This window comes from Onychostruthus taczanowskii, unplaced genomic scaffold (assembly GCF_017590055.1).
Source record: "Onychostruthus taczanowskii isolate IOZ18803 unplaced genomic scaffold, ASM1759005v1 scaffold65, whole genome shotgun sequence".
Taxonomy (NCBI): domain Eukaryota; kingdom Metazoa; phylum Chordata; class Aves; order Passeriformes; family Passeridae; genus Onychostruthus; species Onychostruthus taczanowskii.
This window is the reverse complement of record NW_024504233.1, coordinates 1,006,385-1,294,742: the sequence shown is the minus strand read 5'-3', so window position 1 is coordinate 1,294,742 and position 288,358 is coordinate 1,006,385. Positions and strand designations below refer to the sequence as shown.

Sequence of the window (288,358 nt, the reverse complement as noted above, 5' to 3'; positions counted from 1 at the left end):
CAGGAAGCACATACATCACAGTATTTGCATCATTTTCCAGCTGTAACAGTACTGCAATTTATTGTCTCAAGAATTTTTAGGATGTAACAGTAATCTCTTATTAGAGCCATTACTTTGAATTCTATTTTTCAATGTATAGCATCATGATGTGATACAACATGTCTTTCAGTAAGGTTACAATTGCTAAGCAATGATACAGTGCCCTCCTTCACTGACCACAAGGTACACATTTGCAACATATTCCATGGTGGCACTACTTTGTCTTTTCATCTGGGGAAATTAGGCATTACGCAGAGGAGTATCACAGAAAATGAAGAGGTAAAGTACTGCATAGCTGTACACAGTAAAGAAACATTATAAAATAAGGGATTTTTTTAGTTTGAAAGATCTTGCAACACTTTGAAATACTAACCTTTCTGGTGGGAGTTATTAAATATATTGCCTTCATGTGTGGGACAGGCTCACGGGTTGTACATACATTCTCCACCACTATAAAGTAAGAAATATTACATGTTTATAATTAGGAGCATTATGCATCTTTAAGGAAAACACTGCACATATTTTAATATAGAGTTGATAAAAATAAAGTAACAGCAATCAAGTTCACAATATTAGAGGTAAGGACATACCTTCTGCCAAGACTCTTGATTTATTTCTTTGTTATTTTATATACAGGAGGTTACCACAAGGCTTTCCCAACTCTCAGTGTAGTGACAGCTGAAGTTGTAGGACTAAATCCTTCCTAGGGATTCTACACTTCTACAACAGGATGGCAATGCAAACATACTCCAGTTATGGGGCCTGGTAGAAACTCTCTTGGCAAGATAGTTCATTTTCCAGCACAGTGAAGAAGAGGGACAGAGAAACTATGCAGGGCATCATTTTGGACTACAGCCTCTTCTGTCCTTTGTTTGCCCATGTCCTGGGCAATTACTCTGTTTCAATATAATTGCAGGCACAAACTAAGACATTTTTCAGCAAATCAGCTTCACTCATGTCTTGTTTTTCTCCTTTTAATAAGGTCATTACTGTATAGTTTTACAATACACTAGCTTGAGAATGCAGAGATATTCTTGTGGCTCAAAAATTTTGTGGGGGAGGAACAAGGAAGATAAGTAACGTCAGACATCTGGATGTGGAAAGACAGGTTCCTTTCAGCAGCATGCTCACTACAAATAAAAGGTTTCTTCTTGATGAAAAGGATACATGCTCACCAAAAGTTTCTCACAAAGGATAAGTAGCACTTATGATTTCAAATATACACCAAAAAGAAAAATGGATACAGCTGTATACTATTATATTTCCAGAATAATCACGTTATGCTGAGTAACTGGAATAAGAATAGTATTGTGGAATAAATAACCAAGCCTAAACAATGCCCTCTCACACAAGCATTTCTCAAAATCTAGACCTAAAGCTAATTAAAGTTATTTCATTTACACTTTGGGAATTTAGTTCAATTTCAAAAATAGGTATCAGCAAACAAACACCCATTCCCACCTCACAAAAAAAGCCCACCAAAAAAAAAAAAAAAAGACGTAAAAGCACAAAAAATACAAACAAAAAAACCCTTAGAACAATCTTTAGAAAAAGAAAAATTTAAAGGGGCATCTGAGCTTTCAGGCAGAGAAATATTTGGGTTTTTTTTTTTCATTTAAGAGAACCCCATCATAACTGACTAACTACTGTAGAAGCCTGAAAGTCTACTATTTTAATATCCCATAATTACTTGTCTTCATCAACCAAATAAAGACCATTTCTTCCAAGGGTACTATCAATTTCATCATTTTCAGTCTTTCCCTTTTTCTTACCAGGATATTGCATTGGTGTATTAATAAGAGTCATGCTTACCTGTGACACCCTCTGCCAGTAGATCAGTCATTTTGCAGCACAGTGACAGTAATTTAGTAGTGTAATCATCTAAAAGCATTACCTAAACATATTTTTTAAAAAACACAAGTATTTTGACAAATTAATCAGCTGTATTAAACCCATGTCATTTCCTCAACAATTCACCATAAAAGTTTGAAGCTAAAACTAATTTATTTCTCTGTTTTTTTCATTACCTGCACACACCAACATTGCAGGGGGAAATTAATTTCAGAAGGCAGCTCCTAACGCACAGGACTTCCAAAGACAAGCTCAATCTTAAATATTAGCTTTTTTCCCCCTACTCATAGTAGAAAGTACTTTGAAAGTTTCACTTGGACATAAATCTTTTGAATTCCTGCTAATTTACCCTATGGCCTGCTCAAATATACGTGTATTTATTTTAAAATTGTTTTCTAGCTTAAGCAGTTCTAACAGGTATCATACTGCTGAATCCTGCTCCGCATGTACTGAAGTACAATGTAATTTTTGAAATTAAAAAAGTACAAGTATTTCAAAAGGAAAGTGAAGTTAAACACAAACAGCTTCGAATTTTTCTTCACATCTAATAAAAAAAAAGAGACTACTAACCATTTGTTCTTCCTGTACTAGACTCTAGATTTTTCAATATGTATTATACAGAGATCCCAGTTACCAAAAGTAAAGTCTGTTACTTGGACAGAAAACAATCTTGAGTGAAAATGCCTGACATTAATTTTATCTATCTGTTCTCTACTCAGTGATACGGATTTCTTGTTCAAGTGATGACAGAATTCTTATAAAAATTTTTAAAAATTTGTACCTTCCATTCTTCCTCTTTGGTGAAGTCATCAAATATGGCTGATTTCAGCTCTGTAAGAAGAAACAGTTTACCAGTTAGAGGAACTAAATTATTACTAAGGAAAAGAAAATAATTCATCCATTTAGACTCATATGTTCAGAGCCCTAAAAAGAAAGAAAAAAAGCCCCATACTTATAAATAACTGCACAGAATTCTTCACCACAAACTGCCTCTGCCTGTTTGTAGGACTGCACACAGGTGTAATAACAAATGTTTAACCACATGAAAATTTTATTAATATTCATATTTTTGATAACACTCTTGCCCGTTACTCTGCAGAATTACATAGAAATCCTTTTAATAAACTGAGTGCCCAACAACCTTGTCCAAAATCTCAACTATTATATTTTTTCTAGAATATTTGCCCATAAAAGACACCAGAACATACAAATGCATAATTCAGTTGTCTTGAACTTCATTTCTGCAGTTAAAAAATAGAAGACAGTTTTCTCCCATAATAAAATGAAAGTTTATTCCAAGCTTTCAGTGTACCAGACACTGTGTACTTGCCTCTGCACTATTCCAATTGTTAATTATTTTGCCCTCAACCTTCAGCTGCTTCACCCAAATAATTGGCCTACAATGGTTCACAGGCTCTCAAAATAATTTTTCTCCTGCAAGCATTCTGGACACACCAAAACCAAACCCAGGTGAGTGCTCCATTTTTGTCCAGGCTTTCGTTTTCTTCTCACAGATTTTATACCAACCATACACCTTAACTACCTTTTCAGATTTTGTCTTCTCCAAATACATTTAATTCGTTTACAAAGGCTTTTTTTCATCTACCTTTACTTGACAATCTAGGAGAGAACTATACACAACACTGACAGAACAGCAGGCTGCCAAATTCCTGTGTGGAAAAAAAAGAAGCAAACCACACCTTGGCAAAATTAATGACGCGTTTATAACACTTCCTGAAGAAAGGACTGTTAAGCAAGTGCTACAAAAACCAGAATTGCTAAAATGCTGAATCATTTACAAAATTTATTGTAACTATCTGTGGCTAGGCTAGAACTTATTATACAAATCTACAAAACAATTTAAAGTTGTGAAAAAAATTAAAAGACAGAATTCCTGGTGGAAGGACTTCATTTAGAGATTAACTATATACAACAGCTCTCTGTATTTCATTATTTTATCCACAGGAACTATTGTATCCTAAATAAAGGTAGCTTTCTCTGCCCTCATTACTGTGAGCTTAACTGACAACAAACTTGTGTGAATTAACTTTCCACACACCTCTGCTTCAATTCCACACACCACAGGTGTAACATCTATGCCTATTTACAGAGCAGGAACAAGATACACATTGACACAAGCTGCTACATAAAGCATCGGCATCACTATTTTCAGACACAATGTGAATCAGCCTTAACAAAAACCCCCGAATGTTTTGCTGAAACATTAGGAAGCAGCAGTTTATGGCCCTCAATTACCCATTTAAAAAGTGCCAGACTATGCTTAAAACTTAGTTCATCAATTGTCATTGTTGTTGTAGTCTTGGAAAGACAAGAGAAACTAGATGACTAACAGAGCATTCATTTCAGAAGTTCTCTTAAGTAAGCTTGTAATATAAATGTTTTATTATTCACACTGCTTCACTGTCAATCTAATTTTTGTTCCTCACACTGGCAACACAATTTTCAAACATCTTTATGGCCTTTAATGACACACTTAGGCTTTGATCAAATTTCTACTTTATTGGTCCCTTTTAAGGAACAAGTATTCTATAAAATATCTCAAGACAAAACATTGGCCTTACAGTCACAGGCCCAAAGAGCAAGACAGCAGGATAAGCAAAGCAGCAGAAGTGGGGATTTCTAAGGGCTACGTTTTAAACAAAAGTATCTAATTCATACAAGCAGCGTACAGGTGCCAGCAATTAGGACTGAACTCCAGAGGGACAGTCTGCTTTTCACTTCCAGAGACACAAACGAACAGCTTTCAGGTGGAAGCAGAGGAGGAAAACGAAAACAAGCCGGCAGCAGCACCTCCCCATTTCAGCGACAGTCGCCGGGCTGGCTGAGCAGCTCATGGAGTCACAACCTCAGGACAATTAAGCTCGGGATGAGGTGGCTGCCCATGCCTTTTCCCCTATGGTCTCACACTACCTGAAATACTATCAGCCTTTCTACTCCAGCGAGGAAAGGAGCAGTTACAACTTCATTTTCTGTAACAAACACCAGCAGAACCTGCTCCAAAACACAGAGATAAAAATCTGCAGTTCACTCGTAAGCCCACCTGGGAACACCTTCAACTTTTTATAGCAAAAACTGTGAAGCCAAATACAAAGTGGGAAGTGCCGCTCCGGGAGAGAGAGCAGAGCCCCTTCTGGGGCCGGAGCACTCTCTAAAAGTAGTGGCTCGGAGGTGATAAAGAAGCGCTTGAAGAGCTGACTTAGGTTTAGGCTCTCCAAGAACCCGTCAGGCGGGCTGCAGCCTACAGAGCTCACCCTTATCTCGGAAAAAGGCACAAGCGTCTCTTTGCAGTGCTGCCACTGCGGACACCCGCGGCAACGCCGCAAGCCGGGGCAGCCACCTCCCCCCAGCGCGCCGAGTCCCCACCTGTAACAGCCGGCAGAAGCCGCCACCCACAGCCTCCGCCGGACACCGGCTGCCCACAGAGCCACGCGGGCCCGACCCCAACCCCGACCCGCTCGGCCTCCCCAGCTCCGACACGCACCGCGGCTGCGCCCGCGTCGGGAGCGGCCCCAGACCTCACCTCGGCGGGCACCCCCGACCCCACACACAGAGCTACGCGGAGCCGGCGCCTCAGCGGCGGAGGCTCCCGGCCGGCCCGCACCCACCGAACGGCCCCAAGGCGCTCCCCCCGCGGGGCCGGGGAAGGAGCCCCACAGTCACTCACTCTGCCACACGAAGCTCTTCAGCCCCCGCACCGCCGGCGCCATCTTGCTGCCAGCCCCGCCTGGCAGCGCTGCCTTCCCCTCCCTCTTCAGGGGCGGCGGCGGAGGGCGCAGCCCGATCCCGGGCGGGGCGGCTCCTGCCGGCCGGGGTCAGCCCCTCAGGAGCCCGGACCAGCCTGCCGGGACCGGGTCCTCTTCGTCTGCCACCGTGGGGTCTGAAATTCCCACCGGGGAAGTGCCCGGTGACGAGGGCTCGGCCCCTGAGGCAGGAGCTTCCTGCTCAGGTGAGGCCGGGACGGCAGGAGTCGCTCCCGACCGCCGAGGCGGCCCCTGGCGAGGTGTGGGGAGCCAGAGGGGAGCTGGAGACCGGAGTGGCTCCGGAAACCTGCCCTGTCCCGGGGGAAAACCGCGGCTCCCTCATGAAAACGGCCCCCAGGTTCCCGCTGACATGCGTGTAAACCACCGAGCAAAGCACTGTCGGGTCGTAGAACGACAGCGGCTGTTGACGCCTGTAATCGTCTGTCAGAGGTTATAGTTTGAAGGCATAAAGTTGTGTTCTCAAAGGGGAACCAGCAGCAGGAACAAATACGAAGGAATGCGAGGAAAATTTCTCTCTCCACAGCGCCAGGTATGAGGAAGAATAGTTAGTTCCCGGTCTGTATGGCGGTGTGCCATTCAAAGGGCAGTACGATGAGGCCATCATACCCGACAGAAAAGAAGACACTTATGAGTGGGCAAAAATGCAATAGACAATGAGCCGAAGAGCAAACTTCATTTAGCTTAATTATTTTGTGAGTCTTGTATAAACCATATAACAGAAGGGAAGAGACGCCCACCAGCCATGCGGCCACAAGCCGAGCGCTGTGGTGGCCCGGTGTCCCCGGGGTCTGGTGGCCGCTGTCCAGCTGTGATCCAGCAGGGAGGAGCGGCCGGCCCAGCGCCGCCTGCTCTGCCCCGGGGCTGCGCCTGCAGTGCCAGCGCGGCTGCGAACAGCGCTGCGCATCGGCCCCAGCTCGCCCCCGTGTGAGGCTGGAGCGGCGCTCCGACAAGATGTGCGGTGCAAAAAGTAAATCATTAGCCTTTACTGGAGTGCTTCTCGGCTGCCTAGAAATGGTGAGTGCCACTTACTTGCTGTAAAGCTATTTTTGCTTGCTAAGGACTTACTTGCTGTAAAACTGTTTTAACGTCGGTACTGTATTCTTCGGAAAAGTAAACTAAAAGTTAGGGTGGAGCACTATCAAACATCCGCTTCCACACTGGTATTCCGTTACTATCACAGTGTTGCACTGTTTACATATGAATGAAAAATACTTTCAAAGTGTGTCAACAATTGCAAACGGGATTAATAGGCATGTTCAGAGGGGGAAATGCAGAAAAGCAGTACAGTCTGCATACCCGTACCAAATCTCATTGGTTGTGTACACTTTCCCTGCTTAAAGAATCTGAGCAAATAGATCATATCAGTAAAATGTGTTAATAAACATAGTATTTTAGGTTGTATATATATAAAAAACAGTATGTAAATGTTAGCACTTAGCTGAGCAACTGTATATAACACTTGCTCAGGTCCCCCAAATCCCCCATGAGCTACCTTGCTATGAATGATTTTGCCACAAGGTACCTCCTTCATCCCAAATACTTCTACATTCCTTTTCTTAATTTTATGTGGGATGTACATTTATTTTATCTTTTTTCTCTTCTAGTGAGTGTTTTGCAGCCTTGCAACGTGTAATTTCATTATAAATTCTGATTTTAGTGTGAAAATCCTGATTTCTAAACATAAATTACTCGTGGTTAAGAAATACACTGGTGTAGCTAGTTTTGTGTCTGCAGTACAAAAGAGCTCTTTTTGGATGGCAGAGCATAATACCAAAGCATTGTTAAAATATTTGATTTGTCATGTTATTGAATACCTAAGTATATCTGCTCTGGGCAAGGGGTTAGGTGAGTTCTGTGACCCCTTCCAGACTAGATTATTGTATGTTGCTTTGATGTAGAAATGCCTATGGTTCAGCATCCTATTTCAGACTCCTTTGTATAAACATGCACTTCTTCTTTGTATATTACTTTAGTTAGTAATATAGTTAATTTGCTCTGAAGGAGAACCTCTCAGTGAAACCTAGGTTAAATAATGGTCTTACAGCAGTGATTTCAGAGTATTAGAGTATTTTTATGGAAAGATTGAATTTGGTCTAGGATATCGCAAGACTCTGTATTTTGTTAATGTTTACTGAAAGTCCATTTAACTTAAATTTTAATAATTCATAGGAAGTGTAGACTATTTGTCCTACATTTTGTCTTTGTGAAATGTTCAGAGCATGCAGTGTTCCACAGGAGCGTGTTTTCCCACTGCAGTACATCTATCATTATTTCCATTTTAGCTCCAGATATACCTGTTATTGACCAAGCTTATTCAAAACTTAGCAACAGCATCACAGTGGAATGGAGAGCGGTACCTGGGGCTACTAATTACATGCTGACTGCACAAGATGGAGATTCCTTTGTTGAAACTCTAGTAAAAAATTCTCCAGGCACAGTGACGGGACTGAAGCCTGCCACTTCGTACCGAATCACTGTGAGATCTATAAATTCAGGAGGAAAAAGCCAGCCTTCACCTTTCAGAAAAGTAAAAACAGGTGGGCTTTCAAAATCTTATTTCAAATTCTGTAGTGTTATTATAACATAAGGCATTCATGCATGTGCCAGTCCTGAATTATTATAATCTTTATTTTAAATTGTACTCATCACATTCTTCTTTCAGTTTTCGAAAACTAGAATTTAGCCATCTGACATAATGACCAGGACAAAAGTCTGAATGAATGATTTACTTTATGATGATACAGTAAGTTAAAAGTTCATCTGGGAGTTTCACTCGAATTTCTATGAATATATGTATTTTGCTTTAATAAAAGACATAACTTGAAGGAATAGAAGAAATAAAGAAATAACCAAAAGTATAAGATAGGAAGACAATGTGAAACTTAGAGGACAGGAAATGCAGTATCTTCTTGGTGATTTTCATTCTTCAACATATGCAGCCCTTCTCACTTTCTGTACAACTTTTGTTCTTTGTACAACTTTTATTCATTTCACAAAATGTGCAATACAATAATTGTTGTGCCAAATCACTTTCCAGATTTGTTCTGTTGATCTTGCATTAATTTCTTTTTTCTGGTTTTGTTGTTACTGAATTTGTCTCTCAGGGTTAGTGATTGTTTTTTCTGATATTCATTTCAAATTTGGCCTTTTCAAGCTGTCCTACTGCTAAGCCAAATGCATAATTTTGTTCTTTCTCAACAGTCCTGGCTGCTCCGATTCTGTCTGTTCGTTCTCCGAGTTGTGGCTCCATTGCAGTGAGCTGGAAAGCTGTGCATATGGCAGCTGGATTCTCTGTGTCACTTGTGAGATCAGATGGTTTGGGCAGAATGCTGAAGCAGAACACCACCAATACCTCCTTGATATTTACAAATCTAGATCCAGGAACTCTCTATACTATCAAGGCTTATGCCTGGAATGCCAATGGGATGCCTGGAGATGATTTCACGTATAACCAAAGAACAAGTAAGAAATTTTCCTTTCTGAAACTAAGTCAGCATTCTAAAAACAACATAGCAACAATATACCAGAATATTTATGTGTATTTGTGATTGTATTATGTTTTTCAAAGATACATTGAGTAGATTTTCAGATCGTATTTTTGCCCCATCTCAAAGTTTATGAATGCTCAGATGACATGGCTATGTTTAGTGAACATTACTGAGGCAAAGATAGCAATTACTGTCACTAAAGTTGTACTTAGGACAGGTCTGGATAAGAGTTACATAAGCTCAGATTGATTTGGAGGACTTTTCTAATTGTGAGAAGCAAATATTCAAATAAGCTGGGAGTTTCAGCCATGGTCAACTAGAATTATTTCTTTTTTAAAATGTAATGTTAACATAAATGAGGGTACTGTTTGCACTCAAAAAATGCATTTAGTTTGCAAGTTGTGAAAGAGATCATGTCTGTAGGCCATAATCTAAGTTATATTTATGTGTTCCAAATCGATATACCATAGGTCCTAATGCACCAGTGGATGTTAAAGTAGCTTTCAATAGTGGTGCTTTAAGAGCTGCTGTCTCTTGGACGCCAACAGAAGGAGCTCTAAGTTACAGTGTCACAGTCTCCAGTGGACTCCTGAAATTGAGGTGTAACACATCTTCTGCTTCCTGCATGGTGCCATCCCTCCAGTGCAGCTCTGAATATTATGTGTCTGTCACAGCATACAATGATGCTGGATCCAGTGAACCTACTGATGCAGTAAGCTTAAAAACGAGTATGTGTCACTGATTCTGATGTAGCTTATGACATTTTAACATCTGCTTCTTTAATTTCAAATGTAAATGAGTCCATTTACACCAATTCACAGATGATTTCCTAATAGTTCTTCTTTTGAACTTTGTTCATGAATTATGTCATATACTTTTCTATTGGAGGGGTAAGAGCCTAAACATTCTTCATATTTCTGTGACAAAAACTTGCAGTGGTGGAACAAATTTGTGAGGAAATGGCATTAAGGACTGTCTCTGAGCATAGAACTGTTCTGGGCCACGTCAAGTTGTTAGTTAGAAAGGGGATCAACAAAAGCACATTTATGCAAAGTAACATCACTAGACTAAATCAAGAAACCATCAACCATATTCAGGACAGTAGCTTGCTCAGCTCAGCTATAGCACCACTGCAATGCCAGAGATTGTTGTTTCCTGACCTGTTAGATGAACTGCTCATGTAATCAAAATCTCAACAATTTATTTTTTGTTATATGCTACTTGAAATACACAACATTATTTACTTAGTTATTTGATGTTACCTGCCTCATTTTGACTTTTGATAGGAGATCAATCATCAACTCTGTGTTGCATCTAACACGATGAGAGAGCCTTATGCAAGAGACAGCTATTAAGCTGTGGGCTGTAATCTCAGCCAACACTGCTTCAGCTAGATCACATATATTCATTGTAATAGCAGCAAGCTGCACTTTACTGAACTAGAAAGAAAGTAAATGTTATTTAAACAGAAGCAGTTTGCAGTTTAATGTGGCATTTTGGAATGCCAGTAGAAAGGAAACCTAAGCAAAGGACAGTTCTACTCAGACACAGACAGTAAATGTTACGAAAAAATATAAAGGGTTTTCACATATAGAGGCTTTTGGATGCCAACTGCTATTCATGCTAGTATTCCAGTTATTATCCAAACCTACTATTTGTGAGCACACACTGTGCCAGTTTCTTTTGAAATATTGCCTGGTGTCACTTTTTGTTCAGAGGGCTCCTTAAGCAGATATCTCTGTAAACCATGATGGCAGCATCTATTTTGTTCTGTAAAAATCATACCCACTTGTCATCAAAATATAAGCAACAACCTCTGTAAAGGCAGCTAAGTTGCTGCTTTCTTGATCAAGACATAGCAGCTGTTCAAGCTGAGTAGAATAATTCTATATTCTATATAATTCAATATATCCCTGATTTTCCTTTATTCCCCAAGAGTATAATTTCAAGAAATAAAAAAAGAATTGTATTGAGAATGTTTTCTTTTTTTAAAATGTTTTTTCAGTTCCTTGTGCACCAGTAAACATATCAGTTGAAGAGGATGAACCTGGTCACTTGCTGGTATCATGGTCTAGCGTCAGTTTGGGTCATTATTATGTGGTTTTTGTGAAGAGTGATGATGGCTTGGAAGTGCACTGCAACACATCACATACTCAATGCCATTTCCAGTCAGACTGTGGTTTCACTTATTTCATTAGTGTCTTTGCATACAACAAGGCAGGACAGAGCCCTTTAGGTGACATTCTCAATTATACTACTGGTAAGTAGCCATGTATTCCTGCAAATTCATTTGGATCCTTTAACTGTATTTATGGTAGAGCTGTTTGGACATTTTTATGGAAGATAATGACTTAAACTTCTATTTTTATTCAGGTTTTGGGCATAACACACAAAGGTTGGCAGAGAAAAAGAAACACTTCACATTGCAATTAAACTTAACTTGCATGGTCAAGTGCAACAACATGCATACAAACTTGAAAACGGTTTAACAATTCACAATCATCAGGCAAGGACATATGAATAACACACAGACCTGGCATAACATTTGAACTCTAGTCCTGTCTGGGTTTTTGAGTTTTTTTTTGTTTTACCTCAGGAAGAGTGTACCAAAGTCTTCAACTTCCTCACAGGGAGTTTTCATACTTGGAAAATGAAAAAAATAGTAAGTTCAATGGGGAAATTGAGAAGATTGTTATTTAACCTCTAGACCTTTAAAATTTTAAACCAAGGATATGCATAATTCCTTGTCTGACCTAAACCCTAGCATGTCCTCTATCGATTTGGAAGGAGTGGTACTGAATTAATTTAAGAAGTAAATTTGGGATTCATTAGACAGTTTGCACAGTACTGGTCAGCTTTGGAGAAGACAAGAAGCACACAGATAAATGAAACAAGGCTTTTATTTGCACCAGTTTTCCACTCCCATTCCCTGTCTGCCTTTTTGTTCGCAGCTCCTTGTTGCCCAAGTGACTTGAGAGCCGTGTTCATATCAAGCGACACGGTGCGGGTCACCTGGGCTCCTGTGCGAGGCGCCGACCTGTACGAGACGCGAGCAGCTGGCGGCAGCGGCGCGGTGCTCTGCAGGGACGCGGCCGCGGCCTGCACCCTGGCGGCTCTGCGGTGCGGCTCCCCCTACAACATCACCGTGCGCTCCTTCAGCGAGGCCCGGGGCAGCAGCGCCTCGTGTGCGCCTCAGTACCTGGCGACAGGTAGCGATCGCTCATTTTCCTTTAGCTGAAGGAATCATTGTTATACACCACAGTGATTCGTGGAGGAAAAACATTGCTGGAGTACTAAGTTGCTATTTAACTCTTTTACTTAATTTACTGATAAAAATGTCTTAAAAACCTAAAAACCAGCAACTCCAAAACTGAAAGAGAAGACACTATAAGAAGGTGAACTTAAATCAAATTTGCATTGAAAGCTTCTGATAGCTCCAGTATTTTGAAAATCAGAATTACAAATTATACACAAAATCCTTATGTTGTCTGTTCTGTCACAATTTCTAAATTCTCGCCAGGAGTAAAACAAAGATCATATGCTTTTCTGAAGCAATTTGCCAGTTCTAAGTGGAATTTAATTTTCACACATAACTTATATAGTATGCATAAATAATCTGTTTAAATACTATTAATATGAAATATTTCAGCTCCCTGCAGTCCTGAAATTAAAAATATCTCAAAGGAGGGTCCATCTGTAGTCAGTGTGCACTGGCAACCTAACAATGAAGACGCTATGTACATTGTCACTGCCAGAGGAGAGGCTGGACTTTGGCATTGCACAAGCACCAGGAATTCCTGTACCCTAATGGATCTTCCCTGTGGATCTGCTTTCTCTGTAAGTGCTATAGCAAGATCACCAGCAGGACAGAGCTTACCAAGCTACAGTATCCCTTTAGAGACAGGTATGGGACATTGTATATATATAGTTCAACATACTTAGCAGCATAATATTAAGACAGTTCTACAACTCTATGGTTTTGGCTATTTTTTATTTACAGTATATGCACATTGTACTATGTATTGCTGGATGTCCTTTTCGTAAACCTGTCTGTATCTTCGTGTGTGACAAGGAAGGATCATTTGGCAGTTGTCTCATACTGAGAGGCCTTAGTGCAACCAATTATGTTCTGGCACAGCTAACTAAAATGTAATAACATAAGACACTAATGCAATGCATAATGTCCTTGTCAGCATTTTGATATTTAGTACTACCAGGAGAGGCAATGAGGTAATGTCCATGTCAACAAATAAGCAGTTGTAAAGAACAGATTAAAGAACATCCTACCCACTATTCCTGCTATTAATTTGCTAACAGGTTTTGTCCTCTACCACCTCTCCAGGCAGAGATTAATATACACCAGGATCTATTTTTAACATGCAATTTGGCTGCAGTCATTTTACATTGTAGAGACTTTAAACAGAGACAGAACTGGACTGAGATATATGATTGAGGGGTAGAGACAGACCCTGCTTAATTAAACTACAGATGTACTCTGATATTCTGATGAAAAATCTTAGTAATTTTTAGAATCTTGGTGAACAATCATTTTATAATAATTCCAGGGTTCTAACACATAGAGACAAATTGACCTTACATTAACATTCTGCTTGCTAGAGGCTTGTCAGCAGAGTCAACTATTTTTCAGCATGCCGGAAAAATATGCACTTCCTCATTCCTTTAATCTTGATCATGTGCTATTCTACCTGCAACCCTGCAAATACCTTCCATTTTCCAGGTACAAAACACAAGTCACTTCTCTGTTTTTTGCTCTCTTTCAGCTCCTTGTTGCCCTAATGACCTGATACTAACTCAAGTGACACAGTCGGTAACCAATATCAGCTGGTCTGTTGGGAGGGGTGCACAGACGTATGTAACAACACTGGAGTCTCCAAAAGGACAGGCAAAGTGTCACACACTTCAGACCTACTGTCTCCTGGGATGTATCACATGTGGCACCAACTATACAGTGTCTCTGAGAGCAATCAGTGAGACGGGTTTGACATCCAGCTGCACCTTTCAGGGATATTCTTCCAGTACGTAAAGTGTAGATGCAACTGAGAAGAAAAACACTCAATATACAACATACTTTGTGAGGTGTCCCTCTCATAAAAACAGCACAGCTGAAATTCAACACACAGCTAATAACATCTGCAGTTCCCTCTTTAAAAAAATGCACTTCAGATTATTTTCATATAATCAGGACTTGTTCTTATGACAGCCATCAGTTGGCCATATAAAGAATTTCTAATAATTTTGCTTCAGAAAGTTTTTTAATTTAAATTATGCTATGGCATAATTAAATTTTAGAGAACTCAAAAGGATTCTGGGCATTCTAAGGTAGGTCTTAAGCCAGGTGAGAGCAATAACATTCCAAGATATAAAACAAAGACTGAACTCCAGCTCCATAAAATGACTAATAAAACTTTTCTAGTTCAGTTCAAGAATTATTTTGGCTTTGTGAAAGAATAATTTTCTCTTTAAAATGCTGGTAATCATAGTAATCTGGTTTAAACTGAAATATAGAAATTTACAATATACTGTGAGTTTACAAAATTAGCTCATTAATGTTTCTTACTTTCTTAGGTGCTTGCTGCCCTTCTGGGGTGAAGCTCTATAGACTCAGCAACACTGGCATCAGGGTGTTCTGGAGAGCTTCTGATGAAACAATAAACTACAACGCTGATTTACGTGGCTCAAAGGGAAATTTCAGCTGTACCCCCAGCTCGGGTCTGAGTCACTGCGATATCACCAAGATACCTTGTGGGGATGTCTACACTGTGCTGGTAGCTCCAGTGACCAACAAGGGGCCAAAGCTCACATTTTGTCCTAAGAAAATATATTCAGGTAGACCTTAAATTTATTTGATTTTTTGTTTTGTTTTGTTTTTTGCATGCTAGATGGCTACAATGTAATCCAAAGTTATGCAGGTAAAGGTGGCATGGAATAGAACTTTTCTGCTCTACTGTTGACTGCAGAGTAAATTTTATGAGTGCAGTCTTGCAATATCTGTGATGGGAATTTCACAGCAGTATTTTGGGTCTGGGCACACTTATCTGCACAGATGCCTCCTAACTGGATCACCCATATCCTGGTGAATATAGAAAACTTAATGTGCAGTTGGGAGGTTAGGAATGGTTAGAATACAGAAGCAAATAAATGAGCATTTTGTTTTACGTATTTTTTAAATAAAGAAACAAATCAATAACTGCAATGAATCACTCCTAATAACATTTTTTAAGTAAAAATTTTTTAAAGGGGGAAGAAATTACTTTGCCTTTCCCAAGGCATGGATTTAATCCATTATAAAACTACTGCCATCTGATGGGATTGCATAGTAGTATAGATGGACTACATACTGCAGACTAATAATATTTTGCAGCTTACAAAATAACACTTCTAACACTTGCACCACTGTTTCATGTAATTTCAGTCACCTGTTCTGGAAGCTCTGTTGGAATGGGTAAGAGCAGTACATTCATGAAAAATTCATGAAGTTTACAAAATATTTTTACATAATCTTCAAATAAGATGTATATAACATATAGATTTGATAGTCAAAGCTTCTGGTAGTGTTATACAGGTTTATCTCATCCCCTCCCCCATTTTATAATGTATAATTTTAAAAAGCCAACAAAACCTTACCTATATTGTGGCCTGCATGCTATCATACATGGTCACAACACTTACTACTAATCTTATAGCAAATAATAAAAGGTAGGATTATCTTTTATAGCCTTCCTACATCCCATTACAAATGAAACTAGGTGGCACTTCTGCTTTTTATTTTCGAAAAGGTTAAAAAAAATCCCCAAACGTGTGGCTTATCTCAATCTATTCTACCTTATTTCTTCTGGGTTTCAGCAGGATAGTGTTTTATTTGCCTATGTAAACTGCTCAAAACAACTTCAAAAGCAGCCACTGAAAAAGAATTTCTCAAGACAGTTGCTTTTCCATAACTGGAATTGTCCTAATTTCCAAATTCTTTTCTAGTTATTTATAGAGGAAAGAGCAATGCAAAACACATCTAGATGAAATTCTGGTTCAGCTAAGGAGGTAAGTTATAAGAATCGCAATTCATATTAGAATGTATGATTAAATCTTTGGGATTGGAGGGAAATGTTTCACCAGTCCTGTATATCATAAGTGGTTTGTTAAAATCCATCATATTTACCTGTGAAATCTCTTGTCATTTATTTCTACTAGCATTACTGATTTGTCCTCTCCTCCATTTGTAACAACCTTCTTTCACTTCATTAAACCTTCACTTCACTATGCTGTATTTTCCCCAGAAAAGCCCTCAGAATCCAAACAGATAAAAATATTCTTCACCACTCGTTTACTTTCTCCTGGTGTTCTGGACTATTTTCTGCTCCTGTCTCAGAGGAATGACAAGAAATTGCTGCTGACTTTTTCCCTAAGGTTGATCTCCTTTTTGCTGCTGTTCACCTACTGCTATCCTGGATGTTAAGATTGGTCATAACACCATTCTCTCTAAATGTTATTTTCAGTCTTTTTTCCCCTGAAGCTGGAAAGACACATCTGTGCTCAAGTGCGACATTCACAGCCGCTTGAGGACTGGGAGCAGGAAAGCTGAACACCTAGCCATGTCTGAGACCTAATCCAGGCAGGACCTTCTCTCACACTCCACCGTGGTTACTTTTTCAGCCAACTTTGAAAGCAAGGTTTAAGGTCAATGGTTCTACAAACACTTTAACAGAGTCTTTGGAAGCTCATGTGTACAAAGGTATCCAAAGACAACAGGGTTTCTAGCACTATTTTCAGCTTACAAAAACAGACACTATCCATTCTGGAAATTGCTTTTGTTCAGGGAACACATGAGGTGTTAAGTGTCTCAGCCAATGCTTTTGATCACTTCTGTAAAACCTCAAGGGAATCTCATGCTTCAATAAGTTGCTTGTACATGGCCCAAGAATTGTAGGCTGTTTCTTAAAACATGATCTGCATTTAGTCACAATCAAACAAATCTTTCTTTAGGAAACATTATTTAAAACTGCTCTGCATTAGTTAATAGAAAGTGGTCTTATTTGTTACTTAATAAAAAAAATTTAAACTCTTCTTTTTTGAAGGTTCTATGTCAATATTTCTTCTTTGTAGACATCATTACCAAACACTGTCACCACAGTGTAAGTGTTTAACTGGGTTTGTCGAGATCTAAAGCAATTGGTTTCTCTTGGAACTAAATTCAAGCCCTGAACCACTTCTCACCTAAGCAATTCTGATAATTCCATGCTCTAATAGTAACTCTAATGTACTTTAAGCCATTCTAAACTGTTGGTTTTCTTAATTCTCTCTGGTGTACAGCCCTTAACATTTCAATTACACACTACAAACAACAATGTTGTAGTACTATTTTCATCAGCTCCTCTCTCTTTTGTCACTGAAGTATAATTTTATCAGAATGTATTATTTGTATGTCTATTGGTGGAAAAAAAAAAGGCAAAGAGCTGAAGAGAAGTAATGATTTCAAGAAAAAACTACATTGATTCAGTTCTAAAAAAGTGGGTAGCAGATGTATACAGTTAGCAAAACAGGGAGGAAAAGCAACACAATGAAATTGAGCCAGATTTCACAACGCCTACTCTGGCAGTGTGTAAACTCAAGGTGTTGTTATTCAGGCATTAGAATTGTCTCTAACACTTAACATGGCTGATATGTGAAACAGAATTCACATATTGAACAGAACTGGAATTCACTGAGCTGATTGAAAAATTTGGTCAGGATTGGTCGCAGGTTTTCTCCAGACTGAGGTAAACACACTTTTATGGATCACGCTGGCTTCAGACCACAGGAAAGGACAATTAAATGTCACATTTTTGTAGATGCTGTTTCTGTACTATTTATTCATATGAAGCTCTGGACTTCATGAACCAAAAAACTCCAAGCAATAAAATTCTCAACCGAACAAACAACAAAAATCCTACCAAAAAAAACCCCAATCAATCCAACCCCACTGTCTCTTGAAAGAAGACTTGAGAACCAAGAAAATTCCTGGTGAAGGCTTGGAGGTAGGCAGCATATGGATATGCTAAAATGGATGCTTTGAGAGCAGCATCTGTGAAATCATGTGGACTAACAAATGAGGTGATTAAAACCCCCTAGGTTATTTCACAGTAATTACTTCATTAATGCTTACTTAATAAAAAATTTAAATTCAATTCATAATAGTAAAGATGTATTAGTTGGAATTACACAAATATGAACACTTGCAAAAAAATTTGTATATATTATTTAAAATACAGTTTGAAACTTCATCTGACACAGAACAATAGTTCAAAACTTGGATTTCAATCCACTGAAGGAACTCGCAAAAATCTACCCTTCAGCTCATTTCAGACGTGACCCAAATTTACTGAGATTTAGTGTTCTACCACATCTAACTACTGCTGGTGAAGAGTAAAAGAGATACAATGAGAACCGCATTGCAAAACATCGAAAGTGGCACTTAAATGCTGTTTTACCCTCATTAATAGCTGGTGGTCATGCAGGCTTAAAGCTATGTGTGCTTCACAGTGGGGCAAAGGGTTCAAACACCTAAAGCCACTAGAATTCATCAAATTCCTTCAGGTTCCCCTAGAGGGGAACTTGTATGCTGTAGGCTACTAATATTACTATTCCAGTACTTAGCATTGGAGCCACAGGAAATTTCCAAGAGAGATGAGGCTTTACCAGGATAACTAACTACCCTAGCTGTTATGGACACGTGGCATACCTATGGAAACTTTGGGTTCATAGTGCTTCGGTCATGGTCATTTACCCTGAGAACTGCAGTGAGTGCACAGACTGTGAGAGAACAGCTCTGCAACCACAGCTCCTCCAGCCAAAACTGGCAAATTTTGTTCTAATGCCCCTGAGATGACTGTCCAGTGCTGCACTGCAACAACTGCACTGGAATGGGCAGCACTGGCGCCTCCACTAGCTCACCCCTGCTCATCAGAGCTGCTTTCACAGGCCTGCAGCTCCTGCTTTTTAAAGAAGGGCACATGAAATAATAAAATGGCATCAGAAAGACAAAAAGGAATTAAAAGAGATCCTGGATACAAACTGAAGAGCTGTATGACAGTAAATCCCAAGGATAATTTTAGACAGGTGTCTTGATTCAAGTAATTTCCACAGGTCTTAGTTGGCAGTGAATATTGCACTGTCCATTACCTGCTAACTCAATCGATTGCATTAAATTCAGAGGTCAAAAAGGACTACTTGTAAAATAGGAAAATAAAAGCACAGTTCTGAAATTAAGACTTGTAAAGAGATACTGGGAGGAGCCACTCTCTACACAAGCTGTATCAAAATATTCACCATCTTTGTTGTAGTGAGACAGTGCTTGTCAGGTCAAAGATTGTCTCTCAAATACCTGCATTTTTCCCTGCAAATGAACTCTTCTTTCACTGTACTGCCCAACAGTCTCAGAAGAGGAAGAGCCCTGAAGGAAAAACTGGAAATCAGTAATCCATTTTCCCTGACAAAACACTGGTACTGCAGCCACTCTGCCCAAGAACATATTTGTTTCAGAGACTGAAGGTTAAAAACAAGGCCAAAAGAAGCCCTCTAGACACAAACAAGATAAATTAAAGTTGCCCTCACTGGACAGAATCCATGCAATCTCTTGGCAGACTGCACAGACAGTTCTAGTAATCTACTAGACAGGGCATTTTTTTTTTCTTCTCCAGTATTTTGGTTTTACACTGCAAGGGAATGAATTTGTTGAAGCTTAAGTTTTGTTTCAAGTTCAGACTTAAAACCAGGTAACACAAATATAAGCAGACAACCGTAACAATGTCAATACTAAAAAATGTTGATTACTAAGGATCATGGTGATAAAGACCATTACAGTTCAGAAACCAGGAAGAAAAAAATTAGCTTCTTGGAATACTACGGAATGAAGTACACTGTTGAAAGTCTAAACACTCTTTTCACTGGATGTTTAAAACGAAACATGCCTAGAGGACCTGTATCACACAGAAGCAAAAACAGGCAAAATACTGTATTTCTACCCTCAGGTTACTTCATGATTGATTCCCACTTCATATTCTTCCTATCTTGGGGCTGTGGCATTTATTTTGTTTGCTACATCTTCGTTGTAAGTTACTTATTACATAAAATCCCTTATTCACACAAAGTGTCACTTCATCTAAAATGTGGAGGAACTGAAGCACTCTTTAACTGGCAATGAACGTGCAGGGAAAAGCTGACACTCAATACAAAGGAATTAATTGAGAGTTTATTCCAGATGGTTGTCCTCACTTAGTATACAAGTCATCAGAATAATCTATGAAATAGACTTGGACTTTAATGATATGATCTTTTTCTATAATGCATTTTGGTTTTTCCTTCTAACAACCTGTTTAAAAAAAAAGTCTGCCAGATGAAATGTTCAGCACAAACTGTGATCTTTACTATTTGTAGAAAATATGAATTAAAAAAGGACACTATCAGTTAATTCTTATTTTAAATGTTTACACTTATAAAATGCTTTGGAAGCTTGAAACTTAAATCCTTTGTGATATTTTTCTTCTTCCTACCTCCCTCTTCCCATCTTAAATGCCTTTATTAGCCCAGGATTATCATAAATGACAGAGTGCAGCTGCTTAAAAACATTAAAGGACCACAAATGGATAAACTGTTTTTTTTAAAAACAAGGAAGCTTACATGGATTTTCTTCAAACAAAATGCATAGATGGCTACGGTACTCATCCGTCAACCTTTACAGTGTCCGCTTGAGGTAGCCCTTCTACAGAGTAACTAAACAAGCCCCAACATAATCTAAATCCTTGCATCAAAACCACTGTCTCTGAAAGTCCACTCAATTTAACACCACTGGTGATCAACATAATACATTTTAAAAGCTTTGGACAAAACAGCAGATACAGTGGGCATAAATGTTAGTTCTAAATCTGCAGCCCTCAATGTACATTGTACGCACATAAATATCTCAGCTATAATACACATTCCAGATCCATCCCTAAAAGCCATACTATTATGGAAAGCACAGCCATGCTAACTTCAGGATACAAACCATAATTCCACGTCTACAAAAGGAAAGTATAATTAGTGGCAGTTTATTGCCTCATACAAATTTAACCAACATGGCAACCATGCCAAAGGAATTAAAACATTTTCAGGACATATGTACAGACTGTACATTTCAGAAACATCTGAACAATAAAAATGCAAGAACAATCTCGGCATTACAAATTAAACTAAACAAATGGTTTGAAACCGTCAATGCATTGAATGGGTTTACAAAGGCACTTCCCTACCGAAAATAGGAAATGACAATCTGCAGCCTAGAGGGAGGTTGGAGAAGAGTGCTCATCAACTACTGCACAATCTCAACTTTAAGAAAAAATAAGCAGGATTTAATCAAACATTTATAGGATTCAATGTGATCCACTTTTGAAAGAATTCACACAGTCTCATCTTTGTTTTTCTGTTGCTTTTCTTGGCTCTCTCGTTCTGTACTTTGGCTCCTTCGACGATCGTGTTTGTCAGAATGGTCCTTGCTATCACTGTGATCATGTTTGTGGGAACGTTCTTTGCTTCTGCTACGCTTCCTAGATTTTTCTTTGCTTGGACTCTGATCTCGTTTTCTGGACTTCTCAACACTATCTGTTCTTCCTCTGCTTCTGCTTCTACTTCGTTTATTTGACTTCTCCTTATTTTCATTTTTATGTTTACTTGATTTTTCTTTGCTCCTGCTTCTGCTGCGCTTACCTGTGTTCCTGCTTCGGCTCCTACTCCTATGCTTTCTTTCCCGGCTTCGACTTCTACTATGCTTTCTCTCTTTTTTGGAATCCCTCTTATCGTCGCGGTGTTTCTTCTCATCTTTGTCATCCTTGTGTCTCCTCTCCTCTGTGTCACCCTTACTTTTCCTTTCTTTTGACCTTTCTCTAGATCGATCTTTTTCCCTCTCACTACCTCTTTCCTTATCATAATCTCTCTCTTTTTTCCGACTCCGCTCATTTTCTTTCTCTCGCTCCCTATCCCTGTCTCTTCTATCTCCTTTCCTGTCACGACTTCGACTCCGGCTTCTGTATCTGTCCCTGCTCCTGCTTCGCCTCCGTTCCAGTGAGCGATCGGTACTTCGAGATCTCCGCCTTTCTTTTTCTCTCTCCTTTGCTTCACGCTCTAATCTCTGCCGTTCTCGTTCTCTTTCTAGTTCTCTATCAAAACTAGATGATCCATGTCCTTCCCGATGGTGACTTCTGCTTCTGGATCTTCTGGGAGACCTCCTGGGACTGATGGATCTTGGTCTTGGAGACCTTTTAAAATAAAAGACATTCTATATGAAACACCTCCTTCAATAGTTAAGAAATCCTCTTTCCAATTTATACTTTACAGACAGAGCTTGTCTTTAATCTTAAATACAAAATATCATCTGATTATTTTAATCCACTAGCATCCATAAACTGTTGCCTTAAAACCTTTTTCAGTGAAAAGACAACATGTTGCAGGTAATAAGTAGTTCAATATTAAACTTTTAACATTCATTTTAAAAATAATGTTTATGTGACCTTGAACGTCTACGTTCTGCATGCCGGTCTATTTCTTCCATCCCCTCCTTGCCATCTTTCTTGATTTTTCTAGGTCTGCTTTTAATCTGCTGGTCAATGGCTTTCTGGACTGGCACAGGAATTCTTGGAAACAACGTGGAAAACCATTCAAGCTTAGTGAGGAAGGAACGAAGCATCTCCCCAATGGTCATAACGCAACCCCCACCTGCCTTCACGTCCAGGTCCTGCAAAATACAAGCAAAGAATATCCTGATGGTCAAAAATATTCTTTACTGATTAAAAAAAATGCTGCTACATTACTGTCCTACTGAAGTCTCATGATTATGAAAGTTTACTTGTCTCATATTCTAATACATTTCCTTAGAGAAATTCAAACTCTGCACCCTTTGGATTTGGCAGAATGTTACAGATAGGGAATGGGACTTAATATATATGCATGCAGGCACATACTAATCCTGCAGCCATCTGGATGGTAAGGGACTGTCGATGAAGAGATTAACACAAAATCCCCTTACACAGTCTGGTTATATGGTATGATCTTGCATTGTACTAAAATGCCACAAAGTTGAGAAGTCCTCTGAAACTACATTTAATACTCCATTTTGTGGATATACAACTGTGTACCATCATACCCAACCCTGTGGCCTAAATCATTTATGAACTACATCATTGCCTATCTAAAAATGATCATAGAAAAACCTCTAGTACAAAATGGCATCCTAACAAAATTGGAAGCAATAGCAAACCAACTGCCATGAAGCAGTGAGGTTTCTAATTTAGAAATATGTAAAAAAAGAAATAAATGAACAAATAATTGGAAACGCATAATCCATGATGACCATTGTCTCTGAAAAGGGTCATTACCGCATGAAGGCCTTCTTGCTATGCCCTCTCACAGCTCAGGACATGTTAGTCAGCTATTGTCAGTCCCAAACCTATAGTGCAAGCACACAAGGAAAGTGAGATTTGTTATCTAAACAGGAAGAGAAAATCTGAACGTAAAACTGCTTGCACTCACACACATTTAAGTGTTCAGATATACAGTTTTTCCAAATATAATCGCTGCAGAGATCTAAAGAAGAAAAAGAGGAGTTAAACGTAGCACCTGGAGAGTACGTACAGTTAAACAAAATAAACATAAGAAGCATTCTGAAAAGTAACTCTGTGTCCTGGGAAGGTTTTCACAGCAGCATGACAAAAGATGAACTGCTTCCAGATTTTTAAGAACTGGAGGGGAAAAAAAATCCTGTAGGTTTAAATAATTCCATATATAAAAATTTGCTTAATCCTACTGAATTTGACCAGGACTGGTAAGAAACTTAAGCAGCCTCAAGCAGTTTTTCTACATAACACAAAGCTACTGATAGCAGCTGGGAAAGAAAGACTAATTCCAAAATTATAGTGGGAGATTTTAAGCAACAAGAAATAAACACATCTTGACACCCAGTATCAGCAAGAACTGAAATGTATAAACTAAAAAATATGCTTTGAATAATGAACCAGTTAAGACCTGCACAATGCATTGTACTTGCAACTGCTTTACTGTCCTTGGAATTGACTTCGTGGGACCCTGAGAATGAAGCCACCCCAACACTTCTCAAAAATTACAGTCCAGTGTTGTGGAAAAGAATTCATATCAGCCAGCCCCAGCTGGGGGAGAAGGACATTGCACTGATTCAAGTCCAATTCGGCTTCATTTTTGCTTAAAATCTACTACAGCATGGGTTTACCTGAAATCACCAGCTGTTTCCCTTGCTCATTGTTTTTGATACTTAGCATGAAAGAAGCCGTTTAAAATAAATACACTGCATTGCAGTTAGATACAGGTATAATTAACAATATTTTTAATACCAGTATTTGGACATCATTTGCAACTACAACATTTGAAATTTCTTCAAGTAGATGCCTACTGTCACACAGAAGTGATCCTTCCTGCTCTAGTCTTAAATTTAGGATGGAATTTCAAACCTGCTCAATAAATCTTAATTGCAGCAGTACGTAGCAAACTGTGTATTCAACTTCATAGCCCAAGAAACCTCATCCACCAGCTCCCTACTGTTTCTCCAAACAGTAAATGAGGACTAGGATAGCAAAGGTATTCTCCTATCTGACTGCATAATAATGCATCCTTTTTACTGAATTTCTTCAGTTAGCAACTCATCTCTTTATCTACCCCATTAACAAAGACATTAAGATTCCAGAAATAATGCCACCTTATGCAGTAATCAGGCTTTTTGCTTCTCCTCTGAAGAAATCCTGGGTTTAGTTGTTCCAGGACATGAATAATAACCACACAGATTTCTGGCAGAATTTTCTAAGGTGAATGTTGGTTTCTACCACATAGCTCCCACTCTCTCTTATGTGAGCACCAATTCCCCTATCCCAGTAATAAACAGATAATACAAATTTAGCACTCGCATGACTTACTACACCTTACCTAAAAGTAACTATGATTAAAAAAAACACAGAGAAGACTCATTCACACAGCCTGCAGTCTGCACTCCGATGCAGTACACCTGTTCCACATGATTTTGCAAATCTGACACAGTAACATCTTAACCAATGAAAAAATCTGTTAGATATTCAAAATCTAAGAGAAATCACCCAGGTCCCAGCTCGAACCTGTTTCCTGCACTAATTAACATACATAATGTAAACAAGAACATCACATTGCAACATTCAAACTACAGAAATCTCTATCAAGCAATGCTTAAACCTAAAGAAGTAACATGAAAAGAAACAAAAGAAAATAAATTATTACCCTCGCCGACATACCTCTTCATCATCAAGAAAGGATTCAAACCAGTCCCATAGATCTGTAGGTGGCTGTGTGTACCTTTAAGCACAGAAACAATATAAAATTTTAATACAGCTTTCTGCATATTAGATCAGTCATTGGTTGATGACATTGATACTTACCTAATATACATAAATCCAAGAGCCCTAATGTATGGGGAGTCTGTATGAGTGATAAGACCCATCACTTGTTTACGGGTGAGCTTCAGTGTAAATAATTTGTAGAGCAGACAAAAAGCAGTAGACACAATTCCTCCAGTTCCAACACCACGCACCTTTCAAAAGCAGAAAGTTAGGTGAGGATGCAGGAAGTCAAAGACATTATCCCAAACCTACAAAAGAATATCAGAACTAACACAGGATAAAATCTAAATCTACAAAGCTATGTGGAAAAAGGAACACTACTTACATCCACAGCTTTGGAAGCAAGAAGTATCTACTCTTTGTAATAAATATTGTATACCTAGAGACTGAGCCAACATACAAGCACATTTTATCTATGCTTTGAAAAGTTATTTACCAGACAGAAAAATTTAAGAAGGCACGTACTTCTACTTACCCCTCCACACATCCCTGTCTGGCCTGCTGTTTTTCTGCTGCCCTTTTCCCATGGTTCAACATGTGTAACCTGAAAGGGTGAGGTGGGGGACAGGAGGAAAGAAAGAAAATGACAATTACAACCTCCATAATGTTTAGGTGACCACACAAGCCTGATTTAACAATGGATATCCTAAACCAATCTTAAAAAACTGTCTTCTAGCAAATTCAAGATCAAGTCTGCTTTGTCATTACAGTAAAGCAAAGCACTTGGCTATTTTAATTACCACATTAAGAAATTACAGCCAAAATCTTGAATGAAATTTAAAACAAACAAATTCCATAACCCCAAAGGAAACATCCATGCTTATTCTATACTCCATGAACGTTCAAATACTTTATGACTAAACCCCACCATTACTATTTCCTTGGGTGATTGAACAACTGCCTTTATTTAAACCACCTCCTTACAAGTTTAGTGATAACTGCTGATGACAGCTACAAAAGTCAAAATATACAGTCTCATATTCCTAAGTCTCATTTTTGAAGTAAACTAACTAGAGAGTTCTTTTCTTTATCACTTATTATTAAGGCAAAAGAAATGTGTTTATCAAGAGTGGTATTTTAACATAAAGTCAATGTTTCTTCTCTTAAGACTGCAGAGATGTAAAATTGCCCAAGACAAATCTTGTGAGATACGTTTAGGGATGAGTGCACAAACAAAATTAATCAACACCATTCATAAAACTCAACAATTAGAGTCATAAAAAGCTCAGAACCACATAACTGCCATTTGAAATTCTGAAATTCAGAGAAGCAATATCTGGGTCAATAAACAAGTGTATTTCCTAAACACATCAATTTAAAATATATGTAAAAGACAAAAAAGGATACAATGGTGCTACAGTGGATTGGAAATAAGAGTTCATGCTGTACGGTACTTCACAAATTAAGATTCTTTAACAGCACATGAAATAAACCAATTATGTACACAATCACATGAAATCAGAGACACACTAACAGCAGAAGTTGTTGAACTGTTTCTTTGGGTTCTTTACAGTTGCTGTCTTTGCCAAACAGGAAATATGAGAGATGCCAATACTGTAGAATTCAAAATCCACTATGACTTCCTGTACTGTTAGCATGAGAAGTTCATAAATACTACATAAATAATACTGCATATCCTTCTGGTTATATAGTATTGCCTCTCACGGGAAATGAAAAGTATTTTTTTGTCAAAGGTTTGAGTATAACATTATCACAAATGCTAGTCTTCAACTTTAATTACAGTCAATGTAAACATGCTGGTTTTGACAGGTATCAATTAGAACAAACAACAAAACCCTGAAAACAATATTCATTTCAAAAAGGAGTAATTAATGTTTTGATCCCACAAAGACTGCTTTGTATGCTTGTTGGAAATACACAGATGAAACGAAGCTGAGGACATGCACATGGTGTTAAGGTCAGGGATAAAGAAAGAGGAAGTCCTGCACTTCGCAGATACAGAACTGAAACAGGAGCCCAGAATTACAAATTAATTAAGTCAAATATCTGCACACAATCCCTATCTCCAAAGATGGTCCTTATCACTAGCTGCCTGTTTGACTTAGAATCACCTTTGCTCATAATCCAGTGCCCAGCATTCTAATATTTTCTAGAAGAGCCACTTGTTTCTTAGACAGACAAATACATTTGAAGATACAGCTGTTATGACAGGTCATTAAAAAAAACCCCAACAACTCATTAAAAATACCAAAACAAAACTACAACTACCAAAAAAAAAAAAACAAAAAAAAAAAAAAAAAAAAAAAACCAAAAAAAAAAAAATAAAAAAAAAAAACCACCCCACAGCAATTACTCAGGAATCTTAAAACATGAAGAGAATTCAGATCTTCCTAGTATCAATGAAGCAGCTTTAACCGTCAGATTAACTTCTCCCTCACAGCCGTTACTCATGAGTGAGTACAGGGCTGAGTTTTCTCTTTATTAACTGTCAAGATCAGTAAATAAATCAGATCAATATGCAGGTTTTTAATGGCTTGTCAAAATTCTTCCCAAATTTAAGATAAAAGCACTTTTGGAATGAAACAGTAGGTCAAGCAAATGAACTATGTGACCTACTGCTACTGAGCTCTACCAGTACAAAGATGACGAATTGTACCAAATACTTTCAGTGAATCTGAAGGGATTCACTTTAAAAATAGAGTAAGCTCTCAGTTTTTCTGAAAATATGTTTCTTTCATAACTTTTTGAGCTCTAAAAATCAACTGCATAAGTAAACTCCGCTACTTTCCATTCAGAGTCATGAGTCTCTCACACATGCAGCATGTAGTAAATTAACTGGAGAGATGCTGCCGACAATATATGTTACACTAAGTATTAGGAGAAATAAATAATCAGCTCCAAATGACAGAGCACAGGCAGAGAAATGCTATCTTTACATGAAAAAAAGAGTAGCATAAGTAAGTACAAACTGCCAAAAATCTCGAAATACTGTGGTGGAATTCTTTTTCACAATTATGGTGCCTTAAGTAACTTGATTTGGCTTGTATAAATGAAACAAAAAGGCTACCTTTACTTTCTATTTTATTTATTTCAAATATACTGGAACCCACCAGCTGACACATTAACATTATCAAGCAAAATGAATTCACCTGAAAAAAATACGCCAATAACGACCAAAACACAGGTGACTAAATGAATTATCTAACTTCGAATTATCTAAATTTTGGTCTCGTTATCAGAACAAAGAAAGTGGCTGCGTTGATTAGCATTAATTATGCATACCTCTACCTGGGAGAGTGGCTTGATGGAAGCCTCGGTGCAAAACTGATTCAATCCTGCTAACAAAACAAGAACCGAAACATGGGTGCCCTGATACAGACCATTCACCTCCCCAGCACATCTTACCTAACGCCAAGAGAAGCACTAAAACGAACTCGTTAAGTCGTAAGCTGAGTTACGGAGGAGGGAACGCTAACGTGGAAGTGAGAATGAACGCCACACGCAGACACCCAGGGTCACCGGCATCCCTGCCGGGTGTTACGGGGCGTGCCGGCGGCTCCGCGCCGCGGGGAGGGCCGGTCTCTGGCGGCGGCACAGATCTGCGCCCTGGCCGCGCTCTCCGGCTGAAGGCGCAGCCCTCAGACGGCCATTTCGCCCCCACCGCCCCGGCTCACGCTGCCCTCTTCGAAACCCATTTACAGCTCGGCAATTCCAAATCCGATGCGGAACGCGCCTTTTTGGTGAGGCAGAGAAGGCAATGCCTTGGATTCCCCCAGCTCAGCAACACAAGCGACACTCACTCCCAACCCTCACCGCAAGATAAGGGGCGAAAAGGCGCGGGCCGCAGCCAAACCGGGCCCGGCGCCAGCGCGGCCCGCGGGCTCACCTTGAAATAGATCTCGTCCACCACTTCGTGGTAGGTCTTGAGCTCGTAGAGCTGCACCTTGAAGTAGGGCGACGATAGGATGTTGGTGAGGATCATAGGGTTCAGATTCATGGTCTTTTCGTTGCCCCACAGCGGTAGCACGTTGCCCTGCTTGCCCGAGGCCGCCGGCTTGGGGCCCCCGCTCTGCAGCGGCTGCTGCACGGGCGGGACGGCGCCGGGCGGGTGCTGGGCCACCTGCTGCCCCTGGCAGTTCGCCACTGCGGGGCTGTTGTTGGCCATGGCGGGTCGGCGCTCGGGGCAGGCGGGCCGCGCACACGGAGCGGGGCCGGCGGGCGCTGCCTCAGCCCCGACAAGATGGCGGCCGGGGAAGTGACGGCGGCACCTTCCGGGGCCGCGTCACCGACCCGCGGGGAGCGGCGGGGAAAGGGCGGGGGAGCTCCGAGCCTTGGCGCCGCCCGCCCGCTGCCCGCCCGGCCGTTTGCCGCGGCTCTGCCCGCCCTCGCCTCGCCTCGCCTCGCGGCAGCTGTGGGGCCCGGCGGGCGGGACATCACCGCCACGGAGAGCGAAGGACTCTGTGACCCGAAGGGGGACAGCTGCTGACACCGTCATACGGAGTTCAATAGATTCATCCACGGATTTAACATAGTTGAAAACTGGTCCCCTCGGTCCATAGTCGTTGGTAACGAGGCCACGGCATAGCTGGTTCTGGTCGCTTCTGCCTCCACGGCAGTGGAGAAGCAAAGAAGTCACAGAATGCCTTGGGTGGGAAGGGGACCTTGAAGACCATCTCTTTGGTTCCAACCCGCTGCCATGGGCAGGGACGCCTTCCATTGGACCAGGCTGCTTTAAGCCCCATCCAGCCTGGGCTTGAAGGGATGGGGCATCCACAGTATCCCTACTGGGGAGGGGGAAAGGAAGAAATGTTGGGCGCGTTCAGCGTGCTGTGTCCGCGGAGGGCAGTGATGGCTAGGGCATGGCCCAGTCTGTTCGCTTGATGCCGTGCTGTGTGTGAGGCCCGCTGCTCTGGCCCGGACCTGGCTGAGCAGCTTCTGAGAACCCTGTCACACACCCAGGAAACAGTAACTGTTCCCTGCTGATCAATTCCAGCTCAACAGCTCTTTCTGAAACTTGCAGTCCTACACACAGACTTGGAACAAGCAGAATTAGGTTAAACAGCTAAGAGAGCATCACTGTCTACATATAATTACTAACAGCAAAGAGAAAATCCCTGGTTTTGCCTGCAAAAGCAAAAACCCCAAAGCCAACATAACTGGCTACATACTTTGGTGTCAGTCTTTAAACCTGAAGTACAAAAGCGTGATTTAGAAGAATTGCCAAAATATTCTAAACATCAAATGACTGTGCAAAAAATTAACTGAAAGTTCAGTGAAATGACTGCAAGCTGTGCCAAAGAATGCTCAGTTGTACACAGAAGGGCTCTCCATTGCTCAGTGCATCAGGAAACAGGTACAGGGAGAAGTTGGTATAAAATCATCCATGGGAATAGCATCTCTACATGCTTAAACTAACCCAGATTTTTAATGTACAAAACAGGAGATAAGTACTGTTGGAAGTAACATAAAAATACCTTCACTCTTCATTACACATTGAAACATTGAGAAACAGTTCATTTTCATTACCCTGGCCCTTCAAGTACCTTAGAGCTTGTGCTATAGCAGAAAAGTGTTATCAGGGCCCTGGCAGCTAACAGTTTCTCTAAGCTGCCTGTTTTGCTATCGAGGCTTTCCACTCCTCTTTTCTAGAAATAAGCACCAGTCATTTTTTGGCCTCCTCCTTCCATCTTGGCTGATTTCCAAAGACATTCACAAAATTTTCATTACTTGCATGGCTCTACCATATTGATGCAGTAAATACCCATTTAACAATCTCATATCAAATCAGAGAACTAATCAGAAAAACGAATTCCAAGAAAGTGATCTTGTTCTGGCAGTAGTAAGCTAGAGCAGTAACTTTTCTTTGATCATGAGTGGTTCTGTTATTGTCGTTTGGAGTACTTAATTTTTGTTGTGCAACCACTTCAAGACAGACAATACTTCTGTTATAATTTCTATTGTCCTGATTGTGTTTCCATGCATTTACCTTTTCCTGTTGGAATATTTAGGCAAATGCATTCCAAACCTCAGTATTTTTTATGCTCTATAAGATCACGTTTTTATACTTCTTTCACTCTCTGGTGGTGATGCTGAAATCTCTCATATAGTGGCAACCTATAAATCCATTTGCTCCAAATTAGATTTTCTTCCCTCAGGAATCCCAACTGGGTTTTACAGAGTACAGCCAACAAGAAAAACCACTGGGCAGAATTTACAGAATCATCTAGTTGAGATGTAAGTACTAAGTGATATTTCAGGGTTAATCAATTACTCAACAGCCAAAAAGAGTAACGTGCACACTGAATAGGCCACGAAACTTAAAATGTTAGCCAAAAGTTGGCATATACATTTCTAGAATATTCTGAAATCTTAATGGGCATTGAATTGCCTAACTTACCTGACTTTATCCTCACTGCCACCAGAGTCCTGCCTCCTTCTAGGTCCCAGGCCTACACTATATCTTCATTAATAACAGCCCTACCCTGTGATTAGCAAACGCTTTACATGCTGTTAACAGAAGAAATGGGACATTTAGAGCCAAGCTTTCCTTTCTACTTTCACCATGCAGCTACACAGCTGCCTGCTCACCGAGAGACGAATTTGCCCTGGCGTGGTAAATACTTAATGAAACGCTGCCAAAGACATCGATTTTGGATGTTTGTGCTCTCTACCGCACTCACCCAGGCAGGGCTAGTGCACTGTATGTGACAACCAGCTCCACAGCGCGCTTTCCCTCTGCGGTGGGGCACACACGGCTTTAGACACAGCAGCACCCCAAGGGACTTGCATGAGGAGGGGCGAGATTTTCGGGGTTTAGTTTAAAAAAAGTAGGGACACCGCTCGCCGCCGCCAATCACCTTTTAATGACACTGAGGGAGGCTGGCACGGATCAGTAGAACAGTGGGCCCGGGGACAGTCATTGGTGCCGACGTACCCTCGCACAGAAGTGCCTTAGGGAACATCCCCCGCACTGGCGCTGTCCATTGCAGCTCCCGGCGCTCCCCGGAGGGGCCTCACCCCCGTAGGGGCGGCCGCTTAGTGCCCGGCGGGAGCTCGCCGTGGGGGAGAAGGTGGAGCGGGAAGCGCGGGGGAGCCCCGGTAAGGGCAGTGGCTGTCGGGGTTGGAGGCAGTGGCTGTCGGGGGTCGGGAGCCGGCGGGGGTCGGGAGCCAGGGTGGCTCAGGAGCCGGCGGGGGTCGGGCGGGCGGTGCCGCGGGCGGCCCCTCACGCGGGCGCTGCTGAGGGGAGCCCAGCAGGCCCGCTTAGCTCCCGGGGCGGCGGAGGACTGACCTGAACACTGAGCCGGCTTTTGTGCGTATATATACACAAAAACATATTTTTATTTGTGTCTAAAAGACCTCGTAGAGCAATCGAGTTGTGTGCAGGCTTGCCCCAGATGCGTTTGGTTATAGCGTTTGGTTATGGTCTCTGTCCAGGTGTGCTGGATGGAGAGTGACAGATTATGAAATTTGCTTTTTTTTAGATTTGTATATGATTTATAGTCTTTTACATAAGGTTATTTACATAATTTCACGTGGAGATAACAGGCTAGTCTTTTTTTTTTTGGTCATGTTTTTGTAATTCTTTGAATAGAACTCAGATCAGGTCTGCCTCTGCTTAATTGGGACTCAAACACCACTGAAAACAGCAAACTTTGTAATTAGATATGTTATGAAGTGCTTCAGAAAATAAGAGTTAACTTTTTATTTTAGGGTTGCCGGAATACTATGGATAAGAACTATAAAGAAGAGTTTACACAAATTATTAAATTTGAACCTCCTTTGTACAAACAACGCTACCAGTTTGTTAAAGATTTGGTGGAGAAATACAAACCTAAGAAGGTTGGTATGTTTTGTGTCTTTAGGTTATAAACTTGAAAGTAAATTGACACTTGGCATCTCAGGAACACAAAATGGGTAGATAACCTGTTGACCTAATTACCAAACAATAGTCATGAAGGAACTGTTAAAACTGAATGGCCTTAGCAGATACCTTGCAATATGTTGTTTTTCAGGGGTGCATGAAATTAATGTTACTTGGCAGGAAGAGGTGAATATTTAAACAAGAGAAATGCCTTAGACTGTTTTTGAAAGTAGTGGTCATTCTGTTTTTAATGTAACGCTGTGGAATTTGTTCAAGTTGCTTTCCTCATAGTTGGGTTTTACTTTCCAGAGCTGTTAGTTCCATGTAGCGTATTAGGTTTATTTAATCATTTGCATGAATAGTCTCAGATAAGAAGTGACACTGAAAGTGTGGAATTATGTGAGGCTAACTCATCTCCACTTTCTTATGGTCTTGTGACCCTCCACCTGTGTTGTCACGTGTGTCCCCCAATATGCCAGAACTTTTGTTTTACAACTCGCTGCGAAAAGTTAAACATTTAAGTAACAACATTTAGTGTTTGCTCTCTTCTAATGTGTCTTCCTCACTTCCTTCCCAAAAATTTCTTCTCAAGTCTGCAGTCTTTAACCCTTAAACTGATGTTAATATGTATGGGGGCATGCAAGAAACTGATGCACCTGCATTACTTATGTAATCACACTTACTTCTAGTGGCTAATAAAAATCTAATCCAGTCTATGATGCCATGGCAGTGTAATATGCTTTAAAATAGAATGTACTCACCAGTGTTGCATCTGTCTTTAAAGATTTGAATTTTCTGATTTAGGATGTGGAATGGGTGGGAGGGTGAACTTTTTTTTACACAGACAGTAGATAAACTGGATACAAACAACTCAGGATTTTCATGTGGGGAACAGCAGTGTGCTTCAACCTTGACTGAGCCTGAGAAAGAGCAGTGGGGGTTGGTTTACATACTCAGCTATCTCTTTAGCTTACAGGAAAGAATATCTATTATTTGGCTTCATGGTCTGAACATCCCCAGAGTTCCCACTGAAACATTAGACTGAGCCTGTAAATTGTTTTATGCAGATTCTTTGCTGCTAACTTGGCTGCTGGTGAGCCTGTTCTCAGTGTTTTGGAGGGAGAACAGCCCAGTGAAAAGCAGTGGTGAATGTGAAAATTACTGCAGCTTTTGTACCTCAAATCATACTTTACTGTTACTCATGTGGAAGACATTCTCCAGAGTCAGTGGGATGTCCTATGTATACTTGTTTATAGCTGTAGTAACAAAAGGTGAATTATTTTTTAAAAAATCTTGCAGGATCTTTATATGCATCTTTTAAAAAGAATTTTCAAATATGCATCTATCCTGCTTGCTCACAGCTGTGAATTTTAGTTATGATTCTGAAATGCTGTATCATTAAAAAGTTATTTTGATAAGTATGGAATTTTAGTTTTATGCAAGTCTCTGAAATTACTTATAACTATATAGCATTTATATGTTTTTTAATATCTAATTTACAGGTGGCAGATTTAGGCTGTGCTGATTGCAGCCTTCTCTGGATGCTGAAATTCTGCAGCTGCATTGAAGTGTTAGCTGGGCTAGATATCTGTGCAAATGTAATGAAAGAGAAAATGTAAGCTCTTTAATTGTTTTGAGGTTTGTGTTTGTCTTGACCTAGTGGTGTGGTGAGTTGACCCTGGCTGGAGCCAGGAGCTCACCAAAAGCTGCCCTATCATTCCCCCTCCTTGGCTGGACAGAGAGAGAAAATAAAACAAAGTGTTGATGAGTTAAAGGGCAGGGAGAGATCACTCATCAGTTACCATCATGGGCAAACCAGACTTGACTTGGGAAAATGAATTGAATTTATTATCAAAATCAGAGTAGGATAATCAGAAGTAAAGCAAATTTTAAAAATACCTTCTCCCTACTTCTTAATCCTTCATGGGTTTAACTTTATTGCCTATTCTCTACCTCCTCTCCTGCAGTGTTGCAGAGAGATGAAGAATGGGGATTACAGTCAGTTCATTGTGTGTTTGCATGTTATTCCTGCTGCTGCTTCCCCCTCAGGGATAGAAGTCGTTCCTGTGCTCCAGCACCTGGTCTGTCCCATGGGGGAGACAGACTTGCATGAAGTGCCCCAGCACGGGTCCTTCCCACGGGCTGCAGTTCCTCATGAGCTGCTCCAGCCCGGGTCCATTTCCACAGGGTGCAGCCTGCTGCAGCGTGGGCGCCCCACTGGGTCACAAGTCCTGCCAGCCAAGCTGCTCCAGTGTGGGCTCCTTTCTCCAGAGGTTGCTGCCAGGAGCCTGCTCCAGCATGGAGAAGCTTCTTCTACAGCCCACTGGCCAACTTGCCATGCAAACCAAATACAAGTGGCGTGGTGCAGCATTTCTTGTAGAGGCTTTCAAAATTAGGGTAACTGCAGAAATAGCAGCTTGGCAAATGGAGAGTCCTGTCATTGTTAGTTACACTGGATCTGTGCCTGGGGACTCCTGGCCTGCAGGTGCCCGTAACATCAGCTAGTGTAGCCAGAGGTCTGGGTCATGCAGAGGCCTCAGGGTGTGCACATCTGAGAAATACACTGTTTGTAAAGGCACTAATGCGTGGTATTAGGAATATCTATATGTACTTATATGTGACATTATTGTCTTGAGAAAGATCAGTTTTGATCTTTTTGAAATGTACGTGGAACTTTAGTCACCAAGGTGGGGACTTGTTTATCATTTTGAAATAGGAAGGTTAGCTCAGTGTGTGGTATCTGGTTTAGAACCTCTCTAAAATGAGAGGTTTATGTGATGTTTGAAGCGTTGGTCCAGTGCATGAATGTAGATTTACTGAAAGCAGATCAACACAATTTCAGTGAATATGCAGGATCTGGATGTTATCTCTCGCTCTTTCTCAAGAATGAAGAGAAGTAACCTTTTATATGTAATATTTATTGTGTGTTTTGTCTAATGCTGTACTTCAGAATGAAATTTGCACATGTACTTTGGTTTCTCAGTGTATTTTACTTGGAAAAAATAGGTAATATGCTTGCCTAAAACTACCCCTAAAACCCTGCAAAGCTTGTCTAAGGCAGAGTTACTGTTTGTCTGGAATTGAACTATTATCAGAATTTACAAGTGGCTTTCCAAGTGACTTGAGAGTATAATGGAAATTTTTGTAAACACGAAGGACAGTTTCTGGATTAACTTCTGTTCTTTCTGTCCTGTCGTAGGTAGTTAGAAGTGTTTGTATTGCATGTGCTCCTTTACATCCATGTAAAATAGTTCACCTTTTTGAAATTCATGAGGTATCTGTGCCGGGTGTTTGCCAGTTCATTTTCACGCACTATGAATCTTGTCTTAAGGTCCTTCCTGTAACGTCATATTTTTAATACTTTTGTAGGCATACGTTGTCTCCTCTTCCTGTTGATTATTTGCAGCCATCTGAAAGATCCCTAACTGTTACCTTGCATCATGGTTCAGTTGCCCACAAAGATCCTTGCATGCTTGGTTTTGACTTGGTGACCTGCATTGAACTGTGAGTATTACGACAATGCAAAATGATTTTTAAGTCCATTGGAGTTCAGTTTGGAATTTTTCCATATTCCAAACAGGCTTGATCAAACCTTTCAAGCAGAAGAATAGAATTAGAAAAGTAGAAAGCAGAAGAGTGGCTCCTAACTTGTGTTTAAGTTAACCACACTAAGTAATTCAGGTAGTGCTTATGGCAGGAAGAGGATACTGATGAAAAAGTACAAAATGCAAGAGGAGATTTGCTCAGACAAAATGCCATGTGCTGCCACTTGGCCACAGTGCCTGTGCTCATATTGCAGAGATAGGTGTAATTACAAGTTACAGATATGGGTTTGAGGTTCTTTTGACTGGTGGTTAAGATTATAGCAGTGTGTTTTTAAATACAGACATCAATTTATTCTTTTCAGAATAGAACACCTGGAAGAATCAGAGCTGAGGAAGTTTCCTGAAGTGGTGTTTGGTTTCATGGCTCCAAGCATAGTTGTGATCAGCACTCCAAATTCTGAATTTAACTCTTTGCTTTCAAGAGTGATGTTATACAGGCATCCAGACCACAAATTCGAGTGGAGCCAAGCACAGTTTCAAAGCTGGTAAGATACTGATCATCATATGCTGGGTGCATATGGTGCTGCTCTGAGTGCCCAGTAGCGTGAGAAATGAATGGCTGTGCATTTTCAGAATGGTTCACTTCTGTGGTTTTCTGTCAGTGAAGTGTCACCTCCTGATTTGGTGGTTTCTTTGCTGTTGAGAGCAGTTAAGGATATTCTGTGGATTTTGTATTTTATGATGGTTGTTAAATTGGCTTTTACTATAACTGCTCTACAAAAAAGATTTAAACCTTTTACTTACTCTTTATGTATCTTTATTACAATTAACACAATTGAAATGTAAGGTATCAATCTTTTTGTATAATACCCTGCTACAGTAATTCTTCATAAAATCCAAGGAGTGGACTTGCTTTATATGGTGTGTAATCAAAGCACTCAGTGAGAGTATGCAAGCAGATTTATCAGATAACCACAGCAGTGGGGCATGTTGAACACAGGATAGTTTAATGGATCATGGCACAATGAAGGATTTAAAGCAAATCATATGCATGTGACAGAGGGTTACGTGAGATCTATCTTACCCTTAATATCAGGAATGTAATAAAAATAAAACAGAGGGAAAATGGGATGCTCTGATAACATTCAACTGTCAAGCAGTTGCGGAAGAAAATACATGGTACAGTAAAGAATGCCATACCTCAGGTAGCCAACTCTTGGTGTATCTCTCCTGGAAATTTTGCCCCTTAAACTATGTTGTTTCTGCCATACACTTTAAAGTATCCAGTGATTTTTGAGTAAACAGTTTTGCAAAGCTGGAAGCATGTATTTTTCCCTACAAACTGATACTAAAACCTGCCTGTAATTAGCTACCTTAGGACATCTTAGAGAAAATTTCTTTGACTTCAAGTATGTTTAGATTTTGCTTTTAGATAGAATTTAAAATATCTATATCACTGAAGAAATCTGGGGTTTTTTTGCGCTGTAAACATGAGACAGCCTTTGTGTTATGAAATAGAAATATTACATTATTCTCTAAAATACATGAGATATTAATTTAGTTTTCTTCTTTTCCATGGAGAATGATGCAGGTAGGTAGCGCAGTTTTGGTTCCCTGCCCCATTTGTTCACTGGCTGATGTACTACAAGATACTTTTAATTTAGGTGTTATATACACTGTTGTAACCTTGATTAGGTAGATTTTAGTTTTTCTATATTAACAGCAAATCACACTTTCTCTGTTAAGTGATCTCTTGTGGTTTAAAGGTGTGTATGTTTTTTACGGGTTTTTCTCAAATAATCTTGTTCTTGAAAATCAGTTTTTAGCTGACTTCCAGGTTGGTGACTAAGCAACTGTGAGCATTAACATTCTAGGCACATATTGTAGAAGAAACAGTAATGTTTGGATGGCTAAACTACTGATACTAAATGATTCAGACTATGGTAGGCATCTTACAGCTCTGGTACAACAAGATGTGACTGCTTATCTTTAGGCATGGGAGTATTGTTAGAGAAATGATGCTCAAGCCTTTGCAGCCTTAGAGTCTTGATTCTCCTTAAGAATGGATCTTTATCACATGGAAAGATGAATATTTCACATAATTGGAATAATTGGTCTTTCTTAGGGCTCTAGAGACTGCTAGATGCTATGATTACTCAGTGGAATTTACTGGTGTCGGGCACCCACCAACAGGAATGGAGAAGGTTGGGTTTTGTACCCAAATAGGTGTGTTTTTTAGAAAATATCCTCAAACTGCTGAATCTGTTCAGTCTGAGAAACCCATGGAAGCAGTTTACAAAACAGTAAGTATTATTTTCTTCCTTTAGAGGTATAAATAATGAGTAAAGTTGTCTGTGACTGCCTGTGAGGTTGTTACCATGAAATATTGCTGACAATCACAGCAAGACAGTCTCATTCTTTGTATTTCCAGTTGTACAAAGACCTTAAACTTTTAGGGTATTTGCTAAATAACAATATGGATAATCATTCATATCTTAAGATACTCCTATTCTTGGAATTATTTTTTTCTTTTCTGCTAGCTATTTTTCCTCTAGTCATTAAATTTATTTATTATATGGCTGTTGGTAATGACACAGATTTTTCAGATACGTAAAATTTTTTAAAGAACATTGTTTACTAAATGTGACCTGAACTGAAACGTAAAGTTGTGTTATGGCTTTATCTTTTATGGTTTCCAAGCTATAAAAACATTTGTAATTTCTGTATTGGAAATTTCTATGCATGTGAAATGTTACCTGTCATCTATTGCCCTTAATAGATTAATGAAGTGCTCTTTAATGCTCACCAGAGTTGGAAATAGATCTAGGTGATGGTGATTTCTTTCATTAGCCCCCGTTATAGGGTCATTTTGGAGAGAGTTTTGACATGGGTATCTTTTGAGATGAAACAAAAATGTTAATTTTGTGTGTTTCTTAACAAATTAATTTTTATAAGGTAACTAATTTATAGGAATAATTCAACATTTCAAGATGTAATTGGAAAGTGAGAAATAATTATAGACAATGGAACTTCATTGGTAGTGTGTTGGTATAAAACACATTGGTAGTGTGTTGGTATAAAGTAACCTGGTGGGATTGAGATTGCCTGCTTAGTTTCCTTAATTGCCTTGGGGTATAGCTCAGTGTAGAACACACTGTATTTCCACAGATTTTGAAGTCACAATTCATTTTTAGCATTCCCTACACCCGTGAGAGCATATTTAATGTTTGACTTTGAAAACAATAAATGACATAATGTAGTCTTGGTTTCCAGATGACAATTCAGGAGTAGTTTAGAATCTCCATCACTATAGAACTGTCCCCAGAACTCTGTAATGCGAGAAGAGAATTATTAAGAAGAGGTAAAGAATTACAGGGCTTTACCTTGCCTGATCTGCAAGTGTTGCTTGCAGGTATAGCCTGTTGGGTTTTGGGGTGTATATTTAAGTTCAGTTAACTGCCAGTGTAGCTGTAATAAAGCAAAACAGCTCATATTGCCTGGTTTTTGTTACCTAAAACTGTTTAATAAGTTAAACAGGATTAAATAAAAAATTATATTCACATTTTAGCAGTTTTGGACAGCAAATGTTAAAATCTCAGCTTGTGATAGTGATAAACATTTTATGTATTCTTGTATATCGTAAAGGTCTTCAAAGCAGTGTACCCAAGTCTTAAAGATGAGAAGTACTTGCAGAATGCAGTGATCAGTGAAGTTATTTTCACAGCCCAAATCATTAAGCACCGTTTAATGTCAAAACGTGAGGAGTATGGTGATGATCCTGAGAGAAAATCCAAATTCCGACCTTCAATGGACTGCTTTTCTGACTATCTTGGAAAACTGGTTGTTGAAAAAAACATGGAACCATTTGTCAGTGGAAATGAGGTTTACATACCTCTCAAAACAATCTTTTCTTTTCCCAAAGTGAATCGACTTTGTGGTACCTTTGAGAAGTTATGCAAGCTTATTGCGGGCAAGGTCACACTGAGCAGTGATGGTTCTGCTGTGATGTTCAATACTGAACAGGAAAATGAAGAGAATTAGATCAGATTTCTCACACAAAGTTCAGTTGAAGTAATGAAAGTGCTTTTTTTAGAAGCTGTCAAATGGTATGTTCTGCTAACTAGACCACCAAATCTTTTCTAACCTTCCATCAGTGGTATTTATCTGTCAGCACCTTTGATTGAGTGAAGGTGAGTGCTTCTGACAAAGGTAACAGTAACTCATAGGGGTTTCAAGTAGAGTATCAGGGGCTAAAAGCAAATAATTCATTCCCAAGAAGAAAGTCAAGTATTTCTGTTTGCTTTCTATTGCTTTATTGTAGCTGTTGTTACTAGATTATTTCTGCTAGTCTCTTGTTAGCTTCAAAGATAGTTTGTTGTACCATCTACTGTGTTGTGCTGAATAATGTGAGTCAGACATAAGTTTAGGGCACGTTTTTTTCTTAATTTTTATAAAATTTATAGATGCCTTTTTCAAGATGAAAACTCCGCCTCGATGAAAACGAAATGTTGTTCCAGCTGAATTGAAATATGAAACTGGCACATTTGTTCTGTTTTTGAAACAAAAATTAAAGAACTGCAGTAATTGTGAATGCTAACCTATCTCTGGTGTAGCTGAAAAATTTTCTGTTTTCATGTGCAGCTTTTGTTCAAAACTGTGAAATGCAAATAGATTAGATGGAAAAAAATTTAACAAAAACAAAACCCCACAACACAACCAAAAACACCCTTCCAACACCAACATCAAGAAAAGAGTGCAGTATCCCGAATGTAAGGGAAATAATGTGGGTATCTGTTGAGTGCTTATGGTCAGGATAGTTGAACAGAACACTTCTCATCAGTGTTCTAAATTTAAAATTTTCATTCTAGATTAGAAAAAGAATGGGATCTAAATGACACATTTTCCTGATAATACAGATGTCACTTTGTGTTAACACAGAAACAGAACAAAGCAAAGCATTTTAAAAAGAAGTCATTAACTGGAAGAGAAACTCAAATAGACTCAAACTTCCAGTTAAGTTTGTAACTTTTTGCATTAAAAAAAAGAGACAATTGTTTAGGAATGGATTCCAAGCTGAAAACATGAGTTTATTCCATGTCTGAGAGATTTGTATTCAAATACAGTTAAAAAAACACATAATCCACCAGTACGTCCCAAACAGTTAACAACATGGAAGTCTCCAGTATTCATATAACATATTTTACAAAAAAGAAAATACAGCACCTAAATGTGAAGGTTATGTTCCACTTACATGATGCACAATTAGATTATCACTTCATGAAGAGTTGTACGTCAAGTGAGAAGAATACATGACTAAGATACAGTTTTATGAAAAGCTGGATTTCTATGTCAATTTCCCTATTATTTAAAATATCTGCTCAGGCAAGAAGATACTGTTTCTAGTAAACAAATTATCTAATCTATGACCATCAACTGTGTCAACTTATCAACTTATATGGAAATTCCCTTGAGAATTACATAAGCAGCTGTACAGTGTTTTTTAAAAGTCTGTTTTCCTCAAACGACATGTAGTTTTCCTAGTAAATGTAAGTAAACTACCATTTAACTCCTGTTAGTTTTAATGGATTTGTCAACAAGTATAGCAGTGTCAAAGACCACTGAAAGCAAAGAATGTATTCAAATTTCTGGCATCTTTTGCTTGCAAGGGGATTTTTTGGTATGAATTAGTTATATAATAGAAAAGGAGACTATAATATTCTGAGAGAGAGTTGTATACCAGCTGTTGAGTAGTTTCTGTTTAAAATTCCAGTGGAAAACAGAAACTGATAATACCACTCTTCTATTAAGAGCAGCTAAAATAGAATCTTTGTATTAATTCTTTTACCTAATTAGATACTCTAAAGAGATTATAATTAACAGTAGAAATACAAGTATGCAAGTACCAAAACTGAGAAATAGCTCATATTCATCATTTTCAATAACAGCATTCTGGCTTTGAAGGCTGAAATTTCATTAAAAATACAAATAAAAATGTAATAATTCTGTATGTATTTATGGAAAACAAAGTCTGCTTTTGCTAATTTAACCTATTAAATATGGCCTACTTTTACATCAATTAAAAGGTGTCAAACATTGCTCTGAGGAAAATTTGAAGCATTCTGTGCTTTCAAAAGTGACAACACTATTTTTACGTATTCCATACCTTAACTGATAAACACTACCACTAAATTAAAAAAAATTAAGTCATTTGCAGCTTACAATTAATTACACCTATTTGTTACCTGACACATCCCTCTAAAAATGGATTTTTTCATATTCTCAATGAAAATTTAAAAAGCTCTTTCTTGCCTGTCAGGCAAATCACTACTTGTGCAAATTTAAATACAGTACATTGACCTAATGTAACAGTGGACAGATAGCAAAAGAAGTGTTCAACAAAGCTGTTGCACACTAAGACTTTTTCAGTGTGCAGAGTATGTCTACAATAAAGTGCTTCTCTTTACAAGTTACATTAATAATAGTACATATAGATGTTTACCTAGTTTTAAAGCTTAAATTCCTTAGTAAATGGTTTAGTCTCCCTGTACACCCCCAGTCCTGCAAGGCACATTCAAAACACAAGCAAAGCACTGACTGTGAAGGATTAAACTACAATTTAAAAAATTAAGTGGTAGTAAACTACTGACTAGGTTTGTAAACAGTACCATCCCATTGAATCTCAATGCTCATGCATTATGGAAGTGAGTTTCTGTGGGAGCAGCTGCTGAACTCCAGATTTAACAATCAAGGCAGCTTTCTTAATGAAAAGCTATTGTGCCTTAGTGTTTTGGTGTGGAATCCCACCTTTTTCATCACTTGAATGAAAAGAAGTCGCATTTGACGCATTTAAACCTGAAGCCTTAATTTACAGTTAACACAACTATTAGTGGCTGGTTAGATCTATTTAGTTTTGGGGGTTTGTTTTAAACCTCTTCTGTTGAAGTTGTGCTCAGTACTCTTAAGAGAAGATTTTGGTTATGTTAAAACATAGTTGGCCTGTTTTTTGGAGGCCATAACTTTGACCTGATAAAAACTGACTTGATAGGAGTAATTAGCTTCTGTAAAACTAAAATGGCATGTAGGATCAAATTCAGTAATTATTCTTTTCAGGTTCTTTTAAGACCAACTTTCAGAAGTTTCTTTAAAAACAACGTTACGAACAAAGTCCATCACTGCAAGTCATCTCTTATATAAAATATTGAAATGGGACATGCTTCCACAGATGTTTCACAGAAATTAAGTAATTCCACCAACATCAGACAGATCTTACAAAAACAGTCCAAATGCTCTCACAAGGTACACATATAGCTAAACATTGCCTTCATACCACAGAAGATGATGCTCTATGAGCAAGAGGCATTCCACTCCTTCTCAGAAAAAGATCACATTGAGTTAATTTTGTCATTCTCAGCTCTTGCAGCAGAGCAAACAATACCAGAAGTATCAACACCAGAGCTCCAAGTTTTCCTCATTTGACATTCCAGTTTAGCGTTTTATCACCACCTGCTCGTATGCTCCAGATCCTACTCTGAAAGTTTGAAAAAAGTTAGTTCAATGTTCATTTAAATGGAAGCTAAATAGCAAGTATCACATATTAGCAAGTGTATTGTTTAAACAACCCAACCAACAGCCTTCCCAAAAAAGCCCCAACAAAACCAACCAAACAGTGAATACCAAACCAGCTAAATGTGAAGGGTAGAAAACATTTGTCATTATTACCATGGAGTCACCTACTCTTTAATGCACTAAAGAGATTTTGTTGTACTACATTCAAAATGAACAAAGAGTGATGCTACTGAACAAGAAGTTACTGTTGGACTTCACTAGAATTTCTTAAACATCACATTTAGGGTACCCATCCCCACATTTGTATCATATGCAGCTAATACTCTTGATATGCATTTATACATAAACAGGTCAGTGTGTCTGAAAAACCCAGAAACTGATTGTCATCTTACATTAGGATACAGGAAAAACATCTTCAGTCTTTTGTTCACTCTGAATTGTAAACAAAACTCTCTCACCTCCCACATGACAGCCCACAGTGGGTGGTTTTCCACAGAAAATTGCAGTACTATGTAAAAAATTAATAAGGCAAGCTCTGCCTTAGTACAGTGCCTGGACTGTTCTGGCAGCTGCATTAGGACAGATCTCTGTGTGCTGCAGGAGTGTGTTCTGTACCCCTTGATGTGATCCTAGACAGGTATTGATGTGCCCAGTTTGCAGATGAGACAATTAATTTAACCATTAGTATTACATGCAAGTATAAAATCCAGTTATTTTATGACTTTCAATATATTATCAACTGCCTTTATACCTAAGTCCATAGTAACTGCTGAAATACTGAGGCTATTCTGATTTCTTCAGCTATAAACGTTGAGTTACACTGGACTGCAGAAACACAGTATTAGAACGTATTCTTGCCTGGTTTTCATGGTTTTTCATCTGAAGATTAAAACATTCAGGTCAAGTCATATATCAGGTTTGAAGAAGGTTTAGAGAAGAAAAAAAGGTCTCTGGTTCTAAATGATAAGATAACCTGAAGTAGATTATCAAAAGAGTTTAGGGCTGCAAGTAGTTGAAAGATGAACAAGATTGAAACAAGTAATATAACAGGAAACGGGATTTGTGAGCAAAACTAAACTGAAAAAAATGAGGCTTGTTGTGAGGAAGACATAACAGTTTGATACTGTAAAGGCAGATGTGTAAAACACTTACAATTTTCTTCCTGCTCCAGAGTAACGTAATAAGGCTGTAGAGCTCCCATTTGAAACTGTTTCCTGTGTCCATACTGACACGTTGCTCAGATCTGAAAGCCTCAGAACTGAGACTCCTCAGAAACTCTGAAAGTTATAATTCTTATGGCTGACACGTCAGTTCTGTTTTGGAACTATGTGTCCTATTTTAAAAACTGACAATCTGGCTCTTTGGTGCTTTTAAATGATACAGAATAGAAAGATACAAAGGTCAAGAATATAGATGCAGAATAATTGCTGTAGAAGATGCAGAAGATGAATACTTTCATTTAGTATTGCCTATGGATTCGTTGTTCAGGCTACATACCTGTTAGGTAGATGGTGGCTTCCAAAAGAAGTGCTTCCACCAGGGCCCACAAATAATCTTAAACCTTCTTCTAAAAGGCAAATGATTAAAATATGTTAGCTTTCTTTAATGTTGTCCTAGCTAAATCTATGTAATTTTACATCTACCCATTTTGCAGCTGACACTTTCAGATGCAAATACTTTAGGTAATGAAGAACCAACTCCTACATGGTGTAGCTTGAAGGAAGTACCTTTGTCATAGATTTGCAACTGCTCTTTTAGGCTTAAAGTAATCATCTGGGAAAGCTTCCTGAGTCATGTAAAAGTGTTTTCAGTTTCTGGTGGGTAAGATAAAGTAGAAAATGCAGCACAGTCCTTATGAATACAAACAGCAGGGACTGTGAAGAGAGTGAGTTTTCCCTAAGGCCTGTAATGTACATAAATTTTCCCTAAGCTTCCTTATTTGTCACCATACCTTCTGCACTTGAGTCTAAACTGAAGTCTTGACTCTGGAGTATTTTTTCAACTATATCATCAGCATCAACTCTGGTAGCATCAACCCTCTTCAACTGTGACTCCACAGAGTCTTGCTTTACAGGATGTCTGCAAAAATAAATATATTTAGGCTCTTAGACATGATAAAGTAATTTCCTTGTGCTAGATAAGGCTTTCAGATTAAGTGTACCTGCATTGTTTTTCTGGTGGTGCATCTTCAGTAGATGTATCAATATCAGCTTCAGTTACTTTTGGCTCAGTCTCTTCACATGGCTCTAGAATACTTCCAGTTCCTGTTGAGGTACTTCCCACTGAGGTACTCCCCACTGAGGTGCTCCCCACTGAGGTGTTTCTCTTGTGGCAGAGTTCAGACAGACTGGATGATCTAGAGTGACATGTGCTATATCCTGTTGGGAAAATGCAGGAGAGATGGGTTAGGTATGTTCTTGAAAGGCCAGATCCATCCTGAAAGCAGAATTTGTGTTTTGTCTTCGTATAAAAGGACTTTCAAAAGCCCTGTGAATGTATGTGCATACATCAACCAGAAACTGACTTCAGATTTTGTATTCTAGCACTTGGCATTTTCTTTTTGTTCTAAGTAATTCCTGTTTATATCTGAACAGTTAGAATGACAAGTATCATCCCCCTTCAGCTTTTAGAGCTAAGTCTCCATTTTTTTACTCATGGAAGAGGTAAAAATCTCATTCATGGTAATTGGAGGGAACAAAGGCAAAAAGCTGTCTTGTATCTGAAGAGATAATCCAGCGAATGCAGTAAATTTTAAGAGGGAAAAAATGTTACCATTGCCACACCTGAAACTTCTAGGAAAAAGCTTTCAATGCAAACCCTTTTTAAAACATAAACTTATTTTCCACTGTCTAAGCCTGTGAAAGAAAACACAACAACTCATAACAAAATTGTGAACAGCTACCTGACAGTTTTGATTGCTGACTTGCATAGCTTGATGTTCTGGAATGTCCACATGCACCAAGTTCATCTGGGACTGAGGCACTCTTTGATGACACATCTGCAACATGGGCAAGTCACACAGTGTTCCTAAAGCCAACTTTATTGCTACTTTGCCAGTAATTTTGATTAGATTCAAAAGTCACATTTCCCAGAGGGATTAGAGATTTGACACTGATTTTCTACAAACCTTTTGGAGACTCAAGTGCTGCAAAAATACCATGCATGTTAATGAATATACATTCTTTAAAAAATAAAAGTCTTAATATGTATCTGAGCAAAACAGTGAGTACCATTGGGTTAGATAGATTTGTATGAAATGTAGTTGTAGATTTGTCTAGTGTCAATATTAAGGAGATGACCATTCTTTCTCCAGTATCATAGTAGAACGTTGGGACGGATGTTTTCTGTCTGAAAAGCTAATCTGCTTAAAAACTTCAGCTGTATTTGAAGCAGAAACTCACAAACCATGTAAGAAGGTTCCTTTGCAGACCAACTGTCAGCATCCCTTTCAGATTTGAAGTATTTTGAACATCTTGAAACTATGAGACCAGTTATAAAAGCATTGAAAAATGAAGAGCATTATTCTGTACCTGCTATACCCAGATGTGCTACTTTTAAGTTTTCTCCACCTTTCCTATCTTCATGCAAAGACTCTGATTCTCCAGCAACTGCTATAGATGTTGCTGTGGAAGGAGGCCTGTAAGAAAAAAGGTGGTTAAGATTTGCTGTACTTCTGTAATCCCTCTAAAATGATCAGCACATAGTTTTCCTTTCAAATGTGTTGGCATCATTCATACTGTGCATCAAGTTAACAGACCTACAGTTTTTTTCTGGAAACATGCTGCCTAGTTCCCCATTAAGGAAAATTAAAAAAAAAAAAAAAAAAAAGGAATTTTTTGCTGTTGAGCTTAAGGACATTTTACAGAATCAATCTGGTCAGTCCTCAGGCTTCTGGGGATCCTGGCAAAGGCTTTTCCTTTTCTGATGAGTGGTGATTTGTCTTTAATTTGAAGTTGTTTCTTATTTTTTTTAAGTGTATGCATCACAGGACAGTTTACATGCTAAAACTATATGTAATTCAGTACTTGAAGTAATACATGAGAAGGTGGTAAGTATAAAAAAACCCCAATGTGTACAACAGTTGGCCAAGTTGGCTTCTGTGCTGGGACACAATCCTGGCTTTGTTTCATCCCTGTCATAGAGCAGGAAATTATACATATATATATATATATATATCTGGGCTGATAACCCTCCCAACTCCTAAAAAAAGGACCTATGGCACCATCTCCATGTATTGCACTCTAAATTTTACCTTCTACAGAATCAAAAAGCATCATGTATGACATGGTTTAAATTTTACTTCAATATTAAAAGCTTCTAATAAAGCTCAAATGCTTGTTTGAGTTAATACCAAGACCCAAAGAGAGGTCTCATTTAAATCAATAAACCTCTCAGTTTGTGTTTTGCTAGTGCAGAAGAAACTAATTAGAAAGTGACAAAGTACAAGCAATCTCTTGCAAGCAAATACAACCAAAATACATTTCAAGATGTTACCTAAGGATTTTTTAATGCTTTGGTATTTTCTACATTGGGAACAGACTGTTGGTCTGCATACAAATGGGTATTTGTTGACATTTTTAGATTTGACATAGTCAATAAATTAGTCATTGTCTTCACGCAGAGTAACACAGCCCCTCTTAGGTTATGTTTGAAAGTAAAGAGAGAAAGAAAAAAGCACTTACAGAAATACAATGCCTGTGTGACTTAACTGTGTAACATACTTTTGAAAGCAAGAACTGAATGGTTTCAGGGATGTCATCCCAGATCAAACACCAAGCCTTCCAGGCTTCTTCATAAAATATGTAGTCAATGCCAGATTGTGAAACTCTTTTAAGGTTTATTTTTCATTCTACAAAGAACATCTGGATTATATAAATTGTTTGTTCTGTTTGTGTTGAAAGTTTGTGTTCCAGGAAATGGTTATATCACCAGTTTGGAAGAAAATGCTAAGTCTGAACAATTTGAGTAAGAGATTTTTTTCCTACGAAGCCAGATAGTTATTTCATGCTCATTTCAACTCCTTCAGTACTAGGCAGTAAAAAACAAATACACTGCTTTGTTAGTACCCAAGACTAATGATTAGTTGCCTTTGAGGAATTGTTTATCAGTTCCAGTGATGTATTTGTTAGTAGGTCTGACTCTAAAGGAAATCTACTAAAGTTGTTCTGAAGTAAAGGGGTGCTAAGTAACTTGGGATACAGAAAAGTTTTGCCCAATCAGAAAATTCAGATAATACCCTCTTGCTATTTATTCAGTAAGCACAAGATGAGATTCTGCAGTTGTTCAGTGTTCTATTCTTCTCATTAAAGGTTAGTAGAAGAGAAAAGAAAGGATATTTAGTGGTGCAAGGGGACATTGAAGAGTGCTGTGGAAAATCACATAAGCCAGACTGGTACAAAACCACAGCACAACTGTTACACTTCCTTAACTACAGATTAAGGAACAATGAGGCCAAAGGATCCTCAATGTATAGCATGAATTTTCCTAGCTACCTGCCCCTCAGATGTTACCTACTGCATCTTTTACCAAGCTGCATAATGTCTTTGCTAAGTAAATATCTGAAAGTGCTTTCTCTTGTAAAAAGTCAATTCACGCTTCTGTTGTTTATTGGGTTTTTTTTGCAAACAAATATTTCAAAGTCATCAGAGACTTGTGAATAAAAGGTATAGCAGTACATTCCCTCTGTACCAAGTACATTTATATAAGGTTGCTGCAGGAATAGTTTCCCTGAAGTGTTTTTTTTTACAGTACAGATGTCCATGTGAATGTTCTGTCTTGATACCAAGTACCTAACAGCAAGAACTATAACTCTTCTACTGGCAATTTCACCATGTTAGTCATTATTCAGCTACCATTCAATTTTTTGTGGTTTTTTTTTTTTTTTTTTTAAATACTGTTGCCAGATGGGAGAGATGTAAAAGCACAAATTAGAAGCGTAATTCTCAACATGGGATGTACAATCAAAGCACCACCCCACAGAGTGGGGTGTTTTACAAACTTACGTTTTAAAGCACGGGTCTCCAGACATCAGCTGCATGTTGATCAAAACCTACACATTAAGAAAACAAAAGCCATCATAAGAAAAAAAAATTGTTTGTGACACATACGTGGTCATGTAAATAAGTTGTATTTGCCACAAATGTTATATTTAATGAAAATAAAATGTCATAATCACACATGCAAATAAACACACAGGCAAAAAATGACATCATTTTTCTTAGGCATAGAAACAACACGAAATACAATTTAAAGTAACATTTACACATACAAGATTCTGAAAAAGACACATATCTCAAGGAGAATCTTAGAATTATTAATAATTAAGATGGCTTCAAGGGAAGAACAGATCCAAGAAACCTAAAACCTGAATGATCAAACAGAACATTGTTTAGACCAGTGGGTGCTGAAGTATGTTCTTTGCTGAGGGTGTTCAGCAAACTGCTGGCTCTCAGTACAGGTTGTGCTAACATGAGAGACAGCAAAAGCACACAGGTTAAATAAGCCATAGGACACAGTGCATTGAAGGCTTGTTAGGCAGGCCAAAGCCATCCATTACAAGTGTTCTGGACAGTCTGGGACTGTCAGATCAGAAAGTCCATGCACAGACCATATAATGAATAATGTGGAAAATTTATCCTGGTGTCCCAGTAGGAAAAAAAAATTAAAATTACTTTGAACAATCTCAACGTAATTATTTTTAGGTTTATGGGGCTTCTTCAGGTTTTTTTAGCTCCCTGGACTAAGGGAAGAGGATGTCACAGTGGGTGTCTTGCAAGAATTCTCCCCAGCTGTTACAGTGATTACTGTCAAATAGAAAACAGGAAAATCCCACGAGCCATCCCAAGTACTGAAGGTGACTTCTACATATATAAGCCAATTAATAGATTCACTCTCAGAAAGATGCACAGAAGGTTGCCCAGTCTTGAAGATACCATACATTAACTTGTTCATTTTTCAGCTCTTAGACTAGGAATACGTTTTAAAAGCTTTTCTTTTACAACTATCCAGCTCCATTTCAAGATAGGGCAAATTATATTTTTGACTGTGTGGATTTTAATTACTGGCTCTAAACAACACTTTAGGCTTTACTTCAAATAGCTTTCCTTCCAAAAAGAGGTTCAGCAAGTAAGTTTTAAATTTCATTAAGTGCTTAATAATAGCTTTATTAAGCTTTAAGTATGATAAAGGAAAGAAATTACTTTGAGAATGGAGTTGTCTTGTCTTGTATTTTTGGTATCATAACCTTCCAGTAAACAGCGACGAGTGGTATTTCCCGATCCAGCAAATTCTGCTAGATTTAGGTCTGCAAATCCCAGCTGTTAAGAGAAAATGAAAGTTAGTAGTAAGCATTTGGCTAAATGAAGGTACTTGCTAATTACACATTGAGTACTCAATAGCAGTTTCTTTCAAATACATGTGAGAGAATGCCTGTTTAAGGGAATGGACTGAGGCAAAAAGCAGAAAACAACCCAGAGTGTAGAAGTCAGCATAGTTCTATTTTCAGTTAAAAATTTTAAAATGCTAAGAGAGAAAAAGAATGAAGAGAGTTTTCTTTATCATTTAATGTAAATGTTTACTTTTACTAACCCTTTCCGCATACCAACCTGAAAGAAAAAAAAAAGTTTTGGTGGTATAACATTTTTACATACTTACTAAACACACTGATTGAAAGTTCCAGCAGCACTGTGTTACTATAATGTACATTATGAAGTCATGGGTATTAAGTACTATTCTGGAATTATGTAAAAGGGCATAAAATGGCAAGAAAGAAAAGCTTATCTGTAGGCAAAATTAGCTACATCTCAATTTACCTTTGCATATGCCTTTCCTCCTTTTAATTCCTAGAAAAAAAAAAAAAAGGAAAAAAGATACACCATTAAGCCATTAAATATACTGACACAGGATTTTTCTTTGTTTTTTTTTTTAGAAAAGCAGATATTAATCTTTATTTTAAAATATCTCCCCACACATTTGTTAGACTATGCTGTTGTCATTTAGACCTTAATACTCATAATGCCTTTGGAGCAGGCCAGCAAGACACTGTTGTCCTGGAGAGAGGAACGGCAAATGCCTGATGCCAGCTGGCACTGGGCTCACAAGGTCTGGCCCCAAAGGTAGGATGTACTGCATGCAAAATTCTGGTACTTAGCACAGTTCAAGGCTTCTAGCTTACTGCTGCTTGCTGGAAGTACCAATCAAGAGCTAATTTTATAAACACTGAAGAGAAATTCCTTTGCTGCCCTGCTGGAAAAAGGGTTTTCTTCAATAAAAACATAAACCCCCCATAAATTAGTCAAAGTAAAGTAAGTAATAAGATTACTGCAAAAATTCTGAGTAAAGGAACAGCTGATGTGATTTCAGCTAAAATTTGCTTTATGAAGTTTATCAGACATTCAAAAATTAAAACAAAACGAAGAATGAGCAAGGAAAGAAGAGAGGGGGGAAGAAAGCTGCTTACCTTCCGTACAGACACCCTGCAAGTGCAAGTATCCAGAATCCCTGTTGTGGCACTGGCACTGATCTTGCACATAAAGAAGAACTTTTTCTTCCAGCGGACACAGTTTGCCTGTACTACTTCCCTGCAAGTAGAGAGCATATGCTCAGTGTTAGTTGCACATACACTCAATAAGACAGCTCAAGAACAAACAGTGGTTACACTCTTTGCAGAGTGGCCACTTCATGCAAATTCTGGTGCAAGTTGTGAATAATAACAATAATCCCCCGTTCTGCTCTTAACAGTGTGCAGGACTAATAACTGTTTCAAGCCTTGAACACAGTATTAGACCTCCAGAAGAGTTCAAAGCCATGTGTTTTTTCAAATGAATGAGTCTAATTTCTGCAGTTTGCCTCAGGAGAGTGAAGTCTTCCTGAACATCAGCTCCCAGGCACTGTCTCCCAAGCTGCTGAGCTTTGCAATGTGCTGAAGGCAGTATCTTTGACAAGTAGTGTTTCAGTTCAGAGAAAAGGAGCATCATACAAGCAAAACTACATAAATTTGAGGCCTGGAAAAGTAGAAAGGAAATGATGTGCAATAACCAGACACAAAGTAATGCACTTGGGGCAAATGAGAATTGCACCTACATACTGTGAGCTTGCCATTTGAGAGCAAAATAAGCTGACACATCTGAAGGGATCTGTTTCTCACAGGAGAATAACAATCTGACAGTATGATGCAGTGAGAAAAAGGCAGGATGAAGGATGCTTTCAGTTATGGATGTCATTTTATAAGGCTCAGAGAGAATACATTCTGTTTGGGTAATTCTGACCAAGAAACAGACTCCAAAATGAAAAGACTCAGAGAGGACAACTAGAAAACCCCTGTATCTTAAAAGAAAAAAAACCCTGATGATTTCTTCTATCAGTCTAACCACTGAACTACCGTCTTCACATATGGACATAGTTCTCATTTTTCCTCTTCCATTTTCCTAATGCATAAATTCCTATGTTTTATACCAACTTCTAACAGCAGCTTATTATTGAAGAAGCAGTTTGAAGTCTTTAGCAGATAGAATCCTATGATTCTGCAGACGCTGGAGCCAGAGTTTATCATGTGTATAGTAAAATGAAAAATTGCAGGGCGCTCACAAATGCTCCCTTTGCTGTGCTGGTGAGACTGCCAGCTCCAGGGCTCACAGGCACTGTGACTTCCTAAGGTGGGAATAAATCAGCCAGCCTAAAATGAGTCAGTGTAATGACCACAACAGACTAATAGATTCTGATGACACAACAGTGAGTCACATTCAAGCATGTGACCTGGAAGGAACATGCTCTGTAAACACCATGATCTACTCTTTATCTGGGATGTTTTACATTGCAAACTTTCCTGTATTGTGGGGAAAAAAAGAATCCTATCCTGCTGTCGTGTGAGTTATTTGAATGCACAAAAGAACCAGAATTCAAAAAAGGCAAATTACAGATAGTTGCATCTCTATTGAAACTGGCTCAGACAAGAAGACATCATGTAAAATTCACCCTTAAAAGGGATAATAACTGCTAACATTTCTGACACATATAAACAGTGCCACTAAATTCACTTGTGATCCATAAAGGTCAGAAAATCCTTTCTCATTACATCTGTTTGTTGCAGAAGTAGGACAGAGTCATCATCATCCTTCCCACCCTTTCCTTGTCACCCAGGACACCACTGGCTCTAGCAATAACAGCATCACTTCTGCTGCTATTCATCATTTCACTAAGTTCTTTGGAGTGCTTTTGCTTCTGTAACTTTTCCAGTTAGTAATAATGATACTTTTTTCCACTGAAAAAGTGTTTTTGTAAACTGATAAAAGTTGAAGCGATGTGTCAAAGTCTTTGTACTACTCAGTATAATGGTTCAAGTTGTTTTTGCTTCTCAGAACAGCCTTCTGTCTCTACAGCAAAGTCAAAGCAGCTGCACATTCTACAGTTACAGTGTTCCAGACGTCACTCACATTGTAGCAAAAGATAATGCAGTGAACATTAAACGCACTTTTGCTTGTAAATGCAAGAGAAATGTAAGTAACATCTGCTTGGGAAATGTAAGTATCCTTAAAACCTTCAAGGATTTTGAATTTATTTCAACATACCAATACTGCTATATGGCTGTAATGGTTCAAGTAAGGAAGAGAGCACAAAACCACTCTGCTTTTGATAGACTCAGTCCACTCATATCACAGGCCAGGATTTGCAAACAAGAAGTAGAAGTGGCAGTAAAAAGGCTCCAGTTGTGGATACTGATGGTCTAATTTTTCTAAAAATAAAATCAAAACCAAGAATCCTGCTTCTTTCTCATAAGGATGTCAGAAAAAAAGTATCATTAGTTTCTTTCACTGGCATATAAATCACAAGATATTTGAAAAATTTGCACACACACAAAAAAAAACCCAACCAAAAAACCTAAACAAACAAAAAAAACCCAAAACCCAACCTACTGCCCCTATTCCCACTAAACAGTTCATCTAATTCCACTATGTAAAAGAAAAAATTGATGTATTTTAATTCAGGAAATTTTTTTGTAAAGAGGAGAACCATCTAGCTATTCTCATTGTACTGAAAAAAGGTCAAATAATCAGAACATTTAACTGTTAACAGTAACATCTAAGTTTATAAGATTGTTAGTTAAGTGCCAGGCCTTTAGAAAATAAACAGCTGTATTGATTGGCTGCTATGGAAATGAACCCAGATAACTTCTGGCAGCTATTGCTGTGCTGCAGCACGCTGGGGAGAGCTTTCCGTTCTGAGTCAGTTTCCTACGAGCTCCCCGTCACTTTACCACATGCACAGCAAAACCAGTTGTTTTCTTAATCAAAATGTATCTTAGTTACTAAGATGCACTGGAATACATACTAGGCTGTAGTGCTTTGGTGTAATTGAATAAATGCTGTCAGTAGTATGTAACCAAGAATAAATTCAATAAACAGATACTGTAGGATAAAATTACTCCAAACTATAGTGTGCTACCATCACTATTTTTCTTTAGAGGGACAATTGCACATTGACTCAATTTCAAATGCAAGATTTAAGCTGTAATCAAGTCCTTAATTTGCAGATATTTTGTATACTGTACACAATTGCCCCTTAAAATGTTGAATGAAAGTATTGGATTTTTCTTCTGACACAACAGAGAAAAAAATAAACTCAAATAATAGACAATAAATCCTAATCCAGTCACCACCTCATCCTAAAGCATTAAGAAGTGATGGACTTTTTTTAAGGTGTTTATGTTCATCAGATTGTTTGTTTATTTCCATGTGGATAAAATCTATGAATAATGGCTTATTCCAGCAAATAGCTACAAATTCAAAAATAAATCACTTTTAAGGACCTTCAGTGTCATGGGGAAAATCCCTTCTTCTAAATGGAAAAGCATTAGCATGAGAGGCTCTGAAATAAAGAAGCCAAAATTCCTTGTGGACATCTACCAAAAGCTGTGTTCCATTAATCAGAAAATGTACTCAAGTTCTTATCTAAGTTATTCTAAACAGCCTATTAGTATCTTTAGCCATATGGGGATGATTATGTTAAACGGCTTGTGTTTGTAGTGCAATTATTTTAGATTTATTGGTCACCAAAGAAACAATAAATTGGGATAATTTAAGATGCCATTCAGTCTTTATATCAGACTACATTCACATGAAAATACTTCCAGAACTACTTTTGGATTCAGCTGGGTCAGTACACTTCTTTATGTCAAACAAAGTGGTGTTTGCTAATGCATCTTGCAAACATGAGTTATCTACTCGCTGTAAATACTGTGAAAAAACAGCTTTGTCACTACATGAGGTAAATGAGAATATTATTATTATCTTTCAAAGCCGGTAATTTGATGAGAGAGTCACCTAAGTTTTGCTTGTTTGTTTTAGAAGATCTCTCATGTTGATAAGATGGCCTGGGGGAAGTGAGGCTGCTGCAGCTGCACTGTCAGACCCAGCAGCAGCGAGGCTGCGGAGGTGTTCCCGGGAATCCCCGCTCCCAGCACACAGCCAGCCCGTGGGGCTCTCACAGGCAGCCCGTGCCGACAGCCTTCGCCACCGCCCGGGCTGAGCAGGACAAAGGTCTGCTAGACATCCATAGATAGAGACCTGTGCATGGCTCCCAGCTATCCACCTGCTCACCGTCCAGCCCCATCCCCGAGTGCGTTTGCTCCAGGTGCAGGCACCACAGGCACGGGGATCTCAGCCCCAGTGGCTGGCATTTGCTGTGACCCATCCGGGCTCTGCAGGTGCTGGCAGCCAAGTGCTCTGGCCCACAATCCCTGGCACAATGGACACAGAGGGCCCGTGACCCACAGTCCCACTCCCATGGCATAAGCGTGCTCACTCTGGCCTCTCCTGCTGCTGGCAGCCCTGTGACACTCGACTGCAGTTGCTGGCACTCGGACATCCCCCGCCCCACAATGCACACTGAACAGAGAGCCCTTCCCCAGGAAAGAGTCACAATGTTCTTCAACAGGAAGATACAGCAGACATTACTAATTAGAAACAGATTAGACAAACGTACCAAACAGCAAACTATTTACATCCAAGTGGCCCTTTATCCCCTTAACTCCCTATTTTTCCCCACACTTGTTCCTCCTCAAACTCATGCCTTCCTCCACCTTTAGTTCTCCAAACTGTCCCATGATAAGCCTCTTCCCTTGTATCCCATGATGCTTCTCGTAGGGAGCAACTCCCTCAGTCCAAAACATGCTTTAGTTTTAGTTCAACATGATGGGTTTCCTGCCTGGACAATGGGGCTAAGGGTCTCCTGGGACAGGCCTGGGAGGGGCCCAGAGAGGGTGTCCCCTTGTCCAAACCCATAAATTTCAGTTCCCCACCTGCCTGTGTGTCCCTGGGCTTGTGTAGATGGGCTTTGATGGGTTGATGGTTCCTCTGACAGGACTGGGATTAGCTGGAGCTGAGTATTATTTTAGGCACTCCACCCTCCCCTGCCTTTGCTGACTGCAGTCATTTGTGGGTGTGCAAATGGACTTCTATCACCTAGAGCTTCCTTTGATCGATCTCCCTCTGAATAAAGTTAATACAGGTAGCTCTGTCCTTCTGATAAAAATATAGTATTTAGCAGCCTGGAATTACTTTTAGTGTAGAAAATAGTCTTCTAAAATTGCAATATCCCACTCATATAGATATTACTCTATACATATTTTTTTTAATATATCTAACATCTTCTGCAGAAATCTGGAACACTTAACAAAGGCCAGCGTCACCTTACAGACAGGAATTAAGGCATTAACCTGCAATCTAACAGTGTAGCCACACTATCAGTGGGTTCAGGCACTGGAAGATTCAACCTTTTCTAGGCTATTTTTAGTATTAGGAAGGTATTGTTGGATATAGAGTTCTCATTTATACTATACGTTAACACAGAAGGCTTTGGAATACAGGAGTTGAATAACTTCTTGCACTCCTCCTACCCAAAATCTACTTCTATGTAAAATTCATGCAGTGTCATAGTTGAAGGAAATTTACAGGTAATCATGCAACAAGGTCCTGAAGCAGTACTAAGCTACATTTTAGATTGTTATCCAATAACCAGAATGCTAAGTTTAGGCTTCATATAGAAAAGTGCATCACTTGAAGTGCTCAGAGCACGAGCTCCAAAATATATGCTGTAGCAATAAGCTTATGCAAAGCTTTAATGTATTTCTCCATTCAGGAACAAATTCAGTTTACTTTTCCTTTAATATTCTGTTTTCCCCATGCCTGAGGCATATAAGATGATGCATTTTCTCCAACAAAAACATTTTTTCCTAAGCATTGCTACAAAACCGAACAAAACAAGTCATTTACAAACAGAGCTTCAATGGTTCACAAATTTCACGACTAAGCAAACAGCTGGCTCTGCAGGAAGAGCTCCACTTGTTTACAGTGCACAGCTCCCCAGTTAATTTGCTGTTAGTACGTGCAAAATTTGAACAGAGTAATCATTTTCTATTCCACATGTTTTTATTCATAATAAAACAGGTTGCATTTTTAACTAGCAGCATTTCATGTCAATAACTTCTTATAAAATATGTATAAATTGACTGTGGATGAAAAACTGCTGGTTACAGGCAAATGCAGAGACCTAGAAGGGAACTAGCACTGTGAAGGGTAAACTGCATTAGAAGACTGTAGTCAGCAAGTCAGAAGGAACTGAACATTTAAGAGTATCTGCAGCAGTGTGCTTGGTTTTGGGGCCTTCTTGGCAGAAGACTGATGAACTGAGGGAAGTCCAAGGGTGTGAGATGAGGGTCTGGAGTCAGGGATGAATTCTCTGATGCATGAGAATTTGGAAACATGGGATTTTTACAATCTGATGATGAGGTGAAGGAAAATCTAATTGCCATCTACAGCCCTCTCTACTAAGTTAGAAGATGGAGCCAGACATTTCTTAGTGGGGAACAGGGAAAGGAAATGAGGCAAAACCAAGGTAAGTGCCAGTAAAGTAAGGGAAAAAATGTTCACAGTAAAAGTGAACAGCAGGGCAGGTTGTCTACAAGGACTGGCATCACCATTATTGCAGATTTTCTGAAGCTGACAGGACAAAGCTCTGAGCTTCCTGATCCAACTGAAATTAGTCTTGCTTTCAGCAGGCGGCTGGAATGTGTGATCTCTGGTATTATCCTTCACCCGAAATTATTCCGTGAACAGAAATAGTCCTTAAAATATGAAGGCAATCAGGTGTTATGGTACTTGCAAATGGCAAGTTTGTGGCAGAAAAATACTGTACTTCATGTACTGTGCTGAGGTCAGGGGGAGAAAAGCCAACAAAGCAACACCAGCTCTTTTAAATCCAAGTGCCAGTTCTGCACAAGGCAGGCACCTCAAGTATGAAAGCTTTTCCCACTGTCTCTCTCTCTCTTTAACAGATGTCTATCATGTATCTCAAATAATTTTTGTGACAAGTTAGCTGTTGATACATTTCTTATCAATTTTTACAATTACATTAGTCTCCCAAGACTGAGCCCTTTTTATATCTGCAATAACCAGTTACACCCCATGCAAAGAGCAGACTATAAAAATATTTTCTTTTCCTCTACTGTATCCCAAAGATAAACCCCTTCAAAACTAGTATCTTCTTTATTCCTCTGATTAATTCTTTATTTTTTCACAACCATATTTTTTGAATCAGTTCACTAAACACATTTTACTGTAACTATTAATGAAAGGAGAAGTACAAAGAAAATACATGTTGAAAAGTTGTACTTTGTGTAGAGAACGTCTCCTTCTCACCTTTTGCTCCCTACAGAGGACAGTGTCTGAAAGCTGCTTAAGCAACTATCTCTTCACAACTGAGGAAACATTAAGTGGGCATTTGAGATTCTGAAAAAAGCAACTACAAAACTGCAAGGTAGGACTTCAATCCCACTGCCAATATTCCTCACAGTACTTGGAAACTTACTTTGTTTCAAGTTCCCCAGCTGCAAATCCAGTTACAGCCGAAAAAGCTATTAGAAGTAGCATTATCCAGCTCTGAAGACTGTCAGTAGGATTCATACATCATGCAGGAAGATTAGAGTGATAGGGACAGTGATTCCATGTGACAGGTATGTTTTTCTAACAAGTACTGTGATTTAAAAACAGAATTAGTTAAGCTGTGTTACTATCAGGAGAGTTTCTCTCTTTCAAATGCAATAGCAGCAATCAGGAAAAGAATGGCAAAAAGGCAACTTGAAGAATCCAATGAGGCAGGTGGTGTCACAAAAAAATAGATGTAGTTTTAGACAGTTGAGAAGGAGGTAGCCATACATCACTAGAAGCAAGAAGTATTTATCTGGCAGATAAGAAGCCAATTTCTACAGAAAACAGTTACATGCTCTAGGCTGTACTTATTAGGAATAGGAATATATTAATGTATGATCTCCCAAGACTTCCTCTCAGGACTCAAAAGAGTACATAAAAAAACCCCACATTGCTGAAATCCATTGGAAAATAAAATTATTTGATGAAAAGCTTATAGCTCTTGGCCACCTTGATCTCTGTCTCTCACATATAGCAATCATAATCAGCTTCTTAGTTTAAAATGTTGTGTAAAAGAAAGAAGATAGAAACATCAGCAGTCTAAACTGTCAGAAATCAGATCAGAAAGGAAGGGGAATATGACCAAGCTGAAGGCTGCAGTCAGAAGAACACACCAACCAGGTCCTTTTCTTGAGTGGCGTGCAACTGAAATCCAAGCTAAAAATGGAACTAGCAGGCTTACAGCTCCTGTGGCCTCAGTCGATAAAGTAGAGCATTGAAAGTACACCCTCAAGAAATCAGATCCTGATTCCCAAAATTTCTTGGATTTCCTCATGTTCCATCTGTTCATTTACTGCTGACTGAGCAACAGCTCAGCCTATGAGCCTCAGTTATCTGCTCTAGGGACCTATTAATTTTTGATTCAGCCTTTTAAAATGAGTGCAGTTGCACAAAACCTATACTTGCTATATGTTTATATCTACATTAGAATGGCCACAAATAAACATGGTTAGAATTTAGTCAAGTCTGTACCTTAAAATAGTATTTTTTTCTGTTCAAAATATTAGTAAGTGCCATTTCTGCCCTGAAATAATTTTGTGCCCTTTCATGGTTCATTGCCATTATGTGCACACTATTTCATGACCAGGCAGTATATAGATACACAATATCCTGGAATCTGCACAAGTGTCATGTATTAACTTATGCAATTTCAAAGAGAGATCTAATGTCTTTGGCCCGGGGAAAGGTAGAAAGATGTCTTGCCACACAGGAAACCAGGCTTAAGCTAGGGAAGTTTCCTAAATGAAAGTGAGGTTTGTTAGCATAACTTTGCATACATCCACAGTCTACTGGCTGAAAATCCAGCTTTTATTCTAAAACACAATGGTAAAGATCCAGAAATCGTGCTAGAAAGCAATTTCAAGAAGGGGAGGGCAGGAATTACACTGTATGGCTGATTGTGAGTTTTCTGAAACAACCAAACTTACCCTTTTCCAAAACACCCTTCAAGGTTTTCCCTGGTTTAGAGTCAAAACTTATAACACATTAATTCTTGCCAGAATTCCAAGGTCCTGCTCTTGCAGAAACTCTCAAACACTTTTACCAGTTTAAACACTGCTGCCACTTGGCTTGGTCAATGTCCTTGGATAAAAATATTATTTGGCACTACCAGATTACTTTAAAAGTCAATATTCTTGTCCAGTAATTTAGTGTTATAATCCAGAATTTTCCCACAGTAAGGATTCACAGATGTGCATAGGGATGTTTCAAATAGAAGTTTTCTAATAGGAGTTCTAAAAAAGTATATGCAAACACAGAAATAAAAAGTGGTGTGGTTTCTATTTACACACCAGCCAGATCACTGTGTACTGCACTATACACGCTGCACTCACCTGGTCACAGAATTTCTGTATGCTTCAGGCACACATCTGTGGGAGCCAGAAAAGTAACTGGACTGTGACAAGTCTCCAGTAACAAAAATAAAGCTATTGAGAAAACAGAGTCAGTTTCCCCCTGCATTATAAAATTTTTGGAATGAGTTTGTCTATAACTTTCTGAAACAAAAGAACTCTTTGAATATCTTTTATAAAGCTAAAAAGACCACTACTCTAGAAATTTAACTGCCAGCTCACAGCAAAACTAACAAATGCATGCAACTAGGAGATTCTGGCCATCAGAAAGTTTGCAACTGATAAGTTTTGAAATACTACCACTCCGGTGTAAAATTTCCTCCTTATTTATTTAGCCCTTTGCTGAATCACCACTCTGAAAATTCATCTGTTAATTCTTAAGCCAAGAGCAAAGGCACTCCCTAAACTGGCACTGAAGGATCACTGCAGAAGAATTCTTTACCTCCCTACCAGCATACTCAAACACTTCTCAGTCCAGCAGGAATGAGTTACACTCACAGGGACCTTGACATACCAGCATATGTTCCATTGCTGTTAGTTTTTAAGCCATAGCCCCAGAAAAAGAAAATGGAAGAATTTCTAAGCTTCAGCTCCAACACCATTTTTTACATCAGTTGCTCTACGCACACTGCATCCTGCCACACACATTTTACTCTAATGAACCATTCAGAAAGATATGAATGTAGGCTTTCAAGCATTTTAGCGTCATAAATAGACAAGGCAAAAAAGACTAAGATCACCACAACGTGTCAAAACCATCTGCTCAGCTGAAAGCAAGTCCTTGAAAATAGACATCCTGTCCAGAAGATGTATGTCAGCCTGTGGAAATGACTTCAAGGCAATAAGGGCTGGAGTAGGACAGTAATGGCACATTAGTGCCTGAATCACGATTGTTATCATCATCATCTATTACTTATGAAGTCGCTCGCAAGAAAAACGTTGAGGAAAGACACGAAATGAGATCAGAGCACAGACGAGTTGAACAACTTCCAACCATACAGAAGAAAAATTTGTCTTCAATTATACATGCTAGTATTATGGAATGGTTAAATAAGGAGGTTGTAGGCGAAAGTTCAATTTCTAGTCTTTCTCCTTGATTAATTTAATTTACGGAATCAAAAGCAGATAATTTAGAAAGCTCTGTAACAACAGTATTTTAATGAGAAAATAACTGAATATTCATGGATTTATTACTATCTTCTCCCATAATTCTATGATACATTTTCCAGTAAATCCTTTTTGCAATAATATTAAAATAATAACCGATACAACAAGAACACGTGTAATGGGAGGGGAATCTCCTCCTTCCCAGACCTGAAGCCACAGCACACACCCTTCCTATTGACAAGGTTCTGCCTCTGCCAGGTACTTGAAAAAAAAAAATATACTGTCCCTCTATTTACCCATTGCTACCCGTGGATCGGGGAGCCACTGCCACAACAGATGGCTGCTCCATTGCTGAGGCACAAGTGAAGGAAAAGAAAGAGGAAAAAAGGACATCTGCCTTGCACTTGCACTGCAGAACTGAGCATGAACAAAGTCAGTAATACATGACCTGAGCACTTAGAGGAAACACTGAGGACTATTCCATGGAACTTAGCTCTCCATGTAAATAGCCACAGAACGAAACACAACAAGCCAGTGTTCAATAATTAAACAATAAGGTCGCACGACTCACAGGGGACAGCTCAGACTACAGGCTTGGGGACAAGAAATTCTCCCCTCCTGCTACCCGTCCGCTCAGCAGCTCCAGCTTTATGGCACAAGAGACCCGTTTCTCTGGGACAGCCCTCATCACTCAGGGATTCCTCCTGAGTGATGGAGGAACTCCGCGTTTAGGAGCCTCAGTATTTGTTTTACAACGTTACGACTCCAGGCAGCGAGCAGCCACGCAGACGAGGAGTTCCAAGTGCTACCGTTGATGCTGGCAAAGCAGGCGGGACGAGAAGCCTGCCCGGTGCCACGCCGTGCCACAGGAGCTTCCCCTTCGGCGAGGGGAACGGCGAGCAGCACGGCCGCAACGGCCAGGAGCCCCAGGGCAGCCACCCCTCATTCCCCCGGGCCCCCGCCCGCCTGCCCGCCAGCGCCAACCGGCTGAGCCCCGGGCTCGCCGCGGGAGCCAGGAGCGGGCGGAGGGGCTGCGGAGGCGGCCGTGCTTCCCCTGCCCGCGGGGGGACGCGGGATCGAGCGGAGCCCGTCGGACGGGGGCGGCCGCGGCCCGCCTGGGGCTCCCTGCGAGGGGCGGGCAGCCCCCGGCTGGCGAGTACCGGAGGCACCTACCGGGAGGACTCCCCGCTGAAGCTGCCCCCGTCCAGCAGCCGCACCTTGCAGAAGAGGATGCCGTTGACGAAGGGCACGGAGGAAAGCTCGTCCAGTTCCAGCTCCACGCGGAACTTGAACTTCTTCTTCTTCATCATGATGAAGGCCATGGGCTAGGGGCTTCCCGGGGGCCGCCCCCACGGCAGCTCCGCTCCGGCCACCCTGCTCCGCTCCGCTCCCATGCCCGGGGCGAGGGCGGCACGGCGGGACGGGACGGGCCGGAGCGGCAGCCGCTGCCAGCTCAACCCCCGCCGGCCGCGGCGCTCCCGGCCAATGCTTACATGGCAGCCGGCGCCTCCCTTTCAAACCCGCCCGCCTCCGCTCCGCCCGCTGCCGGCAGCGCCGGCCGGAGCCATTGGCGAGCGCTGCCGCCAGGGGCTCGATCGTCGGCGTGCGCTCTCCCGAAGAAGTTGGCCCGGGCAGGGAGGCTATTGAACGAGGCTGTTCAATACCGGGAGCTCGGCGTGCCGCTCCCCACGCCCCGCACGGTGCCCCGAGCAGCGACGCGGCCGCGCTCCGATCGAGCGGGGCTTGTGCGGCCCGACCCGGCCCGGCAGCTCCCCCGCCTCGCAAGGACCCCGCTGGCGCGGGGACGCGTCCTCGCAGCGGAAAGCTCCTCACAGCTCCTCATTCAGACAGCAGTAACACAACAAAGCATCGTTTAGGCGTCGACATTTCAACCCTGAATTTAGTTGCCTTCTGCTGTAATTTAAACCCTATGGGGGTCGCGTGCAGCCGTTCAACCTGTAATTTATAACAGCGCCCCTTCCGCTAAAAGCAACAGATGCTCACGGTAACAGATGTAGAGAAGGAGAGTGTACACATCTGTGTTTACATTTAAGAACAGCTCTGTGGCGTAGATGATTATGGCAACACACACGCGACTCTCTCGTTTAATGCATAGTTCAACACCAGCATATGCTCTCTAGGGAACAGCTTTGTCTTGAAAAACCATTGCAGGAGATTTGAACATAAAGCAAGCTCCGAGCAGCTTCCATCAGCAGATCAGTTTCCTCTTTACAGCGTTGCGTAAGGAACACGCAGCTTCAAGCGCTTCATCACATGGTAAGAAAGAGAACTTGTAGGACTACGTATGCAGTGTTATCTGCCCCATAATCTTGTGGCTCGTGGAAGTAGTGCTGCCCCTCCTTCAGTATAAATACGTAGAAATACATTTTTCATAGAATACATACCTGATGAATTCAGGTAGCACAAATAATATGCAGCTAAGTATGTCAGAATGTTCCCAACTGTCCTGTAGCATAATCCTAGGGGGAAGAAAAAAAGTAGTAGTAAGGAGTAAAAACAAAAAACACAAACAAACATAAAAATGGAGTGTTCTGGAAAAGAAATGCTCCTGTTTTTTTCCTGTCCTAAAACATACAGAAAATGAATTTTTTATATACAGTTTCCCAGTAAAAAATAAACTACAAGGGTAGTTCTGACACCATTGTCAGTTTTGCATTCCTAACAAAGAATTCCCTACAAAACTCCTAAATGTCAAGGAATAACTGGCTCTGAAAGAAGTCTTTCTACTGGAGTAAAATTAATAAAGAGATATCTTAGAGAGGAGATCTAGGCATTTGGCCTTGACCTATGGCTTTCAGAACATTTCTTTGGTATGCCCTAAAGTAATCCTGAAAGTCTTTTCTGTTTAAGACAAGTGCCTACAATATAGCATACAAAGCAATTGTCTGGGTACTGCACTCATCAGCTCTCTCTGTTCAAAGTGGAAGGTGAAAAGCTTTCAGCACCTAAAGGGACTAAATTAGTACTTAGTTGGTACCAAGTTGTATGAAGAGCCTCCTTTCTTTTTGTGTAAAAGACCCAGTGCTAGAGGATTGGGGTTTTTTTAATGGTTGATATACATTACCCTAGAAGGTCCATTGCATTAAGATGTAGAAAGAAAAATAGGGTTACACACCAGATAATTTGTCTGTTAAAGTTCAATAAATAGAATTGATCCAGCTATTAATATTTTCAAGAAAAATTGGATTACTTCACTCCTCAAAGAAGTAGATGGGTAACCCTCATAAATCATAAAAGCCTATGTGTACTTTGGGTACTACCCCATGCAAGCAGCTTCCCCGTATAACCAATCTCCCTAGGCAGCTGTGAGCTTGCCCACCAGCAGCCCTGAGCAGCCTCACCTGGGCCCTCACCCGCGCCTGCTCGGGGACTCGTTTCAGCTCAGCCATGAGCCAGCAGTCCCTGTCTGAACCTTGGTTTAGCTCCCTTTGTCTGCCGGATCTTTGTTGTGTTGCCCGTGCCTTGCTGAGGGCCCTGACCCACAGGCTGCTTTCTTGGCTTGATTTCAGAGCTTTCTTCCTGTTGGAGGTGTGCCTGGCTGTGGCTGCTGCTGCTGGAGCCTGCGGTGCTTTCCTCCTCTCCCTGCTCAGGTCCAGCCGGGTGGGCTCTGCCTGGGGATCCTGCCCTGCTCCCTGGGCTCTTGCACTCCTCCTGCTGCTCCTGGGGAGAGAGCTGGCCCTTGCTGTGCCCTGCCTGAAATAAAAAAAAACAAGGCTGACTGCTGAAAAAAAGTACAAGGGGGGGGGTGCCAGATGGTTTTAGGAGGTTTGAGTCAAAGGCAACCTTTATCTGAAAAAGCCCAATCTATTCTAGGGCTATATTTATGTTCTGAAAAGGTGACTAGAAAATACTCTCTGTATTCAGTATAACCTTCTTGACCAAAAGAATCAAAGTCAATAGTGTCAGAAGTATAGATTTTAAAATATATTTAGAACCTTTAATCAAAAGATTCTCAGAATAGCAGAAGAGTTTTTAAAAAACAGATGAACACAGGTGATGTAACAATCCTGTGTTATCATTGATAAAAACTTCTGTAAGATTAAAGCACTGGAGGTTTTTTAGGTGAAATTCCTAAATCTTTAAAGAAGTTGAATGTTACAGGTACAAAACTTCAAGTATTCAAGAAAAACTTGTTTTACAAAATGCCCCAGATTCAGTAGAATAAAACAAATAATTCAAGAGGTGTTTGCTCTCCTGAAGAATGTAAAATTTCAGTTACAAAATTGCAGGAGTTAATAGGCAATGTTCTTTATGGACAGGTGATTCAGTGACAGCTGAAGCACAGCTCTCTGGGAGGTTTAAATCCTGCAGAGCATCATCCTTGTTAGAGGTTGTGCTAATGTGATCTGTATTCATCCACTTGGCCTGTATGTTTTCTGTGGCACCGGTTTCCTGCTGGGCACTTGATTTCTGACCTGTAGCTCTTTTTCCTGAGAATAGTAGCATCAGAAAAGCTTTGAAATGCTTCTAGGTTTGGCATTAGGTGGATCTGATGTAAGGCCTGGGCTACAGCCTATACCCAGATCAGTGCTTCCAGCAGCAGCACATTGTAAGCACTTTGTCTTGGTCATGGAGAGATTCATTTGGATGCCTGAAATGAAATGAAACCAAAAAGTGAAGCTGGTGGGAGCTAAATGCAATGTGTGTAGGTGAACTCTTTAATAATGACATTTCTGATGCTGCTGAAGTCTCAGTCCTCCAAATGTGTTTGCACCTGTCTAGCACAGACCCACAGGGCTGTCCCTCTGCGGGATCCCTGCCTTCGTGTGGCTTGGCTGTTAAAGCTGTGCTGTAAACAAAGCTCAGGTAACAGCCCCTGGCCTGGGCTGTTCAGTGCCCTCCAAAATGGGGATGTGTCACAGGAGAAGTCAGAACCCAGCTGAACCTCCACTGATGGTTTTAAATCATGATTTCTTGCTTGTAAATTATATTTACCTGAATTACAGCACCAGTCTGTCTGAATTAGGACATAGTACCTTTTCATGCTAAACCAGTCCAATGCCAAAGAAAAATATGTGGAAAAAAATCTAAATTTGCTATAGTTTATTATACGATAATAAGATTCCATATGGCTTTTTAAAGAATTATTTTATAATGTTAGTTTAAAGCTGAGCTAATTACATCTATATAATGAAGTAAGTATTCATTTTACCTTAAATAAATTAAAACCACTGAACTTTGTTGCCTCTTAAATATTTATTGAATTTATGTTCTTTAATTATATCCTCTCATGTGTGAAGACTGCTCCATCAGGTGACATAAAACTTCTGGATGTACTTAACAGACTATTTTAAATGTGTAACAGAACTGGATTTGATCTCATAATTTAAATATCACTCAACTTCCCTGCAGTCCTTGGAGTTACACCAGAAATTATTTCTGGCTCGTGCAGTAGACAATTTTCAAAATGTTAGGATTATTATGAAGAGCTTCCTTCCTCAAGGAAAAAGAGCTACAGTATCTAAAGTAGACACCTAATAATGAAATTCAGCTGAGTTATCTTTTAGTCTATTAATAATATATATTAAGTCTGCTTCCAGTCTCTGAGGTTTTGTGATATTTATAGCACTTCATCTAAGTGGATTGTATTGATGTAATTTAAATATTTATTGTATATGTATTGATATAACACTAATTAAAAGTTTTTTCTGGTAAGTTAAATGCTTTTTTTTGGCTATGTTTTTGCTCTTCTGATACTAATCAGTTTTGATATCAAAAAGCCATATAATACTAAAATGAATATAAATGTAATAGAATTTTTAAAAAAACCCAACAAGCCAACAAAAACAGAACCCCCCATTCTAACATTTAAAATAAGATGTCTTGTGCAAAAGTATTTCTTGACTCGGATTTTGTCCTTTGCAGGTCCTTTGCTGTTCCTTCAAGCAAGGTAAAAATCAGTGTGCAAAGTCATGGACTATTCAAGACTCACTTTTAACAAACAGGGACTTTATAAATGAAACAGCTTCAAAACAAGCCATACAAGGTCATTTGTATAAGAAATTATAGTTGTGTTAGAGCTAGTTTCCAAATAATAGGGAAGATTCATTTTCTTATTGATATAAATGAGGCAGATTTCTGGATTTGTGTTGTGGTCGCTGTCTCAGATGTCCCTGCAGGAGGTTAGCTACACCTAAGGAGTGTTTGTATCTCCCAAAGAGCAATGGCTTTCTCAGGAGTGTGCCTCATGGTTCATCTATCAGCATGAGTGAAATACCTGAGGCTCTCACCTCCCCTTTATTGTCAGCCAGTCATACTGGAGTCAAAGCATTTATGCCTTCTGCACAGCGCTGTGCTACTTACTCCATTTTCAGGGAGACCAGAGCAAACCTGAACAATGAATTTCACTGCTGTATCCCATTGTGGATAAACAGTTGGATCAATGATACACAGCTGGTACCTCCAGCTTCTGCTCTGTGCACAAGTGAAAGCAGATTCCATTTGCACATGTTCGTTATCAAACCAGCAAGCGATTATCTGCCTTTTCTCTGTGGCCTCTTCTTTCTTCCTGCACAACTCTGAACAGTTTGGCACACCATATAAATTATACCTATGCAGGATGCATTTATGAAAGCCAAGCCTGCCACAAGTAGGTTTTTTTTTTTTTCTTCAGGAAGAACAAATGCATCTCTTCCTCAATTACCTTGACTTTTGGACTATTGGCACTAACTTTTCACATGTTTTCATGACACAGTGTTGATGTCACTTTTTGAGTGGTTCTAATTTATGTATGTTATTAATATACACATATAGCACTTAGAATGATACATAAGAAAATAGGTGGAACACTGAGACCTCAGACAGTGACAATGCTGGTTATTATTAGGAACCTACTGGTAGGCAGTGAGAGCTTAGGGTAGCACTGTTTTTCATTCCCATGTATGTCATCTGTCTAGATATTGTATTCAGTAATGAGTTTAGATACTACTTGCATATTCTGGTTAGGGACAAAAGAGAATGTTACTTCATTTGATGAAGATGTAAGGATGATGGTATGAGGAGAAAAATGGAATCACAGGCTGTACTACTTAGCAGTATTACATTGCTGGGATGCAGTGACCTTCAGCAGTATTCACTTTCCTTATTCCAGATAGGGATAAAGTATGTTCGGGCTCTGCCTATTCCAGTGTTTTCCAGTATTTGCCAGAAACTGTGGAGGACACTCTGGTGTGCTTGCCATTCAGAGAAGCTGGAGGAATGGGGAGACAGGGACTTTATGAAATTCAGTGAGGACAAACGTGAAGTATTGCATATAGGAAGGAATAATCCCTGGCAACCACAGGGAGCAGCTGTGCTGAGAGGACATGGGGGTCGTGGCAGAGAGCAATCTGAGTGTGGGCCAGGAGCATCCTGGGCTGTATCAACAGGAGCATGGCCAGGAGATGGGGATTATCCCCCTCTACTCTGCACAAGCCAGACTGTATTTATACACTAGTCCAGTTCTGGGCTTCCCAATACCTAAAGATCATGGACAAACCAGAGAGTTCAGCAGATGGCCACCATGATGTCTGGGGGTTGGAGCACTTGCTCTGTGAAGAGGGGCTGAGGAAACTGAACTTGCCAACCAGGAGAAAATAAGGCTTTGAGGCAACTTAGAAGGAGGCCTCTACCTTGCTGGTACCTACAGAGAGTTTACAAAGGAAATAGGATCAGGATCCTTGTCATGGAGTATGGTGGGATGACAAAAGACAGCAGACACAAAGTGAAATGAGAACGGCTCAGTTTTTAGAAGAGATCTTCCTCCCTGTGAGGACTGCCAGGCTCTAGGCCAGTTGCCTGGAGAGATTGTAGTTTCCATCCGTGGAGGTCTTTAAGGCTGAAATAACCTAGTCGGAGTTCATGGATGAGCCCACTCTGAGCAGGAGGTCCCTTCCCACACCACTTACTCTGCGACACAATGAACCTATAACATAATCCAGCAGTCTTTATATATGCAAGTCCTAGTAGTAGCCCTTTTTCAAGCAGTAGTCCATAGTCAGACACTGTAGCACTGTAGCTTTATTAATTACTCTGTGAGCAAGGTTACAGAGTTTCTGCTGTAGTGTGGAAATACATTTTCCATGGCTGTGTGTTGGCTGAGTATGCACCAGGAAACCAGGGCTCAACTCAGTGGCAGCTGAAATTCCTTTTCACTGCAACTCTCTTGTGGAAAGAGAGACTGTGTCGTGACATTTTCTATCCATTTACTTGTACACAACCTGTACACTTTTCCATTAACTCCACTAATTTATTTATGAAGCCATTATGAAGAAAAAACCCCTAGACGTTTCCTCTTCTAATGTTTATTCTGTTAGGCCAAGTAGCCAAGCTCTTTCAGACTGCACTTAGGTTGGGATGCTCTTCATACACTTTCAACAGAGCCCTCCGCAGCTAGCCCCCCCCGCGAAAACACACAAGGGGGGGGGGGGGGAGACTAGAATGAGCCTAAGCATCCAAACTCAGTCTTTTGCAGCGTTTGTGGTATTTCTCTGCCTGAGCTGGAAGCGTTCAGCTGCTACAGGCGCGTTAGCGCGGGCGGGAGCGCAGTGACGAGCCCGAGGGGCTGCGGGCCGCTCCCTTCCCTCAGCGCGCGTTTCCCGCCCAGCCGCGGGGGTGGAGGGAGCCCCGCCGCTCCCCGCCCTCTCTCCGCCCCTCGCCGCCGGGCGGGCTCGGGCCGGCCCTTCCCTGCTCTCCCCTCCCCTGGCAGCTGCGAGCGCTGGCAGCATCGCGGGCGGTGTCTCGTCCGCGCCCAGCCGGCGGGAGTCGAGGGACGCTGTCCGTCTGTACGCGCTGCACGGCCTCGACATGTTCCAGCTCCTGCGGGGTTTCCTTCTGCCGGCGGCCGCCTGCGACGGGAACAGGGATGGCGAGTCCCGGTACGCCAACCTCTTCCGAAAGCTGGACCTCAACGAAGACGGGAGGGTGGACATTGCCGAGCTCCAGACGGGCCTCCGGGCCATGGGCATCCCTCTGGGGAAGGAGGCGGAGGAGGTAAGCGCGGGCCCGCAGCCGCTGCCGGGCGGGCGCTGCCGGCCCCCGCGCCGTGCGGAGCACAGGGCGAGGCGGGCCCGGCCGCTGTGCCCGAGGGACGGGGCGCGGCCCGGCCGCGGCTGCAGCGCCCGGGAGCCGTGTCCGGCGGCGTGGGGCCGCTCCTTGGGGGAGGCGGCCTCGGGCCTGGCGTTTTCCCTCCCCGGGCCGCAGTTCCAGCGCCAGGGGCCGTGTTGTACAGGCGCGCCCCGGGTTGTAGGCGAAGGGTCCCGAGCGCGTACAGCTGTCGGCCGTTCCTCTGCCAAGTGGGTTTACTCATCGTGTGTGGACTTTTGACATCCTTTGACTTCTTGTTGAGTGATTTGCCGTACATTCCTCTTCCAATACGATAAAGGATGGTAATTTACAGCTTTTGTCCGCCGCTCCACCCATGCATAATCTAGATCAGAGTAAATTAGGGTTTACTTTGGGCAGCAGGTAGTGCAAACCTGCATAGCCGTAGGTTGTAATTTCAGAACTAGTTATTTAAGCTAAACACATAGACATGGAAATTATTATTCTTGACATGGACTGTTGTCAGATATCGAGGCCCTTTATTAGAAAATGCACACTTGTAACAGTGGCCATCAAACCGTGAAACCGACAGTGCTGAAACTCTTGGTGATGTGGCTTCTGCAGTGATCAGTTGGACTATTACATTCCTTTGTCCCTTGTGTCAATGCTGTGACCTCAGAAGTCAGTAAAACTTAAGTCATCAAGCATTCCAATGTGATGCTGATTTACACTAGCAGGTCTGACCTGTTACCTGGAAGAGAAACTTCTCTTTCCTAATTATTTTCAGTAATCCCCAGGGATCACCATAGAAAATAATTTAATACACAATTCTGTGGGCACAAGTGTTTGTGTGGTAAGGCAGGTGTGCTGACAAGACACACGTAGGTTTATTTATGCTGAGCAGGTACACGTGAGAAGTGTGGGGGAAGCTACTATTGTAACAATTCTGCTTGTTTCAGTTTAAAGAATGATTCCCTGGCATTGCGCTGCTGTGCCTGTACTAGCTGTTGCATACTTTCTGAAGGAGGTGCAGGAAAAGGAACTTAAATTTCAATTCCATTGTTAAAAGGTGTCTTGGGTCAATAATTCAGTGACCTTATGCTGATTGTGTGACAGTTTTTCCCTGTGGTCTGGTTGTTTTGTCTCTGTTTTGCTCCTTTTGTTATATTTAATTCTCTGTCTCCTATACTTAAGAGAAAAGTATCCAACAGGCCTCTTGAGTTGAATGGTGTTTATTCAAGAGTATAAATCAAAGCACACTTTCACTTCAGTGTTGCTGCTGGTCAAAATCATCTTTACAATAGGCACCTTTTGTGTTCTTAGGTTTTTGTAATTAAAAGAGGGAGAGGTTGGCCTTTTTGGTTATCCATGAGAGTTGTCAGTGTTTGGAGCATGCTAGCTGTAAACTCCAGTCACACATTTATACACACATTGTTGTAAACCTGTTGTACCAGTTTGATTGTAACAATTTGGGGGTTTTACTTATATTGAACAATGGGGAAACAGGTGACCAGCTAATTTTCTGGTGTTTAACAAAGGTGGTCTTCCCATATAATTCACTGAAAGCCCTGGTGTGCTGCTGAATATTTGAGCAACTTAGAATTGAAGTTCCAAGTTCTTTCTCAAAATCAGTGATCTTCATTAATAGTGCAATAGGTGTCAGATGATTCTCAGTTGCTTCAGGATAAACTGAAAGAGATAGCCATGAAACAGACATAATCTAGACATACCTGGATGTAACAGAGAGCAGGAACTGCTGCCTTAGTTGTAAAAGACACACGGAGTAAACAATATTAGCCATGAGTCACCTTCTCATTTGGGAGGAGTGGGAGAATTATTGGAGTGCAGGGAAACTTCTGTGTGCTCACAGAAGCTGAGCTAACTGTGGTGGGCAGAGTTGGAACCAGACACTAGAGTAGTGCCTTTCCTGCCTTTTTGTGGCTAATCTGCTTCCTGTACTTTCTTGCAGCTCCATACTGCTTTCTCCCACTTCAGGCTCTAAAGTGATGTTCAGTTCATTTTTCTTACTGCTTGGTAAAAAGATATTGTAATAATGAAGTCAGATATTGAATCATCATATTTGGAGAGGCAGAAGTAGTCTGATAATTACTAGTAACCAATGAGTAAGGAATTGGGACGTAAAAATGTTATACAATGGGGCAAAGTGTTTTCTTCTGAACTGCTCAGCCCTGCCAGCACAGTGGCACCATGGCGTGGGCAGAGCTTGGGATGTCCTAGAGCAGGGTCAGTTTTGGTGCCTCATGGGTGCATCAGAGACTCAAGCCTCATTATGTTGATGCTGATCTGTGTTAGGTTTTCAAAAATCTCTTGCAAGGCTGACTTCCAACACATAGAATGAAATCCATATACCTGGGAGTGTTGGCCATTGTCCTGAGCTCCACAGCTGCTTTCTGGCTAACCTGTGGAAAAGAGACTCTTTGAGTGTTCCTGGGTTTCACTGCAAAGCCAGTTGGTTGATCCAAAGTTGTACCACCTTCACAGTATAGTGTTTGTGCTGCTGGTACTGTTTTACTCTTTTGTCTTTAAGTGCAGTTCCTCTCTAGAAGGAATATTCATGTTTTTAGAAGAGTAATAGACTACAGGTATGCACCTTCTATCAGCTGTGAACCTGTGTGGTAAGCTTTGGAGGTGGCTTGCATGTCCCTCTAAGGAAGAACCATTTTTCCCCCATAGCTCAGCCTGACAGTACCTCCTGACTATGTTCTACTTGACCTGCCTTTTGGCAGTATCTGACAGATAAAAGTAAATGACTGGAAAATCTGAAACACGTGCTGCTTATATTGTAGGATATACAATACCTGCCAGGAGTGGGTTACTTTGCAAAGCTTTGCAGAAGATTCCTGACATAATGTATCCTTATCTATGAAGGAGGAATTTAGGGTGGTAACTATCAAATGTTGCTTTCCAGGCAATATTAACAGCTATTGTACAGTGACTTTGATAAGCAGGGACACAAAATAGATGCTGGGATCAAATCACACATGATCTCATGCTGTGTCTTCAGAATGCCGTGAGTCTTGTAGGCGGGAGCACCATAAATGGTGTGAGTGGTTGGATGAAGTACTATTTTTGTTCATCCTTTCCTTCTGCTGCAATCAGTCCTTACAGTAAATCCGTAGGAGGTGAACCCCATATTTCAAGCTTCAGTTTAGGATAGGAACAGCCAAGTATTCAAATTCAGGTGCTATTTATACATTGAGTTCTGGACTAAGAGTAGGAAGATGTTACTGAAATGAATAACTATATTCTGGAACCAGCCTAATGATCTTATTTGGACTAACTCTCTTAACATTTTGATATAAGCCTTTGGCTACATTAAAGCTCTTTTGGATAAAGAAACAGCGTGAAGAGGCCCCTCTGTGTGGTGGACACAGGGCCTAGCGAGACTAAATTCACAACAATCACACTATCGTCTGTTTAGAGTAATTGACTGTTTCTGAAAATTTGAGTCCAATCACATCTAAAAATACTCAGAACACTTAAAGTATGTTTCTGCATTTAAGCCACAGGAAATTCAGAATTCTGCCAAGTGAGGCAGGCCCCTGTGCTGGGTTCCACTGCTGTGTCTCAGCATGGGCATGGCTGACAATGGCCCAGGTGTGTATTGTTTCCTTCTGTGCTTTTCTCTGGCCTCTAAAACCTGCAGCTAGATAGTGCTTCAGAGCCTGAGCTTTCCCTAGCAGTTCTTAGTCCAGAAAGCACACACTTGTTTAGTGACTGAGCTAAATATGTCCTTAAATATTTCTCAACTGCTTTATTAAGATTTTTGCACTTATTTTAATTTTGGTAACTTCCCCTATATGCAAAATTAGAAGGGTAGTAGACCAAGGTAACTGAAGCCTCCTTAATCATGTTGTAGCTAGGCTAGAAACAGAAGAAACAGTGATTACTTTGGTAACTTGGAGGAAGATACATGGGTATCTTGTATCACACTGTATCTACTCTTAGAATTATTCATACCTGATATGCAGATCCACAGGTTTTTTTCTTGAATAGTGACAAGGTACAGTGAATGATTAATTCTTCCTCCTGTTGCTGCAAAGTGCAAGAATGCCAAGAATTCCCAAATTCTCACCTCTGAGACCTCCCTTAATTCCCTTAACGGCTGTGTTGAAATGCTTTGCTAAATCCCTGTCTTGAGACAGCAGTGTGTCCCAGGTGAACAAACAAGGGAAACTGTTAAATCTTAGAAATTACTATGGCTGGGATGCCTCAGTAGCAGAGTTGTCCTATTTAATGGGAAAACTCAGTCTACCAAGTATGCTCAAAGTCAAAAATACTAGTGTAACTTGCAAAGAATGCTGAATGAAAGTTCAAGGGATAGTTTGCATCTTCCATGTATGCTGTTTCAGATTCTTGAAATTTAATTCATAGCTATGAGTTGAGAGAGTTTATCCAGGTCCTGAAGGAGCAGCCTCTGCGAGGCATTTTGGGAGAGCATACTCACACTTGCATCTTGTCCTTTTTTGTCTCGTTTTCTAGAGATTCTGTTAGCTGAAATGGGCCAGGGAGAAGATCTCTGCCAGTGCTGTCCTGTAGCAGGGAAGAGCGGTGCTTAGGACAGGGAACAGGAAGGGGAAGCTCTGCAGCTGATAGCAACATCTGCTGCTGTCAAGGGTGCGAGTCTGCTCTACTGGGGTGGGGGCTCCTAATGTCTGTAGCAGGTTTAAAGAGCCTGCTTGGACACTGTTTACATGTCAGTAGTATCCTTTGGGAGGCAAGAGAGCAAAAATGAATGCTGAATTTGGGCAAGTTGGGAGGCCTTTAGAGGCAGTGCGAATTCCGGTTTTACCCAGTGTTGTGCTGGATTTCTGGATGTGAAGTGTCAGTCGAGCTCGTGTGTTATGGGGCTCACTGGGCTGTAATGCTGTGTGAACACATCCTCAGGCCCTGTCCCTTTATGCTGGATTTATCTCCCAAGTGATGTAGTTTGACAAGGCTGACTTAAGAATCTTGGCTAGAGATTTTTGGGTTATTGTAGTCTAGAGCCATGATGATGTTCTTACTGAGGTGCTGGAGTTCTTTGTATGCAGCATTTGTATCTGTGCCCTTTGGAACTCTGGCTGCAGATTGCAGAACACACAATTGCTGCTTGCACCAGTGATGTATCTTGAAGTGCTGTTTTATGCTTGTGTCTTGTAGATAGCATGATAGGAAGCAAATAACTTCTTGATGAATCACTTCCTATTAAATATTCTTTACATTATATTAATTAGCTGAAATTACAAATTAATTAATTAATTGGTAATCCTTTGTACTCAGCAGCCCCACCTTCTATGCACAGTTCAGTTTTGTAAACAGAATGTGAAGACTTATGCACAATACACAAATAATGATACTAAATAATGTAAAAATTAGACTGTGAATTTGGAAGAAAAGTCTACATAAAAACATCAAGATTTCTAGTGTATTGCATTCATTGTCTTTATGTTGTAACCATGAATGTGTTAAAGTTCATAACTTTGGCATAGAGCAATCTAATAATTCATCAGGACACTTACAGAGAAGGGTAGGGAGTTTTTGATGTGTATATAAAGCCTGTCTGTAATTCTTTTTTTTTTTTCAACAGACCTGCTGACTAACTTACATTTCCACACCAAATACAGAGGTCTTCTGATGGAGTAGGAATTCAACACTGCAACATGATTTATATAATGGAGAAGTTTTTTTTGAAATACCTTCAGTGTTTCAGTCTGCTTGTGGCCTCTTGGGTTGGTTGTGCAGGACTTGGAAAGCAGCTGTATTAACAAAATATGCAACAGAAAAAGAACAAAAATAGTAGAATTATGAAGAAAAGAGGAAGAAAGAGGTGACAGTGTCATGACCAAATAGGTCAGCACAGGAGCATTTTAGTCTGTTTGTGTGAAGGCTTGTAGCATTAAAAAGAAAGATCACAGAATCATAGCATTGTTTGGATTGGTAATGATTTTTAAAAGGTCTTGTAGTCCAATTCCCCTGCAATATAACAAGGTTGCTATATCAGGTTGCTCAGAACCCCACCCAGCCTCACCTCAAATGTTCCCAGGGGTGGAGCATCTGCCAGGCTCTGGGCAACCTGTGCCAGTGTTTTACCACACTCATTGTAAAAAACTTCTTCCTTATATGTAATCTAAATCAACACTCATTACATTTAAAACCATTCTCCCTGTCCTATTGCTACAGGTCCTGCTAAAATATTTGTCTCTTTTATAAGCCCCTTTAAGTACCAACAGGCTGCAGTGAGGTCTCCCTGGAGCCTTCTCATCCTCAGTCTGAAAAACTCCAGCCTTTCCTCACAGGCATCTCGCAGGAGAGGTGCTCCTGCTCTCTGATCATCTTTGGGGCCTCCTCAGGCCCCACTGCACCAGGTCTGTGTCTTTCCTGTGCTGAGGAGCCCAGAGCTGGATACACTACTCCAGGTGGGGTCTCATGAGGGCAGAGTAGAGGAATGGAAGCTGCCTTGAGCTGCTGGTCATACTTCTCTTTTCTGCAGCCCAGGATGTGATTTGCTTTCTGGGCTGCAAGCACACATTGCTATAGCTCATGTCATCGTCCAAACTGTGTTCCTACATCTGTCAGCAATTAACAATTATTTATGTGGTCACCATTTCATTTTACCCAGTGAATTATCCTTACTGCTTGTGATTACAGTTTTTAGACAATGAGAAAAAAATGGTGTGCCTTGAAAAATAAACATTTGGATCTGAGCCTTTGTGAAGGTGAGGTGATCCCACAGTAAGGCAGTAACAAGAAATGGCAGGTTTGATGTGGCAGGCATGCCAAACATTGTTTCCCAGGGCTTGTAAGCGAGTGTTGGCACCTTGGTTCCTGCTCTATTGTAAGCATGCCTATTTTAAAATGCATCCAGTGCTCCTCCATCTGAGAAGCTGGTGACCCAGGCACTGGGAGAGTGACAAGTGGCTGTAATTATACAAAATCTGGTGGTATATTAAATTTAGAAGAGCAGAGTTGGATTCAGTGTTGAACTGTAGTGGGGAGTGATTGAGTGATGGAGTAGTTTGTGTGTGGAGCCTGTGGAATCTCCTTCCTTGATGATGTCCAAGACTCAGTTGGATGTGGTCCCACACAACCTGATCTAATTAGATCTAATTAGACATGCTTTCAGCTGGGGTTGAGTTCAATGGACTCCAGAGGTTCCTTCCAACTTGAATTACTATTTGATGCGGTGAAGGGGCAGTTTGTACCAAGGACTTAGTGTGCCAGGCTCCCCACAGAATCCAGAGGTGTCTTCCTGCTGGCTATGCCCATGGAGTATGGACCCCCCCAGGAGGAAGTTTCTGCCTGCCAAGTAGAAGACAAGCTTCTTTCGATGTTCCTGTTCCACAAACTTGCAAATTACTGATTTTAATCTGAAACCTTAACACCCACATGATTAGTTCACCTCACAGACAGCAAGAGGCTTTTGTTTGCATGAGCTTTTAGATTTGTACTGAGAGAAAAACACATGTGCCATATGTTTTTGTTCCCTGTCATTTCTGTCCTGCTTCACTGAGAGTGGCTGAGACTGACTTGAAGTCTGGAAAATAACTGTCAAAACAAAAGGAGGAAATGGAGAGTATGTTTGTGCTTACCATTTTCTCATTGTTGCAATATGGATTCCATTTCTTTTGCAGATGAACTGAAAGGTGCCCCCCTTCACATACAGAAATTACCAGCTCTCTACACTAACATGGAGTTTCTGTTTTCTTTGGCTCACATCATCCTCAGCAGTGGAGGTTCTACTATAATTATAATTCAGTTCAAGTTTTGTCCTCACAGATATGTGACACAGAAAACCACTTTCGTTGTTCTGCATTTTGGTTTGTGTAGTTCAGCTAGCAATAGGGAACAGTAACAATTGGTGTGAAGTAGAACTCACACAAAGCGATTACAAGTGTCACATAAGTCACTCTTCTCAGGAAGGCGTGGGAGCCCAGCAGGACACTCAGACCCTGCAGCATGAGGTGCCATGAGTGGGGTAATTGACTTGATTTTTACTGTGCACAACTTGCTGTATTATGGAAGGTAAATAAGTTGCTCATTTCACTGGTGTACCACGTCAGTTTGCTCCATTTCATTGAGAAATCCTTGATAATCGTATAGATTTTGGTTTTTTGAGATGAAACTTTGAAGTACATTACTTTTTGTAAAGGGATAGGGAAGATGAAGGAGGCAACATAAATTGTTTAGATACCCTCAGTCTTTTTCAGACTTCTGCAACAAATACACCAATATTCTGCTTCCTCTGTGTTTAGTTTCTGTAGCCTAGAACTTGTTGGACTTTGGTCTTTTGAGTCCTCTTAATTAAAGAGGAGTAAACAAAATTAAAACCAGATTTTGCAGATTAGTACAGCCATTCAAATCTTGCGGAGTGTTTCTTTATTCAGAAATTACAGTTGTGCAAGGCAGTCTGCTGAATAGAAGATACGTCAAAGAATTTTTGCTGTTTGAAATTCGGAAGAATTTCAGCTGCAGAAAAGAAGGGCACCGGTGAATTTTCCAAGGAGCAGGAGCATACACAGCTGACTGTGCTTGTGAATGAGCAGCTGCTGGATTTTTGCAGTTCCCTTCACTGTGCACAAAAGCCCGGTGCTCTGCTGCTTCATTCTTGGCCTTCTGTGATCTGCACAGGACTGAAGCTGAGCGAGGCTGTTCTCATGTGCTGCTTTTCAGCATCTCTGCTACATGTAGGCTGCAGTGCTGGGAAGCTGCAGTTGGTGAGGAGATCGTGCTGTCAGCTTGGTCTCCTGTCTGCTACTGAGTGCTCCCCCCTAGGATTTTGCACATTGAGGGAACCCACAGGGACCATTGTCCAAAGGAGGGGATAAGACACAATTTTCCCTTAAATCTTGTGTTCTGGAGCAGGGTTCCGGGCTGGTTTCCCTGCAGCAGCACGAGGAGCAATGGCAGCGGCCGTGGCCCTGCTGTGGCCTTGGCTCTCCGTGCCCAGAGCTGCCCTTGCTGGGGTGTAAAACCCAAGCTCCTAAACCCTGCAGAGCTTCCCTGGGCTTTGTCTGGAGCACAAGGCTCAGCAGTTACAGGCTGCTGCTTGCAGGGCTGCTCTAATTGCCCTTCTCTAACAAGTAAGTTTTCGCACATGGAGATGGTGAAGTTTCCTGGCCCTTTGTGGGTGGAGAAGTGTCTGCCTGGGCTGTGTTTGAGACTTGTTTCCTGCAGTCCTGGCAATTGCATACCATGCATTCAATGCATAGTTAATTGTACATGAAGTGTTTCTATCTGCAGGACAGTTCCTAGGAAGCACACACAAGGAAGGAAGATAAGTGTGTTTGTGTTTGTTTAAAAATGTAGTCAGGGCTTCAGTTTGGAGCAGAAAGCTGTGTTCTCTCAAACGCTGAGGGCTGCAAGTACCAGTGGAGCAAGATCTTTGTCATTTTTGGTCAGCATTTAAACAGTTAATTGCTGTTTGTATTTTTTGTCTTCATCATTTGTAATTAATAGACCACTTTATTAAGATGATAGCCAAGGTTCTGCTTATTTTATTGACAGATTTCATATACAGGAAACTCACAGGCTTAAGCTTGTTCTCTCTCAGGTTGTTCTCTCTCAGGTTTTTCTCTTGTCCCCCATCTCTTCCTCCACAAATTATTTGATGCCTGTAGGTATAACTTGCCAGTGCTGGCAAGAAACCTTAAAATTTCTGCACAGAAAAGTTATGTAAATAACAAATAATTCTTTCTTAAATATATATTTACTGCCAAGTGTTTTCTCTCCCTATGCAAATACTGAGTGTGTTAAATTTTGAAAACAAAATGATGCTTTGTGACCTGCTGTAATTTGGACAAACAAAATATTCATTTTTCTCTCAATAGAAAATTTTTAAAGCTGGGGATACTAACCAGGATGGACAGCTGGATTTTGAAGAATTTATGCAGTATCTTAAAGAACATGAGAAAAAGATGAAACTGGCATTTAAGAGCCTGGACAAAAACAATGATGGTATACCTTGATTTATTTTATTTGTTCAAACATCGTCTGAAGAAACTGCATTAAAAGTAGTGTAACCTATATTTGTCTGACTGGAAAAAAAAATTGTGAATATGGAGTCCTTCTTTTCCTTAACGTGACCATAATTAAAGTTTGCTACAGATAAAAAAAAGAAGTCTTTATTCTTTCTATTTTTTCCAAATACATTGAACTGGTGCTTCTTGTTCCCCAAATGGAGAAACTGTGAGAAAATTTTTGACTATTTCTAGCTATTAAAGACAAACCAGTTTTTAACTAACTGTATATTTGCATCTTATTTGCTTCATCCTTGTAGTAGACAATCAAAACACATTGTCTGTGCTAAGCTGATTTTTAGATCATCTTTGCTATTATTCAGCTGTTGCAATGAGCTCCAAGATGCTAAGTTTATTAAGATGCACATTTTAAATACGTATCATCTTTGTTTTAATGTTTCAAGGAAAAATTGAAGCCTCAGAAGTTGTCCAGTCCCTCAAGATATTGGGTATAGACATTTCAGAAAAACAGGCAGAAAAGATCCTGCAAAGGTCAGGAATTATTATTTTTTGAGGCAGCTTAATCTTCCTTGTATTGTTAATTTCTATATTTTTCTATTTCAGAAAGGGGGTAAACGGGATTATGACTTTGAAAGGTGTTGGTAGTTACTATTGGAGCATCTGGTTCTGGGAGGAGATGTTACTTTATTTCTCTGTAAATATTGTTGATAGAAAGAAGCACTGTATTAAGTTTTTAAATGGAATAGGACAGATGCACTTGGATAAGAGAAGCATAGTATTGAAAGGCCATGGCAGATTCAGCCTTGAAGTCACTATATGGAATTTACAGTCAGTTTGGGATTTACAGTTATTTGAAGAAGCGTGCAGCACAACACAGTTATTGATGTGATAACATAAATTAAAAAAAAAAGGTGGGGGGAGGGGGAAGAAAAGGCAGAAAACCAGAACAAAACTCCACCATTACTATTTCCTTATATAGTTTTGTTCAAATTCTTTTCAGTATTGATGCTGATGGGACAATGACAGTAGACTGGAATGAGTGGAGAGATCATTTTATGTTTAATCCAGCTACAGACATTGAAGAAATAATTCGATACTGGAAACATTCCACTGTAAGTTCAAACTTCCCTTTTAACCTAGTGCAGCTCTTAAGTTCATCTCTGATGTGTTAATTTGTGATATTGAGTATAACAGCTTCACACTTCTTATATTTCAAGCATATCTGTATTGTTTGGTTTTCCTTTTCACTTCATACTCTCCCATTTACAAGCAGGATTGTGTTAGATGAGTTCCTTCTGAACGAACAACGTCATCTAAACTTTGCAAATAATTATCAGTAATTCTAAGGACAGAATCTTTTTCCTATTTTGGAGATATTTCACAGAAAAATAATAACCACAATATTAAACACTTTTCTTCGCACATTACAGTACGATTTGATTTGTTGAAACAACTTATATAGACATTTTAACTGTTTCTTATGTTGAAATTTGTATTTACAGTTATATAGTATCATTATCATACAATCTCTGGTTTCTTGACAGGTGATTTTCTGTGCACATTGTGCTCTTTTGTGCCATATAATTTAATTTAAGCATACAGAATATACAGCAATAGTTTATCCATTGTGCAGACAAATTTAAAAAATTTTTACTGCGTGGAGCTGTTAACACCTTAGTTACTGATTTTTAAGAACAATGATAAAGTAAGTAAAACAACAGTAATCCTGTTTGCTAAATATCCTTCCTGTAGATTATTGGAGGAAATAAAATAAGGTTGGATGCCTTTGAATACAGTGAGTCCATTTATATCTCCAGGGATTAGTCAGCATTTCCATAATAAAAAATATTTTATGAGATCTGAGAGCTTTGGGTGTTTGACACTGTACAAGCTCAGCTCAGGAATGCTTGCCAAAAGGCAGTTAGCTCCCTGTTTGCTGAAGAGAGCACTTGAAGCACTGCTATGAGATCAAATAGTCCTGGTCCAGCTTACTTAGTGGAAAAAACTTTGCTTTAATAAAATGCTCCTTAATATTATTAAACAAAAGATCTGTATTTTTTGTTTTTTATTATGGAATGTCACTAGTTGCCCCCAAGGAACAACTGAGGGAGTCTCCTGTGATCTTAGTGTTGCAGTCAGCTGATGACCCAGTTATCACAGCAGGCAAAATCCAGCAACACAGCTGGTCTTTGAGATAAGAGCGGATGTGAAACCTCCCAGCCTGGCTGGCATTTACAGACAGCTCTTACAATTCTGTTTTTATAATATAATTGCTACCAGACCCTTCCAAGCAGATAGCTACATTGGCATAGAATTATTATGATAGCTGTGGCCTTTCTGTTATAAATGCCCTCAAATTTATCACGTTTATAAATTTATTTATTTATTTCCTTAGTTGTGTTTAGGTCTTGGTATACACAAGGTTTAAACCCTGACAGATACACATATTATCTCTTAGAACACTGAATTTATGTTTTGAGAGTTTTGATTGATTGTTTGATGTTTCCATAGTTGAGCAACTGATGACACCTCACTTTGAAACCTCACATGCAAGACAGATGAAAGGATTTTCCAATTAATGTCTTCTGTGTTCAATATCCAGAATAGGTGGTGCTTATCCTTTTTGTTCAGTGGCTATATTTACACTCTGCATTCTGCAATTTTTGTCCCAAATGACCAGGACAGTATTCTGTCTACTGACAGAGAGAGAATGCAGCATAAATTAGGGATAAAATGTCTACAGTTAAAATCAATGGTAGTTCAAAAGTTTATCAGTTAACACACTTTCTAGTCAGTACTTATCAGTTATTAATATATTTTTGCTCTTTTGATAAATTTAATTTATGTGTAATAGCAGATTTGCGTTATCTACAGTATACTTTTTCTCATGTAGGATGATTATAGGTTACACTTAAGAGCAAAAGTGATGTGAGATTTCATAGTGTTCTGTCTTGGTTTTATAATTAAAATCTATATTAATGTTGTTCTTTGCTTAAATCCAACGGCAGTACAAAAGTGCCCCCCTTAGTGAAATGTCAAGCTCTTACAGCTGAAAAAAGTAATTAAATGTGTCTTTGAGTGTAACTGATGATAAGAAAATCTATAAGGCATCTGTCAAACTGTTCATTTGGTAGGATAATACACAGCAGTCACTGGAAATAGAATTTTCTGTTATATCAGCTGTTAAAACCCTGCTTTGAAATGTTGGGGAGTGTGGGAGAAGGAGACATCCCACATGTGTGAATAAATTACCGTGAGAGAAATCTCTTGTTAGCAACCTTAGGAGATTACCAAAGTAATCCCACAAGACTGTCTGGTGAAAGGTTAGCTGCAACATATAAGCATTTGAAGGACTGCTGATCATGACAGAATGTCTTTGCTTGGACCATACTCAAGGAGGAAATTTGTAGTAATTTTTAATGATGATGGTTCAGTCTTTGAAATGGTGGGTCTGTGGTGTTATTGCTCAATATCTATGCAGAAGTCACTTAAAGTTGCTTTTCAGTGAATAGCAATGTATAGCAAGTTAATTATGGAATGCAAATTAGAGATATTTTTTATTTGTAACTAGCACTTTATTTGCACATTCTTAGGTAGTATATTAATTTGGAATTAGAACTGTGGATAAAACTGAGGTGATGGAATGAGATAGTTACTTGCACATCTTTGCTTTGGATTCATAAAGGTATTGGATATAGGAGATAGTTTGACTGTTCCAGATGAGTTCACAGAGGAAGAGAAGAAGACTGGGCAGTGGTGGAAGCAGCTGCTGGCAGGAGGAGTGGCTGGGGCTGTCTCTCGAACAGGTACAGCACCCTTAGATCGCCTTAAAGTCATGATGCAGGTAGGTGCAATGTTCAAGAATTTCTTGGTTTCCAGTGCATCACTTCAGTTTCTAGAGATCTGCTAGGAAAAAATGGGGGGCCAAGGTCGGTGTTTAAATTGCAGAGGTCTGGCTATGTTTTGACAATTGCATTTTTTGTGTTTATAAAAATGCTCTTTTATAGATGTGTGAAGAAATGTAAGAAAATGTTACAGTACTTGTGCTGCTAAAATTAGATTTTTTTTCAATAGTGCACATAGTTTTGCCAGTTAATATATTTAATCAATTTAATACTGATGAGTTTTATAATCTAATCAGAGCCATGTTCTGTACTGTGACTTTGGTTTTGGTTTTTTTTAGGTTCATGGTTCAAAGTCAAACAAAATGAATATAGCCAGCGGTTTTAAGCAAATGTTGAAAGAAGGTGGTGTCCGATCCCTTTGGAGGGGAAATGGTGTAAATGTTGTGAAAATAGCTCCTGAAACAGCTATTAAGTTCTGGGCTTATGAACAGGTAGGATGATAGATCAATAATGATAATAATGCTAACTAAAGTCCTAAATCACTCTCACTGTTCCTTATTGGCACTGTTGTATTATATAGGATTGCTGTCGTCTCGTCCCCTTGTCCCAAATTGTCCCCGTGTTGGGGATTTTGTCATAGTAATTTGAGTGACTTTCAGATTTAAAATAGTCTACAGAATACTTACTATTAGGAAGATTTAACTGTTGCATTATAAACAGTGCAAATGAATTATATCTGTTAGATGTTTTAAACTGTAAAACATGTATATTTTACATGCATGGCTTTGTGTGGAGTACTGCATTCATATCTAGGTTGTTGCTGCAAAGTGACAGCAGGCAACAACTTGGCACACTATGCTAGCTGAACTTACAGGGGATTCATTTGAAGTCAAATATCACAGTGCTATGTATGATGCCCTCATCCTGGATTTCAGAGTTATATTTACCTCTGAATCAGCTTTAAGCATCATGTTAAGGCCTAATCCTCCTTTGGAAAATGAACTCCCATTCTGGTGTATTTAAATGAGCTTTATTTTTGCTCTGTGAGGCATACTAGTGCCTCAAGTAAGACCAAATGAGCACACTGCACATCTCTGTAGAAGGAGGAGATAAAAACAACAAAATACCAAATAAATTTGGGGATGTTGAAAGACTGAACAGCAGATTTTGGTGCCACAGAACAACTTTGGGCACGTTATTCTTTTGCTCATGGAATGGCACAGTGTGTACAGTACTTAAATGCTTCTGTGTCATTGAATCTGTGCTTCTGTAAAATCTTCCACTCTTTGATTAGACAACTGGATCTGCAAGGGAATTTGGTCCCTCTTTGTTTTCTGGAATTCTTAATATAGGTACTCTTGAGTTGGCTGTTTGCAGAACACTGATGATATTATGGGTGACTGAGGTATTTAATCTAAGAATCCTTGCAGGCTGGAATGTTTTTTATTGTGTTCTGGAGAATCTTTTTGGATTAGCAAATGTGACTGTAAATGCGTGAAAAACTAAGAACAGGCATGTTCTTTTGCTCTTATGTTCTTATGCTTGAAAAGACATTTTGTACTGTACTCTTACCTTTTATAATAACTGTTACCACTCCTAAAAAACCCGTGTGTTTGTGTTTTAACTATACAGTATAAGAAGATACTCACTAGGGATGATGGAAAGTTAGGCACTGTTGAAAGATTTGTATCTGGTTCTTTGGCTGGAGCAACAGCACAAACTTCTATTTATCCCATGGAGGTAAGAGAATCTGCTTCTGTTGGAGCCTGCAAAATGTTTGGTTTGTTTCCTAAATAAACCCCATTTTGCTCTTGAAAAGATTGTAAAAATTCCTCTCTTATCTGGTACCCTGATTTTTTTACTTGGGACTTCCTTTAAGACTTTCAGTGCTAGGCATTTTAGAATATACTAGGTTCTAACTGATTCTTGTAATGTTTTGCTTTATAATATTTTTAAAAACAGTATTTAAATAAAACCTAGTGCAGGAAGAAAGATCATCCAAGAACAATTAAAATTCAATATGTATTCAAGCATTTTGTAAATTGGTCATAAATCCTTTTCCTGCTATATGTAAGCAAGGAATAGTGTTATCTGGACAGAACTGAAGTTCTGTTGTGTTAGGATGGGAAGCTGGGTCTGATAAGGAGAACAGTGTGGGGGAAGGATGTAACAGCTGCAGCTCAGGCTGGGTGGACTGGCTGCTCTTTCCCCTGTAGCACATACCTGTAGGTGGTACTACACACTGCACTTTAACCACTGTTAATGTAATAACTGCTCCAGTGTAACTGTAACACACCATTTCACAGAAACAGCTTGTATTTTCTTTACTGCTGGTTCCCCAGAAGGTTTATCACTTGTGCAGAACCTTGCTGGAATAGATGTTGGGGCTGGGACTAAACTAATACAAACATCAGGTTTGGTAGAAATGGCAAATGTAACCTAAATAGCTTTTTCATGGGTGGGGATTTCAGTAGGAATGGAACAGTTTTCATTACTGAAGTAATAATGATCTCTTTAAAGAGCATCCTTGCTGTTCCAGAGGGTGAATCCCAGCTGAGCTGAGTAAAGAGATGGGTTAAGTTAGGGAAGAACTGAAACATGATGCAGATTGTCTGGATTACACTGATCAGTGGAGACAAGGGAACTGTTCTACAATATCTTCTGGTCTTCCTCACAAAGATATGGTACTGTCCTGGAAGTGTTTTTAGGATGATTCTAAGTAAGAGAGAAAAGTCAAGTGCCAGGAAATTCCTCAGAAAGATGCAGTCTTCTTGAGGCTTTAAAGTAGACCAAATTGTTGCTCAGGAAACTTCCTCTGTGGTTTCTTTTGGATGCTGTTACTAATTTCTTTGTTCTAAGATGCAGTACAGACTTGCTTGCATTATTAATCAGGTGCTGGGTTTCAGTAGTGAGACACAATTATTCCTTGTGTTCCTCAATTACCTCTCTAAGTGTCACACTTTTTGAAATATTATTTTCTTAATAGGCTTTAGTGTTCCCAGATCAGCAGTATCATCTGCTAGCATGTTAGTACTCTCACTGGAGCCTTAGCTAATACTTCTGTTGAATATTGCCTACACTGTTGCCTTCAAGTTCATCAAATAACTGCCTGTTTTGATCAAGAAAATAAAGCTAAAATGCAATTTTAAAAGGCTAAGAAATTGTAAGCTAGTGTATAGTAATGTGTGGTGCTCTGAACTAAGGACAGAACATTAAGAAGCCTGCTGGTAACAATGCCTTGCCAGTAATCAAAGGAAATTTGCAGCACCAAAGTACAAAACAGTTTTAGAGAATTCAATAAATAGAAATGTACTGTGTATCTAAACTAGATTAATAAATAGGTATGTAATTAAGACTGGTATTTTTTTTTCCTTTTAGGTTTTAAAGACCAGATTGGCTGTGGGTAAAACAGGGCAATATTCTGGGATGTTTGACTGTGCTAAGAAGATTTTAAAAAGAGAAGGTCCAAAAGCCTTCTACAAAGGCTATATTCCTAATATTCTGGGTATAATTCCTTATGCTGGCATTGACCTTGCTGTTTATGAGGTGAGTTTAAATCAGTGAATGCATGTAGCTCTCATTAATTAATTTACAAAAAGCACTGATATTTTTAGAATGTTTGTGCTATTGTACTATTACAGCTGGTTCAATTTTAAAAAGACAAGTGAGACTTTCCACTAACGTTACAAGACCTCAGTGTTTCTGTTTGCCCCTCTTGAGGAGCACCTGGGCAGATGGGCCCTTCCATGCAAGAGTGCCAAGCAGGAAATGTGCAATGAGAGGATTATACAGACCTTGGCAGTACCACAAGCTTTCATAGTAACCTAACCCTGTTAGACTGGAACATACCCATTTTATAGGAAATATATGCCTTTAAAAGGATACTCACATTATGATAGTTTATACATTTTTTGCCAGTTGTTAGGTTTACGAGTGGATTATATTAACCTAAATTCCTTCTGTGTCTGTGCATGTTACCAGAATTCTTTCTGGCTGACACAGCTTTTCTGAGGAGCTTGAAACATTGCTGTCTTTCCTTTCCAGAGAAACTGGCACCTATTTCACCCACCAGCAATGCTGAAAGTCTTTTATCTACCTTAGATAATATGTGTTGCTTCAAAGTGTCTTAAATAACTCAGACACACGGACTAATTTTTTTCTAGTCTAGACAAATCTTTTTTTGACACTGCATTAGCCATCACCAGAACTGTTTGTTCAAACATTTTCAAAGCTGTATGGAATTTCTTTTCTACAGTTTGCATCCTTGTTTCTGCATTGGATGATGTGCACAGATGTGTGAGCTTTCCTTGCACTCTGTGGGGTGCTGGGTTGTTTCCCACCTCCTCTCCCCAAAGTATTACAGGTGCATGGGCCACTTCCTGCTGCTGGATCTTTTAAGGATTTCTCTTCTAGGTACTAACTGTTGTAGTCTGGTGGAAGTCCTTCCCTGTGTGCTAAGGTGTTTACCTGTGCACTTCAAGCATGTAGTGAAATTGGTCCAGTGAAATTGGTGCTTTTCAGGATTGAGCCCTTAGGATTTGTTATGAATATAGAAGCACTTGTTTAACTTTTTGAATGCAGATCTCTTGTCTTACTGTTTCATTTTGTACCTTGGCAGCTCTTAAAGAGTACGTGGCTAGAGCACTACGCATCGAAGTCTGCGAACCCAGGTGTTTTTGTGCTCTTGGGCTGTGGCACCGTTTCCAGCACGTGTGGGCAGCTAGCCAGTTACCCTCTGGCTCTCATCAGAACACGCATGCAGGCTCAAGGTGACTTTTCTTTCCTGAAAATGCTTCTGGGTGGTCACATGAAAATTGCATCATGTGGGCTAGCTCAAGCAGAGACATAGGAATAAAAAAAAAAAAAAAAAAACCCAAATCAGAAAAACTAAGGATGTATCTGGAAAATTCTTCTTAATGTTGGTCTCTTCTCCCTCTTACCCCCAACACTGTTGTTCTTCATACTCAATTTAAAAAGTAACATTTCAAGGACTGGTGCTTTATGTATTCTGAGAGCCACATGCCATACAAGACTACCAGACACAGCCCCTGTCATAGTGTGGAAGCACTCCTCTAAACTTTACAATGTTTTCTAAATTTTAGAGATTAAATGACAGGGCTTGAATTGTCCTGTGAGGGTAGACAGCAATGTTTGCTCTGTAGGGCATTTCATTAGGATAGTTTCATAGCTGAGATTTTTGTTTCATAGATTTCTGCATAGACTTAAGGATGGGAGCCTAGATTTCCAAGGAACATAGGTGGATCATGCTTTCCACTGGGATTAAGACACATGGGTATCTCAAATGTCTGGGATTAAAAGATCTCTTTTCAGTGGACCTGAGATAGTAGGCTCATGATCCAAGTGTTTGAGACTTGCTCAAGATTTTGAATCTTACCAGAACTGTTTTATAACACATTATCTTTTTGTTCTAGCCTCAGTGGAAGGAGCTCCACAGCTAAGCATGGTTGGTCTCTTTCAAAGGATTGTTGCTACAGAGGGACTCCGAGGACTTTATAGGGGGATAGCCCCTAATTTTATGAAAGTGCTTCCAGCTGTCAGCATCAGCTATGTTGTCTATGAAAAAATGAAACAGAATTTGGGCATAGCATGAAATGAAGGAAAAAGGTGAGATGCTTCTAATGCTGTTGGAAATACGAGAACAATGTTTTCTCAAGTAATCTGCTCTCACAATTAGAGACAGATCTTTATAGAGAGATGCTGCGACTTCCACATTTGCCCTTAAGTGGGAAGAAACTTTCTTAAATTTCAGTTCACCATTTTTAAACAGATACCTATATTGCACTTTAAAATGTCACTGAGTTGAAAAAAAAATCAAGAAACTGTCTTTAAATCAGCAGTATGTTTTTATTTTTAGGAAATCATGCATATTTTACTCATTGGGGTTTTTGTAATTTGTTCTTTCTAAATGTGTATTTGTCTTGGATGAAACCAAAGGTAGGAGAAGTTTATGCTGCCTTGATACTGAATATATGAAAGTGACTTTGTGTTTTGTCATGCTGCCTACACTCAAGCAATTCACAGGCGACATTCTGCATGCCTAGAAGTGAGCACTTCTGTTATTTTGGAAGACTTAACGTTAAGTTCATAAGAAATTGCATCTTGGGTACACACAATAATGGAATAACACATTAAAATATAGCCCATCACCTCTGTCTTCAGGCAAACCTTTTTTGTTTTTCATTATTTAAAGAGCCTGAGAAACTGCTGTTCTGCAGTATCGGAATACCTCAATGCATTTACACGGTATTTTTGTATTACAATCAGCAATTTTGATAACTTGCTTCACTGGACCTGCTTTTCATTGCACTTGTAAATGTCAGCACCATTAACCATGGCAAAATTTGGGTTACAGCTGCTGCATGTTTTATAGGATCATAATACAAAGGAACAGAAAAGGTTTGGATGTTAGATCCATTCCATACAAGTGCAAGTTGCTATTTAAAAACAGGATGGAGGATCCAGTATGAAGCTGGTGGTAATTGTAGTACAGCCAATGGCAGAGCTGTCCATAGCTCTGGGAACAGGAATGCTTGTCATTTTGGACTCTCCATTCTTTCCCTTATTCAGAGGGCTACATCTACTTTTAGCCAGTAGAGGATTGCATTATTGTGTAAAGGATTTTTACAGTTTTGTCATGCGAGATCAGTCTTCCATGCACATCTGCTGTGGGTGTGAAATTGGGATAATAAAATCCTCAAGTGTTTTGTCCAGGTGACCAAGTGGCAGTGCTGACCTCAGGTGCCCATCAGATTGGTGTTAATGTAGCATGCAAAGCATGCATGCCGACTTGCTAGTGCTTGAGAAACAGCTCCTCCTCAAAAAACAAAGCAGCCCTTCCTCCATGCACAACATTAGGTGTTTCCATGTACAAGTCCTTCCAAAGTGACTTCCTTTTTTATTTTTTTTTGTGTGTGTGGAGGGGCACACAGTTGCCTTCAGGCCTGAACACTGAAATAGATTAACAATTGTTAGCCGATTCATTTATTTAGGCTTTTTCTGCTTTCTGTAATGTGTATTGTCTTAATCTTGGTAAATTCGAGATTATACTTACCTTGACCTTCTAAAAGCAACTGCTCTTAGACCACTTGCTGAAATTGGATTATTGAAGGAAGAATTTTATTCTGTTACGGTCATTAAGGGTCTTCTTTTTAATTATTTCCTTTTTTTGGGTGGGCATGAGGGCTGCGTGGGTTTTTTGTCTTTATTTTTTTAAGCAGAAAAATAAGCAAGCAAGCAAAAATAACTGCCTGAATCTCCCATATGCTTTGGGCCATATTTTTCAGACGGCAATCACATGTAAATTTGTGTTCAGTGCTTCCATGGCTGGTGTTTATTCTCCATAAACTGATACATAGCAATTCTGTAAAATCTGTATTATAAAATTTTTTATCACATTTCAGAAAATGGCAGCTCTAGCTGTATTTTGGCCTTCCCTTTAGGGAAACGTTGGACTTTGCACTTTAAAAAAAAAAAAAAAAGTCATTCTATCCAAATCATTTATATGTATAATGCCTTTCTGATCTGAGTTTTCCTTGGTTTTGCCAATATCTTTGTACCTTTGTGGGATTTGTGAGATCAGTTGCTGGTAATTTTGTTTGACTGTGACCAATAAGCAAATGTATTGTGTGTGTGATGTAAAGATGACTTCAGCATTTCTATCTTCCAGACTTGTTCCATTTTGTTTATAGCGTGCAAGTGCCGTTATGAGTATTGAAATCATGGTGACATTTTCAAATGTTGAGAAGATGAGCTGTTTCAGATTTGATTTTTTCATTATGTGCCTTGATGATGACTGTGCTCAATTGTGTATTCTTTGTCTCTTAAATGTATGTTTACCTTTCTAGCTCTATAAAACTACCAGTTTCTAATAAATCTTGGTTTCCTTATCTGACTGGAGTGTGCTGATATGTTTTTTTCAAGGTCTGACAGACAACACTTCTTTATTGCACCATATGCATAATAACGTAAAAAATGAAGGCAATTGATCTAAAAGTAGGTTTCAGACTAGACTATTCTTTGCTATTACACTGGTACTTGAAAACAGTTGCAGATAAGTCAATTGTCATCCTGTTTACAGCTGTCTCATTGCTTAATGGAAGACCACATGTTGAATATTTTTGCTTTACATTGAACAGTATTAGCCAATAATTTGCTTCTGTGTACGTTGCGTGACAGAACTCTTCAGAATCAGGGACAAACATACTTGCTTGTATTACTGCTGATCTTGCTTTGTTGATAATCTTCGTTGTTAGTCAAAGGATCAATATAAAATCTTTTCAAGGTAATTGACTTAATTTACTCTGCATGTGTGGTATGACTATGATGCTAAAAGCTTGTTAGCAGCCAGCTTTGACAACTCCTTTTGAGGTTTTCACACCAATCCTTCAAATGTTAAAGATAATTGTAAACAAAGTAGGGGAAGCTTTTCTTGTCTCTGCTGCAAATACAGTTCTCGTAACATAAGATTTAGATGTTTTATTTTAAGTAATGGAAGAGGTAGACGCACAGTGTATGATTCCTAACTAAGTGAACAATTTGATCTTCAATTTGACTTGAAGCAAGAATGCTTTTAATCGCAAATGCTCTGCAAGAAGAGCCCAGAAGGGAAAGATTATTTTTTTTCCCTTCAAGATGTATGTGGAGTGTGACAGCTATTCAGTACCATTAAAACTAGAAAACACTGCCGAAATGGCATGAAATCTAAAATAGTGCTGCCAGCATGTGTCTTTCCCTCTTTCTTGTGGTGGCTTCCTGGCAGGGTATGCCTGCTGCAGCAGGGGCATTCCTTACAGTGGCACCAGCCAGGACCAAGCTGCCTGGCACACCTGCCCATGGAAAGGTGAACTCTGTGTGCTGAAAGCCCCTTGGCAGCTTTCCCTTCTGCTGAAGAATGCCTGGTGCCCAGCAGTCCCAGGTGTGGGCCTGCCTGGTGCCCGGATTAGCCTTCAGAGGCCCGGGCTGAGGTGACTTCTGTCCTTTCCTGCCTCGCTTCACAGCTCTGAGCCGGTACAGGCACAATGCACTGGCAGCTTTCTCTTTGTGACTTTCTGATTTTAAACGGTTGGATAAGGTGTACAGCAAGAAGTGTGTTGCAGTAAGTGGTATTGCCATGTATATTTATATAAAATATGAAGGATGTCTCAACCTGCAGGCTATTTGCTGTGCAAGGAAATGTGGTTTTTAAATGCTTCCCCTTCTGATGTCAGAGTTGTCTTGGGAATGGCTTTTAGGACTCGAATTAAAACAAGATACTGATCCAGAACTGTACATTGTGGAGAACATAATTGATAAGAACTGTATATTTAACACAGAGTAATTTGGGAATATTGAGCAGTCTTGCTGTGTAACTTAGGAGCAGCTACTAAGCCCTCTTGATATCTGAAAATGTGTAGAAGTATTATCTTTTTTGTTATTTGTCCAGGGTAAAAATTGTCTGTGTTTTGGCAACTAAATAAATGTTTGAGTATTGTGCACCTAAACTCTTACACATTGCATCTGCTTTGCTAAAGGGCTAACAAAGAAGTCTGCTATGTACTGTGCAAGTTTTAGAAAACACCCATAGTGTGTATACACATATGCATTTACATCTATTTAAGTACATACATGTATAAAACCTTTTCTTCTTTGCACCAAGTTTGTGCATCTCCTTTGTGCAGCAGCTGGAACAGCTTCCAGAATGGCCTTTTACTTGAACACTTTTGGAGCCCCGAAACTGCTGTCGCTGCAGAGCTTTCCCCTGCGAGCTCAAAGCAGGAGATTGAGAAGTAAGCTCTCCTAAATAATGTGGCAGTGGTACTCTTGCTAAAATCCAGAATGGTTTGTCCCCCCATGGCTCATGTGAACTGGAATATCTGGTGCCCATCCCCTTGAAGGAGGTGTTGGCAAAAGCCTTGGCTTGCAAGGTGGGAGTACAGTAGGTGACCTTTGGATGGCTTCTCGTGCCATTTTAAACTAAGCCTTTTGTTAACATACTTGCCCTGTAGTTTAGCTCTTGCTGAGGCTCTGATACAGAAGGACTCGCGTTTTCCCTAAAGCAAATGCCATGGGTTTTAAGTGTTACAAGCTTGTGAATGAACCACTCTCTCGTCCAGCCTAACAGCCCCTCTCTGGGCTGTTTGCAGGATCCTGCAGGCTCGGACTGCATTCCAGCAGTGCCATCTACTGTCGTGTTGGAGCACCCCTTTCTGAGGGATGGCTGTCAGGCTCAACGCTGGAGTGCATTCCCTGCAGTTACTATCTTCACAGCGGGGGAAAAGCACTTGATAAGAGTGCAGGGTAAGCCCAGCTAAGCCATGTTTTTATCACAGAACCGTGGAATCTGTTGGCTTGCAAGGGAACTATTGGTTTGCTGTTGGCCCTGGTGTGGGTCTCTGTGATGGCACGTCCCTCCAGCCTTCCCCAGGCCTCCCTACCCTGTGTGTTGCAGTTTAGTAATGGGGCCATTTTGCTTTCCCTAATTAAACAAATTCCTTAACTTTAACTGGCTTGCTGTGGAGTTGCAACAGCCTCTGCCTCTTCCAGCAGTTCCATTCATTGCATTGATACCACTTTTACAGGGGATTTGTGTATATTTGCTCCATCTAACCCTACTAGGTTAAACATAACATAGCTTCATGGATTTTTAAGCCCACACTCTTACCTCCTTTTATGGCCTCCTCTGATAACTGCAGGCCAATTAGCTTCATTAAATTACTTCAATGTGTGTCTGTATCTGTCACATTCATTCCTTACAGTGGAAAAAACCTTTCAAAGAGCTGAGGCTGCAAAATAACTGTCTAAAGGAGGAGGGGTTCAGAGGCTGGGGTGTTTTAATAGGACTTGGTTTGCAAATAGGATTTCTGAGTAATCTTGGTGGTACAGATTACTGTCTCAATCCTGGCAGTAGCTCTGATGCCATCCTTCTGAAAGTAGACGCATATAAAAAATGTCACCTTTGCACAATAAATTCTAAAGCTAGCAATTCAGATTCTGTATATATCTCAAATGTAAAGATTTTTAATGTCAGCTCAAAGATTGCTTGCAGTATACAGGAAAGAGCTACATTTTGGAATTCCTTTCCCAAGATTGTTCCTTCTTTTTTCTCACTAGCTGGACGGATTTTGCAAAGGTTTCAGTAGGTAAGAAGGACTGAGATATAATTGCAAGTTTTGATGGTGATGAGGAAGGTTATAAAATTCTGACTCATGCATCACCACAGTCATCTTGTTTGTAAATTTCAGAATTTCATAAGTTCTGAAATTACTCTCTATGACTTAAGGAAAGGTTGTGCTGTGTGCATGGAAAACTCCTGGACTCCCCAAAACTCCATGACTTGCTCAAACAAAGCCTTCTTGGCTGGGGTGGCAGCAGTATGTAACATATCCTCATTAAGTGTCTGTACTAATGAATGACTGACAGTGCACACATCTGATCCATCTGCCACATAAATGTTTAATTTTTCTTTTGCCAATCAGCCAGAGTCTGGCAGATGCTGCGCAGCAGAAAAAAAGCTGCAAGTGTGGTGTTGCATTACTCCACAGGGAATTGGTGCTGAAGTAGGAGCATTTCTGAATCAGTCATGACACTGCCATACTCTTGAAGTTAATTTGGCTTAGACATTAAATATTACTCACTGGTCCCTTAAGGAATATTTGATTTCAGTTTGCTTCTCCAGTTGCTTTCTCTATCCTAGAGAAAAAACAATAAAGGAAGAGTTTTTTTCTCACTTGTGTGTGCAGAAGAGTATTCTCACTTGTTCCTGCAGACTTGTACTCAGTGTCCATACCTTGCTGTGAGGCATTTGCTGAGCTGTTATCTAATGGCACTCATTTCCACAGTATGGCATTTTGATGGAAAACAGTGTGATCCTGTAGATAAGAGTGTCTTGCAGATGGAGATTTTCATTTCAGTTCTGCTACTGATCTTATATATGTCCTTCCCCAGCATCTCTGGTCCTTGTATTTTCTTGTCTTGTAGGTGTTAAGCTCCCTGGGACTACCATCATACTGTAATGGTTCAGTGTGTAGCCTCAGGTTGTGCTATGATACAAATAATATTCTGATTAAAAATTGAGCCCTTGGCCTACACCAATGCTTATTAAAGTATCATGCACTTTATTGGTAGAGATTTTTCTTTTGGTTTGATGATTAAGATAATACCACAGTGTGAGAAGAAACCTAATGGAAGCAGGAAATCAATCATATTCTAAAAAAAGTTGATTGCCAAAGCTGCCTGCTGAGATAAATTAATATTAATCTTACAGATAGTTTTTCATCTCTAAAAAGAAATTTGGCTTCCTGCTTGATTATTGTTTTTAGCCTTTTCTCCTAGTTTATTTTTAATTGGCAGTAGTGTCTTGCACCCTAATAAAGCAATCTGTAACACTGCCAAGAAAGGAGTGCATCTCTCTCGGAGAACCCTGGGAACCCACTGAACCGCAGTGGTCAATTCTGCTTTTAAAGAAGAAGGAAAGTGCCAAACTCCAGGGCCCAGTGTTTTAATTGCCTTCTCTCACTGGAAGTACCCTCGGCCCTTGGAGAATACACGTGGATGGAGGGGGTCTTGTGCTCTCTGAATTGCAAATAATAATAATAATAATAATAATAAAGTGTAAGGGTTTTGCGCAGGCCTTTCCATGCCCGAGCCAGTCAGAGCTGCGGCGCGGAGGGCAGTGCCGGCAGCGGCCGCTTCCCGACTCCTTTCCCTCGGTTTTCCCCTTGGTTTTCCCTGGCTTTTTCCCTTGGTTTTCCCTGGATTTTCCCTTGGTTTTCCCTGGCTTTCCCCTCGGTTTTCGCTCCTCTCTCGCCCCCTCGGCGGGGCTGGAGGTCCCGCGCGGTCCGGCAGGGGGCGCACCCGCGGCCGCCGCCCGGCCCGAGCCCTCACGGCGGGCGCTGGGGATGGCGGCCGGGGATGGCGGCCGGGGATGGCGGCCGGGAGCGATCCGCGGGGAGAAATGGAGCCGCCGCATGTCCCACCCTGCGCTTGTCCGCTTCCTCAGGCTCTGGGCGAGCGGAGGGCTTCCCACCGCCGAGGTGGGATCGAAGTGAGCGATGAAACCCGAGGCTGAAGGTCAACATTTTTTTTCCTGACAGGGCAGAAATCTCCCCCCGGGATTCCTATTGCTTGAGACACTAATTAAAAATGGAATAATTCCAATCTATGGCAACATGTATCACAGTCAGCCCTTTACTGCTGTAGGTCACTTAGGGCTGCCATCCCCACAAAGACAAAAGGTTTTTGATCGCCTTCCATCAGTCAGCAGGACTGCCTGTTTCATCCCCAGAATCTCGATTCTATTAGCATTTTCTGCTGGAGTTTGAGGACCTGGGATGCCTCAGCTAAAGAGTCTCAAGCCTAAATGAAGTATGTAGGCAAATGCAAAGGCTTAAATAAGCATTCTGGGCTGAAATCTGATGCTCTGTCTGACCACACTAATTTCTCATGAGAAACTTGGAACAAATAATTGGATATTTCATTCTTGCTAGTTGCATTAATCCTCTTGAGTCATTCTGTATGTTCATCTCTTTAATTTCCTGTTGTGCTGTAAGAAACAAGTAAATATCTAAGATCCCCAATGTTCTGAAAGTTTCCCAGGTGCCAGAAGTCGACTTTTAGGTGATTTACTCTATGTAAAGGGCTGGAGTTTGCCATGACAGCTGGTTGGTAAATAGCCAATGCTCAAAGCATCTATCTCTGTCCTCAGAAGTTGTTATTCTGTGGAACTACTTGAAACTTGTAATTACAGGGTCTTTGTTTAACTTTCAAGTATACCTTATTCATAGTTGAAGTATAAACACAGGAATGCATGTGTTGAGAATGGGCCTTACTTAAAAAATGACCCAAATTCAACAAAAGCCTGTCTGTGGTTCTCTCTATAAAGTGCTTTGTAATAGGGGAAGCTACCTCTCATGACCTCCCTAAGTGAGCTTCAAGTTTGAAGTTCTTAGTGACTTGATGGCTTTCAACTGCTTGTATGGAAATCATTCAAGTGCCTTCTTAGAGAGAGGATGTCATGGAAAGAGCATTCCTGCATGCACTGGACTCTCCACAGGAGCGCTGTCCAGAGCCTCAGCAGGGCATCAGGGCTGGAACAGGTCTAGAGCATGAGCTGCTTCCCCACAGCTAGCATTGTTTTCCACAGGTCGAAGTTCAAGGACCTTCTTAGAGGCTTCAGTAGCCAGCGTGGGAATAAAGGTCATTAACTTTATTCTTGAAGCACTTTGTCCCCCATTGCAGGCTCCCACTCTCCTATTTTTTTGAGGCATTTGTGAAGTGGCATATATGGGATTAAAGTGGTCTGTGTGTATTTGGGATCTTATCAGAATGGATCAGTGCTTAATGTACATAAACGGTGATCAGTTCGGTACAAAATAACAAAACCAGTTTGTCAGGGGATTTTACTTTTTGTCAGTTCTACCTTTAAAGCTATTGATCTGCCAGAGAGCGTTTTGGAGGTTTTTTCCATTTTTAGGGATTGCATATTTTGATGTGTCACCAGATAATTATAGAATTAAGACACAAATGTAGCTCAGCTTTTAAGAGCTGAAATCAGTAATAAATATTTCATCAAGTTGTCTTAAACTGTCAGGGTGAGGAAATATACAGTGTTCATGATTAAACTTATGGATCCTCTTGTTGAACCTCAGTTTACAGTTGTGTATCAGTAGCTAAGTATAAAATGTAAGGTCTTAAAGTCCTATTAGAAAAACTAGAAGCATGAGATGGAGACATTAATAAGAGATGTAAAAATATGGGGCATTTTGACTAACATGCTTAATTTCTGTTTGGTTCTATAGCCAGTCTCCTTTCAGAAGTGCTCATTTTAAGAGTCAGAAAATTAACATCTGCCAGTAGATATCAAAACTGAGAGGATAAAGCAGCCTTTCTCTTGTATCTGTGTACATAGAGACATTTCAATGTCTTTATTTAAACAGCTTATCTCCTGATGATTTCTCACAGCTCCTTTCCTAAGAACATGTCAGATGTTTTCCCTTTCTAGTGAAACAGGCAATTTTTATTCACCTTTTGTTTAAAATCTTACTAGGGACCTTGGGAAAAGACGTTACACTAGAGCAGAATGTGTTCAGCATCTGGTTTGTCCTTCAGTAGGCACTGGCCTCATGAATCAATGTCACCTAAACCAACTAAAAGCCCTTTTCCCTCGTGCCTGCAGTGTGCTCCCTCTGGGGGCGAGTCCAAGGGCTGAAAAGTGCTTTCTTTTCTGACCGGCTCTAGTCAGATCGAGTCACTTGGGGAGAGTCTGGATGGCATTTGCATGCAGATTGTTTTCACGTATGAAAAATGCATGAATATTCCCTCAGGTGTTAATTAATGCAATTTTTAGTTATTGAGAACTTCAAGCAAAAAATCAGTGTGTTCTCAGACTGTATTCAAATGTGCTCCCTACACCTAATTATTTGGACACATTCCTTAGGAATGTCTGGCAGACAAACTTCTCCTTCCTTCTATATTCCTGTGACTAACTGTATCTTTGTAAGAGGGAGAATGTTGGGGGGTTTTTTCAGTTTTCCTTAGCTGGTTGTAGAGTAGGAGAATTTATTGTCCATTTCTGTTCACAATAATTGAGTTTGTGGGTTTTAATTTGTTGGGTTTTATTAGCTGTAGTAAGGAGGTAAAGAGGAGGAGCTTGGACAACCTTTGATCAGACTTTAAATACTGTATTTTATACTTAATTTAATCAGTAAACCGCGGGAGATTATTATATTTCTTGGGAAGTTTTTCAGATTATAAAAATAGCTGGACAAATGATAAAAAAAGAACTGTTTCCCTCAGGACAGTGTTAATGAGGCTACAGTTTGGGTGGGATAAAGACACATGCAGCAGCTTTGTATGTTCATGCTCTGTGTAGGATATGTGACCCTCTGGAATGAGGATTCCTTGTTGTTGACAAGGAATTTAATGCATGTGGAAGAAAAAAAATAATTGCTACTGCTTCTGATTTTCAGCTTCACCTCCACAAAAGGAAGGTCCCTGTAACATCTCAAACGGTGGCATGAAAACAGCTCTACTCCTTCACTAGTGGTGGTACTCATACTGCTGCATTGAAATCAGCTCTGAAAGCTTCGTTTCTCTTGTGGTCTCCATGTTGGCTCTTGGAGCTTCTGGGAGCTAAGACAATGAAAATTAACAGCTTCATCCCATTAACAGCTTCCTTTTTATTTGTTTTCCTGTACAGAGCTGTCCCTTTAGACATAGGTGCTACAGGAAAAATATCAAATGGGTTCTGAACAAACTAGTTTTCACTGGAGGACATGATTAGCTTGGAAGCAGTGCTGTTAGTACCAGTCTGGGTGAGAAAGAACTTCATTTTTATACAATCCATATTTTCAGTCGAACAACAGGACAGTTTGACTTACGGTTCCTGTCATAGTATGAAAGGAGAACACAAAACTGTGTGCACACTTGGCTATTGCTTGGTGAAATACCAACCAACACAACAATGTTGTAACTGGGTTACAATTGCAGAGAAGCAGATCTGAGTGTCTTGTTCATACTTGGGGATGTACCCTAATTGCATCAATATTTAGTGATGGTAATGTGGAGCACAAAACCTATTGACCTCCTCCTGCACACCCAGCATACTCACAGTGCTCAAGGCATTTCCAGATAATTCTGTGCACAGTGGCCTTGAAGGAGCAAAACTTCTGCACAGGAGCTCCACGAACAAAACTAGAATTAGTATTACTGCAGTAGATCTGGTATCATTGCAGTAGAAAGTTGTGAATAATACAAGGCAGCAGAATCTTTTAGATGGCAATTTCACTTTGTTTCTATCTGAGAAATTAAAATGTCTTTTCAAGACACCTACAATCCAGTGCTCAACAGCTTAATTTAATATGAACTGTTTTTGAAAGTGAATGGAAAATCATAGGTAATGGTGATCGATACAGTACTTTTGATGAAGAAAAAGATTCCCCAGGATGACATCACTTCTTGCATTGTTATAGCAGCCCTTAAGCTAGGCAGTCCCAAGGTTGAAGAGAAAAATACGGAAAAGAAATTATGTCTCCAACTTTTTTTTTTACCTCTGTTCCACACTGAGTTTATTTCAGTCTCTGTGTTCAGATGATCCACCTGAAATTTGTTTTGTTGAGGTAGGTTGAGAACATGAGCTCTGAAATTAATTGTAAGTTCCAGTTCAAGGTTGTCTGGTTATTTACATAAGGTAACATTTTTTTCTTTAATGTCAAGATTGAAGAAATTTATTTACACCGGGTTCACAAAACAGCTGCCTTCAGCTTTAATTCAAATATATAGCGTTTGAAGTCTGTCAGTGGAAGCCCTCCTGATGCCTCCTTCTATTTGTGAAATTCAAACTTTTTTGAAAGCAACAGTTTCTAAGCTGTAGAAAATATTTCAGAATGTGGTTAGTGTGCCACCTCCTTGTGTGTCATCTTTCCAACCAGCTTTGCAGGAGAGCAGCATCACAAAGGTCTTGCACATTGTTTGGTTTTGTGTCCAAATCTGTGTTAGCACTGGGAATTAACAGTAAAAGGATGTGTACAAATACAGCTGCTCCTTCCTTTGAGCCATGTGAGTTGTGTCACTCAGGTGGACACTTGTTACACTGCACTGGGCTGCTGGACAGCAGCATGGTGAAAATGATGAAATACACCTAATTACAAATAAATGAGGTAGACATTGAAAACTTTCAGTAATTGTTTGATGTGGAATATTGATCTGATAGCAGTTGCCTGGGGAGGGATTTACAAGAATTACATATAAACAGTATTGCTGTTGAAAATTACCGTAACTGTGAAGGTGGAGTGAGTTCAAGATGTGCTTACTTTGGAATGTACTTGTACATTCCTCCCTCAGGTGCAGAAAGGTAGTTATATTTAAATAGTTACCTCTCTATGCCTTGACACTGTAGATAATATTCAGAGATAAAGACACTATATATTTGATGAAAATTTTAGTCAGTGAGAGCTGAAATGCTACTAAATACTGCACCATGAAATAACAATATTTTTAACTCTTACACTGCTTCCCATCCATGCCAAGTGATTAAATTTTCCAAAGGTATTTCTTTCTATTAAAGAGTGAAATTGTTGTGTTGTACAGCAGACAGACATTTTGGTGAGTGGAGAAGTTTGATAATTCTCCCAAAGTCACAAGAGAAGTTGGTGACCACCAGGAATAGAAGGCACACATGCTGACAGCCAAGTCTGTGTGAGCCACAAGACTGTCCTTCCTCCTGCACACAGAGAAGCACTAGCACGTAAGGGAAGTAATTTCTGTGGGTTTGGAGAGGCCTTTCTGGTGATTCTGGCAGCATCAGCAGAAGAACACACGGTTTGGATGGGAAGGACTGTCTGTGTGGCTCAAATTGTTTTGTAATCTTGGTAGCTTTCAAACTGATCTCATTTTATGAAGGTTGGCCAAATATTCCCCATGCAGGTAGAAGACCAAAGATGAAGCTACCATTTTTGTTGAAGATATTAGTGAGTGGGTGATAAAAAAAGCCATATAATGCTTGTAAAGCCCTTTGGTCTGTGCTGTAGCAGGCGCATGTGCCAAGGAAAAAGCTTGTAAAACTGGTAAGAATTGTTCTTTAGTGCCAGCTTTTAGATCTAGCTCTGGCATAAATAGTGGAAAATATGTATAAATTATATTCAGGTACCTATTTAACTAGCAGTTCTCATATACTCTCATATTTTCAATGATTAACACCACTCCCCAGTTTTCAGTAGTCAAATGTCAAGACATTTTGTGTCCCTCCACTCTCTTTTCAGGCTGTAATTCCAGCAGGAACCGACAGCGTGAGTACTAACACTATGTAAAGCAAGACCAAAGAGAATAGCAACCCTCAAGAGAGTAGTCAGACAGCCAGCTGCTGGCTGGCCTGGGTCACACTCCATGGATGCAGCTGAACTGTTTGTGCTGGGGAGGGAGCAGGCAGGGAACACAGCCCTTCCTGCCCACACCATGGGATGGGTGCTGCCTGGGGGGTGCTTATGTGTGGAGAAATATCTTTTCCTTCCTCTGATATTTTGACCCAGAAGAGTGGGTTAGTAGTGTAGAAGCGTCAGGATGGCTTTCACAGAGCTTGCCCCTGCCCATGTGCTAGGTTTTGTCAGTATTAAAAATTGTCTAGTCCATATTTCTGTAATTACTGAAAAGACAACAGTAAAATAGTTTTCTTCAGGAGCCTTTGTTTATCCTCATAAATGTTTTCGCAAATGAAGGAGGTAATTTCTTGTAGTACATTAAATAAACAGTGTGATTCTGCAGTTACTTTATTCATCTTGGAATGGGTTTGAGGATAATAAAAATAAGTGGTGTTAAGTCATCTGACATCTGGCAATTAGTATGAATACACTTTTCCATAGGCAACAGAAAGCAAAAGGATTATAAATGTAAAGTAATTCTGTAATGTTAATGTTGCAGTAGTGGCCAAAGACCTTAGATTGGCAGTCCCATACTTTTAGGTGTCGTGCAAACAGCTAGTAAATATTTCTGCCTTAAAAAGCTTACAAATGCTAACAGCCTTTTTTTAGACAAGACTTGCTGTGAGTGCAGAGGGGGTTCTTGTTCAGTCACGACTACAGCAGTCATCTTGAAATTGTGAAGGAAGCACAAGGTAGAAAAAGTACAAATGAAAGTTGTAGAAACGGAAGAGAAAATGCATTTGTGGAATGAAAAAGTATCGGCCACAGCTTGTTTCAGTGGAAATTTATTTTATGTAGCAGCTGGTAAGATTCAGAGACATTTGGGTACCCGAATGTACGTCATGCTCTGGTTGGCACTGCAACTTCAGACTGGGGAGTCCACCACATTGTCCTTGACACAGGCTGAGCACTAAGGTACATAACTCCCCCTGAGCTCCACTGGGGCTTTATTGCAATGAGAGAGAAGAGACTCTTCTAAGTACTCAGGCCCAGATTTTTGGTGCGTTAGATTCCTGAGTCTTAATTCTGCAGTCTTTTAATAGTGAGTTTTCAATATCTTACTACATTTAAAGAAAAAAAAAGTAGTCAGTGCTTTACTGCATCCAGTTGGATTGATATTTACATATGCTCCCTTCTGGCAGCTTTCCTTCTGTTAGTGTCGCTCTGATTAGCTGTAAAAGACTGAGGAGATATTCTTGAAATAGGTTGTTCCTAAGGGCCACTCTGATGTTTATCCTCTTATAGTATGGCACAGCTGGGAATGGCAATTTGCTCTTGTAACAGGTTGACCAAGGATCAGCTGCAGTATTAACAGATTAGTACCCAATAATTTCCAGCGAGCTGTTCTGTAATAAACTCAGCATGTTGATGTGGATTTTCAATGTTTGAATGTCTGTCTCCTTTATGTAACATTTCATTTCAAGTCAGCAAAAACCCCAAACCCCAAAAAAACTCCTGCCGAACAAAACTCCCCAAAAACCACCACCACCACCACACCACCCCTCCTATTCTATGACTTTACACTCTGATGTTAACAAACACTTTGATTTTAAACTTCTAATTATGTAATGTAAATTATGTTATAAATATATGTATTTAGACATCTGGACAACAGCTCTGACAAAGCAAACAGGCCACTCTTAACCAGTAGGTTGCTATGCTGCCAGCCAGAACAAATGAGAAGTATGTGGACTCAGTAGGAAGAAAATCAACCAGTTAATTTGTTTTCAAGGTTTATTATCATTGTTGAATCTTACTTATCATTGACCTCTGTACATACAAAACTGAATACATCTGTTATAACAGTGTTTGTATTTATCTCACCACCCTGCTGTAAGCAGCTATCACTGTAGCATTACATATTCACTTATATCTCTTTTTCCAAAGTGCATAGCTGCTACGTGATGAAACAACAAAACAGCATTAAAATTGTTAGCATTTAGAGGCGTAGCAGCACTCTTATTCCTTGCTGCCCTCTTAATTCTTCATAGTTAAAGATGAGGACTTGTGTGGGTCTTACAAGAAAATTTCTGTATGGGAATTGGTAGGAAGGAACTTTGGCAGCCTGGTGTCCTGAATGCTGATGGATCTTTTTCCAGTGCCCTGGAAACAAGAGTGCTTTGATGTTACTTTGGATTTTAGCCATGGTAGATGCTACAACTCTTTTTCTCCAGAGAAAACAAGGTGTTCTCTCGCCAGTTTTAGTCAGATGTTTAATATTAACTTTTATATGTAAAATCAGCTATGCAAGAAAATGGAAAAAAGCCTTTGCCCTCAGAGTGACACTGTGTTTCTTTAGCCTCTGAGCAACACAAGTAGGAATTACAGTGTTTGGCTCTTGGGCTTTGGAGCTGTCATAATGTCAACGAGAGTTATGAGATGCTTGCGCTGACTTTGTACTGTGTTCACAGCATCTCTGTGCCCAGGACACTGGAGTGAGCGATTGCAGATCTTCTATGGATGCTGTGGCAGGTTCTTTTGAACTGCAAAAGAGTTGTGCCAGATCTGCTCAAAATAATTTAAAGCGTGTTGGATCTGCTTGCTTGGGCTGTGTCTGATGAAGCTGAGTGTGCGCCTTTGTTGCAAAATGTAGAAGATGCGTTGGAAATTTAGCAGGTTTTGAAGCACTGGATGTTGTGCTCATGAGAGCCAAATTTTTCATCCTTTAAACAGCAGCATCTCTGGTTCACATATGATAAGAGGCAGTGCTATTTGTAACAATGTGCATTTGCTTGTTTTGCTATGGGTTGTTTGAAAAAATCTGTTCCTGAAGGGTTGTTTTCCTTGTTTGCATGGCTGGCTTGTGAGGGCTTTAGTCACTTGGTTCAGGTTTGCTGCTGCCCCACTTAGCATCTAAAACGTCTTGGCAAGGAGCATGAAGTGTTTTTCCTCTTCCCGGAGGCTCTGCAGAAGCTTCTGCACTGGCTGAGCCTGCCCCTTCACTGTGTGTTTCAAAAGGAAGAGGCAGTTTCCCCTGTTGTCAGGCAGCCTGCGAGTAATGTGCCTCCTTGCCTCAAGAAGGATCCCAGCCCCTCTCATTCTCCACGTGTAAAGGAAGGGGAGCTCATAATACTGCAAAATAAAATCCAGGATGGTGCTGTCAGCCTGTGATTGCTTTGGAGGTTGAAAAAGCAGGGAATTTGACAGAAGAAGCTCTGAAGCCAGTAAAGGACTCTGTTTTGCCCTTGCTAGACTTGGCTTGAGATAAAAGTAATTGTGGATGATGTATTTGATTGGTAGGAATCACACACAGTGGAAAACACATTAGCATTTCAGATCTATGGTATTTGGAGGCCAACGTTATATGTCAAACAATAGCCAGCAATTTCAGCAGCAATAGTAAAACCCATGTGGAAATTGATTAAGCAACAATATGTCCAGAGGGCAAGATATTTAGAGTGGGTATTTGGCCTTCGTTCATACTTAAATGTCTTTAACCTTTCCAGTGTTATAAGTGGATTGTAGGTATATTCGTAGTATGCATTGGTGTTTGCAGTCAAGCAGAAATCTTGAGCTAATGTTAGAGCTCAGTAAATAAGATGCAGGAAGAGGTATGTCGCAATGGATACATTTTTAACATGCAAAATAGTCTTTGTTCACTATATTTTAGAAGGGAATGTTGCTAAGATAAATAGATAAAATTCAGGGTTGAGTTACATAAAGCTTAACTTCAAATCAATACTCTTTAGTCATGTTGTAAATACCTGAAAACAGAACTTGATCATCAGAAGACTACTAACATGCCAAGCATCCTTGACAGTCACCACTACTTTGAGCCTCACACTGAGATGTGAAATTCAACCTCTCTATTTCCTGTGTTGAGATGCAGTTGTTGAAGATATTAGCTGTATTTAAGTTTTATAGTAACTTCATGTACCTAATGGTTAATTACATTTTGTCATCCTGCTGTCCAAGGCCTTGTAACTGAATGTCAGGCTTCAGCAGCTTTCGCTTGGCTCAGCCAAAACTCTTCTCCCAACCTGTTTTAGTTGCAGCAGCTGCTTCTCTTCTGACAAAAGTGTTGTTGAGAGGATGGATTTACAAAAGCATTTCTCCCACCCTCCCCAGGAGGAGAGTACCTGGGAAACTGAGCACAAGGTAGAGATCCCCAAAGGACTTGGCACATTGTAATGCAGAAAGAAATGAGACTTCTCAAGCTGGTGTCAAACCGGTACCTCTGAGAATTACATTGTGCCTCTGAGCTTTGTCATCTGGAAGTGAGAGTAGAGGAATTGCCTCTTTTCTCTCAACTGAGTCAAACAAGTGCAGCAGAGCCTGGCTGTGTTGCTTCCTTAATCATCCATCTGCCTGGGAGCTGCTGTCTTCAGTCTAAAGGAGTCTGTGGGTATCTTAGGTCATCTTTGCCTCACAATGAATCTTGTGTCTGCCAACAGACATTCCCAGCACCAGGGCTTAAGGTGTTTCTGTAACACTCAAAAAAGTTTTGTGGATTTTTGGAGATAAATAGAATCCTTCTCTCTTCTCAGCTTTTTCAACTTCTGTGTTGTTCTGTCTCATAATCTTTCTTTTGTACAACCATGTTGTGAGATAATAGAAGTTAAAAATTTTGTCCAGGATGAGAATTGTTGTATGATGACTTACTAAAAAAGAGGTCTATGGAGTGTTATCTTTTTTCCCTCCTAAAATCATTGTGTGTTTACCCACCTCTGCTACCACTTAAGTAATTAAAGAAATAAAGAACCAAAACTAAGTTTGCTAGCTCAGGCAGAGAAGTGAAGAAAAGAGAGTGAGAAAATGCTGCCTTGTGCACCTGGAACTACAGTACTGAGAATCATACAAGATAATAAGATAGAAATAAATACTGTTATATACTTGAATTGTAAATTTTTTGCAAACATCAACCAAATGCTTGATTGTAATTGAAATGGAGGAATTTCTGGTCTTTCTGTATAAGCAGCAAGTGATTTAGGTCCACAGGTGGAATGTACTGGTGGCTCTTAGGAACGGCACCTGGCTTCCTCAGTGGAGCTATGTGGACAGCTGCTCTGAGGAAGCATCTTCCGAAGTTATTTTAGTTGCTGTCTCAACTTTCCAGGCTGTGTCTTTACCATCTTTCTTTGCTAGAGTTATAACAGTAGCATAAGGCAGAGGTGCACACTGCTATAGAGCAGCCAGCCCTCACAAACCCCAGGCTGCCCCTTCCTTCAGATCAGGAGATCTGTCTGAATGCAAAACCAGTCTTCTCACTCAGCTGCACCAGAACTGTCGGGATTTCTCACAGAAGTTTCATAGGAATTAATGCCAAGAAAATTTGTTGTGAAATTTTAGTATGTAAGGCCTGCATGTTGCACTTCATTCTTGCCTGCCTTGAGCTGTGTGCCACTATTTTCACAGGTGCAGGGCAAGATGTAGGAGTGGAAATTGCCACCAACTCAAAACCATAACAATTTGCATATTGGAAATGACTAATCAAGGTGCAAAGCAACAGCTTTCAGAATGTGGTCTTGAGTTACCAATAGAGGAAGGGTTTTGCTAGGTCAGGAATTGCACAGCTGTTTGGTTGGGTTTACTATTTTTTTAATCTTTCTCATAGCCTTGTTAATTTTTCACTAGCTAGCATGCATCTCAGCACTGACTCCTGGGCTCTGCTTTGATACAGCTAATGAAAAAATTGCCACTCCTCTCTGCATCATTAGCTTAATGTTAGTTAATAATACTTAGTATTTTGCAGAGTCACTTGTATCTTCAAAGCACTTAACAGTTATTAACTAATTAATCCTCACAACATGCCTGTGAGTTGGAAGGTAAATAAATATTAACATTCCCCTTTTAGCAAAGGAGTAACCAAATAGGAAGATTAAGTGATTTGCATGGACTTAGTGGCAGAGCTGGCAAGAGAACTCCTGTGCTTTAATACTTGTGCTTATCCTTCCAGCCATACTGGCTCAGTGTGAATTAAACCCTTCACCATTACCCTGTGTAGCCTTTCTAAATATTTCAGTACTTTTTCAGATCTAAAGTTTATGTCTCTGGTCATAGCCTATCATACTGAAGGATGGCTGCTGCCCTGGGGTGCAGATCTTCCCATGTCCCATTACACAAAGTGTGGGCAATATTAGAAAGGAGGCTACAACTTCCTTGTGCTTCCCTCAGAAAATCCATGCAGGCCTGTATTTAGAATGTTCAGAAGAAAAATACTGAGCCTTTTCATCAGGCCTGATTAAAATATATGTAATATCTGGCCATTGCTTTTACATAACAATATTAATTAATTATACTGCTGTTTCACTCAGTGCTGAATCAAAGCTGGAGCACCTGAAAATGGTCTGTGGAGACCATATTGTCAATGACAGTCTTCAAGAAGCATTTGTGAAACTATGGGAATTCTGTCTGATATGCCTAAATATAGTGATATTTTAAAATTATGTAAATTATTTTAAACCATAAATTATTTTTAACCAAGCCCCCCGCTTTCCTCAAACTTTCTGTGTTCTGTGAGATCATATCCTAAGTAAGTCCAGAAAGCTCTGAGTAAGTTTTTGCATTGACAACGCCTTCAAAAAAAATGTGGTCTAAATACTAGAAAAATGTTTATGTAAGTGAACATAGAGGATGTAATTTTTAATAGATATGTGGGTCAAAGCTCAGCTTCCACCTTGTCAGCCTCCCCTGCGGGAAAAATAATTTCCATTCTTCTACCAGAAGGGGGTCACGGTAAGGGGAAATGCCTTGGCAATAGCTTTGGCACCAAAGGTGGAGCATGAGTTTGTGCCCTGGGATCCACTCCAGCAGCTGCAGTGGCCTCACATGGCTCAGTCGTGGCCCTTCCTACCCTGAGGATCCTGCTCTGCATTCCCTACCCTACAGCTGGGAGGTGGGGAAAGCTCAGCAGTGTCAGCCCCAAGGCACCCAGGGACACGCTGCTGGGGTAGAGCTGGGGCTGGATGCCCTTTGCTGGAGTCAGCTAACATGGGTGCACCCATGAGGAAACGTGGCCATGCCAACCTCCGTACCTTTCACTGTGACAGCATTTGAGCTTTTCTGTCTACTCTTAGACATATCTTGGGGGCTTTTCCACAGCTGAGGGAATTAGTGCCTTAATGCTGCTGATCTTCTAAACCTGGTGGCTGAGATATTTGTGTCCTCTCTTCCCCGCAGCCTCACTGTCTCTGCTGTCTGTAGTGTGCACGCCGAATTGTTAACAGTTGCTATGATGTAGGAAGACAGAAAGCTGTGGGACAGGGATGTGTCAGGGAGCAGATTCTTGTGTCCTCCTGTGTCAGCTTCTCCTGATCACCACAGCCTGTCTTTATCCAAATTGCTCCTGCTTGTCATTTTGACATCTGTCAAAATGAGCCACAACTGAGAGGAATGGGCCAGAACTGAGCTCAATATTTTTTGTTGAGCTATCCCCTGTTTTGGAGGAGTTGCTGAGTTATCTCTGTTTCATGTTTGTTAGTTGTCCATTAGAGCTGGGTGATCTGCCAGAGTATAGATTACAGAAACTGGAAGCCTAAGTAACTTTAACTTGAATTCAGTAAAAGCTTTCAGACAGAGACACAAGGTAGAATTAGGATACTTGGAAAATGGTTTAGTGTTTTCTAAATGCTTTCTGCTTGTAGTTGGCACTGGTGAGGTTGCACCTTGAATCCTGTGTCCACTTCTGGGCCCTCACTATTTTATTATTAAAAAACAACAGAAAAACTGGGTTTTATGAAAACCCAAATTTAAAACTTATTGGACAGTATAGTTGCTTTAACACAAAATGGCAACTATTTTTGTTCTGATGGTAAGGATATTTCACATTGAATGAGAATGTTTTGGATCTTTTTTTTGATCCCAAGTTTTTTGGTAGGTCAGTCACTAGTCCAAAAACTATGGTTTGTCAGATGCTAGGTTTATTATCCTGTGCATCTAGGTGGAATTATTCCTATTTTTTTCCTCCTAATTGTTGCATTGCTGATGGATTTATTTTATTCAGAGCAGTAAAATACCTCTTGCCTGTGCCAGTTTGTTTCTATGTGGTGGCTGGCATCTCCTTGCCCTGCTTGTTTGTAGGAGCTTGGAGATAGCCACCAAGAGCAGCCTGAGCAGGAGAAGTATGTGGCTCCCTGCTGCTGGTCAGGGAAGGACTGGGACATACAGCGTGCTTGTAACAGGGTGCACCCAGTAACTTCTCTGTGGGGTTTCACTCACACTCAGAGCTGGCTACAGTCCAATACTGTACACAACCACTTGGGGAGCTAAGAAATCCTAGAAAGGCCAAGGGAAATGGTACCTGTGTTCCTCTGTGCAACACAGAGCCATTTCAGAGGATATTCACCTCTCACTGTTTAGACCATAATGTGCATTCTAAAACTGCCCTCCAGTTCCCAGGACTCCTGCTGGCATCCTGTTAGCCAGTTAAATGGGCTCAGCTGCCAGAGGCAGAGGGATAGGGTGTAGAGAAAACACAATGGCTTTTTATAAAATGTTCTCCTGATTTCCCACCCACTTAACATCAGGGAAGGCTTTCCTGATTCAAATACATATTTAATATTCTATACTTAAAAATTTTCCCTGCTCTGTTAAGCCAGTGTCAAATCTCAGTGGAAGCAGATTTGTGTCGCTTTTTAAGAGTCCACACAGCTGAACTTAAGAATGACCAATTTTTCATGAGAGTAGGTGCGGCCAGCAGGATCCTCAGAAAGTGTGGGCTGAACAGTTTTATTTTCAACTCTTGCTGTAACTAATACATTGGGTCTTGTGGATTTTCAGAGAAGCAAAGTGATCCCAGTTATCTTTCTTAGCAAAAAATAAGCCACAACATCTTCCTTTGCCTTAGTGAAGTAGGACAAATATTTGGCAGGGGCAGCTACAGAGCTGCCAGCAGGCTCCGGGTCAGAGTTGGAGCTGTGGACTGTTGCAACACTGCCTGAGGCAAGATGAAAAATTTGATTAAAAGAAATTTTCAAACACAGGCTTATATTCTGCAGATTTCTAGGTATGAGAAAGAGGGTGGGAAAGAAGTGAGCCTTGTAACAGACAGCATGGCTGTGGTGTTCAGGTACCCCCTCACTTTCTGGGATGAAGACTTGTGTGTTATTGTTTTTCAATTTCACATAAAGGTGAAGTCCTCCTTTGGCTGCCTCAGGACCAGTTATGGGTAATATATAATGGTAGCAAATTTAGCAAGGGTGCCATTTGTGTTCAGCATGACACACTGAGTCGTGCATCCTGTTTGCTGTAGGCATTGCAAAACTGTATTTAAAATGTCAGCTGGAGAAAGTGGGGTTTCCAGATTGTTTTTTACACTTTTTCTTCTTTGATCTCTGGCTACCTCCAGAATGGGGGCTGGGAAGATGGCCTCAATATGTTGTGTCTTTGCTTCCCAGGTGTTGCACCTGAAACTGTGGGTACAGCTAATGCTCTCTTACTGTTTTCCTGACACCAGCAATAGCTGGGACCATGGTAGTCTTTCCTTCCCTCTGTCCAAACCCAACTGTTTTCCTTGTGCAGGCACATGCTGCTTGGCCAGTTCTCTGCAGCCATTCATCCAGCTTTCCCCAGTTTCTGGTATGTTTTTAACAAACACAGATGAGGGGAAGTATGAGACACCATGTTAAAATGCTTCCTGCACAGTCTCCCAAAGAAAGGTCCTTCTACAAATGCTTGACATACAGATCATATTCGACCTTTGATCATCTGTCATTTTATTGTAAGAGAGCATGCCATCATTTGCCACCGTTTAAAATAGACCCAGAGGAAGTCAGGGCTTAATCTTAACCTCAAACACATTGAGCCCTGTATTTCCTATCCAGCCATACACTGTGCTATCTGGTTTCCTACACCTCAGGCCTGCTAAGTTTAGTTCCTCTCAGCCAGCTGCTAAGAAGGAAGGGAAACTGTGTTTGCTGTGGATAAAGCATTTGCTGTCCACGGCTCTCCCAGCTTTATGGACTAAGTGGTAGACACCAGTACAATTTTGAGGTTTCTCAGTTTAAAAAAAAAAAAAAGTATTTTGAATTCTTTTCTCTCTTAATTTGTCTGTGGGTTCATACATTTAAATTTTCAATGTCGTGCTTTCTTGGGGTTCTCTAGGAAGAACTTGTATGCTTAGGAAAAATTATTTAGCATTTATGACTATCATGTGGTTAGACCATTGCTGAATTATACACTGAAGTGTTATGCATTAATTAATATTCTATCAAACCCAGAGCAGTCACTCAGGTCTTTCATCTTAGAAAGTAGATGAATGTGTGGAATATATAATATACCATACAGAAATTGAGATTGCTTCACTAGAAAATCTTTATTTATCATAGAAAGCAGCTGCATAAAATAGCTGAGATAAAACTGACCTATTTTTCCTCTATATCAGTATCATTCCTTGTCTGTTTGCTTCAGGCAAGCAGATTGGAGGAACTGACTGATTTCCTTCTTGGGGGTATTCTCAGGCCCTGCTATGAAAGACATGGAACTGTTTCAGCAATGTATTTTCTGAGGATCTTAAATATTTATTAACGTTATTGCTTTCTTTTTCTCCCTAATGTTTAGTAGAATTATGATAATTTTGACATAACTGTACCTACTGGGTTATTGTGCCACATCTGGCAGCCACATGCCACAATGCACACACAGGTGGTTCAGCATCCACAAGCTGGAGCTGGCTTTTTGGGGAGGATTTGGGAAGCCTGTATCCTATACATTGCGCAGCAATGTATTTTCTCAGTGTAGTACACACTTCCTGGCAGAATTTTGGGTTTGGAATATTTCCAAAGCAAAACTCTTAGCAACATTGATATCTCTGTGAAACCTACAGGATTGGGAAAACTCACTCTTTGTCCCTCATGATTGTACTAAACCTTGGTTAAATTCCTTCCTTCTGTTGTGTCACACACCTCCAGCATTTCAAATCATGAAAGGGGAAAGTCATCCTGATGGAAAAGATTTATACCACCATTACAAGAGACAGAAGGGGCTGAACACCTTATTTCAGTGTTTCTATAAAGCTGCTGTTTTGCTTTCCTACAGTTGCACATAGTTTTATCTGAGTTGTTTTGATTATTTGATTGTTTCCATAGCCTTATATCCTCCACCCCAGCTTGGTCCTTGCTTTTGAGTGGCAGCACTCATAAATTCAATTTCGAATTTGGTATCAGGATCCCCTTCTCTTAATGGCAAGGTGAATAAAAACATCCAGGTGTACCAAAAATACAGTAGACTTAGGTGGAATGTTGATATAGGACAAAAAAGAAGGGTTAACTTCATCAAATGTTAAACAGGGTAGGAAATGCTACCCTGCATTTTTATTTTAATACATGGATGTATCTTATTTCTCCCCACGACCCATCACGTAATTACATAATTTCAAAATTCCATAATTTGTGAGCTTCAACATTCTCATTTTCAGTTAGAGGCAGATTGGTCCTGATGCCTGCATACATTTTTTTAATTAATTATTTAAATGTGTGAAGGAAAAAGCAAACCACGAAGTTAGTGCAGGGCATTGTCCTACAGATAAGGACAAAATGCACAGAATGGGGTTGTAAAGCAAATGCTTAAAAAAAAATTGTCTGGACCATGTAATTGAATTTATGTAATCCAGTCATGAAGACAGAAGAACCTGTTGGTACTGCTGTATTAGTCTGCTCACAGATGGCTGAAAACATATTGTGAAAATACTTAGATGCTAATGGCTCCAGAAAACTCCTATAACACATCTTGGATCAGTCAGGACTGGTTAATGCAAAATTCAAAGCTGAAGGCCAAAGGAGGCTTTTGTGATGAGGAAGCTCCTAATACACTGAATAACCTTGGCAAATAGTTGCCAAACTTACTAGGATACCAAATGAGAGTGGGGATATTTTTGTCTAATTATTTTTGCAAGCGTGGGGATTCACAATCTTCCCTCTCTTCTTCAGCTGGTGTGTGTATATAGCTCATCTCGCTGACTTTAACACAATGTGCAGGAACACTCAGCCTCAGTAAGGATGGCTAAGTAGCCCAGATTAAGGAGCTTTAATAAATGCTTGCTCCAGGCCCAGCTGTGTTGGTAGAAGCATTTTAGTGATGCTTCCCAATTACAGATGACTCAGAGAACCATTTATTATACTTATGCAATTATTAAGGTTTTGTGTTGTAGGTTTGCAGTAACAACTTTGGTTGATATCAGTAATCTTAACACTTCACCTGTATTTCACTTAATAGATTCAGGAGCAGACACCTCCATTCTCTGGAGAAAAAAAAATCAGCAGGAAAGCCTAAACCCATCCTTTTGTTTGTCATGTGTTGAGCAAATGCTGCTGACACCAGAAAATGTGCAGCACTTGACACGTGCATTCTGTAAGTGCTTGGATGCAGCTAGCAGGCATCTTGTGCCGTCAGTGCTTCATGGTGCTGACAGCACCCTGGCAGCTCATCATGATGGACTGAAAAGAGGATAAACGACTATATGAAGCATATAATTACATTTTTATGTGCATAAATATGTACATTAGTGAAGACTTCAAAAAATTAGCACAGACTAATGTATTATTTAAGCGACGTTTTGAGGTGTAAATATATTTTAAACTATTTTAAGAATGCACTATTTTTTTTAGGATGCTAGTTCAACTTTGAAGGTTCCTGTGGTGGGTCAGAGGAGCTGTGCAGGTTGACTGGCAAGTTATTGTTCTTGTAACTGCTATTCCCTTTGTAACAGGAGATGACCGTGGTGTCTCCTGCCTACAAACAGAGCGGCAGTTTGGCAAACTGAAGCAAGAGCCAGGAGTTATGTGATTGCCTGAAGAGGTGGAGTGAGGTGAGAGAGTAAAGGAGGGAAGAGGCTGGTGATTCCCAGCCCTCTAAGGAGACATGCTGATGGCGGACCAAGTCTTGGAGGGAAATGCTTGGAGTAGTCACATGACATTGCAAGCTTAGCCTCATCTAGCTCAAGTGTGGATGCACAGCCAGGCTGTGCAGACCCTCGGCAGTCAGAACCAGGCTGCATTTGCACAACTGTGCTGCTCAGTTTCTCCTGTAGTGAAAATACAGGCAGAGACTGTAAATCCTGTCACAATGTCCTGCAGCCACCCGTGAGGCAGAGCAGCCTGACCAGCTGGTGACCCCAGTGCTGGCAAAGCCCCGTCTCAGTCTGAAGGAAGCTGGTAAAACTACAGCTCTGACTGGCAGGCTCTGGATGAGAGGATGGATTTCTAAAACAGAGTTTAAGAAAAATCTCTGTGTATAAATCAGTTCCTTCTGGAGCTTTAGGAGAATGCTGAACATGGGGTTTACCGGGACATCAGCTCCTGCCTTTGCTCTTCTGCTCAATTCTCACTCTTCTACCCAGGTCCTTCAGCCATTGGTTAACTGTATGAGTAGAAGAAAATATGTCAAGATGCCGTAACCATCATCCCACTATCTACACCTTCCTTGGAAACTTGCACTGATTGATGCAGCTGCAGGCAGGCCACAGCAAGCCAGGGCCTCTGCCCCACTATGCCCCCTTCCAGTTCTACCTCTTCCTGCTACATTTGTGTTTTGGCTTGGTTGCACCCTGCCTGCAGGGCAGCAGCGAGTTCACTGCCCTGGATGGTGTGAGGATTCACCCTGGGGACTCTGGCACTCAAGGGAGTCCTCTCAGAGATTGCAAAGAGCAACCCTCAGAGCTGAAAAAACTTTTTCAAAGCTTTTTGAGATCTCCATAGGTAGTGATGCAGAACACTTATGTGTGTACAGCATCTAGCTATCCATCAGGAGAAAAACATGAATGAACTTGGAAGTAGGGAAATATTCCTGACATTACACTACTGAGTTCCTGTACACATTGCATGACATCTGTGCAGAGCCTTGAGTAACAAATGACTAAGTATCATCTGATTCTCTGTTAATAAAAAGGAGGTGAATATGCATGTTTCACTGAGGAAGGAAATTATGAAACTGGGGCAAAATACTTGGAAAGGACTGCATTTCAAAACCCCTTTTTCCTTCCCAGGACAAAGTAGATGCTGCTAGCAGGGGGGGTGGTTTGGGAAAAGCCAAAATTATAAGAACTATATAGAATTAAGGAAGCAGTCTTATGCTTTTAAGTCTTTTTGAGTTACAATAGTGAGTAATAGAAATTTCATTGTATATGTTTCCAGTGTAAAGCTATGGCGTGGGCAGGTTTCCTTCTGCCTTTAATAAGAATTGGGTAATTCAGACACATGCCCAGCTGTGCTCTGAATTTAGAAATCAAGCATAGCTTTCAGCAATGACTTTTTGAAAAATTGATTTTCTTAATATAAATCATCTTCTAAGGTGACCTTGGGTAAGGCAAATCAATACAGGATTGCTGAGCAGCACTTGTTCTCAGCAGAACTGCCGATGCCAGAGTCGGGCAGCCCCAGCCAACCCCTGCCCCATGGCAGCCCTCCCACACCTGGCCCTGGCCTCTTGTCCTGGCCCTGAGGAGACCCCAGCACCCTCACATGCAAGAGAAGGTAATGTGGAGGGTGGCTCGAACTCATGGAGGTCCTTGGATTGTAGCAAAGCAGCAGGCTCTCAGGGAGACACTGTGGATCTTCAGCTTGTTGTGCTGGTCTGTGAGATGGGCTCACTGGGATCCTCTGAGCAGGAATAATGTTCTTCAGTTAGTTTGTAGCATCCCTGGGATCCAAGGTACTGCAGACTGAGCAATCTGGCTGTGGCAATGGAGTGATCATGATGCACAGTCCTCACTCACTAAAGGTTTCTATTATTTTAAAGAAGTGCAGGGAGACGTTACTATGCTAATGCTATAATGTACATATATGCAGGCTTATCTTCCTTATGGCTTCAGATATTCCTGTGAAAAACACAGGAAATAACAGAAATGCAAAAGAACACAAGAAACCCAAATAGCCTGTGCATCACTGTAGTTTCCATTATTTCCTGGATTTGACTAGCTCAGAAATACCGCAGGAAGTGCTTTTTCTTGTGGTATTTTTGCTTCCTCTCCCAGAAGAGTGGAAGCATTACACAACGACATGTGAAAATGAGAGAGGAATCCATGGTGCCGGTGGGCTGGGTCATGGGAGCACTGGATTTCTGCTTTCCCATCTTTGCACTGGAGGGCTGAGGCCCGAGGGCTGGTGTGGCAGCGCTCGCCAGCTCTGAGCACCCAGGAATGCATGGTCCTCTTTGGGAAGGGTGGGCTGTGGGCAGGCACAGAGCTGCTGTGAGGACACTGGGATCACTTCTCTCTCCTCATTACTCTATGCTTGCATAAAAGCTGATCAGCCTGAGGCACTTCTTTGCAGCTTTAGGCAAATTTTTATTCTCAGTGAATCTGCCTAACACTCACATACAGCTTAATAAACACCCAGGAGGTTGAGCCAGTTCCTTGTGTGTACTTCATTGTTTTGACACATTTTGAGATCTCGTTTGGAGATGTGAAATGCCTGTGATGTTCGTCCATCCAGGCTGTACCCTGGCCAGTCAGCATTCACTCTGGTGAGCCAGTGCAAATGCATTAAATCCTGCATTAAACTCTGCTGATAACATTGTGCTTATTAAATAATACAACCATTTTTCCTGTTTGCCAACCAGTGGGGATCCCTAGTACACACTGGGGAAGCATGAACTATAAAAGCCTCTATTCTTTTTTAATTAGGCCGTATCTAATTAAAATTATTGCCTGCCAGTACTAGCATTTATAAAGTATTTTCCAACCCAGCATGACTCATGGGGCTATATGGAGACAGATTGCACTGCAGTCTATTTGGGATGTGTTTGCTGTGCAATTGTCCTTTATCATCACGGGCAGGCAGTGTTTGTTCAAATTACTATTCGGTGTGTACTGCCAGCCATCTAGGCCTCCACAGTTCTTTTTATAAATTCACTGATTAGCCTATTTTGAATATGAAATATGGGTTTGAGATCCAGCTCGAGGCTCTGAACAGACAAATCATTTGGAGGACTGTCCCTGGAAGTCACTGATGGGGAATTTAACAGCTCAAGATGCCAGGCTAGTTTGGGACTCAGCTATTGCAAATGATGTTGAAACACCAGCAGTCTTTCTATTAACCTGTGTGGCAATGGGAGCCATGACATGTGCTCCAAGCAGCCTGCTCAGGCTCACCCCATGAGGACTGACTGCTTTGTAGGGAAGCAAAGACCCTGGAATGGCATGGTTTAGGCTGCCATAGGCAACCCCAGTAAAACCAAGCTTAGCCAGCAACACCCACTGGAGTGGAGCCTGGTGTTCCTCCAAAGAGAGACCAACCAAGAGCATGCATGGAGAGATGGGAAGAGGCTGTGGCAGGCAGATGCTTTGCCTACATTTGCCTGAAGAATAAAAGTGTGTCTGATGAGGGCATGGGGTGTGGTTGAGCGTGGATGAAGGGAAATGCACTGGGAGGGAACTGCATCCAGAGGCGGCTGAGCCAGCTGGTTTGTGCATGGCAGGAGTGGTCTGCAGGCAGTGGTGCTGCCTCAGTGGTGAGGAATGGGTGCTGTTGTGGGGCAAGAGGACACTTGGGGCTCAGAGAAGTGCAGGGAGCTGCCCATGGAGCTGAGAGCAGCTGCTTCAGGCCAGGCAGTAGTGCTTGGAGAAATCCTGATGGTTTGGCAGGATCTTGGCTGGGAGCATGTGAAGTAATGTGTGATACGTGAAATCCCCAGGTTTACAGGCTGAGTGCTGATTCCCAGGCACGGAGGAGGACTGTGGGTGTGTAGGCTATAGGGTTTAGAGCAGCAGCTCAAAGGGGTCAGACATCCTCTATTCAGCAGCTGTGTCTGCACTGGAAGGATGCAAGGAGTGGATCCTCCACTACAGCCCATGTTCCTAAAGGGAGACAGTCAAGAAGCAATGCTTCTGCTGGGGGATGTGCAGGGCTGCTTTCCTTCCCTGCGCTGCACAGCCCCCACTGCATGCCCCCCACCCCACCTTCCAGCTCCCTCTGGTTGGGTTCCAGTGGTGCAGATGTGAGGGGAGAGAAGCAGGCGAGGAGGTGGCAGCGGGTGAGAGGACACAATGGCAGTGGCAGCCAGTGATGGAGCAACTGAAAGTAAAGGGCTCAGCTCCACATTTACAGTGTATACAGGTGAGCTGAAGCCATTGCTGTGTTAGTGCAAGGTTTACAGTCATATTTCATCTCCTTTTTTATTTTTTTGTGGTACGTTTTTCTTCCAAGGGTTATTACAGTGCATGAAACATAGGTGTGATGCTATTATTGTCTTTCCTTTAAGTTCATCCCAAGTAAGACATGACAAGACGTGGAATTAAGTTAAAATTAAAATCTTACCATATAAACTTAAGTTTTTAGTATAGGTTTCCCCATCTGAGATTATACCAGCTTTATTCTTAATGCTGTACCCAATACAAAATAAGATGTAATACCTGCTCTGTGAGCTGATAATTTAAAAGGCAGGGCCTTTAAAAAGAAAAGGTAATATTTTTAGCTATAGGTGAGGAACTGGGACACACAGAATCAAATTACTCCCATGTGATGCAGACTAGGAATTAACATGTGTTTTGAATTTCCAGTTTCACCTTAACCACAAAAAAAAATTTCTCTTTGAGTAGGGATAGTATGTTTTGGATTTTAAAGCATTTCTTATATGGAGTGCTATAATAAAGTTCTTGCTATGCTTTGGTTGCTCCCTTGATGCTTGGACAGCTACTTTTATGTCTGCAGCATTTTCTTCTCCCACTGTGGATCAAAATACAAATTTTCTTACCTTGTACAAGACAGTCTTTGCTACGAGTACTTCTTTTCTTCACTGTACCTTGAAGAACAGTTGCGTGCATCATCCAATATGAGCTTTGCAGTATTTGTGGTGTTAAAACAACAACAATAAAACCTACTGGTGCTCTTTCCCACAGCTAAACAGCGTAGTAATTAATGAGAATACAGTTATTCGTAAGCTGCCACTCAATTGGCTTTTATGGGTCATTCTTTTATTTCTCTTTAATTACATGGTAGAGAAAGAAGAAGCTGAGGTTGTGCATGGGACAGGGCTGGTTGTTGCCATCTAACAGGAATGAGCTTTGGACTCATGGTTTCCTGCTGTAGAACACATAAAGAGTCAGTGAGCTAACACCCAGGTTAGGTGCTGCCGTGACTGGCAGGTTGATTTTCACCTCCACGTTGCTGCCAGAGCTGAGTTTTTTCTGAGCTGCTGCTGTGCTGAAGCTGCTGCTGAGCCATTTAGATTGCTGTGATCATGTTCTGCTGGGAGCCTGATTTGCCTTCAAATTTAGGCCTTGCACCTCGAGAATTGAAGGCAGCAACTTGGGCAGATTTTCTTAGGGGCAGCTGTTTTTGCCAGCAGAAGGCTCTGAGTTAGACTGCCTGAATCCCAGTGCCCTTCAGCAATTTGTTTCTCATTTCTTAATGCAGCAGTGTTATTCCAGATGCCTGAACTTCTCACAGGAAAAACAGTGGGAGGAGGATGCTAAAATTAAGTTAGGGGGATAACAAGTTTATACTTGTTTCTTCTGCTCTTTCCCCTGCATGGCTGTAAGAGGCAGGAAATAGAGGGAGACCAACCTTCAGGCTAGACTGCAAAGGTCACTCACCACTTTACATCTCACAAAACCAACTTCCCCACACCCCAAGCAACACTTACCCTCCATTGCTCGCTTGTGTGGTGTCTGGGTTTGCTTTCCTTCCTGAGCTGAACATGTGAGTTCAACGAGAGCTCACACACCAAAGCACAGGAGAGAATGGGAAACCTGCCTGTTCGGTTGCATCTGGTTTCACCGGTTTGCAGCCACACTGAAAAAAGTTTTCAGCCTGAAACAGCACCTTATGGCAGAGGAGTTGCTTTTCAGTGCCATTGAACTCAAAATGGTTGCAGGTCTTCAGTATCACATCTACTCCAGCTTCAGAATCACATCTCCTCCAGCTCTGGTCTTCCTTGGCACACTGGAAAGATGGACCTGCTTTAGATCTCCTGGGCTTTGGCCAAAAGTATCTGTGTCTGAAAGCAAAACACTGCCAGAGCAGTTAAATTTAGCTTATTAATTATTCCTGGCAGCCCATGCAGTGCCAATTAAACAAGGATTTAAATTCCCCAATGATTTTTGAAAAATTTTCACTTTCAATCTGTCTTAAGTCCTAAATATGCAATCTGTCTGTTAGAAGGTGGTCGCTTCCCTAAATAGTTTAAATTCATGTTATTTCATGAATGAAAAGAAAGGGTTTCTTTACTGTCAGAAATCACTAGTATATGCGCTTTTAACTTGTCCTTTTTATTAGCTCTACCATCATACTTCTTGCTTGGTTGCTTTTGTTTACCTACTCTCAAATTCTAGAGACTCATTAGCCCTATATTTCTATTTGTAAGAATTAGTGTAACAAAAAATGTGTGGGGTTTCTTAGTTTGTTTTCTAAAGAGTACAACCAGACCACAGGCAGGTAGTGTTGTGTAACTACTCATTAGAATGGCACCAGGAGCAGGACAGCAATTTGAATGCCTGTAAGGTAACAGGAGCTTATCCCCAGGTGCAGGGCTGCCCTGGCAGGCCCTGAACCCTGCCAGGAGGTGTGTGGGAAGAGTGTAGCCATGCAAACCTGCTCAGCAGCAGAGCCGTGTTGTCACTTTGTCCTACTGTGTGCTGCGTGGACCCCTGCTGTGTGCCAGCCTGACACCCTGGGCGAGGGCAGGAGCTGCCCCAGCCATATGTCCAGGCACAAGAGTTCTTCTGGGGGTGAAAAATGGGTGAGTGGCATTTCTGTGGTGGACTTTTCTATTATCCCTGCTATCCAGGGATCTGCTGGCTGTGATTGTGGGACATGCAAACATGCTCTGGAGACATTTACCATATGGGGCATGGATTGCTCCTTCCTGCACTAAGGCTTCCGTCATAATTACTTTAATAGTTGTCATAATTTGGTGGGTGTAATTGTGAATTTCATATAAACTTGTGTGTCCTGTGAATAGGTAAAACATGGAGTGTATGCTGGAAGACAGAAGCAGATGTCTCACATTGCTTGATAAACACATTCCCAAGTTGTCACTTCTTCATCTTCTACATGGACCACAAGAGAATCAAAGTAAAACATCTGCTTGTAAACATGATCAGGTGTGAGTCAGTAAAAGGAAAGAAGTGCAGTATGAAATGATAAATTTTGCATGTTTATATGCTCATCTATCATAATAGAATAGGGCCTGGGAAGAATTTTAGCAAAAAAAATTAATCACAGTATCTTAAAAAGGAGCATCACGTTACAAGGGTCTCATGCTAATAGTGTTACTAAACATGAGCTGTGGTCACTGCAAGGATTCAAATAGTCCTTATTTTCAACATGAATTTTGTTTCATAAGCAAGCTGTGACAACTCCATAAAGCCAAAGAAGCCTTGCTATGAGCCCATGTGATAAAAGCCAGGATCATTGCAGAATCCTACACAAAGTGCAGTGCAGAGGGACCACTCTCAGTGTAATTCCAGCCTCTTCAGCTTGGTCTGGAGCAAAACTTGGCTTGACCTTGTATCCATCAAGTTTGTTTATTCCTGAGATCTAGGATCTGGCTGGTCATGCCTGTCCCAGGGATGGTGCAAGAGCCTTCAGGCAAAGTGCAGCAGACAATCTGCCTAGGGAAACCAGATGCTTAGAAACATTGTCTTTAAAAAGAGAATCTTCTGTAAAGTTGCAGCAGCATTACATTAGCTTCTAGTCCTTGTTGGAGAGTTGAAGGCAAACTACCTATGAGAAGTAGCTCAGGGTTTCTGCAAGACTAATACAGCTGGTTTACAGCAGCATTCTTCAGAGTCATCTGTATCAGATGTCTTTTGTTTGCCTGCCTGTGTTTTACAAGGGGCTGCAGCTTGTCAGCTATGGGATTGCTCTTGAAAGAATTTGCTGTGATCGTAGGGCATCAGGAAACCTCTCTTTGTCTGTAGAAAGATGAGGGGATTTGGCAAATGCTGAATAGCATGATCAAATAATTTACAAATGTGACTTAGAGTTAGTTTCCTTTCCCTGAGCTATTTATGCAGCACACGTTTGAAGACAAGCTGTATTATACAAAGAAATCTGCTAGCATGCAATCTCCAAGAGGAGATTTAAGATTTAATTTCAGGCAGGATCTGGATCACAGGAGCTAATAGGAAGAGCTGTTTACACTACTCTGACAGCCATACTAAACATTTAGTGTTTAATTGCTTGTATTTCCGTACTCCATGTCTGCTGTGGTGAAGGGCATTTGCATGCATGGACTGAATGAATGAAATGCCCTCTGATGTGAAATCATGTTTTATCACTAACTGCAGAAGCCAAGGTGAATGTAAGAGGGACCATGGAAGCTTCATCTCACCCACCAGTGTTTATTGCCATAAACCAGTGATGGGTGTTCTGCTCGTGAGCTCAGTTGAGCTGGCTGTTCTCCTGTGGCAGCAATGCCTCAGGACTCTGGAGTCTTGCCCCAGGGCTGAGAGGCAGCAGAGAGAGGAGCAAAGGTGTGGTTTCCATCTGCCCTCCCTGTGTGAACATGAATTAATTACCTCCTCTTTCTCTAGTTATAAACCTTTAATGTAGCAAGGGCATGAGCTCAGTGCAGTATCCTGGGCTGTACCGCTGAGTTCATGTAGTCCAGCCAGAAATGAACAATTGTGGCTCTTGCCTTCTTTTCTGTTTTTGCACTGTAAATGGTGCCTTCCCTCCAGATACCACAGCCATTCCTTACTGGTGAGGAAAAGTAGTAATGCCCTGTTTTTAAAAAATTATAACTTTGGACTGAAACACGCCTTAGTTGTGATCTCAGCATGGTAAGGAAATGCAAATAGTCCATACCACTCCATCCTCATCACAATTCCATCCTTTCCCAGAAAACAGCTAGATTCCCTGAGATCCTGGGGACTGTAGCTGACAGGGATGCAAGCCCTGGCAGTGCGGGAGAGCCAGAGGTTGAGATTCAAAGTATTACAGAGGCTCTGCTGAGCTGGCAGCTCCCTGCTGTCTGCATCATGTGGTTCTAAGGGTTTGCCTCCCTGCCTGTGGAGACAGAGGTAACTTTTGGGTCTTAACTTTCCGAATACACACAGAATTTGACAACTGCTTTGAGTTCCTACTAGTTCCGGGTTTGCACAAACCCAGTACTTTGTGACAAATACTGCAGCTAAATGCATTAATTAAGAGAAAGTATGAAGTGGCTGCCTTCTCCTCTACTCATGCTCTGCTTGGGCTGGCACTACAGTCAGGCATTATCCTGCTGGCTTCCAATGTCCTTTCATGCCCCACCACTTTGTCCACATCAGAAATTTCATCTTTTGGTAAGTTAAAGCATAATCTCTCTAGGGCCTTTCTCTGACCACTTCCTTTTTCCCTCATTTTATCTCACTTTCTCTTTTTTTCTCTTTTTATCTCACTTTCTCCTTTTTTTTCCCTGTCATCCTAGGCTCCCAGATCCTCCTTCTGTTATGAAACACATGCAAGAACATAATGGCAATAGTTCATGTCAGTTGGTATCGTAAGAAGCTCTAAATATTAGGATACTATCCCTGAAATTAGAGCTGGTTGCATTATTAATTTTTTTTTTAGTTCGGGTGTATTTGAACATTTCTAGTGAATGTATTCAAATACTTGAAAATAGGATTCTTTCTGAGAAAATGACCCTTTGTCCTGGTGTAAACCAGTAGAGGGATACAATTCATTGAAGAGGAGGGACTCAGCACATGGCATGTCTGCTTGGCTCAAGTCAATGTCAAGGCTTCAGCTGCCTTCAGTGGAGTCAGGATTTCTCTGATAAAAGGAGGCTGTACTGCTAAATCAAACTGTCTTGATTACTGTCACTGGAAGCTCTGCTTGATTAGACACAACAGAATTTGTCTCATGGAAGAAGTTCAGGAGAGAGAGAGAGCACAATGGATATCAGCCCTGGAAAAAAGTCTGGTTGTAAGAGGTGACTTGAGCTCATACAGGAGGCCTTATTAAACGGAGACCATTCAGTCCCACAGTTACAATGTATGTAGGGGGAAAGGAGTTTTTCATTAATTATTCAACAGAAGGGAAATCTATATTTTGCCTCAAACTGACACTTTTTACCATCTGTTTCAAATGTAACTGTCTCCTAACAACTATTATCCACATGGACTTTTTCTCCTTTTTTAGAGTAATCATTATGCTGAACTTCCAGATTGTTTAAGGTAGCTGAGGTCCAAGTATGAGCATGCTGTTACAAATAGCTGATACTTAAAATTGCTCTTCTTTTTCATATGTTTGGCTGGCAGCTCATTAGTACATTTGTTTTTCTCAGTTGTAATTGTGATCCAGCAGTGGCCTTGATCTTGCTAACTGCTATATCTGAGTTTAACTGCAGTCCTGTAATCCCAACAGGCTCATTTTGAAAGGACATAGTGACTCAAATTCATGCCTAGTATAACTATTGAAATTAGCATTTTTCACCAGGGATAAATTTATCTCAGTATCTACAAGTGCTGTGGACACATACAGAGGGTTGTTAGCTGTAGGCCCTGAACATGAAATGAGCAACCAGACCCTAACTGCTTGCTTTGAAGGTGTTTAGATAAGATTTTCTGTGTGCTCTCCCCAGATGTCCCACCTTCACTCCTAGGAAAAAAACCCAAACCAAACCCCTCCAAAAACCTACATGTGTTGCCTGGGGTCTTTGAAGGGAAACTGAGATTTATGCTGAACTCCATGAGAAAAGCATCCTGAAAATGGAAAGGAAATTCAGAAGTTTCCTTTCAGGGGTACCTGAATTCCAAAACAAATATCAACTAACACCTCTTATATGCCAAGAAATATTTAAAAAGTAGCTAATGGTAAATTGAACAGAAATTTGTGGCTCTTGTGTGTGGTGAGTGTTGCTGCAGAGGACTGTCATCTTCTTCAGTCCTGCATTTTAGCGTGCTGTAGAGAAATGTGACATCCAAAGGGCCACTGTCGCTCTGTAGGTAGCTAATCCTTCCTCACTCGGAATGCCATCCTACAGTGGGAAGCCAAGACAAGTCGAAGCTGGCTTCAGAATATCATCCTGCACAAGTGGAGGCTGTGCAGGATGATATTCTCCTGCTGCACCCTGTCCCTGGAGCTGTGCTGGAGCTGGCACAGCGGGCGGTGAGGAGCCGTGCCCTGCAGGGCACATGGGCAGGTGGCTGCGGGCTGTGCTGCACAGCTCCCACCCGAGAGTGCCGCAGGACACCTCCTCAAGAAGGCGTGAGAGACCATGCCAAACATTTTCAGTGTTGTTCTTATCTAGAAGGGGAACTTGCTTCGATCTATGCAACTCAATGTTTGCCACACTGTCGTTTTGGAGAAAATGGTGGTAGATGGGTCATACTATTGGAAATATTTATTTAATTTTTAATTGTAGAGCAAAAGGACACTGCAAGCATATCATTGTGCATATACTTTTGTATCCTTTAAAAATCCATTTTGCATTCTTTCCTGTTATGGTAGTGGATTTGTAAGTTCTCTCTCATCCTTGCAGACTGGGCTGGAATTCTGAGCTACGGGTTGGGACCTCATTATCAGACATTGCCATGCAAGGCAGTGCTTACTTAGCCAGCCAAACAGCAGCTGAATTGCACCTTATCAGCTGTGCTCAAACATAGCGCATTTCACCACCCGGGTGGCTGAAACGTGCTTCTTTTCAGATGCCTTTTCAGATTCATGGTAGACTCTTTACATATGCACCACCTGCAAACAAGGGCTCCCGAGTGACTGCTGTCCATAGTTCTGCTGTCTCCAGCGGCAGGGAATGAATGCCACAGCTGGTGGAATTAAAGGCATCTATTATCACTGTAGTATCTATCATTCTCGATAGTTCTGGATCACTACAAATCCTTGGTTTATTGCATTTATAACACATAAAGCGTTTGAGAAAAAAACCAAACCCTTTTATTTCCATATGAGGATGACGTTGATAAACTAGCAGGGCAGATAAATTTGTAGGAAACCTGCCAATGACAAAACACTTCAACAACAGCTTTCAGACAAATTTAAGCTATGTTATATTCACTTAGACACCCAAGAGGGCCTTCCGTATGCCCACATGAATTCTGTTCGAGGAGGTTTGGTTTAGCACAACTGGGTGCCATAGCAGTTAAGCTCTGGCTGAGACACCTGGGAGCCATTAGTTTCCCGGGAGACTAAAGACTGGCTTTTGGGAATGGCTATTGATTTGCCTTGCATCACTTCCTCAGGTGTTCTGCATACCTCCGGGGCTTCTTAGTGGCCAGCCTGGGGCTCGGCCCTCCTGTCTGCTCAGCGTTGTTCCTGCTTTAGGGACTGCGTGCCAGGATAGCTTCCCTGCTGCCAGACCTTTGTCTGGGCCTTGCCCATGCTTCATCTGCCCTTGGTACCTCCTGGGAACGAGAGAAGTAAGAGCCGGCAAATCAAATTCTGTAATTCCACCTGCATGCATTTATACATCCTATTTGTAAACCCAGTGAAGGAGGCACTATAACACAGTAATTTGGGAACTGAATTGGTAGGAACACCTCTCCCTTGGAGCAAGGGAAAGTATCTTTTTTGTTATTGCAGCATCAGTTTCTGCTCCAGTTCATGCTGAGAGCATTTGCTGGCGTTGAATTTGTGCTGGTCATACTTGTGTCTTTCTGTTACTGGCATGTTTTTATTCCTCAAAAAAACATACTTTGTATCAGTTTATCTAATTTGGACCTGAAGCCTTCTGATGTCATGTAAGCCATTTATTGCCATTAAAATTGTGTCTGGGATATTGACATTTTCAGGCTCGTTTGTAAAGTGGCCTTTTACACGGGGTGGGGGAAGTGCTGCAGTGTGGTACATAGGTGGTTTAATTTCAGCTTTGTTTCCTTTGGTTGAACCCTGTGTGCAAGTTGCAGTGGTTTATGAAGGTTTGACTGCAGGAAACATGGAAGAATAAAAATGAGAGAGGCAAGTTAAGTGATGTTTGGACACTGAATTTTCTCTCAGTTTTGCCTGTTTGATCAGTCTTTTAGCAGACACCTCTGCTATACCTGAGGGTGGTTAGACCTTTGGCTTGCTGAACTGAAGTCCATATTAGCTTCACAAGCTCTTTAAGGCAAGCTGTGTTTGTATTCACTGTGCTTTTAATACAACCTGCATCCTAACAGAATATTGCTTCTTAGCTGTTGCATTCCAGAAGTACCTTTTTACTTCTTCAGTGAGCTTTTTTTCTGGCAATCCCTCACGTTCTTGAGGATGAGATAGATGGTGGCTCACAGAACACAAAACAAGTTTATAGATAGGCCACAGTTAACTGTAGGACTTTTTGCAGGCAGTAATGGACCTGCACTCCTATTTTAGTCCTGGTACTGCTTTTTAAGAATAACAGGGAGAGGGTGGCATAGTTTTACAACTTGGGTTTGCCATATGGACCACTGACCTCAGCTCACAGAAACCTAAGAAGCTATAAATGCACCTTGCTACCAAAGCAACTTCTTTCTTCTCTACAGCAGTTTCATGATTTTTTTAAGGTATAACATACCTGACAACGAACCCCTGAGAAACTTCTCAGTGTGGCTCTTTGTTTTTAGTCAGATATTATGAAGTCCACTTTCCAGTGCAGCAGGAAGAGGGGCAGTTAATGACAGGCATACTTCTCATGCCCCTCTGCTTGGTATTTTCATTGGATGGGTAAATCTCAAGTGCCTTAAACAGACACACTTCTGCCACAATTTCTAATATAGCGAGAGCAGGGTAATTAATCTCTAACAATAATCTATATAGTAGATCTGAATTTCAATATTTTTGTTTCTAAATAATTATTTCACTCTGATAGTTTTATCTCAAGAGCAGTATTTCCCAACCAGGACTGGGAAAGTTCTGATATCAGCATAATGGATGGGAGATGATGTCTTAAGACAGAGGATAATTTTTGTCTGTGGTTGATTTAGGACACTACTGGCCATATTAACATGGTTTCTAATTTGGATCTACAGCTTTATAACCCAGGTTACTGGCAGCTATAGATACCACTGACTTCAACTGAGGTGGGGATTCTAGACAGTAAAATTCAAGACGTAGGATGAGATGTGTTTGATTTTTTTCCAAATAAATGTTCTTGGCACCTGGGGGAGCGGGGTCTCACACCACGTCTAAAACTGAGCCTGCAGACATGGAAGTAGACAACATTCAGAGGACATCTGAGGATTCCTGTCCTGAGCTTGTGATGGTTTATTTTTCTGAAGGTGAAGGTTCCTTGGCCCATAAGACTCTTGTTTAGCATGGCTGTCCGGTTATGCAAATTCAATCCCAATGGCCTGAACAAAGAGCCCCTTATCTCTTAAATCTCTGCTGATTTGCAGTCTAGTGTTGGCCCAGCCTCATTAGACAAACAATAACCAGGTACACTCACTTATAAAAGGTGGGAAAAAAAATAGGTAGCAGAATGTTCTGAAATATTTGTTCTTTATTCTTGAGGTGAGACAAGTATGGGTAACTTTAGAGATTAAGCTCCACTGCCTACTGAGTGTTTAGAAATATTTTGCCTGCTGAGTTCTCTAAAAATAAATTTGAGTGTTCTGTTGTTAAAAATTATTAATATTTTTGACTCTAAGCATAAAAGGAATCTTTTATTTACTGAACTTAGATAAGTATGTAAATACAGATTTAACATTGTAAATGGAAAACTGGAACAGTGTCTCAGAGATTTTGTGTGACTGCCCTATTTATTCTAGCAGTTAACCCAGCATGAGGCTAGAGGCTGCTAGTAAATTGTGCCTTCGGGATATGAAAAATTCAATTGCCTAATAGCAGTAATTTAAAATAAATATTCTAATAGTAAGAGAGTTAGAAACATGACTCCACATAGTCTTTCACTGTTTGAGTAGGTATTTAATGAATGGGACTTTTCAGTTTTTCCAAACTTTAGGTATAGATTTTTTTATTTGAATGTGAAGTTTTTTCTTGGTTTTCTATATATTCAGACCTCATCCAGAGCACAGTGTTTCCTGTAAGTGTCACACTTTCAGCAATTGATCACTTTTTTCATGGGGGAAAACCTTTCTGGATTCTTGGTTTTAGGTACTGAGTAGACTATGAAAAAACATACCCACCCCCCACCCTTCAAATCTTTTCCTTGCTTTAGGGCTGACTTGTGCCAGTGTCTAGCTTTTCATGTCTTGGTTATATGCACTTGAACACCTTGACTCCTGATAAAAATACCACTTTCTTGTCACCTGAGACCAAAAAACTATTTTTGTCAGCATCTATTTTCCTTCTGTCTTGAGCAAAGAGGAGAATTTTTTCTATCCTGTAATCCTGTAATCTGATTTGGGTTTGCCTTGAAATAGTCATCTGACTGTTGAAAACAACCTGTGGAAGATGAGAAATGGAGATGAACTGGGGAAAGGGGTAAAAAAACAGGAGGAAGGCTACTAATTTATTTACTATATCAAGTTGCTTGGATTCTTAGGAAGTCTTTTTGATTTTGTGATTAAAATACATAAAGTCATACAGGACAATTTCTTTTTTTTGCCTGCCCATAAATGTTTTCCTTATCATAAATGCTATGGCTTCCCTCTGGCAGGAGGTGAGTGGCTGCCTTAGTCTGCCTTCCCTGTTTTTCAGCACAAACAGGTGGCACATCAACAGCTTTCTCCTTTTGTATGAATGGTTTTTACAAAGATGAAACTTGGCCTTCTGGAAGTCAAATATCCTATTTTAGGAATTCAACACAGGATTCTGTGCAGTAAAATGGGACAAATTTCTGTTAAGTTCAGTAAAAAGGAGGTTTTTATCAGAAGAGGTGAGCCAGTGCCTTCAACTATTAACATGATTATTTGGTAGTTAGTTGTTAGAGATAGGCAGGGTCTTGGACTGCTTTAATGTCTTGTTTTCACATTGACTGGTCTGGGTGGATCTTGCCTTGCAGCAACACTGATTCTTCAAATGCTCAGATGCACTTTATGTATTCAGGCAATTTTTTATTGAGAACAGTGTCTTAGTGTTCGTTTGGTGTGTTAGTGTTTAGAATTCCTTTCAGTTTATAACTACCTATACATTGATATATCAAGTAATTTCTTGACATCTTCCAGGTTTTTAATGAAAACTAAATGTAATACTGAGCTCCACACATTATCTTACTTTATTATTTCCTTTTTATAATTTTTCTTTTGTTTTCAATGCTTCATTTAGATTTCAGATCAGTTGTTTTACTTCTTCCATGCTAACCTGAAACACTAATTTCAAGCAAAACATAATGCTTTACTGAAATTCAGGTGGTATTGCAGTATAAGACAATAACACAAATTATTAATAAGAATCAAGTAGTGCTGCTTTTTCACTTTCTGCAGCAAAGTTCCCAAAGTAATTCTGAAACTGGAGCCTGTAGCTATAGGATGCAGCCAGATGCATCTGAGAGATCTTGATCCATGCTGATACTCATGTGCAGCAGCAGCAGCCAGAAATTACTGAAGAATTCTGGTCAGCCCTCTTATCCTCATTTACTTGCACTGCAAGATAAGCAGGCTCCTTATGAAATCCTGGACTGTGGCCACCTGCCTGTTATTCCCATCCAGCCAAAAGGAAAGAGGCTCAAGGGAGGTTTCTGGCCAGGAGCAGTGGTAGTTCAATGTGTATCCAAATGTGAGAAAGATAGACATGGCCAAGACACAAAACTACGTTTTCATTTGCAGTTAAGGTGAAACTCAGATTTTTTTACTGATGTAATGGAGTGGGTCTAACTGGGATGTGAGCCCTGAGCATGGCTGGCTCAGCCAAGACTTCAGTGGGCCTTTGGTACCCACAAATGAGAACAGTTCTCTGCTTGTGCTTGCCCCTCTTTCTGTAGCATTTAAATATGCACTCAAGAGCAACCATCACAAGGCAGGAAAACTTAAAGCACCAGAACTGATGAATGCATTGGTAAAGGGAGTAGGAAGGAAAAGGAAGTGAGGAGCTTCTTTTTGGGAAGAGATCTACCATTTTGTTATCCTTGTTTGGTACCTTGCACAAACTGGATTTGTGCCTAGGGCGCATGGCCACTATTTTATCTGCAAGAGTAACTGAAGGAGAGGGAATGTGTGTACATGTTGATTTCTTATTAGCTGTATTTCATTTATTCATTTTCCCCAAGCTGAGAAACACAAGTAGTTTAAATACAGTAACTGTGGTGATACCAGGAAGTAATTATTTCAGGAAGCTTGCAAAAGCTTATTCAACAAATTGAGGTAGGCTGGTTTTGTTTGTTTTAAGTAAAACAAGAAGAAAAGAATTGGAGAAGTGCCACCTTCATAGGATGCAGTACAGGATACAAATAAAGAAAAAAAATATGTCCCCAGTAGGGAGACAGTTGTCTCCTGGAAGAAGAAAAAAACCATGCAAAACCTTGGGGTTTTGTGCCCCTTTTGGGGAACAGTTCTCCTTCAGGTTTGCTGTTCTTTTAAGAAGATATTTTTTGTTTGTTTTTATGTTGCTACTTTACAGTATTTTGAAAGGGGGAATGTACATCTGAAAGGTTTTCTTTATAGAAAATCCAAAGAAAATACTGCATCAGCAAATGGCTTATTGATGTGTTAAAAATAAAATATGTGATCTACATTGAAAATTGTGAAAACCTAAGCTGAGATCTGTATGCCAGATCAGGCCTAGTGGAACTGCAGAAGATGGACAGAGGTGGCTGTAAATCAGCCCCTCTTTCAATCCAGATCCATCTGTGCAGGATGGGGAGAAGAACAACATGGAAAGAGGACAAACTTCCAGTGTATCTTCAGCAACTGGTTCATTTAAAGTACTTCATATTTGAAGTATAGACTTTTTTCTCTTTTTTCTTTTTGATCTTTTTTTCCCTCCCTCCTTCCTCCCTCCTTCCTCCCTCCTTCCTTCTTTCCCCCTTTTTTTTTAAAAAAGGCTCATGTAAAAGAAGCTTTTGAACATAAACAAATTTTAGGATTCAAAGAAAAGTTGAACCCCTTCCAGTAAATGACTGAGGACAATGTAGGAGGCTGAAGAAGGTTGTTAAAGAGTACTTTGAGACTAGAAAAGTGAATGTGCAAATATTTCTGCCTTCTACTGTAGCAAGACTGTGCCAACCATGAATTTTGGCTTTGAATCCATTTGCCTCTTCCCTTCTCTTGAAGCATGTAATTCTGAGTAGAGAACTATTTTTCTGGAATTTTTATGGTTATATGAATTCTTCTCCATTTGGAAGAATGTTGCTCAGTTAATTACATGAGAAACCAGTGTTTTTTCAGTGAAATTTAGTTCTAATAGTCTGCTATAGCATCCTATGACTTAGAAACAATTTAAAACTGCAGTGTTTGTTTTTCAGCTATTTAGAACTTCAGTCATCACCTTTAAAGCATATTTATTGTTTAGATGAAAAGTTTGGATTAAGGAGCTTTGGATTGCTCCTATTAACCATGTAAAAAAAGATTAGATCAATTTGAGCAACCAGCCTGAAGTGTTTCTTGCTATTTATGAATCAGAACAGTGCTTGTTTTTCTGTATCTCTGCAAAGGCATCCCAGCTGTTTGTTTTCCTTTCAGGGTGCTGTACCACCAATCCTGGCTGGAGGCAGCTGAAGTAGGAATGTGGATAATGTAGTGAAGATGGTTTTCTGTTTCTTTTATCTATTTTGCTTTTCTGCTTTCTGCATTTGCTTCAGTGTTATGGTTGCTGTCAGCCTGAGAGTGGATAGCTTGTGGGCACACAATTCTACTCACTTATCTGAGTTCAGTCACAGATAAAAACATATTTCTATGAGAAAGTGTTTATTGTAGTCTTGATCAAACTGCTCTATGATCATTTTGATGGATGCTGATATCCAGATGATCACAGTGCAAACTGTTAGTTTCAATCCCTTTTGATTTCAATTAGGAAAGAAATTCTCTCTAGTTCTGCCTGGTTGCAAGCAGTCTGATACTTTGATAGCATGTTTGTGTTGCAAACTGCCCTCTCCTCCAGCAGTTCAGGCATAAAACAACCAAATGTTGGTCTGAGGAGGCAGACGTACCTGTCACTGGTGGTCCAGTGTTTGGGCTGAGGTTGTTTAACAGCAAGTTCACATTTCCTGAGAAATGGGAGCTGTGTGGCTGTCACTGCCCAGCTGGCCACTGAGCAGGAGCGGCCTGTTGGGAAGGAGGCACTACTGCAGCAACTCGACCTAATGTCACACTCTCCCATGTAAGAGTCTTTTCAAGATTTAAAGCTCAGCTGCACAGTCACAAGTCCTTTGGAATGAGGATCTCTCTTTTGATTCATGCAGAACTGCTTGCTGCTAACTGGAGTTTGCTTTCTGTTAACATGTCTTTGACACGTCAGGCAGGCTTTGTCAGCTCCTTCTGCACGGATCAGACCCGGGAGCCTCTTTGCTTTTCCAGCCCAGATAACGCATCCAGAGGGCTGAAAACTAAGCCAGGTGTTTGCAACTTTGTGCTTCTTTAAGAGTGCAAACAAATGCCGTTCCCAGGTGACCTTGACTTGTGCCTTCTAACGAGGTAAGGAGTCACACCTGTCTCATCCCACCCCTGCTGGCCAGTGGCACAGGTGTTCCAGATTATGGAGCTGGATTCTACATTTTGTGCCATGATTCTCTTTGTCTTTTTTACTGCCTGCAATGCAAAATGGTGAGTTATCCTGTGGTGTGTTCTGCGGCCCGTGCTGCTCAGGAAACTGCCTGGAATAGCAGACATACTGCCTATTTAGAGCAAGAAAAAAGTGAATTAGCATATTGACCTTACATGCAAATCACTTGCTAGGACTCAGTTTCTGAAATGAATTCCCATAATGTGTGTATTAATTCTTTCAGAAATTATTAAAAGCATTTGTGGGATTATTCTGAGCTCAGACAACAATAAATGTCAAGGTTTTAACTGAGGAGATGTGGAAACCAACAATAGTTGTGGACTATCTTGAATAACCATGTTAGTGTTTTGCTCTTGGAAGACTTTTTCACCGTGGACTGTGTGTTGTGGGTTTTTTCCCCTCTCCCATAAATGTTAATAGTAGTTTTAAAGAGTTTACGTGATTTTTTTTGTTGTTTTCTTTTTTTTAGAAATTAAATTTCCAGCACTGCTTCAAAAATAAAGAAGAAGTAACAGCTTTTGAGTTTTAGACGATATTGTGAACTCTGATGTTTGTGTTTCTGGTTATAGAGTTTGCCACACTCAGTAACTTAAAATCACTTGTATTTTTTTTGTTTTTATTTTAAGTTGTCTGAATGCTTGTTGCAAGTTATTACATATTTGTAAACGTTATTTAAAATGCAAATTAAATTGAAGTCATTGCAAAGTACTTTAGGGGAGAACAGATGGGAAAACAATGCTATGCCATGATGTGTTTTCTATCGTTTCTAGAAGTCGCTGAGAGCATTCTGCTTGAACCTCTTCTGAGCGCTCTGCTGTCTGCTTAGCGAAAGGACAAAGGACTGACAATAAGCGAGAACATGCCGCTGCGCCGCTACCTACACCTGCCTGTCAGAGCTGCCTTGTGTGTCGCAGGTGCTGTGTTTGTGCCATCACCGGGCGAGCAGACGAGACGAGCAGCCTCACGGAGCCACGAGAGCTGCCCGGCGCGGGGCGAGGCGGCGGCCACACGCTCACCCTCCCGCGGGGCCGGGCTGTGCCGTGCTGGGCGGGCGAGGGGCGGTGGGAGCTGCCGGAGCCGCCTCCCGGGGCGGGGCGGGCCGGGCCGGCCGCGGTAGCGGCGGCGGGGCGCAGCAGGGGCCGCCGCGGCCGCAGCATCGCGGCGCGGTGGCGGAGATGGAGCCCTGGAAGCAGTGCGGGCAGTGGCTGATCAGCTGCAAGGTGCTGCCGCCCAACCACCGGGTGACCTGGGACACGGCCCAGGTCTTCGACCTGGCGCAGACACTGCGCGACGGCGTCCTGCTCTGCCAGCTGCTCAACAACCTCCGCAGCCACTCCATCAACCTCAAGGAGATCAACCTGCGCCCTCAGATGTCCCAGGTGAGGCCGCTCCCCCCAGCCCTGTCCGCTGCCCGTGTCCGCGCCCTTCGGGCTGCCTGCGGGGTCTCCGCGTGCTGCGACTTGTGGCGGCGCGGAGCGGGACCCGCGGGCTGCGGGAGCGGGATGCGGCCGCTGCCTGTCTGCAGCCCGGAGCCTCCGCGCCTGCAGGGCGGTGAGCGTGAGTCGAGCCCGGGGCAGTCCTGGCCGGGCACCTTCCCTGCGCCGTGTGGCCGTCCAGCCCGGGCTCGGCGCGTCCCGTCCCGGGTGCTGGGACAGGGCGCAGCTGCAGCGCCGGGCTGGCGGCTCCCGAAACCTCCGTGAGGGCTCGTCGCCCGCAGCCCGAGGCGGCTCGGGTGGGAATCCCCCGGGCCCATCGTGGGGTGGCCGTGCTAAGGAGAAGTTCCCGCTGTAGTCCCAGGGTCACCATTTTAACATCTGCGTGCGTTACTGTTTAATGCGAGCGGGTTACAAATCAAACGACCTTTTGCTTCCAGTTGTTCTGGCTACTCCTGGGGAGGTTGGTGGAGCGGGAGGGCGGCGGAGGACGCCGGGCCGGGCCGGCGTGGCCGGGGAGCTGAGCGCGCCCGGAGCGGCGAAGGCAGGGCAGGGGCTGTGGAAGCGGCGGGTGAAGAAGCCCTGGTAGCGCCAGGCACCTCTCTTCCCAGCTTTTTGTGACTTACGATGGTGAGGTGAATGGAGAGGACTGGTTAGTAACGAGAAATCGTGGTCTTGGTAGCTGGTTGCCTGTGTAGTACTATTTTTAATTTTTTTTTTTTTTAATTATTGGCTTTTTAACTTGATATTTGAAATCATTATTTAATGCCTAAGTGTAATTCCTAATTCTGCTCTGTTTTAAATGCGGTTTTTAGTTTGTACTGACGTTTTGTTACTGTGACTCATAAAGTTGGCTTCAGATATCAAGATAAGATTATATTAATAATTCAAGAAGAGACTATATATACTTGACTTCCTGTCACTGCTTCGTGCACACCTATGCCTCGGAAGAGATGGTGGCAGTCAAGCCGATGTTGTTAGGAAGGAAACTAACTTCTGAGCCTGTCATGCGTTTTAAAACATTAAGAAACAGATACACTGTAACATTTCAGTGGTTCTCTTTTTGATTTATAGTAACAGAAATTGCCATTCACGTTGATGTTAACAAAAAGCAGTGGAGTGAATTATACTACTTTGTCTAGGTCTCTGTCGATGTTTGCTTACAAACCCAGTCATTTTATTTCTTAGTAATTTTTTCTTTTAGCAGCTATGTCTTACTACCAAGGCAGCATTTTCTGGAAGTTCAGAGTGAAAAAAGGAAAAACGTAGTTCAGCTAGTCAGAGTCAAAGCTCTGAGACTCTTGCACTAGATGTGAATGGCTATCTCTCTGTACTTGAGAGCTCAAGTGCCTGCTTCAATGGCATATGCAGAGGCAATACTTTATCTGAGTGATGGAGCAAAAAGGGTGGGCTTGTCTCAGTTGCAGAAATCCAGTTCAGCTTTTTCTCTGCACCTTTATAACTTGAGACTTTCAGCACTTGCTACACCAGAGCCTTGGTTTATATATAAATATATTTTTTTTTAATATATATTTTTTCTTTTAATTAATTAGAAATGTGTCATCATGATATTTTTGAGATGGCCAACTCATTGCATCAACTTGAATTCTAGATTAATGTTGATTATCTGGACCGTTGTTACTTAATTTTATTTTTGATGAATTAAAACTGTAGTGGTCTCCTGTCTACTGAATCTAAGTTATGAAAATGCTTTGTTGTCCTCATTGTTAGAGCAGTTTTGGGAATCAAGATTAATATTTATTTTTCTAAGTATGTTTGAACTATGGATTATAATTGTAGATCTTGGATTATTTACAAGAGTTGTCTCTTTGTCTTCTGTATGCCTGAGCTACCTGCATCCATAGTGCTGCAGACACCTCTCTCCAGTGGTGCATTTCTCTGCCCTACACCGATTCTAGCCTTTAAACAAAGGGAACTGTTGTTGGATCAAAATCTATAATGGATAACTCTACATAGTGTTGAATTTACTGGGAATGTTACCTTTATATTCTGTGAGTTCAAGATTCGGTGGTCTTACTGAGGTTCTGTGGGTTTTTTGAAAGGTGGACCTCCTTTCTGTTGGAAATGATCACTCAAGCGTAAATTTCAAAAATTATTGAAATTGAAGTTCTGCCAGTTTCTTGTAGTTTGTGGCTGAGACTGTAAAGAGCTCATAGTAATAACTACTGGAGAAGTCTCAATGGCTTGAAGATGATTCAGTTGGTGAGATCTGCTTGGAGTTGTGCCTGAAGCTGTGAGTTTTGTCAGAATAGTTCTTGTCAGTAAACTAATACTGCATCATAGTGGATTTGTATCATGAAGTTGCTGTATCATAGGATCTTGGGGTCTTGTAGAAACACTGGTTAGCTCACCTTTCCTTGTGGGGTAAGGGGTTATAGGCACTGGAGGCAGAGCAGGGTTGGCATTAGCGTGGGAGTGATCTTGGTCACTGACTGCAGTCTGTCTGAAACTGCTGCTGTGCCTGTACTGCTTAGTTGTGCTGTTTGAACTTCATATGGCCCTTATCCCTCATCTTCTAAAACTGAGCTGCAGTTCCTGTACTCCCTGACCTGATGTTGGTTTCTTCCACTAAGTCTTAGAATGGGTCAGGGGACTCTTACGGTACAGTTCTTAATCCATACGGAGACTGAGAAAGGTGGATGAAGGTTTTGTGATTGGGCCTCATTGAGGGCAAACTGTTTGTTTTTGGCGTTGTCTCTTACTGTAGTTGATGTTTGTCAGGCCTTTCTCTATGAACCAAGTTTTCGTGTCTTGGGGGCTACTTACAAATGCAGCAGTTCCAAAGAGCAGAAAGGCGAGAGGTGGTGCCTCAGGCAGACCTAGGAGTAGGTGTCAGTTGTCTGAGGAAAGTATCAAGTCTTTTCCATTTTGTTACATATTTATTTTTTTCAGAATAAATGCGGCAGGTCACACATCAGTGATGCTTTGCCCGGTAGCCCTTGGTAACCCTTTATAAGCCACATCAAACGGGCAGAAGGATTGTGGCTGATGCTGCAGTGCCAGATGCTGCTTTTTGGTGGAGCCTGATTCAAACAGGAGCACTGTTGCTTTGCTGGGGCAGGAGCAGAAACTGAGATTGATGCTCAGCATTGCAGCAGAAATGTGCTTGAGTAGATGGCATGGGGTGTGTTTTTTAGGCTGGCTGGTATGGCACATGCCTTTGTCCCATCACCAGCCATGCACCTTGCTTCCCAGCTGTTCTCATGGGTGGGCTGTTTTATATTTGAGATCTGTCGATTCTGCCCCTTTACCTTTTTGGGGGTAATGCCTGTAACAAGAGAAATGTCTCAGTGGCTTTAGGGTGTAAAACATTGGGGTTTGAACCTTTTGAATGCTGTCTGTTTTCATCTGCATTACTGTATATTTATGAAAATATGTATATTTGCTTAGTGGAAGTTGTTCTTTGAAGAGCAGAAGCTGATTCAGTCAGTTACACTTTCCAGAAAGTGAGCCTCAGATATTACAAGTATAAACCTTGCATATATAAAAGCTAAGCAGCATTGAGCCTTTCTCTTCTGGATTGCCAGCTCCGTGCTGCTGGGCTCCTGTCTGAGAAGCTGGTGTGTCTTGGTGTGAGGTCCCCTGTGAAAAATTACACATAGGCTTTGTATGAGGTTGGAAATTCAGGTTCAGGGGCATGCATGTCCAGGGTTTTTTCCACTTTGAACAGAACAGGAAAATGTTGGTTCTATTAAGAGCTCTTGTGTCAAGGCTCAAACTCACTTTGCTGTTTGAACTCCCACAAGCTAACAATTTGAGTTACTTCAACCTGTGTGTGTGCTGTCAGAAAAGGAAATGTAAGAGTGGATCAAGTAATACCTTTTGGCCTTTAACTGTAGGGAAGCCTGCCTGACTTGGTGTTGTGGAAGTGGTGTTATTGCAGGCACCAAACACTTCAACACTAGCTGCTGGGGATGAAGCTAGAAGAGGGAATTTGCTAAGTGAGTAAGGGCGGTGTGACGGTGCTGGTGTGTTGCAGGGTTCCCCTGAAGTGGAGCATCAGTCCCTGGTGACAGTGAGGCAGAGGATGGAGCACTGAAGCTCAGTGTCTGTCTTCAGAGCTGTTCACTGTAGTCATTCACTTGCCTCAGATGCTGCCTCTTGGCAATGTAGGCTGGTGAAAGTAATAAAAATAGAAGTGATCCATAACAGAAAGTACTAATCCTAATATTTAATCATCATCAGACAAGAATTTAAGTAATTTATCACCAGAAATGTAAAACCTAAACCAATGGATTATGATGGATTTGCAGAAGATGTCATCTGTTTAATGCTTATCTTTTATCTTTAATACTTTGCAAGCTAGTTTGGAAGTGGTTTTTGCAAGGCATTTATTTAACTAACTACAGAGATTGCTAAACAGGAAAACAGCACTTAATGCAATAGTGCCATGGGAGTTTACCTAAAGGGGATGCTGACATAGATTAAATATTAAAAATAACTATTTCCTATTATTCTAATAAAAATAAAATATCCCTCACTTAGTATTAAAAGCTCAAATACTTTCTAATGTTAGGGAGTTACTTTTTTTTGTTGTGACCATATTGTCCAAAGGAAGTTGGTTATCTTGTCATTCATGTGGTATTTTGGTGCGGTGACGAAGCTTTTGAGCAGGAGTTTATTTTTCTTGATTCCGGTGGTATCAGGTAGTCTCAGGATGTGGGAGTGCTGAGGGAGACAAGCCTCCCTGTTTCCTCTGCTACTGCCTTTGGCTTGGAGCTTCCCCATTCCCCCCAGCTGACAACCCTGATCTCCTGCCCCCAGTGTGCAACCCCTCTGTAAGCTCCCTGCAGGTGGCTGTGCTGTGTTTTCTCGTTATGTGAGGTGCTAGGAAGTACCACAAAGAGAGAGCTTCAGAAAAACTGTATTCATCTAAATGTGAAACTTCTTGGGCTTGAACACCGACTTAGAAACTGGTTCAGTTTTTGTCAGTGTAGAAACAAGAGATGTATTTAACCGCCCCCTACTCTTGAATTGTTTGAATCTTATTGTATATTCACATACATTTAAAATAATTCAGTTGTTTGAAAAATATTTTTTAAACTCTTCAAATATTTTACATCTCTTTGCTTACTTGCTGGTGCTTTGGTCCACTTAACATCTTCACTACATTTATTTCCATGATTGATTTAAATGAAAACTATATTTGCCATAAGATTTATTATCCAGAAAAGGTGTATTTATCCATGTGTAAGTTATGTGTACATATGCATATCTTATATGTGTTGGACTTGATAAAATATTTTGAATAAGTATTTGTTCAAAGCAAAACCTAAATATGACCTCTGTTCTGTTCTAAGAAAAGACAGATGAAAAAGTAGTGACCTGGTTTTTCTAGGTAATTCTTCCTTAAGAAGGTGAAGAAAATAGCTCTTGAAAACTGATGTCATGATTTTAATTGATTCACATTGATTCTTTTTGTCAGGGGGAAGGGCGAACTGTAGTTGTACTCTATGGTAAAGCTTATTTTACATGCTATGTTTATTGTACAGTTATTAAATGCAGCATATGCATCTTGCCAAGAGGTGTCTCGAATGTTCCCTTCTGCACAAAATTTTGGTGTGCTGACAGCTATGTAATGCATTAATAGAAAAAATATTCCTGCTGGTTTCTCACAAAGGCTGTAGCATCTGCCAGCAGTGGATGATATAAATTAATGTCTGTGTATGGCATGCTGCTGTGTCATGTGGGAAAAGCCAAGTTTTTTTCCAAGCCTTTTCTGACAAAGGTGAGAGACCCATGATAGTGGCAAGCTGAAGGACTGCTTATGAAAAGAAACAAATCAAAAGGGTTAAAAAAGAGAGATATGTATATGAAAAGTAGGATATAATCAAGGGAAACAATACTAACTACAGAGAATGGTCATAAGAAGTTAGGAAGCTGGTTTGAAAAGGGTATCAGCAAGCAAGACACCTAAGAATTTTGAAATTGATCGCAAGATAAGTACAAAAAACCAATCTGGATATGCTGTGTTATTCTTTAATGATAATGGATAATGGCTTTATCAATGATGGCATGCAAGTCTCTGTTGTAACCTGCTGCCTTAGGCCTGTGAGGTGCAGAAGGTTATGTGCCAGGCTGCAGCTCTGCACATCAGGCTGGGTTAGCAAAAATCAGCAGTACGGTTGTGCACTGGGAGATAGAGGGTCTTGGATTTCTCACATGCATCTCTTTCCGCTCTCCTTTGAAGGTCAAAAGAGTTGATGAAGTCATTGTTGTAAAGAAGGAAATACAGAGGGTAAGGAGAGCAAGGGCTGCAAGCTGAGGGAGAGGCAAGGCAGCTGCCAGGGGTGGGGTGGGGGGGCAGACCCTGCAGGGAGTGTGGTGGTGCATCCATCCTGGCCATCCCAGCAGGGAGCTGGCATAGCTGAGCCTGGCTTTCCCTGCTCCCGGTGCTGGGGAGCAGGGTTAACTGGGAGCAGCACCTGGCAGGCTGTGAGAGGCACGGGCACAGAGGGTTTCCAGGTTTGATCTTGCTGAAATGGAGGAGACCCTTCAGCTGAGGTAATGTTGGCTCCCAGACCAGCAGCTGACCCAGAGGGGAATAGGGCAGTGTGTGTGGCTGCCAAGGGAAGCCGCTGGGGTGTGCTCCCCTCTGTGTGCTGCCACATGCTGGGGGAGAGGGCAGCAACTGTCCAGACCCGAGTGTGTCACCATGTCACCGCCTGGAGCAGGCTGGGGAGTCCTGGCTTGTGCCCTGATTGTGTGGGTGTCTGAGTACAGAGGAATATTGTTTTACTAGATCACTGACAGTTTCATCTTGTTTAAGTTTTGCTTTATATACAGGTGCTAGTTTTTGAACGTGTTCCTCTAGTTCTTTAAAGACCAAACTGAACCAAATCCCCCATCAGAAACCTTTGATTTTTTCTCTTCTTTCTGTTGCTGTGGAACAGCATTGTGGTACTTCCATCTCATTCCATAATACTTCATAGCAATGTTAGTACTAACTTACATTCTATTATTTCAGTATTTCAAAAATTCAGTTTCACAGAGAAATATGAATTGATGTGCAATTTATAAAATGGCTATTAATTTCTTCCCCTGTGCTTTTAAGTGTACTTGGCATCATCTGGAGCTACCTTTTCTTTCCTCTTACTTTGCTTTGACAAGTGATGTTGAAGACTTGAGGCAATGTGAAATACCAACTCTTTGCTAAGACTTATGATGTGTAAAATGCAATCTGAACTGACATCTTTGAATTTTTATATTTAAGAGAAAGATGTTCTCTCAAAGCTCAGTGGATGCTCTTGGCTTCAGTTCACCACATTGTCAAGTGAGAATATATCTTCTGGAAAAATATGGGTCAATAACCCTTTCTGTCATCCTATACTAAAAGTCAGTAGTGAACGTCTTGGTAACATGAAACACAGAAGGGCTATTAGTAGGATATTTGTTTCCTTGTATGTTCATAACATGAAATATTAGACTCAAGTTGCATACTGTGGAGGTATTGTAGCAATTTGTATAAAAGCCACTCATGTACTGTTTAAAATGCTCTTGCAGACCTACCAGGTATGCTTCAGATGTCTCATATTACAATCCAAAATATTTTTGGCCTTTACTTTCATTCAGAATTTTATTTTATAATTGGTTAATAGGTATTCAGTTAATCTCTCTGTACTTATTTTTTTGCTCATTCTAGTCCTGAAACTTATTTTAAATCATACGGAGATTATCGTATGATTGCCTTGCAGAAACAAACAAATAACAAAAAAACCCCAAACCAAAACAAACCAGAAACAAACAAAAAACCCAAAAAAGGCAACAAAAAAACCTCACTAAAAAACACAGAAAACACATTGTTGCTATAATAAAATATTTTTGAAAAACGCTCCAAACAACGCAAACCAAAACCACCCAACAAAGCATGGCATTTTTAAAGCATATTTTTATCTGGTAAAGCTTAGCAGAACAAGATGATTTGTATTTCCAAAATCCTTAGATATACCCTTTAATCCTTGGTGCCATCAAATTTACCTATTTGTTTCTGAGTTGTATAATGGTATGTGCTGTTTAATCCATGCTTAGGGTATTTTGTACCATCGCTTGTTCCTTCATTCACACTGCTTCTACAGGGAAAGAAGTCTGAGAGTCAACTAAAATAGAATGATTAGAGCTCGGCCCTTAATATTAATTGTCAAAGCAGTCTGACTCCACTGTTGTGCAGGAAATTTGATGCTTAAAGAAATGAACATGCTATTTTGCTTGCACACACTTGAAATTAAGATACTGCAGTAATTATAGCATCATCATAGCTTGTATAATTCCTTGTGCTCTGCTTGTATGTTAGCAGCCGAAATTTAAATTGTACTTATAGGCTCCAGTGAGTGACTTCAAATTCCCATCAACCACTGCCTCATGTAGCAGTGATGCCTTTTATCAGCTGATAAAAGGCCATGAGGGCCATGGCATTTTTCCTCTGAATTGCTCAGGATGTATGAATAAGGATGTCTGATTCCAGCACAGAGAAGGTCAAAGGCAGATGGAGGACCACACCTTCTCTGCACTAATGTTTCCCTCAGATTTTAGGTGTCTCTGGATGGAGGTATGGTGATGACATAGTGCTACCCGTGTGAATTGTAACTTGAAGTGAACACTCATTAATCCCACTTAACTCTGTAGGATTTAGATCAAGATTCAAATTTCTTTTTCCTGGGAAAGAAGTAGTGTAGGAGAGAACACCAGAGATAATGTTCAAATTATTGCTATTGCCTGCAGCATCTTTCACTCTCAAAATAGAAAGAGACTCCCTGAAGTGCCCTTGCAGGCTGCTGCCTTTGGGCTTATGGTCAGTTCATGTGTGGTTGGTTGGAAAGGGATTTCTGCCAAGCTTTAAAAGCTAACTTATTTTGAGGCAGCTAGTTTAAAAGCCTCTTCATCCTACTTTGTGGCTCAAATTTTGCATTTCACCCTAGTACCAGCTTTGCTAAATAGTGTGAAGTTGCGTCCGGAAGTATTTAGGTTTCACTTTGTCTTAATGGCTTACCCTCCGTGTGTGTGCGCAAAGCGATGCAGGGTGTCAGGTCGGATCACATTCTCTTCTGGATTGGGAAGTTTTTATTTTTAAACATTGATGAAAATTCCTGCTGAGCTCTCATTTCCCACTTTCTTTTTTTTTTTTTTAATATTTGTTGTTGTTGTATGGATCTTGCTTGGCTTTCTGGGTGCTTGATGTGAAGCAACAAATCTTGGGCCATACCCCAGAGGGCTTGTCTGGGATGTGTGTGTGTCCTCTTAGCAGAAGTATTTGGTTTGTCTGAATTCTTAGAACATTTTTAAAAGTGCAGAACGTGTTAAAATTTTAAGTGGTCTTTAACAGGTGTGTCATGTCCTGAGGTTTTATGGGAGTCAAGTAGGGTTAAATTGAGCCATTTTGTTTTGATTTCTGCCTGTCCTGATCTTCTTTTTCTCCATCACAGAGTGCAGTGCACGTTTACCCACCACTGTGCCTTGATGTTAATCACTACAAGTAGTCATGAGAAAGTTATTCAGGGTCTGTGTTCATTCAGTTTGCATTTGTGGTTGGCAGCACTGAATATGGTGATGCATCTTCTCTGTGGATTGTGCTGAGGCCGCTGGTTTCACTGCAAGTATGCTGAACAGATGGCACTCTTTGTAAAGCTGAGGTTTAACTCCCCAATTGTTTTCAGTGATGCCTTCAAGCAATATTGTTGGTTAGAAGGACTGTGCCTCACAAGGTGCTGGTAGCTACTGGTACTGTGCTGGTGCAGGTTTCATGAAGCTCTATGGCAGTGACTCCTGTAATCCTATTGGAAAGCCTCTACAGTTGTGTCCTAGCCCTATAGTTTCCCTTTCTGCTGAAGACCCTGGTGAAATGATTAGTTGAGATGAAAGGCTTTGCTGCCTGGGACGTTTATCTGTTAATGCAGAGGGTGATGGGAGAGTGTGGATGTAGGGATAGCTGAGCCATGCTGGCTGCAGGGTGGGCTGCACTTTGTGAGAAGCTCCTGAGAAGTGCACTGGAACGTATTTCAAATCTGTCTTCCCAGCTATAATTGCTCAGATTCATAGACCCCTGGGGAATCTGCTTAATTTAAGCTATCTGCTTTCTCTTTTCTGAGAATGTAGGTTTTTTGTATCTTGGAAGCCCCATAGTGCATAGTGTTATTTCAAGAGCACAGGCTCTAGCAATATTAATGTAATGTGAATTATTCTCTAGTGTTAAAAATACCTGCTCTGAAGTAAAAAATTTACATGATTAAAAAAAATCTAAATTATTTGCCATGACCAATGGGAGAAACACAGGAAAACAACAACTAATTAAAAGTCCTGAAACAAGAGGGGGAATGTATTATGTAACACAGTCTCTTAGCATACCTCACTAGAAATAAGCCTGAGGGGTGGATCCTTCCATCAGTAGTATTACAGTAATTGTGAGTGCATGTGGCCTCTGCTTAGCAGCAAAGAAAGGCTTAGATGTTCTTTTTTGGGGTGACATTGCTGTCTTGGTGGACTTTGTCTGTGTAGGCCTTCTAAAGGTAGTTGTTATATTAATTAAGGACTTGTTCCTTCTGGCACAGAACCTGTGTCCATTTCCACACATTGGAATGGCTTTTTAAAAATGCTTGTCGAAACCTGAGGCCCAAAATACAGGACCACAAATATATTTTGCTAAATATTTAGGTTTGGAAATAACTCCTGAGTTATGTATCTTTTAATTCCAGTGAGAAACAACTGATTCCATCTAATCTTGTGTCTAATCTAAAATTTGTGGTGAAGCAGTTCAGCAGGAAAGTTAGCCCTGAAAATGCTGTTCTTGGAAGATGTTTTTAAAACTATTTGGAAAAGAAATGGGATAGTATTCAGCTTTTTTTGTTTTGTGCTGATGAGTATTAGAGTTTGACATCAAAATCTAGTGTTTCAATAAAGTAATGTTAAAGTTTACTGAACTTAAAATGCTTTTCATCTTGGTTTGAAAAAATAGCAGAATTTTAAATGTTAGGGTTTCTGTAGAATGTTTCATTTTCCTGATGGATCTGCTAGTGACAACCTTTTTCCAATCTTCCCTGTTTCTCACATTTTTCTGTCTTGACTCAGGTGGCTTGATGTCACCTATCAGAAACCCAGACTGCTCTGTGATTAATAAGTACTGCTGTGATGGGTCTGGAATTTTAAAAATTATTATTATTTTCCCCACCTTTCCTTGTCTATAATTCTCATTTGTTTTGACTCATCTGTTCTGCAGCTTGTTTGTGCTTGTGTGCTCAAACTGGTCTGTATTACTTTCACCTTCTACATTTGCCTTCCCCTCCCACTTGTATTTTCTTTTCCTGCCAGTACATCTGTTTCCTCCTTCACTTCATTCCTGATGTTCGTTCTTCCGTTCAACTGTTTCCCCTTCCCTGTTGTCTCTGCTGTTCCTGTTGGCTTCATTCCTCTGCAGGTTGTCTGAAATCTGTTTCCTACTTGGGTAAGAGTGTGTCTCCTCCGGAAGCTGTGAGGATGTTGGGCATGAAGGCTCTGGTCCTATGCTTTTAGGACCAGTGAAAATGGGATTCAAGGGACCAGACGGTGCTTGATCAGCAACCTCATGCTGGACTATTTTAAATTGCTTTTCAGTGACTACTTCTGGTAAATGATGATCACTTTGCTTTCACCATTATTTTAAAAGTTTCTGCTGCATCCCTGTTGCAGTCAGAGCTTTGCAACATATGTGAGGGGGTTCCCAAAATTGTTTTGCTCCTTTGCTCCAGGTGACTGGGCAGATCACTCTGGTGGAATGATGGCAGCTAGTGCTGGCAGCCTGCAGTGTGAATCAGATTGGAAACTTGTTCTTTTCAAAGGCAGAAGCACTTGATTCCTGCCCTTGTCACCAACCTCTGGAGATTTGTGCCACCACTCCAGTGCTTAAGCAATATTATTCTGGGGCTGTGTCCTGAGGAGCAGGTGGGGATGGGAATGGTAATTATTTTTAACCACTTCTCAGATTGATTTTCAAGGTTGTTTGCAAGGCAGAAATAGCCAGTCCTGCTAGCCGGCATGTTCATCCTGCATCTCCTTTGTGTTGGACATCAGTCTCAGTGTGTCTTTCCAGTGAGTTCCACTCACTCTTCAGAGGCTGATGGACGTGATAATGATATTTTTGCTTCCCAGACTATTTACATTCCAAGTGAGACAACCACTACACTGAGTATCTGTATTGTGAGATACAAGCTGCTACACAATGATGTCCCTGAGGGCTTACCTTCATGTGAATAGTTTGTTTCTTCAGGTTTCTGCAGTTTTGCTTGTTTGCTCTCTGTGGATGGGCACAGTCTTCATAGGCCTGCAGCTTCCTTGAAGAAGTGGGAAGTGGGTGATGCCCAGCTGGTTATTCCATGGAAGTGGATGTGCTGTCAATGATAGCTCAAGAAGGTCAAGACATCAGTGACCAGTAACTGTTCTGTAAATGTGCACCTTTTGTTTCGGTTTGTCCGTGTTATTTCTCCACTTGAGGCTGAAGCAGTTCAGTGTTACCATTTGTTAGTTATTTTTTTTTAAAGCTTCTCATGGGACTAAATAAAATGATTTCCATGCAGTTTCTTGGTTTCATGGAGAACATACATTTGAACAGTAGTTGTCATACTCATCCCTTTAGGCTAGCTGGTGTTATGGCTTCATATAATTTGAAGTACTAGAGCAGCTTTAAACTATTTTTTTCACAATGAGATAGTGATGAGAACTTAATCCAGGTCAATGACTTTGGTACTTTAATATTGGATCTTAATCCAGGTCAGTGATTTTTTTACTTTGATATTGGATTTTTCATAACTTGTGAGTAATTTCCCTCGGATACCTTTTCAGAACTGAAACATGCTGCTGTGAGGAAGTGGCTTTTGCTTAGTTTTCTATCATGCTTTCCTCATCAAAGTTCTCATTGCGAAGTCCAGCCACCTCTTTTATGCTTCCTTTAACTTTCTTTACTGTATGTAATTGTGAGAATGACTTTAACTAGGGAAATGCCTTTTAAAATTTATTGTACTCTAATTTAATCATCTTTTTTTTCAACCATTCTAATTTCTCTGTATTTTCTTGCCAATTATTAGTGTCCCCAATGGAAAATAAACTAGGGATCTTGCGTGCTTGTAGATTTCACTGTGAGGGACACATGATAAGCAAGTAATTTGTGTGGTTTTTTTCTCTCCCTCTACTGGCTTTGAAATGGGTAGGATTTTTTTTTTAAATAAAACTTTCAAATTTTCATAACAGTAATCGCTGAGAAAAAGAAGTTATTTCCATATTGTTCTGTTAGGAGATCTTTGGATTTCTTATGCATGTTCTTGAGTGTCCTCTATTGCAAAGAAGAAATTACCACATTTAGCAGACAGTAACGTGACTTGCTTTGACAGATAAGGAAATGGGACAATTTACTTTTTGCTAGTTCTCTGCAGCTGTCAAAAAAATTAATCAGAAATACCCTTGAGTGGCAAGGTATACAGGTATTGAAAAGGGAATGTCATTTGAACCACAGTTTATTGGTCCTCTTGCCGTTCTTAGAGTCATTTTCCCTGTGAATTACAGAGAGCAGACTTGTACAAACTTCAGGTTGTGTTCATTGATGGCAGGGTGTACACCTGACAGGCTCTAGCAGATGTGTGGGTTCCTTGTGTCTCCTTCAGAGAGAGGGAGGGAGCTCCTCGCTGCCCTGAGGAGACTCTTGAAGCGGGTGGGAAGACTTGAGCAGAGAGGCCGTGGGAGAGTTTGTCAAGAATTTGTGCGGAGGTGCTCGTGTCCTGATGGGGTGGCCTCTTGCTGGTAGCAGATCTGGACAGATTTTGGTAGAGCTGTGAGTCATGTTCAGAGGCTCACTTGGGTCAGTTGTGTGTGGCACAGCTGTTTGCAGCGGAACAATGAGTCACAGACTTGTGAGTTTCCAGTCCTTGCTAAAGAACATACCCACATAGCTGCTCTTGTGGTTTCATTTAGAAATAAGTGAGCAGTGCAAGAGTTTAATAATTAGACTGACTAGGTCAAGTAATTACTGTGTACTGATTTCTGGGGTTTTTTAAGAACACATATTAAGAAGTGGCATGTTATTGTCACAAATAGAAAAAAATGCTTGTTTCTGAAGAAAGTGAACAGGATCTGAGTACAAATATTTCCTATAGCCAGAAAATTAGTTGCAGGGGTCTATTCTAATTGTTTTGCCTAATTACTCTCCTGTCCTTGTCTCATGTAACCTCACTTATTCTGATCTATTAAAAGGCTGTTGCTGAATATTTTTTTCTGTCTAGTTGTTCACACTAAAGTATCATCTTGCAATAAATCAAGCAAGTTTGTCTTCTGCTACATGGACTCCATGCTGCTATTCTGCTTATCTGACTTAAAGGCAAGAATCAGCCTTGCAGTGTGGTCGTTTCCATTTTTCTGAAAATCACTATTGTTGCTTCTCCAGTGCTGAGAATCGTCTCCATAGAGAGGCAGAGAAAGAGCTGTTATTGTTATAAATTCCTAGTTACAAATTGCATATATATTGATTTTTCTTTCTAATCTTGTCTCAATTAGCTATTATGCCTTTTAGATGATAGTCACTAATCCAGGATCATACTGTATTTTATTTAGATTTCATTTCATTTAGCTGATAGAACAGCTTTATTTGTCTGTAGAACAAAACAATACTAAACAAAACCAGACATAAAACGAGGTTTTCTAGACAAAATCTAGACATTCTTGCAGCTTAGCTCCAATGTTTGCATTCAATATGTTATTTGTAAAAACCACCTAAGGAACCATTTGTGTTGAAGTGATGTTCTGTTAGGCAATTAGTAAGCCGATGCTTGTGCAGAGGGCTGGAAGTATGTTACAGCAGCTGCTTGTACTGCTTCTGTATGTGTTCTTTTGGATAACAGGTTAAAAAAAATATTTGCCTACAGCTCGCAAGCAGATGCTTTCACTGTCCCTATATTAGGTTGTATGTTTTCCTTTATGCATGCATCAGTGCCAAAACCAGTTATGGGTTACTGCTCATGCAGAAATTTTTAGCTGTGACAGGAGTCGCTGTTGATTTTTATGTTGATTTGTGTAAATAACCAGTATCTTGCTGTGATTGTGGTATCCCTCTTTAAACTGAATGTTATTGATGATACTACATTTAAGATGACAGGGAAGTATTTATACAACCAACTTAAATTGTGTTGTGCTGTCATACACTCCTGCTAAATTACTAAATATTTAATTAATTCTACATGCATGAGTATCTTAGATTTTAATAGGATTAATTTTATGAATAAAACAGGATCCAGCTCTCTTCACTAAGTTCAGAGCACTGAATGAGGACATCCCAAGTTAGTGGTTCTCAGGCTGCCTTGGTAGACTAGTTTTTCTGGCACTCTTGTGTATGTCTCTTGTAAATTTAAGGGAAATGAAAATACAAGCATGAAACTAACATGAATAATTTACACAGCCCTTCTTTCAGGAATGAGGAATACCTTTTACAGGTGCTTTTAAAATGCTTCAAGAAATTTGCTTTTCATGAGGTCACCAATAATGTGCGCAGTGTTGTTCTGAAGTAATTCAGCTGTGACCCAGTAGCATAAAGACTGGGATGAGTTCTGCACTTTAAAATGATCCTTAACACAGTTTGTCTATGGGCACTTGGAATAATGTGCCAAAACTCAAAGCACGTTGTACTTTAATAATTAAAATTATTATTTTGGTGCAATGTTCTGTAGTTCTCTTCCCAGGGTGATTGTGTAGCAAGAGAGTGGAAACATAAGGTGGCAAGATACTTGTATTTGACAAGGTACTGGTGGCAGGGTGCTCTGGGTGGTTATTGAAGTGGGGCTTTCATCTTCTGCCCTGTGCTCTGAACAGCTACTCCTGGGTTCCATCAGCACCCCACCATTTTTCCAGTCTAAATCACAGGACCTGCCAAGATACAGTAGCAGTAAAGCTTCTGCCAGTGTGGCTGGGGGCCTTTTGCACTGCTGAAGGGTCTAGTCATCGTGGCATCTGAGGCTTGGGGCTCAGGGGAGACATTAAGCTTGCTCTGCATCTTGGGCTTCATGCTGCTCTCTTGTTGAAAAGGCAGCTTCCTGTGTGGTCTTTCATGGTCTCCCATGGACTTCACCTGCTGAAGACTGAGCAACAGATCTTGTCGCAATTACATTGGGCTTTTTACTGAACCTGCCTTCATGTTGTTTATTAATGAGTGTTTGAATCAACCATCTATGTTACAGTTATTTAAGAACAGTTTTCCTAATTGGATTGTAGAAAAATAAGGTATCAGTATCTTGAGACTCAGCACATAGTATTCAGTAATGCAGATTTCTCACTGGTGCTCAGATACTCCATTTAAAACCCTGATTGTACCGCATCAAATTGCTCAGCAGACTAATAGTCCAGATGAGGCTAAATTATACTCTGCTGCTTAGGTTTCAAAGTATTTGATTTATTCACAATGTGATTATTTTAGGCTATTACAAATACTTACTTGTGCTCTAGGATTTTATTTTTTTTTCATATTTTCATAAATCTTCATTCTCATGAGACCGTGCTCTTTTTTTTTTTTTTTCCTCTGTGAGATTCCAGATTGATATCCTTTGAAATGAAGTTTTGGACCATTTCTTGGTGTACCTCAGCTGTTATTGTGAGGGAGACAAGGTATCAGTATGATTTGGCTGTCACATGAAATGGGACACATACAGAGGTGACAGATGAATTTCTATGAGCATCCACTAACTTGCCTCTGCTGAGATGATCACAGCCGTTAATTCATACTACTGGAAGTAGGTATTTATGCAATTTTGACACATCTCCCACACAGATTTATGTTGCCTTCAATGATGTGTTTCATTTTGGCAGACAGCTTGGAGTGAGTGAATGCAGGCTTTTAGACAGCAAAGTGCCTATGATGGTGTGCAAGTGGAACGTTTATGTCCACTGAACCTTTCTTTCATTGTTTGTTAGCCTTCTTAAGGAAGTAAGCCTACTGCAGTTTCACAAAGATTCATCTGTTTTTAAGATGGTAGTGTAAATTAAGGTTCTAGAACTTACCAATTCTTGTTATATAGATACTTCACTTGAATCCCCTAATTAGGAGGGTTACATGTCACTGAACAAATGAAGTGCAGTTTGCCTAACGCTGGCTGGATTTCAGAGTGTCATGGTGGAAACAGTTGTGGGTAAAAGGATTTTAGTTTCTACATTTTTAGATTTGTATTTTAATTGCCTTTTTCCTCAGAATTTTTGGGAGTTGAGAACTCTTAATGGTTTTGTGTCCTATTTATTGCAGGAATGTGGATCAAACCACAGTTTCATCTACTTCACCATTGACATCCAGACTAGATTCTTCAGAATAGTAGTCTGTTCCCATAGGGAGCAGTGGAGGATGTAACACCCAGGGAATTTTGCAAAATGCATGTGCTGAAGCTTGTTTTGTGCCCCAAACATTCATTATGCTGTTATGCATTACAGCTCATTATGCCATTGCAGTCTGCTGCATAAGCCACAGTGCCCCAGTAATCTGGAGTTGTGGTCTTCTGTTTTAAGAAGGATGTAATAAAATGAAAAAAAGTCCAGAGAAGGGCAGTAGAGGTTTTCAATTGTATTAAACAAGCAATAGAAAATGAGGAATTTGTCAGCTTTTGGCAAGAGGCAATATAGGGAGGGAGACTAAGAGAGGCCTGAGAAAAGGGAAAATTATTTGCTATCCTTTCCGGTGTGGAAACAGAGGGGGTGTCCAGTGGAAGTGTTAGGTAGCACTTTTGAGATGCCGCTGTACGGCACTCAGTGCAGGAAGGATGGCATTTGGTGGCAGGTCAATATGTTGAAGCTGCAGGGAACATCACAAGGTGTGAAAATGTAGTCAGTACACTATACAGTCACTGAGTTTATGCCTCCAATCTTGCAAATTTACTTATGGAGTTTGTTTTTCATTCATGACTGTTCCCACTGTTTTGTGGTTTGGGCTTATCTGTTCTACTTACTTGACTTGCAATCCTTGAAGCATTCTCTGAATATATTGGAAACCCCTGTCCTTGCCACGGAGAGAATGGTCTAATAAACTGCAAACCTGAAGTGACACACCAGCAAAAATAGAACAGTGAATTTTTAAAATAGGTAACTAGAGGACAGTCAGATTCATATTGGGCAATTTGTAGAGAGCTGTACTTGCATCCTTAAGGTCTTGTAGGAATTTAGTCCATAACCTTAAGAGTTGGGAAAAGAATACACATATGCAATTCAAGAAAACATTTAAAGTATTTAATGAATCATGCATGTTAACATTAATGACTGTTAATAAAGATATTGTTCCTTCCTCGTGCAAATCAAAGACTTAGTACATGATCTGTATCTGCTGGTAAGAAATGGAAAAGCATAGGAATTATTTGGGCTAGGTTCACCTTCAACAGAAACTGACAACCCTGTGTAGGTCATCAGCATCCCCCTCCCCTCCCCAGTTATGTTGAATTTCCATGCAGGATTCAGTGCTGACAGCTTTTGAGAATCTTAAGTGCTTAGAAAATAACAAGTTAGTACATTCTAACTGGAACATGCTCTTGAACCTGCACTGTAGGTGTTTGTAAAGGGATTACATAGTCGAGGTCCGGGTCTGCCTTGTAGGGCCTGTGTTCAGGGCACTACAGCCACAAGTTCTTCACCAAGAAGATCCAGTTGAGATGGTGAATTCAATGGTGCTTACTTTTAGGTGTGGGGTAGAAATAAGCAAAAGGAATTATGGTTCTGTAATGGGGCTGAAGTCAGGTGTGGATCCCCCAGAGAATTCTCTGCCTTTAACCTATGTGTCACACCAGGCAGCTTCGTGTCACACCTTCATAGGGTTCTTTTAGGCTCACCCCAAAATTAATTACCTTGCACAGGTATAGGGAAAGTAAGAGGTCTTCTCATGTTATTGTGCTAATATTAGAGTCTTGGTAAAAATCAAGCACAGTCATGAATGAAAGATACCAAGATAGAATGGAAGCAGCTCTTTACTGTGCCAAGCTAACAATATGGAACAGATGTGTTGGGTGTTCTCTCTTGCCCAGATGTGAAGATCTGTTTTATACTGTTGCTCTAAGGTTTTTCATGGTTCCATTGTGAATATAATTTTTGTTTTCTCTGACTGTAAAAGTGTTGAGAGCTAATTAGTTTGAGGCTTTCCATTCCTTTTGCTGTTTAAATGTATTAGTTAAGCTGGAGGCTTTAGGGTTTGCCCCTCCCCTACAATAAGTTTAACTCTTTTAGGTAGATACAGGATTTGAGGTTTCTGACAACTTCTAATATTTCATTAACTAAGTTGAAATGTTGAGTGTTTAGAAAGCCTGTGTTGGGGCCAATGACAATACATCCAAGTAGAAAATCGGTGTTCTTAACAGTTTTGCCATTTACAGAAGCAGTTTTCCGTGTCACAATTTAAAATACATCTTATGGCACAGTGACTACAGTCTTACTTTAAATGGCACTTTCATAAACAGTTTTGCCTGGAGCATTTTAACAACAAAATTTTAACACATTATTATTTTCTTGTGTTTGGCTTTTATTTCATATCTCACACAATTAATGAATCAAGTATTTTATTATTTCAGTGCTCTTTGCTCCTGGATATCTTTTAGTTTATCTTGATTTTCTTTTTTAAACTTTAGTTTTAGTGTGTGTCTGCCCCCTTTCCTGTTCCTTTTCCTGAGGTCCTCTTTTCATTTCCTTGTTGTTGTTTTTCTCCTATTCATGTTCCCTTTGCCCTCCTTCTGTTTGCATTTGCTTGTAAAACACTCAGATCTTTCTTGAAAGACATGTTAGAGATGCAGCTTTGGGATATAAGACAGATAGGGCTACTTATTTGAAAGGGTAAGTGAACACAGGAACTCCCTAGCCAATCTCTGTGCTTCATATGCTTAATACTGTGCTACAGCTGCTGGTTTTTTTACGAGATACTGCAGAATAGATTTAGTTAAGTCTTGCTAGTGGGGAGCCAAGGGCTACTCTAAAAACTGCCCTTTGCAACAGGGTGCTGACCTGAGTTCTCCCATCCTGTCTCTTGCCAATTACTCCAAGGGAATTCCTGTAGTGGGGGCTTAGTGGTCTAAGTATTCCCATGTATTGCCAGTGTTATGGCTTGTGGGAACACTTGACTTCAGAGACACAGAGAATTCCAATGTTTCCTTGCTCTCACTTGCTCAACCGATGCTATAATGCCAAGGAGAGAGTTAGTAATGCATAAAAAATCTTGAACTTCTTTTCCCTGCCCTCTATTCAGTCCATATCAGTATTAATAGAAGTGGAGCATCCTTTGTGCTTCCTCAGCTTTTTTCCAAGTTTTAATTTCCATTTTCTTTCTTTGAAGCACAGAGAAGAGCAAACATACATAAACAAAACTTCATACTCAAGCCAAAATGCAATAGACACAATTGAATAGTAGTCAGTTAGGAATTTTAAGAGCTTTCCTATGAATATTTAATTACTACATTAACTGAGCAAATAAAGAACATGCTATTAATATTCATACAGTGTTAGCAGTGGTTCAGAGGAATTTAATATGTTTTGTAGTTCATACAGCATCTTGTGTTGTGCAGGCCTTCAAAGAATGCCCACATCTGGAAAGGTAATAACACTACAGGTCTCCCTGGATGCTCCATAATCCTATGAATTAAGGTGTCTGTTCTTCTTTGCATAGCACATTTCCTAGTAAAAAGCTTCAGTTATGTAATGCTGTCAGAACCTTAAGCAACTCTACAAAGAGCTCAGTGTGGTGTCTCCTCCATATTTATTAGTGTACCTGCTTTGTGGCTTTTGGAGAGCAAAGTTTGGGAGGTATTTAACATTTGCTTGGTCTGCTTCTGCTAGAGCCTTAGAAATATTGATCCTCTGAATGACTGAGGAGGTTTGCTGAACAAGAGGTCAAATGCAGAATGTAAAACTGAATTCCTTTGATGTGAGTGATGTGCTTTTCCTGTGTGTGTTAGTTTATTTTTTAAATATAATTTGCAAGTTAATAGATTTTATCTAAGATTAAGAAAAAGAATAATGCTTACTTGCCTGGTAGCTTCCATTTGCTTATTGAAAATAGGAGTGCTCACCCTCTCATGTTGGCTTGCTCTTTAAATTCCTTAATTCCTTATGGCCCTTTTGCCTTCATTTAGTAAGACGCTGGCTTTAAAGATTTTTGCAAGAAGAGCTGCACACATATGAACGAGAAAAATGTTAAAACGCCGTTCTTTTCCCTCTTGTTGGCTTATGAAAAGACATTAATAGATCTTGAATTAAGACTTCATCAGTGGGGCCATACTTCATTCACTTAGAAATCATTACAGCTATTTTTTATTGCATATAGTGATAATTACTCCTTTTGGCAGAGCAGAACTAATCTAATGTACTTTGGCTGCTGAAACTTGTGAAGAGCCAGGAATGAGTTCTGTGTTGAATTGTTAACCCTGACTGTAGAATTCTGTCAGTACCACAGTGGGGTTTTTTCTGATGATAATCTTATCTAGTAATCTGGTGTTAATTAACATACAGGTAGTAAAAAGAAAATAATTGTGACATCCATTAGAATTATAACATGCTGCTATTTTGGTAACCCTCCTTTTGGGATTGTTCTGTCAAAGATGGCATGTGTTGGGGAGCTGTCCAGCCTGGCTTACAGAAAGGAGCTCTTGATATCTGATCCGCTGTATCTCTAAGTAGCTGATTTTCTCCCTTTATTGGATGTGGCTGAAAGAATTGTAAGGAAGCTGGAAGTTTCCTGTGCACACACGCACTGTGCAGGTGCTGATGAAACCCTTGGATCTTTATCTCTAGCTACCATTGCTCTTTTATGTGTGTAGGTTCAAGGTACAGCTTTGGTCTTGCTGCTGCTGTGTACCTTTGCTATGGTCACAGGATCTTGGCTTGGTGAGCAGAGGTGATGGTGCTGTTTTCTCACAGTAGCCAGTTCTGGGATCTCTGTCAAATTCAGACTCAGCAGCATTTGAACAGCATTTTAATGAAGTTTGTGCTGTTACTATCAGCACAGTTGCTGCAACAAATACGGAAACAAGTGAGAAGACAAGAATCTGGAACCCTCAGGGCATGAATCAACTTCTTGAAGGAAATTTTGAGGAGAGAAGTTCTGTTTCAGTGCTTTCTTTCATTGAAACAACTTGCACTTAGCAATCTTGGTGACAGAATGTATAAAAGCAATTACTCCAGTTAAATCCATTATGGAAATGTTCACATTTCTTCTCTTCCTTAACAGGTATAAGTGCAGTATTTTCCTTTTTGCATGTATTCTCAGGAACAGAGTGGAAAAAAATGAGAGATTCCCAGCTAATCTGTTCTCATCATCATTCCAGGAACAGATAGGAAAGGTCAGGAGCTCATGTACTGTAGTAAGCACTGAGGGTGTAGAAAGTGCATTTAAATGTTATGGCAATGGTTTGCTCTTCTGTTCTTCTGACTTCTATTCTTGTATAATTCTGCTTTTCTAAGAACACTAATATACAATGGAAAAATCTCACATATTCACAAACCTGAATATGCTTCCTTGCATGTAATGTCAGTATTTCACAATTAAAAAAACAAAGCAATTGTACCTTCTGAGATGTGTGAATTGAAGCCACGTTTGCTCCTCTCATTGCTTCTTTTATGTAAGTGTTTTGAATGTTTAGCCTTTCCTCAGCTATTTTTGTTATAACATGCTTGCTGTAATGTAAAATGCCATTACTTCTTAGTTTTGCATGTAAGGCTCTTTAAAGACAAGGCAAAGACAAATAGCTGCAGCTGTGTAGTTTAGAGCAGGAACAGGAGGGGAAGATTTCAGGACTTTGTGTGTTTGACATGCCTTCTACAGGAGATAAAGTGGGTTTAGTGAGCAGTGGGCTGAGTCCCTTTTCTATGTTTTTACTCTTTTATCATAGTTTCTACATGATGGTGGCTAGGAGCAACTGGTCTCAGTCCTTATGCAGTTATTGGGAGCCTCCTGAGTGTGTGTGGGGCTAGGAACACAACATGCAGAAAAGCCAGTGAAATGCAGAGATGAAGGGTATTCCATGTCAGCAAAAGTGAGTCACAGTGGAGGGAAAAAACACCTTTCCTGACAGTGAGTGACAGTTATCCAGTCTGGTTTCAATACCCCTTATAGCCTAGCATCTGTTTAGACTGGTTTAGATAGCTGATGCTTCAGTATGCTCCTAGTTGGTCTAAATGCAGTGTGGATGTCTGATCCAGACACAAGGGAGCTGCCAGCTTCCCAGGCTTGTGACTAAATATCTGTGCTTGTGACTCAATCATCATCATAAAAAGGAGGTGGAAGTTGAAACAAATACAAACAGCTTTTTTTCCCCCTTCCCACTATTGGTAATTAAAATAATAAAAAAAAAGTGAATTAGAACTCTGTCTTTCCTGAATACTTGTCATTTCTTGGCCTTTCACTTTTCGCTTGCCTGACTGGTGTTGCTCTGTTGGAATTTCATTAAATGTCTTGTGGCACAATTTGATCTTCAGAGCTCTTTGTGTTGGTTTCTGAACGCCTGTAGAAGTGCTTTTAGTACAAAGGATACATCTAGATACTGAATATTATGGTCTGTACCAAACAGACCTTTATTCCATTGAAGTACTTCAGTGCCAAAAATATATTTTTTGAGAAATACCTCTTAGATTATGGGAATAGAGGTTATATGATTTCCCCCCACCCCTTTTTTCTTTAGCATTTCATCGTTCAGTTCATCAAAGGTCTGGTTTGAGACATCCTTCTTCCCTGTGGGCAGCTTCAGCCCTGCCTGTGCTTTTAGTATCTAATTAGCCATTTCTATTCAGTAGTCTTTGTAAAATATTTCTATGCATTTCTGTCAGTGCACATAACCATGTGTGGAAAAAGCCTTGAATAAATGCTTTTGTGTGAAGTAGCAAATCTTGTGGGAGAAAACAGCATACTATTTTTGTGTGACCTGGTATAATTTGATTTGCCCCCTGTCTTGTGTTTAACGTTCAGAGAAATACAATCCCACTTATATAAACCATACTTGCTTTTTTAAGGTGGTAGACCTACTTTTTTTCCCAAGTTGCTTGTCATTTTAATAAATGCTGTGTTAGTGCCTCTTGCAAATTTACGTTCAATGCAGAGCAGACCAGAGGCCACTAGAGCCTATTCCATAAAACCACAGTGGTTTAGCACAGGAGTTACACCATTTCAGCAGCCTTGAAAATGGTGCATTATGGGTTTGTAGTAGAGAAACATTAGGATACTTGAGAAATGGCTTCATAATCTATAGCTGTTAATATTGAAAAGTGTTTTCAGGCTCCTGAGCCCCTGTCACAGAATCATGGAATGGAGATGGGTTGTGATTTCTGTCCATCTGTCTCTGGTGCTCGATATAGTCTCCTCTCATGATGTGTCTGTGGATCAGCAAGAGAGAAGTTCTATTTCTCACTAGTGTTAACTTTTTTGTGCTCATGGCTTGTACTACCCTACTGCAATATTTTACTGATCTGTGTACTGAGAATTCTGGACTGCTGTCTCCTAATATAGCTGTGTAGTTTAAAAAGGGATGAAAAAATGCATCATTAACTGTTCCAAGGGAATGTTTTTAAGGTTTTTTTTTTATTTTTAAATTAAGAGAAACCATTTCTTGTACTGGAAGACAATGTTTGCTGTGGAGGAGACTCTTAGTGAGGTTTAGCTCTCCTTGCATCTCTGAAAACTGGGTACCCAGCTGCTCTAATGATCTCTCTTGTGGTGTGCTGAACTGTAATGTTTTCTTTTGAAAAAGAAACACAATAATGCAGTAGGTTTCCAAATATCCTGAGGACTGTACTTAATAATGAGAGACTGCAGAGTGATGGTGCTTTTTTCTTACTGCCAGCAAGGAAGGTTGTCTTTTATAGAACTTCTTAGATTTTAGCAGTATGCTCTTTTTTAATTTGGAGGCTTCTCTTACTAATCTTTACATCTTCATACAATAACCACAGTGATAAAAACCAGAGGCAAACTGTTTCTTTAGAAGATTGCAGTATAAAGTTTTTGAGATAATTCTAAAAGTTTTCTGGGTAATATAATCAAAACTTTTCTGAAACATTAGTGACATATAACAAGGGGTTTTTAAAGAGTTTTTTCCCATATATTGTACTGCAAAATGCATTCATTTAAATATGAACATGCTTTTGGTTCTAGTAATTTTGCAGCTTTATCCTTGTAGCTGCTGTGGTTAGCTTAATAGTAAGTAATAAGAATTTAATTTTCATTTTACAAAAGAGAAAACTGATGGATATGGAATGATTATAGGGCCAACTCCAACTCACTAAGCAGTCTTTGAAGTTGCAGGGTGTTAGATTGTGGTGTCAGGATACCTCTCCTGCTGAAGGCACTGCCTGGCACACACTCGGTGATGATGTGTTCCCAGCTCAAGCACAGGCAGATTTGACAGATGCTTACCATGTGGTTTCTAGAGCCTACAAGATGTGTTATGTGCTATATGGCTATTGAATATTAGATCATAATTAGGTTAAACCTGCTTAACATCATGATACATGCTAATGAATTAGTATTTAAAAAAAAAAAAAAGAGGGGCAGAGGAAGACAGGCAATTAGATTCTTCCTTGGTCTCACTGTAGAATATTCCAAAGAATTTGATTTACTACTTAGAGTGTTGGTGCTTTAATATTTCCTTGAAAACATGTGAGCTTGTAATTTCTTGTAATATGCTTTCAATCTCCTCAGATATATTTCACAGTAATAATAATTTAAACAAAAGGCTGATGGCAGAAAATTGCCTCTAAAATTAAAGGAATTTGAAATAACTAATAAATCCTGTTGGAAAAATGCTGCCATCTTTATCTTTTATTGTAGGAGATGTCTTAAGAATAGTTGGAGAGGTTTTGCTGAAGGAAGAGGGCATCTTGTTTGTGAAAAACTGCTGATCCCTTAAATAGTTCTTTTAGCTATATTAAGAAGCTAAATGCAACTCACTAAAATGCTCTTTAGCGAATCTAGGTCAGATTTTAGGCCCATGACAGCTCCTGTCTCTCTCTTAACTTCTTGTTCCCTTTAGAGGTAAACAATTTAATGCAGCTGTAAGCTTTCTTTTCACTGGGAGACTTCAGCACTAACTAATACAAGCTCAAAACTTAGGTTTCAAAAAGGCAGCTGAGTTTTCCAGTGGGAATCATATCTGTCAGTGGTTTTGAGAATTTTGATGTAAGAAGATAGATGGGTATTCAAGTTGAATCAGTATTGTGCATTGGATGAACCTAGTGGTTATTGGTAGCTTTTATGAAAAATAATAAAAAATCTGGGGAAAAATACAGCAGAAAACAATAATAATGTTGTATGTGCCATCTTGTTTTTAAAGCTCATTTTAAAGACCTCATTTTCTGATTCTTTCTGCCACTGTGATGGAGGAGGATGCACATATGTTGAACATCTGTTGGCCTTGCAACATTGCAATTTTGACTTCAAAATTATAATCGTTGCAAAACTAGATAAGCTTGCCACGTTGACTAAGCAAGCTAGACTAATTCTTAAAGTTCCGCTTGGCATAAATGCAGCATTGCCCTTGAGCAGCTCAGTGTGTATCCCAGGATGACTGCCCCGTGTGAGCTGGGAAGTGCATGCTGCAGAGGCCCTTCAGAAAGGGGAGAAAGGTGGAGGCTGCAGGTCCACCCAGCATAGCTGGGAATCCTTAATGTTGATGAGGCCCTGGTCAGTCACAGGAGCTTTCCTGGCAGCTTTGGGTTGCACAGGGATGGTTTCTGTCATGCTTTGTAAGGAGTTTGTTGGCTGCCCTGATGTCCACAGCCATTGACTGGAGCTGTCTGCTCTTGTAGCATCTCTTGTTGATCAGCGCTTTCATATGTGTGCCCTTGCTGTAATTCTGGTCTATCAGGTGCTCTGCTGTTCCTGTGTCTCACTGGGTTGTTCTGTAAAATGTGAAGTAGGTCTGCCTGTTGAATTGGTACAGCTGTGACATTCAATACTAAAAATACTGCTTTGATCAAAACAGGAAGTTGTAATATACAGCAACTCTATAATCCATCCTATTATGAGTGATCCTCATAAATCCACTAAAACATGCAGAACTCTGTTGTAATATTGAGTTGCTGTGTCAGTACTTCTAAAATGCATATTCAAAGCATGGTGCAGGGTCCTTTGAAATACTGCTGCTTATAAATATTGTATTTGCTTTTCAACTGTGGCTCATAAGGTTACAACAGCATCCTTATGAAGCCGATGTCCTCACAAGGTGCTAGTACCTCATGGAGCTAATTGTTATCAAGAGTGCATATTGCCCTTTTTAGCTATCCCTCTGAAGTTACTGATGCTCTTGACAGTTACTGTCTTTTGGCCTGGTAAGGTCTGGCAAACAAAATAATCCACAGGAAAATACATTAAAAGCCTTTTAAGGAGATCATTGTGGCAAAGGCTTTATTCTTTTTCAGACTCAGATGATCATTGATGCATGTGGATAACTTAAAGAGAAATAGCCTTTGATTCAGTACAGAATTCAAGGTGGTCTGAGGTCTTAAATCTCTGCTAGGTAAATCTAAATGACTTCACTGCAAGCTTCATCTGCTCCTGTATGCCAGATGGAGAATATGTATTCATGAAGTCTTTGTGTGTGGAAACAGTGCACATGCATTCCTTAAACATTCAAACTAGAATTTAACAGATTAAATGATTGATTTATACATGAATAATAACTTTAACATGTTAATATACTTTTTTTAAGGTAACTTAGCTGTTTTGGTCTGTGCTGTCTGTAGGGAGCTGAAAAGTAAGTCTGTCTTTAGACTATTATGTATCTAGTAGCACATTGTTACATTTTTTAATGTAAAAAGAGAGAAAATTGTTCCTGTTTACAAAGTATCTACTCAGAATTTGGTTAATTATTTTGAGTCTGAAGAGAATTCAGTTTGTGGATGTATTAGGACCAGTGAAGGATCAGATCATAGTGGAAGTGCTGACAGAACTAATTGTACTGGTTAATTATATAGTGTGCTTGTGACCTAAGTGAGCATGTATATTGCTAATTTACACACTTGACACTTAGCATTTCTATTTTCTCTCCCCTAGTTTCTCTGCTTGAAGAATATAAGAACCTTTCTTTCGGCATGTTGTGAAATCTTTGGAATGAAGAAAAGTGAACTTTTTGAAGCATTTGATTTGTTTGATGTGAGAGATTTTGGAAAGGTAAGGATGCTCTTGATTGTATCACAAGTAACACCTGTGTTCTGCTTCTTGCCCATAGAAGACTTTTCTGGTAGCTGTGATATAGAAGCTGTGTCTAATGGATGGGCATTTGTTATGAAAAAATAGTGGGGAAGAATTAAGAAAGCAGAAAAAGTAGGCTTGTATTGGTGGGGCTAAAAAAGGGCAGAGAAAAATACTTGGCAGGAAAGTTCTGAGCATGTGAAAAGCCAAGATAAATGGTTTGAAAGATGCTGACTTAAAGGGAAATGAAATGGAGGAAGATAACAAGCTGTGGGCAAGAGCTCTGGTGAAATCACTTGGGCATAACCCGTGTGGATTCAGAAACCCCGGGCCTGTACATTGTGAGCCCATGTGGCACAGAACACGTTTCTGTAGTCTCAGGTGCTTGAAATTCACTCAGATAATTTGCCCTTGTACAATTATTTTTTGACAATTGTTTTTTTCCTAACCAGCTGTAAAGCTCGGACACAGCTATGATAGGTTAATGTGACTATTCTCATTTACACAGTATATTTACAGTATATTCTCTAAGTCTGACTACTTATTCTACATTCTTTCCAGTCTGTTGTTCAGCCTCCCACATATCTGTTTGATCTGTCATTGCAAACATGTTTAGTTCAACTTCAGTTTCTGCTTTTGAGTCATAGTATCGTTACCTTAATTTCACAGGAAAATGTCTAAAAATTACCTGAAGTAGCACTAAAAATAGTTATTTATTCAAATTTAGTGTTATCTTAAGCATTATTGCTTTTTTTAAGAGATCAAAATTTTACTATCTGATTTTTATGCACTGGTCTTTTTATAAGTAGCCATAGAAGTAAAGATGATGTATGGGTGCAAGAATGAATCAGGGCTGCAATATGATTGTTTGAAATGGCTCAGTGACCATCATTAACCAAAATATCTAATTATTTTTCTCAATCTTTGTCTGGTTTTCAGTCCTTTGAGCATTAAATTAGGTAATCTGGTAATTCCACCCGTTCTTCGGTTTTGCTGAACATTTTGTTCTCATAAATCATATTTAAGACGAAGCTTTTTGTTAAAGTATGGTCCTTTTGTATAAATTTGGCTCATTAAAAATGAGATTTTTTTGTTTTGATTGTGCAAGTAACGAAGGAATTTAAAGTAGTTGGATTTTATTTTTTTGTGTGTGCTAGCAATGTCCTATTTAAGGTATTTAAGTCAGATATCTAATGCTTGATTCAAATCTTTGATACCTATGCCTAAGGAATTTTTGTCATATTGCATGTTATAATTGCTTGCTGAAAGTTTCTCATTTTGTGCTATGTAAAGATATCATGTTTTAATGCAGTGTAGTTTTAAAAAAAAAGATTTTACGGTACAAATTATTCTTGCTGCATCACTGAATACCCCGCAAAAAAAGTTTCTGAATTAATGGCGAATTTAACCCAAAAATGTTTCTGGTACCCTTGATATGTAATTTTAACAGAATTTATTTTGGAATATGATTTTACGCAAGTAGAGTAACTGGTTAAAAAACCCCCCTGTATTTAATCCATGTTACTTAGTATTTAATTGCTCTGCCCAAAGTCAACTTGAATGTAGAGACATGGATTCTTTTACTGTTTGCGGCCGCCATACAGCACAAATAGTCTAATTATCCCTGGAACTTGTCTTCCAGTTTTAGTGCATCCAGGCAATGACTTCTGTAGTCTAGGTCACCTTTCTTGGAAAGCTATCAGGTGAAACTGCAGTGACAAATTTGAGAGGTGCTGCTGTGTGCAATTCTGTCATGAGATGAGCTCTGTGTGGGAGCAGCTGCTTGAGCACAGGTGGAGATTCTGAGTTGAACAGGGCTGTGCAGCCCTTGCTGTGGTTGTGCTGGGCAGCTTTTGGGTGCCTGATGGCTGTGCTGCTCAGCTGCTGCCTTTGGGTGCTTGTGTGGAAACTTGCCACACACAAGTGGAGCTTGGCACAGGCAGTGTTTAGAAGGGCTGAGCTGTTTTATAACCTGGGCAAATGAGTACATAGTGAACTTCTGAAGGGGGCTGTGAGCTTCAGGCCATCTATGGAAGTGGAAGGAAAAATGACAACTGTATTCAATTAATAAAATTGCAAGTAAAGACAAGGTATGCTGAGCTATTTGTGTACCTTTAAGTGTATTGTTAGCAGAAAATATCTTGAAGTGGCATGAGATTTCAACTCCATGTCCAACAATGTGCTTACTACTTTGGAAATTCTGGTTGTTTGTAACAGTGGTGAGAATAGTAAACTGTATTTTTCAAATTGTTCTTTGCTTTTCACTTTGCTTTGAACTTTCTCCTTCATTATATTTTCCTGGGAATAACAACTGCAATACAGCTGTACATCTCCAACTTCCTTGAACAGAAGTTGTATGTATGCAAAAAGCCAAAAAAATAGTGCTGCAGCTTTTTCCTGCTACTGCAATCAAGTCATCCTGCCATTTCTGAAAAAGTTCTTTGAACTGCTCTCTCTAAAGGTGTGCAAAATATGAATGATCTTAAAATGATTAGAGGTGTAAACAAAGAGAGGAGTATGGTTTTTAAACTCTTGTTCAAATAGGTGATGAGTGTGTGCATTACCTTTTATGCATTTGAATGTACTGGAATGTCTTCAGGTGTCTTAGTTCTGGTGAGATATAAATAAACTGTTGCTGAAGTGACTCTGTAGCCCTTATCTGGGACTTCTACATGTTTCAGATCAGTTTATAAAGAAATTACTATTGAATTTTTTATCTTAAGATGGGATGTTTTGTTTAGTATGACAGACTTCAGTGGCTATTTAAACACGCCTAGTGGAGGGAACAATAGGAATGCGTCAGCTGTAAATGAACGAAATGCCTTCAAGGAAGTAAGGTTGAAGGGGACAAATAAGGTGAGAGACCTGGTGAGGACAGCTGTATTTTTTAAAAGTATTCTGATATTTTTCAATGCTTTAAAGAAAATGGCAGACAAACCCAGAGCATTGTAGAAGTAGCAGCTGTATCCTGCCAATATAGTCATAAGACTTTTAACAGCCTTTTGAAATAGTGGTTACAAAATGTTGTAATGGTGAAATTTGCACTTAGGAGTTAGAGGTAAATGAGCTTTTTCCAGATGCTTTGACATAGCGTATGGAAATTCTGCTTGAACTTTGTGCTCCACTTCTCAGAGACTTTGATCTCTCACTGATTAGAGAAAAAGAAGGGTGTATGTGGAGTGGATGGGAATCAGAGGTGAAGCTGAAGTAGCAACATGTAAATAGCTAAAGAATAGGCTAACAAATGGAAGCGGGTAACCTCATGTGTTTTTAATATGTACGTTCTGTATGAATATTGATATTAGCTGTTATGAGTTTTCTTCTTGTTTCACACATAACAGCACAGTTTCTTATTTTTACACTGACTGTGGCTGAAAAAAGAGAGGCTACGTTACACAGGAGTAGGAAGGTTCTTTAAATCGTGCTTTTAAAAACTATGTATAGCTTGATTTTCTTGCAGTTCTGCGGTATTCACCCATTCCCACTCATTCATCTTTCTATCAGTAAATTTCAGTGTTACTGCATTAAGTTCCTGACAGAGCATGAAATGCTCTCCCACACACTGGAGGTGCCAGACAGTGTTTTCATTCTGAATTCCATGCTGGAGAGTCATTTTTCACTACCTCAGGGTTGTCAGGTTCTTCCTTTCTACCTGAGTGCCAGAATAAGCAAATACTGTTGGTACTTGTTCTTTCAGCTCGGAGCCCTGCACACTGCTCCAGCAGCTGCCTTTGTTGCTTGGTGCACCACAACAAATTGTTGCTATCCCTATTCTCTGAAGGAAGTTTGTAACTAATGTGTTGCAGAAATGGGAATCTGAGGATTAGGTTGTTGATGTCAACAGATGCTCCCTGGATTCAGAGAGCTGTGTTTGGGGTCCTTTGGGGGCGAATGTGTCCAGCAAGTGTCAGAAAAACACCTTTTGTGTGTGCTTTAAAATTTCCTAAAGAATGTGTAGCTGAGCATGAAGTGTTTTCATGATGTAACTGATCTAATATGAACATAGCAATCCCCCTTGTAGGGATCCTGCATTAGATGTCCAGCAATAATGTACAATATTCAATTGTGATTTTAAAAAGACAAACAAGGAGATCAAATATCAAGTGCCACCAATGAAATAAGTACCTAATTGTTTAAAAGCATATAACAGTGCCTAGTGTAGCTCACTCTGGTGACACTTAAAAGGCTGCTTTATGTAAAAGCAAACAACTGCTGTGAAAATATTGAGTTGCATATACTCGAGTCACATAGTTGGTGATCATTTTAGTCACTCCCTTACTGCAAAGGAAATCTGGGCAATGATGCAGGGGAAAGTCATTCTGATGTTGAGAATCCTGGTGTATTAGTATTCCCTCAGGTTTAATGGATTCCAGGAAGATTGGACAGATGTGCGTGAGATACACACACCAAAAACAACATAACAAAAGGCAACTGTTATTATAAAAATTGTATATCCTTCCAGGAAAAGTGTCTAAAAAATCTTCAATAAAACTGAAACAGTTGTGATTATCTGCAGTTGCTTCATGTTTTGTTTGCTGAGTTTAATCAGTGGGACAATAAAGCAAAATATGCTCACTTTTAGCTCGTAGAGTTGTATTAAAACTGCAGAACATGCCAAAACATTACAGTATATTTCTGTAAAGATATTAAAATGAAGAAAGATATTGATCTGGTAGAAACAAGCCTATCATTAAATGCAGAGCTCTGTATCTTCATTGTCTGAGCTCTTTTAGTTGTAAAATCAACTACAAAAAAAAAGTTTTAGTGGTTTGCTCAAGTAGCTAGCTTGGTTTCAGGAGTAGCATTTCAGTGAGATGGACTGGTTTGGGATAAATGACACTTGAACTTCTCCAAGTTGTACTTCTGCATGTGGAGGAAGGAAGAAACTGAATAAAGGGAAAGGTTCTCCATGGAGATGCTTTGGACAAAATGTACAAGAAGATAGTAGCCTGTTACAAAACTGCTGAAATGCTTGGGACGTAGGGTCCTTTTTGTTAGTTATCTCTGCTGTTTGTGTAGAAATAAAAGTCAAGCACTTAGTAGCCTCCCTAAAAGGATCCTTTAAATGGTAAAAAAATCACTTCCAGCCCCAAAGAACATAAATTATGGTTTTGGGCAAAGCATTGAGGTAGGCAAAAAAGTAGAGTGAGTCATGGTACAGCTTATGAACCACCTTTTTGTAATGTCCCTGAAAACTTGCAGAGATGGTTTGCCATGGTGTAACCAGGGAAACTATTACCAATGCTAGATAAATTTAGTGTCCTAAATTGTAACACTTTGTTGCAGTGATCATTGCCAGGTAGTCTGCAAATGTCTAAGCATATAACTTCAATAAACCTAATAGCATTAGCAAGAGCTTATAGCTTTTGCATGAGCGTATGTATTTAGGCCAGAATATTTCAGGATTATGGTCTTGCATGTTTCTGTTCTAGAGTACTTGTGGACTATCACCTCACTGATCTTTCAAAATGGATTTTTATTAATTTCTTTCAGGTCTGTCATAACTTTTCAAGTTGCAATGTTGGCTTCCAATTGATGAAAAGGGTAACAATAATGTTTGGGTTTGACCATGTAACAAAGCATTGAAAGCAGCACAAATATGTGATCGTTAATGAAAAAATCTAATCCAAGGGAGTGCTTGGGATATTTCTCTTCTATAATGTAGTTCTGTTAGTTTTTCAGCAAATGTTAGAAAGCCAAGGTTAACAAGGAACTGTTAATATGAGAGAATAAAGCTGAGTTTCTGTGCTCATTTCTTTGTTTGTAAGGCAATCTTGTCCAAGTGTTATCTGTCTGATTGACCTATCTTGAGGACACTGAACACATAACATGGAATTCTGCTAGTGTACATTTCATTTTGAGGTGAAAGAAGTTTTTGAGGAAGAGGAGAGTTGAAGCATGAGTAGCTTTAACAGGTTGTAAGACTTAAATCTTCTCACACATTTGTTTATACAAATGTTTTTAAACCTTATTAATTCCCTGTAGTGCTTGTAATACAAGCATTTAAGTAACCAGAAGGTGGTGAAACTGACATCTAAACCCAGGCTTCCTGAATTTACAAATACTGGTCTAAATAACAATAATATGAACTACAAATAAAACCAGAAGGTAATAAAGGAGAGATTTGCAAAGGAAGTTCATATCAACTTTGAAGAGGTTTGTGTGTGTATTTTCTTCAGTGATAGTGAAATTGTTCACTGCCAAAGAAGGGTAGGAAACGTTTTTGTCTTGAAATAAGAAGGTCATGTTCAAGATACATTAGGATGCTTATTCAAAAGCAGTAGTAGAGTGGGCACCCCATTTAAAATGGGAAATGATTTTGTGTGGGATCTAAATAAAAGGTATTCTGTCTCTTTTTGGGTTATCCTTGAAGGGGTTTGATTATATCAAGCTTAGCTGAATTACTGTGGTGCTGGTGAACTCTTCTTTGCTAATGTTGAGTGTGGTTCCTCTGTGCCTGGCCTTTTGTCTGAGCAAAAGCTGACTCAAGCAGCCCTGTGAATTACCTAGAATACAGTTTTGCACTCTTCCCTGCTTTTCTTATTGTTTCCTGCAGTTCACTTTGCATGTTAGGTGACTGTATCTTGATAAAATTGAAGATAAGGAGGCAGAGAAGTGCAAACAAATGAAAATGGTGTTGAAAACTGATCAACGTGAAACATTTATCAATACCCCTGTTTCTTGCCAAATGTCTTTCGTTGTATGCATTAATGAAGACAACAGTAGTTCAATTGGCTTGATATATTACTATGCATAGTTATAAAATAATACATTTTATTACTTTCATTGCTCCATTCTACCAGGAAGAAGTTAGAGAATTACAAAGTAAAATTGCTAAATTTGGTTTTTTGTGCCTCCTTTTTTTTTTTTTTTTTTTTTTGTTGGAATGATTTGAAATATGAAAGATGCCTCCTAACCGTTTTCTCTCCCCTCTGCCTTTCTTCCTGCCATCTCTTCTGTGTCGTGAGTTTCAAAGATGATTGAAGGGTGTCTGTGCTAAACCTCCACCAGAGTGATTGGGCTACTCTTGAACTCTACCTCGGAGGCACAAATTGGCAGCTAGGGGGATGTGGTTTAAACCATCACCTAGGCAGTGATGTGATTTCCTCTGAAGAGTTAGGTGTGTGGAGCATTCTCCAAGAGGAGCTGCTGCTGACATCCTGGGCCACACCTGGGAGGTGTTCCTGTGCTGGGGGAAAGCCAGGCAGACCAGGATTTCTCAGTCTGCAGAGATCCCTCTCTTCCTGCAGGCAGGGGGGCAACTGCCTTCAGCTCTGTATGGTTGGGAGGTCTGTGGAAAGCAGGAGTGCACTTGAGTGAAAAGTTCAGTAGTTGCTCCTTGTTTCTTTTTTAGTATGAAAGGCTCAGGATTTGTTTAACCTGGAGTATGATCTGGTCATTAGATGGCTTGTAAATTTATTCACTGCTTTTTCTGTCCAACTTCAGTAGAAAGTGAAAGCTTCAGTGAATGGTTTGCAGCAGGAAACACAGTTTGAGTATTTCATAAAGAGGAAATAGGTATGAATTAATGAGAAGTGTTTGGAAACTGTGTTGGAGGTGGTGACAGGGCTAGAGAAGTGTTTGCTAATCAAGAATTGTGTTTTCTGGTTCTTAATTCTGACACAATAATTGTGATATGGATAAATGTCAGCTGCACATGCCTTTGAAAAGCATGGATACTTGAATAGATGGGTAATGGAAAAATATGTGAGAAGAGTGTATTGCAATTTATTTGTTTATCAATCTGAAAAGCTTACATTGTATTTTATTAGATCACAAAGACTATCTTGCTAGGAAAATTAATGCATCTTTCTAGGTAAACACTGAAACATTTGGGGAAATGGCTTTTTCTTTTTGTCAAAATGTATTATAGCAGAAATGTGGAATCATAGGTTTTGGGTCTTAGATGTTGTTTATGAAACTTTGATCTATGAAATGAGATTTATTTGGAGAAGTTCTATTAAAAGGTTGTTTGCATTTTTCTGGCTTTCTTCATGAGATTTTGAAGGTGAAACATTGGTAATGGAACACTGAGGATTTAATTTCCAAACCAACAATTCAACAACTAAATCATTCAGTGTAAAATATTATGATGGATCTATTAGCTGATAAACTTGGCAGTGTGTTTAGAAACAGTTGTAAATAATGACAGTTGCTAAGTAGAAAGTAATATTACAGAGGAAATAAAAGTACTGGCAAATAAAACTATTAGCAAAAGTGAAATTAAATGGCACACTTTAGCTACTGCTAACCTACAAGTAAATAAGGCCTTGGGCTTCAATCAGAGTCTTGAAACTGTGATATGACAGCATGGGTCTCTAGAACAGCCTGTGAAGAGCCTTAGGTAATGATGTGTAATGCAGCACGATGCTGAAGGGGCTGACAAAAGGATATTGCTTGGATTTTTGGAATGTACTATTCTGAGCATATTTTCATACACAAATTTTAACTTTAATATGATACAACTCTAATTTGGCAATTTTATATAAGTTTGAGTAGGTTGCATTTAGGTCTTCAACTGGATCCCATTTTAGGTCTTCAACTGTTCCCATTTCTGGAAATATGTAAGGAACAGTTCGCAGAATTACTTTGGAAAAGCCAACTGAGGGCTAGTTCACATAAGTAAAATTTATTCCCCAAGTCAACTTGAAGTTGCTGTAAGGTTTAAGGTGTTTTTAAAGTAGAACTAATTTGAGCAAAACTCCATCAGTGACATTGTGGAAGCACATAATGTGTGTTTCTTACAGTGGGTAATTGATTCGAGCTGCATATTTTAGTGTACTATGTAATCCATTTTTTTAACCAGAATACGTAGATTACTTGAGGGAGGGTTTACTGCCTGTGCCCCTAAAGAACAGTAGAGCAAAAAATTGAATGTAGGTCACCAGTGGGATGGGGAGCTTTATATGAATTCCCATCAGCCTTTACTGTTTTCCAAAACTCACAGCACAGTTTAAACAGATGCTGTTGACTGCACAGTGACTCAGTAGGGCATAATGTAGCTTTTTCCTCCCCCAGTGATAGACAAAAATAGAATGATTTTCCTGAGTGGTATGAGGCATAGCCCCAGCTGTGTGCTCTCTGACTGTTGGACCTGAATATACCTTGGGAGTTGTGTCCGGGCTCGGGGAGATAAGTAGGAGGTGGCAGAAGCCATGGAGAATAAAACATGGCATGAGGAAGGGACACAATGCTAAGCTTGTGGCAGGCCTCTCCAAGCAGTTGACTTAACTTGTCTACATATTATCACTATCAAAGTCCTGATAAGGGGTTGTAGTTGCCATGCAGTGGAATGCTCCCCTGTGATGTATTCATGCCTTCAAAAGCTGCAGAACAAGGAGTAAGACCTAATTTCTTAATATTTATTTTACCTTTGAGTTTTCTTTCAAATGCTTTCCTCACTTAAACAGCTATTAATTTATCATCTGAAACGAGTGGCTAGCCAACTTAGCAGTGCACACTTTTAAGATTATTTACTTGGCTGTTGCAATTTCTTATGATTTTATCATATATTTTGGTCACCACCAGCTTGTTTGAAAAGTACTATATATATACGCACACACGTAAACATCTGTTGAGATTTAAGCACTTGTGTATATGGCAGCCTCTTGTAGAACTTATTTGCTCTACTAAATATTGTTGAGTGATGTAGTTCTGGTTTTATTTTGAGACTGAGTTTAAGTGTTTTGATTTGGGGAGGACCTCCCTTAGGGTTTTTCAGCTAACTAAAAGGAAAGTTGAGACCAACTGAGTACCTTAAAGAGTGGTTGGACACAGTCTGTGATCTGTGAGAAACAATCTGGGTACTAGTAGACAAGCTTCATTAGCAATCTTGAAGTTCAATTAACTCACTGAAGTTAATGAAAGTCCTTAAACCACCTGATTAGAAATGTCATCATACCATTTTCAAAGTGGTGAGGTCTACATTTTTGTATATGCTAACTTGGAGGCTGGATATAAGACGGTTTTTCTCAGTTGCATATTTTGTGGCAAAAACATGTTTGTTAAAAGCATGATCACACAATATTAGAAAACAAACAGGTTTTTCCTGGCCAAATTAGTACAAAGCTGCTTTAAATTAGGATAAATATTTTTATTTTTATTAATATTACTAACACATTTTATCATGTTGTTTTGTCATGGAAGAAGTGAATTCTAGACCAGACAACTGATATAAAATTCTCAATACTATCTCTTATTCTATGGACATTTCCTTATAAAATTAAGGAAATGGCCATGTAAATTAAGGAAATTGGAATATGAATTAATCTTGTTTTCAAACCATAGGGAATAGAGTAGTTCTCCTATATCTAGCAAACATCTAGCCAAAAGTTAAAGAACTTGAATGCTAGGAACTTGAGCATAACATATACTTTGATTTTTGAACTTTTACAAAGTAATTCACATTTACGTTTTGGGGTTTTTTTGATGAAGGCTTGCCACCCACAACTGGGTGGCATGAATTTGGAATCTGTAGGAGTCACAACCAAACTGATTTTAAATCTTGCCTTTGTGTGTATTATTAATTAGATTAACCATGCTGATGCTGGATACAGCATCATGGGAGTGCATGAGAATATTTCTATTCAAATTGTGGGGCTTTTAGGTAATTGCTTATGTCTGTTTCTCTTGTGGAAGTGACTAATCCACCTGTGTCTTGAACAGTCTGCTAAATACTAGAACAAGGTGCCACTTTCAGACTTCAGGTTAACAAAGCCACAACCACAGCAAGTAGCAGAGTGCTCTGACCACGTGCTCTGGGCAGCAGAACTGCTGCTTTCCTTCTTCCATACTTGCTGCTTGGTGCTGCCCTGTGCTCACCCTTGCCTGACACCCAAAGAAAGCTATCTGATTATTCCTACTTAGGCTTTCATCACCTAATGTTTAAACTAATTTTCTGTGATTAGTTACTATTTACTCTTCATCACTGCCTTGTCTCCTTTGCCTTTCTCATCACTCTGCTCTGCAGTCTCCTCTACCTCCTCATCCCTGCAGTGCTTCTTGGGTCTTTTCCATTCATACATTTCAGATTTGGAGTTTTGTTTTGTCTCGGTTTTGCTAGAAGACTGGTCCTGTTGTTCCTGTGCTTATTTAAACACATCTTTAGATTTTTCTGCATAGCAGAGAAGTACCCCCTACTCATCAGTGGGAGAACTATGGCTCTATTGAAATTCCTGCAATTCTTTAGAACCTGAATATGAGAGTCTCTTCCTTAATTTCTGTTTTCTAAAGAAGAAATATTCAATTTGGTTTCATTGGCTTCCTCTGGCATTTGATTCAGAGCATATTTTTGTATGTTCTCACTGTACATTTTGTATTTTGATGTTGTCTTGCATCACCAAAAGTCAGGAAAAGAGTTCTTAGCACTGATATTTTGAAGTTTTATTTTCTTTGTCTAAGCAAAACTTCCCTTCCGCCCCCACCCCCCCCCAAAGATGCAGTTGTGAGAAGGAAAGTAGAATTTTGACAGTAGTTGTTCAGTAAAATTACTTTAGGATTTACAAGCCATAAGATACTCTCATTTATTTGGAATCTGTCAAAAGGAGGTTTTAACTAAGCTGTATATTTTATTTAGAACCATATTTTCTTGAAGAAAGTTTATATTAAGCAGTAGTCATTTTGTAGTGCAACAGACAAGTGTTTTGGCAAGGTTATTCATGTTACTGTCTATACTTCATGTATTGTTCTGTAATGTATTTTGATCAATATGTGCATATATGAACGCTGGGATATCTCAAGAAATCAGACATGTGGACCTATACCAGATTTACTTTTTCTGAAAGTCTCAGAGCTCATTTATCAAATTCCAAGATGAAGTTAACGGAGTTCACATTTAAAACTGAAATAAAGAACATTGAGAGGAGGGCTTGGATTTCTATTTCTTATCAAATCAGTACTCAGAAATGTGACTAAAAAATACATGGGGTGTTGGAATCCAAAAAACAAGGCTTGTGTCAGAAAAAACAAGGTGGTAAAAATATTTGAGCAATAGCACCTTTTAGAAGCCTGGATTATGAACTCCAGAAGCTGATCAAGATCTTGCAAGAGTGAATGCTACGTGGAAAACAGCAAGAGTCTTGTGCCAATACGCAGCTCTAGGCTGACCCAAAAAATGCCAGGCAAGGCAGGAAAATGCAGTGTGCTCTATTGTGTGTTCATGCTTTTATGGGGCATTTCTGCTTGTGTGTTTTTGCAGAAGCAGAGACTCAGGGTCTGAGCTGTCTAAGGCATAGAAAGGTCTGAAAGCTGGGTCTTCATCTCCTACTGTTGATGTAGATGTAGGGAGTTTGTCAGGATGTTTCTGGCTATGACTACATGAAAAGATGTCTCCTCTAGGAAAGTGAGCACAAGTTACTGAGCATAGACTTCTTTCTCCTTAGATACATTTTTCTGGGAGTCATGCAAGATGCTTTATTGCATTACTCTATTGAGAATGAAAACCTAAAAAGCTGAATTATTTTCCAAGTGGTTGTGCAGAAATGGAAAATGAATACAGATGCTGGTTTAGAGGCAGTTGTTTTCAGAAGCATTTGAGAGAAAGTATATTTTGTAAAGTAAAAATAATATAGGCTCATGGAGAAATTGAGGCACTTTCTATGCTAATTCATGAGATCATTTGGAAAAAAAAAATCAGTCCTCTAATACAATGAAAAATATGAAGCCTGTAATCTAAATTTACTGGCACGAACTCTTCTGCTCTTTTTGTGCACATTGAAAACAGTTTGCTCAGGCAGTGCAATTGGTTGCTTTGGTAGGTATGGTACCAGAGTAATGACTGCTTCTTTGCTTGTTTGCAAGTGTAGAACTCTGGCTATGAAGGGGAATTCACTAAATTTGTTTTGTAGTGCAAGGTAAAATGTTAAAAGCCAAGTCAGCACTCTCAAGCACGTTGTGACCTTGTACCTTGGTTTCAAAGCTGTTTGGCTGGAAGGAAAGAATCCATCTGACAGGATGCCTCAGACCTTAGGATGGCTTTAAACTGATCCATCTTAGTTCACTTGGCAGACTCAAGTCATAAGGGAAAAAAGCGCCCTTTCTGTGCAGCCTCTCATAGGCAGAGGAGCCCTGAACTAGAGAATCCCATCAGAAGCTGTTTTTCTTGCCTGTTGGATCTTAGTGAGCTGTAGTAGGAGTTGTTCTGAAGATGCGTGGTGCATGTTCCGAGTGTCACAGATAGTGAGAAACCAGAGTACATCAGTAATCAAAAATCCACTGAAAACTTGTCCAGCGGTAGTCTGGCCTCTTTGTTCTATACTAATTTTACTTTTGACCAACAACTAGACCTTCATCTTGATAGAAAATCAATAATTACCATTTGTTGGTATTCAGGTCTTAAGGGCATTTCTCCATAGGCAACAGTGTAAAAGTATTGGATGAGGGTGGTTTTTATGGCTGTATTATCCTTGAACAGCAGTAATTTAAAGTTTCCAAAAGCTAAATGTAAATCTAGACTGTGTCTTGTCCTCATTCAGACACCTGACAAAGTCTCTGTTGTGTGTGCTCTGCATGGGATACCTCAGCTACAGCAACAAGCCAACAGCGTTAATGCAGCTCGCAAAGTTTCTATGTTGATATTTTTGTTCCTATTGGTGGAAAATATGGATCATCTCTTTAGCAAATTACCATGGAGGAAACTCTTACTTTCCTTGTTCTCATTTTATGTTTCATTTGCTTTACAGGTTTTGTTTCAGTTTCCTTACCTTGTTTTCTACTTTTTGAAGTGATATTTTGGTAATCTCAAATCCCTTCAGAACTTGACTACATTAAGTCTTTTGAATTATGTTTTTCCTCTTCCTCTAGTGCCTCGTTCTCCTTCCTTCAACTTTCTCACATCTTTCTCTTGTTGACATTGCTCTTATTTCCTGAAACTTCTGTCTCTCCAAATCTTCTTTGTTGTCATCTGAAGATGATGTTTCATGCATCTGTCTCAGTTCAGCTGGTTTTGGTACTGTTGCGTTGCTACTGTTTTTGGTATGAATGCAGTAAGGGAAATTTTGTGCTGTTGGAAATAACTGTCAGCAATAAAATTAGTGCCTCCCAAGTAAAAATGAAGATATGTTGAGGAACAGAATTTTAAGAAACATTACAGGTAGTGTGGGATAAAGTTACAAGCTGTAATGCTGAATAGCTTTTAAAAATTCAGCATTGAGGCTGTTTGACTCAATTTAATGTTCATCAGCTTGTATATATTTTGATCTTGGTTTTAGATTTGAAGTTTGATGTAAAAAAGAAGGTAGAGGTATAACTCAGATTACTGCTGGATATGAATTGCAACTTTCAAGTTGAAATCCCCCCCTGTGACATTTGACCCATAAAAATGTAACGCTCTAGCACAAATAGTGGCTTTCATTGAGACCATAATAACTATGCCAGAATGCTAGGAGGATGTTGGTATTGGACAAGATTTATCTTTCATGTTTTATGTTTGATAAAACCACTTAGGCCATGTTGGTTAATTGCAGTGTATTTTTTTTTTTAACTTTATCTACCCAAATGCCTTTCTGCATTGACTACAAACGATGTGGAAGCCTTTGTTTTTACAAAGCATGACCTTTTCTAGTGTGTTTTCTGGGTGCATCTGCTTGCCTGCATTTGGCTCTTGCGTTTGCTCACTGTAGGCTGCTGCTGAGATTGACTGGAGCAGGACTCTGAATGCTTGGGATATTGGGCTTGGTTTGGACTCACTGTATTGGACTGAAATGCCCAACTGAATTCATGACAGGAGTTGCATTGAACTCATATGTGCTACTGGTGCTTTTATCATAAATAGTGAAGACTGAAGTTGGCCTTAGATGAAGCTTTTTGACTTGTTACCAATCTGGGATGTGTTCAGTCTTGTGCCCTTTGACAAATGTTTTGAAGTACATTTCCACAATAAATATTTGGGAATGTCTATAAACCCTATAGAGGAAAAGTTAGGTACAGTCCTGTGTGCTTCAAGAGGCAATATTAATGTCAGAGATGACTGCCTCTGCCATGGCAGAATGCCTATTGAAGTGGCAGAGCTGGGAAATAAGCAGTGGAACTTAGCTGCCCTTCAGAATAACATGCTAAGAAATCTATCCCTTCCTCTGTCTCTGCCTATCAATTCTCAAAGGTAGTTTATGACATGACCATAGAGTTGGGTTAGAACAGTGGGTGAAGAGCACAAAGTAGAGGACAAAAGTTTCTGTAGTCAGCAGAGCTGGTGAAATTCCAAGAGACATCTTAATAGTAAATACGAGGATATAGTTAATAATAGGTATCTCCTGGTTTGCTCTTATTTATCACAGTATCTACATCTGAAATACATACTGTGATCCCCATCACAGAGTTTAAGAACTGAAAATGTTTTTTTCAAGCTCCAGATAAGTGAATGCTAAAGAATAACATTTAAAGCATTAAAAAAGAAAGGAATCAATCCCACTTTATCTTTAGTTCTGCAGAGGCATTTTGGAAGTGTAGCACGTAGATAATACAGCCTGCAAGCTGCTGCATGTTCAAGGCATTAAGACAATAATGAGACAGAAAAAATAAAAATAGCAAGTGAGTTTTTCTCATTCATTTTTCTCATTCATTTAGATCCTTTCTCAGTATAAGGATCCAGCTCAAGGAGAATTTGGTATAAACATGATGGGAATGTATTCTTCTGCATATTTTCTTCCACTACTGCAAGTGTACTTAGTTTTTTTAAAAATCTAAGTGAACATATGATTAGGGAGAAAACCAAACCACTGCTCCTACCAGAGTTTCAATAATAGAAGCTGACAATGCCACTTCCGTTGCCTCATGTCCTCCCAAGTTTAATTTTTAAAAATCCCGTATCAAAGCTGATGATTTTTAAAATGAGTGGAAAACACTGAAATGTCTGAGCTATGCTGTCCTGTTTACTGTGTATCTTTTGGTAGTGTTGGAGGCAGTGCTTCTCTGTGTGGCCGATCTAATGCCTTGTCTCTTCTGCTAGAGAGATCTCCTGAGAGTGTGAGGCCTGAAAGTGTGCTCTGGGCTTTTGTGAGCCACTGTGAGCGAGCTGGTGGGTAACTGCAGCACAGAGAACAGCTCACTTCCCTTTGCACTGTAGCACAGAAGTTTTTTTTCTTGCAGAGAATAAGGAGATATACAGTGTGTATTTATGCCTACTAAATATTCCTATCTTCAGTGATTATTTATTGGAGTAAATTAAATTGTTGGTTCAGGTGTGACTTGGTACCGCTAAGCAAAGCCACACAATAGTTAAATTTGTGTAGTCAATGGTTAAAGTAAACTCAGAAAAGGGAGAAGTGTGGCAGTGACTAGTTCACCCAAGACAGGAAGAAATACTCTTCCTCTGCTTTTAGCACAAGAGAAGAAGAAAAGCTCCATTGCACAGCCTCCTCTGAATAATGTTCTTGCAAGGGTCAAAACTGACAAAGAATCTGTTTAAATATTAAAGTGAAATAACACAGTGCGAGTGAGGAAACCACATGCCATTTAAACTGCAGGATGCATACCTAAAACAGTATTGGAGGTGCAATCAATAATGAATATGTAAGCACCAATTTTCTTCTAAAATATCTGAATGCCAATTTTAAACATCCAAGGTCACGAACGTCCAAACGTATGAAATGTACAAACTGGTGGTTGCAGTTTAGAGTTTAGTTTTTTGCTTGTTCTTTTTGAAACATGTAAAAATAGTCATCTGAAATCTGTCAAAGGGCAGGGGCAAAAGAAATGCAGCTTTGGAAAACACACAGCACTGATTTCTGTCTTTGATATTTAAAAAAAATCCCAGTTATCCAAGTCTGAACACCTTGGATAATGTCCCTGTTCAGTCATTAGAGATTTTAAAAGGAACGCTTACATTTAGTTAAGAAAAGAAATTGTATAAAAATATGTTTAAAATGCAGGAAAAAGCCATTTCTTTCATGATTGATTACTGTTATGACCTATGTAAAATACGGTAAAAAAATAATGGTATCTTCAGGAAGTGTTCAAAAAGCATTGAAAACAAGCACTTGATCAAAGTTGAATGCAGCTCGAAGATGTTGTTTCTAAATATAGGTTATCCTGTAGTGTTTATTCTGATGGGAACTGGAATGACTTAACAGCAGATAGGTTTTGCTGTGCTGTCCTAGGAATATCCTTTGGTATTCTTTTGCCCTTCATGCAAAACTTCAAATGTAGTACATGCACCAGAAAGGACAAACTCCAATTCCATGTTTAGACGAGCTCTGAGGCAATCTGCACTTTTGCTGTTAGTTGCAGTGTTTATAACACAGCAATGCTTAAAGGTTGTCATTCTTTAAGCAAGATCTTAAAAAAAAAAAAGAAAAAGAAAGAAAAAAATCCCAAACCCAGCCAAAAAACCAGCCCCAAACTTAACACCCCAGAAGGCATGGTGAGGGCTGGAAGGTATTCAAAGAATCAAAACCACGAGCAGCAGACAGGAAGCAGCTGCTCCAACTCCTCCCTCCATGCTTGCGTTAGGGAGTCTCTCGGCCTTGTGGACAAAATGAGCCAAGGGATGAGCAGGACTGTGCTGCTTGTGCAATTTAAACTTCTTCATTTCCCTGTAAGAACAGAGCCATCTAGGGAACCTTTATTGCTTTTGGACTAGCGACTGTAGCCTCCTCAGAGACCTAAACTTTGAAAATGGGGTTTTAAGCACAATTTAAAAAACTATACGTACATTTGTGTCTATTGTTGCATATTGATTAGTCAAGACTTGTTCTTTATAGTTCTAGTAACATGATATTGAGTTTTACAGATTCCCAGAGAGCATTTGGTTTTGCTTTTTCCTCCTTTAATGTTTAGGATTCCTGTGTGCAGCTCTGTCAGCCAGTCCCATTGTTCTAGTTCCAGAGTCAGCATGATCAGAGTTATCACTTCTGATAAACAGAGTAAAATGTTCAGTGTGCCAAAGGGGGTAAATATTCTTGGTATCAACCTGTTCTTTTGGACATAAGGTCATCTGTCCTCATATCTTTGAGTGGTTTGTAAAAATAGTGTTCTAGAAGCTTTACTTTCTTTCCTGGTTCCAAACTGCCCGTCTTGCCTCTCTCCTTCTTAGAAGGCTTTGGAGAAAAAGTTGCATGTTCTGTAGCTGTTAATTCCCCGGGGCTTTTGAAGTCCCAGCGGTTTTCATCTCTGTATTTAGCTTATCTACGAACAGATCGGCAACACCCAGGAGGTTTTTTGTCTTTGCTATGTCTTTGCTGTTTTTTTCCTCTTTTTTTTCACTATGGAGAAACTTTCCTGCCACTTTATTGTGGAGGCACTACCACTAGGGCGAATGCATCTGAGATGAGACTTCCCTAGGGCAATGCGTGTAGGGTATGAAGGTCAGCATGCCCAGAGCCAGGCAGGCTTTCCCCTGCGGCACAACAGCACCTCTGAGCTCTCCTCTCGCAGCTGGGGCTCAGGGCTCAGAGGAAACGTGCATGACTGCCAAAACCAGCTTTTACAGCAATCGTACCCTTGCTGCCTCCGCATGAAAGCGTTTGGCACCTGGTTTCAAACCTTTTTTTTTCACAGTTGCTGGCGGGCTTCTGTCAGTCACAAAGACTTGGCTCGGGGTTGTGAATTTCTCTGCCATGGTTCCGTGGGACGGTTGGTCTATTTTCCTTACTGCTCCTTTGCCAGTGCTAAGCATGGATGGGAAGGAGGGATGAAGTAGTCCTCAGATATGTTTCCTTACGGTGTAGTTCAGTGGAAATGGAAGAATGGACACGGACAATGAGAGAGCCAGAATCAGGATGGCTGAAGGTGATGTCAGTGAGCAAACAGGCAGCATCCCACAGCTGGTGATTACCCCAGTGGAAAGTAAATTTGTGCCTTTCCTTTGGATTGTGCCTGTCACTGCTCTACACCTAAAGCCCGGATTTCATTGTCTGAACGAGGTGAAGATCAGGAATGTGAAGCTGTGTGTAATGAAACACAGAGGATGACATTTCTACCTGCTGGAGGTTTGCAGTCTGTCCTGTTCCTTAAGGAGGTGTTGGTGCAGTGCCAAGACTGTAAATTGTCTTTCACATCTTTGTGTCTGTATGGCTTTGACACTTCAGTGCATGCCACAACAGTATTTAGTAGAGGCATATTTGCATAGCTGGCATTTGAAATTTGGTTTTTGTTTTTAAGGGCCTATTAGAGATGCCAGTATGTGAAACAAAGGTTTGCTTTTAGGTCAGGTTTTTTCTTCTCTCTTCTTTTTTTTTTCTTCTTTTCTTTTCTTTGTTCTCTCCTCTTCTTTCCTTTGATTTTTTCATTCGTTTTGCCTTTTGGAAAAGCCCTCATCCTTTCCCCTTCCCTAGAGGCTTGTAGCTTGATTAAAACTAACCTGAACCAACACAGACTACTAACACAGTGCCCGAACAAGGCAGATGGAGAGAAAATGTTCAATTTAACTTATGAACATGCTTTACTTTGAATAGTATGCTCATTAGATCAGCAGCTGTGTAATCATCTTGGAGTTGTCTGGCTTCATGTTTGGGTTTTTTTTTTTTTTTTTTTTTTAAATCTGTTAACCAAGTAAAGTGGAAATACGGCAGTTCCTAGAGGTCCTTTGGTTCAAAAGTTAGTGATGGATTAGTGTACATTAATCAATATGTATATATCTCAACTGCCTCCCACTCCACTTTGTGCCAAATGAAGTATTGATCTGGGCTTGTCCAGAGCCTGGTAAACTCTAGAGTAGCAAAAGAGCAATCTTTCTTAATAGAAGGAATCTGAGAATATATTTATGTATAGCATTTTTATCTTATATCTGAGTGACAGAGACACAAAATGATGTTTCTCTTCCCCCTTCTTCTCACCAGTCGGGTGAATGAGTGAAAACAGCTTCATGAGAACTCACTCAGCATGTGGGCATGACTGGCAGTTCTGGCCTTAAAGGGTCCTGGAGAAGTGGCACTTAAAATTGGCCTCATAAAAAAGCCTCACCCCCTGTCGCAGAGAATGTATTATGTTGTGTTGTCCAGAAACATTGGATTTCTATATGCATTGGCTTTTTATTTTTCATGATCTGCTCTGACTTTTACCATGTTTTAGGAAAACACAATCTGATTGAAGTGCCTGCATGGAAGCAACTGCTTTCATGATCTAACCACAAGTGAGTCTTTCTAGGTTTTATTGGCATAAGCTATGAAACTAATGCCATCAATATTTGTTGATCACTTAACATTTTCTGTTTAGGTAAATATCAGAAATACAAATACAGGCATAGTTCTTTTAGCAGCTGTCAGTAGCACACAGAATTATTGCTTGTTTGGAGAGGCAGTGAGTTGCAAAATCATTTACTTCTCTTTCTTCTAAAAGTGGAAAAGTACTCTTAAAATATGCCAAATCTGTTCTTTAATTGCATGATTTGCAAGTTCTTTTTAAAGAAATGAGATTAAAAAGAGACACCACTAAAATACTTTAGAAAGGGACATTTTAAACTCAGACACACTACTGCTATGGAAAATTGTAAAATAGTCCCTCTAGTGTACTGCTGCTGTAAGCAGGCACAGGAATATCTGATGTGTTTAACTGAAGAGTGTGGTGGCAGAAAATGACAAAGTAATGTTTTGGCAAGGCGTATTAAAATTCTTATATAAACTGGAGAGTCTGACCTACAACTGTAAGTCAAGTCAAGCCATAATAAATATCAAGCCAAAAAAAAAAAAAACCCAAAAAAACAAACAAACAAAAAAGCTGTTGAGTTCCAAATTAAGAGTTAATGATGTACAATGTGAGACTATTGCTCTTGCCAGCAGTGCCTGAAACGTGAATGAGGGGCAGAGCCACTCACCAGGGTGTGGGCTGAGGTATGCTTCCTCTTCCAGCACTGTAGATTTGAATTTTGTGTCATATTTTGCATAAACTGCCTATGTACTGAAAAACAAACTTGGATGCTCGCATCTTCTTGATTTGACTTTTAAAGACCTGCTTAACCTCTGTCTCATGGTGTTAGGCAGTGCAAGGGAGCTGTACTGGGGTGGGTGCAGTGAGGTTTCCTTTTATGCCTGGAAGCCTCTTGCTAATGTCTCCCAGTGTCAGGCTTCCTGCAGGCCAATCACAGAGTTATTGTGCTTTCCAGTGTGAAGGAACGTAGTCGTTGTGGGATGTTTTAGGGTATGTTTCTTTTTTTGTGTGTTGTAGCTGGCCAGAATGTCGATTAGGAATCTTTGAGTGCCTGTTTTTTGCTGACTGTTCCTGCTGGTAGTGCGTGTGCAAAGCTCTGCAGCCCTTTGTACATTTGTCTGTTGCAGAGCAGCACCAGGCATAGAATCCCTGTTGTTCTGGACTTTGTACAAGCAAGGAGTGCTACTTTTGCACTTAAACTAAGATCCAGTTAAGACTCATTCAAAGTACAGGAGCATCTGTCAGAGTCCTTGCTTTGGAATAGAGCTGGGTGATCATTTAGGGTTAAATGCATAAAAGAGATTAAAGCTCTGCTGAAAGGAAGAGAGCAAAGCAAAAATTGCACATGCAAAGTGCTTAATTGTATGTTAGGGACTTTAATGTGTATAGTACGTTGTAATTTTGGAGTTCAGAATTGCACAATATTATATGTTCCCTCATATCAACAGTATAAGGCTTCAAACGATCACTGTTCTGAAAAACTCCCGAGTTTTTATTTTGTCAGTTATTGAAAATCAGACGTTTTGCTGCATTTAAGTTTGTTTTGCCAAATGACTATTGAAATTTTGAAACTGTTTATCAGACAATCCAGCCCATACATAACTGCAGTCATCCCCATGGACCTTGTGGTTTGGGAGCTCTTAGTTGTTTCTGTAGTGTCTCAGAACCAAAGAACTGAAATTTCAAGTAAAAGGAGAGTCTTGCTTTGCCCCACCTTTTGTTGGAGCAAATATATGTAGATGTACATGATACTGGAATAGTGTGTTGACCAGAAGTGGTAACTCCATGTGTGATTACTGGTGAAAATATTCTTGACATTTTCTCAGAATTCTTTAGGGAAACCACAACTGCAAGAAAAAAGCCTCCCAGTAGACACGGTTCTGTTTCTTGACAGCACTGTTTTAAGCTGTGGTTTAATAGGAGTGGTTCAATGGGTAAGCATTATTTTTTATTCTGTGGAAGTTGAATCTGTGTTCTAATCTTTACTAGAGACTGGAATGCTTAATGGTTTCTGTTCTAAGAGCAGGGAAGATTCTTGTAGTCTCCTATTGTCGCTATTCATACAGTTCCTTTCTCTGTCCTTTCCTCTGCATGTTTTCTGGTAAATGTTTCTCTGGCTTCCCCAGTGTGTGTGGGTGTCACTGTGGGCCTCTGTGCCTGTCCCCTCCAAGTTTCCACATCAGTTCCTGAAAAGGTTTTTCTATTCCTCTTACGTATAAATCTTGCTTTTGTTTGTGTTTATATTGATAGCTCTAAAATGCAACTTGGCAGTACACTTTGGGAATAATGTTTGCTAGCTGCCTACCTAAAAGTCATAATTTTATTTGCGCACCTTTTTTTTTTTTTAATTTTTTATTTTTTTTTTAACGTTATCTTGAAGGAGCTTGTAATTAGCTGTGAAGAGTGAGCCATATGTCTACTGGGTTTGATTATGCTAGATAAGTGAGAATCCCTCTAAGGAAAAGGGTCTGCGTGGGTGGAATAGTTTGCAAGAGATTTTTTGTATGCTGGGAAATATCATGTTGAAACAAGTAAGGGATATTTAGTTCACTTTCCACATCAGTTCCTGAAAAGGTTTTTCTATTCCTCTTACGTATAAATCTTGCTTTTGTTTGTGTTTATATTGATAGCTCTAAAATGCAACTTGGCAGTACACTTTGGGAATAATGTTTGCTAGCTACCTACCTAAAATTCATAATTTTATTTGCACACCTTTTTTTTTTTTTTAATTTTTTTTTTTTTTTTAATTTTTTATTTTTTTTTTAACGTTATCTTGAAGGAGCTTGTAATTAGCTGTGAAGAGTGAGCCATATGTCTACTGGGTTTGATTATGCTAGATAAGTGAGAATCCCTCTAAGGAAAAGGGTCTGCGTGGGTGGAATAGTTTGCAAGAGATTTTTTGTATGCTGGGAAATATCATGTTGAAACAAGTAAGGGATATTTAGTTCACCAGACTTGCCCCTCTTTGTTTTGAGAACCATTAACCCTCCTGTGATTTTGCCAATCAATGCCCACCCATCCATCAGGACAGATTATTTTGCCATTGAATCCCACAGCATCTGGTCTCGTGTGGCTCAGGGCTCCTTGCAGCCCTGTGCTGGGATTCTTGCAGGTGTACAGGTTCTGGTCTGGTATGGAAACCAGAACTCCTCTGCAATACCAAGACTTGTTAAAGGACTCCTTAAACCCTTTTCATCTTTTGATTAACGTGAAATTGTTTTAAATTAATTTGGTCATTTATTTAATCAACTTTTATTCACAATTTCTAAAGCTTGTTCTAGACCATATTGCATTTCTTCTGTTCAGAGGAGAAATATGTGCCCTCATCTTTGATTATGTTAATGGCATATTTATTTGTTTTTATTATTCTTTGCTGTAAGGCAAAACGAGATTTTTTTTATGGCGTTAATTTTCACAGCAGTTTAAATGAACTCCAAATATTGCTTTCACAGTATTAATCTAACATTAATTCTTAATTTTGCTCATCTGCCTGTGAATTATTATTCACTATGGAGGCTTTGTAACTTCAGTTCAAGCTGTAGTTTGTGATATTTCTCTGTGTTTTTTACTTTGTCATTCTCCTGTGTAAACATGTAATTTTCCTTCCTTTGAGAGATGCACTTTTAACTCTCTTTTATGGTCATGGTAGTCTTGTAATTAGAACTTCAAAAATAAACAACTGAAATTGTAGTGATTATTCCCAAATGCCTGTGATATGTAGAAATGTAGAGTTGCTGTACTGAATTTTGATACTGCTGATAAAAAGCTTATTTTGAGATTTCTCTTCAGCTTAATATGGATTTTGGTTTGAATAGATACAGGCTGAAACTTCTGAGGAGTTCAGGGGAAATCTTATCATTGAAGTGTGGGCAATTCAGGCAGAGTGTCATTTTGGGTCATTTTCTCTCTCTAGCAAATAAGACTTGCGTATCTGCATATAAGTAAATAGCTGTGATGGAGAGGACTGGCCAGGCAGAGTCCAAGTAGGTCTTGTGTGAATTCAATTGCCAGCAAAACAACTCGATGTACGTGACCGTGTGTGTGTGTGTGTGTGTGTTTTCCACCTTTCCTAATGCTCCCCCTCTCTTGGTGTGTAACCTCAGCGCTTACAGGAGGTGTTCTCTTAGGATGAGGTTTCCCAGACTGCTGCCATATTCCAAACATGAGGAAGCGTTCAGGGTCCTGTGTGCAGCTTTGGGGCCGATGGGAGGGCTCAGCTTTGGCCCCCGAGGTCGCGGAGCTCTGGCTCTGTGTCGCCTCTCCGGCTCCCAGCCGGGGTCCCCGGGCTTCTGCTGCTTCGGCCTCTGGCTCCCTCTGCTGCCCAAACTCCTCCTTTCTGCAGCTACCCGAGGAGCCCAAGCAGTCTTAGGACAAAATTTGATTGCAAGTTCATCCAGGTCCAATTGCAAATTGTGTTTGGCACAGCCAGATTTTGTCTCTGTTTATATAATTTGATTTGAAGTAGTGACGCTGATAATGAAACAATAGAGAACAAAATATTTTACTGCTTCTGTTCTACAACTAATCTTAGTTTCTGTTTCCCTCTCCTGCAGGTGATAGAAACACTTTCAAAGCTTTCCCGCACTCCCATTGCGCTGGGCACAGGCATAAGGTATGTTATTGCTGTCGGGAACGGTGGCAGCAATGCCACCATTCTTGGTGGGGTGCTCCTTGGCCAAGTTGTCAGAGGCAGTATAGGCTGTGTCCCCCGCTAAGAACTTCTCTAGCTGTGAGTCTGAGTGCCAGGTGGGCAGCTGTGCAAGGCTCTGGAGCTCTGAGGAGTTCCAAAAGGTGTATGCTGCCTGTGGTACTACACTCGCTGAAGGGCGTGAGTCGTGTGTACTGCTCATGCTGAAACAGGAGGTGAACAGAGGAGCAGCTGGTATTGCAGAACTTGTGTGATAATCTTGATGCAGGGATCAGAAGTCAAGCTGATGCGGTGCTGATTTATGTAAAGACAAATGGGGGTTCTCTTCTTTCTCGCTTCTAAAAAAATCAGCAAAATTGCCCAAGTTTGTGATTCTTGTTTTTGAAAAGAAACCAAAAAAACCCCAACAAGACCTAACCTGAAAGTTACGATGATTTTTTTTCCAGTTGAAAAATGTCAGTGATGTTTATTAGTGGTGATTTATAAAAATACATACACTGCTTATCAGAGAAAGGGGGGAACATATAAGCACATTAGTGTGCAATAATCTGTGTGAAAATTTTGGAAACCAAACAAATATACTATATGACTAGGCTAGTGGTGTCTGTAACTAATGCTATTTTTCTTTCTATAGGCCCTTCCCTACAGAAGAAAGCGTTGATGATGAAGATATCTACAAAGGTCTTCCTGATTTAATAGAGTATGTTGTAAATACATTAATTACAGATTTTTGTCTTTCAGTTGCATGCTATTGTTTGTATTGTGTTGTAGAACATACAGTTTTAATGAAAAATGTGATATTTATTTAATTTCTAAGTATTTTGTTAGTTATTATGCTTACCAGGAAGAATTACTTATGAAAACTTATTTGAATTATTATGCTACATGTGTGTATATAAAGCAGCATGTTTCACAAGAGGACTTGTAGCAAAGCAAATAAAGAATGCATTTCTAAGTTACCTGTCAGTACTATTAGAATGCTTTCAGAAGAACGCAATATCACTTGTAAGGAAATTGTCTTGAAGTAGCAAAGAAAATGAATGTTTGGATCATAATTCAAGTGCATCTTTTCCCTAAAGTCAGTGAAATTCTTCATGTGAGTGCATTTACCTCTTCTGGATAAGTGCAGGATTGTCAGGATACTCTTGTGTCCTGTGGTTGGGATCTCTCAAGATCTGTGAGGAATCATGTTGGACAAGAGCCAGGACAGAGGTCACTGTTCTAAGGCTCAAAGTTCACCAGCACTCCTTGTATGTGGGAAAGAAGCTGCTGTTCACACCAGGGATGAGTTTCTTCAGTGCCTGTAAAGAAGGGAAACCTCACTGTGACTGGCATTGCTCAATTTACCAGTTTCCCTGCAAAGCTTGTCCTCGTCTCTGCAGCTGACTGACTGTCTCCTAAATAATTGCTTTTCACTCTGTGTAGCAGATCGTGCCAAAGGTAGGAGCTGCAGTCTCCTCTGAGACCCAAGTGGGCAAGAGGTGATGTCCTTATCTCTTAGATCTCTTAGGCATTATAACTGTTTGAAAATATTTCCACCAGTTCTTAAATGGGCACGTAAATTCAGCATTGTGAGACAGTCTTTCATTAAAAAAAAGGCTAACAAATCATATCAAAGAAATGGATTTGTAACTCTTCTTGTGCAACAAATGATGAAAATTATTAACAGAAATTTAATAGTTGCATGCTGTCTCAATTGTGGAGGAAGCAATTCAAGAACAAGAAACAAATGTGCCAGTGAATAATGCAAATAGCTCACATTTTTTCGTTTCCCTCAATTATCAGTAAGTTTATTTGAAATTGATTTAATTTTCCCTCAGTTTAAATGGTGTCTAAAGAATTTAAAATTAATTTAAGTCTTTTTGTCAGAAAGAGGTGTAGTAGTTAAATTTTTCTGTTATTACTCTGCCTTTTTGTCAGCTTTTGTTCCCTGGAGCAGAGGTGGTAGAATGGAGTGTGTGCTGCATCTGACAGCTGCCAGTGTTTAGTGTGAAGTGCCAGCACACCATCACTGCTGGTGGGAACGGAAATGCTGGACTAACCTGTTGGTTTTTACTCTGAAGAATTTCAGTGTTGTCAGGGTAAACCTCAAAAGCGTCTGCATATCTGATCCAGTTTCTATATTGTTGTTGTGACTTGACTGCTTTCAATATCTCTCAGAGTTGTTTCGTAGAGTTTTTTTTACCCTAAGAAATAGGAGTGAAAGATAGTATAGGCTTGATACAGTCCTAGCACAAAGCAGGTAACACTCTAGCAGGGCTGACTGTAATGAAGCTGAGTTAGCTGAGGGCAGAGTTGAGCACTGACTTTTCTGCTTTATTTCTGTGGTCTGGGCAATTGGAGGCCATCACTTGCGCATACTCGGTTTTGTTGGACTGTCTGATTTTCAGTTTGATTGGTTCCTTCTTTCATTGTTGTGTAGCTGAAGGTTGCGTGAGATGATCCAGATTCTGGTTTATGATGTGGAGCTGCAGTGCCTCAGTGCTGGCTCTGCAGTCTTTGGTGTATTTTACCCTGGCTCATTTCTTCAGACAGGGAGAAGACCTATAGCAGTGTTTCACATCCCAGTGCAGTGGATGCCAGGCAGGAAGGACAGGCAGCTCCTCTTCACTGCCTGTGGATGTGGTGGGAAAAAGGTCAAGGAGAAGAGGGCAGCAGGATTGTACCTTGTGCCAAAACTGTCCTGAGCTTTTGCTGCTGGTTTAGTTCTCATGTGGTTCTAAATTCATTAGTCTTCAGTATTGTGTTGATTTTGTAGAATGTGTTTTAAATGAATTGAGAAAAGAAAATTAATTAATGGACTTAATTTCCCTTAATGAGTTATTTTCATTAGCTATTCTATTAATTAATCTGTGTGTTTACTGTAGAACCTTTTCCTATGAGTAGTCCCTTGCAGAGCTGGTGGTACTTTGTGCTGCAGTTTTTTTTCTTGTCTTGTCTTTTCAGTGAAACTGGTGTTGAGGAAGATGAGGAGTTGTATGATTGTGTCTATGGAGAAGATGAAGGTGGGGAAGTTTATGAAGACCTAATGAAAGATGAAGCAGCACAGCAACCTGTATGTTTTCCAGTTCCTAGTTGTGCTGGAACAATAGTAGTTAACTTTTTGAAAGTTGAAATGATGTCTTTATAGATAGTTTCACTGACACTCCTGCTCAGCTCCATCCAGAGTTCTCATGTGCAGAGTATTATCTTCCATGTAAGACTTAGCAGGCTTTTTGGGTAAAGGGGAAAACATTAACTATAGTAAGCTTAAAAAAAAAAAAAGTGATTTTTAAAAGAAATACAGTGATTACTTTAATAGTTTTGAGTAGTAAAATTTACCAGCTGCATTAAGAGCAGTTAATTAAATTGCTTACTTGAAAGTGTCCTACCTTCAAAATTGTTATGATTTTGTGAAATCATTGTGTATAATATTATTTCAGCCATAGTTTGGACAACTAGCATAACAAGAACAACTGATTATTGTTTCAAATGAATGAGTTTCCTGTTTATTCAGCCGTGTAGGTTTTGTTGATCATTAGGTTGTCATTATGTTACAAAGTAAACTATTCCACTAAGTTTTCTCTAGGAATAGCTGAACTTCAAAGGCAGCTTTTCTTGCCTGTACTGGTATCGCACATTATTATTTATTCCCTCTTTCCTTTTGTTTATTGCACACAAATTCTAGATGTTTGCAGTGTGGATAGAAAAATTGATGTGTCAGCTTCTGCCAAAAGTGTCTGTATTAGTGATCTCTTTGGGTTAGGTGAGCACAAAACTGAAGTGAATGGTTTTAACCAGAATGCCAGGATTTGTTTGCATTGCTCATGCAAGTACTGATGAACAAACACCCAAATTTTGCAAATGGATATAAACTATTGATTACAGCAACTTCTGTAATGGGGCAAATACTGCAAACATTTTGGGCGGTATTGAGCTAAAGGTAAAATATAGCTGAAAGTCTATGTAAAATAAAGCTGAAATAATGTAAAATTCTAATACTTAATAGAAATCAATTACCTGCAGTTAACTGTGACAGTGTCTCCTTCCCTGTACAAAAGCATTTGGGAATAAATTTGAGATAAGGGTGACCATGATGATGCTTACAAAGCACAATTCTTCTGATAAGACTGCATTTTTTGCAAAATGGTTACTTGTGTCTGCATCTGATAAAGACAGAACCATACTGTTCTTTGTGGGAAAATGAAGAACTGCACAAATTGGGTTTTCCAGAGTAATTTCTGACATATTAAAAGTTCAGTCTAGAAATTCTGCTATTTCTAGGGGAGAAAAGTCTTTCGTTCAAAAGCTAAAAGTAGTTTTTCTGAATGGAAAGAATTAGAGTGCTAAATTTCTACTCCTGACTCTGTATTTGAACATCACCTAGTCATCTGGTCTATGTACAGCATAGGAATTCTCTACATTGATGAAAATAAGTAAGATACAACCAGGGATATGCTGAAGGGTGTTGCAAATTGATAAATAGGCTTCAGAAAGTATGTTGTAGTTCTGTTGCTTGTTAAGATACTGCTTGTTGTTGTTGGAGGAAACATTTTGGATTAGTCACTGCATTTTGGATAGTCTAACTGCAAGAGCCTATCTAGTTACTGTGTCAAACCTCCACACTGACCTCTAATATCTCCAGAGCCCTCTGTGCCTTGCTTGGCATGAATGCTTCCATATCATCTTCCAGTTATTTACTCTTCTATTTGAAACAGGATTTTATTGAAGCTGTAATGCTGTAAATCCTGTCTTGGGTAAGAGTGCTTGTAAACTATTTTTATAGAGTCATGTAATTACTGATAATTACTTCCATGTCCTATGAGTCTGGTGGTTTACATGGAAAAAATCCAGGGTCTTGTTGGAGACACACATACATATGCAACAGTTGAACTTTGAGGTCACTGCACTTACTGATCTGAGGACATACTCCTGTTGAGTCTGAAGAGAAAGCTCCCCTTGAGAAATAAATGGAGAAAAACTGTAAATAAGTACAAGGATTAAACTGATTCCAATATTTATGGCAATACAAAGTTGCTTACGTGATTTAGCCCCATTAAGTTTAATAGAATTATTAACTGCTGAGTATTTTAAATAAGATTTCTCAGTCTGGATGTAAATTAAATGTGACCTTGTATTTCAGCTTCCAGAGTGCATGCTGATACTTCAGTGTTTTATGTCTAAACATTAATTTTTCATAATATTACTTTGATTTTGATTTTACTAAAGTCATCAGCTAATTGAACATTAAAATATTCTTAGTTATTTCTGTCATCTTTGGATGCTGCAGTACTCAGAATTTCAGGAAGCAGTTATCCTAATTGTGTAATTCTAGACAAATAAAACCATTTGTTATCCATTAGGTGCCTGTTAATGACTTAAACTTGACTCCATTGTAATTGCAGAAATGTCCTGAAAATGACATAAGAAGCTGTTGTCTTGCTGAAATAAAGCAAACTGAAGAGAAGTACACTGAAACTCTGGAATCGATTGAGAAAGTAAGATGCTGCTTAAAGACTTGTAACATGCATTTTTATAGCAGTCTAGAAGACAGGATTACTATAACTAATGTTTATATAATTAATTTCTTTCAGTTTTTCATGGTGCCATTGAAAAGGTTTCTGTCAGCATCAGAGTTTGATACTGTTTTCATCAACATTCCTGTGAGTAATTATATTTAATGAACAGATATGAGGTTCATAGCTGATTGTGATATATTGGTGTTACATGTTATTGCACAAAATGATTATTTGAAATACAATGCATTGTGTGTTTATGTGGATATTAGTTCATTTAAAAAGGTGTGCGCTACCAATTTCTGTTTTTTCTGCTTGAGGGAATACGGTAAGATATATAGCATTAGTGTGTGAGATAGTGAATTGTTATAAACTGCAGTATTTTTGATCCTTGAAAGCTAATAATTTCTAGAAATGGATTGTCTTCTAATTAATGTTGATGTTTTAATGGTGGTACAAAGTTGTGACTGCTAAGTTACCTGTTGCTGTGTACTGACTATCTGTAGGTGCTCTGTGAATCCTTGTAGCTGCCCTGGCTCTTACATCATCGAGCACACTTGAAAGTTAACATAACTCAGAGTTTTTGAACTCTGAATCTGGTGCTGGAAAGGATAAGGAAATCCTCTGTGAACTATCTAGGAAACCTCCTATTTGATTGAAACAATAGTGGTTCCTGTGTTGTGTCACTTGTTTTCAACTTAATCAAAACTGTGTGACACTTGACTTGTATTTCTAGTTGATAAGAGATCAGCATGTCTTTACTCTGTCTAACTTTAAAGGAAGACATCAGAAATGGTCTGAAGTCTCTCTCAACACAGACAAATGAAAGCAATGTTCTTTTATGAGGCCTTTGTAAAGAAGGGGTCTCCAGAGTGTGGCCTATGGGCCGCATCAAGCAGTTATTGCTTTTAAAATATCACCTCTGGTTTGACCATCTCTGGCATATCCAACAGGCTCTCAGGTTATAGGAAGGGGTGTTGGGGACTTTATTCTGTTCTGTGAGAACCTGGCTTGTCTATAAAAATGTTTTGGTTGCTGTTCCAGCATCATCCTGGTAGAAGGTAAGTTATGACAGTTATTATGCAGATGATACCTGACCCCTTGCCATATTTTTCCCTCAGTTAAGTTTTCACTCTGCCTCTTGATTGCTGTCATGTCCTCCACTTTGAATATTAGACCAAAACACTGTCACAGATATTAGTAACTAACTTGTCTTCTTGAATTACATCAGCTCCCCACAGAAATCCCTTTGCTTTTGAAAACAAATTTATATTCTGTCCTGCATTAGTATTTCTTACTCATTGCAAATAAAGGCATGATCTGTCCTAAGTTACTGTAAAGCTCTTTCCTAAGGCTCTGTGTGCCCAGGCATATTGACTGACTTTTGTTGAAAGACCTAATTCCAGTCAATGGAAACACTGCACAAAGGTACAGAAAGGGCTTGAATGCTGTAAGCACAAACAGGAAGGTCAGCCCACTCGCTGCTAGTTCAAGGATTGCATGGGATCACAGAAGATTAAAAAGAGCAAAACCTGTATGTTTTAGACTAGAGAGACACATAGTAAGCTTATGTTTGGGTTGTTTTCATTTGTTTTTAATTGTCAGCATTCAGTATTCTGCTGTTAGAAGAAGCTGCTTATTCCCAACTCCAGGAGCATTTCATTCTGCTGTTAGAAGAAGCTGCTTATTCCCAACTCCAGGAGCATTAATAACCTTAAAAGAAATACAGGACTTGCCTAAGCCAAAAATATTTGCGACTGCTTTGTCTGCTCAGACCTTGTCTGTGCGGCAGTTCCTCAGCAGGAAGGCTGGAGGGCAGTGGAAGCTTGTTTTAAACTAAAAATAGCTGTTACACAAAGCTCTGCAGCAAAGTGAGATGTGAAGAGCAAGTGCTGTGTTCTCAGAACAGAAAGGATTTTCTTCTGTTGAGGGGTTGTGGTGAAGGATTGTTTCCTTAGGGTGATGTTATATTCCTTAAATAGACTCTAAAAGATGCTTGCTGGATCAACTGCTGATATCAAAATACTTGACTTTGAAGAAAAAAACCAATTACCCCAAATTACTCACCAGTCTAAAGAGAGTGACTTTCATTGGCACTCATATTTCTAAGTTATGTTCTTTAAAGTGAATATATGGCTCTATATTTGTATCTTTATATGTCTGTCTATATTGTGTATCTATGCATTTGTATGTACATCTATATGTGCACCTTTATATAAATGCACTTATATGTGCACCTGTGCATGCCTTTGAATTATTTATATGGACATACAGGGAGAAAGTGAGATTAAAGTATGTGTAACAGATACTGAAGTGTTGGAACATTCATTAACTTCTAATGATGTTACATTAGTTTAGTTTAAAATTTGATATGAATTAGAGATAGAAACCCAGAAAGATCCATTGTCCCCTTAGTATTAAGCTGTTTTTCAGGGGTATTGCTTAGCTGAGTCCCTGTGTGCTTATTAGAAAATATGCTCCTGTTCCAAATACATTAATTGGGAAGATTTCTGTAATGATGTCTGTGTACTGCAACTTAAGATTCTGAGGATGAGGCCATACAGTTGCTAGCAACTAAATTTGATCTGTTTCAAGATTCTGCACCCTCATCAGTGATGGTATTGACCTTGTATGTACTGTTAGTTTTCATCAGTGTGAAGTGAAATGTTTTAACTTAGTTCACAACTCATTATTGAATATTATTTTTGCAGCGTATAATTTCTTGAATTAAATCATCTCAGTGGCTTGCTGTTAAACAGTCCTCTCTTTTTCATTCCAATGGTCTCTATACTACTTACAGTTACCCAGATTTCAAAACTTCTTAACCATGACTTAATTTCTTGTGAATTTTCTGACAGTGTCCATAAAGTGTTAAAGCTGACGCAGTCTCCTGTAGTTTATGTGTGATGGTGTATAAGCAAGGAGAGTTGCAACAGTAATCAAAGAGCAAATCTTTCTGCAGTATTCTTTCTCTCAGACATTAGCTGAGTGCTGTATTGGGAAAGTCATTATGATTGCAGTTAATTTAGCATTAGGACATCACTAATTGACCAATGTAATGTACAGAACTAATTTTTCACAGCTCAGGGACAAGAATCATTACTTTAGCTTGTCACTAAAGCATTTACTTGACTTGCTTAATTTTAAAATTATCATTATAAAATAAAGGTGAATTAACAGTGCACGTTCCAAGCTAGAATAAATTAGTCTCTAATAGGTAGTTCTTGGAGTTTAGTTTTTCTTGTTGCACTATAGGGAAGATGTGCCAAACCTTGAAATTAGATTCTATTCTCAAATAATCTGTTTTCCAATTTATTGAAATTAATGGGTCTAACACAAAATAATTAATTTTTATATTCAAAGCTTTAAGCCATTTTGTTTTTACAAAGCTTTCCCCCTCTCCATTACTGTTTTTAAGGATTTGGTGAAAATTCACAGGAATCTTACACAGGACATCAATGATTCCATTGTTAACAAAAATGATCAGAACCTATATAAAATTTTTATTAACTACAAGGAAAGGTAAGACTTAAGCATTCTTACTAATCGTGCTGATATGTGTTCATTTGGTATTTTACTCTATTTTTATTTGATGAATATTTCTGAAACAGGATTAAGTAAGTAAGTAATTAAGTTCAAAGTAAGTATCCTTATCAAGCTAGTTTTGGTCTTTTTAGCATGGAAGTCAAGGTGCCACCTATTGCTTTATGAGCCCTTGCTTTTGTTACTCCAGCTTTGGCAATACTTTTACTTAGACAGGTAACAAATATATTTTTAAGGAAATTTAAATTTTGCACAGCATTTTTTTTTCATGCATGTAATCCAGATATTGTACAACATGTATTAGTATTGTTTAAGAGATTAAAGAAAGGATACTTATTAGGGATATTTCAGATTAAAGAAAACAGAGGAGGTCATAACTGGAAAGAAGCGGCAGCATATGTAGAAGAGAAGAGACTAAGGTCTTGCTTTACCCTGAGGCAGAGGTGTGATAGTAAAGCAAACACCCTTTGCCTTCGAGCTTTGAAAAGCAGCCAAGCTGATAACAGGATAGCTGTGGCAACATGCCATACCCTGTGGGCTAATTGCCAATTTTTTACCCACCTTTTCATATTGTTCCTTCTGCCAGCACTGAACAGCTGTTGGACTCTACAGATGAATTTATATGCCTGTGGTACTTGGCTGAAAACACTTGTTCTGTTGGCTACGTTGCTGACCTACCTTAAAGTAACCTTTGGGATTTGGTTAAAATTAAGTCCTTCTGGGAGCAGAGTCAGACTTGAGGGAGCTAACTGGGTTTGCTTCAGGGTGAAGGAGGATTATTGCGGTCATAATTGGTGTGTGAGAAATTGGACAGCAGCATCCCAAGAATGTTAGATGGGACATTTTTCCAAGGGAGGAGGGTGTCCCAGACTGCCCATAAACAGTCCTGCCTTCAGAGACCCTCTGTGTCAGCTTCTAGTTTGGAGCAGAAACAATTGTTTCCCAGGCTGTTGCACTTTCTGCAGCTGTAGGAGGGAATCAGGGGACAAGGAATTGTTCTGGAAAATGCTTATCTTTCTAAAATTGTTCTGAAGTACATGGTAAAATAGGAACAAAAGACACTGAGAAAAAATACCAAGTTTACATTATTAAAAAAAGGGAACAGAGGTTGATGCAGTGTCTGAACCATACAGTGGTTAAAAGTAATCAGAAATGATAAGTTTTAAATCATTGTCATCACCTTATTGTGAAAAAAAGAATTAAATAAAAGGGTAAAGTTTAGGTGAGAAAAAAATAAATTTAGGACACCTCAGTGGAAGGCTTGTGGGGACCCACCAAAAAGGGTCTGAAGCATACAGAAGAAATCACCTCAAGAAATAGATGAAAAGGTGAAAGAAGAGGGCACTCTCAGAGCTGGGAAAGAAGCCCTCCACAGAGAGGCAAGAAACTCCTGTCGTAAAACCAGGCACCTTTAGGAAGCCTGGCTTCATTTGACATCTATTGAAAATTTCTTAAGATTTCATACACTATTATTTTGATCTGAGAGCTCAGACCTGATAGAAAATGTTGGAGACAGATGAGTTTGGATAATCTACAAGTTCTTTAAATGATGGCTGTAATTAATCCTCTTTGGCCTCCAGAATTTATTCGTTACAACCTTGGAAGTCTACATTGCTGTAAACCCTATAGGCTGTTCTGTTCAACAGAAATTTTGCTGCTTTTTAATAAATCCTGTGTTTATCAGAACATATTTATATATATGTATATGACTATTAAAGGAAAAGGCAATAATTTTAGACTATTTTGAAAGTAGAGCAGAACTGTTCTCCTGAATAGTCTTTATTAATTCATGTTATCCATTGAACACATGGTTAAATTCTACCCTTGCTTATATAGGCACCGCTTCTTTTGAAACAAGGATTGTGAAAAAATTATCAAGGGTTGTTCTTAAATAAACAAATGTTCCTTTCATTCTTCCTCTTGCTTTGATTTAGGTTGGTTATTTATGGACAGTACTGCAGCCAAGTGGAGATAGCAATATCGTGCTTAGACAATATCTCAAAGACAAAAGAAGATGTTAAATTGAAGTTAGAGGTATCAGTATTTTTTAACATGTATATATATGTATATACCTTATACCATGTGTTTCTGTGATTGTGCTGCTTTCATTGAAGTCAAAACCTTTATGAGGATGAAACTAGCTGGACTGATGAGTCAGTGTTTTTCTTTTCATTCTTTTGGAGCCTCTGATCAAATGAAAATGTGCTGCATGTACAAAAGTGTGCACTGGTCCTGAAGTGAAGTGAGCTTTGCCTCTGACCTTAGTAGAGTTAGGGTTTTCTCTCAGGAAGTGACCATCAGTGGTACCCTTCCATTAATCAGTGTATCTCAGCTGGAACATAGAGTCTCAGGGTCACACAGGCTGGGAGGGACCTGTAGGCTGCACAAGTCCTCGTCCCATAGCCTCAGGGTTGTCTGCCAACCCCTGGGTCCTTCCTGCAGAGCTGCTGCCCACCTGCTGAGCCCTCAGGGTCAGCATGTCCCTGGCTGGTGCCTGTGGGGTGAGGCACTTCATCTTTGCCTTGTTGCCTTCGTGTGAGGTTTGTGCTGGGCCTGCCCTGAGGGCTGCCAGCTGCACCCCGGCTGTGCTGCCTGCAGCCCTGCTGGGGTGTCCTGTGGCTGCTGCTGCAGACCATGGCCCATGGCACTGAAGGGGAGGGGGCCTTGTACAGAGCCCTAAAGAGCTCTGTTTGCACCTGTCCCTCGGATGGTGCAGGAGACATCAGTCACTGCACTTTTTGAGCCTCATAATTCAGTCAGTTTTTTATAGACCTGGAGCATAACATCCCAACCTGGATATTACTGTACTGTGAGAGACGAAGCTGTGGAAAAGTCAAGGTGGACTGTCCCCACCCATTTACAGATCTAGTCAAGTAGGTCAGGCATTGACTTACCTGTGGTAAATCCATCCTAGACATTCCCATATACCTTCCTCATGTGCCCAGGTTTTACTGCCAAGAGGACTTGTTCCACAATTTTTGCATTGAAGTACTGAAGTGAGACTTACTGGCCTGTAGTTTCCATGATTGCCTTTTGGGGTTTTTTTTGCCCCATAGGAAAATATTTTTTTTTAGTTGTATGGAATGGCTAATTTCTCTTGCCTTTGTTCTACTCTCTCATGCATGTTGAAACATCTGAGAACATGTGACTAAATGCAGGCTTTTTTTGGTTTTGCCATATAAACTGTTTTTCTTCATTTTGTTGCTGCTATTTATCACAAACTTAAGATAATTGCTTATATGTCATTGAATTTTAATATGTATCATTTGAATAGGTTTATTTTCTAGCTCTATTGCCTTATTCTTTCTTCTGCTTTGAACTAGGAATGTTCCAAGAGGGCTAATAATGGGAAATTTACATTGCGGGATCTCTTAGTGGTTCCAATGCAAAGAGTGCTGAAATATCACCTACTGCTCCAGGTATTTTATTTTTGAAATTTAAGGGGGCTGAGAGCAAAATTTTGATTGTTTATCATCAGTGGGTTGTAAAAATGAAAGCCAAATGTCTTTATCAAAGGAAGGTGATTGATACATCCCAAGATGTGTTAAGAAATAAAATTCAGTCAAGTGCAAGGTTTCTCCCAGAGATAATTTCTTAGAGCTGAAGCATACCTAGGGAAAATAGAACCAAACTATTGTTTCCTCAGTCTCTGGACCTTTTATTGTTTGTGTGTTTAAAATGGTTAGTAGTACCAAACCATAAGCATGGTACTTGGAAATGTGAACCATTACCTTCCAAAACAAAAAGCTGGGCCATACATACAATACTTTTAAGATACTTCTTCGCTGTCATAAATTGCAATTAAGCCATATTTATCTTGAAATGCTTCTTGTTATAACCCACAAAGCATTAGCTTTTGCAGTTAGTCCTGTAATAAGGGTGGAGAGTCTTATAAATTTAATTTGATAGCTGTGCCAGGAGACTCATTAGTTCAGCTGCGAAGAAATGTATTACTGTATTAGACTGTCAACCCTGCTGATGCTTGTAAAATGTCATTTTAAAAAGATCTACTACTTATATATGGAGCATAATTTTTACTCTGCAGAACAACATACATTTTGTAATATTAAATGTTTGAAATACTTCTGTAAATGAGTCATCAATATTTTGATCAATGCAAAATTGAAAAAAAGCAAAATTAATGGTACAACTTCTTAAAAAAAAACTTAGGAGATCTGACTCATGATTTTATAGTCATCCTGCATATTGTGGAAAGTTGATATACAATGTCACTATGCTCTGTGTAACAATATAAATTGTACAAAAATATTTTACAGACTTGGAAAGAAAATAATGACTAAATTATTAGAATTGCAATGCAAATATAAGTACTAATTATTATTAATTGCAAGATGAGTATTAAAATACTATTCCATTTCTTATGATTTTACTAAGTTATCTGAGCTGAAATGTATAATTATTGCATCAAATTATGGAAGAAATGGCCTTATTCCCCAAGAGGTTGCACTTCTACTTCATAAAGCCCCAAGAAGACTCTGTATTTTCCATATGAAAGTGGCTAAAATAGTTCTTTGAACATGTAAATTTGATTTCAGTATGTTTTCTGAGTCAGCTTCCTCTTAGCTATGATGAGACAGTGACTTTTAAGCTGTGCACGCTTCAGCTGAGGTTTTACTGCCAGCATGGATCCCTGTCTGTGGACAAGTGCATGCTTTGGAATAGGATGAAATACCATATAGCAATGTGTAAATGAACCTGAGTTTTGTTTACCTGAGCTTCCAGCATGCACATAGTTATGATCTGATTTGGCAAGTTTTAAGTGCTAGACAGACCAAATTCACTTCTTGTGATGGTTCATTAGCAACTGAAGTCAGTGTTTAGGCTGTGCAGCTATCATTCCTAAACACTTGCCAATTAACTGTTTGCAATAGTCCCCACTCACTGATAGGCTGCTCACTGTGGGGATGAAAATGCCTATTCTTGGGCTATGTTTTCTGGTTTTGGCTTCTGTATTTTTTGGGGGTGGGGATGAGCAATGATGATTTCAATTTATAAAAATGACGAACAGTGGGTGGAAAGTTTTAACTGCTCTGTCCACAGGAGCTGGTAAAGCACACTACTGATGCCATGGAGAAGTCAAATCTAAAACTGGCACTTGATGCAATGAAGGTGAGTATTTATGGCAGTGAAGTATTTATGTCTGTTGGTGGTTAATGTCTGTTGGAATGGTAACTCAGAATTCTATTTCCTGGAGGAGATCATGTTCTTCACAACATTTCAAACATGTTTTCACAGGTTCCTGTGAGCTTTGTCTGTCATGGCAAGTGTGAAGTTGAGGGTTTTACTCAAGTCTGGGAAACAAGTTCAGTAGTTTTCTGAAGCAGAGGGCTTGTGAAATGGAACTTCCACATTTTGGGTTACTTTTGCATTTGCTGGAAAACAGGTGTTTCAATCATATTGGTCTTGCTTCTGAAATTTAGGAGTATTTCTACTACTGTAAGTCAATTTGAATCAAGATCAGTAATTTCCCAGTGAGATGGAGAGCTGTCTTTGTTTACAAGGCCTTTTTCTGTCATCTTAATATGATCTCTGTGGCATTACCTTTGAAAGCAGTAGTATCTTTCTGGAGGTACTGTGCTTGTCACTATAGATTCACCTGCAAGTGGTACAAACAAATGCTTTATAGAGTATCTGTGCTGCTTTGTGCATAAGGTAATATATTATGTGCTCCTCTGCACAGCTTCAGAAACAAAGCACAGGTCTGCTTCAGTTGCCTTCATGGCATGAATGGTGACATTCATGTGCTGGAATTGGAAAGCTTTTTCTGTTCTCTGTGGAGAAAGGAGACAACATGACATAAATTAAATCTCCTGTTGTAATCTGTATGGTCCACAGTAGATGCTGAAGTCAGACTAAGTTAGTCTTGGGTCACACAGCTGTCTCATATTTTGTGGCTGCCTTGAATGTCTGGAATACAAAGCAGCACAAATATGAGATTTTTATTGCCCTTTTTTTGTTATCCATTCCTGTGCAGTGAACATAGAGGGATGGGCACCATGATAATTTCCCTCGGAGACTGAAAAGAGATGGCACAATGTTCATCCATCTAGTGGCAGGCCATGCATCCTGGTTGATGCTAATTGGCTTGGAAAATAACTCTTTTAAATTTACCCCTGCTTTTTCTTTCCAATTTGCTGGTTTTCTTCATTGTTGGTGTCCGTTGGATGTAAAGATCAGAGAAGTCTCTTGCCAGAGTGGCTGTGGCAGAGATGTACTGGCAGGGTGTAACCAAATAAAATACTACAAAACCTCACCCCCACCCCCTCCAAACCCACAAACCCCTGAGGTATGGGTGTCTCTCCTGAAGGTTGCAGCGTTGTTCCCATTCTGATTTACTGTAGTCCCTGCCATTGTAGTAAAAATAACAGCATAGCACTGGTGTTTTGCTTCTAAAAACCCAGGTGTCTCTCACCAGGAGAGACAAAAAGAAAATGTCTTTGGAAAAACTGCTAGCAAAGTGGTACTGCCCCCCATGAAAGAAAATTCTTAGAAGGATAATGCTATTGGATTTCTTTTGGCAGCAAGAAAGGAGGTTATTTAATTTCTAACCCAAGCCTTTTGAGACTGACGTGAATGTATTCTGCACAGATCCATTTGGGAAGCTAGCATAATGACTGCAGCTATTCATAGGTTTTGATTAAAAACATCTTAGGGAGAAGATGTGTTTTCCTCCCACCCTCCAAATTTGTGACCATATTGAAGGGATACTGTACAAGCAAGTTAGGAAGATCAGAATGCCTTTTCCAACTGCTGCTCTCAGCATTCCTGACCCTGCCAATTACCTCTTCTGCTCACTCCTCATCTCTGCCCATAAACACAGAAGCCCCAGCAAATTGTCACTATTACTCAAGCATCTTCAGAGCATTTTAAAGGCTTTAGTGAAATGTGCACAGTACATGTTCTGGTAAAGGGCACAACAATGATCTCGCCCTGTGACTTCAGGCAGTATATCCCTTCAGAAGCCCCTTTTAAAATCTGCTGTGTAACGGCTTCTCTCTCCTGTGCAACAGTAAGAGCAAATCCCCCTGCTGGGGCCGTAGCTTATAAGCACCCAGGTTTATGATTCATTCACACCTTACATTCTGCTTTTGAGCTGCCTTATATATGTTTTCTGCTATATTCTCTATTTACCTCCTATTTACCTCAGAGGTTGGATATTGACTGCTTTTTCAGTAGTGAGCTGCATAAACTACGTTTCCATCTTTAATCTTGAAAATAAAACACTTAAGGAAATTCTGAAAAAAAATCAGCTCTTTTTAAGAATTCATTACTTGTTTCTCCCTTTCTTGATAGTAAATTCATGTTCCAAGAGATATCATGAAGAGTGTTGTAAATCTTATTGGAGATATGCAGACACTTTTTTCCTTCTTTATTTAGGTGTACATATTGGTAATTCTTGATTGTTGAAGAGAATTTCAAAAGAAATTACTAAATATGTAGATAAGGCAAAGATAAAATTAGAAATATACATGTCAAAATAATCTATTAAAGCAGTCTGTTATAGAAAAGTTATTCTTTTCCTCCCTTTTGCTGTTGATACTCTAGGACTTGGCTCAATATGTGAATGAAGTAAAGAGAGATAACGAAACACTTCGGGAAATTAGACAGTTTCAACTATCAATAGAGAATTTGGTACGTGATTTTTTAATTTACATATAATTTTAAAATCACTTTTGATCAAACATATTGATGTATTTTGTCCTCATTTCATAGGAGTTTATAATATTCTTGATAATATTTAAGTATAAGTATGTCTTGCTTGGTTTAGAATGACTTGCATATTAAAGTACATAAATCTTGCTGTTCTGGCTGTCAGTAGTTAAATATGTTTGTAGGTGTACAGTGACTCTCAGAAGTTTTTGTAATGGGAAAACCTTTCCCGTTTGAAGACAAAAATAGAATGGGCTGATTCTTTGTAGTATTTTGTTTATGTTAGTGAGGAAAAGATGTTGTTTCCTGGTCTGAAAAGTCCTTTATTGGGGTAAAAGGAGTGAGTGTCTAACATTTGAATGTGTTATCTTCACAGTGTTGCTGTATGGAATCATACATTTTACTTCTATTTCAGAACCATTCCCTCTTACAGTATGGCAGACCTCAAGGTGATGGGGAGATAAGGATAACGACACTGGACAAACGTGCAAGGCAAGACAGGTGATGGCATAGCTTGTGGTGTTCGCTATTGACAGCCTGCAAAGTAACTCTTGAGAGATGGCGACCTCAAGGTGATGGGGAGATAAGGATAACGACATTGGACAAACGTGCAAGGCAAGACAGGTGATGGCATAGCTTGTGGTGTTCTGAGAGATGGGAGGTCAGCTCACTGATTCTTGAGGGCTTTCCATTCCACTGGGCATTCACAGCCTGTCTGCTACTGTCCAAGTGAATGTGCAAAGTGATGAATGGACAATTAGTTATTACATTATTGTCTAAGATCGCTAAGTCCCTTACAAGGAGTTGGTCTTAAGCAAAAGTACTTTCAGTGTTGGCTGTTTTATTAGCCACTAGTTTAGTTGTTCATCTTCAAAAATATAAGTGCCACTGGCAAAAGTGTGTAAAATCAGACTTTTTGGTGTTAGTTTTCTGGAGTGTTTTTAACCATCTCTATATTGTATTTTCATAGGCATATCTTCTTGTTTGATCTAGCTGTCATTGTTTGCAAACGGAGAGGGGATAATTATGAAATGAAGGAAATAATAGATCTTCAGAAATACAAAATTACGAATAACCCTACTACTGATAAAGAAAATAAGAAGGTAAATATTTATTACTAATTCACATAAAATGTTTATTTTTAGCAAGAATTTGAAGCATTTTATGGGAGTTGAAAATGTAAATAAAATTTCTTTAAGATGTTTTTCATTTTAATTGTAAGCTGGAGTGAATATTTAGATGTAAATTTTGTTTATTTTGAAGTACTAAAATGTTTGAGTAAGTCATTATAAGGGAACACAAGAAAGTGGTCTTACTGTTCCCAAAATTAATGAATTAAAGAATATACAAATGCTTTGTTACTTTTTAGAGGTTTTCCCCCCCACTTTCAGTTCTTTATAACTGATGACTTTTGTATTACCAATCTTCTTATGCAGTGGTCTTATGGCTTCTACCTCATTCATATCCAAGGTGAAAATGGTTTAGAAGTTTATTGCAAAACTAAAGACTTGAAGAAAAAATGGCTTGAACAATTTCAGATGGCTCTGTAAGTATATTTTTATTAAGGTAGAATCACTTTCATCACTCATGTAAGCATTTTGCTTAAATTATACGGAGCTTTTCTCATGTTTTAATACAGTCTAGTTTTCTATTTTATTTGGCTTTCTGAGAAACAATTGATTGACATCTTCATCAACAGTATTTGAAATTCCTCTTGGAAAAGGAAGAGGGCACTCTAGGCTATGTAGTATTTTCTAACCTTGCCACTAAAACTGTTTTAGTAATGCTGTCTTAAGCAACCATGGGGAAATAATAATTATATTAACAATAAATATCTATCAGAATAGTAACGTTTTTCCTATCCCATTTTAATTTTGACTAATTGAAGTATGCTTTTGCAAGGTGATGCTGGTGGTTTGGGAGGGGATGCTGGCATCTTTGGGAGGGGGTTTTATCTAATTGATTAGTTAGGAGGTGAATCAAGTTGCTTGGCATATTAGATTGAGTTTCAAAAGGCTGATTTCCTTTGTATGTTTTAAAATGAGAGGAGGTTGCTTTAGACTTCTTGAAAAGTAAGTTGTTCAGTTGCAGCACTGCAGATTACCTTATTGTTATGCAGCATGGACTTTATTTCCATTTCTGATTCTTGTCAGAAAGACAAACATGATTATTGACACTTTGGGTATTGTGATTAAATTTAAAGCATGCACAAGAGAATTGGATGACAGGTGATGCTTGCTTTACGGAAAGAAAAAGTGTGAAGGGGGAGTGAGACGCTCCCAAGTGAACACAGCATTAACAGTGGCGGGTTTGGATGTGGTTGTAAAGGGGTGTGGATTCAGGAAAAAGGGTAATGTGAGCTGGTTTGAGTGAAACTTCCTCAAAAAATATATATAATTTTTACAAACCTCAATATGATGAGTGTTAATGATATAACAGAAACATATGGAAGGAGAACCTGAGGTGGACAGATACAATAAAGCCTGTTTACTACTTTTCCCATCTTGCTGATTTTTTTTATTGAAGGCAAAATGACATGTGTTTTGGCAAAAAATTCTAGGTGGCATAATTGGGGTTGGAAGGAGGTATTTATTTGCATTTGTACCTCTTTCTGGCCCTCTGCTCTCCCTGCTGTGCTTTATGTAATACCATACTTGTGTTTACTTAGCATTAACATGTGTGTGAGAAGTGAGGCGCTCAGACTTACCACCTTCAGCATTGTGACTCTTCATCGCTCTTCAGGCATCCTGGCCCAGTTCCCCAAAAAACCAAGCAAACCAGAAGTGGGGCAAGGAGCTAAGAAGAGTGGGGAGAGCACTATGATTTTTTCCCCGGTTCTTCCCAGCCATTTCTATGGTTGTGTGAGGACCATTCTCCCCTGCCCCTCCATGTGTTGGTGTGTGAGTGCAGCTCTGCCCTCATACAGTGCTGGGCAGCAGCCAGCACTGCTCAGCTGTTGGGAATGTGCCTCTGTCACAGGAGTTATGGCTGCTGCTGGCCTGTGGGAGCAGAGCAGGCAGCACCTTAATGGTTGGTGAGTTCGTGTGCCACTCTTTCCTCTCTGGCAGATGGACTTGTTCTTTGAAAATGGGTGGTGGTGCCTTGCATGGGTGTTTGTCCTTCTTGTAAAGCCATACCTGTAGTTTAACCTCTTTCCATGTGGTTGAGGCACCGGGGCTGGAGCAGCAGGATCAGGGCTGAGGTGCACCACGATGCAATGGCATTATTGCTTTATCCTTTCTGGAGTTCTCACTGCTTATCCCCAACTCTGCTACATGGCTTTGACTTCACTGCATGTTTCCCTCAGCATCTCTCCCAAAACATACCTTGATGCATGTAGCAATAATGGTCTTCTAATGTATGTTGAGACACAAGGGTTTGTATTTGGGAACAAGCTAAGCCAAGTGTGTTGAAGGGTCACTTGATTGGTTTCATTTGTAGTTTTCAGGGTTCTCACTGTCTACTGTGTAGATTAACTTTTCTGCTCTGAAAAGTAGCTGTGATTGAAATTGTGCTCTTATTCATTGCATTCAATATAATTACTGCTTCCATGGGCAAAATACTTCTCATTACTTGAAATTTTACAGGACTGCAAACCCAGCACAGTTGAAGGGGTGAATAACTTTGGATTACCAGAAATGATGTTGTTTACTGAGTTCCAGACCGAAATTTCAATGCCTTTGGGATAGCAGTGTGTTGAAGTCAGGTTTGCGCAAGTGTTAATCTAAGAACATAATAACAGAACGAGCTAGGATCTCTCTTATTATTTTTAAAGTAAGAATTAACCTTGTTGCTATTAGAACAGTCTAAGAGGCATAATTATTTCAGCTAGGCTGTAATTTCTCTTTTTTTGAGGGGGGCAACTTAAATGTTTATCTTGTTGCTATTAGAACAGTCTAAGAGGCATAATTATTTCAGCTAGGCTGTAATTTCTCTTTTTTTGAGGGGGGCAACTTAAATAAAACTGGTGTATGAAAAAGTGATGATAGTTTATTTGCTGAAAAAGCACCTATTGTGGAGACGCTGGTGTTGTTGAAATGAGTATTTGCCTCCAGATATGGGAAGTTTATTGATGAAGTATGAAATAGAGGAGAACACTGCTTTGCTGGCTGGACTTGATTTAGGTGCAGAGGGCAGGAATACATTAGGCATACTTGGTATGGAAAATCCCTAAAGGAAGGCTAGATGAAACCCCAGTGCTATTTCCAGAGTGTTCCTTTTCAGAGTAGTAAATTTCTCTTGGAAAGCTAATTTCAAAAACCTGTGAAAATATTCTACCTCTTAGCCAGCTCTGTTAGTGTAGTGTGTGGTGAGTTTTGTTTTGAGGGAGGTTGGAAGTGCTGGGTTACTGGCCATAGGAAACGGAGTAAATTGTTTTTATTTATTTTATTATTTATTGTTTTTTATTTATGACAGCTCTGTTCCTACAGTATGTATATGCTGTTTTCCTGAGACTATTGCTTTATTTAGAAAATACATAATATACCAAACACCACAATTTCTTTTTCTCCTGAGAATTTCATGGGTGTTCTTGAAGTCTCTTCATACAGCACGTCCTTATACAACAATGATACTGTGGTCTGGCTGCACTGTCAACCTAGACATAGTAATAGCCACAGCTTCTCATTTACCCATACCACCCTAAAAAAGTTTATTGTGTACAACCCAAAATTGCTACTTCTTTTGGAGTACTGGATGTTCTAGATCACAATAAATGAAGCAGGACCCTGGGCCAGCATAGTCAACATTGCAGTCAAGCTTAAAGTGGAAACTTTGGTTGGTGGATTGGAGAAGTTTTCATAAAGCTGTCTGTCAGAAAGCACTGGAGGATGTTTTAAGAGGAGCCATCATTGCCAGGGCCTGAGCTGTGCCTTGATGTGCCTCTTCTCTCACTGATGTGAATGCTCGTTCTGCATGCACGGGGGGTGTAACCTGCTTATTGCCTTGGAAGAGATGTGGGGCTTGACTGTGACAGTGGCCAGCTTGAGCAGCTGCTGTTTTGTTCTTGGAGCTCTGGTTATCGCAGTGGATGAGCCTTTAGCTGCAAGGGTAAATAAGCATCTTTTCAAATATAGTGCTGCAAAGGCATGGAATGTTTAAATTTGGTCTAGTGTGTCAAATAGCATTGGTTTAAATGCGAAGTCATTCCATATCCAGGATAATATTGATAGAAGTGTACAGCCAAATTACTGTTCCCATTCGGCCAAATTAGAGACATCATGTGTTAAATGAAATATTGTCAGCAATGTGATGAAGTGCATGGTTTATTTGCCATAACTGGGCCATTTAAAACCTCAAAAACTGATTGGTGAGACACAATTTTTTTTTTTTCTAGTAGCACATCTTGTCTGATTTCTTTCCTCCCCTATTGAAAGCACCAAAAGAATCACAACAAATGTGTAATACTTTCATGTTATTCAGCTTATGCTAAAAGGCGGGAATGTTGACTGATATTTTTTCCCTAGAAAGCTCTTCTACACATGCTTTTTGATTTTAAAAATTATTATTTTTAAAAATAGTTGGCTAATATTTGTGTCAATGAATTTATGCTAACCATTCTTTATAAAAGAAAATATTCCGTGAAAGGTGAAGTGTCCCTCCTCTGTTGTATGCATATGTACATATTCTGTGTATGTACTTCAGTTATATGGTTACTTAGCTGACTAACTACAAGGCTTAATTTCTTATTATATAGCAACTGCTTTTCTCATCATTGTTGGGAAGAATGTAATTCTTCTATTTTCTCATGAGATGATAGAATAAATGGTGAAAGAAAATCTGTTGATTGCTGCTACATCGATCCCATGCTGACACTTAACACTGCCTTCCATCCACTAAATACTTTGTGTGTAGTTTGTTTTTTGATCACAGTAGAGCATGAAGCAGGTGTTTGGTCTCATCACCACAACAGCAGAGAGTTTTCCCATGAAAGGCTTCAGATTATATTTTCCCACTGACAATATTTGAGTCCATTAGTGTAATATAACATGTAATATCTTATGCTGGTTTATGCTGAATTTATTTTGTCATTATGTTGTCCAGTTTCCTAATTTAATTAAGCCTTTCTCAACTGGGTTTTGTAATCCAGTGTAAAAGTGACTGTCAGCAAACTTGAGTATAGAAACATCTTACGCATAAATGCAATTGAAAGAAGCATTTAGGTTGGAAGAGGTGTGTAGAGATTTTTGGCTTCAGTCTCCTGCAAGACTTAGGTTGCTCAGGGCTGTGTCAGCTTTAGTCCTGCTGGATTTCAAGACACACAGAACCAATAATGCAAAGTTTCTTGCAAGTGTTGTAACACACCTTTTAATTAGCCTTTACTCAACTATTGCCTTTCGCAAACTAAGAAATTTATGAAAAGATCTTGTAGGCAGAGGAACAGTTAAAATTTCACCTTCTGAAGTATTATGATTGTAGTTTCTGCTTTGACCTAGCTGAAATAGCAGTATTAATGTCATGTCTAATTAGTAATGCCTGAAAAAATCAGTGGGAAACAGGTTCATTATAGTGATTAGGGTATGCATTAATTGGATGCAGTTAATGAATCTGATTTTTCTTTTAAATACCTAAATAAAATATTTCAGACATGAAAGCTGTACAGCCTTCACAAAATAGTGGTTTTAATTATAATTACACTGTACTTTGTTTTGGGTCACTAGAGAGTTTGTGCAGCAGTTCAGGTAAAGTCTAACGTGTTTTTGACAAATTGCTGCATCAATTCAACACAAATTCACACCTTGCAACTCAAGGAACACAGAACATATCATCTGATAGTGAGGAAATAATCCTGAGATTTGTGGATTATCAAACCTGGTAAGTGTGTGCACAACAATTTAGATTAGGAAAATGACATAAATTGCACCCAGAGCTCGTTGGTTTTCTAAATTTTAGTGAAAACTAGTACAAGACACAAGGTAGGTGCGAAGTGTCCTCTCACCTATTATCATTTGTATTTTCACATTGGCTTTGCACTCTGTGACTAATGACATTGGTCAGATTCCACTCCAATAGATCTGTTCCCTCAGATAGTGCATTAATAATGCATGTGCATTAAGCTTTCTTCTGAGAGAATATTTGAGCTCTGACATATTGAACACTGGCATATTAAATTAAAGCTTTTTTATCAGAGGATCATAAAAGCCTTAAGATGTCTGCTGCATTTTTTAAATAACCTGCAGAGGTGTTGCACTTGTACCAACCTCACACAGGTAACCAAAGCAATAAACAATCATGTCTGCCTGGGGTTTTTTCATCAGTATAAGTATTGCAATACTGCAGAAATGAATGCCAAGTTCTTGTCTGTTAACGAAGAATGTTTGCCTGTTCTTTGCTGTGACTCCAGTTGCTTTTGATCAAACTTTTTTCAGGGTTATAAGCAATCATTCACAACATATTTATAGTTATAAAATTTCTTTAGATTATTCCAGACACAGCAAGAACTGTGTGAAGATGCTGTATATGATTAAGAGCACAGTGTAAGGACAGTGTAAAATGTGAAAGCAAACAAGAGTTTATGAAAACAGTGGGTAAACACCTCAAGATGATAAATATACTTCAGTATTATGTCTTCCAGTTCACAAAAAACCAAAAATATCCCAATCCTTAAGTTTTTACAACTTATCTTACAGTATCTGAGGAATGTTACTATGAAAATTAGTGCTTCTTAAAATTCAGTGGAATAAATTTGTAGTGACATTACATCATAAAAATAAAGTACCACCATCTTAATATTGGCCTTTCTTGTGCAAGGAGTTTTTCCAGTGCTAAAACATGGAATCCTGCATTACATGTTTGTGTTGATACTCTGGTTATATGAATAGATGTCATAGCTTCTCCCTGCAAACCAATGCTGCCTTTTTTCTTAGCACATACGGGTATTTCTCTAATAATTTGCAAGTTAATGGCAGTATAAATCCTGTATTTTCAGTGTTTTTGATTCCAAAACACAGACTTATCTTCAGTTAAGTCTAAATATGATAAAATATTTAAAGCTTATCAATACAAGCAACTTGGTAAATGTGGATTTGTAAGACTTAGAGCTTTCATAAATAATATTCAGCCATTGAATACAGATGTATATAAAGTATAGACGCTCTTGAATTGCAAACACTGATGTCTGACAGAGCTTTGTTCCTATCAGGTAGTGTTCAAAAATGTTGTACAGGAATAGATTAGCTCAAAGCAGTTCACCTCCCATGCTTTTTGGGGAAGTAGACTGATAAAGAAAAAGGAAAGCAATTATCTTGTTTGAAACAATGCAGTATGTTTCCAAAAAGTTAACAAGATAATTTCCTTGATCTCAAAAAAGCCACTCATCATATGATCAAATAAGCAAATTTCGAAGCAAATTCTTAGAAGTTGTGTGTTCTTGATCAAAAGCACAATTTACTTGTGATATGGTTAATTTAATTTTATAACATGTCTTCTTGATGAAGACTCTTTGATGTGACAAACCAGAATGTTTGAGTATTAGCATATGGAGAATTGATTGATTGATTACTTCAATAAATAGCATTCTCAAAGATGATTCTGATATATAACAGCTGAGCTGGAACAGAGAAAATGAATTAGCTGTAAGTAATCAGCATTGCTCCTGAGAAGGTAAAAAAGAAGCTGCAAATTGTCCTTTGTGAAATGGCATTGCTCTCCTCTAGTGAAAGTATCCCTTAGGAATGCCTTTTTTGTTTTTTATGTTTTGGTAAATAACAAAATCCTTGTAAAGATTTAAAAACTAATACTTATTTGTATTTTACTTATTTGTGGCTTTCTCTCTGCCCTGTTACTTTGTTATTGCACAAATGCATTTTCTAGTAGATGACAGCATGTTGTGTGACCAGTTGAAATGGGGATGGTTGCACAGAGCTGAAATGGTTGGAATGCAAAGTCAGTCCAAATGTAAGGCTGGCTCTGTTTGTAGGGACTGGGATCCTAAGGGTGAGTCTGTTGCATGTGTCTTGGGACCGTCTTTGCAAGAAATTGTTCATATGAGGTTTGGCTGAGAGTTTTTAGCCCTGTTTGACAGTAACATGCTGTTGTGGGTTTTTTTTTTAGTGCTAGTAAAGTTTTCCAAAATTTTCTGAGATGCTTAGTACCAGTTGTCATGGCTGAATTTTAGAGGTGCTTAAAGTTTTGAAAGGAGGTTTGGCACAAACTAGGAATTTTGACTTTGGATGTCGTCATAAATAATTTCTGTCAGCAACTAGTATCTTAGAAATAGTTACATTCCATCTGATTTTACTGATGCATATTCTGCAGTGATGCCAATTTTTTGTACAATAAGTAAACCTGGAATAAAAAAATTCAGTATCCAGAGGTATTAACCTGTGCTGTTTCCTTTATAAGCTATACTGCATGAGTACAGCATCAGATTTCACATCACATACACTTGAAAATGATCTTCAGCAGTTCGTGCTCAGGGTGTCCATAATGCTGAACGGTTCTGGACAGAGCATTTTAAATTATTATAAGCATAACATGGAGTGCAGGATAACATCAGCTCTGAAATACAAAGGTCTAACTTGAGGTTGAAAGTTGAGGAGAGTTCAAGGTATGGAGTTTTATCTGAGCTCCCTGTAGTATTTCTTCTTTTAATACTTAAAACAATTGCAATTCACTGCAGATTCTTTATCTGATACTTCATGCATCTCCTTATTTGTTATGCCTCTGGGCTCACAGGTGGGCATACATGCATTAACTATTCTCTAAAGCCAAGTTTTAATCAAGTGAGATGCCTATTTAGTTTCAAATACAATGATGGACATTTTCAAGCACGTACATACAACTGAATTCTGCATAATTTCTTGTGACATGATTGCATTTCTTGAAGATAGTAAGGTGGGAAAATGATCTTTGAGACCTCACCTAAATAGTATTTTTGTGAAAAGAAGTCAAACCCCAAAATAAGAAGTATAATTAGAACTTCCTAGCATGTTTTTTTTTCCCCCCTTTTGGGGAGAACTGTAAACCCCAAAGGGCAGGCAGCTGTCTCACTGCACTGTTATGCAGAGCCTATGGCTGCTCCACAGCCTGTTTCCAACCCAAGAAATTGCTGCTGTTTCACGTTACTCAGAAAACTGCTGTGAGACTGCTGCTGGGGGAAGAGAAGGTTCCTCTGCTCTCCAAGATGCCAGTGCCGCTGAGCTGTGGCAGATGGAGGCGCATCTCTGGGCCTCAGTGATACCTGAGAGGTTTGTCATCAGTCCTCTGAGAATGACTTGATTCAGTCAATGTTTACAAGGTCTGCTTGCTCTGTATTTAGCAGCAGTGGCCTACCCAAGGTTATCTGGCTCAGCACCTGCTCTTGCTGATACCCTCTTTTTTGCAGACAATTCACTTTTGAAAGGAACTTTCTTGATCTGTTTACAAAGGGTTACTTTTGCATTTATCTTTGTGTGAAACATTCATTCCTTGTTTTCCTCTACATGCTCTGATTAAGCATGGATGTGCTTCTCATGTACATATATCCGAGTAATATCAAACTTTTTCAGAGGATTTTTTCCCTCCTGTAATACATTTTCCTTTCCAGTTTAAGAAGAAAAACAAATTTAATTTAACAATACTTGAAGTTTGGGAAATAGAAGTTGAGTTTTTAATTAAGTAGTCCAGAGCAGCAATTTTTCAACATTAATTGAATTGTTTGTAGTGGGTTTAAGCAACACCTTTTCAGTGGCCTAGACCTAGGGAGGGGGGAAATCTGTTAAGGTCTTAATTGCTGAAGTCAAGCTGGTATTGAAAAGCTGCCAAGGAAGCAATTAAAGGAAATGGCCCTCAAAATACAGTGAGAAAGAGAGAACTGGTCACTAGTGGAGGACAGCACTGGACCTTGCAGGTTGTTTAAACTACAGTTTCTAATTGGTAGCATTAAATGCAATGGTAAATAGATTTATAGTAAAAGAAGTATTTTCCCTTGTGCTGTGTTCTGAAGTCTCCTTCCTTTAACTCCTTGCTGGAGGTGAAAGATGGTAGATTTGCAGTTCTCTCTGCTGCTGAATAGCTTCTTGCTGCTTCTTTTTGCTTGTTTTGTGCTATAAGATTGACATTCCTAACCAGGAACCAAAGGCTCCGTGTTCTATTTGCTTCTACTCTTTGCATTTTCATAAAGCCACTTTTTTTTTGTGCGCTCTTTCAGTAAAGGCCCTGTGGTTTGCATTTTATTAATTTCCTATTTAATATTTAAACTTGCTCTAAGGATGTAATTAATCTAGCAAATGTAATACTTCATTTTATCCCTTGATTATATTTCTGTTAGATTTGGCAGCCTGTAAGCTTTCAGTAGTATGTCCATGCAAGACAAATGTGGGACACTAGTTCTTGGTCTCCAAGGCTAATACTGAAATATCTGAATGCTAAACATTCAAGGAAAGATATACTCAGTATAGAAAAATTATAAAATAAGACTACAAGACTTTTTAAATTCTTACTAGCTCTAGAAATATGTCCTTTCTGAAATTAAAACTTAATGGGATTAATGGGATTTTAATATACTTATTTGCCACCTGGGAAAATAGGAGGAAGGGGCTATGTAGTAAGCTATCTCTCAGCCATTTATTTATTCTCTTGGGAAACATCTGTAGTAATTACTTGTTTTGGAAAAAAGACAGTTTTATGGCAGAATGTTCAGTAGTTTTCCTGGTGCATTTTACTTTGTAAGCCCTACCTGTGTAGAGGAAGTTTAACTGACAGTAAAATGAAGTATATTTGTGCCTCCCTCCCCAAAGATGAGGTAATTTATTTGTTTGCTCCAACCTGTTGTGGAAGGTACTCTGTATAGTTTTCCTTGCAGGAAACAAACATGAATGTAAGAATGCTGATAAAACCTAAATTATTGCTACAAGAGACCAAATGCCTGTGGTATTCTACTGCTCTTCAGAAACATTCTGATTTAAATGTCTTCTAATCAGAATATGGTTTTGATTAAGTAAGGAAATTACAGTAACAAATCTTAGATAAGTTGCTTGATACTAATGATGTATTACTTGCATATACACCTTGGCAACACTTTGGATCAAAGATAATCAAAGTTCACATTTGTAAAATGGGGCACAGGACTTACAGAGTTGGATATGTCAAGGTTACCAAGGTTCATTGGTTTTTGTTTTTGACTTGATTATTTGTCTTTTGATTGTGACATGTTTGTGCTTTGAAGGTTAAGCATGAGTTTTAAGTCTTTGATGTGTTATCCCAGCTGCTAGTGTGAAAAAATTGTAGCTTAAACAGTTTCATTTTTTTCATATGAACAATTATTTTTTGGTATTTTGAGGCAGGATAGGCAAGATAATTTATTCCTTATTCTCTAGGCATAGGAATAAGCATCTAGACATCTTGTCTGACAAGACAATTTTGGGCTATCTATATCATTAGTCTGTGGTCAGCTGTGCCATTAATCTAGACAAAGATGATTACTGGAATGGATTTTGTCTGCAGAAGCCTGTGGGGAATAGTTGATAACGTGACACTTCTTGACACCATATATAAAGGTGTTGCATTAGGTGGGTGGGATGAGATTGGCCTATGATCAATTTACTCTTCTGAAAAGAACAAGTCCGTAGAAAGAAATGGCACTGCAAATGTGGAGAGAATATTTTTAAAAGGGGAATAATTCATATGCACAAAGAGTGCTCCAAAGGCTGAGGATATGAAGGGCAATTGAATAAGACACCTGGGTAACTCTTTTGTACACTGAATTTACAAAACTTTAACACAAAGGGTCTGCTCAGGGATGGAGGACTGACTGAAGAAGATGGTGATTCTGCCCCTGGAACTGTGGCTTGTGCAGCAACAAGAATTGCATGTCCAAGTGACAGACTCGTGAGATACGGGCCTGCAGGACTCTGGCTTGGTGGTGTAGCAGTGAATTGGTCCCAGTGGGACTAATATTCTCAAAGTAAATTGGAAAGAGAAAGCTTTGCTCAGAAGGCTCAGGGGCAGCCCAAGGACATTGCAGTAGTGACTGGAGTAAATCTGCTTATGGGGTTCCAGCACTGTGCAAGAGAGGACACTTGTGGTTGTCCCTTATAAAACCTCTGGTGCTGAATTGAGGAGAGAATTGGAAAAATTGTCCTAATAGCAGATTGACATTGACATTTTGTCTCTGCTAGAGTGGGGAAGTTAAAACTGCCTGAGGAGAAAGTAGAAGAGACAAAGGGAAACTACTTTTCCCTCCCCACATTGTTGTTGCTTGTAGAAAAAAAGAGTTTTACAATAAAACGAGGAACGTGTTCTGTGTCACTGTTTACTTCAGATTAAGTATTTCTGGGGTATGAGTGACTTCCTGCTCAGGCCACTCTCAAGATTGTTTGACAGCAGAAATAGAAATTTTTTTTTTGCTGCCTCATAATAGCAGTTCGTTGTGGTACCTCACAATAGCAGTTCGTTTTGGTAGTAGGGGCTGAGGAGTCTGCAGGAGGGCTTGGCTGTCCCGCTGTGATAGTGAAGGAACCCAGTGTAAGACCCAAAAGAAATGTTGTTAATTGCTTCAATACATTTGATTTTTGCTAACAGTTACATCAGCGTTGCTTTTTTTTGGTCTCCAACAAGAAATCCTTCTTCTAAAGAGGAAAATAATATTAGGCTGAAAATTAATATTGGCATAAACACTCAGGGTTTTTTCTGTCTTGCAATATGCCTACAGGTTGGAAAGTAGAAGAGAAGATGATTTGAGAAGGATGAAATGTTTCCTTTACTGTGTTGTGAGAGCGCTGCCCTCTCTTCTGAGGGTATCAGTGTAAGGCTTCCATACTGTAACCAAAAGAGCTTCTTTATGGTTGGACATGGTTTTGAAAAGTTGCATGTTATTATGCCATGACTATTTTGCATTATCAGCTTTATTTGCTGTATTTGAAAACTCAAGACATAGTATGTAATTTTCAGTTGTAGAGGTTTTATGGGGAAAAAATTCCTATGGTCCCTGTGGTATTTGGACTTAGTCACAGATGAGTTGTGCTTAATCTCTAGTTGTAAACCTTCACATATTAATCAAGTTGGGTTATTTTTGCGTTGTATTTGATTTCAGAAAAAAAAAAATTGAAAACTAAAATATCAAACCCCTAGATTCATTAAGTTTCTGACTTTACATTTAAAGGCTTGCTGCTCCATCCATGCTGCTATAGTGAATAATCTCAGCCTTGTCTGATGTGACTACATTACTGGATTTGCCATAATGCAGCATTACTGATCTGGTAGCAGAATGTGCAAGAGTCTTCCAGCCCACAGTAGCACTGCACTAAATGTTCTTCTACAGAGCTTTCCTTATTCTACCTCTACATTTGGAGTATACAGCACACCTTGATTTTATTTTTCTGGGTTTTGTTTTATCACTAATTATCTTTGCATATGGTTCTTCACTTTACAGCACTGTGTCTCCAGAGTAAGCAGATAATTTCTTACTTTGCACTTCCTTTGCACTGTTCTTTTCAAATATTGCTTTTAATATAATGAAGAATGAATACAGTGTATCATCTTTGTTCTGTTAATAGGAAGTCTATTTTGAGTAGTTCATCTTTGTGCAGTATAGCCTGAGAGAAGAAGGAAAGAGAATTTTTACATATGGAAGAAAGTTGTGTAGTCACATCCATGTGTTAAACTACTGTCTATGTAAGGTTGTAATGTTTTTTCCTTTTGATCCACCTATGCTTATTATTTTTGAAGATTGGTTGTGTTCTAATTAAATGAATGGACTTTTTTCTTTGGTTTATTCTTGAAAAATGGTCAGGTTGTTAGGTTTAATTTGATATGCTTTCAATCTCATGAGTCTTGCTCTTTTGGCTTACACTTTGAACACAGTTCTGCAAGATGTCCTGGTCTGAACCAAATGGCCAATAAAAATGAGCTTTTGTTGGGAGTGAAGTACTGCAACTTGTTCTAGGGATTTTTCAGGATTGCTTGGAGTGTAGCCTAAGATGTTTTGGCAGCCCTCTGGCAGACACATGAAATACAGGCTGCACCTAGTTAAGAGACAAAAAATAATAATTCTTTTTCTCCTGGTTAGAAAAGCTCTTTATTTCATGAGATTAATTGTATCACGCTGCTGTACCTTCCTGCTGTGGATGGGTAGTTTGCACACCTGTTTCAGTTAGCAGGAGTTGTGGAATTGACATTTTGCATGTTAGATCAGAAAGAGACACAAGTGAGGTAGTTAAAACAGTACTGATTGTAAGGTTTTCCTCAGGCATAGAAGCAAAATTCCTTTTGCTTTTTGAGTACGGTTTCATTTTCAGCATGTTCATTTTCAGCAGGTGGATTTCAAGATGGACCTTTCTGACAATGGGTACTTAAACCAATTCTTTGAATGGCTTTTTGTAAGCCTTTAAATTCCATCTAAGAGGGAGTGATGCTTGTATGGTTATCTATGTTTCATTGCAGTTTGTGGCTCATCTGTGTTTTAATCTGGAACTTATTTATAATACATAAGAATGAAACTTATAAATATCTCCGACTTCAGTGGAAGATTATGTAATTTTCTATGTTGTAAAACTCTCCTTTGAGTACTGTAGATTCTTGCATTCCTACCCTCATTATTTTTTCCTGTTTTAATTCCTATCCATTGTGCCTTCTTTGTTTTGATAAAAAATATTAGAAATTTATGGAGTCCTAAACATTTTAATATAAATAATAGTAAAAAACTAATTAACCCTTACTATGTATTATTTTTTCTTATCTTATACAGTCTAGATTAGTATTAAATTATGTACCTAGCATTTGAGCATTACTGATTTTGACAGTGTTAAGCTAGTTTGGGGATCTTATTGAATTAAAAAAAGAGAAAAAAAGAAATTTATTGAAAATGCCTATTCTCCCATTCAGTCTTGGAAATGGGACAGATGACAGAAAAAATTGGGTAGATTACTTAATAAAATTTAAATCTGAAAACAGTCACTGGTACCACAAATGATGAATGGTTTACATTTAAATTATCCTCCTGCTTTTAAAAGGGATCAGTAGGGAAGGTAAACAAAACATTAGCACAGTAGTGGACCAGTGCTTTGTACCTAAACCTGATCTTTGGCAATAAGTCTGCTAGTAGTGTGTTGGTGTCTTGGCAGTGTGAGTAGTGATCTTTCATTTTGTTTAGTTTACTTTGTGCATCTACAGCTGTGGGCTCTGTGCAACACATTTAAACAAGACTAACCAAACCCTGGTGAATATTTTCTAATTGTTTTGAAAGCACTCAGGTTATCCAGTACCTTGCTGCATAGTTATGACCTAACTGTCCTAAATTCGCTGCTCATGTTTTCAAATATGGTGCTTCTCAGGCTGTGAGGTTGTTTTCATTGTGAATTCACATACTAAAATATTGTTGAGAATGATCCTAGTTACTCAAACAAGAATAAAAACCAGATGTTTAGTTTTCTATTTATTGTGACAGCTAAGGTAGTTATAGGATATATTTAAGAAGTCTGCATAATACCATAATTCAGATTTCATTTCAAGGTGTTTGGTAAAGTCCATACTTCTGGTTCTTGTCAGTGAAAAAGATTAAAGTCTAAATAAAACTAGTTGTTTGGGGATTAAGATTTCGTGCTGTGAATGTTGCCTTGTGGCCTAGATTTCATTTAATGCAAATTTTCAAATTTTGTTTTTAGGTCAAACATCCGGCCAGATTATGCAGATACGAGCTTTCATGAGTTCAAAATGCACACCTTCAGTCGGGTGACATCTTGCAAAGTCTGTCAGATGCTTCTGAGGTATTGTAAATGGTTTTCTGTCAGATGCTTCTGAGGTATTGTAAAGGGTTTTTTTTGGGGTGGTGGTCTCCCCCTTCCTGCTTGGATGTAAGGTCAGGCTGGATGGGACTTTGAGCATCCTGGTCTAGTGAAATGTGTCCCTATCCATGGCAGAGAGTTTGGATTATCTTTAAGGTCTCTTCCAACCCAAACCCTTCTATGATTCTATGTTGCATATTGTTGGTAGTCTGAAAAATGAAGCCACAGCACTGTCATTTGAGTGTGGGTAGTGCCTTTTTAAAGTACAGGCATGGAATAATTGAACTTCAGATATGTTCATCCTTGTTATATATTTTTTCTTCCTTTAGCAATGCTTTTCCTGACTAGTCAGACTGACCTGTGTTTTCAGAGATTGTTTTTTCCTCTCAATGCATGATCCAAGTGACTATGAACAGTGGTGCAGACCTCCTGAACTTTAAAGTCAGGAGAGCTAATTCCTGAATTTGGAGCAGTGTAGTTGAGTTACTGGGTCTGCACCAACTGCTGTTGCTGAGGAGCAGCTGTTGTGCAGTCAGGACATAGCCCCCAGGATGCTGCCTGGATTCTCCATGAGCCACCAGCTGGGTATTCCCAAGTGCCACCCTGTGGTACAGAGATGTTTAGAGGAAGTAGCAGCTCTGAATATTTCCTGAAGTGTCCATGATATATGGCTTTTAAAAACTGAACAAATTTAGAGTCAAGAATATTTGCCATACAGCTTAAAAAACTACTTAATGCTTAAATATACATTCAGACTTACAACTCTCTTGAACTGGATCCAGTTCTTCATGGTGCATAGGCAAATTCCCACTGAGATGAAGTGGAGTGAGTGAGAACTATAGTAGGATAGATGCGTAATGGTACAATTTCAAGTGTACTGTTCCGAAGTAGCTTTGGATTGCATTGAAATGGAAGCTATTATTCTACTAGTAGTCTGAAAGAACTGTCTGGTTGTGATTTTTAAATAGCTAGTAGTGACAGAAAGCAGGTGAGCTAGCTGTTTGTTTGTCAGTTGTCACTTTTTCTCAAGCCTTTAAGGACTACCATTAGGCACAACAACAAATGACTTCTAATACCTTCTGCCATGTCTCTTATGTCCTTTATGTGTGGAATTTGTCACCTCTAATATATCACTACCTAATTTTATTTTACAGGGGAACATTTTATCAAGGCTATTTATGTTCTAAGTGTGGAGCTGGAGCACACAAAGAATGTTTAGGAAGACTAGACAATTGTGGCAGGGCTAATTTAGGTGGTAAGTCATTTTAATTGTTAGAATACCATTTTTAATTAGGACATAAAACTTGCTAGATATACTTAAGGTTTAATTTACCTCTAATTTGTGTTTATAGTAACATGCATACTTGTGAAGCTACCATTTATAAGCACAATTAGAATTGCATTTAGGATTCATAGGGAGTTTTATTACTACTAAATTGAAGTGTTCCAAAGCAGGAGAGAACTGTTACAGGTCAAACCAAATTTCTTCATCAATGTTGTATACAACAAGGAATTGCTCTCGTTGCAGTTGTGGACTGCTTATATATAACCCCTACAGTACAGCACATCATCTATCATCCTTGTGCTTCTCCCTTTATGTCAATTTTTGTGTTTTCCTCTCAGTTCCTAAAGCTGTTTGTGTTGCCTCAGCTTCCTGTTTCATCTCTTTGGTTTCCATGGTTTCTGTCCACTCGCAATATTCACAACAAGGTGATTGATGGCTCTCTATTTCCCACACCTAAGAACTATATTTTCTTCTTCTTTTAATCAATTGCTCTGTGAATTTCTTCTCTGGCCACTGTCACTTTGCACTTCCCCTGTTGTTTTGCTCTTTGGGACCTTAAGGAATCTTTTGATTCCAACTACTGTTTGGCCTCCCACAAATAACTCAAAAAATCTGGCATCTTCCCATTCTGCTCAGTATTATACCTGTAAATCTCTTTCTGACGTCTTCTGGATCTCCCACTACTAAATCTCAGTGTTAGCCCCCAGCACGGGCCACTCTTCCCTTCGCTGTACCTACTCTGTTGGTGGCAGTGAGTTTGTTACACTATTGCCACAGTCATATAATCCTGGTGCCATTTTGGACTCTTCCCTCTGTTCAGCTTCTCGAATGTTCTTTTTTCTAGAGATTATTTTGAATTGCTGTTGTGTTTAAAAAAGAAAAGCCATTGGGAGGACATAATGATTTCTGTGAAGTCAAGTTTTCTATGTTGGGGAAGTTTCTAGTCATGTATCATTCTCACTTCTTTAAAATCTTTGCATTCCTTTTCAGAATTATTTTATAATAATTTGTGAAGTTTCTCATGTCTCACATACTTCACATAAGCTACTGCAGCCTCTTCCCATGTGTTATTTTCTTTTTAGTATCTACAATCTTTGTAGAGTGCTGCTGCAGAGATATTCTCTCTCCTACTTTTGAATTTTGTGATGACTTCATGCACTGCTCTTTATTAAGCTGCTGCTTCCAAATTTTGACTTTAGCTTGTTGTTCCTTTCAACATTGTATAAGCTTCTTTCGGTCTTTGCCCCTGTATTAATTACTTCTGACTTCTGCTTGGCTTTTGGCTCTCTGTGCTAATTACCTGTCCCAGTCTTCCATGATTTCAACAGGATGGCAGGCACTGAATTTTGTTGTAGCCAGTAAACTTTTATTTGTCAGCTGCTTTTCTGTGTTAGAAATCTTCCATGCTATCCTCCAAGTCTGAACTCTACAAATAATCTTCTGTAGATCTAAAAACCATACAGTCACAGTATTTGTGACTGAAACCCTTTTTGGAATACAGGCTTTTCACAGAACCTCCTGCAGATATTCTAAGGAAAATAAATATTTAAAATGATCTTAAAAGTTGAATGTTTTAAAGCAATTACTTGAAATTAATAGAGTGGAAAAACAAACATATATTGTTCTTTCCAAAAGAACTGTCTTCTGTGGTATAAACCACCCTTACTTCTATTTTTTTTGTCTTGCTCCTATTCCTTTAATCTCTTCTGTAGTTTTTATTTTAATTGGATAGCTGGCACTCCAGGAGGCAGGAGCTTGTCTTTCTGTTCCTCTGTGAATATCTGTGGACACATATGGTGCAACATGCATCAGTAAGAATGACCATAAATGCCTAGATAACAAAAGGTCTGATTTCTTTTAATTTTCTTGCATACTTAAGCAATGCTGTAGACTTGCTAGAGAGAACAAAATAACAGTAAAAACAAATCACATTCCTCCTTCTTTTTAAGTGGAATGAATTATAATTTAAAAAATTCAAAGAAGCAGAATGGTTTTACTTTAAATCATTTTCCTCATGTTGGTAGAATTATCCTGTACTGAAATTGCAAGCGACTGGATTGCTAAGATCCTTTTTTGTGTTACATGTTTTGGTTGCATCCAGGTATTCAGCTCTCTGTCCTCTCTTCAAACTCCACTTTCTCTTCTCAGTCTGTTTTTTCTTCTGTGCCATAACTCTGGTTGCTGTAGCTTTCATACAGACAGGAGAGCTGTGCATCTCCTACCTTCTCCTGTGTCTTTCCTTACAGTCTGCTCTGGGATCACAGCTGCAAAATCCAACTCTAAACTGCAGCTCTTGCTGTGCTTCCCCTTCCTTTTTCAAGCTGTGAGCATGGAAAGGACAAGGGTTTTTGCCTAGCTGAAAATGTGTCATCCCTCCACCTGATAAAGAGACTTCAGCCAATGAGGAGGAAAGGAAATGCTCAGTTTTTTCTCTAGTGCTTTCCACTTTTACTCTTTATTTGCCTTTATAAAGAAAGAAGCATTTATTGAGCTGTGCTGGCCATTTATAATGTGCACAGACTGAGGAAAGGTTTAAGGAGGAGCTTTACTAGTACCTGCTTCCCTATGTGGGCCTGGAAGGGATGAGACAATTAAAACTCTCTAAAAGATTGATTAGTGTAACTTGAATTTTTTTTTTTTGGAGCTGTCCTTTAATTATTTCAGAGCTATACTGAGAAATGAGGTCTCCCATAAATTACCTTTCATGCCTGCTAAGGTATGAAATGTTATTAAAGGCATGCAGACATAAAGATATAATGTAAAGGTCAACATGTTCACTGCACTTTGTGGAAGAAGTCTGCTCTGTAGGCACACAGTTTTAATTTTGAATGCTTTTCTTTTGAAATACTTAGAGAAATTAATTTATGATAAATATAGTATTTTTTAGCAGTGTCATTTGCTGCTCCTGTGGGCAATGAGCATTGTACAGCAGCAAAATGCATGGAACACTTACTGTATTGCTGTATTGATGGAACTGAATCATCCTTTTGGGAAACTGGACATTTTTATTCCCCAGTCATGTGGTATTAGTTATGGCCACAGAATGGAATATATATCTATATATGTGTAGATTTGTGTTTTCTGTTTAATCTGGTGTTCAGTCACTCTGTCAGTGCCATTCCAGATGCTTCACAGCAAAGTGCAAATCCTCTGTGTGGTAGACGATGTCCAGGAATGATACTCCTTGCTTGATCCTGTTAAACGTTCTTCCTTTCTTTTTTGTGTTTGAAGAGTTTTTAGATCTTGCTAATGCTTTTGCATTTTCCTTTTTGGAAAGGTTCCACTGCAATTCAGAGTGTTAGAACAGTGAGTTCTCTGTGAACATGTGACTTCGGGCTTTTGTGAGAAGTCTTGACTGACTGCTTCTCTATGATAAATTATTTTGACTTCTTAATAGTATATTCTCTAAATGGAACAGTTTCAATTTTTAAATTATCTTATAAGTGTAATTTTTTCTATGTTTCAAATAATTTTCATTCCTATTCCGTAGACCTCTTTTACTTCTAGAGGCTTACTTGGAAAAAGACGATCAGAGTTCAAAGCACTGCACTGGGGATATGCCATTAGGTTTCTTAAAGGCATTTGAATTTTCCTCAGCATTTTCTGGCTTTGTAAAGTTTAAGATTCTGTTTCCTTTATAGGCCATGAGCAGATGTTTTTGCCAGTCTTTCTGAAATGATGCTTAGAACTTTATGGAGTGGATTAAATCTTTTTGAATTTTATTCCAAATCGCACTTTGAGAAAATTCAAAAGACACACATCCAAAGACAGATGAAACCTTTTGAATGACAGAATTATTAAGTGTCAGATTTAGATGATACACTTATGAGAGAAACATTGACAAAATCTGAAGATAAATTGCTGTGTTCTCATGCTATGCCTTACACACAAACATATGCCAGTTCTTCAGATGTTTTGCTTCAAAGAAGGCCAGTTCAGCAGATTGTAGAAATTTTAGTGATAAAAGATGCAGAGTTAATCAGTTGAATTAATAAACAGAACAAAATGTTTCCATTTAGCCCTAGGGTTTTCTTGGTTGCTGTTCCTGCCCTTGCTGCTCTAAATTAGCAGTGCTGGTTAAAGTCATCTGTGGCTGTTTCTGTCATTATTGATTTAACAGGTTTTTTTCCCCCTAAAATGCTGTCCTGTATATCCTCAAATAGTCCTCTGCATTTTCATATATTTTACTTTTCTGCCCTATCACTTAGTTTTTCTGTGATTTGGAATCCTTGCTCTGTGGAAATGTTCTGATGAAGTCCTTTGAGTCTTAAACAGAAACAGACTATGAAATCCTTAAACACAAGGATTAGAAAATGGATGGACATATTTCTGTCACAGGCCCTTTATAAAGACATACGTGGTGTTCTTTTCTCTGCTGGCTATGAGGGCATCTCCTTTCCCTTGTCACATCTTCTGGCTGTTCAGCTGCATTCCGGAGTCTTATTTCATGGCACAGAGCAATTTCTCTCGTCTGGTGATGCTCTCCCACTGGCTGGAAGGGTTTGTGTCTGGGAATGTTTAAGACTGGGGCCTTGGGTAAGCAAGAATGAATAAGACACACCTGTAGTAGCCAAAGGGAGAAGCTGTATCCCTTGTTCTTCCCACTTTTATTGTACAGTCTGTTCTGTCTCCCTTGCAATTTTTTCAGAGACCTCATAGGATTGATAAGACAGTATCACTCTGCCCAGGACATACTAAAGAACTCCAGTCTGTTTCCTAGTCTAAACCAGCAGAATTAACAATTCATTTTTATTTCCAGGCTGGAATTTTTCCAAGTCCATGAAATTATGTTGAATTAAGTATTTTCAGGCAAATGCTTGCTGGTTCTACTGACTATTTAATATTTCAATTAGAGAAAAACCGCCAATGATTCTAGAATCTGAAAGTGTTTTGAATATTTAAAGTATAGTGCCAAACCCACAGAATTTTCTTCTTTATATTGCTTTTCCCAGGGAATGTTGAAGGTGTGTCTCATCAGGTCATAAATAGATTAGAAAAACATTAGCTGGTCATTTTTATAGTAAGTCTCACTTAATTTATGCACTATTTCTTTCTCATTTGGATAATTTCATTTGAAAATGTATTATATTTCTTTTGATGGAAAATAAGTTTCTTCAGCTTTGAGATGAACTAAAAGACAATGCTGGCATATGAATGGGTTAAGTTTAGAATTGCTTTCATACAGTAATATGCATGCCCAATGACATGTCCATGCTGTTCATGTCCTAATTGCTTGCTACAGCACATTAGAGATTATTAATGAAAAGCCCGTGGTCTTGACATCTCAAAAGAAACCAGCAGCTTTCACTATTTATGTTTTTGCTGACTTAATCAATAGTTGCAAAGTTGCTGGCTCCCCTCCAAACTTCTTGTGTCAACTGAATTGACAAGTAAACGCTCAAATCTCACAAAGTTCATTGGAGTTATACCACTTTTTAAAAAAACTGCAAAAGAGGTTGAGCTGTATTGCTTAACTAATGATTCTTGCTCAGCCTGAACAAAAGCCAGTTAGGGCGCTTGATATTTTTTAGGGTCCTACAGTGTGGTACATCTGGGTCACATTTCTAATTTTGTTCTGATTGAGTAATGACTGGCTAAATGACTGGAAAGGAACATGTAGTCCCACAGCTCCTTCCAAGGGACTTAGTTTATAGCTCCTGCATTTTAAGTATTTTGAGTTTTGTTTTAAAATAGAAAGGTGAGTAGTTTATTAAATATACTTTTTATTTACACTCTGTTTAGTTAGCATGTAGATCCAGCTGCTCTGTTGCATCCCTGAAGAGCAGCTTACTCCTATTTTCTGAGCTCTGTTCCCTCACTTACTGAGACCAGCTGCTGCTTCTCTTGCTTCTGTAGTAAAATATAATTATCAAAATGTGACCCAATGGTAATGTGGCCTCAGTGAATAAACAGGAAAAACTCCAAGACTGTGCTGAACTATGGCATTAATTAAGTGGCTGTCAGAACTGAGGACTCACTTGATGATTTCATTGGCACACTGATGCTGAGCAGAAACTTGAATTAAAGCTGTTGTGTGTAAAATATCTGCTGGTAGATATCCTCAGGCACTCCTTTTTTTCCCCCTCTAAAAATAGAAATGAAAGTTTTCTTGGTCTTGTACTTGTGTAATGTTTGGAAAACAGGTCTTTCATGAGGACATGATACAAATATTTCAATGCAGAATATTCTGAAATACAGGCATATTTAAACTCTAATGAAATAACAAGTCTTAATTTTTTGAATAGGCTTTTAGGTGGAAATACAGACACTGGATATTTTTTTCTATTCCTGAAGTGTTAACAGTGAAGCCACAAATGGCCTTTTGGTCCATCAGTGTTGGTTTTCTTTCTAATTCAAATCCCTCACTTCCCTTTTAATGAAATTTATTTTACATGAATGATCAGGAGTAATTGTTATCTTTTTATATAGTGATTCCTTGAACTCAGTTATTCAGTTATTGAAAGTTCATCACTGAATTTCCTAATTATTTATTATAAAAACCTTTGGGATGCTGTGATCACCAGATGGAACTTGTTCATCTAGTTGGATTTGGGATATTTTCTAGAGGTAAAAATAATATTCAACAGCAATATTTAAAAATCAGATTCATTCATTCCCATTGGAGGATAGAACAACATTTCCATTTCAACTTTTTGATAAATGATCTGCTGAAATAAATATAAGTCTTTAGAAATAGAAAAGAAAGAAAACCCCCTAAGTCTGGGCTAGAAGTTTTGGCCTCCTTTGCAGCTACTTACCTATATAATTTGCCTTCATTTCAAGTCATTCATAATGCTGAGATCAAACATTCAAAAGAGGAGATTTTATTCGGATTTTGGCAAAAATTCTGAAAGGCATATCAGATTGTAAAATACCAAAATTTTCTTCAATTTCAGCAGTGCTTGGGCAACTAATTCCCTCAAGCTGTTTGGAAAACCTCTACAGACTACGTGCATCTCCTCCTTTGGGCGGGCTTATTTTTCTTCTGTTTGCTCGCTCTAGAAATGCCAGCTAATCCTTCTGGAAGGGTGACAATCCCAGGAGCGCTCTCCGTGCACTGCGGGCGTACGTGCGCGCAGCGCTGCCAGCACTGTGGGGCCGTGCCGCCCAGCGCGCAGCCTGGGCTCGGCCCCGGCACGCCAGGCCTTCTGCTTTCCCACACTCCCTGCCTAATGGAACCTGTGTTTGTGGAGCAAAAGTTAAAGTTTATTGTTTGTTTTACTGTGGGTATGCCTTCCTGTTCAGAAGTTAGTGAAGTAAAAGTTTTCCCTTGTCCTGAAGTGCACAGAGATCAGGGACGTGCAGCTTGTGCTGGGCCTCCGCGGTGTGTGTACTGCCAGAGGCAGACACAGGCAAATACAGCTGTGTGTGCTTTGGTAAGCACCCACCCAAAATCTAAAGTGCACCCAAATACCTGCTGTCAGATTAGACATTCAAAGGACATGTAGAAAATATATATTCTTTTGTGCCTTTTGTGATGTGTGGTGCTGTATATGTACTGAAGTGTTACTGGCTTTATTCAGTCTTTCTGATGTCTCACAGGATTTTTTTCCCTAAATTTTAAGTAGTATCACGAAATTTATGGTAAAAGCAAATAAAGCAGCAGTGGTGTTGATCTCTGGTATACTAATGCAATGTTGAATTGAACATGAAACATAGAACACTTTGAAGCTAAAGGTATACATTTAACCTTGATACACCTTGCCACACTGTGAAAAGACAGAAAAAAAAGGTGTGAACTCGACTTGCAATGAGCTGTAGCTCTGAGTTCCCAAGGAGAGGCAGTATTTATGCAGCATGTTTGCAGTGTTCTCAGGGTTTGTCAGGTGTGCTGTCCCGGCCTGCCGTGCCGCTGCTGGAGCGTGCAGGTGCCCTGCAGCCGGAGCCAGCCCGGCATGGGCGCAGCCCGGCGGGGCCAATGAGCAGCGGCAGCGCGGCGGGCTTTGCACAACAGCGCCCGGCGCGCCCCGCTCTGGGGCGGCTGCACGGATCAGCTGGCAAAAGGAGGCAGCGGGGCTTTCTGTTACACCGCGCAGCACAGGCTGAGATTGCTTTATAAAACGTGCACAATTTGCAACCAACAATAATGCCAATTTTTACTTATGTTTCAGAGCACGGAAACGTGAAACATGAGGTAAGAATTTGTTGTCTTTTGCATGTGATGTTTGTTTTGTTGGTGACATAAGAGCTCCTTATTACTCTGTGTACATGCTGATGGAGAAGGTATGTTTTTCTTCTGGGTTTGCAAACAGATTTATTTAGAGTGCTGTAGAAGTTGTCTAAGCAACAAGGTATTCATGTTTAAGTACACGTATCTTCTGCTCCAAATGCGAATTAAACTTGCAACGAAATGACAGTGCTGAGAGCACTGAAAGGGGTGGAGATGCTTTTTTAAGCTACAGGTAAGAAAACATACATTGCTTCATTACTGCTTCATAGATCCTTACTGTTTCTAGACCAAATCTGGCTGTAGAGTTAAAAGTTTTTTTTGTTTTTCCTCTGCCATGCCAAAGAGCTCTGGGTTGATGAATGATTGGCAGGGCAATGTTTGCCTCTTCATAAACACTGTGTTTGCAGAGGTATCCTGTGGTATGGAATTTATGTAATCTGGAGAGAATGTTAGAATAGGACCTGAGCAGAGGAGCTGCTGTGATGCACATAGTGTGGCTTGCTGTCAGCCTAGGAAAGCTGCAGGCCACCCTGAGTCATTTTTTGGCCAGCCCCTGGGACCTCTTCACTGTTGTACAGGAGGGCACAGCAGCTGGGTTTTGTCTGTCCTGTCTGACAAAAGAGAGGCAGCACTTCAGACCTAGAGCATAATAGTTTCTAGCATATATTTTAGATCAGAAGTTTATGGTAATTGCTTAAATGACATGTCAGTTATGAGCAGCATGTGAGTATAAAAGTTGCTGCTCTCCATAAGCATGGCTGTGTTTGATGCTGTTGCAGATAGGGGTAATGGGAGGATGTTATTGCTGACATGGCTGGTGCAGGGGTAGCTGTGTGCAGGGCTGACCACAGCTGTGCTCTCTGATGTTTGAGCTGTTGGGGTGTCACTGTAACCCCAGACATCAGTGGGGTGGGTGGGGGCAGCTCTGCACCCTCTGCTGAGCTCCTGGCACGTGGACCCCAGGTGGGCTCCTGCTCCTGGGATTCTGCAGGGGAATCGTGCCGTGACGGGAGCTCTGGCAGAGCAGAGGGGTGTGCTGCCTGTGCCCTGCCCCTGCCTGTGCTTGCTCCTTACTGCATCCTCAGCCATGCCTCTGACCAGGTGCTGCCCAGTCTATCATGTCTCTGCCTTGACAGATGCTGATTAAGGGCACTCAAAACTTTGGGAATCACAGTGTAGTCCATTTGCCTGATGCCTTTCCAGTCCTGCAGCTGGCAGGCATGGCTAGAGAGCTGTGGGCAGATCATCTACTGGGTTTAGTGGACAAAACTGCCAGGCTTCCTAAAGCTAACTGTGGTGACCATACTGTGTCTGGATGAAAAAATAGCTATACTGTTTTCTTCTAGTTAGGAAAATTAAGACCTCCTTTCTGGAGCTATTGATTTGCTATTGCCTATTGAGTTGATCCAAAACATCAGGATTACATTCATTTTTACCAAGACTCCTATTGAAATGCCTGCTTTAATTCTCTCTGTGCAGAAGAAAATGTAAGCATGGATGAGGAACTGTCATTTTGGAAAACAAGGATTTAGGTTTTATACCAGTAAAAAAATCTACTGGTGATTTATTATGTGTAAGGGTATTGAGCTCATTTTTGTAGAACTCAGGAACTATTTCCTTAAAACCGTTTTCCAACCAGTCCTTTGGTGTATATGACTTGAGTTGTCACAGTCCCTCTGTTGTTTGTATTTCAATTAAGCATTTCTCTCTCTCCCTTTGTACTTTCCCGAGTCCTGCCCCTTTCCCTTTCTTGTGCAAATCTGTGGTTGCTCAACAATCTGCATCAGTCCATATCAGTAACATGGCTTCCATCTATAAAAAACAATAGAGGATATAATTGAGCATTTTGCTTTTATCTAGTACTATTATCTTCATTGTGGTATCAGCTTTAAATTTTTATTCTATCCACTACAGATGAAGCAAAAGTTGTATCCTTTATTTAATTAGACTTGTGGGGTACAGAGAGAATATGTCCAAGGACTCGAGAGTTTGAGAGCTATTTTCAAACCAAGCTTTTGATTTTGCTTGCCTGCTACAGGGCTTGGTAATTGGGTTATGCCTCAGGTTACTGCTTTCTGGCTTGCCTTGGTGTGTGTCCTGCATCAGCTTATATCAACGGCGAGTAAATCAGAGCAACCTAATTGTTCTCTTTGTTATGCAATGTGCCTTTCTCTGCTTGGTTTGATTAAAAATAAATAAATGCATGAATCATCATGCAAGTTACCAGATAAAACAAGTTTGCAAAAAGGGATGAGTGGTTTGCAGATATGCATTATTGCACATTGAAATTTCCAGGGATCCATAGTAAGTGGCTTAGTGTATAAAATATAGAAAATAAATTGAAATAGTCTGAATCTTGACAGAGAGTTTCTGATTTCACACAACTCTGGTTCCTTCAATTTTACAGAGACAGACGAGTTGCTAACTACATTTAAGTACTTGCCCGAAAAATAAGGAAATTAAGCATTCCATAGGGAATTGTAGTTACCTTAGTTTAAAGTAGAAATAGGGTAAGTTTCTACCATATTGAAGTGATGCAAGTGGTGACTTTTGTGTTGGTGCATGTTATCTGGGGCAGATGATGCTAGACTGCATGTTTTTCCCCTATCCTCTTCATAAATGATTAGAAAATACATTTGTTCGCAGTATCAAAAAATGCTGATTTATGAACAAACCTTCTATGGACTCAGAGTCTTTCAGCCTAGTGTCAGGAAAAATGGGATATATGAAAAAGCCATCAACATTACTAAAAATATTTTTCAAAGTGTGATCTTCTGACAAGATAAAGATAATTGTGTTGGTGGTTGGGGGAAATAACTTAAGAAAACCAGCTTTGCCTAGTAGATTGTGGTAATGAAAGGATTGCAGTGAGCCTCCATGAAAACATGTTTATTCATATCCTTGATTCTTATTTTTGCTCTGCAGAAACGAACAAATGGAATTAGAAGAAGCTCTAGACACGTGGACCCAGGTTTGTGTCATGACTTTTTAATACTTAAACATGAAAAAAAAGAGTAAGAAAGCTGTGATTGGCTTTGTTAAGATGCATTGTGAATGCTATTGCTATGCACACAATGCTGAGAACTTGACTGCTGAAGTCATGAAGGTCTAACGCAATTGCTTTGTTTGGGATTTCAAAGATAAGGTCAGCTGGTTAAACTCTTAATTTTTTTCCCCTTGTATTTTCTTTAAGTAGAGCTCTGGTTCTATTTGAACAACAAAATGCCACTGGGCTTTCAGTTAATATGACCCACCCTACTGTAGTCTGTAGTTTTATAAGAAATAATTAAGGGATGAATAGCAGACAATTGCTTATAAAGTTCAGGTTCTAAGTCTTCAAGTTGTGAGTATTCTCAGCTCTTAACTGTAATGGTGCTCAGTGCTTAATTGTGAGTTGTTTTTCTGAAAGGCATAAACCAATTGCACTTTTACATTGAACTTCAAACTGATTTTATTTTTCCTGCTAGTTTATAGTAGATAGTTCTGTGGAATCACAGCAGAAACAGCCCTTAAGAGTATTAAATGCTTGGTTATAGGTTGTGTACTCAAGTGGGTGAACATTTCCTCTGGAGACCCATTATGTGTCTGTATAAAATATTCAATGTTTTTCAGTGTAACTGTGTGATATTTTTAGTGTCATTTTAGTGTCAGTAATTACATTTCTGTCCTTTATATTTCTTGTATAGTTTAATTACTGGAGATTTGTTATGCAGATATTATTTGGAATAAAAGTAAGCTGTGGATTATTAAATATTTCTAGATGTGGACATCTGAGAATAGTTGGAGTTAAACATTAAACAGAATGGCAATTCTGTACACCACATTATAGCTTGGCAGAGCTAAGCACTTTTCAAAAAGTAGGAATGCTGGTTGTGCCACTAGCATTGCAGCTGCCTTGGCTTGGAATGTCTAAATGTTGTAACTAGCTGAAGCAGACCACACCTTTCTTACTCACGTACCTTTGACATGTTTTGGAACACGTATCGTCACTTTGTTCCCTCTAGCAAAATAAACCTGCTTCATGATTCTAGAAATTGTTCTGTGTGTTGTGACTGCAGCCATAAAGGAAAAAAAATGAGCAGCCTGTAACTCTGAAAATTAATACAGTCAGAGGGGAAAACATCAAGGGTAGGAATTAAATAATGCAGAAGGGGATGATTTCTTCCAAGTGTTTGCTAACAAGACTGAGTTCTTCCCTTTCATTGGTGCATGTCGCAGTGAAGTGTAATTGTGTGCTTGCAGAATAGTCCTTATAGGTTCAGTACCTTTAAACACAGCTGTCTCATAGAGAGTCAAAGAAGGTCAAGTAATTTAGCTTTGAGAACCTTTTGAGTATGTTGGTGATTTTACTTGCTGTTGAAGTCTGATGGAAGTATTTGTGGGATCTTTGTATACAAGGACACTTTAAAAGTAGTTTTTATTGAAGACTAAGTACCACTGAAATCACCAAAAATAGTTGAATTAAGTACTTGTTTAAAAGCTGTATGTAGCCAATGCCTAAAATACAGTTCTGCTTGTCCTCTGCCTTGTCCTTTTACCTACACAGAACAGTTCTTTGAGTTGTTGGGTTAATCTTGTTATGGAGTGAAGTTCTTGGTCCTCATATTTTTGAAAGCTGAAAGAAATGCATAGTGTTTGCATGAACTTTAAGTCCCTTTCTTAGAGACATGGCTCTAGAAGAGTTCTTACAGAATTGCTTCTGACATTTTAAAGGTTTTAAATAAACAATAATGAGAAATATGCTACATACTAATGTGCTCTATACATATACTGATACTTTTCAAATGAAATTGGATTTTTGTTTTGCGTTTTGTCAAGATAGGCATTCTGTGTCCCCCTGTAACTAGGCGGGTGTAACTTTTAAAGTCTTTGGTAAACTCCTGGCATCTATTTTGCATAATCTCAGTACTGCTGTTCATCAGATTGCACACTGCCTTGAGAGACAGATGCTATCCAGAGGGCAGTGCTTGAAAGAGATCGGTCATGTCAGGCATACATTACTGCATTGACCCTCAGAGCTTGACATGTAAAGAGCACTGACATGTTAAGTTCTGAAGAGTCTGAGCACCAGGATGCTCTTTTTGCTGAGAGAGGTGGTCAAAAGGTTGACTGCCAGACTGTTTTAGAAGGTTTGGTTGGCTGCAGCTGCTGCAGCCAGTGCTGTGATGGTGCTGAAGCTTGGGTGCTAGGTTAGGGAGCTGGCACTTGATGTGAATGAATAACCATCACCTGCAGTGACTAAATATTGGTGGAATTTGATATCACCACTAAATGCAAATATTTTGGGTTGTAACTTTTCAAGATGGTTTTGTTATGTCTGTCTTGGCTATTTTAGGAAAGAATTATGAATAGCACAGTCAAGTTAATGCATTGGTGCTTCTCTTTTTATGTGTAAAGTCAAATTCAGCTTTTGCTGACACAGCTTAGCCCAGAATGAAAAATCATTTACATTTGATGAGAAGTATTGTAAGTTGAAAGATGGTCTAAACAAAACAATGGGAGGATACTGGATTAAAATATCTTGTTTCTTGCTGGCAAAGCTCATTGATGAAGGAACCTATTTAGCTTAAGTACCCTAAAGGCAATAAGTTACTTTATAGATTTTTCATTTTTGTTTCTTTGAAGTTGGGTTAAAAGTTTTGACAGTGACAGTTTTCTCCTTGAGATTTGCTTTGTGCTGGATAGGAAAGAAGGGTAGAATAAAAAATTATTAATGATGAGGCAGAGAAATTCCCATGAAATGAAAGCAGTCATGAGAAAAAAATGTGTACAAAAAGAACAGTGTACAGAAACTGTACAGGTGAAGAAAAGACTGGAAATCCTACAAAATATGGCTTTGTCTTTATGCCATGCATTTGGCCTTCAGCCTGCAATCCAGTTGCAGAGAGCCTCCTGAATTACTTCATCTACCAAGTTTTAGTGGGACAGGTTTTAAATAACCTTTCTTTGGATTAAGCAGGAGATAATAAAAGCCATTGATGAAATGAACTGGTGAGTACATCTGCAGCTATAAATCCAGGGAAAATTTGATCTACAGCTTGCATGTGACTGTAGAACAACATGAATCTGCTTAAATACATTTGAGAAGTGATCAGACTGATGTCAGTTTTTGCATAGAATGGGTATGTGAAATGATAATTCTACGACATTTTATTCTCATGTAGGGAACATGTTTAAGCATGGAAAATACTTTGGCTTAAATGACAAATGAAGCATTCATATGTATATTCATAAGCACAAATTCTTATTGTTTGAATTCTTGAGAAGGATAATGCAGTCTGACCAATGATTTTAATGGAAATAACTTTGTATTTATTTTGAGTAAAAATAGCTGTCTTTCTCAGCTATTGAAATAGAACAGTGTATGTTTGCTGTATTTTTTTACAGTAAAAAGAGTCTAAATGTGATAGATTCACAGCTTAGTGTTTTTGAAACTGGTTTTACCCTAAACACTTCTGCTAATATAAACATTGGAATTTTAATCTCTAGAAGTGTGAAAGTATATTTCATATCAGAAGGATAAACTTGGTAAAAATAGAATACTTGAAGCCTTATAGTCAAGATTCATTGTAGATTAAACGCAAAATCTGATCTGTGAAAGATCACTGCTGAGCATGTTCTGACTTCTTAAACAGCTGATTTCTTTATAAGCAAGGATTAAAGATTAGAAAGGCTCAGTTCTGAACCAATGGCCAGAACCAACATTTTTCCCATCACAGAAAGTAAAATATTGTAGTAAAATATCCCAAATATAAGTAAAATATCCCAAACTTTTTTGGGATGGAGGGAAACAATACTAGCAAGTAATGTATACAGTGCAATAGCTTGGGAAAATGTATTTTTCAGCCCAGGAATTCAAAGTTCAAATAATTTAAAAAAGAGGTGTTCGTATTTGTGGTTGGTGTCTGGTCCATACTTGCTTTGTGAATCCTCTAATATTGGTTTTACACACATTATTAGAATATTCGGGATCTGAAGAGTGTCACTGGGTTTAGGGCCTGAAGTATATGCATTAAACAAACCTCAACAACGATCTGTGTAGGGAGAGGTACAATACTGGAGATACATTTGTTTCATTAGCTATAGTGGGAAATAAGCTACTTTGTGCTTCATATTTTGTTCAAGTTGGATTTTAGTATCTTTTAACTAGGTTGTGTGTGATTAGTAAGCAGTGAAACAACGTTTAGGGGTTTGTGTAGTGTGGTAGTGTTTGCATCCTGTCTTTGGAGTAAAAATTAGGAGTACTGTCATATTGGCAGTTTAGGTTTTCTTTTCAGTTAAGCATGAAACATGCTAGACTGTGACATATTTGCACAAATTCTTACACAGTGTGCTCTATGATACGCAAGTTTAACACTGATTTCCATTTCAGTGCCACTCCAAGCGTATGCCCAGCCAAAAGCAAAATCTGGCTCAAACTCAAATGCTGGGATATCCCAACCAGCAGATAATTCTTTGCCAAGTATGCAGTTGTTACAGATAAAGCTACTCTTTAACTTAGATTTTGAAGCGTGTCGCTCATTTTCTTGTTTCATGGAGCTATCCAGGCGCATCCTCAGTAGTCCTGATTGACTGTTGTCTTCTCATTCAGCCCAGTATAGAGAATACCCAATTTCATGCATGAGAAAAGATAACCTTCTGCAGCGTGAAGCCCAGTGCTGAAAACAGGCATTCAGGAATGTATTTCTCATGTCAACAGTGGCAGCAGCTACCTGGGAGTCTGGCTGTGGTTTTGGTGGTCCAGTACTAACTGGCCGTTAGTATCAGTGTTGAGAGCAAGAATTTATCTTGGTTTTAAGCCACAGAAAATGGTCTACCAACAAAAAAAAAGCATTAAATAAGTCCCCTGTATTTCATGAGGAGTTGACTGATGTCATTGATAGTATCTCCTCATTAGGATTGTCTTCATCAGGATGAATTAGACCAAGTAGCATCTTTTTGCTTTGGTAAAGGAATCCCTGTGTATAGAATCACGAAATACACTGATAGTTGTTTTTCATATACATTTAATACTGTTATTTAATTACATTTCCTGTAAATAAAATGTACAAGTGTATAGCAATCCCTCAAGAACTAGAATATAAAATTAGCATTCTTTCCACTTCGGATACTGTTAGCATGTGATACGATATATTTTAATGGCTGGACAAAATGAGTGTGACTGTAAATTAAATTGAGGAAAGCCGGGAGGAATACTGGAGCAAAGAAAAATGTTTTATGGAACTTTCTCTAGTGAATAAATAGTTCTTTGAGGTCTTTTCTAATGTATGTGGAGCATTAGATTTACTGAGTAACTTAGGACTTCTCTGCATGCTTGTGTTTTAAGCAAACTGTAGAACTGACAGTGAGGTTTGATTGTACAGATACGTGACACATGTTTAACTTTTGGCTGGGTTTTATGCAGCTTCTTCCTTTTCTACACAGCATCTAAGCACTTTGTTCAAGGTGCCTCTACTGTATCCAATACATGTCTCTAGGAATCTTTGTGGAGCAGAGGAATTGCAGGTCAGAATGGGTTTAACGGGGAGCTGGGAGCACACTTGCTGCAAGAACACTCCTTGGCAGGAGAGAAGTGCTGCTGCTCACTGACACGGTGTGGAATCTTGGAGTTCTCTGAGGGACTTGGATTGCAGCTCTGACCTGACCATCTCTTGGTGTTGATAGACATGTTTGAGCATGTTTTACATCAAGTGGCTGGGGTGGGGGTTGGTGTTTGAGACCACAATCAGTGAATTTCTTTGTGGTCCCATGTCATGGGACAGGTTCTCTCAGCTGGGCCTCAGTGGCTGTGAATTCAGAGCTACACTGAATTATGTAGCCTAATTAGTGAGATGAAATTAATTTATCTCACATATTTATTAAAAATATGTATTACATTCAAGATCTTTGCCCTTTTTTTTTTTCCTTTCCTCTATAGTGCTTCACAAAATAATGAATTCATCTTTGTTGTGTTACAAGAAAAGACATGTCTAATGTTTTGCACAAAGAAATTTTCCACTAATGCATTTCTGGAAGGTGAAACAGAGTTTTGCCTTCCAATGAAGCATTTCAAATGCAGTTTAATGATTTTTATTTGGGTTGTTTTATTTTAAATTAAAATTATTTTAACGTTCCTGTTGGGGAGAGGTATTTGAAAGGTGCCTGTCCCCTTGGCATCTCAGCAGTGAGCTAACATTCAGAGAAGAACATAGCCTTTAGCCTTTTCTTTTAATTAAACATCAGAAGACCCAGATGCCAAAGGGTGAAATGTATTTATTTTGTCAAACTCTTTCATCCTTGTCTAGCTGGATTGCAAGATTAGTTTGTAGTTGAGTGATTTAAACTCTTTTGTCTTACTGGATGTGTTTTTGGGACTGTCTCTATATCTTAAGTAATTAACATTTCATCTTTCTCTTACAGAAGTAATGGTGTTCAATACATACTTAGCCATATGCTAACATAATTCTTAAGCTGAGGTGGATTAAAAATCATACACTATATTTCTCCTTTTCTGCATAAAAACACTCAGAACCAACTATTTAAGCAAAACATCACTGTTTAGAGATAAGTGCAAGGATGTTGTCAGGAAGAAAAAAGGAAAAGGTCAAGTAGAGGTGGAAAAAATGGGCGTACAAGTATGATCAATAAAACAAAGAAATACATTGTTTTGTACTTCAAACACACACAAAAGTAGTGCAGCACTGTTTAACAAAAGGAAGAGACCTGTGCCAGCAGCTCTGCGGCCTAAATTTGCCTTTACTTACCTTGGCAAGTGGAAGGGAATTGCTTGGTATTTGGTAAAGTTTTTTGGGACTTAGAAATCTCTTATTCATCTTCAAGAGGAATATTGCATTTACCCATCTATTTTCATATCTGATTTTAATCTTCAGGGTGCTGTAATTCTCAGAAGGCAAAACAGAGATAATAAGGCAATGAATGATTAAAAATAGTCAAAAGTAACTGAATTTTAACAGTACTCTAAAGCATATGGTTTCTTTTTTTGTGGCTCACTCATTTAACTAAATCAGTATTTGATCGCTACTTCAAAGTAATTCTCACACAAAGAATTTGGGAAACACTGTAAAATTGAAAACAGCCATCCCATGGGAGAAAAAAGACTACTGAAAATTCACACAGGAGAAGCTCCCAGAACTGCCTCTGCCTTTTGCCTGAGGAAGGTTTTAAAGCTTGGTAGAAGAGGCCAGAGGCAAGAGCCTGAGAAACTGATGCTGCTTTTCAGGAGAGTTTTTAATGTGCTCACCGCTTTGAGATTGCCAGAGAAGGGAACAAAGAGGCTGAGCTAGGCTGCAGGCCAAGGTAGCTCAGGATCTCTCCAACAGCAGCCAATTAAATGGATGGTGAAGGAGAGAATTTGGGGTAAGGTGCTGTGGTACTTCCTGCCTTACCTTGTGTATTCATTCCTTAGCTCTGAATTTTCCTTCCATGAATTTTCATTACCACTTCTTTAAACCAGTCTAAAATCTTCACAGCATCCTTTAACTGTCACTCTCATAATTAGTTGTGTGAATAAAGCACATCTTGTTGTTTGCTTTTAACTTGGCAAATATAACAACTCCAATGCCTGTATGTTTTTGGATCGAGAAAATGATTAATAAAGAAATAATGAGTACTTTTTTTTCTATTATGCCACTCATGAGTGGCCTGTCACATCCCCTCCAGTCATGTGTCCTCCAGCCTGAAGAGCTATTATCTGCTTAATTCTGCTGATACAGAAGCTCTTCTTTATGTCTGACCAGCCTGTTTGCTTGTTTGCATGCTTCTAGGTCTGGGAGTAGTCAGTCTTTCTAGTTCTGTGTCTGCCACAAGAAATTTCTGAGTGTTGTTACAGAGCAGATTTAGATTGTGATATTGAAGAACTGATTGTAAAAAATACTTAGTAATTACTCTGAGATGTGTTGTCTCTGTGATGATATCTGCTTTGCACTCCATCATTGTGTATGAGTATTCAATCCATATGTTACTTTAACTTTCATGAAGGTGTGACCAAATGGCCTCCAAAGATCCTTCCAGCCAGAGTTATTCTCTGATTTTGAATCCTGTTGTTCATTAAATCTTCCTTCAGTCTTTGCAAGTGCTGTTCTTTTTAAAGCAATACTTTTGCACCTTCTCCAAGACTTAATCCACTTGTGCTACCATTTTAATAATGCTTATTAATTTTTTGAACAAGGAAGGGCCAAGCTCAGATTCCTTCTGGACAATGCCTTCTATTTGAAAAAAAAAAATACTGATGTTCTAGCCTTTTTTGTCCTGTCCTGTTGTTGTTTATTTATTGGGGGTGGGGGGGAAATTTTCCTCTTACATCATGTAAGCTGGAAGAGAGCCTCATTGTGAGTCCTGTTAAAATTATTTTGCTAATCCACATTAATATATAATCTTACTTCATTATCTACTTTAAAGAACTCTAAACAATGTCCCTGACTTGTTCTTAAAAAGCATTTGTAGTCTTTATATTATCTTATCCATATACCTGTAAATTCTGTTTCTATAGTAGTTTTTACCAGTCTGCCTTGTACAACTGTCAGATATTTGTGGTGAGACATCTACTGATTACAACTGAGTTTCTCACATATAGCTACCTATTTTTATGGTACTGAGTTGTTTTAAGAAATAGCTTGCAGATCATAATTAGCAGCTCAGAGATGTAATGTTTGAATTTATTTGATACTTAGCAGTTTCAAGTAGTGACATTATAAACCTGATCTGATGATTTTTCAGTAGAATCAATTTATTTGGTTATTTTAATCCTTAGATGTGGTTTATCCAGGAAAAAAAGGTAAAGTACTTAGGCATTAAGAGAAAGAACTTGGAGTTCAGCCCTCATTGCTGCTCTTGCTGACCTGCAAATAAATAGAAGACATGTTCAGTCTTGCTCTTCTTAGAACTTGTGTTTCTTAAGCTTCAGTGTGCAACAGGGAATTAAAAAGTAACTTCATTATCTGATACCTTGAAAACCTGCCCCAGTCCCTTAACCGTAGAGGTTATTCTTTAACCAACCTGTTTGGAATAGGGCATGTGGAGAGGGGGGAGTATGAGGCACTTTTTTAGTTCAGACAAAGCGTGATGTTTACTCTTCTTGGACTTTTTCCTTAATCGGGTTTGACAGCAACAAATAGCATGAAATATAATACAACAAAAGCTGAGTATGGATCACAGCTTTCCTTCCAGAACAACATTGCACTCCTGGCAGTAGCAGTCTTCTTGTGACTGGCAGGAATCATTTTAGTACTCTGGAATTCACTTAATGGTGGTATATCTTCAACATTTTTTTCTTTATTTCTTCTTTACAGAAGACCCTACAGGTTGCCCTATAATTTCCACCCTCCTTTTTTTTTTTTTTTTTTTTTTTTTTTTGCTTTATCATGGGCACAAGAAAGGGTAAAAAGGAAAAGAGTATGAGGCTTAATGATAGGGACTTAAAGCTCTGACTGCTCCTGTGCATTGTGTGCAGCTTTCTTATTTGTCCATTGCTGGAGGTATTGATTTAAACCCTGTAGTTTTGTGTTGCCCTGCACAAGGCTCAGGCACCTGAGAAACACTGAAGGACCAACTAAGCTCAAAGAGCCAGTGCTGGGGTTTAAGTGTCTGAGTGTATTACATACACTGAATTAAGTATATTCTTTGTCAGGGAAGTATTTTGGGAGAAAGAACCAAGTCTGGGTGTTCTGCTGGTGTCATTTGATCTCTGGTGATTCTTCGCTGTAACTATAGGCTGTTGCCACAAGGTGTGGCGTTTTTTCCTACCAAGGTGTCCCCTTACTGCCTTTCTTTTGAGCCTGTGGATCACCCAGTCATAGGCTAAATAACTTCAGTGAGGAAATGGCAAACTGGTCACGGGAGGCAGCGGGGGCAGCCGCAGTGAGGAGAGAAGTGAGATAAGCCTGACTTACCTGGGATATCAACCCACAGACTTTATTGCTTTCGGGTATGGTTTCTGTTTTAACAAATCTCACACTCTGCTGGAGTATATAATCCGCATTCAGACTGGAAACAGAAAATGGAAGGAGAGCCTTCACTATTGAGCAGATGAATATATTACATGAGGGTTTCCTTGACAGGGAAGGAAAGAAGCAAAAATTTCTAAGATGCAGTGTGATTATTCTGGCAGCATTCATGTCTTGACAGGGACTAAACTTGATATCCATCTTTATCGCCTATGATAATTTACCAATAATGTCTTGATTTTGCAACAAAGATCAAGTGATGGATTATTTTATTGTATGTTTTCATTTTTGCATTTAAGAGAAGGTTCTTTTACAGCTTATTATTTATTCATCATGTAAGCACTCTTCAGATTAAGAAATTATTTATATGTAGATGTAGAAAATTATTCTCAAATTTGTAAACTATTTTGAGAATTGTTACTAAAAATTCAAAATATTTTTCTTTGATAAAAGGGAATATGTAGAAACAGTATATCAGAATAATATAAAATTTTTTATATGCTAGTTGTGCTAGAAAAGAAAGGCTGACATAAATGAATACAGTAAAAACTTATATGTAAGATATATATTTTTATACTCAGTGGATATTTTCATTGTAGTCTGAATGCCTTTGTCCAGATATATCTGCTAACTGAGGCTAGGGATACTGCAAATTCATGGGAAAGCTGGAAGCATCACAAAATGTGAGGCATTTTGGATTTCTAGAATTTTTTTCATAGATTGCATATTTTCAAATATGCAAAGTATGCAGCATAAAAGCAAAATCCCAATTATATACTATTTAGGAATAAACAATTTTAACTGCATTTTGATGTTAACAGTGAAATGCATATTCATCTTTTTTTACTTCTATTGCACAAATAGTTTGTACTGAAAACAAGTTTTGTTCTCTTTTCTCAAAGAAAATAATTTATTTGCTGTAGCCTATACAGACCAGAAATAACTAGGCATATTTTTTAAGAGCAGGTTTGTTTTAGCCAAAACAACGATGTCTTTTCGTTGCTTTAATATAGTACCATAATTCTTGGCAACATTTCCCTATTGATGCTTGCATGAGAAGGTGGTGTATAAGGTCTGAAATTTTTTTGCATGTGTGCTAAGAGCTATCAGTTAAGAAGTAAAAGAAGTATCTGCTGTAATCAGGGTAGAGGCCACAGTGAAGAAAAATTGCTTGAAGAGTAAGATCATGAGAGTGACTGGAAAAGCTGAAGGATTATACAGCATTATGAAGAGGGTGCGTGCAGGCAAAATTATTTGTCATGTGCTGGGACCTGCCTGCTTTGCCAGGCATCAGCCACTTCCCTTTCACGTTATGTAATAATTAAAAATGCTTCTCTTGCCAGAGAATTTAGTTCTTGTAAGTAACACAAATGGGAGACTAAGGCCTTTCATCTTAGAGGCAGATGCTATTAGTCAATACTGAGCACAAAAGAAATTGCCTGAAAGAGAATTGAATTCTTATTTTTGCAATTCTTGATGAATAAAATGTCAGCACATATTCAGCAAAGTGTGTTTTTAAATTTGATACCTGTGAAAGATTCTAGGTGGTGTGGGCATGTATTTTCTTGGATTCTATATTGTTTAAATTATTCTGTCTGTGAATTCTCAACATGAGAAAAAAAAGGGTCTATGTTCTAGTACAGGATTCATGACATTTTGCAGTATTAAACTCAGTTTCCAAAGTGGGGTTCCTGTTTTCAAGCCTTTTTCCTCTTACTACTTGCTGCTTATCCCTTCCCTACTACGGGGAAGCTAGTATTTAAAATATATAATTACTTCTATGGAATAATTACTTCTGTATTCCAAGATTTGTCCCTCTTTTTCAGAGCCTTTTGCAGTCTACTGTCTGGACCCACCTTCATAGCTCATCTGCCCAATGCAAGTTGTTGGCCCCCGAGGGCAGGTGCATGTTTGAACAAATACACGAATTAGAATGCCATGCCTGTCTATGGCATCACATTAAAAGATGTGATAATTAGCACTGGTTAATCTTCATACCATGTGTTTTTATAAAAAGCAGCACCACATGTACCACACTTTTTAATTCATATGCCAAAACTCCATTTTGCTTAACTTAAAAAAAAAAGATTAAGCTGCTGACTTTTGAGGCAACATGATTTTGTATCCCTAATTCACCTCCCAGAGTACATTAAAAGGATGAGATTTCATTACTTCGTCAAAACAAGTCAAAACTGTGTTTTTGAACCTGATTATTCTTTGTTGTTTATTCCCATGAAACATTTAATGCTCAGCTGTTTCTAATGCTCGTTCAAAGTGCTGAGACTCTTTTCAATCCAGGCAATTCCAAAATTGTTTCCTCTCACAAGGATAGCTGCCTGTGTCACTCCAAGTAAGGAGTAGTTGCCTGAATAAACATTTGAAGTTAGAATTGTACAAGAAAACAAGAGCTTGTCCTTAACACTTGTATGGAGGAAAACCTGCTGTGAAGAGGAAACTAAGATCTGTCAGTGAAGGAAAAATAGTTTTCACTCTAAATGAATCACAAAATTTGGCAATGACCATTAGGACGTCAGTGACTTTTTTAGCTCTCTGCTTTCTTTCAGTGGAGTCATGGAGCGAGTCCTCCTCTTTAGAGAACTTACCTGGATTTGAGTAGAAAAACTAAGACAATTTTGGAATTGCACAAGAAATGTCAGTTATTTTAGACACACTTTCTTGCATTTGCCATCTGAATTTTTCAATCTAGGGCATGTTCAGGTTTTCTGAATTAATATGGATCTACAAAGATGAGTATGTGTATTATAGGGGAAGACTGAGTGTTTGAAAGATGAAATACAGCTTATGAAAATGCTTGCTGTGCAAATGGGATTGGGTTAGCATTTGTAGATTCTTTCAGCAGCGTACTTGACTCATTTTTGTATTTCTTTTGTGTTGTAACACAACGCAAAATTTGTTGTTGTTGTGTTGTAATTGTGTCACCTGATTTCCCAAAATCTTCAGAGTTCTTTTCCTTTTCTTTTGAGACACAAAAGTAAATTGAACCTCTGGAATGAATCTGTGAGAGTTATGAGCAGAACCACCCTTAAGGGCATGAGAGACAAATGGTCATTGGCCATCTGAATAAGAATAGGGTCATTCTTTCCTAAAAGGCAGCCATTGTGGCTTTTCAGCAGCATTTTTGTAGTGCTAGTTTTTTTTTCTTGCACAGGGATGAGCTTCCAGGCTCCTTAAAATGAGTGTCACGATGTGCCAAATATCCCTGCTTACGAGTGAAGTAAGAAAATGCTTTCTGTTGGAGTTATTTTTCTAAATTTAAAAAAAAGTAATTCTGAAACTTAGTTTGGATTTTGGATTTTCTTGGCTAAATTTCTTATTCCTGATCAAAACTAAGTGCTGTCTTTAAGCAGCAAAACTACTGTAATATAAAAACAAATGTGTAGAAATATAACAGAACTCGTATAGTTTCAAAAAGCAGCGTTGTAAATTGAATAACATTGCTAGTCTTGTTTATTTTCCTAGCAGTGAACTCCCGCTATGAACTGCAATGTAGTTCCAAGTTTTGTGTGGATCTTAACTAGAAAATGGAGATACAGCCACTTATCAGGAGGCTTTTTGCTAATGATCAGATCTACAAAACCTGGGGAAGCACAAGGACTTCCTGAGTTGTGGTGTTTTTCTGTTTCTCATAACAAGATGTTGATCAGACTGTTAGCAGACAGATTTTTGCCTCCCACACATCTTCATTTTGGTTGATAGTTGACCATTTTTGCAGAGGTCTCTGCCAAGAATACAGTTTCTATATGCAGCATTAAGGAGAAATGGTGGAAAATTAGAGTCTTCGAAAAACATAGATTTGAGAGGTAGTAAAGACTGAGGGAACCAAAAAACCTGTCTCGGTAAGGTTTTTAGGAAGGAAAAATTGTTAGAAGAGAAGGACAGTGACAGAAAGCATGGCTGGGACTGTGAAAAAAGGGTGTTTTTTTCCAGTAGTTGTATGTGTTCTGGAAGATGAGTCTTTAAATCTTCCATTTTGATGGAAGAGAAATGTGAATGTTTGTCAGATGTGGTTTGGAGTACATTAGAGATTTGTCACCTGAATTTTGAAATAGTAAGGAATTTTGCTCTCCCCACATCCTTCCCCCATCTTGCTGCAGTGCTTGCAAGTTTTCTGTTTGTGGGAGAAAGGGCTGCTTTACTTCTATAAGCAGAAACTTCACAGTTGACTTAAGGCTTATGGTAGCTGATAAATATTTTAATAATCAGCCTTGTGTAGTGTTTTCACTTCAAAATTAAGTGGTAAACTCCAGAGTTGTGGTTAATCATATGCCAGTAGTGAGACTTAATTGAACAGTACACAAAAGCAAAGCAGTTAAAGAGAAGACAAGTGGAATATTCCTGAGTCCCAGGCTCTGTCAGCATTTCAGCCACCTTGCCTTTAAACTGGAAGGAGGAAGGTGTGTTTAGGAAGCAGTTCTTTACTGTGAGGGTGGTGAGGCACTGGCACAGGTTGCCCAGGGAAGCTGCAAATGCCCCATCCCTGGAAATGTTCAAGGCCAGGCTGGATGGGGCTTAGAGCATCCTGGTCCAATGGAAAATGTCTCTGCTCGTGGCAGGAAGGTTGCAATGAGACGATCATTAAAGTTGCTTCCAACTCAGCCCATTCTGTGATTTTATGAATGTAAGGCTTAAAAGCAGTGTCTAAAGTTAGAACTTTTAATAACAATTGCATACAAAAATAGTGACTTAAAACTGGGAGAATATAAAGTTCAATTAAAATATCTTCTTTGGGGTATGTGTACTTATTGTGTTAATTTTGTCCAATAGTAATTATTTAAATCACTGCCACTCTGAAGAGTGCTCTTAATAGACTGTGCTGGCATCTTCCATCTACATGAGTTCTGTAATTTGTGTTATAAGTACTTGGCCTAAAAATTAAGAAATCCCACCCCAATCTAGTCTGTTTTGAGGCATTAATAGACCACCTCAGAAACTGAATGTAAGTGGGTTTTTTAAAGAGATTAGTAGAGTTGCTTTCCTCATGCCTCCTCCCTAGCTGAGAAGGCCTTCTAGAGAAGTTTTGCCTTGGCAGTAACAAAGCCATTGACTTCCACTGGTTGTAGAGATGGATGACACTGATAAGGAGTTGGGAAGGTGCTCTCCTGATAAATGCAAGAGAGAAGAACCAAGTTTATGGTTTATTCTGCAATACAATTATTATGAACAGGATTTTTAAACAATGAAGGTAGCAGAGCTGATTGGAAGAATGTGCAGAGAATACCAAAGGACTTTGTTTTCATGCAGCCCATGCTCAGATTAGAGCTTTCCTTTATCTAGCTTTTAATATTAGTGTTGGACCTAGATGATGTTGCCAAAAAACATGTCAAAGCTGGTGATTTTGTGTCATGGATGCTCAGATTGTGGGTATAACAGTTCCACCTGTTCTTCATACTGCTGTCCTTATCAACCCATCTGTTTTTCTCTTTCAATTGTAACTCCTTGTTACTTTAGTATTTGCAGTTATGCTTCTTGATCAGAAGCCTTCAAAGTGTAATTTTACTTACCATGGTGTAAATACTATATTTTTCTTTCGATATGAGTTCCCCTTTGCCTGTGTCTCTTAATTTCTGCTTTTTAAAAATGATCCATGACACTGTTCAGACATTTAATCCCATGAGACACTGCCATGAGTTACTTAGCCCTCACTTCCTGGCTGGTGTGTGAAGATGTATGGAAATGTATTTACCCAGAGATTTCAGGTGGAATAGTCCTCCTGGTCTTTACTATGGAAGGCTTATCAATCACTAAATGTCAGCTTCTTTCTTAGCAGGACTACATTCTCTATGTTAGTAGCTGCAAAGATATAAACCAAAAAGGGTCAAAGCAGGTTTGGAGGTTCCAAACAGACACCCAAAATGCTGTTTGGGTGAAAGAAAGGACAGAATTAGTGAGCCTTTGTGTCATTTCCTATATGAAAGGCAGTGTTGTTTTCTTGTGATTCTGGAAACATCAGGATGTGACCTTGTCAGATAGTCTAAAATTCTGTTTCAGGTTCAAAGCCTCATGAAGTCAGGTAGCTTAGTTCCATTGCATTAGTGGGTTTTTTTTCCCAGCCAGGTTATAAATATTGATGACTAGGCTAAATTTTTCATAGAGAAAAAGAAAGTCTTCAATTAAACTGAGAAGGGATGTTTAATGCAGACAAATTTGTTTCATGTATTTCGGGTAATAGTATAAATTTTATCCACAAATTCACCTTTGAACCCTGCTCTCCAATATGCTGAGTCATTATTTTGTATGTTAGAATGATCCCTGCCCAAAGCATAAACCATGTTTTGCGTTGCTGGAAAGAACAGATGCTGGAATCAATTTTGACAGATAGAGGTCGTAATAGGGTGTGCATTATGCATGTTGTTAGCAAAAAATAACATTTTTGAATCGTTGCATGAAACTCTGAGGGTCATTCAGTGTTGTTTAGAAATGCAGAGCTGCTGTAAGGAATACAAGTAGTTTACTTTTTTTTGTTTCATATATAATGGATATTACAACTTATTATGTACTATGTTAATTCTAAATTGTAGCCTCCTTCCTTGACTCATAATTATCAGATGAAATAATTATCAGATGAAATGCTCAAATGCATGGCACAGTTTATGAAAGGTCTTATTTTTGTATAATGTAACCTAATTGGTACCTTATAAATCTTGATCTATCATGCTTTCTGTTTTCCTCATGTGCTACGATTCAGATCATCAATTTATGTTAGTTCTGTGACCCAGAGCCTGGCTATGGAGAGTTTTCTAGGAATCTGCAGTTTTTACCTGGTTTCCAAGTGAAGTAAGCTTTAGCTATTTATTGGTGTCATAACTGGATAAGTCTGGTTTTTGACTTGAGTATTGGAAACTACCAGGCTCTTTTGTATCTTTAAATTAGAAATTTTCCAGATGAAAAACTTTGTCATGTGGAAATCCGACTTAATGGAAACCAAAGGGTTTTTTATCGTTAATGATAATATATGGATGAAATCCTCATCTTGTCCTTTGCGTTGGACATCTTTAACATGTTCATGAGTAATATTTTTGTGCCAGATATGTTTCTGCTGTTGTCAGATACTGTCAGTACTGCAGCTATGTCCATTGCAATGGCAGTGTCTCTAAATGCTTAACATATTTGACATTTCAGTAGTTAATGCATAGAGGTTGTATACTGTTTGTGTCACAAATAATCCATAATTATACTCTAAATAATTAATAACTCTAAAGCATTTCAGGTTTCTGTAGAATACCACTTTTTCTTGTCTGCATTATTGAATTACAGCACGTTCTCAGGATTCTTAATGAGTATATTTGTTACAAATCCATGTGCCAATTAAAAATGAAATGTCAAGAATAACAAGGAAAATATCCTAGATCTTGCCTGTCTGAACTTCTGTAAAGCAGCTGCTGTACTGCCTCAGAGGAATTGGTCTCTTATGAGAGGAAGCTAAAAAGAACTTGGCTCGTTTAGCCTAGCAAAGTGAAGGTTAATAGGGGTATGATTGCTCTCTTTAACTGTAGTATGAAAATAAAAGCAGACAAGGAAAAGAACTCTGCAGGCTCCTGTTTATAAATGGATGTAAGTTGGCCGTGAACTAATTTACACTGAGAAGTAGAATTGTTGTTGTGGTTTAACCCCAGCCAGGAACAAAACACTAAGGTGAGAAGACTCGTGGGTTGAGATAAGGACAGTTTAACAGCTAAAACACAAGCTGTACACACAAGCAGAACAAAAGAGTGGTGCCATTCACGGTTTCTTGGCCAGTCTCTTGTGCAGCCATCCCAAGGACAGCAGGACTCCATTGTTTGTAATGGTGATGTGGTGTGACAAATGCCATCACTCCAAACATCGCTTCTTCCTCCTCCTTCCCCCACTTCATATCCTGACCATGATGTCATATGGATGGCTTATCCCTTTGTCAGTTGGGAACAGCTGTCCCAGCCATGTCCCCTCTCAGCTTTCTGTGCACCACCAGCCTACTGGCAGGGTTGTACAAGATGCAGAAAAGGCCGTGACATTGTGCAAGCAAGCCCTGTTTTCAGCACAAATTGAAATCACAGATAGCCCTCATACTGCCTTTTCTGAAGAAAACTACCCCACCCAAAGCCAGCACAATGTAAGTGCTCAGAGTATAGAAATTCTAGAATGAACAATTGGAACAAACAGGTTTGTTTTAGGGTAAACTTGTTAAACTCATAGATTGCTTGAGATGGTTGGTACATTAATGATGGATAGGTCTGGATACATCAAGCCCCAGTGTTTGTCCTTTGTATATGTGAGGAGATGAGGGCTTGACCAATTTCTGCCCAATTAAATGTCCACCAGCACAGTGTTAATCTACTAAACTCTTTCTGAGCTGCTATAATCAAATCTGTAATTGCGTACTGAAAAGGAAGTTAAGCATTCTGTTTGGGGCTTCTTGACTCTTTCCCTCAATTTATTATTTTTTCTGTACCCCATTTATTTTTTCCATGCTTAATGGTGATCTAAGGGAAGTTCTATGAGGAGAACACTTACCCATGAGAATTTAGCTGTTCCAGAATAATGCGTACTTGTTTTTCATTGATGATTCAAAGATGTCATTTAGTCTTTTGTTCCTGGAAAAACCGATTAAAAAAAAGTTTAAAATTATATGACAGGGATAAGTCCTTTTGATATTTTCATTTAAAGATGTCATTTAGTCTTTTGTTCCTGGAAAAACCGATTAAAAAAAAAGTTAAAAATTATATGACAAGGATAAGTCCTTTTGATATTTTTATATAACTAGCAAAAGCTATTAGTTATGCGCAGCAAAACCATTTAGTTGTATACTCACTGCTTTTGTATCTTTGATTGATACAGGCTGTGTGTGCATGTGTGCTGTTATTGGTACTGAAATGAATATGGTCCTCAGTGACTCAGACACTCCTGTTGTTGGAGAGTGAATTTACCTTTATTTGTTTTACTTGGAGCTATAAAGTGCATTTCAGAATCTGAGTCAAATCTAACATGTGCTAAAATAATTAGCACCAAAATGCCATTTCTCTTGTTCATCCATGCATTTTTTTATCCAGGGCCTTAAAGCTAGCAGGCAGTATCATTACAGAAGTGTCTGAAAGAATGAAAACATTGCAGTGTCAGTGATTACTGGATGTTGTTGCAGTATACTGGAAAACTGGCCCTGCATCCCAGTTACTCCAGGTGCTGGTTTATGTGAGTGTGACATGGCGCTAGTGAGTATTCATAGCAATGCCACTGAGCAAAAGGAGCTCCTCAGTAGGCCAAGGACAACAATTGGATAAAATAGGTGGTAAAATTCCAGTAGAAAAATAAGATTTGTGTGTCACCATAGTAGAAACCAGCTACAGCAAGCAAATGAGCACTGTAGTTATCACGTAGTTTCTGTAGGCATTACAACAAGCAAGTTTTAAGGAGAGTTCTGAAGCAAGATAATAAACTCCATTAAGGCTGTAACCCAAAAGCCTGTTTAAATGGTAGGATTATTTCTAGTGATGTCAAGAGGTGTTAGATCAAATCTTCTAACCTTATATCTGCCAAGGTAACTTTATAATGAAACTTGCCATAGGATTTTACAGAATCAAGCATACTGAATTATACACAAGTATGCTGGGCATAGTACGTTTTAACAGGATTAATTTTGTATTACCTTTTGAATAATTCTGCTAGTTGACACAGCACAATTTCTCCTTTTTTCCCCAGTTATCTTGCCCTGGTTTTCAGATATGCCAAAATCATAATTATCAGTGGAACAGAAATAAAAAGTACTTTTATTCATGTTTATGATTAATAATTTAAGCACTATAGTATCTTAAAAAAAAACACCAGGACTTTAACTGAAAAGTACATGATTATTTCCTGAGTGTATTCTGATGAGCTCAATCCAGGGGTGGGGTTTTAAGTATATTGTATGTGCACACTAATAATGTGATAAACTAAATCACCAAATACATGGTTTTATAATGAGAATAATTGTTTTGTGCATTTGTTTTGACTTCCATGTATGTCGCTTAGAGGAATACCTGCTGACAGTTTATTCATTGCATGTGCAGAGCTATAATTGAGATTCTGATGGGGGATTTGCTTCCATTAGGACAAAGTTGTCAGTTTTCAGTAGACACCTGTATGCAACATTACTTCTGTTTGCCATGGAGTGCATGGAGCTTTTGTTGGTGCTGAATCAGTACATGAAAACATGAAAGCCTTCAGTTTAGAAACAAAGTAATGTCTAGTATTTGCCTAAGTGGAATAATGGCTTACTAATAATTAGTTGCTCATTTTAAGTATGCCAGGTAACTTGCAGAAACAGTAAAAGTTAAGGTGTCATTTGGGTTGAGTAATGTAAGAGCTGGTATTACTTTGCTTAATGTTTCGTCAGCACTTAGGATTAGTATTTATTCATTAATACAGAGAGCAGTAATTATGGAAGGTGATCTCTTTCATGTTTCATACAATTTAGAGGAGATCATGGATATTTGTGTTTGTTGCCACCTAAATTACAGTAGTGATCTTGCAACAGAAATAAGTCTTCTGAGGGCCTGCTGATCCTTTGTTGTTACAATGAAATTAATGGTGACCTTCCAGCAAGAAACATGTTAAATATGGCAGCCCAGTGACCTTGACTGTCACTCTTATCTGTAATTATTATTATGGATTTTTACAAAACTCTTACTTAACCAAAAACTGTCTGGTTAAGATTTGAAACTGATATACCCACTTCATGATAATGTTTTTGAAAATCCCATGTTTAGTTAAAACCAGGAAAATTATTCTATAGTTTTTTTTAAAGATAGAGGGAGAATAATTAAAAATAACTCTGTCATCACAAAATGCTTTCCTTTAGAAACAGAGTGCAAAAATGCTTTTCTAAAAGCCTGTCTTTAACAAGTTTGTTATGGAGTGGGTGATCCTTCACTTAATTTCAAGTATTCTTATAGTATCAGAGCACACTTTGAGTGCAATACACTAGCTGTCCATAATGCTTAAAATGTTTGTTTAAAAAAAAAAAAAAGGCTGTTAAAGTTATAAGAACATGGGGTTACAGTATCTACAGTTTTATCTTCTGACTGAAGATACAGGGATTGCCCCCCCATTTGATACATGCCTGCAGAGGATTCTTGAACTGTAGTTACTAACAGTGCTTTAGTTTGTACAAGCAGACAGAATTGGTTACTCCCTTTAAAAAAGAAAAAAAAAATCCCCAACCCAGCTTAATTGTTCATGATGCAATCAGTATTGATGTGGAAGAACTGGTGTGCATCTAGAGTTCTTGTCTTGAAAATGAAACCTTCAGTTGATCCAGGCTTTGCTACAGGCACCCAGAAATCGTGTTATAACATGAAAATTTTAAAAAAAAGTGTTGTGAGAAATCTAAAAGAGTTGTGATCCTGACTCTCCTGGCCATGTTCACATCCGCCGTAGGTTTTTGGTAATAGTGTTATAAAGCAGATGATATTATCCATATTGGTTTCTTTAGTGCTAATTCATTGAAATCTTTTCCTTAAACTATCAAGATAGCCTTAATATTTGAACCCTATGTAGAGCCATGGGTGCACATGCACAGGGAAGAGTCTCCATAAGCCTGAAATCAACTTTACCCCAAGAAGAAAGGAGGATAGAGGTGTTTTTCCAAAGTAATTATTTTCTTTTTGGTTGTGCCTGGTATAATACTAAGTATACTAGGGCCTTAGTCAAATACCTGCTAAAGGCATAGTGCTTCTTTGCTTGATTGCTCTCATGGTTTTCAGATTCTGTGGACTGTCATTAAGTAAAAAATGATTCTGGCTTTTGGGATTTTTTCTTTTTATGTTATTTATTTTAATGTTTTTTTGTTTTTTTTTTCAGGTTTACCGAAAATGCAAGTGATTCGGAACTACAATGGAATCCCGCAGCCAGCAGCACAGGATGGGCCACCATTGCATATCCAGATTGGGGACACTATTGAACTCATTAGAGGAGATGCACACAGCTTATTTTGGCAGGTACTGTGTCATGTAGCAAATGGCTATATTCTGTTTGTCCAGATATCAACTTCTTATTGATATTTTGCTCTCCTATTTTTTTTCTTTTTGAACAACAATGACAAAATTCTTTGTGATTTATCCAAATAAATGCCAAATACAACTAATTTTGCTTTTCAATTGCCAGTGGTTCCTATATAGTGTAAATCTTCATTCTTGCAGCCTCAAAGTAAAAGTAAAAGAATAAATCTACAAGAGCGTGACATTGATGGCAATCCTAGTGAAATTTATAAGAGTTAAGGAGAGTGCTGGGCACAAAAAGCAAAGCTTTTGAATTTTCAGTGTCTGGTTCTGTAACACAACATAAGTAAAAGCTATGTTGACAAAACCCAGTTAGTGAATATTAGATTTATAAGGGAGAGAAATAGCTCTGCAAAACAGAACCACACCTAAACTACTTGATGCTGAGTCAAGTCAATTAAGGATAGGGGATTTATATACATGGGAAAAGTATATCCTATTGATGGCAAAATTTTCTGTCATGTGATTCACATCACTACTTTTGTTACTAAAATTTCTTCTTTAATGAGATTTATAAACGTTGAAAATGCTGACTTGCATTCATTTTAACAGTAAATGCATTAAAATGTCTCATTTTTCTTGATTGCTTTCTTAATTGTTTGTATTATTGGATGCATGGAAATATTGCTAAATAGAAGAACTATCAGGAGATTAATAGAACAACAAGTGGAAAATGTCTTCTTTTTGAATTGGTGTTCCTGTGTCGATCTTCCTGATTTTCTTCTTTGTTTCTTTTTTAAAGCTATAATAAGGTAATGAATATAATATAAAAACTGCCTGGTCTGTTTCATGAGTTAGGGTCATACTTCTTCTTGTTTCTTTTGGCTTTTGTTTTTCTGGCTACAGTTAGGATGGAATCTCCTTCATACACTTGAGGACAGGATCAGCGACCTCTTCCTATGTCACTGTATCATTCTGAACATTTAATTGGGAGGAGTAATATACTAGAATAAAATAGAATTAAAAATAGAATTACTTCATCTATTGAAAAAATTCATACTCTTGAGGACAGGATCAGCGACCTCTTCCTATGTCACTGTATCAGCCTGAACATTTAATTGGGAGGAGTAATAAACAATAGAATTACTTCATCTATTGAAAAACTATGTAAATAGGTGTAACCAAACCACCTTACCCCCTCCCAAAAAACCCTCCCAACCTGAAGAACCAACCAACTCCCTTCAAACCCCCCAACCTGTTACTTAGCAGACCATGGGTGTTTTGCATCACTAAACCCAAATCTTTTCAAATGACAGAGTTTGGCCTGTGTAGTTTTGTTTGTAGGACTTGGTTCTGCAAGGTCTAGACTTCTGTTCTGGAGAAGCATTTAAACCTGCTCTTGACTTAGGACTGGCTAGAAGGTAATCATCTGACGAATACAATTAGTACAAGCCAAAATTACTGCTACCGCGTGGGACTGATTCTATTGCCATGTTCATACACATCTGTCAACTCAGTTTACTGGAAATTGTCTTAGAGGTTGTTTGTGATTATCATGCTAAAGAATTTAGCTAGAATCTCATTGTGTTTAACTAGCAGAAACCAGAAAGTGTGTTAGGCTTTTCCCTAGAAGCCTCAGTAATAGATTTGAATCCTAATGGAAATTGTCATCTCCATTAGCATCATTCAGGAATTTTTTTTCCTCTCGTCACAGACTGCTTAATACAGATTTTTCTAAGTCTTTTAATGACATCTACATTTTAAAATGCATATTAAGAAAGAGCCTGCAAAATGCAATTCATATTAAAATGTTTAATTATTCAAAAGGGCTTTTAGGGTAATTTACAGCTGACCCACTAGACTAATATTACAATGGTTTTCTAAGTTGGCCATTTAGAAATTCAAATGATTGTAATAGATAAGTATGTGTGGTTTAGGTAAAACTTTTTCATTCTTTACAGCACATCAAATAAATAATACAGGTTAGTAAGCAATGCTTGAGCTGTAGCTGAAGTGGGGTCAATCATGTCTTGATAGACATTCATATGTTTTGTTCAGTGGCTGGTCTTATTGAGCGTGGTACCGCTTGCTATTCAGGTAGGATTAGCATTGAAAATAAGTATCACTTGGATGGCAGACTGTTTCAGAGCTCTGCTTAAAATTACGTCTGTACTCGAGAGGGATTCATGTTTCAGGATTAAATAGAATATACGGATACAAAGGGTAACCTGTATTCAAGCAGATGATGTGAAATGGGGTAAGGAAGTTTTGCTCAACATAGGTTCAAATCTGTGAGATTGTGACTTGTTTGCACAGAATTTATTTTTTTTTTAAATCACTGGTATAAAGTACTTTTAGCTTAAATTCTGCCTATGTGCTTTTTCCTCTCCTCTGCTGCCTCTGCACTTTTCTGTGTTTTTAGTTAAGGTGGTAGCTACTGTGTGTGATAACCTGCATGGTGATCTCCTATGGAGAATGATACACTCACTTATTGTGCTTAGGATAGCACCAATCAAAGAATGTTTTTATTTTTTTCATAACCCCTTGTTATTTTTTTACATTCAGCTCCACTCTGTTGAATTTTATGAGTTCTATTTTTTGTGGTGGTATTATGGTAGAATTACACATTTAGTGTTGCAGAAACAAAATGAACTGAAACCCTGAAGAAATTTCATTTATGTTTGAGAGATTTTTCCCTTTTAAAATTTTTTTATGTTGCAGGTATGCTATAAAAAAAAAAATAGAATTTGCATGATTTTAGTGCTTGTAAAGTACTCATGCTTAACCTCATTGCAGAATGCTGAGAGTATATCTACAGTCAGTATATTACATTTAATGGAGGTTGAGTATTTATGTGCTTTTAAAAATCAGTTAAATTAAGACATTTGTTTGCCTAAATGCACAGGTAAGTAGGCGCTTTTGATGCCTTCGTTTTATGAATCTGTGTTTAGGCTTTTAGGTATGTGCTCTCTTCTACTTTGAAATGTCTTCACTGCCAAATATTACTACTAGGAATAAAAAGATGTTTTAAGGTGTTCTTCGGGAGAGCTTGGTTGGTGTTGAACTGTGTGTGAGCTGCTGATGCATGGATTTGTGATGGTCAGGTCACTTTTGGTGCTTAGAAGCTGGGGTAAATTGGTGGTCCTGCCACTCTGGGAGGGCAGCAGCTGTGGTGCAGGAAAGGCTCAGTTCAGGCCGTGCTGGATGCATTTCTGCTCCAGTCTCCCCATTGTGTGGATGCCTCTCCAGCACGTCAGTACATCATAGTCAGAGAGTCATTAATTCTGGTAGTGTTACCCTGCCCAGTTGATTTCCACTGACATGCATCACTTACGGAAGTGCTTACCGTGTTCTCTGAATTGGCTGTTGGATCACTAGCTCTGAACTCCTGCCGGAGTTTGCGCTCTCAGGTGCTGCTACCCCTGCTGCACAGTGCTGTAGTCATTTTGGGGATCTGCAAGATTGCAGGATGGCAGCTTTCTGTAGAATGCCAACTGAGGAGGAAGTAACTTGAAAGGAGATAATTAACATTAATGAAGATATCAGACACTTTCAGACATTGACAGAACTGGGAATCACATTGCAGTCTCCAAGCTCCTTTCTTGCCTCTCATCTCTCAGAGCTTTCACATCTATCAGTTACAATTATTACTTAATTATATTAAAACCCCAACCAAACAACAACAAAACCCACAGAAATATTGAGAAACGCTTTATTAGAACAGCATTTTATTTTAAAGACTCTTGGATATATTTATTGTCCTAAATCCCTGGGCATGTATTATTATTTACTGTTAATCCCAATTATGTCTCAAAAATGGAATGATTTTTTTTTTTTTTAAGGGAAGAAATCTAACAACAGGAGAGCTTGGATTCTTCCCAAGTGATGCAGTAAAACCTAGCCCATGTGTAAGTACAATTATTTAGTTCTGTTTGCCACCTTACAGGAAAACTGCCCAGTTCATTAGTTCATCAAGATTAATTTTATCTTACAAAAATAATATTGTTTCTAGTTCCTTACTGCTTTCATGGTGGGTTCAGTATTGCTTAAAGTAGAGAGTTGTAATACTTCTGATTATTGGATGTAAGTAGGACATGTCAAGAAAACAAGTATGATGAGCAGGTTTAACTTTTGGGAATATTAATAAATTGAACTGTCTGAAGAGTTTCCAGAGTGTAGATCAAACGCACTTTATGTGAAAGTGAACTTTCTTCCTTCCCCAGCAGGAAGGTGAGACTGCTGTGGCTCTAATCTATTCCCCAGTCACTTTGGGTTAGAGAGAGGGATTACAGCCTAGGTAGTAAGTTTGAAAATTGTAAAACTAATATAAAACTTTGAATTCTGACTGCTTGATAAATTTTCTTTTTTCTTTATGTTCTTACCTGTCTGTATTTCACAGAAGAATCTTCTCAATCGCAAAAAGTTTGTGAAAGTAATAAGAAAAATTATTTTATAATACGTACTCAAGAGTTTTATGTACAGATGTGATGATGTATTAATATACTAGACACTTGTTCCTTCTCTGCCGTCTGTAACACTGTGCATCAGTGCCTTCCTTTGTTGAGGCTAATTGAGAAAAACCCATAAACCCTGTAATGAATTGTAGTCTCTACTTTGCTTTAAGGTAGTTTTCATTTACTTTAACCTGATTCTCAACAGTTTGATTTATTAGTAAAATTGCTTTTATGCCACTTCAATGGCTTTTATAAGCATGTGGGGTCAGCTCTTAGTAGCTGCATTTTGATATATCTTTGGAGCTTATTGTGCCTTAGTTTCCAAAATAAGAATACATGAGATCCTAAAGAGTGTAAGTATGTTAAAATACCATAAGTCATCTTTAACACCCTATATTTTGTTTGAAGAGGAATGCACAGGCTATTTATAGGTACATGTTGTGTTAGTTTGGGTGAGAGGACAAATATGAAATAAAGATGAAATTGTTGTGTGAATTTAGCTTTTGTCTCTCCACCCTTTGCTTATTGTTAAATTTGTGAATTTCCCACCCCTTGCTTATTGTTCAAGGGTGGATTCCCCATTCCATGGTGTCCCTGTCAGTGACCCCATCAGTCATTTTGTAGTCATTGACCCCAGCTGTAGCAGCACTTTTAGTAATCACCAATATACTTTAAAAACACTGGCAGTGTGATATCTGAAGTTAGGAAAAATGTTGCTGGGGTGTTACGTAGTTCTCTTTCTAATGGTAAAGCTTTCTGCTAAATTTAAAATATACTATTTAGAGGAGCATTTTTCAATGCTTTATTTTATGCGTTATTTTCATAACGCAGTTTTACAGAATTAATAAATACTATTCATGAAATGTTACCAACTGGTGTCATGATCAGAACAAAAAGATAAATTGATGCTTCACTACTGTTAACTTGGAAGGATGAAATATAAGCATCTTATTATGATAAATGATGCAGTTAAAGATACTGAAACATCAATCAGATTTTAAATATGCTATAACTTTTACTGTTATTATTAAGTCTAACAGTCTTTACAACCATCTGATATAAAAATGCCCAGAAACAGCATAAAATCCATATATCAGAAGACTTTAGGAATGAATATTGAATGAAAAACCGCTGAGCTCCAGAATATCTATATTCCAGACTTTTCACAGATGTCCCTATAAACAATTTTTTCCCTTTAAAATAAGTAGTGTATGTCAGCAGACATTTTATGCACTAGATGAGTAATATTGGCTTCTTCCAAGCTTTCCTCCATTTTTGTAGTTCCTGTAGAGGCATTGAATACATAGCACAGTATGATCCAAGAGCTTCTGGAATAACATTTGATTTTATCCTCTTTATGCCAATGAACAACACTTGTTATATGAATATATTTGTCCATTCATAATTTACAAAAGCAACTACTCATCTATCCTTTAACTGCTCTGGAGGATGGACTTAAACCATCTTTGAATTTTTATATCCTTTCCAGTTTATTAGCACTCCTAGAAATATTGAAACAAATTGAAAATATTTAAGAATATCTTGTGACATGTGAAAACTTTGTCATTTTTGAAATTGTTGCCTTGAATTGTTGCCTTGAATCATCAGGTTGATCCACTGAAACATTTCACTTAGGAATTGTTTGTCAGCATTCACACAGTCCATTAACTTTCTGCCATTAGAAGCAGAGCTGCCTGAGTAGCACCATAAGTATCTGCAGGGATGGGAAAGGCCAGTGCTGCTGCCAGGGTGACACCTGGCTCTCCTGGGTGCCCTGCACCCCTGAGGGGTTCAGTGCTGCCAGCACTGCAGATGCTGCTGTGAAAAGAGCCCTTTCTCTACACTGTCTGGGAATAATGCACGTTTCCTTTTTCTCTCTCAAGAACTAGACTAAATGACTGTTTAATACCTGTTAGGATTTACTGCTACGCAAGCCAAACACATGAGCCTGGTTTTTTCACAGAGAACTTTAATGTGTTCCACACTGAAGTTTATTTCAGGGTCAAGTCTAGAGACTTGATAGAGATCTTAGTTGATACCTGAGGTCAAGACACTGGGAATTGTAATTGATTGCAATTCAATAAATTCAAGTTTATAGGCCTTTGTAATAATATTTTTGTGACTTGATTTGTTTTTGAAAGTCTCTTTTGGTGACATGCCATATATCATGAATAAAAAACATTGAGAAGAATATTACTGTAATTTCTTCGCTATTAGAGTCCAGAAAAGAAAACATTCATTGGTTTTCCTTGAAGAAAAAAACCAAAACATGTTTGCTTACTAAGAATGTGTGACCTTAAGTTGTAAGTGTGTGAGATTTATGTTAACCTTTCACCAAAGTCCATTTTTCAGCACTGTGCATTTTCACACATTGTTCTAGAAGAGTAGGGTAATACAGAGTTATCACACACTAATGGGGGATGATACTGTGCCTCTTGTGCATGAATAAACATTTTCTATGCACATGTTCGTGTACATATAACATCTATTTTGCAAGCTGATTGCAGTTTAATTTTTAAATTTAATTTCAGAATCAAATGACATGCTTAGAAAGATTACAGTACAACAGCTGCTCACGTCAAATACAAAGGAATGAATGATGTCTTGTGATAGAAGTTGTGGAATATCCTCAGGTCTCTCTGAAGATTATAGAGCATATTTTCCAGTGGACAGTCTAAGGCCACACAGTCCTGAATACATGAAATGAATTTTATACATTACTGTAAATTACTTACATGTTTTAGTGCACTTTTTTAGAATACAGAGCTATTTTGTGTATGAAATATGAATATAGGCACTGTCAGAAAAGCTTTGAACAGTTCTGTGAAGTAAAAATACCCAAAACAAACTATCACAGAAGAGCATAAAATATTCTGTACTACTTTCAGAATGATATGGAATATGTCCTTTATTATAACTTCCTTTAAAGAAAATAGACTTGTAGACAAATTAGATCACCTGGATGTTGATAGTTAAATCTATCTAATTTCTTGTCTTTAAGAAAAAAATCTTGATATTAATTTTCTTTTGATATCCTAGGTTCCTAAGCCAGTAGACTACTCTTCACAGCTGTGGTAAGTCTGTCTTGTCTTACAAGAATCTCTGAAAGAAGCGGTCCCAGAAAGTAACTGTGTTTACTACAATTTAAATTATATTGGTTTAACCTTTCTAGGCTTCAGAAGAAGACATTGTGTAATGGTTTGGGAAAGCAATAGCATGCATTGCCTAAAAGCATTTCTGATATAATAAAGTGCTTAATGATTTTGATGTTTTGTTTACAAGTCTGTGGCTGTACAGCCTTAGTCCCAGAGGTCTGAAATAGAACAATAAGAGATGATAACTATATGAAGCATGGACGTATGTGAAGCATGTTGAGTGAGTAAAGGAAGGAATAATGTTCAACACATCTTCTATCATGAATAATTCTGCATTTCCTTGAAAACCCCCACCAACACTGAAGCTGTAGAGATATAGGTGGGATATAGTTTAGGGGTGTCTGTGGTGGTGCAAGGTTGGACTAGATGAATCTTGAAGGTCTCTTCCAACCCTGATGAGGCTGTGAAAAATTGCTGTATCAAAACTGCAACCACTGCTGCTCTGGGGTTTATGAAGTGTGTGAGCTCTTTCCCACAACTCAGAAAAGACGTGGTGGTTCTGAGAGAGCAGAGTAAGCATCATTTGCGTTCTTTCACTGATTTTATGCCTTACCATTTAGACATGAATTCTGACTTCCTTTTAACTTGCCAAAAGTGAAACTAGGATCACATCTAAACAAATACTGGTTTTCCATAACAAGACAAGTAAAATATTTATTATTTAAAATTGATCCTTTGAATTAATTTCTAATATTTGGTCAATTTATTGTTAGAAGAAAGCATATTACTGGCATTAGTTTTTATCTTCTATGGATTTTTAATAAACAACTATTTTTTTGCTTAAAGCTCATTTCTAATTGGTTGTGATGTATTGGTGTGAAATTTTACATAGGGGCTGTCTGCGGTGGTGGCAGCCTTTGTAAAATGGTAAGATAAGCATAATTTCCCTGGAAGCTAGGTCACTTTCTCCAATTAACAGTTTAACCTGTGGTTTTGCAAATGAGTATCTGCTGACAGCTCTCATGATGTCCTACACAAACCACAAGGCAGAGCAAGGGCACAAATCTGCTCATGCAGCCAGGCTGCAGAATCAGTGATTTATTTGTCTTAGCTTTCAACACTTAGCATCAGCTTTTCAAATCTGGATGTTTTTGGCTGATTTATTTTTTTTCCTGTGGATGTTGGGTATACCCATTGCACTTTAGCCTTTAGAGGTTATGCATAGTTATGAAGCCAAATAAAATACTGTCTTGTGTAAGTACCAAATTTTCATACAAGTCTTCTGTTGACTTGATCTACCTCTGGTGGCTGCTTCTCCATTCTGTTGTGATAAATCTCCCTAGAACTCAGGGAGGTTCAAAGGTTCTGGACCCCTGTTGTGTTGTATTGCTTCTCTTGCAGAATTTGATTCAGATAAACCAGGTGGTTTTATGAACTTTTAAAGCCAGTAGTCATTCAGCTAATGCTTGGGCTTGAGCACTTTCCTTAGCAGATATTGTCTTCACCATGCATATAAGTACTTTTCTAATTAGGAATTCCACAACCCCCAACTGTGGAATTTTTTCATGTTTTATTCTTCATTCAGAAATCTGGAAGTGGTATTCAGTTGTAACTGATATATTTTTGGTCCTCATGATATGTAGAATATTTTCACTCTCTGTTGTGTATTTGATAGACCTTTGGAGCTTTGAAAAAAATCATAGGCAATTTTTATTTTCCTTGTTACAGGTTTGCAGGAGCAATGGAACGATTGCAAGCAGAAAGTGAACTAATTAACAGAGTAAACAGCACTTACCTGGTGCGGCACAGGACCAAAGAATCAGGAGAATATGCAATTAGTATTAAGTAAGTGGAAGTGGAATAAGAATGCCTCAAGAAAGTTTCCTGTTCTCATTTTGGTCTAGATAGTAATTGAAATAAATACTGGAAATAAACCAGTTTCCATTACATAATTATTTGCAGCCTTTAAGAGAGTCAATATAGGAAAACCGAAGTTGCTGTCAAAAACACCCAGGATTTATACAAGGAAAGAAGCAATGCTTTTATAATGCTGATGTAGCAAATTGAGGCTACAAAAATAAAGGTTGAGTATGTTGGAGGAGAACTAAGCATTGTTTGCAGTACAGTGAGATCTGTTTCATTGACTTTGGTGAGAACTCGAAGCCCTTTGCATCTCAGACTGTTCAGTAAAATGTGGGCTTGTACATTTTGTGGGTGCAAATTATTGTTTGCTTTCATGTTGTTGATCGATATGAATATAAAAGCAGGAAGTACATGGGAATTCCCAATTAGAACAAGCAGTTAGCTGTGACTTTCTTTTTCTGATGACAGATTACTTTTTTAGCTGTACTTTAATAAATATGTTTGGTTGATTAGATGTCAACTTTGTTTTGGCACAGATATACATTTTGTCTTAAGAATTTATGTGTGTGGTGTTGTAGGGGCATGCCCTCAGGTAATTATTGATTGTGTCTGATTAAAAACACATTTATATTCATAAGTTATTCATTGCCCACAGGTACAATAACGAAGTGAAACACATCAAGATTTTAACAAGAGATGGCTATTTCCACATTGCAGAAAATAGAAAATTTAAAAATTTAATGGTAAGCATTGATTAGCTTTTTAACATTGGGAGATTTTCTTTGTAGCTGTTTCTGTTAGAGAGAGCAGCTTTAGTTTATGAAATTCCAGAAAGCTATGTGAGTGAAAGATTTGAATTTTGTCCACTCCTTCTAATAGGATAATTTTTTATGTTTATGGTTTTAGCTCTAAGTGATAATTTTATGTGCTTAAGACTACATATTTATTGTTAGGACTGGACTGTGGCCCTTGTAGTGAAGTGGAAGAGAGGAGAAATTTGAATCCCATGCATCAGCAACTCTGGGGTTAGGCTGAATCTGGAAAGGAGAATTTGATTTCTTTGGAAATCTTGGTTTTTAGGAATCAATTGGATTAAAATTTATGCAGCAGCCTTCCTGCACGCATACTCAAGTATGTGAAATGCTAAATAAAAATGAAGCATAATACAAAACAAGAGCAGGGAGAAGCTTTAAAACCAGGGAGCCTTAGAAATTATTTTAGTTTAACCACTGATACTCTGTAAAACAAGAGCATCCTAGGAGTGGGGAGAGATTAAATCATAATCTGTAAGTGCTCATTAGAATGGGAAGAACATAAATTTCTTGATGAATGCACCAAGCTGTTTTTGCGCTCTTATCTTCATTTCACACTTAGAAGCCAGAGAGTTGTTTAGTTTTAGGGCTGGGGACCCTGAGATCTTTTCACTGTTTAGCAGCAGAAGTGATGGTGTTGCTCGCACACATGAGGGGGTGGCTGCTTAGCCTGTGAACCCTGCAAATGATGAGCTGGAAACTGATCTTGGCAAAACACAGCTGGAGAACCACACTGCCAGGTTTCTTCTTATGGCAGTGATGCAGTTTAATGCACTGGTGCAGGCTCCAAAGTAGACCAGAAATATAAATAAACAACCAAGTTGGATGGAAAATGAGCAAAAAGAATTGCATCACAGAATTGAGAGGACAGAAGAAATTTGTTGTGTAAGGACCTCACTGCTACCAACTTAGCCATGCTAGCATTCAAGTAGGGAAGAATTATTTTAGATCACAGATTTAGGGTGTTATGAGTTCTGCCCTTGAGAGTTCAATACACAAGTGGTAGTGTGGTGTTTGTACATGCCATGGAACAACTGCTTTGTTCTGGATAGATGCAAGAGAAAAAGTGTCTGAAAGAAAAGAGGAACAAAAGTCGTCTAAATAAAAGTGGGAAGTGGAGAGAGACAAAGGCAGCATCCATGGAAACATTAAGTTGTGATCTGCAGTGACACAGCATTTTGTACTGCTTTGGAGTGGAAAAAAAAGTAGAAGAGCTCTTGTGTCTACTTTTCATAGTACATTTGAAAAACTTCCACTAGAGTAATTAAAATGTGCTGAGTGCATAAAGCAGGGTGCAGTGAAAGGTCATTTTGGCTGCTGCTGTGAGTCAGGGTGATGTGACAGGCTCCTGAGGAGCCCCATCCATGCTGGCACAGACTGCTTACCTCACGCATCTGTTTGTAAGCTTGCAACTGTGATTTGTGCAAATCATGTTTTAGAGGCCAGTTGTCAGTCAACCATTTTCATGGAAGAATGGAATTAAAACCTAAGCTTTAAAAGTAACTGAATCTGTGACATGAAATGATTTTTTCTTTTTCCTCAGTTTAAAACCATTTTACTTATTTTGCCAACAAACATCATCTGTCCATTTGGAATTCTAATTACTTTTACCAAACAACACAATTCTTACAGACTTACACTTTGCAAAAAGATAATAAAAGTTTCATACTAATTGTATTCTATTTATCCATATATCCTACTTTGAATGCTGCTTACTTAGAAATCACACACACTATTGTCATGGTAATTTGAACGTCTAGATATTCAGTGATGATATGGGAGTAAATTTCATTGCAGACTTTCTAGTTTGTGTGATGTGCTGATATCAAACAGCAAAGCCCAAAGAGTCCTTAGTATTACTGATGTAGGCTATAGTAGGCTAAACATTTTGGCAGCTTTTTTTGGTGCTGGCTTTTTTTTTTGTTTGTTTTGGTTTGTTTGTTTTTTTGTTGAGGTTTCTATTTATAGAAGAAAATGATTAAACACAGTATGATCTCCTAATTTTGACTGAAGCTTGGCTTGGGCAACTCTGATTTTGCAAATCTAAATGTAAATAAGTGGAATGAAGTGAAGGGTTTACAGTAAATACCTTGCTTTGTGCTTGCATTTCTGAAGAGTGAAATCCCCCATTTGAATGGATCAATTGAAGTACATTGGTTTTGAGTTGTCCAGTCACTTTCAATCTTTTTCTAGCTCCATGTACAATGTGATATTGAAGTTTCTAGGGCTAATTCAAATCTAACAGACAATAGCAGGGTTAAAGATTGCAAAGGAATAGCATGAGCTGTCAGAATTTTGATGGTGTTGCCTTCTTTGGAGTAGGAATTTGAATAACTTGTCTTCTTGGTTACATAAACTATTTCAGCTGTTCTTTTGTATTTACATATGTGAAATTTTGCATATGTATGTAAAACATTCCTGTGTGTAGCTACGAATGCTTGTATAGATGCACACAGAGAGATGATGAAAGTTTTGTATTGGGCACAAGGAGAATGTAAAATTCTGGATTTTTCAGTCAGTGTGCACTGACACCCACCAAGCCTGACCTGTTGTGGAAGTTTTACGTCATCTGAGTATCTGCACATGAAGTTGCTGTTAACTTATAAGCCTTGTGCTTTATTTCAGATCTGTGTGCTTACAAATACATGTGTAGATAAGCATCATTTATTATTGCAAAAGAGATTTGAGAAAACAGGGACATTTACCACTCCATCCTTAGCAAGCAGCTGACTTTGCCTTCTGCCTGACTCCAAAAAAGCAAAGCCATCCTCAGCCCAACTTAAAGGAGCAGCAAATGTTGACTCTGACAAAAAGATTTTACTGAGCTGATTTTTGGGGTGTCTTTTCTGGTTTGTTTGTTTTGTTTAAATTTTTTTAAGTGGCAATATGAAAGCTGGCACTTTATATTTTAAAAAATAACCATGTTCTATGGGATGTATTGTAAAATAAGGTTACTTACATAATAAAACTGTCATTGGCTGTACACCAGAATGTTGAATGGTATGTGATTTCAATTTCCAATGCAAGTGCTTTTCCTTTCTGAAAGGAACTCGTAGAATACTACAAGCACCATTCTCTCAAAGAAGGTTTTCGAAGTTTGGATACAACTCTTCAATTTCCATACAAAGAATCTGAAAACTCAGTGGGACAGAGGAGTAACAGAACAGCTGGCAATGGTGAGAATTATAAATTTTTGTGTATTACTTTGTCATGTATATATGTGTGCATATATATATATATTAAAAGGACAAGGTACTTGAAACATTTTCATCTTCCATTATTGACATATAACCAGTTACTATGGCAGTGCTTTTAGCTAGGATTTTTGGAAGCTAAGCAGATGCAGATCTGCCAGGAGATTTATAAACATGTCTAGCAAGCTTGTCTTGCTGCCAAACTTAAAATCTCCCCGATATTCAAAAATTCTATTAGACATGCTGGTGAGAGATTAAACTGCATCTTGCCTAGTTTCTTAAGAAATTTGCATATGTGCAGCTACAAGTGTTAATATCTGTGACAATTTCTAATCCTTAAAAGGGGATTTAAATAAATCAGTCTTGTAGCATAGCCCTATGAAGTAGTGTCTCAGTAATACCAAATAATTGTGTCAAAAAAATTAGATTTACTATATCATAATTATTTTTATGCATGTTTTTTAACATTGCATGTTTATTAGAGTTCCCTTACTAAGCTTCAAAAGTTCATGAACTACTGTCCAATGTAAACAGCAGTTTAAAAAGTTGTGAAGTTTAGAGGTAAACTGAGAAGGCTTGCAGTGCATATGCTGTCCTTTATTTAAGCTATTACAATTTAAGTGGAAGTTAGCATGATTTTTAGGACATGGACAGGTTCAATGTTAATGATAAAACCTACCACATGGCTGACCTCTGGAAAATATATAATGTTTCTGTCAAAGAGAAAATATTAGATTTGCTGTTCTGCAGTCATTGGCTGCATCTTTGTACTGTAACAGATAATAAGAGGAAAATAAAAATTAATGGGGATTTTAACAATATGAAGACTGCTGTAAAAGCCCTGAAAGCCCAATCCAGTCTTTGTGATGATGGTGGTGGCTTTGTTACTTTCATTTGCTGTGTTTGTGAGCTTTTGTTTTCTTGCTTGCCTCTGTTCCATAAGATTTCTGTAACTTTGGAGGCTTTCTTCCTCTCCTAGTTCAAGTGAAAATAATTTAGGACAAATGAATGTGAGAAACCAGCGTGTCCCTGGTATTTCATGTACTGTCTCTACTTCCCAATTCATCTTTCCAGTTCTGTTCTCCTTCACTGCTTTCCAGGACTTCTGTCAGTTGTCTCCTCTGTGGTGTTCATGTCCATTCCTGGTGAATTTCTTTGCCTTGTTCTTTCCTCTCCCTTTAGCTCGTGGGCTCCCTGTGCTTCTCTCTTCCTCTTGCCTTCTCCTGTGCTTTCCTCATCCCTTGCCTCTGCACGACACTGAGGCTTTAATTGTTGAGAGGACATGTCCTGCTTGATTTACTTAGCATTTTTTTGAGTTATTATTGACTGTAAGCAGAACCAGATTGTTTTCTGTTTTTTTCCTTAGGCTAGTTAGAATGTATCTCAGTTTGAATGTATCTATACTATCCTCCAACTTCTTAGTCTGCAAGAGCTCAGTCCTTTCCTGCTTTACAGGAGACAAGATTTATGGTACATCCTCATTCACTTCAGTCATCATACAAAAGAAAACATCTTCTTTTACGAGATCTTTTAGGCAGTATGTGGGAGAGCAAGAGAAATGACTGAGGGATGCTCTCATTTTAGTCCAGGGGATGAGGAAGGGCTACAGTAACTGTCAGCCCTTTGATGCTACAAACTGTGCTGGTGGAAACTGCAGGTTTTGTCTTAAACCAAACTGACCTGAAAAACCTTTCAATTCCCAAACTCCTCATGTAAAATCTAATAGATTTCCATAATTCTGCTGCTCTGTCTAGATTGACTCTGAATGACACTTCCTTTAATGGATTGGACAGTAAAGTGTGTCCCCATCAGTGTGGTGTTTCATTTGTTATTGTGGTTGTTTTTTTTTTTTTCTTGTTTGTTTTGTTTTGCTTGTTTAACCAAAATGTCCATGATTATCAGTCCATCTGCGGGTCACTCTGCTCGGGTTTTAAGCTGTCTTGTTCATTTTACCAAGCTGATGTAAGAAAGGCCTTATTTTTAGGCTGTGTGAACCCTGCTGGGCTGAATTTAGAATTGGGGAAACTTGAGGTTGTGGTTTGGTTTAGTAGAGGAAGCAAATAAGTCCCGTGGGGCAGCAGTTGGACATGGAGTTTACTCACAGCCCTCACTGAGGACCGCCACACAGCTGATTTTTTGGATCTCTTTCCACATCACCCAAGTGCAAGAAAAACAGTTTTTGGAAGGAAGCCAGACAAAGTAGGCGAAGAGAGCAGGGGCACTTCTCCATATTTTTCCAATTTTGCAGCTACTCAGCACAGGGCTGAAGCTAGTGAATACAATGGGCTTTGGCAGTTTGAAGATAATTTAAAGAAGGATTTAATGCAGTATTTTTCTCTATACTATTCACATATCTGGATTTTTAAATGAAGCCATCTTTTGAAAAGACATCAGGTTTTTTTTTTTTTTCAAAACAGCAGATCTTTAGGATATATAACTGACAGAATAAGTGGGAAAAGTATTTCTAAAAAACATTAGTTGAACCACTGCAGTCTTGGACAGAGTTTTATCATTTTCTTCTGCCAAGGTCTTTGAGCTGCTGTGAAATTGGATGGCAAAACTGAATTGACTTTACTTCCCAGAAAAGAATGAGAAAGATGTATATTATTTTTTTTTTGTGTTTGTTATGTTTTCATTTAGCCATTTGGGAAAAGAAAAACAACTGGTATTTCATTTAACTTGTGATTTCTAACATGAATTATAATAAGTCACCTTGTAACTTGCTAAATTTTCAGGGAATTTGATTCTTGCTTCAGCATCTTCTTGATTTTTAGAATAGATTTTTAGAATAAAAATCTCCAAGTGGAATAGTTATTTTGCCTTTCCAGTTTCTGGCTTCCCACTTGGGTTAGAACTTTGCTTTTCAGTCTCCTTGTTTTGCAGATGTCACCTGTGTTGTTCTTATATTCATTGTACACTTCCTTTAATGTGGTTGTAAAAGCTGTCAGATGTTTACTTCTGTCAATATAGAACTTCAATTTAATTGGGAAGATTATTTAGGAAATGAGTTTTTCTTCTCAGTTTTTCGGTCTTAGGCTTTTCTAGTCACACACAGTATGATCAAGTTTTGTTTTGCTACACAGAAAAATACTAATTCTTACATTAGATTACAGGAATGATCAACCAGTTAATGAAATAAAGGCAAAAAGGGAAGAACAGTGGACATTACTCTGTGGAGTAGAATAATGGCACTTTATTCTGATTTGCTGATGCAGAGCACAATCATATAGAGAAATTTGAATCTTAATGAAATTTCAATTTTAATGTAACCTCAATAATGAAGCCAAGTCCTACCTGACTGATATTTTTCTTTGTCAGCTAACTAGGAGTAGGTATATTAACTAGTTATCACATCCTACTTATGCTTAATGCATTAACTGCCTACTAATGCTTAATGAATTAACTGTGTAAAGGAATCTGTTAGTAAGGTAAAACAAAGCAAGTATCATCCCAACCCTTAGGGAATCAAAGGAATTCTGCCTTTCTGCTTAGAAGCCAACACCAACACCCTATCATCAAAACAGATCAGTTATCTGTAGAAATCTAGCAGGATTTCCTTGCCCACATAGGTATACTTGTCTAGAGTTTGACACATAAAACCAAACCTCCAGCTATACCAGAGAGAACAACTGGGATAAAGTCTGCTCAGTTAAGGACCAGCCATCCTCCATACAGCACCTAACCTGGGTGTGTTCCTGTGGGCTGCTGTTCCCCTCTGCCGTTCTGCTTCTGGAGAAGTAAAGGCAGGTTTTTAGTTTGCCTCTAAGCATGGACACTGCTTTTGAGTCAAGTGTCCCTCTTGGTTTGTGTAGCACAATTGCCTACAGAGCTGTTACTTGGCGTTACTGTCTCCAGTATAAAGGAACCCCTCATGCATCCCAGATAGTCCATTCAGTGTTAGAGATGGAGAAAGCATCATCACTGGGAAGGATAAGAAGGGAGCTTCCAGAGTGTGAGAGGCCCTGGAGCCATGGTTTTCTTGTCCTGTGGGACACTAACCTAAAATGCTGTTGGTTTGTCTTGTGGGATATTTTCTATTTCTAAACCCAAGGTTTAGCAATGTTAAAATACAGTATCAGTTCTGTTTATTTTATTCATGCTTGTAGTTTGCTTGTCACAAATGTATCTGTTGTCATCCAGGTAAGATGCACAAAACTGTACCATTACCTCCACCATGGATTCTTGCATAAAATCATTCTAGTCATCATTCCTGCAAGTACCATTTTGAAGCAAAATTACTGTGTTTCATGTGTAGTCAGAAGAATAAATTCAGACAAGTAGCTGTAAGTAATAAATATAACCCTCCTACTTTTTGAAGGAAAATTCTTGTTCAGTAATTACAGATATTATTAGCTATAATTTAGAAACTGCATTATCATTTATCCAGTTGAGATGGATGTACCTTTCCAAATCACAGCTGGGAGCAAAGATCCCAACTTCATTAGACATGCACACTATATATCTTTATTGCCTCTTCAAAAGAGGGACAAAAGACCAGGTCAATAAACTGTAGTTTCACTTGAAGCAATGCTAGATAATTTAATCTAATTTTTGCATTTAAAAGTACATGGCCTCTAGTTTTGTTGACAACAGAGCAAGAACACCTGTGGCTTTCACTCAGGGAAGCTGCTATAGGGGCTGGTTCTGCTTGGGCCAAGCTTTTTTTGCTTGCTCAAGGGGTTTTTTGCAAGTTGGGGAAACTGCAAATATGAGCAGTTCTGTTTGGGCCTTAGAGGATGTAGTTTAGCTGTGGAATTCCTATTGTTGTTAATGATTTACAGGGCAAAATGCATACTTTTTTCCATGCCATAGTTTGGAGTTGACTCCAGGTCAACTTAGACTATATCCTAATTAAGGACATGTGACTAGTGTTGCCAGGGTTAAGAGGATTTATGTATGCATGAGTTCTTGCTTTTGTAATGGTAAGAAGTGGGGCACCAGAAGAATTAAAAAAACTTCTGTTAAATCTGAAAATATTTGCAGGAGGCTGCAGTTACAATTTACTTCTCTGAAATCTAAAATGGGTGACTTCTTCCAACTTTACTCTTTGAAAAATGCAATTGTTAAAAATTAAATCATAGATCCAAATTTTCTAGTTATTACAGTCAATTTCCTTGCAGACATCCTCAGTAGGGAACCTTAGTTTCCTTATTATCAATGAATTATATAGTTAAAAAACTATTATTTAAATCTTATGCCAATATTTCAATGTTCTTTTGCTTTTCTCTTTTTCTCTTTTTTTTCCTCTAAGCCCCTTCTTTGTTCTGTGGGTTTTCTTTTGTAACTCCTCCAGACTACAGCTTTGTTCCCCCTTCCTCCACTCCTTTCTGGTCAGGTACTGCTTTACTGCTTTTATATTTCTTCTAAATTTGCTTCTGTTGTTTCTGTGTGCAGCAAGTGAGGGAAGGGACGAATCTAATACTTCAGCTCTTCTCTGACTCAAAAAACTTGAGTTATTACTTGTTTTTCTTGGAATGTAATAAAAAATAAAACTCTTAAACTTTTGAAATATTACTGCTTATTGCAGTAAGCTGTTTGAATAGGAGTTGCAAAGCTCAATAGTTGCAGCAGATTCCATCAGTGACCACTTGACTGTTAATTTGCTGTGCAATTGACATCTGTGAGCTACATATTTTTAATGTATTTGTTCAAATGCACAAACATGGAAATCTCATTGCTTGCTGGTAAATAATACATTCGTCCCATCCCTGCAGCAAACCATAGTGCAGTAGCATCTTAGAATGCAGTAGGTTTTTTTTGTAGAGAATGCTTTCTTTAAATTCTGCATTAACATTGTTAATTAATTTTGCCCATCTGTTTTTTAAATATGGTTTTCTTTATTTCCATTTAACCATCTCTGGCTTTAATAGAAGCAATCATTTCAAGAAGCGGCATAAAAATGCTAAAAGTAGTAACATTGATAGCCTCAGTCAGTGGATCAGTATGGGCATCACCTGCTCTGATCTCTAAGATCTGGTCTGCAAAGAGATGAACTACACCGCTGGACAGTTTAAGAAGAATTTTGCCAGTAGAAAGGTGAATGCCTTTGAGGAGCACATGGAAGGAGCTGCTGATGTGCAAAATGCAGTACTTGCTCGCGTTACACTGGCCTGCCTTTGTGTACAGGGGTGGAGGACACTGCCTGGGGTGCGCAGAGCAGGATTGGGACTGGCTTTTGCTTAGGGAAGGGAGGAGTCAAGCACAAATGCAGATGGAATCATCAAGATCTCAGTGGGCAGTATGTTTTACACCTGCCCCACAGAGTTTGTCCAAATTATTTAGTGCTCTGAGAAGGATTCTTGGGGCTTTCCATAATTTCCTGAGAGGAAAAGGACATAGGTGGCAGCTCTCTTACTGAGCTTACTTGTGCTGAGAGCATCTCTACTGACCCCTCCCTTGACTCACCCCAGAGATTTCAGTCTCCATGTCTTAGACTACACTTGGAAGTTTTGCCCCTCAGTTGTTTCTTCATTACATACAGATATTTTTGGAGCAGATACTTCCTTTCACTAGTCACAACCATGACAGAGAATCCAAGCTAGAAGGTGCCCTTCCAGTTGCCATTTGCTTTTATAAAGGGACACATCTGTAGAGAGCCCTTTTGGTGTAGCTGTGTGCCCTGTGGTGATGACGCTCAGCTGGACTCCCTGAAGCACTCACCTGATCTGAAACAGCATGGAGTTAAGTTTTAGCTCTTTGCTCAGGGTAAATACTGTGAGCTTTTGTCCTTTTGGGCAGGGATAGGAGAAGACATCTTGCATTCAGCTTCCCAGTATTTGACTGTAAATTCCATTCTTACTGAAACTGGTATCTGTTCCATGAGAACAAAATTGTGAAGTGGCCTGCGGTGATAGAACAGCAATCAAGAGTCAGTTACTCTAACTGTATCACACATTCCCATAATGAGGTTTCAATAAATGATAATATTCTTTCTTTTCATGTGAAAAACTGTTGTATCAGAAAATTCATTAATAACTGCTATAATAGGTATCACTTCAATGTCTTACATATCATAATATGCCAGTTTAAGTGTTTTGTTACACAAGTACAAAATATTAAAGGAAAATATTGATCTGCAGTACTTAATTAAGCATCTCTACCCATTATATTCTGAGTGCTAAGCTGCATTGCTTCATATGTTTGTAGTAAAGCTGCTTTTTAAAAATAGCCCAATAATTTGCCTACATTAGAAGACCAAATACTTCTTTCATGGTATTACAAGTATTTTTTTCGAAAGTATCTTCAGAGCTGACTTATTAGTTCTGCTGATCTGGAAGCTGGTAACACAGGAGAAGGTTAAGCTGACTGCTGAGCACTACTGAAGGTACTGCCTGTGCCTGGATAAGGGCACTGAGGTTTGGTGAAACAGTAAATGTACAAGTAAATGTACAAGGCTTCAAGGAGCTTGGAAACTAATACACAGGAGCAACCCTCAGGGCAATGGCTGCAGATTTATGAGGAGGCCAGAGCACAAGGAGAGAGAAACAACTACTCTCAGTTTTAATAATACTACATTGACCTTCATGGAATTCAAGCATGTGAGCTAGACCAGCCTGCTGTGATCACAGGAACCTCTGTTGTTTGCACCTCAGATGCATCATCAGTGGCTCAAAGTAGTATTCAAATTCATTTGCAGCACATCTATTTCACTGTTAATGTCCAACATACTGCAGTGTAAGTCAAAGCTGATTATAGTTCCTGTAGTCATCATCTTCTATTTGCAGAAGGCAAGGCTGGATTAAGTAAAAACACGTTTTTCTCATTCACATATGCACTTTTTATTTGCCTCCTTTGGACCTCTCGCTCTATTTCCAATTAGCTCTCTGAGTATCTCCCATTTATTACACAAGATTTATTTATTACTGCTTTTTAACAGCTTATTTTCTTTTTTAACACTTTCTCTTTCCCTCTCCCCTCCCTTTAATTTCTCATTCACTTTCATCCACCTGTTGGGCCCTTTCTCTTTCCATGGATCTATGCTGTTAATCCCATTCTCTCTCTGTGTTCTTCCTGCAGCTATCCTCTTTCCTGTAGCTATCCTTCACTCAGTGTTCCTTCTCTTTCCCATCTGTCCAGGTGTCCTTTCCATGTGTTGTCTTCCCTCAATTTTATTTATGCTGGGACAACACTAATTGGGAATTCAGGGCTGGTAGTCTCTACTCAAGGTGTTTTTATGATTATGTCAGCAGAGAGATATGGTTAATATTTTTTTCCAAAATTAGCACTGTCATTTTCCTGTATTCCATCACTCATCTGGCTTTCTTTTATATATTTCCTATCATGAGCTTCACTTTTATTTGAAAATATGGATCTTGGATTCTAAATTAATCTAAATTCTGCTACTTTCTGCCTCAAGACTTTTGAAGATATATGGTTTTGATTTCTCTCTCTTCTTTCTCCTTTTCCTCTCTGCTTTGTGACTTGAAAAAGAGTCAAAAGTCCTCCTTTCTCCCAGATGTGCTTCTCGTTCTTCTCTGTCCTAATTTTCCTTGCTATTTTCCATCTTTATTATTCTTCTATTCATTTCTTCCCTTCTTAGTTCTTTTCTTCCCCATTTCCCCAGATTTGTTCACCTTTTCTTCCTGTAATTTTTCCTTGCCCCTTTTTCTTCTTTCTAGAATCTGAAATTATACCCTGCTCCCCAGAATCACTCCTTGCATCCTGCAGTGCTTCTCCAAATCCGTCAGTGAATGCTGCACGCCTGCTTACTGACCCTCCAGTCAATAACTGTTCTTCTTTTTTCTTTCTCCAAAACAATTGCTGCCCATGATGTGCTCTTTCCCTGTAAAATTGATTACTGCAATGCTGATAAGGTATAGGACATTACATTCATGTCAGGATCTAAACAAGTAGCGTCTGCATCTGACTGGCTAAGAGCGGGGTGGGAAAGCATGTTTGAGCTTTGATGTGCTTAATATATCACCTAGATTTTTGTAACATCAATATAAGCAATAAACTGAGAGGCTGATTCTGTTATATGGCATCTTTCACATAATATATCAATGTCTGATAAGTATGCTCTACGTAAGCAGTCAGAAATGTTGAACTAAATAATAGTGACGTGATATAAACTAGGGCATTATCTGTTGTCAAAACTGCTTTTTAGGCATTCTGTTTCTAACAATATTTTAAACATCATATTCCTTGCTAGTTTAAAATAAATTGTTTCTATTTTCTCTTTAATCTGAAAGTATTTGAACATATTATGATTTTCAGATATTTAATACTGTTACATATCTATGATCCAGTGGAGTCAGAAGAAAACTTAAACACAAGCAGAACTGAAACTGTTAAGGTTTCTCAGCTCATCTGCTGTGTTTTGGGTTCTTGATTTAAATTAAAGGTACCTAGATATGAACCAAATATAGTATTATATTGTTGAGGGCACTGCCAAACTAGAACCTTAAAGGCATTTCCTAATGAAGATTGGGCATTTCTAAGAGATGTGAAAGGGTTCTGAGGACAGAGATGATTCTATGTACATTATATTAAGTCATCCATCATGATCATATGAATTCATCTGAAATCTTTTCAAAGGAAGCTTGCCTGTGCTCCTGAACTCCTCTTACAGCAATTTACATAGGAAAACAGTGGCATTAATGGGAAAAAAACCCTGAAAAATGCCTTGGCCAAATAATCCAACTACAAAATGCCATGGGGTAGTAGATGTTCTTTCTAAAATGCTTAGGTCCATGGTCTTTTATCTGTTAGGCCATGCTTACTCTCCTCTCATTGTTCTCACACTGGAATCGTTGAGGATTTATTTTGCAAGTTTGGACATTCTACATCAGCGTTAAAACAATTTCCTATAAAAGTATTTGAAACAAGGATGGTTTTTGAAGTGAGGCTTTTTGTACCTTTGCTTTTTAAAAATTCTTAACAGCTTTTTATTATTTAAAATGTCTATTGGCAAAATTCTTCTATATTGAAGTACTGTAAAACTATAAAGTGTTAATTTCACTGAACCTTAATTTTATAGGAAAATTCAATGGTGATTTACAGAACAAACTCCTGAAAAGAATAGATTTACATCAGTCAATATTAATGCAGATTGTGACAAATGATCCATGGAAATTTCCTGTAGAAAGTCTGTAACTTTTTGCTCATGCTGATGTTAGCTTCCAGTTTTAAGTGCATTAATATTTAACTTGGGAGTTGTTTTTGGAAAGAACAGTGCCTTATTCTGTTTGTTTTGCTTCATTAGAGGTGTAAAGTTAAATCAACTGTAAATGCTAATAATTCTTTTGGAAAGAAATTAGTGACCTGTAAAATATGTTGATGCATATACCTGGCAGCAAGTTTTATTATGAAGCACAAGAATAAAATAATTGCAAATGTATTTAGCAATCTCAGGGTGGGGAATATTTTATTTATGGCTCATCTAGTTTGATTTTTCTTCTAAAAATAAAGAGGACTATTCAAAAAATGACAAAAAGTCACTTCAACTTTTACACCATTAACCTATATTTAAATCTTCGTGATGTCTGTAGTGCAGATGTTTTTGCACAAAATGAATGCCAGTGTATGTTGCTGTTGAGTCCTTGTTTTATATTTTACAGTATTTCTGTTTACAGTAGTTTGGTAGCCTTCATTTGAGCAGTCCTAATAATATCACCATCTGCTTCCTTGCAGTGCTGAGCCCGAAGGTGATCGGCATTGCCATAGCCAGGTATGACTTCTGTGCACGAGACATGCGAGAGCTGTCCTTGCTCAAAGGGGACGTTGTCAAAATCTACACCAAGATGAGTGCCAATGGCTGGTGGAGAGGTGAAGTAAATGGACGGGTAAGACTATTTCTTTTTCTTTTCCTGTGTTTCTTTCCGCCTTCACTGACAGTGATTTTGTTTTTTAAAAAAAAAGTGTTCCTACATTGTGTATTTAAATTCAAAAGATGGAACATGTTCTCATCTTTGTTTCATAGGAGCAAGGCAGAACTCTTGCCAGGTAGCTTTCCCAGCATCTAAATTATTGGTTATTTAAGGTGACCTACCAGGCTGAATATTTGGGCAAGGTTATATGTTTGGAAAATACACAGGATTAATAGCACTGCTACAGTTGACCTTTCTTGAACTGTTTTGCACAGCTATTTGGGGTCAGACTCCTGGTGCTGTGGAACTCTCTTTAGCACTTTACCACAGAATGATTTCCCACATCTTTCTGCCAGAACACAATGCAATGGAATCAACCACCTTTTTATAGAAGACTGCTTCTTTGATCTCTAGGAATGTGGCCCAGATGAAGTGACATATTTAGCAGGGATTTTTATGAACTCACTTTACACCCTGCTCTGAGACTTGGAAGTGAAGTTTCAGTTTTGACCTATAAAGGGTTTACTGTTTCAATCTTAGTTTACTGCCTTATAATGCAGATTATTCAGAAGCATTTGATATTGCTCTTTCCGTGTTTAAAGTGCTGAGATGCAGGGTCAAGGAATGTGAGAAGAATGTAAATTGTCTGAAGCTGGAAATGATAGTTGCAAGTGCAGCTGAAGTGAATGTCCAGGCTTACTGCTTTATGCAATTTGAACAATCTTTTTTATTGTGTACATGAGCTTGGTTATGTTAAATGGTTAAAGCTTTTTAAATAGTCAATTAGACCAGAAGAAATAGGGAATAAGAAGAAATACCCATTGTGCTGTATACATTTTACATGTGAAGAAAGCTGAGCAACTCATTGTGACGCAGCTGCCTACATTCTAGCAGATGCCCTGTTACATGCTGCCATTCGTTGGTAACTTTCATAGCCTGGACTTGATATTATAAACTCACCTCTGGAGATATTTTGGCAAGGTAGTCTAAAAGTTTCTGCAGTCACCCCTTCTAGTTGTGCTCTAGATTTGGTTTTGAGTTTTCATGTATGTTAAATTGACTTTCAGTAGAAAGAAATCTGAAGAAACCTAAAGAAAATACACAAAATAAGAAATATATGACATCGCGTCACTGTATGTCTTACATAAACTTTATTTGGCACACCATTAACTTCAGAATGTAGATAACTTTATAACTTCTGAAGTGTAGGACACTAGACTCTGCTGTCTCATTGTGTCATGTGTAACACCTGTTATTGGTGGCAGTGGAATTCAGCTCCATGTAAAGCAATCTAATCAGTCAGTGTTTCCTTTAGAAGAGGATTCTGTGGACCTGACTACAGCTTGTTAGAAGTTTAACTTCTCATTCAAAAAATATTAGTGTCTTGCCTGTAGTAAAACTGCTTCCACTCTTGGCATTTTCTGAACTTTTAGACTTCCAATCTGGGCAAATGTGTTTTAGATTTTTCAGGGGAGGAAGTGACATAGAGGGTGTTGGTCTCCAAATTGTCATATCTGCAAGTTATTCTTTTATTAAGGGTACTTACTCTGCGTCAGGTCAGCCAAGCTTATCTTTGTAATCTTATTAATATATTTACTGAACAGACCCATCCTTGTTGTACCTAGCTCAGCTATTAAAAAAAAAAAACAAAAAACCTTGTGCATCTCATGTATTATTTTGTTCTGCTTTTCCCCTTTTAGGTGGGCTGGTTTCCATCAACTTATGTTGAAGAGGACGAATGAATTAAAAACTATCCTCTGCTGATCAGCAGTTTCAGGGATTGTAAAAATTTATATCTTCAATGTGCTATTGGTCTTGTTAAGTATTTAAACAGCAACATTTTTGCGTGTCTGAACCTTCCAGTCTTAATGTTGGGATTTATACAGAAGTTGGGGCTATCAGATTATTACCTTCCCCAGAGCTGTGCAAGAAACAAGCTGCCAGTTTTCCATCACTGGGGATCAGTACAAAGTCCAACCCTCAACTTCCCAGAAGATCTCTGGAAAACAAAATTCTTTGTTCCTTTTCATTTCACCCTGTACTAGACCATGAGTACTAGCAATGGCTGAATATTTAACATTTCTCTTCCAGCTAATATCTGTGATGGTACAAGGAGATGAAGGCTTATTATTTCTTATCACTGCATGCAGAAAACAGATTTCAGTCATTCCAGTGGGCATAAAGTATAGTCAGCAGACTTGTCTTGAGACATCAAACTACTTTACTTATCAGCTTACAAACCACTTTACACTCACAAAAACATTCTGAAGAAAATGTGTAGTAAATATGAGTAGAATTTGTGCATACGAAATTACTTAACTGGCTACTTTGAGGTCCTGCCTGGATCTTCTAACAATCTGTTTAAAGGCATTCTAAAAAGGTGTAGTGATGTGGTATGGCTTTAAAAACACCTTCACAAAGTGGAATTGTGTGATCCTTTTGTTGTCATCTCAAGCCTTTTTATGTGAGGTTTTTTCATTTAAGCAGCTGACAATAAAAGTGCAACTGGGGGATAGTATGACAAGATGAGTTGAAAGTTTTCAGCAATAACATTAAATAAATATTGCAGACTTATTCTGAAGGAGAAAATGCAAGATGATGCCATTTCTGAAGAACAAAAGTGTTTATCTTAACCGCTTGACCGATTTGGATGAGCTTCGATGCTTTCAACTCAGTACTGTCTTTTCCTGGTTATACAGAGTTTCTATCACCTTTTGTGACTGCAAATGGAACTTGCAAACTTCTTTCTGTCCTTTGCTTTCTTGTTTTCTGGGATGTTAATGGCAGTTCAGTGAGGGAGTTGTCTTGTTGCAGTGTTCTCAACATCCCCAAATCTGTCTAGGTTAGCCAGCATGAAAGATCAGGATTTGTAGAGTGGTGTCCACTGCTTGCTGAGGCAGTGTTTACTGTAATTATGAAGAGGTAGAAATGTAGTTACAAGCTAAAATAAATGTGGATGATGTCTTCAGATATGCAGTTCTAAATATTTAAGTAATGTCACTTGAGAACTTGAAAGAAAATCAAGCTCTTAAATGAAGATAATTCATCCTGTCCCATATCTTCTCTTTTGCTTTTTGCCTGTTCTCTTTTTCTGTTGGCATCTTAAAATTAGTGTGCACTGACACTGCACAGTTTAACCCTGCAGTGCTTCCCAGTCTACAAGCAACGTAATCTCCACTATTTGCCCACAGAGCAGAATCTGCTAGTGCATATTTGGGTTTCCCTTTGGCTGTCTTCAGGATTCTTTACTTCTTTCTGGCCTTTCCTGGCCATCAAGAAGAACCAAGCACAACACAGGGAGTTCACAAAATCCCCTTCATCTCTGCAACTGTCTTACCCACCTGCCACACCTGGCAGGCCGTGCTGTGTGACCAGGGGAAAGAGAGGAGCTTCACATGAGAAACTTGAGAGATTCAGCCTTGCAGATGAAATTCTGCCAATGCTCTAACTTTTCAAGGATTTACCTCAAAATTATGTAAACTGTGATTGTGTTGAGTACATTACTTGATGGAGTAATTGAGCGCATCTGTAAATATGTAGATGATGCATAAAATTTTTGTAAATGATGTGTACAGCAGTGTAGGCTAGAGTAAGCAGTCTTTGATCATGTTTTGCCATGCATTTTGATTGTCTGTTGTGAGCTTAATCCTATATTCCTTAAGGAGACAAAGATGATTCCTTCCCAGTTTTGTCTGCTTAAGGGGCAGAGGAATAGGCTCTAGGTCTGTGAAGTATTGAGTGCTTTACTGTCATATAGTTCTGAGAAGAGGCAGTTAAATTCAGTACGAGTTGGAAACTATAACAGTCATTTTCAACAGCTTGGCTTTAGAATAATTTTGAGTATTCTCTCCATCCTAAAAATGTTGTAAAGCTTTTAAGCAATTCCTGAATCCAGCAGTCATCCTTTGAGAAGAATGAAAGCCATAGGTAAACTTTACTTTTGTGGCCTAAATCTGCGTATCATTTTCTGTGTTTAATGCCCTGTATTCATTGAGTTAATGCTGCATCTTAAACTATATTTTGAGTACCAAAGACTTCCTAAGTATTCTGGAGCATCTCTTTCATGTGCTGCTTTTGCCTGTATGGAGTTGTTTTATGTCATGCAATAATGGCGTTACAGTACTTTTAATTTGTACTATTTTGTAAATATGTTAAATATAATAAACTGGTTAATTTTTTTGTTTAATGACGTGTCACAATGTGTAGTTTGCTAAAGTGAAGGCTGTGCTTCATTTGTCTCACCACTTTCTCATTGTGAAAAGTTGATAATGATTTGTTTTGGTCTCCAAGATTTATATAATCCTTATTTAGCTGTAAAACTGAGCTGTCAATGTAAGTGGGATAGTATAGCTTTCCTTGAGAACTTTTTATTATCAGATAATATGCCTTGTGCCAGGAAGGTGCTGAGGCTTTTTTGTTTTGTGTGGGGTTTAAAAAATTT

At 39.2% G+C, this 288,358-nt stretch overlaps 7 protein-coding genes across 11 annotated transcripts in view; 4 read left to right on the top strand and 3 right to left on the bottom strand.

Annotated features, from left to right (window-relative positions):
• The window catches only part of STXBP3 (syntaxin binding protein 3), a 22,582-nt gene extending 16,941 nt beyond the window's left edge, over positions 1-5,641 (bottom strand). Inside the window, exons 1-4 of the mRNA XM_041420664.1 lie at positions 5,576-5,641; positions 2,672-2,721; positions 1,852-1,933; positions 413-489 (exon numbers count right to left, since the gene is read on the bottom strand). Of these exons, the coding sequence (XP_041276598.1) occupies positions 413-489; positions 1,852-1,933; positions 2,672-2,721; positions 5,576-5,618 (252 nt within the window). The 5' untranslated portion in view covers positions 5,619-5,641. The remainder of the gene's footprint in view (positions 1-412; positions 490-1,851; positions 1,934-2,671; positions 2,722-5,575) is intronic.
• Positions 5,642-6,623: 982 nt separating this feature from the next.
• FNDC7 (fibronectin type III domain containing 7) lies at positions 6,624-20,675 on the top strand. Its single transcript, XM_041420652.1, has 12 exons — positions 6,624-6,686; positions 6,952-6,970; positions 7,955-8,209; positions 8,874-9,134; positions 9,631-9,888; positions 11,166-11,420; positions 12,112-12,369; positions 12,810-13,064; positions 13,942-14,196; positions 14,747-15,007; positions 15,594-15,623; positions 16,154-20,675. Exons 1-12 carry the CDS (start codon positions 6,624-6,626, stop codon positions 16,189-16,191), a joined length of 2,208 nt encoding a protein of 735 aa, XP_041276586.1. The 3' UTR covers positions 16,192-20,675.
• Positions 20,676-21,224: 549 nt separating this feature from the next.
• On the bottom strand, positions 21,225-29,788 carry PRPF38B (pre-mRNA processing factor 38B). The gene is made up of 6 exons (XM_041420653.1): positions 29,423-29,788; positions 26,051-26,119; positions 25,615-25,766; positions 25,471-25,531; positions 22,696-22,919; positions 21,225-22,443 (listed from the first exon to the last, which is right to left on the bottom strand). Exons 1-6 carry the CDS (start codon positions 29,699-29,701, stop codon positions 21,588-21,590), a joined length of 1,641 nt encoding a protein of 546 aa, XP_041276587.1. The 5' UTR covers positions 29,702-29,788; the 3' UTR covers positions 21,225-21,587.
• Positions 29,789-33,252: 3,464 nt separating this feature from the next.
• On the top strand, positions 33,253-41,509 carry HENMT1 (HEN methyltransferase 1). Its single transcript, XM_041420698.1, has 6 exons — positions 33,253-33,375; positions 34,900-35,012; positions 36,767-36,901; positions 37,305-37,487; positions 39,068-39,245; positions 40,588-41,509. Exons 1-6 carry the CDS (start codon positions 33,262-33,264, stop codon positions 40,981-40,983), a joined length of 1,119 nt encoding a protein of 372 aa, XP_041276632.1. The 5' UTR covers positions 33,253-33,261; the 3' UTR covers positions 40,984-41,509.
• Positions 41,510-42,016: 507 nt separating this feature from the next.
• Positions 42,017-64,905, bottom strand: FAM102B (family with sequence similarity 102 member B). Of its 3 annotated transcripts, none has more exons than XM_041420695.1 (11): positions 64,619-64,905; positions 52,967-53,087; positions 52,320-52,349; positions 51,708-51,824; positions 50,511-50,557; positions 48,039-48,145; positions 47,411-47,506; positions 46,670-46,886; positions 46,460-46,587; positions 46,006-46,075; positions 42,017-44,470 (listed from the first exon to the last, which is right to left on the bottom strand). In XM_041420695.1, the coding sequence occupies exons 1-11, from the start codon at positions 64,765-64,767 to the stop codon at positions 44,428-44,430; spliced, it is 1,125 nt and encodes a 374-aa protein (XP_041276629.1). In that variant the 5' UTR covers positions 64,768-64,905; the 3' UTR covers positions 42,017-44,427. The 3 variants fall into 3 exon arrangements, with proteins under 3 accessions (XP_041276629.1, XP_041276631.1, XP_041276630.1); XM_041420697.1 differs by having other exon boundaries at positions 64,663-64,799; XM_041420696.1 differs by lacking the exon at positions 47,411-47,506.
• Positions 64,906-71,883: 6,978 nt separating this feature from the next.
• On the top strand, positions 71,884-94,224 carry SLC25A24 (solute carrier family 25 member 24). 3 transcript variants are annotated; one of them, XM_041420649.1, is made up of 10 exons: positions 71,884-72,436; positions 82,318-82,444; positions 82,911-82,998; positions 83,468-83,579; positions 86,153-86,311; positions 86,651-86,803; positions 87,945-88,052; positions 89,691-89,858; positions 90,931-91,081; positions 91,745-94,224. In XM_041420649.1, the coding sequence occupies exons 1-10, from the start codon at positions 72,251-72,253 to the stop codon at positions 91,921-91,923; spliced, it is 1,431 nt and encodes a 476-aa protein (XP_041276583.1). In that variant the 5' UTR covers positions 71,884-72,250; the 3' UTR covers positions 91,924-94,224. The 3 variants fall into 3 exon arrangements, with proteins under 3 accessions (XP_041276583.1, XP_041276585.1, XP_041276584.1); XM_041420650.1 differs by lacking the exon at positions 71,884-72,436 and adding an exon at positions 72,706-72,790; XM_041420651.1 differs by lacking the exons at positions 82,318-82,444; positions 82,911-82,998.
• A 44,498-nt stretch (positions 94,225-138,722) lies between these two features.
• Positions 138,723-288,059, top strand: VAV3 (vav guanine nucleotide exchange factor 3). The gene is made up of 27 exons (XM_041420770.1): positions 138,723-138,989; positions 167,050-167,166; positions 191,820-191,878; positions 192,549-192,614; positions 194,861-194,969; positions 197,299-197,391; positions 197,488-197,556; positions 200,828-200,931; positions 202,887-202,986; positions 204,276-204,371; positions 206,014-206,082; positions 208,519-208,605; positions 209,039-209,124; positions 209,594-209,726; positions 210,060-210,169; positions 225,204-225,305; positions 226,478-226,578; positions 234,720-234,742; positions 237,704-237,749; positions 259,555-259,691; positions 263,534-263,599; positions 267,185-267,219; positions 268,969-269,085; positions 269,759-269,846; positions 272,962-273,091; positions 283,742-283,893; positions 285,618-288,059. Exons 1-27 carry the CDS (start codon positions 138,786-138,788, stop codon positions 285,657-285,659), a joined length of 2,541 nt encoding a protein of 846 aa, XP_041276704.1. The 5' UTR covers positions 138,723-138,785; the 3' UTR covers positions 285,660-288,059.
• The last annotated feature ends 299 nt before the right edge of the window (positions 288,060-288,358 follow it).

Coding starts and splice junctions, on each gene's coding strand:
- FNDC7 (XM_041420652.1), top strand. CDS start 6,624: ATGTGCGGTGCAAAAAGTAAATCATTAGCCTTTACTGGAGTGCTTCTC. Junction 9,135..9,630: donor CACGTATAACCAAAGAACAA/GTAAGAAATTTT, acceptor GATATACCATAG/GTCCTAATGCACCAGTGGAT. Junction 13,065..13,941: donor CAGTATCCCTTTAGAGACAG/GTATGGGACATT, acceptor GCTCTCTTTCAG/CTCCTTGTTGCCCTAATGAC.
- PRPF38B (XM_041420653.1), bottom strand. CDS start 29,701: ATGGCCAACAACAGCCCCGCAGTGGCGAACTGCCAGGGGCAGCAGGTG. Junction 25,532..25,614: donor CTTGGATTTATGTATATTAG/GTAAGTATCAAT, acceptor CTGTGCTTAAAG/GTACACACAGCCACCTACAG. Junction 22,920..25,470: donor CCTTTCTTGATGATGAAGAG/GTATGTCGGCGA, acceptor TGTATTTTGCAG/GACCTGGACGTGAAGGCAGG.
- HENMT1 (XM_041420698.1), top strand. CDS start 33,262: ATGGATAAGAACTATAAAGAAGAGTTTACACAAATTATTAAATTTGAA. Junction 36,902..37,304: donor TTGGTGACCTGCATTGAACT/GTGAGTATTACG, acceptor TATTCTTTTCAG/AATAGAACACCTGGAAGAAT. Junction 37,488..39,067: donor CAAGCACAGTTTCAAAGCTG/GTAAGATACTGA, acceptor GGTCTTTCTTAG/GGCTCTAGAGACTGCTAGAT.
- FAM102B (XM_041420695.1), bottom strand. CDS start 64,767: ATGGCCTTCATCATGATGAAGAAGAAGAAGTTCAAGTTCCGCGTGGAG. Junction 48,146..50,510: donor GGAGACCCGTGCTTTAAAAC/GTAAGTTTGTAA, acceptor TTTTTCTTACAG/GCCTCCTTCCACAGCAACAT. Junction 46,076..46,459: donor TTTAGACTCAAGTGCAGAAG/GTATGGTGACAA, acceptor TTTGCCTTTTAG/AAGAAGGTTTAAGATTATTT.
- SLC25A24 (XM_041420649.1), top strand. CDS start 72,251: ATGTTCCAGCTCCTGCGGGGTTTCCTTCTGCCGGCGGCCGCCTGCGAC. Junction 72,437..82,317: donor TGGGGAAGGAGGCGGAGGAG/GTAAGCGCGGGC, acceptor TTCTCTCAATAG/AAAATTTTTAAAGCTGGGGA. Junction 82,999..83,467: donor GCAGAAAAGATCCTGCAAAG/GTCAGGAATTAT, acceptor AATTCTTTTCAG/TATTGATGCTGATGGGACAA.
- VAV3 (XM_041420770.1), top strand. CDS start 138,786: ATGGAGCCCTGGAAGCAGTGCGGGCAGTGGCTGATCAGCTGCAAGGTG. Junction 200,932..202,886: donor TTTATTAACTACAAGGAAAG/GTAAGACTTAAG, acceptor GCTTTGATTTAG/GTTGGTTATTTATGGACAGT. Junction 283,894..285,617: donor GAGGTGAAGTAAATGGACGG/GTAAGACTATTT, acceptor TTCCCCTTTTAG/GTGGGCTGGTTTCCATCAAC.